Source organism: Ursus arctos, unplaced genomic scaffold (assembly GCF_023065955.2).
Source record: "Ursus arctos isolate Adak ecotype North America unplaced genomic scaffold, UrsArc2.0 scaffold_28, whole genome shotgun sequence".
In the NCBI taxonomy this organism is placed as follows: Eukaryota; Metazoa; Chordata; class Mammalia; order Carnivora; family Ursidae; genus Ursus; species Ursus arctos.
In genome coordinates, this window is record NW_026622963.1 from 36,967,701 (window position 1) to 37,227,149 (window position 259,449).

General features: G+C 55.7%; 4 protein-coding genes and 3 long non-coding RNA genes across 9 annotated transcripts in view; 3 read left to right on the forward strand and 4 right to left on the reverse strand.

The window, feature by feature from the left end:
• LOC123001682 (uncharacterized) overlaps nucleotides 1-7,997 on the reverse strand; it is a 23,298-nt gene extending 15,301 nt beyond the window's left edge. The window contains exon 1 of the long non-coding RNA XR_006410832.3: nucleotides 7,535-7,997. This is a non-coding gene — a long non-coding RNA (uncharacterized LOC123001682). The remainder of the gene's footprint in view (nucleotides 1-7,534) is intronic.
• An 8,620-nt stretch (nucleotides 7,998-16,617) lies between these two features.
• Nucleotides 16,618-21,405, reverse strand: TLNRD1 (talin rod domain containing 1). The gene has a single exon (XM_026510584.4). The coding sequence runs from the start codon at nucleotides 20,086-20,088 to the stop codon at nucleotides 19,000-19,002; it is 1,089 nt and encodes a 362-aa protein (XP_026366369.1). The 5' UTR covers nucleotides 20,089-21,405; the 3' UTR covers nucleotides 16,618-18,999.
• Nucleotides 21,406-31,022: 9,617 nt separating this feature from the next.
• On the forward strand, nucleotides 31,023-39,761 carry MESD (mesoderm development LRP chaperone). The gene is made up of 3 exons (XM_026510585.4): nucleotides 31,023-31,271; nucleotides 36,549-36,781; nucleotides 38,421-39,761. Exons 1-3 carry the CDS (start codon nucleotides 31,068-31,070, stop codon nucleotides 38,686-38,688), a joined length of 705 nt encoding a protein of 234 aa, XP_026366370.2. The 5' UTR covers nucleotides 31,023-31,067; the 3' UTR covers nucleotides 38,689-39,761.
• Nucleotides 39,762-48,166: 8,405 nt separating this feature from the next.
• LOC130541940 (uncharacterized) lies at nucleotides 48,167-70,699 on the forward strand. The gene is made up of 4 exons (XR_008956074.1): nucleotides 48,167-50,850; nucleotides 51,937-51,984; nucleotides 61,696-61,939; nucleotides 69,652-70,699. It is a non-coding gene; the product is annotated as an uncharacterized LOC130541940 (long non-coding RNA).
• Nucleotides 57,315-191,584, reverse strand: CEMIP (cell migration inducing hyaluronidase 1). 2 transcript variants are annotated; one of them, XM_057303644.1, is made up of 29 exons: nucleotides 191,350-191,584; nucleotides 116,173-116,282; nucleotides 112,112-112,258; nucleotides 111,467-111,605; nucleotides 110,521-110,757; nucleotides 108,304-108,483; nucleotides 105,609-105,679; nucleotides 104,641-104,736; nucleotides 103,955-104,076; nucleotides 100,236-100,368; nucleotides 99,258-99,449; nucleotides 90,641-90,816; nucleotides 88,721-88,930; nucleotides 80,252-80,457; nucleotides 79,507-79,576; nucleotides 78,634-78,762; nucleotides 76,448-76,533; nucleotides 75,400-75,531; nucleotides 74,442-74,477; nucleotides 74,205-74,360; nucleotides 71,466-71,646; nucleotides 70,100-70,315; nucleotides 67,105-67,316; nucleotides 66,258-66,443; nucleotides 63,969-64,173; nucleotides 63,718-63,801; nucleotides 62,937-63,094; nucleotides 59,986-60,086; nucleotides 57,315-58,519 (listed from the first exon to the last, which is right to left on the reverse strand). In XM_057303644.1, the coding sequence occupies exons 2-29, from the start codon at nucleotides 116,264-116,266 to the stop codon at nucleotides 58,392-58,394; spliced, it is 4,083 nt and encodes a 1,360-aa protein (XP_057159627.1). In that variant the 5' UTR covers nucleotides 116,267-116,282; nucleotides 191,350-191,584; the 3' UTR covers nucleotides 57,315-58,391. The 2 variants fall into 2 exon arrangements, with proteins under 2 accessions (XP_057159627.1, XP_026366371.3); XM_026510586.4 differs by having other exon boundaries at nucleotides 63,718-63,804.
• Nucleotides 191,585-207,516: 15,932 nt separating this feature from the next.
• ABHD17C (abhydrolase domain containing 17C, depalmitoylase) lies at nucleotides 207,517-253,816 on the reverse strand. Its single transcript, XM_044388330.3, has 3 exons — nucleotides 253,169-253,816; nucleotides 212,447-212,626; nucleotides 207,517-208,990 (listed from the first exon to the last, which is right to left on the reverse strand). Exons 1-3 carry the CDS (start codon nucleotides 253,756-253,758, stop codon nucleotides 208,771-208,773), a joined length of 990 nt encoding a protein of 329 aa, XP_044244265.2. The 5' UTR covers nucleotides 253,759-253,816; the 3' UTR covers nucleotides 207,517-208,770.
• A 307-nt stretch (nucleotides 253,817-254,123) lies between these two features.
• Nucleotides 254,124-258,598, forward strand: LOC130541953 (uncharacterized). Of its 2 annotated transcripts, XR_008956099.1 has the most exons (4): nucleotides 254,124-254,395; nucleotides 254,506-254,589; nucleotides 257,701-257,843; nucleotides 257,972-258,598. It is a non-coding gene; the product is annotated as an uncharacterized LOC130541953 (long non-coding RNA). The 2 variants fall into 2 exon arrangements; XR_008956098.1 differs by having other exon boundaries at nucleotides 254,124-254,589.
• Nucleotides 258,599-259,449: the final 851 nt, after the last annotated feature.

The window sequence follows — 259,449 nt, forward strand, 5'->3', positions numbered from 1 at the left end:
GGACCATGGAATTGGTAGAGGTTTGAGCTAATTTCACATGGCTCTTGGGGGCAAGGAGGCCTCCAGCAAACATCTGGGCTACATAAGTATTTACTTGTACAGAACACAACTCCTTCCTTTTTTCTAAGATGCAAGGGAGTTTGAAAGTTCCTTTTTTGGTCTGCAAGCCAATAGCTTCCCTGGAGAAAAAAGACGTCTCCTGCTGGCCCCTGCTCCTTCCAGAGCTCGATCTGCACCACCCAGCTCTTCGTCCCCCTACACCTGGCAAGCAGAGGGCACCTCCATCGGCTGGCCACCAGCCCCCCACCTCCTGTGTCCCTTCCCCACCACATGCTTTCCAAAATGTTAAGATTACAGCAATCACGCACATTGCTTTGAGAGACAGAGCTGTGAGAAATGGATTAGTACAATGGAACACATGTCATAAAACCAGGGATAAGTCCAAGTTTTCGGGAAAAACAAAAATGTAAAAAAAAAAAATTTTTTTTTGACACATATTCCAAAAAGAGGGGGAGGAGGGGCAAAGAAAACTGGCCTAGGGGTCCTCCTAGCTGAGAGTCTGGGAAAGCTAAAATGAGTGCTGGCAGTTCTTGGCTGGGACAGGGTGCGGTCCCTCACGACAGCTCCAACGCGCCCCAGGACGAAGCAAGCAAGTCAGCCGCTGCTACCACTTTCTTTCATGAGACTAAACTCGAGCTCTTTGTCTAATCTATCGAGAGCTGCCGCTTGAACCCCGGCCCCCAGCTTATTTCACGAAATCCAACCCACCAAGCCCCAAGTGCTGGTTGGCCGCATCTGCATAAGCCACACGTGGGCACGTCCACGAGCTTGCGGGTCCTCTCCTGGTACACACCCAGGACAGGTGTGCGCACAAGGGCCTTGAAGATGCGACCAAGGCTGCCCCCACAAGCCCTCATCCCGATCGCTCTGAACTGGGAATGACTCAAATGTCTACGGGTAATAGATGCTCTGTATTTATAGAGCAGAACGTGCGAGAAGGAGTGAGCCGTAACTGCATATGCAATCATACGGACAGAGTTCGTGACATACCGAAGAAAAGATAGAAGCAATCTGAGGCTCTGGAAGTCAGAACGGGGACATCCTTGGCAGAAGGGGAGAGGGAGGAAAGGGGACACAGAGGGAAGGGCGCCTGGGGTGCTGGCTGGCTGGGCTCAGTTTCCTGATCTGGGTGCTGGTTATACCTGTGTTCCTGGTGTGAGGAGTGATCAAGGGGTCTCCTTACCATCTGTGTACTTTTCATGTCTGTATGTTACTCTTGAGTTGGAATGTTTACTTAAAAAAAAAAAAGCCTAACACTTCTGATTTCCCTCTAAATCAAAACCTCTTTTCTCTCAATCACCTCAAAGCAGTCCCTGGAAGGTGCCTGAATTCTCCTTCCCACACCAGCCTCCCCCACAGTCTGGCTTTGTGGGGTCCCCTAGGTGATGGCCGATTGCCTCCTCCCTTCCCGCAGCTTGCCGTTCCCCAGGCCGGGGCCTCAGCCCTGGAGCCCGATTGTGAGGTCGCCGGCTCGCCTGGCTCCCTGCTTCCCCCACCCAGGACCTTCCAACAAGACAGTTCCTCATCTCTGCTTTCATCACCACCACGCTCCTCAACCCTGCACTGCCCGCACCCCCCCCCCTTGGCACGTGGAGGGTAAACCCAGCCCCGCGGCACTCAGGTCCTCCCCTTCTCAAAAGTCAGGTGGCCTGTCCCTTCCAACTTGACTGTCACTGTGCTTCCTGCTGAACTGATTCTCCCGCCCAGCAGCGGCCAGTGTCCTCCTTGTCACGGCCCCTGCTGGGTTTTTGCCTGTATCCTGCGCGGGAGAGATAGCCCAAGTCCCCTCCTTCTGGTCTATTCTTCCCAAAAGGGCCAACTCAGATTTTCCTTAGACTTCCTGGAGCAGAACTTGACCTTAGCCTCGTCCCCTAGCCCTGGTCGTCCACATGTACTTGTCCAAACCACTCAGGGCGTGCCCCTTGCAAAGAGCTAGAGAGAAAACTTCCTGAACTTTTTTTCACCCAGATACCCAATCCGGCCCTGAAACTTGACAATACACAGAAAGTAAGGTCAGCAGGGAGAAAACTGCGCACTGACTAGCAGAGATGACACAGCGTGAGCATTTCCTCCGGCTACACAATGGAGAAGCTGAGTAATCCATGGAACCACGAAATGACAGGGACAGAGATCACAGGGTTTTAAGGTCAGCTGAAACTTGACTGCCATATTTGTCCTTCCTCTTGGGTGAAACCTCTTTGAGAAAACCCTGCTTTTCCAGAAAATCAAAACCGGAGTCATGGCCCAGGCAGTTCCTGGCCTGCCGGCCTGGGCCGGGTACTTCTCGGCTCTCCCCCGGGGTCAGGCAGCAGGAGGACCGGGGACGGAATGAGGCAATGCTGGCAAGGCAGCTGCCCAGGGGGCCCGTGAACCTCTGCCCGGCCACAGCGCGGGGCTTGAGAGGAAGCGAGTCAGAGAGGCAAGCAGGGATCTGCATGCGAACGAGAGCAGGCCGAACGGAGTCTCTGCCCCTGCACCGGGGACCGTCCTCGGAATGAAAGGAGGCGGCAGGCGCGAGCCAGGGAAGAGCCCACGAAGCTGCTCAGAATGCACGTGCTGGGGGTCAGGACAGCTCGGGCTGTGCGGCGCTTTCTCGGTGCGACCTCGGGCAAGGTGCCAAAGCCTCGGAGACCCTGCGTCCTCACCTGGAAGACGGTGATACCAACGTACGTGTTTCAGAGCGGCGGCGCGTAAAACGAGAATGTCTGCGAGGTGGCTGGCGCATAGCCGAGCTCAGGCAAGAGCTCGCGGGTTCGACATGCTTGTGGGACCCCGGCCATCTTGAGCTTATTAACCCTCGACGTGCAAAACCTCCCTGGGGGCTTTACTGCCCTGGCACCCTTACGGACAGCGTGGCAGGTGCAAGTGAAGACGTCACCCAAGGCGGGAGCAGCTTCACAGCGTTGGCCCAAGCCTCAGACTCCTGGAGGGGATTAGTCGCCTAAATCTCTCCCCCTCCGCACCGTCTCTTTATCAGGAATTCTACCAACACACTGGGGGTCCAGCGTCCTCTTGCAGTAGAAGCCCTTCCATGAAGCGGAAGTGGCTACTTGAGTCATTCACAGACTATCGATGAATTAGCGGTCTGCAGCTATAAGGGGCTCGGGTCTTGATGGATGCAGTTAATTCAGGAGCACAGAGCGCTCAGGGGGCTTTGGCCTGGGCCACCTGGGGCCTTCCCTCACAGGCCATGTGTAGTGGCCTCCTTCAGAGCATGGCTTCTGGGACCACACTGCCCAGGCTCAAATCCAGTTCTCATCCCTTACCAGCTGTGACCTTGGGAAAGCTCTTTCACCTCTTTGGGTCTCAGTTTTCCCATCTGTAAAACGGGGCTGATGATCATTAGGTCACGTCATGAAGATGCAATGCTCGGAACTGGGCCCGGAATGTGGTGAGCGTCCTGTCCGTGTTGGCTGTTACTAAGAAATTAGGGAACCTGGGACCAGGGTACAGATGACCAGGAAGATAACGCCGAAGACAAGTTTCTTCCGTTTCCAAACTCGAGGCCCGGCCGGAGTCACTATTCTTCCCGACAATGGGGCCGTGTCTGGAGTCCGCTGCTGCCAACACAGGGAAGGGCGCCTCCTGCACAGCCCAGACGCATGTAGGGGAGGGGTGCGGGGTCGCCTGAGATCCCAAGTGGCGGTGTTAGCACGTTTTCCTTGGCAACATACACCTGAGGCTCCAAACCACCAGGTTTTATCAGCGGTGTTGCGGGTCCAGGCTTTGGCTCATTTTGAAGCATCTGTGAGAACCAGGGACCTGCACTGGGGAAGAAGCAAGTCTGGGACAGCAGCAAAACGCACTGGAGTCAGGACGGGTGAGGGGACTCTCCTACCTTTACGTGTGGCACCTAAGATTAAAAGTTCTTATTATCACAATTATCCGTCTAAAGAAACTTCACAAAATGCCCTTATTTGACCTTGACCTCAGCCTTCAGACTCCAAAGACAAGAATTAGCTTATTTTGCTTTTCTTTGCATTTGGGCTATGACCTCACTTTCCCTGGGACAACACCCTAAAGCAGTCAGTGTCCCCTCTTTGAACTTCCAGTTCCTCATCTGTGAAGTGGGGATAAAAACCCTTTCCTCCCAGAGCTTTAAAACGTTTACATGAAATCATGTAGGTAATGAGCTTGGAGATACCTTCTACACTAGCTGGTTAGTAACATTGTTACCATTAATATTCCTTTCCAAGCCAAACGAATTTCTGCTCATTAAAAAGCTTCTCCTTTTAGAAGCTCTTCATTTCTCAGCTCCTCTTTGCTATAAGCCTGGACCCTGCTCCTCCATCAGTGATTGGTTTGCACGCAGGTGTCATCTTGGAGTCCTAGGGCAGAGATGGACGGGGCTGCCTCACCGCCTGCCAGCAAGTCCCATGGAGACTGTCCCAGATTGCTGGACGTAATTAGACACTTAAAAAAGGAAAGTATACACTCATGCTTACCCACACCCTCCAACTATTTCAGGGGCATAGAATGGCACCACTAGGAACGACCTAATCCAATGACCTCATTTAAAGATGAGAAAACCAAGGCCTCTCGAGGACAACTTGCCCAAGGTCACAGACGAGGGTGAAGGCAAGCTCAGATCAAAGATCACCCCCGAATCCCAGGGAGCACTCAGCTCTCCTCCCAGGAGTCCACAGCCAGGAAGGTCTGTAGGAAACCACTCATGGAGATAACCATAGTTGTCTTTCTCTTTGAGGATAGAGCTGTTTGTGTTTCTGTCTTATTCCCCAACTAGACTCCGGGCTACGTGAAGGCAGGAACCAAGCTCAGTAATTTCTTCACCAATGCCCTGTACTCACTACATATGTGTTGCTGAGCATAGAGACACTTTCTGTACAATAACAGAGAGCTTAAAAGAGAGTTGTTCACCTATTTCTACAAATCCATCCAGGTAGGTGATCAGAGATGTGCAGGGGAAAAGTCATTCATAAAGATGTCCATGCAAATACTACTTATGAAAGAAAACTATTGAAAAAAACAACCAGGGGCGCCTGGGTGGCGCAGTGGTTGGGCGTCTGCCTTCGGCTCAGGGCGTGATCCCGGCGTTATGGGATCGAGCCCCACATCAGGCTCCTCTGCTGGGAACCTGCTTCTTCCTCTCCCACTCCCCCTGCTTGTGTTCCCTTTCTCGCTGGCTGTCTCTGTCAGATAAATGGATGAAATCTTTAAAAAAAAAAAAAAAAGAAAAAGAAAAGAAAAAAACAACCAAAACATCTAACTAGAAGGGAATAACCAATTACACTGTAATATACCTGGGCTATGGTATTGAACTGTATTTTGGTAACATTTTCATTAATTTTAACAAAATGGGGGCATGTTAAGTTAAAAAAGCAGGTTGCAAAATAATTTTTTTTAAACAATGAACTGTGTTAAAGAATATGCATAGAAAAAAAATACTTGGAAGGATACAGGCCAGAAATTCAAGAGTGATTACCCCTTGGGAGCTGGTTGTAGGGGGATTTCTTTTCCTTCGAACCTTTGGTGTTTTCTAAATTATCTACAATGGGTAAGCATTTTATGATAGAAAAAGAAGTCACTCTAAAAGTAACAATTGAGAAGCTGCTTTTTAAAAGGGTATGTGCTTAGATCCATAGAAGATCTCAGGGTACCAGGGAATCATCGATGTGACAGAGAAATTTACTGCTTCCCAAAAGCTAGGTGTTTGTCAATAGTGCCAGGTCCCCTCCAATTAGGGCCTGTGATTGCTTCTGACCAGTCCCCTGTGTCACAGAGCACTTCGTGTCATCTCTAGGCTGAATCCATGAAAAACCAGCAGGCCCACTCTTTCCTTGCTACAGGCACGGAGACCATGCATTCCAGATGGTGTAGACGGCACCAGCCTCAGTACCTGAGTGACTGCGTGGACCACAGCACTCCATTCTTCCCCTCATGACTTAGCACGAGCACTAAGCTTCTGTGATTAGACCACTAAGATCGTCCAGTGGTTCTCAAACTTTGCCGATGACTTGAGGCCCAGTTTAAGAATCCCAGTGCCTGAGGTATGTCAGGCGGTTCAATCAGCATCTCTGGGTGTAAGACCCAAGCATCAGTAAATCCAATGTGCAGCCAAGGCTGAGACTCAGGGGCCTGTCCCAGGGATTCTCAAAGAGTGGACCCAACCAGCAGAAGCAACGTCACCTGGGAACTTGCTAGAAGCACACATTTTCAGGCCCCACCCCAGACCTACTGATTCAGAAGGTCTGGGGGTGGGTCCCAAGTTGTGTCTAATAAGTCAGCACTCCAGGTGATTCCAAGGCATGCTCAAGTTTGAGAACTATTGTCCTGGTTCTCTTGGCCTTGAGTAATACTGTCATATTAACTGAAGTCGATTAATTGGAGATAGGCTTCTTAATAAATTTGGGAAAAGGCTTGTTACAACGAGGCATGTCACAGCTCTCCAGAAATGCCTCTTTGCTTGGATTCACCTTCAAAGTATTTTTACATCTGCTTTTCCAAAAATGATTGCACTAATGCAAACACGTTGCAAAAGAGACACCGTAGGACTCAAAATATGTCTTGGGCAGGCAAGGCCAGTGGCTCTCAGACTTTGATATTTCTGAGTACACAATCATTTTTTTTAATGTTGGAAGGACCAAAATAAGGTGAAGGACTCATTTTGCAACGCGACGATACTTTTAAAAATTACGGCTACCAGCTACTACCGTTATTTTTATAAGATGACATTTTAACAAGAAAGATAGAAGAAGGATATAATCTCAGAATAAAGAAACCCGCAAGGGTCTCTGCCAGGGACCTTACATTTCACCATCCCCTTTTTCCCTTTCGCTCTGACTGGTGAAATGTTTGCCACAGCCAGGCTCTGGTCCCCAGCCAGGCTCCCGGAGCCACTGATCTAGGTGACAATTAAGGCCGACTCTCTATTCCCCAGGACATTATGTAATAGCCAAAGCCTTCCAACACGCACCATAAGCTGAAACTTCTGAACACTGCCGTAACCTTCAGCACCGAATTGTTAGAACTCACAAACTGTCCCGCCTCTCCTGGGACCTCTGTGCCATGTAGGCTGGGAGGCTTAGCTCCTCCTGTCCTCAGCATAACGCACATATTTCCCCAGTCTTCAATCCCGAACACAATGACAGGCCACAGCGTGTCGTTAAGAACGGCCATAAGTACGTCCCATTTAAAAAGACAGAAGTCACGGCCAGCCTGACCCACCCTTCCCCCAGGATGACCCCACCACCACTCAAAGGGACAAAGTGCCTCTCTCCTAAGGGACAAGGGACCAAGGGCAATCTCCATAATTTTTTGTCACACTCCGTTATGAGTTGGCAGACTGCCTGGGAACCAACTACAACACCCTCCCTTTGGGGGCGGGCGAGGCCTGAAATCAATGCTCCGGGACGAGGTTATTAGTACAAAGGGCAGAGTTGATGCCAGTTGAGCAATTCAACTGGCACCGAGTCCAGATTTCTGTTCCAATAGGCTTTGCCCCAGAAAACCCTACCTCAGATTTCTTCTCTGAGCCCGGCGGGACCGGGCTACCGAAATGCAAGCTCTGTCCTACGAGCATCATTCTTTGAGCAGCAGGAGTGGGTCCTCCTTTCGTATAATCCATGCCCGGCTGCAGAACAGTTTTCCGGGAGCTGTGGATAGGCTCCTGGCACATGTAGGAGGACACACTTGATAGGAAGTCTGTTGCAGGGTAGGAAGTCAGGCCGTGAGTGGAGAAAGCGCTCCCCTAGGGGACATTAAAGGCGGTGTTGTTCTGAGAGGTCCGGAGCCGCCTCCAGCTGCTATGAGCTAATCTCTTCAGGGTTAGGATGCAGGCATCCTCGGACAGGAAGTATTTCGGGGAGTATTCGGGGACAGGGCAGGGAGGTGCAAAGATGAGGGGCCAGACTTCACCTCTCACACCTGCATTTTTACCCCAGGAGTGGTGATTCGTGCTCGTGCCAGGGGAACAGGACCCTAGACTGTGTTTCTGAGCCCCAACGCAAGTTTTGGGGTGTGCTGAGAGGTGCCGCTGAAATCATTATTCTTTTTATCGAGGATTTCTTTCAAAGTTGCAAATCACGGTGTAAGAGAAGCCCAGTGGACCCAGCAAGGCATCCAGCCACGCCCCAGTGGCCCCAGCCCTGACCAACGCTCTTTGGGTCCCTCGTCACATCACCAGAAGGGGACATGAGCAACTCATTTCGGTTTTTGTGGAACCTGTTATGGCAATTCACCGTGGCCATGGCAACTCTATCTGCTTGTTACTCCATTGAAACCGGAATGTCGGTGCTGGAAGGAAAGTTAAATAATTAAGTAGATATAATGCCTTTGTTTAAAACAATTCCTTTAATTTGATAAGATAACCATAATCTTATATTTTTAGGTAGTGTCAACAATCAAAGGCAAGAAGAAAAAAAAAGGCAAGAAAAACAAATTTAATGAAACTATTCCAACTGTAGGGCTGAAATGGAAATTGAGCCCAAAGGCCCAAGTGCCTGTTTGCTGGAAGCTGGGGCTTTGAAGGCTTTTCGTTCTCCCCACTCCCGGGGATCTTGGCAGAGCGCCCCTTCCTCTTCCCTGAGGCTCCGGCTTCTTTCCTCCACTCACAGGAGCCTGGGCCCGCGCAGCCCAGAGCTCGGCTCCAGGACGCTAGTACAACCCAAACCTGATTATGGAAAGTCATGAGTAATTTTTGCATTATAACAATTATGGGATTGAAAGCCAGGACTCACTCCCTCAGTCAATTCTCACGCCGGCTTCAAGGGCTCCCCGGGGAGTACGGTTCTAAGTCAGCTTGTGGGAAAAAGCCTCCCTTCCCGGGGTGTGCACGGTTTCCACATCCCCACTGGGCCCCGCACCAGCCCAAGGAGGCTGATGAGAATCGCCACCAAATTGCCCTTCAGTCCCGCAGCTGAGGCCCCAAGGAACCCAGACCAGCTGAGAGAAGAAAGTTTGGTCTGTCCAGGGCCCCTCCAGGATCCCCTTGGAATCCACCCAAATTTCTGGAAGGTCTTCAAAGAACCAGAAGGGTCAGAACCACCCCATCCTGCAGCACTGAGAGCCCCAGGCTTAGGCCCCTAGAAGCTGCCTGGGCTCAAGGGGTAAACAGCTGTTCAGGTGAATGAGAAAGACATTCACAAAGAAGCCAGTAAAGCCACATGCAGAGCAAGGACGTCCACCGTGCTGGCACGTGCTTGGGGCTGGGGGCAGCAGGGGGTGAAGGCCGCAGCCAGGCCGAGGCCTGGTGCTGGCCACTGCGTGCCCAGGCCAGAGGCATGCTGTTGGAACTCAATGAATGTATTCAAATACTACTTGAAGTTGCGATTTGGGGCCTAGATTTGCTGCACCAAAGGCACAGGTAGGGAGAGGACGACAGCCGGCCTGATGTGGGCGTGTGACCCAGGCTGCAGCCAGGGGTCTCACTGTGGAGCCCCGGCCGAGTGAAGGCCAGTGAGGCCCCGGGCTAGGGTCTGCGCAGGGCAGCCAGGGGTGAGGAGCAGACGCCGAAAGCCCTAGAAAGGAGAACTTGAGAGAACGTGGTAACGTGAACACTGCATTTGTTCATGCAGAAATGTTTACTGGGGCCCACGGTGTGTTAGGTCACTGCATTAGTCACTGGAGATAAAAAGAGACCTCTTCTACCTCCCGATGATGACACACAGACAGGGGCCGCGGAGAAGTACACAGAGAGTTCTAGCACGATAAGTACTACCAGAAGGGAAGTGCTCCGTACTCTAGGGACCCGCAGGAGAAGCTGTCACCCAGGCTGAGGAGTCGGGGGGGGGGGGCAGAAGGGGAGAAGCAGGGTGCAGGAGGAGGGGTCCAAGGGACGCCCTGTGCAAAAGCTTGGAGGTCAAGTGAGAGCATGACAAGAGAAGGAAATCTGCAGGTGTTACCTGGGCTGGAATGTAGTTTGCAGGGAGCTGTGACACCCCAGACGAGCGGGAAATGCCTCCACCTGGAGTCTGGCTTTTATTCTAAAGTCAGTGGGGCAGCCATGGACACTGGGCAAATAACAAAGACGTTTGCGTTTTAGAGAGCCGAGTACAGGTTGCTAAACAGAGCAGAGCTCGATCTTCCTCAAGCACCCTCCAGGACACCAGGATCACGCAGCAGGTAGAAAACCACTTGTCCGTGTGATCAACACTGCCTGAGACTTCACGAGGGGACTGTGTGCATGCAGGGCCCCTGTGCAAATGGTCCAGGAGGGGCTCCAGCTAATGGCTCATGTGAGGCTCAAGAGGAAACCCACAAAAATTGTCATATGAGTCAAGTTAAAGATAACAGGTTTGGAGAGCACTTCAACCTCAAAGGGCAGAGGGATTCCATCCTCGAAATTCCTTCTCGTTGTAGTCAAGTGGCTACGGATGCTAGGCTCCATCAGAAAGTCCCTGATTCTCATCTTCATCCCACTGCTTGCTGGCTTTGTGACCCAGGGTGGCTGGACTCAGTTTAGCATCCTCATCTATAAAATGGGAACACTCTTCGTACCTTGAAGGGTTGCTTTGAGGACTAGGACACAATGTAAAGCTCCTAACATACATAGGAGGGGCTCAAAAAATGCCAGCTATTGGTTTTCTTTCATTAAACAAACATTTATCAAGCATGCCGGCCACTTGCTAGGGATGACAGTGATGAAAAGAAACAAAAACAAAACCCCCAGCTCTTGCCTTGGAAGGCTCCCAGTCTATCGGCCAGCCCGCACTCCCACTGCGTGCATCTTCAGATGTCCCAGTTCCACTCCTGGTGATCCACACCATCAGGCAGCCCGGCCCAGGAGCCCTCTGCAGCCCTCACTGGCCCCGTGCAGGGCTCTTGATCCAAGGCCAGGGCAGCAACCTGAATGGGGGGGGGGGGGCGCACGGGGCAGGGAAGAAAGCTGCTTCCTGGAGGGCAGACCCGGGCCAGTCATAGCCCTACACCCTGCGTAATACCACTCAAAATTAATGAGCGAAAAGAAAATGATCCCTGGGCTTTGGAATAAAGCCCTCTTTAAGGCATGTGCAGTTTCGAACTGAACACTACCCTCCAGCTACCCAGAGAAGAAATTCAGGGGAACTCCTAGTTAAATTGCACACAGTCACCTGGCACTAAGGGTAGGAAAAGGCCAGTTCTGAGGCCGACATCCTCCCTGGTCACCGAAAGAACAGATCCGATTTGATCAAGTCTACAAGGTCCCAAACAGCCAAAGACCCAGACCAGAGCATCCTTAGGAGCACGAAACGATGGCGCTTACCCTCGTCTCTCGTCATTTGTCCTACCGTCCGTGCTATACTCGGAGCGCATCGCCACAGTCCCAGCCCCGAGTACAGAATCAGCCTTACGGAAAATGTTGGAAACTGCTGGAGAACCCAGGGCAAGGCTCCCGAAATCTCAGCGTCCCCAGGAGGCGCCCCGTAATGCCCTGTACTCTGTGTGGCACTTGGGACCCATTCTCTTCTCAGCCAGAGAACAATGAGCCCGCACAATGCAGGAGGAGCGATTTGGGCCAGGCAGTCAGGAAGTCCTTCAGAAAGTCTAAACGAACCCCCAACAGACATGGCAGCATTCACTTCTCAAACTACGAAGAAGGTAGAAACCTCCGGTCTCTCGGCCCTCAGATCTGACCCTCCGTGCAAGTTGAAACCAGAGGGAACTTCACGGGCACGTCTCCATGGGAAAAGATCAAACAGACTCTCATTTGTAATATATATTAAAGACCTTTTCCTGTGGCATTTCGAGTGAATAATCCTCGTCCGCCCAAGAAGGAATCAGAACCCATGATACTAAAACCATTTATCAGAACTAAGGGGAAGGAGCTCTGACAAGTCATGGTGGTGCCCACGTACTGCTCCTGCCATTCGGGGAGCTCTCTGAAAGCCACACTTTACCAGACCTGCGTTTTCTGCGAAGGTATGCAGCTGTAACACAAAAGGATGGGGTACCCGGAAAACAGCTCTATTGGAAGACAGCGTCGCAAATCGATTTAGAAGACAACAAAGGATGGGGCTTCTTAGGATTGTTGCTAATACTATCCATGTGGCTTTGAGTTATTCCTCCGAAATAAGCAGACAGAAAGAACATGCCTAATACTGTCTCAGATGCCTAGTAAACGTTTGCTAAATCAGAAATGTTTTGCCATCAGACTTGCCAGACCTGACACCGTCCTAGACCCAACTAACAATAGTGTCATGGCCAGCATGCGTGACCCTAAGTGACAGTGTCACATGCCCTCGTCTGTTATTAGTAGGGCTCCATCAGGTGTTCCCCAGCTGCCCGGGATAAAGAAGTCCTAGCGAAGTCGAGAATAGCCAGTGTTTCCAGAAACTCTGGTGGTCAAGAAGCTTCGGGTTGGGCTCCAGAGAAAGACGTTGGGACTAGAACACCTGAACCACCTAGAAGCATGCCTCTTTAAAACTTCAGTTCTCTGTGTGGGGTCAGTGGAGAAACTCCTATGTTTGTCCTAAACGATCAGAGACGTGGTAGTTGAGTCAGACTGGATTTAAAGCCATCTCTCTGGGACTCCCCCCGGTCACCAGCCACATCTGACTCATGCCCACAGCACAGACTCACTTAGACAGATGTTATTGTGGAAGATGCTGGGCGGTGGTAGCGAGTCCATTACCGAGACCTGGGCAGTGGTGTGAGTCCATTATCAAGACAGGTGAACTATGAGATGATCTTGGTGGGTTCAAGGACAACTTCCATATCATTGCTAACACGAAATGCCCACGCATCTTAAAGATTACATTCCAAGTGATAAAACCAGAGTTAGACTTATACTTTTATTCCTATCTTGATCATGGGACTTAGAGGAGAAAGAATGTGCAAGTAAAACCTGGCCTCCAAGGTAGCTTTGAGGAAAATCTTTATACCAAAATCCTATCCAAAGGGAGGTGCTCAGATGACTTGCCAGCTAATTTTAGAACAGGAAGCAGATGGTCATCAAACAAAAAACTAAGTTGAAATGGAAAGAACATCAGGAAGCACTGAATGGACCAGGTTCCCTACAACGTATCTTGAATTTCTGGAGGTTTGACATCAATCGGGGTCTCCAAAAAATGTACTGATAGGGGCGCGTGGCTGGCTCTATCAGCAGAGCCCGAGACTCCTGATCTCAGGGTCATGAGTTCAAGCCCTACCTTGGGGTAGAGTTTACTTAAAATAAAAAGCTCTTTAAAAAAAAAAGTGACATAATCTAACCAAGGCAATTAATTAGTGATTTTTCACTCAATGGGTATCTTGAGTACCATCTGAAATCCAGGCAAATGAGAACAAAGTCAGAAACCATTAACACTTAGCTGGTGCGCTGAAATTTCAGACGTGTCCGGGCAGCACGCTCAGTAACCCTGAGTGCAGAGCATACCCATTTCCCTTCTGAAACACAGGACTTTAAAAGTTCCCTCTCTGTGCCCCTCTTTGCATCATCCAAACACATGTGGTTATAAATACTTAAAAGCTGAACATCAGCAAGTGGGTTCATTTTTAAATTACGCGAGCAAATCTAAATTAGCATTTGAATTCCTCCCGGAGTCTGAAACGTTTGACGGACACTGTGGTTTTAAGAACTTACGACAGGCAGTGTTTCAGGGAGCCTGGGCAGGTGGACACATGACGGAGGACGAGGCGGGGCTAGGCTCTTTATGGGGGACAGCCTTGAGCACACCCCCATGTATCTGCTGTGTCAGATTAACGGAAGGGTAAAGGCAAGATGATTAGCAGAAACGGGCTTTACCACGAAGGGTTTTAGATCGCACCCCCGACGACCTGGGGTGGTAGCAGAATCTACCATCACCGGCCTTACACATCATGGGAATTCTTCATCAATATTTAACTTTCACAGCGGGAGAACAGAAGTACAAATGTTTAGATGACATCCACAGTAATACCTGCCTACCTTCCAAGCCTGCTCTAAGGACCCAATTACATAACATACGTGAACCTGCCTTAAAAGCCGAAAAGATCTAATTTATAAACCTAACTGCCTAAGCTCCCACAGTGAAGAATGAGGCCGTAGTTCACCCACGGCCTCTACGCTTGTCTCCTAGATACAGTGCTTCTCAAAGTTAATGTGCCCAGAAATCACCTGGAGATCTTGCCAAAGAGCAGATTCTAATCCGGTAGGTCTGGGGTGGGGCCAAGACCGTGCTATCCACCCAGTTCCTGGGTGATGTCAATGCCAGCTTCCAGGACCACCCTCGTGAGGAGGGCAGCCCTGAAAGATCATCCCGATTCTGAGTGCATGATTGCTCTTAAAGGACATGCTTCCTGAGTATATTGCAAACATGGTCATCCCTCCAGGGAGCTTTGGAGGAAGTGCGCAGGCTTCATTTGGTTCTGAATTGAGTACTTTCAGCTCAGTAGCAAAGTGCTCTGTCTTGGGCAGTCCAAGAAGTAAAGGGTTGATTTTTTTCATTAGGGTGTGTGCCCGTTCCAGTTTTCAAGGATAAGAGCCAATAACCTGCAAAAGCACAGAAAGCTGATTTGCCAGTTTACTATTCTATGACTTCAGTTCATCTCAACAGGGCGGGGGGGGGGGGGGGTCGGAGGAGGGGGCGAGCTCTGTCCTTGTAAACACACCCAGATACACACAGCAGAAGAAAAACCTGCCAGTTCCAAATTGGCAGGAGACACTATATTATCTTCTCAATCTGAAGAAAAGGGCTCAAAATATCCAGGAGGAAAAACAAAAACAAAAACAAACACCTGAGCAAACAAGAAACTTGCAGAAATGCTGCTGCCTCCTGATACGGAAGCACTCGGGTCTCACGGAGTCAGCCAGGAAGAAAAGGGAAACCAGCAGGCTCTGCAGACCCGCGGCTCTCCAGGGTGGGCATTCATCAGCATCATCTGGCTTGACAAAATTCAGACCGCTCCGCCCCCAGAGCTTCTGACTGACCAGGCCTGGGGTAGGGCCCAGCGTCTATGCAGGGGGAGGCGCCGTGTCTCACATACAGCTGTATGTACCCCCCAGGGCTCGGCACCGTACCCGGCACGCACAGCTGGTCCCTAGCAAGTATTTCTGAACGACTGCCCATGCTCACTTTCACTTCCAGAAATAATTTGACTACTTGCGTATGTATCCTTGCTGCAGGCATCTCGTACAACGCTCATTTCAAGAACCAATCACACATGTCCCAGGCATGCCAGCCCCTGACCCAAAGGGCTGTCCCGTTAAATGAAATCAATCCCCCTCAAGGACACTAGTAGCATACTTTTTCCCGATTCTATCTGGACAGTAAGTCTTTGGGCCTTCTACCACCAAAGTGGAAACAGACAACTCACCTGTCCAAAGGACCCTAAAAAGAAAGACCCGACATAGGTAAAAACAGGCCAATCCATTTCATACATACTCATGCAAAAAAAATTTTTTAAATCAAGACAAGAATTTGCCAGGAGGGCACACGAGTGTCTGTGTCCACCTTGGAAACCCAGAGATGGTGCTGGACACGAGGACCAAGGTGCGGCCCCGTGACAGAAAGCACAGGAAAGGTTGCAGGTTTCTTCCCTGACTCCGAGCTCTGTACCAAGCAAAACCCAGAAGGGGCTGCGGCAGACGCTCTTCAAAATCTCTGCCTGATCTGCACGTTACCATAGTCACATTCATTCCGAAAAACAGGTGTTTCTGTTAAAATTAGCTGTTTCAAACTGTCAAATTCTTTAGATCACTATGCCAGCTTTCAAAAAAAAAATGTTCACAAAATAACCAATCAGATGTAACTGATGCTTCCACAGTCATAAAGCCTTTAGGGTTTTTTTGAGAAACACGACCCTAAATTAGAAATAAGAACTCAGGTGATGAGGATGGGGTAGGGAAGAACACACGCATACAACACACAGGAACATACACACACACGCAGACACACACGCAGACACACACACACACACACACACAACCTTCTACATTTCCCAACATCAACCCGTAATAAGAAAAAAAGGCCAAGCTTAAAACAGCTAAGGAAAGACAGAGCTCTTTTCTAGTTAAGTCTTGTGTTTGAAAGCCTTTTGTCCCATTTACTTGGGTTGATTGCCCTAAATAATGGCTTTTGTTCCAAGAACTTAGCCATAATGATTTCCTTCTCTCCTGACCATTCAAAGGAAGGTTTTCGACATCCCCAGTCAGGACCATGCCCATTAAGCCTGTGTAAGAAAACTTGCCCTAGGAAGTAAAAAGAGTCCAAGAATGGAGGTCTTAAATTAACTCTAATGTGGTCTAACTCAAAAAAAAAAAGAGGAAGAAGAAGAATCAGGCCACTCTGATTTTATTCCTAGAACTAATATCTCCGCTGACCTTATTAAGCCCAATGAAATAGATCTGAGATGCTCCTTTTTTAAAAATCAGGGCTATTTTAAAAAAAAGGTTAGCCAGCTGGTGTACTAGAAGCTAAAATGTCAAAGGCCTGGGTCCAGACCCCCTGCCTAGCAAAGCAATATGCAGATACACAGAAATGCTGTGTGCTCCTTGCTCTGGTTTCCTGAGACCTGCTGGAAAAAAATAGAAGAATCCATCTCAAGCCACCTGCTGGAAGAAAAATCCTACACTTAAGAGACAGAGGTGGGGGGGAAGGACATTAAAACACCACTGAAACTTTTAACAACTTCAGAGGACAGAGATTTTGAATATTACAAGTCAACATCTTTAATATATAGAAATGTAAAGAGCCACAGTCGGTTGGCTGAGACAAAAAGAAGTTTCAAAATTAATTTGGTGGCAAGCTAGTTAACTTCATCCAAGTAGACGGGGGAAAATGATTTTTTTTTTCTTGGCGTGCAGTCCTGAAAATTGCTTCTGCAAAAGGAATGAGTCCAAGGAACAATTGGCAATCATTTTCGTCTTAATCAAACACCAAATTTACAGATTTCTGGCCCTAATTTTGTTTTACTTGGTTCCTTCCAGTTTACTCTTTGTGATGTGCATAGGCTACGTGGACCACATAATTAGAAACTCTAGAACTACTCACGTATACCCAATAAATAAAAGTAAGTAACAAGTCCTATACTGCAAGCAGCATTGTCATTGGCACGTGGGTTAGGTTTCCTCCGCCCAAAGAGTTCCCGAACCTGACCCACCCAGACAAAAGGGCAGGGGGTAGAGGAAGATTCTCAAGGTCATTTTCATTTTTTGAAGACTTTAAAAGTTTAAATCTACCAGGTCCTAAGAAACAACAGCTCCCTTGACTGTTTCTACGAAATGTATGCACACTACCACTTTAAGACTTTTCCAAACGTCAGATTCAGAGCAGCTACCCGAGCCTAGTCCTACCCAACACAGGTTTAAAGACGCTTTACACGTTGAATATCATGCTCTTGTAACGAACACAGCTATTCAAGTAAAACAATCGACAGGACGTTCTAACATAGTACAGTGAAAAATGCTTTCTTCTCAGATCCATGGGAACTACAAAGATTTAGGCACAAATCTGAAGAAAAATGTAAACTGAGCGAATTTAAAGCATGTATGAGTTTTCATCCATGTGGCTCTCCCAGGGCAAGCACTGTGAATACATGTTATACTTTCAGTGGGAAAATGTCCAAAATTTAACGAGGTTCAGCAAAACTATACACCCCTCCCTCCCCATTTTTTTTCCTTAAAATGTCTGCAGAAAGGACAAACTCCCTTAAAATAACTCCAAACTTCAGTTAACGAAGCCTTTTTTCCAACATAAAATCAACCAGGGCAGATCTGAGATCAAGGTCACAAAAACCAGCCCCTTGCCTGCAACTACGCTGTGGCTCTAGAGAGTTCTTAGCACTTCCCAGAATACCTCTCCCTCTATTAAATAGTCTAGAACCCTGCAAGCTTTTTCCCAGAATCACAAGTGACTGGATCTTGTGTGAATTGACCTGCCTGCATGAAAGAGGCCACAAAGTCCTTTAGTCCTTGCTGTAACACACTTTTCAGCTCCATCAAACAGATCCTCTGACCTGGGAAGGGTGGGGTACCACACAGGATTAGAAGAGCCTGAATCTGAAAGGGACAGGAGAACACAAATCAGACCTCGGTCAACCTGAAGCACTGTCCTTCAGGACAAAGAGAGGCGCAGACACAGAGGGAGCTGACGTACTTTCCAGGAAAAACCAGAGGCAAGACAAAACCCCCACTTGCCAGCCCAGCCCTGGCACTATGCATACTGTAACCATCCCTGGGCCACCTGGCTCTGCAAGGACAGTGTTCTCGAATTCTAGGCTGCTCAAAGAGGTCACCCTCAAGGAAAAAGGGAGGCAGGGTTAAGGCGGGGAGACACTGCTACCCTTTCCAGGGTGCCCTTCCAGAGACGACATGCAGCATGCAACGTTATTACAATTATTGAAAATCAACAATAATTGCAAAAGGCCATCTGAGAAACATAACATTTTAATAGATGAAATAAATACTCCAGTACATGCAAGGTAAAAACTTGACATTGGGGAGGGGGGAGGGCAGGGGGGAATCACTCTATAGTGTAAATTAAAAAATAAAACACACACTCACAGTAGCTTTCCCCCCATTTGCAAATCACATGGCAAAGTCATACTCTTTCCACACCAAGTATACGCCTAATCCAACACGATTGCTTAAAAAAAAATAACAACATACAAAAAAGGTAGCTACATCCATGTCTAAGGAGTGAAACTGAGGTAACCTTTCTTTTAATTAGGAAAAAACAAAAAAAACAAAAGACCAAAAAAGAAATGAACCCATGACCTCCTTCCTGCCCAATTGATAAGAAAATTTAGTGGAGGAACTCCAGAAGAGGTGCTGGGGCAGAGTGGGGGCGCGCCACCTCCCGGTCCCTGCTGGGTGTGCGTAGGTGGGCGGGCATCGGGCCCCCCGCGCGCAAGAGTGTGGTCGGAGCACATGGCCCCGCTCTCTGGAAGGTTCCTCTGGAGCGTCTGACATGGGGGGGGGGGAGGGGGAGCTTCCCCTGGGGTTTCTTTGGTATAAATGGAGAGGGGCAGAGAGTAAGTATCTTCCTCTAGTCTGGGGTGGAAGAAAGAAGGGGCGCGGGGCGGGTGCTAATTCACAGAATTGGAATTCACTGGCGGTAAAGTCCTGGGCGAAGACCTCTCCCGTAAAGCCTGAGATAGCAGGGTGCAGCCTTCAGACACGGCGCAGGCCGAGTTCCTCAGCCTCTCCCTGTGGTCCGACATCTTGGCGCCCCCGTCGGGGTGCTGCGCCAGATCCCTGAGGCACTGGGTCAGGAGCACGCAGGCCGACACCACGCTCATGGCACCGCCCAGGATGGCGGTCTGCACCGCCTTGCCCTCGGCGCTCACGGCCGCCGCGCGACCCAGGAACTGCGGCTCGGTGGCGAAGCCCACCAGGGCGCTCACGGCCTGCACCAGCGGCCCGCTGAAGAGCGCGCAGCGGCTGCGGGCCAGCTCGCTGGGCGCCGCCTTCACCTCGCGCACGCAGGCCAGCAGCGCCGACGCGCTCGTGCTCATGCACTTGACGCCCAGCTTGAACTGCTCGCGGGAGAAGCGGTCCCGGGACTTGTCGCTGGCCAGGGCGCACGCGTCCGTCAGGAACTTGAGGTTGCGCGACAGGCCCTGCGACACCTCCAGCAGCAGCTGCGGGGTCATGTCGGCCAGCGGGGTGGCGCGCAGCACGGCGCAGCCCTGCTCCACCTCGTGGCGGCAGCGCGTCACACGGTAGCGGTCCACCAGGCCCGGCTGCGCGGGCTGCGCGCCCGGCGTGGCCACGGCCGCCAGGTAGGCCGCGTGGGCGGAGCACTCGGTCAGCGACACCACCAGGTCACCCAGCTCCACCAGGCTGTCCCCCGCCTCCCCGAAGCGGCCCATGTTGAGCTGGCTCTGCACGTCGTGGGTGAGGATGGAGAGCCCCTTGGTGCGCGCGATGATCGTGTCCCGGCACTGCTCGAAGGACTCAGCGCCGGCACAGGAGGAGGCGGGGCCCTCGAAGAGCACGGGCCGCGCCTCGCTCGACAGCAGCAGCAGGTCGGCCACCAGCTGCATCTTGCCTTTGCAGTGGTCGCAGACGGACACCAGCCTCTTCCGCGGCTGCGAGCAGGCCCCCCCGACGGCGCTCGCAGGAGCCGGAGAAGCCGCCTCGCCAGTGGGCTTCCCAGCGCTGCCGCTAGCCATCGCGCCCGGGGGGCACTGGCATGCCGCTGGGGAGCCCGCTACCGCCGCCGCTGCCACTGCCGCCGCCCCCGCGGCCGTCGCGACTCAGCTGGCCAGGGCCGCGGTGCCTTCCCCGCACCATCATGCCATCCACCGCGCCGGGCAGAGGGCACTGGGCTGCGGCGGCCGGAGCCCGGGCGGCGCGGGGCGGGCCCGGGGGCCAGAGGACGCAGGAGGCTCTTCGGGGCGCGGGGAGGGGCTGCAGCGTTCGGCCTCCTAGAGGGCTTGCAGGAACCATGAACCGGGCAGAGAAAACTCACGGAGCGCGCTCCTCGCCGCAGGGCTGCCAGGAAAGTCCCTTCTGCTGGGCCGCCGCCGCCGCCTTCCTGGGCATGGCCTGGCCCGGCCGCCGGAGCGGGAGGGCGGGAGGGGGAAGCTGGGAGTTGTCCTTCCTTCCTTCCTTTCTTTGAAATCAAAATCCCTTCCTCGGGGAGGAGCGCAGGCGGCGGCTCGGGCGGGCTCTGCTGTCAGCCACCTCGGGCTCGGCGGCGCACGTGGGCTTCAGGCGCCCTGACCCCGCCGGGCGGCACTTGCCCGCGACGGCGGCCGGGGCTGGCGCTGTGGGGCGCGCGGCCGCCCGGCGCGCATCTCCTGCCTCCCGCTCTCGGGAAGCGGCGCCGGCGGCGGCAGAGCCGAGGGTGTGGCCGGTGCTGGCGCGGCCGCGCCGAGTCAGAGTCGGGCGGGAGCCTGCACTGATTGCGCACAGCGGCCGCCCCGCTCGCGCGCTCGCCCGCCCGCCACGCCCGGGCGCGCCGGCCGCCGCGGCCGCCCCTTCCCGCCTCGCCGGCTCACAGCGCGCGGCCCGGCGCCGAGGCGGCACGCCCTCCCCGACCGCGCGCCCCGCGGCCGGCGGCTGGCTGTGGGCGCGAGTCCATCCCGGTCGCCTGGTCGCCTGGGGCCCGCAGCGGCTGAGCTCTTCCGAGACCCCGGGCCCTGCGCATCGGACGCCCGGCGCGCGTCTCCCCGGCGGCCACGCCAACTCAGAAGGTCCCCGCGGCGCTGCGGCCACCCGCCCGGGCCCCGGCTCCTGCCATTTTCGTCAACCTCCAACTTCCGAGCGAGCCGGGAGAAACTGAAAGGAAGGGCGGGGGCCGAGAGGCAGAGGGGAAGACGCCCGCTTCCTCTCCCCGCGTGGCTTCTCCTCGGCGCGGGCCGTGGGTGCGCCGCCGCCCGCCGGGGCCGCCCGAGCCTTCTCCTCCCCGCGTCCGCGCCTCGCCCCCGGGCTCGCCGCCGCCGCCCGGCCGTCACCTCCCTGGAGCCTATAGAAATCTTTTGTGTGGCGTCACCGCCTTTCGTTTAAATCCCGCTTCCTCCTCTCGCCCTTCCTCCCGCCCCCTCCGCCGCTCCCGGATGCTTGCGCGATGCGCTGCTCCTCCCCCGGGAAGCTGGGTGGCTGCGGGAGGACGCCGCCGCCCAGCGCGGATGCCGCGGGCGCCGGGCCGGGGGTCCCGCCGGGGGCGAGCCGGGGGCCTCTCGGCGCACGGCCCCGGGCGGGGGACGCGGGGCGCAGCCTCCGGCGGCCTCGCGGAAACCCTGAGCCGGCCCCGGGGCTCCACGCTTCCTCCCCGCCCAGCGAGCGAGTCTCGAAGGGGACTGTTTCTGCACCGAAGGGAGGAGGACGCTGCCCACCATCCCCTGGCGGCCTGCCTGGGGCCAGGCTGCGCGTTTTGCGGGACCCGGGCGGGTTTGCCGGCCCTCGCCCTGCCCTTTGTTGTGCGTGGCCCTCCTCCACGGGGGGGCGGGGGGGCGGTGGATTCTGCAGGGCTGTGCGGGGCGCTGAGAGCACTTGCTGTGGAGTCGGAAGAGCCGGCTCGGGGCCCCTTGTGTAGTTGGAGCGCGGGCTTTGAACCAGACTTCCTGGGGTCAGCCTTTCTCCAGCCTTCCAGGAGTTGTGTGACCTTGTGCAAGTCCTCCCCCCAAGTGTCCGTCTTCTCTCGAAATCAAATCGTGTGCACTGACTGCTTGAGTACTTGGCTCACAAGTAGTAGCTGGTAGAATTAGGAGCCTCCATCCGTCGGCTTTGCTCTCTTGTAACTTCTGCGTCTTCCGTTTGGCGATGGAGTAATAGTGACCACTGTTAACGGAGAGGAACAGCCTTTGGAGGTAAACATTGCTGTCCCGTTTTACATCGAAGGAACTGAGCCGCTGATCTCTCCAGCGCCTTCCTAAGGGCAGGAGGACAGCCGATGGCCGGGCAACGAGCCTAGTCCCAACCTTTTCATTGTATCCAGACCTTGCTCTTCAGGAAGTGGTTGAGGCACCTGGGCTTCCTCCGGGGCGGGGGCGGGGGGAGCACCTCTTAGTCCTGAAACAGGCCCTCCAGGTGCCCAGCCCAGCACCAGCTGGGTGTGTCCGCCAACGGAAATGTTTGTTCCTCTGTCCCTTCCTAGGACCCACAGTCACCTTTTTTTTCAGCCAGTCAATCTTACTTATAACTGAGATGACCTTGCAACTCATCATCCAAAATGAAACTGTTTTGAGAGTGAATTCTGAAATATGCTGTTAAAAAGTTAACCAGGGGGGCGCCTGGGTAGCGCAGTCCTTAAGCGTCTGCCTTCGGCTCAGGGCGTGATCTCGGTGTTCCGGGATGGAGTCCCACATCGGGCTCCTCCGCTGGGAGCCTGCTTCTTCCTCTCCCACTCCCCTGCTGTGTTCCCTCTCTCGCTGGCTGTCTCTCTCTGTCAAATAAGTAAATAAAATCTTTATAAAAAAAAAAAAGTTAACCAGGAACAACAGATACAAACCTGAATGGATAGTCACCCGACCTACAACAGAAAGTGTCTTTAGATAGTTCTAGAATCTAGACGAACCCACTTGTTTTGCAATGGAGGCCAGTAAAACCGACGGTTTTCTCAACAAGCAGCAATTCTGGACGGTTAATCCCTTTTATTTTAATATGAGGGAAAACCAGTTGGACTAATCAAGCTCTTTCCATGGTAACCCAGGAAAGCACCCTACTCTTACTTAGCTCCAAAACACGTGTTAGGAGAAGTCAAACCCTTCCCGCCATTGCTAGTGTATTCATGAAACTGCTCTAGGATCGGGATGTTTCCCCAAAGCTACTTGGTGCCCTGGGGGTGCTGTTTTCCTTCCACATATCCATCTTCTTCTCTGCTGGACGCCTTGTACCCCCTCGAGGAGCCATGTCACACATAGAGTGTTCTGCTACGTTTCAATTAGCTTTAAAAGCTGATCAGATTATTTTCTTGACCCTCCTGCTTCATTTTGCAGATAGGGTGGCTCCTTCTACACTGACCCTTCCCGATACTACCTTCACTTTCCTTTTAGGTCACCTGACTTTCTGCCATCGTTCATTCACTCCACAAACACTGGACACCTACCATGTGCCAGGCCTTCTGCTAGGTACCGTTACATCAAAGTAGTAAGGACTCTACCTTTCTGAGGAGTAGAGTCCAGAGAGGCAACACAGTCACACATGCAAGTTATCACGTCACCATGGGCGTGGTGACCGCATGGAGGAAGGGAACTGCCGCAGAGATAGTGTGGCTCGTGGAATAGTGCAGGTGCAGGGAGGCGGGATCATGTGATCAGTTCTGGTCAATGAAACGGGAGTGGAAGTGATGTGCCTTACTTTCAACCAAGGCAATGCAAAGCCGACCTGCGCTTCTCCGTTCTCTCTTCCCCTGCTCTAACCTCTCGGGAGATGGTTCTAGGGGGTGCAGCTCAAAGATGGTGGAGCCTCCCTGCGCCCAGCAGCTGGACCACACCGGCCACTGACCTGTGCGGGACACGCAACATGCGCCCAGCATCACACGGCAGACATCTGACAGCTGTTTGTTGCTGTAGCATATTGTAATCTAACTAAGCTAACAGGAGACGGCTGTATGTGCCTCTAGAGTCACTGGAATATGGGCTTTCTCTTTAGAAAACTCACTTATTACCCTTGCTGACCCTCTCTTAAAATATAACATGAACCAAGGTACCGTGCCAAGTGTTTTTCGTTACAATGGAAATCGGGTGCAAGAAGCTGCAAGCGTACGGGCTGAGGGGCTGGCAGGGAGAAGGTGGATGGAGCAGACAAGTGGAAGCCGGGGCCAGGTTCAGAAATAGGGTGGCCACTGGAGAATGTATTCGCAGTGCCTGGCTGAAGGCTGACACTTGGTGGGCATTTAATAAATAAATGAGCATGATACCAAAAGAGAGCTGATTGGGGGTTTGGGGAGGCAAGGAGCAACAGACAGAGGCTGGGCCAGGCCGGAGTGGGGAAGCATGCTTTCCCTCCTTCCTCGCTTATTCTAGAAGGTGTATCCACCCCCTGGACAGGTATAAAACGGCACTATGAACACTCTGTTTGGGTTTGGCTTTTTTTTTTTAATCATGGCTAAATATTCCTTACATGAAACTTTCCATCGTAGCCATTTCTGGGAACATAGCTGTAACTCAGTGTTGGTATGTATGTTCTGTACACGCATCACCCCCCCCCCCAAATACCTTTCATCTTCCTAAACTGAAATTCTCTGCCTACTGAACAGTAACACCTCACTCCCCTGACCCCCCCCCCCCGGCAACCACCATCCTACCTTCTGCCTCTATACACTCGTCTGCTGTAGGTTCCTTATATAAGTAGAATCATATAGACAGTATATGTCCTATGGTGTCTGGCTTATTTCGCTTAGAATCATGTCTTCAGGGCTGTTGGTGTTGTAGCATATGTCAGAATTCCCTTCCCTTTGAAGACTGAATAATATTCGGTTGCATGTGCATAGGCTGGGTTTGATACCCAGCTTTCTCCCTGCACTCCAGACCTTGCAGGCCAGCAACCCAGCTGCCTCTGGCATGCTGTGCCGCCTGGTGGTCAGTGAGGGGCACTCTCTGCGCCCACGCATCTTTCCTTTGGAGACGCAGCCCTGTGCACGCTGATGCACCAGTTCCATCTCAGGGCATCTTTCTTACACAGGGCCGAACAGCACCCTTTGTTATTTTCTTTTCAACTCTCCTCTAAAGAAGAGGAATTTATATCTGGATGTTTTCCCCGTCCCCCACCTTTTCCTCAGTTCACTCATCCTCACTGGTGATGAAGGAGAGTCTGACACTCACTGGGCTGCGGCCCTCACACAGCTTGTCGTCTTGCTGCCTGGTGTGTCTTGTTCCCAGCCCGTGAGAACACCCGGGGAGGATCTCACCCACTCCTCCCACAGGCTCCCCATCCCCCCTCCTCCCCCCACTCCCTCCCTCTGGGCTGTCTCTCTGTGCATCTGGAGTGAGTGTGAGAGGGAGGCGGGTGCGCAGGCCGGTTCACCGCAGAGCCCTACGTAGAGGGGAAGGTTGCTTTCGCAGGTACGTTCTCTACCTCGTTTCCCTACCGGTGAATGATCTTGAGAGATATGTTCCAGAATTCTGTAGGGCAGAAAAGATGAACGCCAAGATCCAGGCTCCAGCTCCCTGAACACAGTCCCTAACTCTAGTCGTGCTTAACCATTTTTCAATCTCACATGGTGCCTAGCACATAATCAGCAAGTACAGGTTGCCTAGCTGTATCCCTCTTTCACGTGGAGCCTTCCTGACCCCAGACAGACTCTCAGGCATTTCTGCACCTACGGTGCTGTGCGCATAGTGTGGCCGTTAGCACAGCGTACTTGCGAGCTGTTGGTGTAACTCTCTCCGACAACCCTGGCACCTCTTTAAGGACAAGGACTTGATCTGTTCTCTTCCCCCACAGCTAATGCATTGTGTGGTCATCAATAAATGTTTGCGGAAGCAATAAATACATGACTTCACCTGTTTGCCATTCTCTGCAAGAAAGGCACGCTTTCACTGAACCCAAATCCTGCTGGCCACGCTGTCGCTCGGTCGTGGACATAAAGTCCTGGATGTTCACGAACCCACGGCAAGGGCACGGCCCGTGCGTGCAATCATGATCAACAGCTCGCGGACCTGGGGCTGAAGCCCAGGCTGGAGGCCTGTTTGCTTAGCAAGTGTGTTCACCCCATTCCTCTTACAGCTGGCTGTGGGGCGTCCAGGGAGGTGAGTCCCTGGGAACAGAGACTGTGAGTTCACTAACCATAACTGCAAACAGTTGGGCTAACAGAGTGTAGGTAATGTCTCAGACGATACAGATATAAGACCTACATTTTCCTCCTAGCAGATTCAGATCTGAGCCCCAAGTTTTCAAGGCAATTGCAGTATTATGGGGAATTTGAATTAAGTGTATTATTCTGAGAATTTCAATAGAAATTAGACTTATCTGCTGGTACAGAGAACGGTATCAATCAATATTTTAGGGGCATCCGTGTGCTTATGTGTCTCACTCCTTTTAAAAGACAACTGATTTGAAACCCCACTGCTGAGAGATAACCATGATAGACATAGTGGGCTATTTCCCTACGCATCCATGTGCATAGCTATATAATTTTAATACCATTTTATCACATTTTATTTAACAATTCAAATGAACATTTTTAATATCAACAGATACACATCTATGAATCATATGGAACGGTTGTGATGTCTTCCATTGCATACGTGGACTATAGTTTGCAATCTTTAAGTGTCGGTTTACATTTTACAGTCTGAAGTTGCTGGAGATGTCAGGTCCTCCTGCTTTATGGAACCTGCGACCTAGGATTATTACAATGGGTAGGTGAAGCCATCCATCTCAAGGACTCCAAGGACTTTCTGCCACATGTGGTAAGTGCTCCATTTTATTACCGGTACTACTCTTTTCATCGTCTGTTCTCTTGGAGTTCGTTCTTGGAAGTGGAATTGTTAACTCCAGGGGTGATCATTCAGATCCTACAGATCATGTACTTTTCTTTTTTTTTTTTTAGGGTTTTGATACCTTTCACCTCGTTTTCACACAGAAAGACTGCAGCCCTGGAAGCGAATGAGACTGCTCGTTTCCTGAGCGCTGTCAACAGTGCACAGCACTTTTATTTACATCCTGGCCCAGATGACAGGTAAAAATATCTTGTTCGAATTTGCATTTCTTTGATATCTAGTGAGGTTCTGCACGTTTTCTTCCTGTATAAGTTGGCCATTTATTTATTTTGCATAAGTGAAAACATTGTTCACGTCCTTTCCCGTTCTTCAGTTGGGGTGCTCCTCTTTTACTTACTGAGTTGGAAGATGTTTTTGTCTAGGCCGTGTTGGAGCTTAATGTACTTTTTGCCTTTTAACTTATTTTCATGGTGTCCAGCAAACACAAGTTTTAATTGCTCTATTTCATTATATGAGTCCTACTCTTTGGTTCACAAATAATGATCAGGAGTGGATTCTCACCCTAGCCTGGGGTAATCACATCTCTTCTGGAAATCGGGAATTGCTACCTATGAATAAGTTGAGGGGCAGGTAAAGCTCAGGAGATTATGTTTTGCCTCTTGTTGCATTGGGTTCAGTAATAGTAAAGTGAAGAAGGGTAAATAGCCACTCTCTCCCCGTGTCCACCTTAACTCCACCCCCAGGACCCTCCTCCCATACCTCTCCATGATTCAGTCTTTAAATGGTTAATGTTTGGCACACCAGGGCCTCCAAAACCACGCTGTATCCTTCAGGTCCTAGGCCTCCGCTCTGATTGATTAGTGACTATGCCATTCCCGTTTTTCAACATTCTGAACGTCACCCCCGCCTGATTCTTAAAACTGCAGGCAAGTCTTGTGGTACCCTCCAGTTGAAGCATCCGTCCTCTGTGCTTGAGTGACACAAGCCAGGATTAACCCAGATTAGGACACCGGTTAGACGTGAGGTTCAATTTTACCATCTGCAGGCACTGAGCCACTTAGAGGGGTGGTTACTATTAAACCCCAGGGCAGTGAGAAGTGCGTGGTTTCCTCTAGCCCATGACCACACCATCCCTTTCACTTCTGCTCCCTCCTCTCCTGCCGTCCAGCACTGCCTGGCCAGACTCCTAGCTCATCCCTTCCGAGCGTTCCTGACTCCAGACTCCTGTTCGGTGGGTCTTCCACAGGGCTCCCAGTGTCACTATGTGAGTGTCTCAGTGATTAACCCAGTAAGTGCTACATGGAAGGAAGACACATCTCATCATCCAAGACACCTGTGACCTCTGACAAATGATGTCATTCCAAAACCAGGGTTTCCTCTTATTTAAAACAGGGATGTTACTACCATCATATCATCCCTTCGGGTCCTGACCTCCTGTAATCTGCATTATACTGATTGAGTATTGTTTATCTCCTCTGCCACAGTGTGAGCTCTTTTGTGCAGGGACCTTGTGACATGAACCTTTCCATCAATGCCTCATCCGGTTTTTGGGTTGACTGTAGGCCCTCAGTAAATAAATTCTCATAGAGTTGAACTGAATCAAGTTCCAAACACCAAAATGGTGACAATGCAAAATCAATCCAGGTGTCTTCACGTCAGTGGATTATAAACTGAATTGATTTGTTCCTTCGATGAAAGTCAGTAGCCCTGGAATTTTTTTACACAATCCAATAATTTCTGTGAAACTCTAAATGACTTTTTTCCCCCCATATAACTAGATAATGTGGACCAGAACTCTCAGCCCTTCTGCACCTTAACTTGGCAGCTGGCAAAATAAATGACCAGCGTGACCCCTCCCAGCAGAGCACATGATCGACTGCAGCTGCTCATGTGTTTTAGCCATGACTGAACCAGGACAGGGCTGCGAGCCACTGGGTGGAGCAGTGTGCCCTGGGGAGAAAGCTTATGACACTTCCCCTATGATTTCAGAAAAGAAAAGAAAAGAAAAGAAAAGAAAAGAAAAGAAAAGAAAAGAAACCCCTCGTTTTCTTGTGAGTTTCTGCTCCATGTCAACAGAGAATGTCATTGTCTGTACACATACAAATGCGTGTGTGAGGATGGGCACAATCGGCCAGCTCTGTGTGGGACAGAATCCACGCACGATGGTCCCCGGGGTGAAGGCACACACGTCCACAGCTACCTCCTCGCTCCCCTTGATAACAAAATCCCACTCTTCTTTGAGGTGACAATGTATGCAGCTAGAAGACAGTCTCCAGTCTCCTCTGGAGGGCTAGCTTCCAGCCAATGAGACGTGAGCAGAACCGTGTGGCTGTCCAAGCGGGCTGCTTAGAGGAAGCTAACTCCATAGAAAAGTGTGCTCCTTTTGACCGTCCCTCCTTCCTCCTTCCCCTGCATAGAAGTCATTTTGATGCAGGTGCTCCCGTAGCCCTCTCAGAGCTTGCAGTGAACTTGAAGGATAGAAACCACCGGCCAGGAGAATGGATAGGATAAGAACGAGGCTGGGTGCCAGATGACTGAGGAGCTAGATACCAGCCCTAGATGCTTATGTTTCCAACTGCTTCCGGGAAACAAAAATGAAACACTAACAACAAAGCCCTCTCTCTTGTTTAAGCCACTTTAAAAGGAGCTGGGTTTTCTGTTACACACAGCCTACTGATCTAATCCTATGAAGTGGAGATGTATTCATTTGCCATAACAGAGTAGGACAGATCAGGTGGCTTGAACAACAGGACAACATGTTCTCATGTTCTGGAGGCTGGAAGTCCCAGACTGAGGTGTTGAGAGGGTTGGTTTCTTTGGAGACCTCTCTCCTTCACTTGTAGACCGCTATCTTCTCCATGTGTCTTCACATCATCTCTCCCCTATACGACTATGACCAAAATTCCTCTCCTTATAAAAGACAGCATATTGCATTGGGACCAGTCTTTACCACCTCATTTTATCTTAGTTACCTCTTTAAAGACCTTATGTCCAAATACAGGCACATTCTGAGGGACTGTGGTTAGGACTTCAACATAGGAAATCTGGGACAATACAATTCAGCCCATAATGCAAAGCATGAATAAAGAGGTTTTTTGTGGCTTTTTTTTTTTTTTTGTAATAGAGGAAAAATTGTGATTTAAGTATCCGTCAATAGGGGGGTAATAGGGAAATTAACTATTGGTGTATTAATACCAAAACATGCTATACCGAAGTATGAAGAATGAAAGTTCATCATGTCATATTGCTAAGTGGAAAACACTTAAGGAGCCAAAATGCTTACCAATAAGTACAACTATGCTGCTGTAGACATACATATAAATGCAACAAAATTTGTATGAAACACATTTCTAGAGACATTTTGATGTTTATAAATGTATAGAAAAATGTATATGTGACAAAACTGATTGGAGTTTGCCGGGTGGAGTAGAACATTTGGAACTTTGTATAATGTTTGGATATCTTACAACTACAGTAAGTGATTCGTGTCTTTCTTATATAATTAAAAATTTAAAAGATCAGATCAGCCGTTTAAAAATTTCTTTTAAAATAAAAAACAAAAAAATGATTCAACCTTGAAATGCATTAGTTAAAGCCCACAGTATTGGGTTAAAATCAGACGAAATACTGAAGCTGTCTTAAAAATGAAAAGTAATGCTTAAAAAAAAAAAAAAAGCCTCATTCGCGTTCCAGAGATGACGGTGATCCCGCAGGATGAACGGAACCTCTGCGCCCAACAGCACAGCAGCGGGCCCCATCCACCCGTGACCTTCTGGAAAAGGAGAGCTACCTGCCACTCGCTTCCAGGTAAGCCGCTGTTCTCAAAGGAAACTGCAGGACACGGAGAGGAAGCGTCCGTGGACACCCTGGGCCGGGCTTCCCCGGAGCCCAGGCAGCTCCCAGGACTGGCACCTCCCGTTCCTCTCGCAGGCCACAAACGGAGGCCCCGCGAGGCGCTGTCCCGGGGCTCCCGGAGGTCCTGAAGGGGCTGGTGGACCTGGCTCGCGCGTCAGGGACAAAGGGACAGGCCTCCGCCAGCAAACGGGCCGCCGGCGATCCGCAATGACCCAGCTCCGGCAGAGAGCCCCATCCGGACCGCGGGAGGGATCCGGGGGCGGGGCGGGGCCAAGATGGCGCGGGGGCGGGGCCTTGTGGAGGCGGGTATGAGGCGGGGCCTGGTAGGCCGGCGCGGGCCTGGGGGCGGGGCCGGGGCGGGGTCAGGCGGCGCGCGCACCTCTGGCCTCTGCGGCGGCGCGGCGAAAATGGCGGCCTCCGGCTGGGCGCGCGCGGCCCTGGTCCTCCTCTGCGCCTCCGACCTGCTGCTGCCGCCGCTGCCGCCCAGAGCCTCCGCTGCCGAGGGCGCAGCCGGGACGCCCGGCGAGGTCAGCCAGCCTCCGCGGAAGAAGAAGAAGGACATTCGCGACTACAACGATGCGGACATGGCTCGCCTTCTGGAACAGTGGGAGGTCCGCGCGCGCGCACATCCTCGTGCTTCTCTGCGTCCCGGGCCGGGTCTCTGACTCTCGGCGCCCTCCGCACCCCCTCCCGGGTGTCTCCCGGCGCCCTGACGGCCTCTGCCCAGGCCAGGCGTCCTTGCTGGCTGCCGCGCTCGAACCGCCGCCGACCCCCGCCCCATCCTCCGCCCAGGGCGCTCTTGCACCGCTTTCTGGGCCACGCCGGTCCCGGGCGGCCGCTCACGCCTCTGCCCTTCTGTATCTTCGGTGCCTGGGCCGCCCGTGCGGGGCCCCCAGTGGTCAGTGGGCCCGGCACGTGGGGAAGGAGACCTTTCTACTCTGCTCAGGAATGGGGGTGGGAGGGTGAGGGTCATCTTTTTAAGAAGGTCATCTCAGCTTTAATCCGATCTTCTAGATCAGTAGGATTTCAGGCTTCTCGTTTTGCTGTATTCTTTGCCGAGAGTTTTGTAATTTGGGGGGTGGCTTCATTTTGGGGGTGAGGGTGGAAGCAGAGGCAGGTGGCTCTCAGGAAATTCACATTTCTTTTAAAGGAGCAGAAACTTGTTTTCGTGAGAGTGAGTTTTTTGGTTCGTTACTTGAATGCACTGGAGTGTGTAATCTTTTTAGAGAAGCAGTCCTATTGTCCTGGCTGATTTGCATAGCTGGTGGAGTGGAGTCAGAAACGTGGGTTCTACTCACTGTGTAATCTTGGGCAAGTCCTGCTTCCTCTCTAGGCCTCAGGTTCCTTATCTGCAGAATGAGGTTTTACTCCTTCCCATGCTGATGTCTTTATTTTGTGGGTATCTAGTGTGCATGGTCGTGTCTGATAGAGGCTTTCAGAGTTTAAAATACCATCTGATGAATGGACTAGAAGAAAGCAGACTCCTACTTCCACATTTTTCTGCAGCTGATGGCGAGATTGGGGTGGATTTGAGTGTGTGTCCTGCTGATGAAGAGGGAACTCTGTGCGGCAGTTCCTTCCCCCCTTTACTGTCTCCCTTTCTGTCTCCCATCTCTTTATGGACTGGAGTAAATGAAGGTTTTGATCCCCCAAAGTAAGAACACTACCTCTTGAGGAAATCCTACCCTGGAAATACTACGTATTAGTATTAGTGAGCTAGACAGAGGTGGTGCTGTGGAGATGAGCAGTCCCACCATCAGGAATAGTAGGAGACAGGACGAGTAACCCTAATACAAAGTAGGAATTGCTGAGTTCTGTAAAAAGGAAGAAAGTGTCATGGGACTTTCAAAAGGTGGAAATGGTATTTTAGATACCTTAAGGGGTATGTGGGAGCGGGGCTGCAGGAGCTGAGGGTGGGGCACATGGGAATGGGGCAGAATGGTGCAAATGGTAATTGCCCAGGCTTTGGAATCAGACTGCCTGGTCTCAGACCACTTGTGAATTTGGGCTGCTGAAAATCCTGTCTGTACTTTAGTTTCCTTATCTGCAAAATAGAGGTGTTAGTAGTACCCACCCCAGAGTACTTGGAGGATCAGCTTTAAGAAAGCCTGAAAAGAACTTAGGATAGCAAAACTCCAGTTGAAAGCTGTGCGAATATGAATCAGGTAGGTTAGCTGGAGAAGGCTAGGTCTGAAGTTAAGGGTGGGAACATTCATGGGGACCAGGTCAGGCTGGACCTTGAATGCTCTGGGGTCTGATGAGTTCGCAAAGCTGCATGACCCACATGCTACGACACTGGAATGCTTACATGTGACCATCCCTCCCTTTGGATGGCAATGTGCATTCACTCTCGTGTTCCCTCTGTATGCGGACATAGTTCTATAGCTGAGAGCGTAACATCAATGTAATTTTCTGCTGTTCGTTTTTTCACTTGATACAGTGAGCATTTTCCTGGGGTTACTGCACAGTGGTCATAATACTCTTGAAAGGCTCCAGAGTATGCCCTGGAGTGTATGTATCAGCTGTTGGAGGTTTTTGAATAGGGGATATCATGATGAGAAAAATGGATTGGTTGGCGAAGGTTAGGATGGATGGTCAGGGAGAGAATCTGAAGGCAGAAACGACTTCCTCGTTAATATTTACTGAGTTTTCATTAGCTAACAGGGCAACTCTGAGCACGTTCAGTCATCTAATGCTTTTACCCTGTTTTTAGATGATAACATGGAAGCCCAGAGAGGTAAAGTAACGTGCCCAAGGTCAAACAGCAAGTGAGCTGAATTTCAGACTGTCATTGGACTTGCAGGCCTGTTCTTTTAACCATTTTACTACAGTGCCATACACACTGGTGAACAGAAGTGCAAAAGAAAGGTAATGAGGAGGGCCTGGATTAAGCCAGAAGCTGCAGGATCCGAGTGGACGGGAGAAACGTGAGAGATTGTATGCTCAGCTTGGTGGCTGGTGGATTGTGTGACCAGACAGGAGACAGCATGATGTGCTGAAAGGACGGGTTTGCTTGGTAACTGTGACCCTCATTTTCCTTAACCGTAAAGCCAGAAACATCCCCCTTCACAGGGCGCCATGCAGACCAGGTGAGCTAATGTTTGCAGACACTCCACAAACGTGAGCCCCCCCGCCCACCCCGTGGCTTTGATTTTTCTTCCCCCAGTGGTGATCTCTAAATCCATCCCCCAACTCCTTCCTACTAGTGTGAGAATTGGTGTCCCATGAAGGGGCCTGCCCCACGTGTGTGGGGTGGGGATGGGGAAAGGAAACTCTTTCTGCTGTGTTAGACTTAATGCTGAGTCCCAACTGGTGTAGGAAAACCAAAGGCCGTTCTTTGATGACACCTTAACAGCGGGGGCAGGTGTGGGGCAGATTCTGGAGCCAGAAATGTGGGTGTGCTCTTCAGCGTCACCCCTGCTGGCGTGTGACTTTGAGTGAGCTGTTTGTCTTCTCTGAGCCTCACTCACCCCATGTTCGGTGGAGGCCTTGTAAGGCCGTCCTGAAGGCTGGGCACTGACTGCTCTGTACATGCTAGCTAGTGTTATCGTCAGGGACCACGGGAGCGAGAAAAGGATCTGAAGAAAGGGGAGTTCAGCTTTGTGACTGCTGGATCTGACTCAGCCGTGGAGAAGTGGGGAAGCCTCTTGAAAATGCCTAGAGGCAGGGCTGGGCTAGGTCTGGGGAGTGCCTGGGGCTAGGGGCTTGATTGTGGTAGGGAAGCCGTGGTACTAGGTACTGCTGGACTGGTGGCTGCATTGGGGTACTATTATACCCCCGCTTTTTGTAACTGAAACACACATAAACCTATAAGATGGAAATTAAAGTTGCTTGAAACAGTCCTTACCCTTGCTGTATGCACTAGACTTCTGATTATTTAGTTTTCATTAAATGCCACCTGTGACCTCCTGAGTTAATTTCATGACCTCTTGAGGTGTTTTAAGGAGACCATAACCGATGTTACGGAGAAGTAGAGTAGAATGAAGACAGAAACAGCCCATAAATTTGGCAGCCAGGCGGTCCTGTGTGATTTTGACGGTGTGGTTTCTGTAGTTGGTTGGAGGTGTGATTACTGGGGCCAGCACAGGCTGCTTGGTGCTTACTGTCTTTATGTCATCAAATCCCCAAACCCTCGGAGGGAGATGCCCTCCCCCTCTCCCCATTATAGGTGAAGAAAGGGATTTTCCAAGCTGCCCAGGATCCTGTGATGGGACAGCAGGTGCCTCTGACTGCAGATGGCCATCAGCTCACAAAGCAGAAGAGAGAGAAAGGGGTCAGTTGGGAGGGTCGCAGAGTTGAGGAGAAGCTTGGTATGTCATTTGTAGTCACACTGCTGGGGCTCTGGGGGTCACCTAGCTCTGCCTTTGTTTTATAGTTGAGGAGGCAGGCCCAGGGGAGTAAGGAGTCCTCTCGCAGGTGACCCGGGTGGTAGGTGGAGCTAACACTAGGTCTCAAGTCTGGAATAAACGGGGATCGCCTCCAAGCACTACTGTAGACGTCTCTTGGGCTCATCTTTTATTAAAAATATTTTAAAAGTACATTATTGTTGATGTCCTTGGTGATTTGTCAAGAGGACCGCGAAGAGTGATATAGGAGCTTTGTTTCATTTTAGGTTGGTCAGTTTTCTGGTTTTTTCGATAACAGCTTTATCGAGAGAGAATTCACTTGCCATACAATTCACCATTTAAAGTGCACATTTCAATGGTGTGTTTAGAAGGTCGTGCAGCCATCACCACTCTCAATTTTAGAACGTTGCTATCACCCCAAAAATAAAATCTCGTTTCACTCCCCCTCCCCCACTTCTCCCAACCCTCCAGCCAGCCCCAGGCAGCCACTAATCTCTGTTCTGTTCTGGGCATCTCACCAGTGGCTTCATACACCGTGCTCTTCTGTGTGTGGCTTCTGTCACTTAGCATAGTGTTTTTAGGGGCCACCTACCAGTACTTCATTTCTTTTTGTGACTGGAGTTATTAGTCTTTTCTCCAAGGAACTCTGGTTTTTAAATATCTTTATTTATCGATCTATTTACTTGCCTGCCTACCTATGGGAAGTCGTGATGCCTCCCAGTTCCAGCCTAACACCACAGGGTGTATTCTTCCCCTTCCACGGTTAGAACTCCCTTCCCCAAAGTGAAGAACAGGGCTGTCATTATCCTTAATATATTTACTCATTCTCGGAAGCCTGGAATTCATGGATCTGGTTTGAGAATTGCTAGTTCACACCACTGCGAAAACCAAGCCTACTAACTAGAACTGAGTATTTGCTTACAGTTCTTATTTAGTTAACGTTGATATACGTGAAATGCAGATTTTAAGTGTAGAGTGCTATGAATTTTGACAAATGGCTATGTCTGTATCGTCCACGCCACCATCAAGATAGAGAATATTCCCATGACCTCAGAAAGTTCCCTTGTGTCCCTTCTCAGTCAGCCCCACCTCATTCCGCCTCCCAGGGGCCGCCACTGTTCCTGATTTCTGTCATCCTAGGTTAATTGTGTTTGATCCTGAACTTTAAATCACAGGCTTATAGTATGTATGAGTTTTGTGCCCGGCTTCCGTCACTCAGTCTTGTCTTTTTGAGGTTTGGGACACGTCTTCATTGCTGTGTCGCAGCTCATGGTAGGACCGAACCAGAGTGTGGCCATTTTTACAGTCTACCGTGCTGGGTAGATTGTTCCAGAGGGAAGGAGCTGTTAAGCCATCACACGGGCTCTGGCGACCTGGAGTGATGGGTGCTAAGTCCTGCTGGAGACTTGGGCTTTGCCTAGAGGTAGAGGAGGGAAGCTCCTGGGTCTCCTTTTTCCTGGGAGAACTTCGGTCGTCGGCCTGCACCTGCCGGCTGGCAAGCACCTTCTGGTGACACACGTGCTCTGTGCTCTCTTCTCGTAGAAGGACGACGACATAGAGGAAGGCGATCTCCCGGAGCACAAAAGACCCTCGGCGCCTATCGACTTCTCGCAGATAGACCCTGGCAGGCCCGAGAGCATCCTGAAGATGACCAAGAAGGGGAAGACGCTCATGATGTTTGTCACGGTGTCCGGAAACCCCACGGAAAAGCAGACAGAGGAGATCACCAGCCTCTGGCAGGGCAGTCTTTTCAATGCCAACTACGATGTTCAGAGGTAAAGCCCCAGCAGGCCGGCTGAGGACATCACAGGCTGTGCTGGGCCTTCTCCTGTGGCCACAGCCGCGTGTCCTTTCTGGCAGTCCTTGCCTCGGGCCCTCGGCCTTTCCTGTCTCAGGTTTCTTTTTTTTTTTTTTTTTAAGATTTTATTTATTTATTTGACAGAGAGAGAGACAGCCAGCGAGAGAGGGAACACAAGCAGGGGGAGTGGGAGAGGAAGAAGCAGGCTCATAGCAGAGGAGCCTGATGTGGGGCTCGATCCCATAACTCCGGGATCACGCCCTGAGCCGAAGGCAGACGCTTAACCTCTGTGCCACCCAGGTGCCCCTCAGCTTTCTTCTTAATGTCTATTTCTCCCTCTTCTTAATCTCTATTTCTTCTTTCTTTTAGGAAGAGCATTTATTATTGGTCATAGCCAGCAAGCTTTTTTTTTAATATCTCATTTGATGCTCAAGTTTTATTTATCTTTGTATCTTCAGCTTTTTGCTGTCGGAGTATAGCGGACACGATGTTACATGAGTTTCAGGTGCGCAGCATGGCGGTTCATCAGCTGCGTGCTCTGCTCCCCGAGGGTGTGGCTCCCGGCTGTCACCATACCTCGGTGTGACAGTGCCACTGACCACAGGCCCTGTGCTGTGCCTTTCGTCCCCGTGATGGTGGCTTTAATTGTTCCTTTATCTGAGTGAGATGGGACAGGTTAGCCTGTGCAAGCAAATGAGCCCCAGCTTGACTGTGTGTCCCCCTGGGGGGTCCCTCTCTGTGGGGCAGCATTCACACTCAGGGTTGGAGCCAACTGCTGAGTTAAGGTGAAAGGGTGGGGTTCTCGTAGCTCAGCACGGCCCTCAGATGCAATGCTAAGGAATTTTCTTTTTTCTCCTCCATAACGGTCTTGAAATTCAAGGTCTTCAAATGTCCTAGTTGAGGAAATACAGAGTAACGAAAAAATATGAAGGAACACTTAGGGAGTGTCTGCGATGGTGTGATGCTTTCATTAGCTTGACCAGACGCGTAGGGCAACAGGGGAATAATCAGAGCCCCGCTGCCCTCCGAGGGGTGGGGTGTGGCCCTCAGGGACAAGGCCTTTGTGCCCCTGGCCGCACCGGTGGGCTTCCTAGGCCTCACTCTGCTCCTCTTCGCCCCTTGGAACCTGCTCAGTGCTGGCGTACATGTTAACCTCTGCACTTGGGACCTCCGCCCAGTGGCCGAGTGTTTCTTTGACCCTTCACGGGCCCCTTACAGTGACCCGGCCTAAGCCCGTGGTTTTCAGCCTTTGTCAGCAGAAGGCTCTTGGCAGAAGAAACCTCCACCAGGCACCTCAGAATGCAGAACAGATTCAAGTGGAAGCCGCCTCCCGCCGCATGGCGGCGGTGCCCCAGGCCCCTGGCCAACGCTGTCTCTTGGCGCAGGCTTCCACACCGACACAGCCCAGCTCTGTGTCTCTGGGATTTGAGCTGAGGCGTGAAATTGTTTTTGAACATTAATGTCAGTAGCTACTAGACCTTGAAAACTACGTTTTTTTGTTCTGTGTCATGTTGAATTTGGGAGGCATTTTTCCTGGTCACAAGCCACAGAGAGGCTCTGACCTATTAGTGCTTTGCTAGTGTGTTCTGACCATATGATCGCGTGTCTCTGTCAAGGTTCATCGTGGGATCGGACCGTGCAATCTTCATGCTTCGTGATGGGAGCTACGCCTGGGAGATCAAGGACTTTTTGGTCAGCCAAGACAGGTGTGCCGATGTAACCCTGGAGGGGCAGGTGTACCCCGGCAGAGGGGGGGGAAGCAAAGAGAAAAATAAAACAAAGCAAGAGAAGGGCAAGAAGCAGCAGGAGGGGGACCCGAAGTCTCGGGCTGCCAAGGCTACAAAGGAAGACAATCGAGCTGGGAGTAAGAGGGAGGAGCTGTGAGTGGCCACCACGGCCCCTTCGGAGGAGCCCCCGGGCGGGGCAGGCGCGGGCACCACTCGCCGAGGACACCCTGCTTTCTTCTGGAGAGGCTCTGCTGTAGGATCAGTTTGGGGCCCACGTGGAGGTACTGTCTCAGAGGCTTCAAGTAAGAGGACAGAGGTCTTGTGATTCACATTGGACAGTGACCCATTCGCGTTTACTATAAAATCACTGTAAGTGGAAACCCGACTATTGCTTTTGCCTTCTGTCTGGGGGCGTCACTGACTCCGTGGCCCCACTCCCCTCGCCGCGCCGGCCCTGACCCAGGGGCTCGTGTCCGTGCTTCCTTCCTTTCTGTTAACTGAAGGACCACTGCGTTCTGGTCAGACAGAAATGGACTTGGCGGGACCGGGCTCTTCGGGCTGCACTCGTGGTTTTTGGGACTGTGATATTAAGCGCTCTGTGGGAGCCCTGCGTGGCGCTCTGGGGTCTGAATGTGCGATCAGGACGCCGGGATGTCTGACCCCTCACATCGGTGCAGAGAAAATCTTGTAGCTTGGAGCTCCTGAGCCTTCACTTTGAATCCTCATAGGGGTTCTCGGTACTGTCTGGGTTTATGCGGTCTGTACGGGTCAGGAGTTGTCTGTCCTGTCCTCATGCGGGCGGCCATGCCGGAGTCGAGCGTGCCACGTCATGTGACAATGCTGAAGGGTGGGGATCAGGAGTCAGCACGTGGGACAGAAGACTCAGTGACCTCATTCATTCCTGAACATTTTTCTTTGACGAAGTGCCTAAATTTGGGGTGTTCTGTATGGTACTAACATGACACTGTCTGTCGGGTAGTGTTCATTCGTCAGGCCTACTCTGCTAAGACTGACAGAATTTATATGCAGGTGTCATTTTTAAGAACTAAAATTATTTGTACAAAACTTCCATTGTGATTTTAACATTAAAAATAGCACATGTACGTGGTTCCAAATGTTACAGCCGAAGAAAGGTACAAAGTGACAAGTCTGTGCCTACCCCTGCCACTGCCTCCTCCCAGGGGAAGCTCCTGTTCATTTGTTTCCAAGAAAAAAAAAGTTCACTTAGCATCTTCTGGTGACGTGTTTCTTCCAGCCTCTGTGTCCCCTTATTTGGCAACTCTTCCGAGTTGTCTTGGATGAAGCCTGCCGTCTCCGTCCTCGGGTCTGTGCTGCGGGCAGTTGTTCACCCTGCTGTCCGCCGCCTCCAGCTGCCCTCACTGCCGGCCCAAAGGCCTCAGGCCCCGTTGGAGCTAATCCCGGGGTCTGTGTGCTTGAGCCACCTCAGGCGGAGGGGTGTCTTGTGTCTCCTACACCTCAAGCGGGGGCACGTGAGGCCGGAGCTGTGCCACCCAGCCCGTCCTGATGAGCTCCTGAATCCAGCGCCGGGTGCCCTTTACCTCGGGCATGTGCTGGCTTTGTCTGGCTGATACAGAGCCACTGTTCTGGTTGGATCAGTGCTTTACCGAACTCGGGGAGTGTACCCTTCCCCCTGCCCTGTACCTTGTGTTCCCACGTCATCTTTTCACGTCAGGATGTCCTAACCTCACTGCTTCCCGTGCAGCGTGCGGCCATGTCAGCCAGGGTTTAGAGAGTCTGTTAGCGTGCTGGGCACTGTTGGGTGCCAGGGACAGTCTAGGGAGAGCCCCTGCTGTCCTGAAACTTAATGACGCAGTGAGGGAAGACAAATACTCATCACGCACAAAACAGCAACTGTTAGGTGAAAGAGGTGCACGGTGCCAGGAGGTAGGGGTGGTGGCCGGGAGCCTCAGGATGGTCAGAGAGGCCCTTCCTGAGGCAGGAGGCAGAGGAACTGTCTGTGCAAAGGCCCTGTGGTTAGAAGGGGCAGAGGAGGGATGGCGGGAAGCCAACAAGGGGTCGGGGGGCATAGTGCAACACGCTCCTGAGGAGGGAAGAGGTACACCGGGTCTGGCAGGAATTTGGGATGCCCTGAAGGAGTTTGAGCTGCGATGGGGTGAGCATGAGAGCATCCCGTTTGTACTAGGCTGCACTGAAGAACTAATTGCGAGGGGCTCCCGGTGGGTGGGAGGGGCAAGTTGGGAGAGTATCTCAGCCCAGGCCACAGCTGCAGGTGGCTCCGATGAGCAGCGCGGTGGTGGGGGGGACCCACAGTTGACCTGCACACTGCCTGCTGGCAGACCCTTGGCTTCTCAGGATTTTTCCTTAGTACATGAAGCTGCCAGAGTATTTTGGTAAACTCCTGTTTATATCTGAAGGGCAAATTCCTAGCAGTGGAATTGCTAGAACAAACGAAATGTAACATTTTGGGCTACGTTGCCAAACTGCCCTCCCCAGCGGTTTTGTTCACTTGCACCTTGGCCAGCCGCGGATCTCCGATCCTTGCCGGTGTCAGAGATGGGGACCCTGCAGGTGCATCGGCCGCCCCGCAGCCACCGTGCTGGCGCAGCCCCCGGGAGCTAGAGATGCCCGGCAGCCACGCTGTGCCAGCCCCCCAGCGCTGACAGGTGAGCTGGGGAACCTCTGCACGCTTCCGGCCCTAGCCTCTGGCCGTCCCTGGCTCCCTGGACGCCCCGCCACTGGATCTGCAGACTGGCCAACGAGAGAGATATGTTGAAGAGAGTTGGGGGGGTAGATACGTGTAGTATCCCTGCAGACATGAGTTTAGTTTTGCTTGCTCACGTTGGTGCTAATGTCTCGATCTAATACGCTTGCGTGGTAGATTTTGACGATCGCTGATGAGACACGAGAACTTCATTAGATAGACCGTCTTCCTCCCTCTGTCCTCACGCGCTCTGGTTTTTGATGGTTATTCTCTGGTTTTTAGTACTTCTGCTGCTTTCCTTTACGTACAATGTTAAACCTCTTGCTTTTTTAATTACCAGCTTCAGTAGCATGTATGATCCCCTAATTAAGGCAGGGAGCTGGCGGACTTTCTCCTACTCCCCAACTCTTGTTGACTGTGTTACGTGTACTGGTCTGAGACCGGCCACTCTCTCTCCTTAGTCATGACTGCTTTTTGTCTCAGCTTCCTGGGGAGCCTTCCTCAATGCGAACATTCAGTAATTTTGCTAGGAAGTCTTCGTGTTGATTTTCCTTTTTTTTTTTTTTTTTTTTAAACTGTCGTAAAAGATGGTATATTATTTTCCATTGCAGATTCAGGGATTTTTTTTTTTCTTTTCCTTATCATTTTGGAAACATTTTCCTTTTACTTTTGTGTTGGGGTTTTGGGCACCCATTTTTTTCTTAGTTCTGATGTGAGGTTTTTTTTTTTTTTTTTTTAATTTCATTCTGTTTTTAATCTCAGCTGTTTTTATTAAAATTCAAGTTTTTATTAAATTTTATGAACTCAGAAAGTCCAAATGGAGAATCTCTTCCTTGGGTTATATTTTTTTCCCCCAGAATGGAATATTTCTCAGTATTTATCAGTGTATTTATTCTTTTGTTGTTGTTTTGTAATTGCCAAATGTCTGGGTGGCTGCCAGATCATTGTTTTTCCCTCTTGTTCTTGCTCAGTGGACACAACGTTGCCCAGACCTTGGCCTGCAGCAGCTGTTTTAGGTGAATTCTGACTCCCCTTGTTCCTTATCTGAGTGTTGTTTTGTTTCGCTGGAGTTATGATCCCTCAGCTTTTCTTTAGCTACGCGGGATGCCCCCCCCCGCCCCCCGGCAGGGCCATGTGCGGTCTGGCGTGACAGGTAGGCTGTGGGCTCCTGCGGTTTCTCCCCAGCGTCCTGGACGCCCCTCCCCACGGTGGCAGGAGGGGGTGAGCGCCATGCCTGGAAGGCCTTTTGTCGCGTCTTTGGAGAGTTTCTCACACTAGCCATGGACTTTGGCCCATCGGCTCCCCTCCGAGAAGGTCTGGCTGGAGTGTTCTTGGCTTCACTCCTCTGAAAACCAGATCCTCTCCTGCGCCCTGCAGAATGTGGGGTGCTGCCATGGGCCAGGGCAGGAGGAGGGTGCGGGGAGGGAGGCGCTCGCTGTGGGCACGTGGTGGAAGGGTGTCACAAAGCCCAGCCACCAGCATCAGTCATATTTTAATGCTCTCTATAAAAAATACAGTTAATGTTTTAAAAAACCTGATGACAGTTAACCGCGTTAGAGGCGGAATCGGACAGAGTGGGGACAAGGGTGGACGGTGAGGCCACGCTGGACAAGCTGGGGTCGAGCCGTCGCTCTTAAACCAGCAGACTCTTGTTAGCACGTCCTCTGTTTTCAAAGTTCATGTTCCCTGACTTCCTGGGTTCTTGCTTGCAGAGGAAGAACTGAAATCCTTATTTTTACTAAGATAATATGACAGCGATGTTAAGAGATCTCTATAAAAGGAAGAAATTCATCCACCAACACACCGCCAGAGCTCTTGAAGCTCCTGTCATTTGACCACGTGTCCTTCAGAGCGTGATCTTGGCACTTTCTGTACTGGCAGACAGACCATTCCTTCTTCAGCTCTTCCCACTTAGCTTTCTATTGTAGTACAGTGCCCACATCGCCCTGCAGACTTCACGGCTGACGTTGAGAGGCTCTGTGCAGCTCCCCGGCTTTCGCTGTGCCTTAATTTTACTCAGCAGACCAACGTCAGGGAGAAAGTCGGGCCAGACCTCAGTGCGAGGCAGGGCTGTGTTACAGTTTTCCACTCACTGTCCACACATCCCCTCTGGCAGCGTCGGCCTCAACCCAAGCCCACTCTGCTCACACGAGTGACCCTACCCCATCCCGCACCCCCTTGGTCATGGGCATTCGCTCTGGACGCGGGCCCCTCACACCAGCTCGCAGGGCACGTCCTCTCTCTGCCAGAGGCTGAATGACCTGGTGGCTGAGTCCCTGAGAGCAGAGCAGCCTGAGTGAAGGTTTCAGAACCTCTCTTGAAGTTTCTAGATTTGCCCTGAGTTTCTGACTTCCTGGGTCTTGATTGTTTAGGTTGACCCAGGATTCTGAGAGCTCTGGATCTTTGTAATCAACTTTCCACCAGAGCTGCTCAGCCGCAGGTCTGACCAGCCCCAGCCCACCCGACTTGTCTGACTCTCGGACGACACCCGTCAAGAGAAGACGCATCCGAGCACCTGTGTACCGCCCGCAGTACTGGGCTGTGTCCGGCTCCTGTATCTCTTTCAAGCGGTTGAATGAGCTCTTTCTAGCTCCTCACAATCATAAACTGAAATTCGTTTTTTGTCTCCCTGAAGATGAGCCATTTAGTTTTGGCTTCAAGATTCCTGGAGCAAAGGACATGTTCATAGGACGTGTTGTCACTTTCTTTCCCAAAGGATGACATCCATTTGCACCGTCACCAGCAGCATATGAGCAGATCCACCCTTCTGCCAAACACTGACTAGAAAGGGGTGTTATTTTTAATTCATTAGTGTATTTATTTGTTCAGAAAAATATTTACTGTTCACCTACATGCCAGCCATAGTTCAGCACATATGAAATAATTTAATTTGCATGCCTTTGATTATTAGGGAGGTTTTGTGTTCTCTGTGCTTACTAAAAGTCTTCCTCCTGTGAAAAGGATTTGTTCTTTTGTCTCTTGATCTGTTGGTAGATTCTGTTAAACAAAAATTGTGTGTTGGACACTTGTTAAAAATGACCAGGAAGACTTTATTCAGGACTGTCACAACAGGAGCAAGGGTGTGCCCCGGACGGTGAACACAGCAAAGACAGTGGGGGGATTTTCAGCCCCAGGGCTGGGTGAGGGAAGCTTGATGGGAGGCCGGGCGTTCTTGCTAAACTGGCCGCCCGGGATTCTGACTGCAGGCAGGCCCAGGCTTGGGTGTCAAGGGTCTGGGGCAGGTGCTGGACTGACTTAGCAGGATCCCCTGCCAAAACCTGGCTCTGCAGGCCAAACCGGGGGCCTGGTTGAGATGAATCCTCGGGGGAGCCTGACTCAAGTTTGGTCAAGGACAGGAGTCTGCCACCTCCGAGTTTTGTGAAGTGTGTGCTCTTTGTTGAACACAGTGTGAAGCCTGGTGAAGAAGTGTTTTCCTGTGGTGAGGCCATGAGGTGCCCCTTAACCAGGTTGGGTGAGGCCAGGGCTCGGCGCCAAGGGCATGCTGTGGTGGCACAGATTGGGCTCTTCACCGGGGGTCCTGGGGATGCAGGTCTGAAAGGAGAAGCCTGAAGAGGAGAGTAGCTGAGTCGGACTCTCAGATTCAGTTGGGGCTGGGAGCCGAGGAGGAGGATGACGGCAGCGACAAGAATCTCGACTGGGACTTTAGAACCTCCACACCTTCCCGTTACCCGCCTCCTGGGAGCCTCGCACCTGCCCCACCACGAAGCCGACCAAGGGGGTCAAGGGCTGGCCGGCCATGGCAGGGCCAGCGAGTGTGCCGCCTCCTTCATGGGACCCCGTCAGTGAAATAGAACTGTACCTTCTCTCCATCGTCCTGTCGCGAGAGCCAGGCCACCACTGGGGCAGCCGTGTGGCCAGACCCTCTAAAGCAATCAGGGTCTCCCATTTAGAGGCCATCTAACAGTTAGGGGTGTGTCCACTAGGGGGCAGCAGAGACCGGCCTCCGCCCGCGCGCTGATCGCTGCCCCTCCTGGGGTGGGAGTTGGTCAGCAGCTGTGCTAATGAGTTCTAAAGCAGTCACTCCGTCTGCATCTGCCGGACATCTGCGCGCGTGTGAACACAACGCTTCCTCTGACTTCCTCTTTGGAACGTAGAAGACTCTCGGATCCTTGTGTGCCGTCCATGTGTACCAATGCGGTTCATCCTCCCGGCGACCCTGGGCAGGGAAGTCGGGGTCATCCCCCTGTTTCACACACAAGGAAACCGAGGCACAAAGAAGTGGAGTGTTCTTCCCAAGGTCACACTGCTAGGATTTGACCAAGGCAGGATCTGAACCCGGGCTCCGCCTGGGAAGAGGGCTGCTCCCACATACGGGCCATGTGGCCCATGTGCGTGCCCCTTGGCACCCGCACTCGCCCGATACTCACTGAACCCCAGTAGGCTCCTGCGGGCGACGGGGTAAGGTGAGCAAGGCAGGCGGCAGAGAGCAGTGAAAGATGCTCCGTGTCGTTCACCGTCTTCTGAGAGCCCACTGCGCACGGGCTGTTTGCACACTGGACTCGCTCACTCGCCGGAGCCGTGGGCTTGCGCGGGGCCGGTTAGAGCACGGGTCTGCCGTTGGACCCCCCGCCCCGCGTTGCCAGAGCTGCATCATGGTGGGCACGTTGAGTAAGCACCCGGCCCGGGCCCTCGGGGCTGAGAGTTCCCGCCTCCTGGGAGCACAGCGAGGATTAAGTGAGCAAATCCACATGAAGCTGGCAACACAGCGTTCTGTCGTGCTGACTGTCCCCACGTGTGGGGGTTCTGTCGTGCTGACTGTCCCCACGTGTGGGGGTTCTGCCGTGCTGACTGTCCCCACGTGTGGGGGTTCTGCCGTGCTGACTGTCCCCACGTGTGGGGGTTCTGCCGTGCTGACTGTCCCCACGTGTGGGGGATCTGCCGTGCTGACTGTCCCCACGTGTGGGGGTTCTGCCGTGCTGACTGTCCCCACGTGTGGGGGTTCTGCCGTGCTGACTGTCCCCACGTGTGGGGGTTCTGTCGTGCTGACTGTCCCCACGTGAGGGGGTTCTGTCGTGCTGACTGTCCCCACGTGAGGGGGTTCTGTCGTGCTGACTGTCCCCAAGTGTGGGGGTTCTGTCGTGCTGACTGTCCCCACGTGAGGGGGTTCTGTCGTGCTGACTGTCCCCAAGTGTGGGGGTTCTGTCGTGCTGACTGTCCCCACGTGTGGGGGTTCTGTAGTGCTGTTCCCACGTGTGGGGGTTCCATGCGTGCTAGCTGTTCCCACGTGTGGGGGTTCCGTACGTGCTAACTCTTCCCATGTTTGGGGGTTCTGTGCGTGCTAGCCGTTCCCACGTGTCGGGGTTCTGTACGTGCTAACTGTTCCCGTGTTCGGGGGTTCTGTGCGTGCTAACTGTTCCCATGTTCGGGGGTTCTGTGTGTACTAACTGTTCCCACGTTTGGGGGTTCTTCAGATGAGTGAACAGAGGCTCATGGGAGTTGACCCAGTTGTCCCAGTCACAGCTGGGAGGAGGCAGAATGTCCCACCCAGGCCTGCCCTGGGGGGCTGTGCTCCCCTCATTGCAGCACGGCTCCCTGAGGGGTGTCAGAGAGGATGGCAGAGACTGTCCCGGAAGCAGGACAGCCGTCTGCCCCGCGCACTGCACGCGGGAGCACGGTGGCCTGCGTCCTTCCAGGGAGGAGCGCCTCCTCGCCCCCCCCCCCCCGTTGGTGTTGCACTCCCAGATCTTTGTGTGGCCCAGGGCCTGCGCTCGGGGTGTGGGCCTTCACCCCACAAAGGGCAGAGACCAGGGCCAGATGGTCAAATCCCAAATCCCAGGTAGACTGCAGGCCAACAGCGCCATTTGCAGGACAGGGGATTCTAGTGGGCCAGTGTTAGGAGGTCCCACCAAGTGTCACAGGCCAGAAACTCTGGGGCCTTCCCCACCTGGTCCAGCATCTAGGGACACCTGAGCTACAGCCGAGGCCACTTGGTAAACTCCCCACAGGGCTTGTGGACATGACCCACACCTCCGCACGCACCTGCCGCTCAGATTCCGCCCAGCCCTGAGTGGACCAGAGCAGCCCGGCTGCCAGAGTATTCCAGGCTTAGGGCGCAGTACCTGGCAGTCCCGGGGCAGTTATCTGTCCTCCAGAGAAGGCTGCCGAAGTTTCCAAGGTGAAGCGTCCGAGCCCACAGATCTGGAGCCTGGAGCACTGCGGGCAGGGAGGGCTGCCATCGGGAATGTCAGGAATTCCTGGGGACATCTGGTCTCTCTGCGTCTGCTGCTCCGGGCCAGCGGGCATTCTTCCTCTGGCGAGTGAGGCTTCTCGCCGTGGGCTTGGATACACGGGGCCTCTTTGATCCTCGCCTCCTGCCTCAGCCCCAACTTGGATGACCTTGAGTGCTGTATTTGATGTCCCTCGCCCTCACCTCGTCTGTAAACAGGAGTGATGGGTTCTGCCAGGCCTGGAATTTACAGACCAGGATCTGGAAGAATCAGGACAAGATGGACTCCTTTCCAACGCACAGAAAGGTCCCTGAACACCGAGGATAGAAGGAACCTTGCTTGCAGACACCCTGAGGTCGTTGCTCCTCCCTTAGAACCCCTTGAGGGTAAGTGTGGTGTTTTCTGCCTTTGGTCACCTAGTTCTAATTTTAAATCAGTGCATGTCAGGAGCCAGAATGTATCTGTCACTTCTCTGTGCCACAGTTGGACCAGACCATCGTTCCCCAAAGAGATTTAAATAAGGGACCGGCCCACTGAGGAGGAGTTCTTTGGGCTTTTGAGATGCAGAACCAGGAGGGAGGAAAGAGGTAAGGGAGGAAGAGGTGCAAAGGCCCAGGGGCATGAGTGGGCAGGGCCAGGATAGACACGGAGGGAGGGAGAGAGGGAGGCGGCCAGTGACTGTGGGAGTATGGCCCTGGGTGGGGGTGGCAGAGCCAGAGGGCGTGTGTGTGTGTGTGTGTGTGTGTGTGTGTGAACACGTCAAATGTGGGGAATGCTGGCCAGCCGAGCTCTAAGATCGTTTAACCTGTAATGATCTGCGACTTCCAGAACCCACAGGGATTCTGCCCGCTGACTCCGCCAGTGAGTGAGCAGGGGGTCATCGCAAACTCTTTGGAAACAGAATCTCAATGAGGGCTCATAATTCATCAGAGCAGACCGTGAGTTACTTAGTCATTCCCGGGCAGCTGAACATTGGGCTTCTTCGACCCTGTCAAGTGAGTACAAAGAATCCTGGAATGAACAGCTTCACGCCTGGGCTCTGTTTGCTGAGGCTAAATGTCCTGTAAGTACTTAGTAGGTCGCGGAGAAGGACTGTTTTTAAGGCTCTTGACTCGTCATGCTAAATACTCCCTAACCCGGCCACTTCTAACTTTCAGAGGCCTGTTGTCCCAGAACTGTTGTGAACATGAGGGAACGCAAACAGCGTGAGAGGTAGCCGGCGTCCCGGCCCCTGTCACCAGCTTTGATAATTGTCCATATTTCCATGGTCATTTTTAATCTGTATTTTGGCAAAGGGAACATGCCTCGGTTTAACCACTCTCTGATTTTTGGCTGTTAGGGTTGTGTCAGAGTGTCCGTTACCGTGTAAAATGCCTCAGTGAAGGCTCCAGTCACCGATCCTCACGCACCCCCATAGCCCTCCACTTAGGGTGCATTCTTCGACGCAGTGCTGGAGCCAAACTTTGCACACATTTTCAAATCACTTTTATGTAATAGTAAATCTGTTTCTAGAAAAAGTGCACCAAGCAGCTGATCACCGTCTACGAGTTTCCATTCCTGTCCCTGGGCGTTCAGTTTGCTGGGCGGTCAACAGCATCTCACTGTTGTTGCAATTGGCATCATATAATTGAGGTTGAAGTTGTAAATGTATTTGTTTCCCATTTGTATGCTTTCTTCTGTGAATGGCCCCTTCCGGTTTTCCTTCTGGTTTTGTTCCCCTCCCCCAATTGCTCACGTGAACTTTCTAAGAGCACCTCGTGTATAAAGTATCAGTAGAGTCCAGCAGGAGGCCCCAGGAAGGATCGTTTCATGGAGGGGCCACTTGCAAGCCATGAATAAAGTTTGGGCCGCAGCAAGGAGGAGGGCAGTGACCCTGGGCTGCAACCACAGGAAGCAGCCACCAGCCGAGGCCTGGGGGTGCCCGGAGGGAGGGCGGTTACTGGGCCCCAGGCAGACGGTGGGAGAGGGCTCTGACCCAAGTCCTGGCTTCCTCAGTGGGATGGCGCCAGCCCACAGAGGCCCAGCAAGGAGGGAAGCGGTGACCTTGGCTCCCTGAGCCAGCGCCTCCCGCCTCCCGCCTCCCGAAGGTGCCGCCCGCTGGCTGGACCCGCTGGGAGTCAGAGGCCAGGGGCTGCTGGTGGCCTCCTGCCTGCTCCTGGGGCGCTAAGGGGAGCGGGTGGGGCACACAGAGGTGCCCAGCTTGTCCGCAATACTGACTTCTTATCTGGGAGACCCATTGTAAGCTCGTTTCCTCCGTTGATTTGTCTTAAGTATTATTTAGGGTTTTAAATTTTAATAATTCCATGGAGTCCTGTCAACCAATCTTGATGACTTCCCCTTAGGTGTGTCGCCCAAGAGAGCGCTCCCCATCCCCTGCCAGATGCAGTGGGTTCCATCTGGCCTGGGAAGGACAAGAAATCACTCTAGAAGACACCAAGGAGCAAGTCCCCGTGTTAGCAGCCTCTTTCTGCTACGGGAGGTGACGCAGTCCTGTCCTGGGGGTCCAGTCCTTACCCTCTTCTTTCCACTCTGGGGGGTCTGCTGGACTTGCTGGTGCTGTGGGGCAGAGACCTGCACAGAGACGGGTGCCTCCCAAGCACTCTGCTGCCTCAGCCTCCCGCCGGCGATGCACTGGGGCCGGCTAGTGCCAGCTCACGAGGGCCGGGGCTCCCGGGGACGGGACTCAGCTTGCCATCTGCCCCGTCGGGAAAGTCACGCCCTGGGCTTCAGCATACGCTACAAACCAGGGCTTTCTCCTCCTGCCCACCCCCAGCCAGCTCACCTGCCCACCACTGCTACCCCCCCCCCCCGCCTCAGCCTTCTCTTCCAGCCCCTGCAGGAGGGAATGGCAGGGGGGGTCTCCCTCTTCTCCTCCTGCTCCGTGTCCGAGCTGGCTCCTACAGGGTGGGGCACAGAGCTGGGGGGCTGGAGCAGGAGGGGCAGCAAGCCTTCCCCAATCTGTGCGATTGCAGATGTCCTCAGGTGCGCTCTGTTAGGGCACGTGTCCGAGTGTTGGCTTTTTGGCTCGGGACGTGTTCTGGGTTATTACCAGATACTGTCCTACCTGCTTTGATCTGAGCAATACAGTGCCCAGTTGAGTACTGGTACAGCCACTTTCTCCTTCAGCTCCTGCCTCTGGAGGCGCCCCTCAGCCCCTTCCTGTAAGGATGCCCCCATCAGAGCAGGCAGCCGTCTGGGGCAGGGGCCCTTCGGGCTCGCCCACGCTGGGGGTAAGCTCCGCGATGTGTGTGGCTCGTGCGAAGCCCCGTGCGTCCTTGCCCAGCCCAGAGGTGGAAGTGTGTCTATCCAGACGCTGCGCTCTGTTCTCCTTCAGTCACCCCCAGATGAACAGAGAGACATCTTCAGCCTCTGCCCTCCCGAGTGACAGGGAGACGGGACAGCTCTCCAGAGGACGCTCTTCCCCACGGGGGCAGCAGCTGGGTGGCCTGTGAGTTTGGGGTTCAGCAAGTGTCCAGCTGAGAAGTGAAGTGTCAACCTTGTCTTCCTGCAAATACCCCGATCTCCCCAAGAGGGGTTCTCTTAGCACCCCTCTGCTGGCTTGGGGGATGCACCCGAGAGAGGACAAACATTCTATTCTTGGAATTTCCATCAGGCAAGGCCCCTGGGCAGGGTCTCTCACCTTCCATTCCCTACTCTGGAGGTGGGTGATGGGGCCCAGAACAGCCTCTCCACGCGTCCTTCAGGGACGACTCAGGGACCACCTGCTCAGAACGTGGGTAACTGTCACCTGTTGCCCCACCAAGCCCCACTCCACAGCCTGGTCCTGGCAAGAGGCACCTGTACTCTCAGCTCCGTCACGTTAGCGAGACCAGTCATGGGCTCTGTGGGCTCTTGGTGCTGCGCAAGGTGGTGGCCCGGAGAAAACCGTCTTTGCTCCACAGAGCTCCCGGATGAGTGTTTGGATAAGAAAAGAAACGCTTAGGGGCGCCTGGGTGGCACAGCGGTTAAGCGTCTGCCTTCGGCTCAGGGCGTGATCCCGGCGTTATGGGATCGAGCCCCACATCAGGCTCTTCCGCTATGAGCCTGCTTCTTCCTCTCCCACTCCCCCTGCTTGTGTTCCCTCTCTCGCTGGCTGTCTCTATCTCTGTCAAATAAATAAATAAAATCTTTAAAAAAAAAAAAAGAAAAGAAAAGAAACGCTTAGCCCAATGTTTTTTAAAGATTTTATTTATTTATTTGTCAGAAAGAGAGAACACACAAGCAGCTGGAGGGACAGAGGGAGACAGAGAAGCAGGCTCTCCGCTGAGCAGGGAGCCCAACATGGGGCTCGATCCCAGGACCCTGGGATGACCCGAAGGCAGGCGTCCAACCAACTGAGCCACCCAGGCGTCCTACCCAATTTTCTTTTTTAATTGTAACTAGTGGAGGGAAACAACAATGCTTTGAATAAGGTGAGGAGCATTCTGTTGTCCCAGACGTAGCAGCCGGACGCAGGAATTTACTGAAGGTGTATGCCTCGGGGGAGGGGAGGCGGACGAACTTTCCAGTAATGAAGACTAATTTTCTGTTTTAGGTTTTTGCTCCGCCATGTTCCCAAGCTTTCCGCAAAAGCCTGCTACGTGTGAGTAACTTCCGTGTGTTCTTGTAATTTGGGGGGATCAAGAAGGGAAGGGGCCGTGTTTCCACCGAGGTCATTGTGTAGTGGAGCAAGGGGACAGCTCTGTTGGGTGAGATAAGGGAGGTCCGGAGTGGGGGCCAGTGGTGCATGGGAGCAGCGGAGGCTCACGGGTGTGAGTGCACCTGTGCGTGTGCGCACGTGTGCACTGCGTGTATGCACCTGTGTGCGTGCGTGCGTGGGCAGGACTCGGCAGTAAGGGCGGCGCTGACCTTCTCCCAGTCACGGAGCTTGAGCAGGTTCCCTGACTAAGAGAAGAGGTGGCCCCCAAGCACTGGAGACCCCCAAGCGGCCAGCGTTTGTTCTGTAAACCTACAGTCAGCGAATGACGGAGTTTCGGTTTCTTGGTGGGATGTGAAGGTCTTCGACTGTCAGCAAGGGGAGTAGGGTGAGTGTGCGTTATCGCGGGCTCAGTGGTCTCCCTGCGCTTCGAGGGTACTGCAGAGTTTTGGAAACTGGAGGCTCGTGGCAGCCCTGGGTTGAGCGGGTCTGTTGGCGCCGTCTTTCCAGTGTGGCTCGCTTCGCGTGTCCGCGTCCCAGTTGGGTGGTTCCCGCCGTACATCAGATTTCCTCGTCGTCGTCATATTTGTCCTGGCGATCTGTGACCAGGGGTGACGACCCCCTGAAAGCTCAGATGATGGCTAGCGTTTTTTAGGGAGACAGTATTTTATTTTTTTTAATCTTTTTAAATTTTAATTTCTCTACTGACAGCACCTTTTTTTTCCTCAAGTTTTTATTTATTTGACAGAGAATGCACATAAGTGGGGGGGGGCAGCAGAGGCAGAGAGAGAAGCAGGTTTCCCCCTGAGCAGGGAGCCCGATGCAGGGCTCGATCCCAGGACCCTGAGATCATGACCTGAGCCGAAGGCAGGTGCTTAACTGACTGAGCCCCCCAGGCGCCCCGTGATACAGTAATTTAAAATTAAGGTGTGTACGTTGGCTTCTCTAGACATAATGCTCGCAGATCTATCGTGTGGTACAACGATAACGTGCATACGCGCTGCGAATCCAGAGTTCACTCAGGCTGCTTTACGGTGACTGTACTCTCCGTGTCGTGTGGTCTGGAGCCAAGCCTCACGCCTCTGCGGTCCTCCCCCTCTCAATTCCCACTGCTTCCCCTGCCCTGGGGGAGGGGAGCTCAGCATGGGGTCGGAAGGCAGCTGGGTCCTGGCCTCGGTGAAGAGGGCGGAGACGGGTCTGCCGGTGCCTTCATTCAGCATTCAGTGCTGCATTTACAGGGCACAGCTCTGCCCTGTGGGAAGTCAGCTGCCCTGAGCGAGGCTGGTGGGAGGCGTGAGTGACAGCCCGAGGCAGGGAGTGTGCTGTGGGGCTGCAGGCCCTGGGTCCTGGGGGAGGAAGGAGGAAGGTGCACAGGGCCACGGGTGGGTCGGAGAAGCCTGTGCGGAACTCGGCCTTGGAGAGAGCAGGCATCAGCCAGCGGAGGAGAAAGAGGGACGCGTGTGCCCGCTGCAGGGGTCAGGTCACATGTCGCATGGCGGGGACCCTAGGTGCCTTGGGTGGGTGAGAAGTGATGAGATTTCTGCGTGCCTGGGGCCAGGCTGAGGACAGGTGGGTGACGCGGTGGTGGGTGATGAGGCCGAGACGCAGGCACACACTAGGTCGGGGCCTATCCAGTCTGTCTCCTGGACGTGGGGACAAAACTCCCCAATCCTGCTTCCGACTCTGTGCCATTGCATTTCAGGCGGACAGTCTGAACTCTGACCTCTCTAGTGGACACCCATCTCTCCTTCCCTCCAGCGTGTAGGGAGGAGCCCCCCACGGCCTCCTGCGCTGTCTCCCCGGCCTTTGCCTCCAGGCCCTGAGCCCTGTTCCCTCGTCAGGAGCGTCCTTCCTGCTCGTCTGCAGAACCTCCTGTGCCCCCCACCCCCCGTCCCCAGGCCCCCACCAGGCTGGCCTGTGTCCGTGCACACGGGGACTCCCCTGTAGGCGTGGGTGAAGGAGCAAAGGCTGAATGGCCCCCAGAGCCCCTGCGTCTCTGCACGCTGGCTTGTCTGCTGCTCCCTCTGCTTTTGGGTTGGCTGGCTGCTGCGGTCTCCTGGGGCCCTGCTGGTCCCCCACCCTGCCCCAGGGGCCGTCCCCGTGTCAACGAGCCAGTGCACGTGCTTGTTTGAGCAGGGACACTGCTGGCGGCCGAGTCACTAGGGACCGCCCCCACCATCAAATCCAGGGGTCTCTGAAACCCGCCCATAGGCCTCCCCCTCACGCGGCTCCCCGACCCGTGGCCCGCCACCTCTGCTAGCTTTCCGTCCCCCCGGGCTGTGTCCCCGTCCCTCGTCGGTCCCTGACCTGCGGCCCACTCACTGCCCCCTGCCTGCCCCAGGCGAGGACGGTTCGCCGCCCCAGCCTGGCCTGCTGCTCGCTGGCTGTGGGGCCACATGCTCTCCATCGGGCTACTACACGCTCCCCTCGATGCAGCGCCGGGCTCGGAGCAGGCGCTCCAAACGCTGTTGACTGAATGTGCGCACGTGACCTCCGCCTCCACGGGCAGTTCCTGGAGGGCAGGGCTCGCGTAGCTGCCGCGGCCGCCAACGCGGGGCGTCCAGGCTGGGCCGCCAGACTTGTCTTTCACGACTCGCTACCACCGATGTGGTGTCGGCCCCATTCAGTGAACCGAGTACACACGCACGCGCACACAGACTCACACATTCACATACACACATTCACGAACACACCTTCACAGGCCCACACACATTAACACGCACACACATTCCGCACACACCCACACAGTCACACGCGCACACATTCACACACTCATACACAATCACACAGTCACACGCACACCCGCAATCAACACACACACGCACACATGTTGGGGGTGGAGATGGAGAAAGTCCAGTGTAGGAGCCCCGCGAGCTCTCTGGAAACCACCGGGACAAGACCTTTCTGGGACGATGGAAGTGCCGTGGGGCAGGATGGCAGCCACCAGCCACAGGGGCTGCCGAGCACTCCACGCGTGGCTAGTGCCACCTAGGACCTGAACCTTAACTGTACTTCATTGTAATTAATTGAAGCGCAGGCAGCCGTGTGTGGCTGAGGGCTGCCTACGGGGCTGTGCAGCGTAGGACACTCCCTGGTCACCCTGTTCCAGGCTCTGCTTCTCACCTTCTCCTGCCCAGATCCTGCGAGCCCTCCCAGGGCAGCCGAGGGACCATGCTAGGCTGGTTCTGCCCCAGCGTGTCTGGCAGCTTGGTTTGGACCTATTTCTCCACCTCCACACTGTCCTCGGACACTGTGTGTGGCGTCTGGAAGAAAGACACAGTCCTTCTAGCCAAGACCCTGTTGGCCCCTCCTGGCTTCCCCTGGGGACAGAGCTGCTGACAGCTTCCTGACGGCTTGGGAGCATGGAGGACAGGGCACGCCCTGGGCCTGGCCGGGCACACAAATGAATGACATCTCGCGGGGGACCAGCTGCACCAGCTCCTACGAGCGCCCCCTTGGGGCAGGGCAAGGTAGGACCTTGGCATCTAATTCTTGGAGAGAGAGGCGCTCAGGCTGATTTCCTCAATCTTATTCTCCATAGAGATCTGGCTTAAATTGAGGGCCGCATTCATGGAAAACAAAACAAGCAGGCAGGAGAAGGAGATCCTTGTATGTTTACTATGGTACAGCAAGATTTTCCACACCAGAGCCAAGGTCCTCTGCTGCCGGCAGACGGCTCTGGGTACACTCCCCACACACAACATTGAAGACAGTTCATTTCTCCGACAACGACTTCTCCAAGTGCATATATAATAAATAAATAGAAAATATATCTTTGTTCATGGTGGCGCCTCTAAGAAACGTTTACACACAAAACACACTATACATCGAATTCCCGAAAAAGGACCCGCTATTTCGGCAACAGGAAGGAGACAAGCATTTCAGGGGAGTGTCGTTTACCCTAAAGGCCCAACTCATGTGAACACTGACGGACAGAAAGAACCATAGGAACAATTTTCCAAGCCACAAGACAATCCATGCCACCAAGCACGCGCCCGGCCACCAGCTGTGGTGGGTGGCGGAGAGAAAGTGCGCGATCCTGCACTGTTAGACATATGTACAACTCTGAGGATTTTCAAATAGATCATTTTGGAAAGTGAACCAAAAACAGTCCACGTTTCTGGCCATCCAAAGTGATCACATCCTAAGTGGTTCACAGTGTGTCACCCTTTGCATTGCCAGAGTCTGAAAACCCCGCAGAACCGTAGCCGAGAATGTGAGGTCATCTCGGCTCCCCACTGCAGGGCCATGCAGCTGCCCGCAAGAGGTCCGCCCGGGAGTAGGGCCTGGGCAGCTGCCACGTCCCGCCGCCACCTCCTAGCCACTGGGAGAACTGTGAGGTGTTGGCCCAGCCTGGGGAGGGGCCCTTCTGCCCGAGTGTCATGGATGCAGCCAGGCACAGGGAGCCATGAAGGCCCTCTTTGAAGAAAGGGTTTGTGGTTGGTGCAGGAAAGGGGAAAACGCAGCTCCTTGTGTCCCGTTCCCCCCCCCCCCCCCGGTGACCCGGGGACCTCAGCAGAGACAGGGAGCTTTCCTCCTTCCCTGAGTTTTGCGGGGTGGTGGGCAGTAGCTGGAGGGCCCGCGCTGGGCCCTGCAGCTCGGCAGATCCCCTAGAGCAGCCACGCCGGCTCACCAGAAGCATGGTGGTGTGCCCCAGTGCTGTCCCCTGGGCCACACCTGCAGGCCTACAGACCAGGGGGCACCAGTGGAAGGGTCGTGGCTGTTGTGAGCCCTCTCGAGGGATGGCAGGTACTTTGAACACCGTGGAGGCTGCAGGGCCGCCCCCAGCCCGAGGGAGGGCAGCCCCATGTGCACAGAAGGCCAGGAGGGAGCCGTCATTAGTCGGTTCTCTCTATTCTGACAGTTTTCCCTTCCAGGGGGCTTGGCCCCATTTGGGGAGCTCCCTCGGGAGTGCAAGGCACTCTGGGTCCCATCGTTGAGGCAACGTGGCGTGGCAGCAGGGGCTGGGCATGGGACTGCCGGCCCGCCCCCCAGCCTGGCTATGTGGTTCCTCCCCATGTCAGGGTCCACGTGCCCCATCCGTAAAATGGGGGTTTGGGACTAGATCAGCATCAAGGTCCTTTCCAGCCCTGAAACCCTGGGCTGAGGGGTGAGCCCATTCAAGAACACATGAGGCCCCAAATAGGAGCTTGCTTCTCTCGACCTAGCTCCATGCCTGTCCAGGTCAGAGGGCGCCTGGCTGGGGACCGAAGTGCTCCCCGCGGCAGGCGTTATGAACCCACCCAGCCGCCCCCGCCCTCCCCCCGCCCTCTCATGCTTGGCCGTGATGAGTGGGCCAGCAAGCATCACGCGGAGGGTGACCTTGCAGTCACCAGCTTCAGGCAGATGGGGGCAGGAAGGGCAGTCCCTCCAAACTACTCTGCCCACCCAGATGCCCTGCCCTTCCTTCCTGCAGGCCCCATTCCTCCTCCTGGGGGAAGCTTCCTGACCCACCCAAGCTTGTGGGATCCTTCCCTCCAGAGGAACCTGCGTGGCTCTTCGTCTCCCCCCGTCACATTCTCTACCTGGCATCGGAGGGTGTGTATACCTGACCACCTGTCCCCCGGGCCTGCGAGCCCCTGACTCCAGGCCTGGCTTCTCACCGCCCCCACCCTGGTTGCCCCAGGGCACCCCGCGTCACAGGCACTGGCCAGAAAGACTCCCCTCGTCTTCGGCTGGGTTCTGCATGCGGTACGAAAAGCCACAGACTTCTGCAATCTCACAACGGAAAGGGCCTCTAGAAGTCATCTAGTCCTATCCCCCTCCCGGGACCTGAAGTCTCCAGAAAGGTTGAACCCCTCCAGAGGCAGGGCTCGCCCCTTCCCCAAGGGGAGCCGGTCCCGCCTTGGCGAGCGCTGTCTATACTCCGGCTCCTAACCCCATGAAGGCTGGTGCTTGCCTACAGGAACAAAGATTTCCTGAAGACCGGTCTCTTTTTTCCTGTCTCCACCCCCCTGCCGTGCGTGCTGAAGAGCACGGGGATCTGCAAATGGCTGGACCGGGGCTCCTGCCGAAGCAGACCCTGTTGCCAGCACGGCTCAGGGCTCCTTGTACGACCCCCCTACCCCCACCCCTGCAGAGGCACAGACTGGAGAGAAGCACCCAGGAGGCTGCAGGGAAGAGAAGGTCTCCAGCGTGGGCAGCTCCGCCCCCGGGGCTGCAGGTAGACACTTGAGTGGGGGCGGGGAGGGGGCAGCACCAGGCATCTCTGATAGCCTTCCCTCGGCCCATCAGGGCTGACACTGCTGGTGCCAGGGGCTGGGGAGCCAGCCGCCCCGCCCGGTCCCCGCCCAGGTCCGCTGCCAGGGTCTGCCTCACCGCGCACCGTGGGGCGGCGCCAGGGACAGGCCGGCTCACAGCTTCTTCTTCTGCACCACGGGGATCGGCACCACTTGGAAGATTTTGGCCTTGTAGTCGTCCGTGTCCAGAGTCACCCAGGTGGGCCGGAAGCTCCCTTTGAAGCCAACGAATGCCATCTTCTCTGCAAAGCAGGGATGGGTCCCATGAACAGAAGCCCCGAGAGAATGGCTACGCCCCACCACTCGCAGGGCTCCCCATTGCCATCCCCCTGCCCCTACCAAGTAGCCCTCTCCTCAGTGCGCCAGATGGTGTCCCCCCCCCCCCCCCGCCGGGAAAGCTCTGTGCCTGGCTGCTGATGGTACCTGGTGTCATTTGCGGGGGGCACGTGGGGTGTCACCTGAGCCTTGGGGCCAGCCGCCCAGGGTGGTGGCTGTGCTTTACACAGGACATCTGAGAGTGCCCGCCACCTTCGAGCTGAGCCCCCTGCCCCTGTCTGGAGCCCAGCGTCCCCATCTGTCCCACGAGGGATGGCACATCTACAAGATCTCTCCCCCGCTCCCACGTGCTGTGGCCTTAGAAGGACGTCGTCCAGGGCACAGAGTGGATGGAGCAGCCCGACCAGACGTCGAGGCCTCGGCCCCGCACAGTGGTCTCCCTCCTGCATTCAGAGCTTAACTGTCTGAGGGGCGTGGGGCTCCATGTCCACACTGAGGGGCGGCCCCCATTTCTCAGCACTGGGAAAGCACCGTGCGACTGAGGTCACCTTAGGCATGTCAGCTTTTGGCAACATGGTCTTACTTAAAAAGAGAGAGGCCCCAAAATGATTCCAGGACTGAGCTGGAAAAGAGACCTCTCTTCCCCTGGGGTTCTCTTTCGGCTCCTTTGAAGGGTCTTCATTCATGGTTCCTGATTTTTCTCCAGGAGCTGCCTGGAGTTAACGCCCTGATGGGCGACCAGCGTTAGAGGGTTCTCATGGTCGGGATGGCACGGCAGCCAACCGCCCTGACTGGCTCTGGACGAGACACATTCGCTCCAAACTGAAATCCTGGGCAAGTTACTGAAGTGTCTAATTCCTTCTGAAACGGAAATAAGGGCCCCGAATGCCCTGGCTCTTCATGAACTACAAGGCGCTCCGCAGGGGCAGGGCTGCACACCACACACGGACCCCAGTGGACAACAGGGTCCACAGACTCGCTCTGCCTCCCTCCCAGCCTCCCCAGGGACGCCCCCCAACACAGCCTGCGGGGACTGTGACGCATGTCAGGCCGGCATTTCTGGGCCGGCCGGCTTCTTCCCTGTGGGGTCTGCGCTGGGCTTTGTGGCAAAAGTGCTGGGTGACCTTGGACAAGCCACCTAGATTCCTTGGGCTTTCATTTCCCCCCAGGTAGGGCGGGACAAACAACAGCTTTGCGGACTGCGCCGTGCCGTGAATGCTGGACATCCGCCGGAGTGTGGAGGGGGAGGTTTGCCCTGCCAGGCTGAGCAGCAGGACCTGCGAGGACAGCCATATCGAGCCACTTTTCTGCGGACACTTTGTTAAAGGTGGGGGAGCAGACGGAAGAGCTCCAGCAAGTTCCCTCTGGTATCTGCCTGCGCGTTAGGAGGGAGTCGTACAGTCAGTGCACAGTCCCCCTCTAGACCGCTCACCTTTCAGCTTGATGCTCTTATCTGCCCCGAGGTCTTCCAGCACTCTGGTCCAGGTGCCCCTGGAGGTGTATCTTCCCTTGGACACCATGAGCACGATGGAGCTGCGCAAGAGAAGAGGACATTAGAGGCCAGGCTGCCGGGAGGGCTCCTCCTGGGCGGTGGGGGGTGGAGGGCAGTCAGCAGCGCCCAGAGGCCCGACCGGGGATTTGGGACAGGGCAGCCTGTCCCGCGTGCCGAGCTGACCGGCTCTTTCCATGTGCTGACCGACATCCTGAGCACCCCTCCCACTCATCTGGCCGCGGTCGGTGCCTGTGGCCTCTCCGAGCCTGCGCTCCGCTGGCCCGCTGCCTGTGCATGTCTGTCCCAGACAGGACAGAGTAGGTGTGCAGAGCACACCTCTGCCAGGGCCGGGCACGGGGAGCAGGGACTTCGGATTGCATTTATTGGTTAGGACCAGAGAGAAGCGTGGCGGGAGAGAAAGCCCCAGCCTGGGGTTACCACGTGCTCGGGAGGGTTAATCTCTGCGTTCACATCACTTTCCTCTGCTCGGGCAAGACAGCGCTATGGCTCCAAATGGGGAGATTGGGGAGAGTTTAGTAAGTGTCTGAGAGGACCTGTCCAAGGGGAGCCGTGCTCGGGGGTGGGGGCAGAGGCCCAGAGCTAGGGGTGCACCCAGCCTGGTGGTCCCCACTTGCAAAAGCCCAGCTCCGGAGCGAGGCTCCCCTGCCTTGGTTGTGTTCAGGCCAAAGTGTTGGGAACATAGGCTCCTGGTGGCAGACTCAGCCTGCCGGGCCAGACAGGAGGAAATGAGCACCTCCCCCAGGAATAGAAGCCCAATGGGGCTTCCCGTTCACATCTCAAAGGAATCCCATAACCACAGACCACAGTCCAGACATGGGGAGACTTACAGGATTCTGGAACCCTCTGTCACCCCCATTTGTGTCCCCCTGGGAGAAGGAGCACTCCTCAGATACAAAGGGCTTTTAGCCCTCACGACGCATGGGAAGAGAGTTGGGGCTGCGTGTGGCCCTCGGGGAGGCTGGGGAGGAGGCCCACGGCGTTGGGGGTAAGTCCGCTAGGGAGAGGGAGCATGGCAAACAAAGCCTCAGCGCTGGATTCAGGCTGCGTTCCCGGAGGCTGTTCGCCACTGTTCCAGTCCGGAGCAAAGGCTGGAGACCCTTCGGCTGGGGTGACCCCAATCAAAGGTCATGCCCTCCAGACAGGGCCCAAGGTTAGCTCACGGGAACCGGACACAGAAGCCCGCACGCTGGAGGTGTCCCTGTCTGCCTGGTGTGGGGCTGTCCCAGCCTGTGAGCCCCTGCACCTGCCCGTGGGGAGATTCCCAGGGGTGGCAGGGCAGAGCCCACTCCTGCAAGCCAGCTTTGATGTTCTCGGGGTGAGCAGCGGCCTGCTTCTTTCCCTGGTGGGCGGGGATAGGATAGAAGGGGCAGGGCCGGCCTGGGCGACAGTGGGGTAGGCCCTGCCCTGCCCCATTCCTTGCTCCTTCATAGGAGGTCAGAGAGGCGTCCGCCGGTACCCGTTTGCCGTCAGGGCATCTGGTGCCGCCCCGGGGCTCGCTGTCAGTAGGTTCTCAGTGAGGGCTCCCCCCCGAGGCTCATGGGGCTGCTGCCCGGGCCCAGGCGGTGGGGGTCCCATGCCTCTGCCCCCCCCCTAAACGAAGCGGCTCTGCCTTTTCCCTTCTTGTTGCAGACTTCTGCATCCTGTGTCGTTTCAAGAAGGAATCCTCTGGCCAAAAAAGGCATGAAAACTACGGATCTCAAGATGAAAAATGTGTGTTCCCCAAATCAGTAAATCTGAGCTTTCTGCATGAATGTGCAATGCTAAAGAAGCTTCTAGTGAGGGACGACGCAGAGGCTTAGTGTGAGCAGAGCCCCCACTCTCTGGACGCGCCCATCACACACTCGGCGTCAGGGAAGCTCATGTGTTCTCACCGGTAGGTATGTCCTGAGCACCTACTATGTGGCAGGGGCCACACTGAGCACTTTACTCAGACTTCCTGCCGTGCCAGCTCCTGGCTCTTCAGTGGGTTCTACCCCCGGCTTACCAGAGACGCGCATCTGAGTGAGACGCGGCCCCCACGTCCAGAAGCGCGTGCCCTGGACCCGGGAGTAGCCGTGGCCCGGGTCCTACCAAGACTAGCGCTGTCGTAGAGGCTGCATGGAAGGGAGCTCACCGAAGACATGCACGGGTGTTGGATTGGGGAGTGCTGGGGAGTTCCCAGGGACGTCTGGGAGACGGGGCGGGAGGTACAGGTGAGAATTCAGGCCAGCAGTCCGCAGGGAGGGGGGGGTCTGAGGGGGGAGGTGGACGGGCTGGCCTGGTAGGAGCTGAGCCAGGGGTGCTGGTGCCGGAGGGGCCCGTGGGGCAGCCACAGGGAGGACCGGCAGGAGGACGCGCAGGCAGGCTGGCTGACGGGGACAGGGGCACAGAGGAGAACTGAAGGGGGAACCGGGCAGGACGCCAGAGTCCGGTGCAGCTGTCTGCAGGGACAGTGCTGAGGAACCAAAGCAGAGCGAGCAGGAGGAAGGGCTGCTCTGGGAGGTTACAAGACGACAGACGGCGAGAGTCCATCCTAGAGGAGACATCCGGATGGCGTTGCCCAAGGAGCAGTCGGACGGGAACGTCCGGGGCCGAGCCAAGGTCTGGGCTGGAGGTACTCAAAAGCCACCAGCATTTGGATCGCATTGGAAGTGTGGGAGGGGTGAGATCATGCTGGGAAAGTGTGTCGTGGTCGGGGAAGAGGGCCAGGGCAGGCCTCCCACTGGTAAGCGGGCAGCCCGGCCGCCTCGGCCTGACCTACATTCCGCACAGCCGCGGCTCCAACACGAGTCACTGGGCGGGCAGCTCCTTGTGGAGACGCCCCCAGCTCCCGCAGAGCAGACCCGACAGGGAGGGGGCCTGGCCTGGGGGTCTGCCCTGCACACACTCACTTGTCGGGGATGGCCGCCATGTGCTCCAACAGCTGCCACGGGATACCCTGCAGAATGGCGTGCCGGAAGCTCGTGTCGCTGAGCACGTGCCCCTGGCTGCCGTCGATCACCACCACCTGGATGCCGTCCTCCGCGCTGGGGTACTTTGTCCCGTCCACCTGCAGGCCCAAAGCAACACGCCTGTGACGTGGGGTCCCGAAGGCAGCAAAGCCCCGAGGTTCTCCTGCTCCGTGGCTCCCCCGTGGACCCCGAGGGCAGCCAGCTTGCAAAGTTGTTCCAAGCATAAAACCCTCTTCCATCAGATCTCTGTAGCCCCCTGGAGGGCCCTGAGTGATGGCCCCATCACTGGGAGCCTGTGAAAGTCACCCTCTGTGGACATAAGGTCATGACGTTAAGGGTCTGGAGGTGAGGTCTTTGTGGATTTAGGACGAGCCCTAAATCCAGCGATAGGTGTCCTTGTGGGAGGAAGGAAGAGGGTGCGTGACTCCCACACTCAGGGAGAAGGCCATGTGGACAGAGGCAGGCGTTGGAGAGGCATGTCCTCGAGCCGGGGACGGCAGGGATGGCCGGCAGCCACCAGGGGCCAGCAGAGGCCTCGGGCAGCCGCTCCTCGGAGCCCGAAGAAGGACCAGACCCTGCCAACCCCCCGATGTTGGACTTCGTCCTCCAGAATGACGGGGGAATACGTTCCTCGGAGGAGGAAGGCTGGTGACGGCAGCCCTAGGAGACTGACCCCACCCTGCGGTCAGCCCCCCAACCCCTGTGGGGCCAGAGCGCTCACTTCAATGTATGCAAAGTCGCTCATGAGGTGGAAGAAGCGCTGCCTGGAACTTTCCATCTTCACCTCCAAGAAGCGGTCCTTCGTCTTCTGGAAAACAAGCAGAGCGGGGCGTGGCTGTTGGGTCTGGGGAGCCAAGAGCGTGGCTGGGAGGGTGGCCGTCCCCCGCGTGTCCCGGGACCCCAGACCCAGCATCGGCCGGGGGGCCAGGCGGATGCCCGGGAAGGAGCCTCCCGGCCGCCCCGGCCACTCACCAGCTGGGCGCCAAGGAGCTTCCTGGGCATGGGCACGTCCACCACAGGCCTCTCGGCGAACCTGGGGTAGGCGGTGGCCGTGCAGTCGCTGACGCCCGCGTTCTTCGGGATCAGAGCCTTGATCTTGATTCTCTCGCAGCCTTTCACGGAGCAGAAGGCGAACCTCTCTCTCTCGTTGTGGGCCTTCAGCCTCAGGAACAGCAGCCTGCAGGTGGGAGCGCGGCCCTTGGCTGCGGCGCTCGAGCCCTCCTCCTCCCCCTCTTCCTCCTCCTCCTCCCTCTCCAAGGACCTTCCCAAGCCGCCCCCATTAGACCCGCGCGCCTCACAGCATGGCCAGCAGGCCGTGTCTGTCTCAGGTCGTGTGCGGTCGCAGGGGCAAATGCTGCGGGATAAAGCTCATAGCACCAACGCGGACCCTTCTCTGAGCCCCCGCTCTACGCCGTGCGACGCGCAGCCGCGAAGTCACACAGCATCTCATTTACCCCTCAGACGATCCTGACCAGTAGGCACTGCCGGCATCCCGATTCCTCAGACGGGGAAACCATGGCTCAGAGAAACCCAGTGACTTGCCCAGGACCGCACAGCAGGACAGTGGCAGACCTGGGTGGTCTGTCCCCTCACTGTGCTGAGTCAGGAAAGTGCAGCGGGCTTCCTCCGGCCCAGAATCGATTCTTGCTTACAGGAAAGGACCAGACACGGTCCGGGGGGTGCAGGGGCTCAGATGGCGAGCACGCCAAGGCACGAACTTGGGGCTTTTCACTGTTGGTTCCGTTCCGGGGAGAGCTTTCGGGCTGATGCCCACACGTGCAACGTTAGACCCGCCGACGCGGGCTGTCCCTGGGCGCTGACCGTCGGCCTTGCCCACACCATCCCATGAGCCTGATGCCCCCGCCACCACACAAGGCTGGTGGCGCCAGGGACACACGCTGGCCGCGCAGAGGGGCCTCGAGAATTGGGGAAGCCCAATGGGTTGGGCTTCTACACGGGAAACAAGCCTCCTGTAACCCAGCTCACAGTCCCCGAGCGCGGAACTGACCTAAATAAAGCCGGGCCTCATCGTCAGCACGCCCTGGCTGCAGGGCCGGAAGGTGGGCGCCCCGTCTGCCCCCCGGTCTGCACCTCTGTGCCCCGTGTCCTGGGGGCGGGGCTGTCTGCAGGGCGTCGCGGTCGCTCACTGCTGCCCAGGGACGTTATCAGGAGCTCTGTGCCCCAGCGGCTGCTTCATCACCAGGCTCCACCCCCCTCACCTGCGGCCTGTCTGCCCCACAGTGGCTTAGAATTTATGTGAGAAAACAGGTGCCGTGGCCCCCATCCCAGCATATTACTTATGCCTCTGACTTTCAAATTCTAATTTCTCTCTAATCAAATTGATAAAACCGTATCTCCAGAGAGTACTTGTTAGCTATTTCCTTATCATTGATTTCAATATAAGAATGAGAAAATGGGGGCGCCTGGGTGGCTCAGTCGGTTGAGCGTCTGACTCTTGGTTTTGGCTCAGGTCACGATCTCCGGATTGTGAGATCGAGCCCCACACTGGGCTGTGCACTGAGCGTGGAGCCTGCTTGAGATTCTCCCTCTCCCTCTGCCCCTCCCGTCTATGCTTTCTCTCTCTCTCTCTCTCTCTCTCTTTCAATAAATCTTGGGGGGAAAAAAAGGAACGGAAAAATGGCCATAAAGTGATCCTTTCCCCTGACTCCCCCAGGGGCCTGGCTATCGACAGCCTTATGGCTTCGCACGTGTGTGGGCATTCCTGAGATGTCAGACTTACTCTCTTTTCAGGGGAGGGGACCAAAGGGCTCCCTGATCTCCACAGACAAACGCCATCCCTGTTGTATCTACTGAGCACAAGGCTGAGGCTTTGGCAACAGGTAGGCCTGGGTTCGAGACCAGCCGTGCGCAGACTGTGCGGTGGCCTCCGGGAGGCCCCTGCTGACCCCTCCCTGTCCCCTCCTTGTTCCCCTCCCTCTGGACGAGGGGTAACATCACGGGCTCCAGCTGGCCTGTGAGGATTGGAGGTAATGCACCACGTTTTCTCCGTTCTAGGATTCCCTGCTTTCCCTGCGCTCCTGGAACAGGCGCGTTTCCTGCAGTCCCCGTGTGTGTCGTGGAACGTTTGTTTTACCGCAAACTCGGCAGCTGGGGAAGTGTCACTGGTGGACGGTGCCGTCGGCCTTTGAACGGGGGCCCCTAGCAAAGGATTTTGTGCCACCGGCCGGGGAGCCGGTGGAGGCTCTCACGCCTACCGGAAGGGCCGGGGGGGCGACATGGGGCCGAGCGGGGGCTCCTCACCCTGAGTCCTCGTCCCAGTAGTAATGGCTCCTGCCCGGAAGGCTCTGCTCCAACTTGTCCATCTGTAGGGTCCGCAAGAAGGTGCCCGTCTTGGACGTCTGCTTCAGCAGACGATTGTGCACGTCCGAGAGGATGGAGAAGGTGGTGCCTCGGGGGTAGCAGAGCCCCACTCGGATCCAGTCGCCCCTAAAGTCAGGAGGGTCAGGTCACGAGCAGGGACATCCGGGGCAGTCCCCGGAGAGAAACCGAGCCACCCTCCCCCAGACGGCACTCCGTTTCTGCAGCGGGGCGTCCTGAAGGAACACCTGCTGCTGTGTCACAGGGTCTGTGCGGAGTGTGTGGGGGTGGGGACGGCAGCTCGTGGCCTCCCGGGCCTGCAGTGGAGCGCTCCACTGAGAGCAGAAAGACGCTCTCTCGTCTGCGTTGTTGCGGACGAGCCCACGATCTGGAGGACGTGGCTCAGCCCTCCTGGCCCAGCCCAATCTCGGGGCCCATTCATGTCTGTGGGTGTCGTTTTCCACATGTGACAAATGTCTCCCAGGGAGACGGTGACCGTGTTCACAGAAAGCATGCGAGCCTCCCTTGGTGGCACTGCGAGGTGACACCAGCCCCAGCTCCTCGATGGGGCAGAGCATAGCCGCCGCTGGAGCCTGACCTGTGCCCGAGCTCAGCCATGCCCAGAGCGGGGGCTCAGCCCGGGTCTCTGACCCTCGCTACCGGCTGCTCTCAGCCCCTCTAGAGGCGTCCTTCCGCTGACGTGGGCTGGCCTGGGGTCCTGGGACTTCGCGGGGAGACGTCCTCGCCGCGGCCTTGAGCTCACGCTGCTTCCGGCCGGGCACCCACTCACTTGTTGAAGTTGATGAGCCAGATGGTGAGCTCGGCGGGGGCCATCTGGTCCCAGTGGACGGTGTAGCCTTTCCGCAGCGTGACGACGGGCTGGTACTGCTGGTAGTGGGCGCTGCGGGTCAGGGCCCCCTCCAAGAAGAGAGGACGGCCGGGGAACTCGTTCTTGATGATCTTCATCCGGAGGTTACTGGTCTTGTAGGCCTGAATGTACATCTTTTCCAACCCAAAAGGGAAGCACACATCCGGACGGTTACAAGGGATGATTCCAAGAGCATCTGGTTAACATCTCACTACAGGCTCCACTTTCAAAGGAACTTTCTCCTGGAGCCCTTTTAAGGACACGTGAACAAACGGCCAAGTAAGGGGGCATATCTTTCTGCTGGCGGGTGTGCGATCCGGCTAAGGCTTCCTGTCCAGGATATCCTAGTGGTCACGGGGGAGGGGCTGGCTTCATAGTCACACGGCAAACCCAAAGTCACCGGGAAAGGAGGGGATGACGAAGGAGGGAGGGAGGGGTGGGGGACAGAGAACTTGTACAATCCCACCGTGAATGCCGCTCCCTTTCCGCAGCTGCCATCCTGCCTGCATCGGAAAGACAGCCCGGCGTGTGCTGCTTCTCCCTCCCTTCCCCGGGGTCTGGCCCGTGTGGCCCGTCCCTGTGTCACTATGCCCTGCACCCATCAGTGGCATCTCATTTCACAGAACGCACTGAAAATCCCAGGGACCCAAAAGCCCTGTTGCTATGGGCCAGCCTCGGCATCAGACACGGCATCCCGTATTAAGGTGGCATCCCCGTGGCCGTGGCCAGCACAGCCCTGAGCCACTGTGCACATGGAGGGGAGGGGTTATCCCTTCATGAAACGGAAAGGGAAACTTCAGCACTGCCAGTAGCTCGAGCACTCAAGACAACCTCAAGTTCAAGGGAAGACGAAGCTGCAAAGGGAGGGGATCGTGAGTCCCGATGAAGCAGGGGCTGTTCCGATAAGCGGGCAAGTGCTAACAATCAGAGTTTCTGCAAGAAGACAAGCAACGTGTGGGAAGGGAGGGGTGGCAGGCTCTGCACGAGGGCCTCGTGCTCCAGGCGGGGGCCATGAGGAGCGCCTGCGGCGGGGGCACCAGGGTCCAGGGCTCTGTCTCCCTCTAATCCTCAGGACCCGATCCCGTCTATCCGCAAACTCTGACCTTGCCTCCCAGCGTGCCTTCCCGACATGGTCAGGTCGCCCACGGCTTCCCCCAGCATCGCACTCCTCGTGCTGAGCAGGTGGCAGGAGCCTCTCCGGATCCTTCCACAGGCCCACCTCCCCCCGGGGCTCTCCAGCAGGGCTGCGAAGACCCCGCAGCCCGGGAGGTGGGCGCCCTTCCCCTGCCCGGGCTCCGGTCTGCACTCGGCCTTCCCGGCTCGCAGTCCTCCCCCACGCCTCTGGTTGGCATCCCCCACCCTCCCGGGCCCTCTTCCCACCCTTAGGTGCTCTGCAGGGACCGCCCTCCTCAGCCCACTGTCCAGCCTCACCTTCTATCCCGCAAACGCCTTGACCTGCTGCCCTGAGCCCACCCGGCCCTGTCTTCCCACCTGCCCTCCTGCTCCACCGGCACCTGTCTCTCCAGCACCCTCCCTTCCGTGTGCCCACCTGATCCCGGGGCCCCTTCGCCTCCCTGGCACCAGCTCCCTGTCCCGTCTCTGCCGGACCCCAGACCTCCCGCAAGCGCCTTTCTCACCAACCCCCCATTCCCAGTGCGCACAGTGCCTGCCCACGTGGTGGTCCTGAGGACAACCTCCTTCCTTCGCACACGTGTCCTCCCCCTCCGGGGCCACCCCCCGCCGACTCTAGCACCTTCCTTCTCTTGGGCATGTCCCCTCATTTATTCACCACTCAGCCACATAGTCGCTAACGGTAACACTGTACTAGCCAACGATGATTTTCGGTTCTCCCATGCTCCCCGTGCCGTTCTGTACAATAGCCAGTGACCACACGCGGCCACTGAGCCCTGGAAACGTGACCAGCATGGCTGAGGACCTCAACTTTACATTTTATCGTCATTAATTTAAACTTCAAACCAAAGGCAGTGTAAAATGGTTTCCCACTAAACACGACGCTGTCCCTTCCGTAGACCCGCCTTCACTTTGTTGGGAATTTACACCCAGGTGGGCTGGGCTCTAAGTACAAAATGGCCATGGAGTTTGAAGACTTAGAACGGGAAGACGCATACACAGATGTAAAGGGCCTTGCTAACGATTTGTATATATTGATTACATGTGGAGACAGCAGTATTCTGACTATGCTGTGAAAATACATGATGAAGTATTATTAAAATTGGGGCGCCTGGTGGCTCAGTTGGTTAAGTGACTGCCTTTGCCTCAGGTCATGATCTCAGGGTCCTGGGATCGAGCCCCAAGTTGGGCTCCCTGCTCAGCGGGGAGCCTGCTTCTCCCTCTGCCTCCCTCTATGCTTACTCTCACTCCCCCTCAAATAAGTAAATAAAATATTTTTTAAAATATTATTAAAATCAATTTCCCCTGTTTTTTTTTCCTGTTTGACGTGGCTTCTAGAAGATTTAAGACCACATGCGTGGTTTGCATTATACTTCCCGCGGTCGGGCCGGCGGAGCGCTGTACATCCGCGTGTGAACCCACAGCCTCCTTGAGGCTCAGCTATCACCCCCATTTCACAGATGAGGACACCGAGGCTCCGTCACCTGAGGAGCTGGTTTCACAGCTGCCCACGTCGTCACACCGACTCGAAGCGCTGGAGCCTGACTTAATCCAAGCCCTTGACCTCAAGAGTGCCCCCTTCCTGGGCGTTCTGCTTTCTGCCTATGAAGCGTTTTCACTTTGACTTTTTGAAAATTCTACTCGGTGAGGAGGAAAGAGAAAAAGCAAAACTGGAGAGGAAAGACACCCAAATCTCCTGCTCGGCACAGAGCCAGGCCTGCAGCAGGCACGCGCTCCTGCCTGCCACGGGCCGGGGGGACGGGTGGCCCCACCCTGGCCTCCCCACCTGTGCATAGCGGCCGCTGCAGATGGCCCCTCTCCAGTCGGGGACGTTGATGCAGTCCGGGTGCCGGACCAGCCAGTTGTCGTCCTTGGTGAGGTAGGACCCCGGGTACTCGGACACAGAGCCGTCGACGTCATGGAACAGCGACGTCTTATCCCCGTCCATGTCCAGCTGGTTGAACCAGGGCCCAGGCTCTCCGAAGAACACTCTGGAAGTAATCTAAACAGAGCCCAAGAAAGTAAGGCCGGGCCAGAGGTGAAGGGAAACCTCAGCCGTCATGAGGCCAGGGAGAAGTTTCGATTTCCACTGACATGACACCCTGGCCAACCCCAAGACGCTCTCGGGCGCAGCAGGAGGCCTCACGGCTGACCTCACAGAGGGAGCCAGACAAACAGCCAGATGCTCACCGGCCTCAGCTCGAGACCCACCATGTCTGTTTGGCCTCTGCTCACAGGAGGGCTGGCGGGAGACCCTGGAGAGCGCTCCGATGTGTGGAGGGGAGGGGACGCCGGAGCGCGTGTGCGTGCGTGTGTGTAGGAGAGGGCGTGTGTACGTGCTGTTTTAGGAACAGTCTCCAGCACCAGCCGCGGGGGTTTCTGTGACTGACCTCTCGCAGGCCACTGAGTTTTAGAAACAGTCTCCAGCACCAGCCGCGGGGGTTTCTGTGACTGACCTCTCCCAGGCCTCAGTGGCCTGCGTAAGGAGATGAAGTGACAAGTCTCACTCCTTCCCCTCAGTCCGCAGGTGCTGGGCAGACAGGCAAAGGGCAGGCCTGAGGAGGACCAGGAGGAGAAGGAGGAAAGTTCTGGGAGGTCTGTAACCCAGAGAAAATGCCCCAGGCCGTCTGGCCTCACCCAGCCTCAAAGGGCAGCCCTCCGTGCTGCCGTTCTCACCCCCAGCTTGTCGCGGGCACCTGTGTGTGTCCAGGGGGACCCCAGTCACTGTGCGCTCTCGGGGAGAGAGGAGTGGAGCGACCTTAGCAGAGAGTGCCCTGGGAACCCTGGGACTGCGGATTTGTCGTACCCACTCAGGTGACCCTGTCACGAGACTCAGTAGGTCAAAACCAAGGCCCTTGGAGGAACAGCCTCAGGCTCTTGAGTCTGGAAGGAGCCCCTGCAGAGGCTCCGGGGGGGTTGGGGAGGGTGAGGGCAAGCGGGCATTTATGCAGCCAGGCTTGACCTGTGGGGCAACCTACGCTTGTACTTTTCCAGTCTGGATGCCGACAGGCTGGGACGTGGCCCAGGCTGCTTGGTGGAAGTTGTTCACTCCCTGTGGTGGTGGCAGCGGCTCAAACTCCAGCCCCGGGGGACTTGTGAATCACCGCCCAGAGTCTGAGTTTGCCGGGAGCCTGCCCCAGCACCGCACTCACCGGGACGTCCTCAAAGGCAATGTTGGTCACGTTGTTGTGGGGGCAGCTCTGCCAGGCGTTGTTCAGCCGGAAGGCCAGGGCGCTGGTGTGCCGGCCCTCCAGGGCCGCGAACTTGCGGAAAGTGCAGTTCTGGACGTTGATGGGGCCGTCATAGAACTGAATTCCTCGGATTGGAAAATTCCTATGGAGTTAGGGAAGACAGGTGTCAGGCTGACTGCCATGTTGGGCCACAGAGTTGTCTGCACCCTCCGGGAGGCTGGAAACAGAGCCTTTGTGGGTACAGCGTTCCTGCTCCCCACTCCAGCAACTCCTCACATTATCGATTCATTAGTTCACTGAGAAAGCACTTACAGACACAGCAAATGTCAATAAATGATTGCTAGATGACTTATTGGATAGAAGGGTGGTTGGATGGATGGATGGAAGGATGGTTGGATGGAAGGAAGGAGGGAGGGAGGGAGGAAGGAAGGAAGCATATCTGTTTAGTTGCTGGCTTGGGGTTTGGGGAATTACCTCTATTCAAATATTTCCCCCAATTTTTCCATCCTGCGAAGACATTGGGTGAATACTGTAAATACCGCTACAGAATGCTAGTATTATGTCCCTTGGGAGACGAGAGCCAGTAGTCATTATCGCCTTCTCTCACTTGCTGTAACCATTTAATCAGATTAAAACCCAGATGAGTTTCGTCTGAGTGAGCCTTCTGATTGCAAGTCTCTGGGGTCTAGGGCAGAATGGAAGGTGATGATGATGTGGCAAGATAACTGCGTAACTTCCCAGCATCCCTCGTGGAGAGGCAGGCGCGCCCTGGGAGGGCAGGAGTGTGGGCTGACAGAGGACCCCGGGAAGGCCCTCATCTCCAGGCCTCAGGGAAAGGGTGGGGAGGAGGCTGCACGCTCGGAGGCAGAGAGAGAAGGGACCGGAGAACGGGCCGCTTGGCCCAGTGGAGGGCGGGGCTCAGAGATGCCCCTGTCTCTGACTCCAGAGCAGGGTCTGGAGGCGCTGCTGGGCTTGCCAGTGGCCCCAGATCTAGGCCCATTCATTCTTCGAGCCCAGTTGGAATGCTTTTACCGGTGTCTCTGCTCTGGGCCCGGCCCGCTCTTTCCACAGCTGGCATAAAGGGGGCCGGGCAGCAGCAGAGAAACAAACACAGAAGAGGGTCTGTCCCTGGGCACAGGCCGCCCTCTGCCGTCTCTGTCCACCTTGGGCTCCCCTGCCCGGATACGGTTCCCGAGGAAAGCCCCAGTCAGCCCAGCCTGGGCCTGCGCCTTCAGTGGACCACGGACTTCTGCATTTCTGCATCTGCAGCACCAGCGCCTCGACCCCTGGTTCTCTGGGGTGCCTCTGCGTGTTGTTCCGTTTCAAGCACTCGGGGCACCGCCCATCCTGACTAGCTGTGTCCATAGACTGTGTACTTCTTTCCTTCCGAGCCCAGCCAGGCCCGTTCAGGACGGATCACCGTGACGAGGGGGCACAGTCCCCGCTCACAAACGCCACGCGAGGAACCTGCTGGGTTTGGCAGGACTATCAGGCTTCCGTAAACAAACCCGCCCCTGGACGTCAGCAGAACATTCCGGCCCTGGGAAGCTGGTCACCCTCAGCAAAGCAACCCCAAATATGCACATGCCGCATTGCTCGTAGGGACGGAGCAGCACTTCGACGAGACAGAAACAAGGGCTTCCTGACGGCCTGTGCCAGCGGACGCCGGGACTCTGCCAGCACCGTCCTTGCAAAGGTCACGATCACTGCGGTGGGAGCTTCTGGCCGTGTCCGGCCCATAGAGGCAGGGATTCTATCTCCCCGGAGAAAGGGAAGACGCTCAGGGAGCAGGAGGGGCCCTTAGCACTCAGAGAGTGGGGCCCCCCCGCGCTGCAGGCCGGCTCAGAGCCTTGCTGTCTCGTTCGGATTCATGTTTAAGCAGAATCACCATCAGACGCAGGAGAGTCGTCCTCGCACCGACCCCCACCCCCCGAGGCTCTCTGAGGAACTGACCGCGTCCCTTTGGTCCCTTTGCTCCATGAGTGGTCAACTCTCCAGGTCACCCCCTCCTCCAGCCACCTGGCTGCCCCCCCACCGCGTGAACTCCACCTGCAAGAGAGCCCACGACCCTCCTCACAGCCCTGAGGTTCTGCGGATGCACAAGCCTGACCAGCAGAAAATTCTTCCTGCACCAAACGCATTCGAGCCCCGGGGCCCATGGGGCATGAGTTTCATCTTGAACGCACCTGGCAGCCCCAAGGACGTGTGAAAACACCTGCCGTGCTTTCCCCCGAGTCTGATCTCGTCTCCTGACGGAAGCTCCCCGTCTGCGTGCGACATGGCGTCGGGTTCTGTCCCCGCCCTGGTTATTCCCCGTTGGCCTGAGTCTATCTGTCCCCCGTCCTCAGAAGGGGGGGGCAATGCACTGTCAGAGGAGGAAGGAGCCCGTGGTCGCTGAGCCTGGACACTGGTCTGCCACTGACACGGCCCCGGAACCACACTGTGCATTCCGGTCGTCACGTGGCCCTGTGCACTGATCTCCAACACTGTTGGTTGGTTTTGTTTTTTTTCCCTCTCACCCATTCTCGATTTCACCCCACTGCCGGCTAATGTCTAGAGTGTCATCGATTTCTCTAACTGGTAATGGACAGAGGCATTCACAGCCGGCAGGAAGAAATCACACACAAGCAGCACTCCTTCCACCGCTACCGCATAGCGTAAGTGGGCCACGCGAGGAAGCTGCCATATTTGCAAACCTACTGGCCTATGGGGAGGGTCCTCCCACTGTGGTCCAGGCCGCCGGGGCCCCAGATCCTGTTGTCCATCGTCTCCGTCCCCACGTTGCCACTTTCGCCAACAAACAGGCTGTTCTTTATCTCCTGTTTGGAGCCCTCGTCGTACGGGAAGGTCCCACCGCTGTAGGGAGAAGATGTCTCGGATGAGATGTCCAGAGCCGGCTTCCCACAGAGGGCCCAGCACAATGACGGCTGCCCTTACCTGGCCAGGGTCAGGCCGATGCCATTGTCAGCAAACCTGGGGACAAGAGTGGACGGTCAGAGCCTGCTCACCCCACGCTCAGGGAAGCCGCAGAGGGAAGGCCCCTTCCCTGTCCCTGACATCACTCTGTGGCTGCTGCATGGGGAAGGAGGCTTTCCCCAGCACGGGGTTTGCTGAGGGAGCCGTGGGCTCTCCCGCTCAGTGTTTGCTTGCACAGTGGCGCTCAGTGGTTGGGGCCACGCCGTCCCGGCAGCACGCACGCCAGGCTCCGTGAGCCTCCCTCGGCGGCCCGGCCCGACCGTGACTCTAGGGCTAAGTGTGACGTTAGATCTGGGAGGACCTTGCCACTCTCGGGGCCCGCGCCGGGTAAAGGTGGGCTATGTGGGTGCGGGTCCACGTCCCCCCGCCATCCCCACTCCCGTTTCAGCCACAGCGAGGAGGACAAACAGACTCCAAGTTTCCCAGAGGTCAGGCAGGTGCTGGGAAGGGCAGGACCCACGTGGCCACACTTTGGAGTCCAGTGAGTTGCAATTTCAAGCCCCCGTCCAACCACTTACTCATTATGTGACCTTCTGGGAAGGTCACTAACCTCGGCCTCAGTTTATCATCTCCAAAATGGAGGTGATAATTTGTATTTTCGAGAAGCACAGTAACAAGGCAACCAAGGATTCAGCACACGTAGGACATGCTAGCCTCCTCCTCCCCTCCTTGCGCTGACTGGCTCTGCGGCCGAGAGCGCCTCACCCAGGGACCCTCTGGTGACCTGGAGCACCTGCGCATGCTGTCTGGGGGGGGGGGGCGTGGGGGTCGCTCCCAGCTGCCATCCTCTGCCCCTGCCTGGCGGGGGACCAGAAGGCCAAAGCCCACGTGTCTGTTTCCTCCCTGCCCTGCTCTCCCGTCCCCCGCGTGGGGAGGCATCACCCCTCCCCGTGCCGAGACCCCATGGCTCTCTCCTCACCGACAGCTGTCCAGCCACACGTCCCCGCCGCGCAGCCAGGCCCCGTGGTCCTGGTTCTTGTAGGCGGTGAAATGTCTGATGATGGCGGGCTCCCGGGGCTTCAGCGGGTCGGCGTCCTGGTGAGGGCTGTACCTGGAACACACCGTGGGGAGGGCACAGGGGGCCGTGTTGGGGGGCTCCTGAGCAGACCCCTTCTGGCCTGGAGCTCCTCCCCCCGCACGATGCCAGGAAGACACCGAGGAAGCAGTGGTCGGCTCACATTGCCTGGGCTGAGCTTGTCACAAAAGCAAGGGTCTCTCCTCTAGGACCCACCCCCCAAGGGCCAAGGAACCCCTACCGCCCCCTGCCCGCCCCCCCCCAGGCCGAGGCAGGTCACGGCACAGAGGGAAGTCCAGCCAGCCAGGCCCAATCCTGGCGTGCAGTGCAGCCGCTGGGGCTGGGAAGGAGGGTGTGAGATGCCCAGCTCCCTACCGACTTGGGGGACCCTCGGCCTCACGCCTGCTCTGGGCTCCAGCACGGAGCGGGGCTGCTCAGTGGTGTCCAGACCAGCAGGCACCCTCCATCCGCGTTATCACAGCCCCAGTGCTGCTCATCGCTGATGCGGCCCGAGCACCTCAGCCTCTTTCAAATAACCTCCAGGTTTTGACAGCACCTTTGAAAAGTGGCCCCTGGCCTCTGGCTGAGCTCTGTCCCTTCCCACGAACCCGATGGTGTGGTTCTCCCCAACTCTTCTCTTCCCCTTTAGATCTCGGCGCAACCTGCGGTGGCCTGGCCACGCTGCCCACATACCAGGCACTGGCTTTTGCTGAGGGATCCAGGAACCTCTAGAGATTTCTATTTCCCTGCAGCTGTGGCAGTCTAACCCTAATTTTCAGACTTGGCCCTGCTTAGATTTTCGCCACGTTACCCCAGCAGCTAGCTCCGTGTCCAGGACGTGGAAGGTGCTCTCTAGATACTTGAATGAATGAATGAATGAATGAATGAACAAAGAGAATGGAGGTGGGTCGGGAGGTGAGCAGGAATGCGTGCGTTCCCAAGGCGTGACTACCTGGCAGAGATGATAGAGAGGAAGGGCCTCTTGTCCTTGGCGGAAGCCTCAGTAGTCTTGACCCCGTTGTCTATGATCATGCCAGCCTGCGGGGAGGGGACAGTCAGGGACACGGTCAGTTCCACTCCCCAGCTGCAGGCACCTCCTCACGCCCAGCCTCACTACATACTCTTATACGCTCCAGTAAAACCAGCCGTGCAGTCAGGATGCATTAACAGGGGTAAGGGGTCTGCAGTGAGGGAGGTGAGCAGCCTGTATTGCTCTGCATTGCTCAGAGTGAATCTGGAATCAGGAGTCCTCTTGGAGGTGTGCATGAGGAAGCTGAGGTCCGGAGGGTTACGTGTCTTGTCCGGGGCCACGCAGCTAAGTCTGTGCCCAGAACTCCCCTTGCTTTGGGCAGTCATAAGCCCAGGCCGCATGTCAAGGGCGACAGGCACTCTCTCCTGGGAAATGTGTCTGCAGTGACTTAAGTCTCATCTCCACCCCGGGCAGGGGTCTGGGCTCCTCCTGCATCCTGCCTGGGCCCATGCCTGACTCACGTTCCTGTTTGGCTCTGAAGGTGTTTATGTGGTCAGCCCTGGGTGCACAGGAGTCAGGGCCACCCAGCGAGGGGGACTCTCGGCCTCCTGGGAAGGCCCAAGCCCAGGCTCCCTTCTCCAGTAACTGGAGGCCATCTGGCTGGTGCATTCTTAAGCTGGGATGACGTGAATAGGAAGGTGAGGGGCTAGAGCCCCAGCTGACTGCTCACGAGCCATGACCTTCACCCCCCCAAGCCCCAGCTGTGGCCCCTGCTAAGATGGGCTAAGAACACTGATTCAGAGGACAGTGGGAGGCTCAGTGCTGGCCCCCAACGATCGCCCCAGACCAGGACCGCCGCCCACCGGGCGCAGGGGCGGGGCTCATGGGGTCCAGGGCAGGGGCACCAAGCCCAGGACTCCGTCCAATCAATGCAGCTCACAGTTCCGGCTCGCTCCCTCCTCGCCCTGCCAGTCCCTCCACCTGTGCCCGTGAGTCCCTGCCCATGTCCTGTGCTGCACACAGCCGTCTTCTTCCGATGTCTCCAATCCAGGCACTACCTGGCCCAGCGCCCAGCTCAGGGGAAGGCTCCCTGAGGAAGGGGTCCCAACAAGCAGCTAACACAGCCTGTCCACTGCTCGGGTGCGCCCCACCCCGCCCTGAGCCTCTGTGCCGCTCCAGTATGGCCCACGACAGCCTCAGAAACCCCTCTCTGTCAAGGGGACACCACTCCTCTTCACCTCTACCCTCTGCCCCGAGGACATGGTGCTCGGCCTCCGGGACACGGTGCTGCCTGGCGTCCTCCCTTTGCTGCCCTGCGCTGCCCCCCCTCCCCCGCAGGTGTAAGCACGGGCCAGGTCAGAGAGGATTTCTCTTCTTCACGGTCTTCCCCCGGTGAGCTTTTTCCCCCTAATCCTGATGTATCTGTTCCCCTCCAGGGGCCTCAGTTTCCTCATCTGTCCCATTAGGGCCTGGACTGGAAGACCAGCCCGGACACTCTGGACTCCATGCACTGAGCCAGCGCCCCCAGGGCCACCTCTGCCCCCAGGGCGGCACTCTGCATCTCAGCCTGGCTGTACAGCTCTGCGTCCCATGGCTCTGGCCTTGCTGCTGTCCTGGCCGGGCGTGCCCAACACACCTGGAGTCCCAGCTCCCCCTCCCCCAGCACCTCACGTGGCAGCTTCTGTTTTCCCCCTGCCCCCTTGGCTCTGCTTGGATGGGGCCACCCGCTGCCCGGGATGTGGGGGGAGGATGCTCACGCTGCCTCCACCCTCCTTCGGAACCACCTCCGGATTTTCTCGAGCTTACAGGCCAGGCTCAGCCTTCATGGCAACACTGCGCCACCCGTACCCAGGGGACTGTCAAGTCCAACTCCCGCGCCCAGCTCAGGGGCCACCGGGAGGGGCCGCCCTGCCATCAGCCGGAGCAAAGGTGCACCTTGCTCTCCTTCTGGCTCTGACCAGACGCTAAGCCAGTCCCGAGGCAGGAACACTCTGGCTAAGAACGGCCAGGAGCCCCGGAGGAAGGCTGCTGTGTTTTCCCGCAGATGGGCGCTAGGAACGCGGGTGCTGCCGGCTGTAGCCCGGAGGCCATCCCGGCCCTCACGATCTGCAGGCCGGGGGAGGAGGACCCGCAGGCTGGCCGGGGAGCCAGAGTCTGGAAAGACTTACCCGGTAGTTGGAATGTGCTCGGTTATTATGGAATTTCCCCAGTGGAATGTGCTCTGAATAGCCTGGGGAGTACATTCCCGCTGAGGGGCCCGTCGGCACGTGGTGGAAGATGAACCAGAACCCGGTTTCCTGTGGGGGGGGGCACAAGGGGAGAGGCACAGAGATCAGCCCCGCAGCCTCCTCGCTGCGGCCACGGACTGGCCCGACTCGGGCTGGCCCAGTTCTATCCCCGAACGGGCCCCCGCCGCCCATCCCCAGACACGCCTCCGGGGACAGGAAAAAGCCCGGGCAAACGTGTTGTGTGGGGGCCACCTGACCGTGACAGCCCTTCGTCGGGTCCTACTCTACTGGCCACGGGCTCCGAAGGGCTGGCTTTGAGTCCATCGTGACTTCTCCCTTTTCCAGCTATGGAAGCTGTGGCCCCAAGACAGCACCTGACCTGCTCTGGGCCCCCCGACGTTAAACGGCAGGGAGCAGGGGTAAGAGCAAGGCTGTGTAGACAGAATGCCGTGTTTGAATCCCATGCGTGCCCCTGGGCACGTTCGCCCTCCCTGCCTCGGCTTCCCCGCCCAGCAGATGGAAGGTCTGGGTACCTGCCTCGTAGGGTTGATGCAAGAATTAAACGATTTTAGCTGAGAGCGCCGGTGTGCCGGGCCCGGCTCCAAGCCTCACCCGTTTCTATCTGATGATCAGTCATTTCAGTGAAGTGCTTTGATCACTCATACGAGGAAGGGACAGGGCCATTACTTAAAGCCAAGTCCACGTGACACCTTCACTCAGCTGAGCCCGACCTGGGGCTTGGACCCCATGTGTCCCAGGCCCACCCCGGCTCCCACCTTTACTTCCTGCTGAAGAAGGGATCGTTCTGCTCACCTCGGACCCCGCGGCCGCACAGTTAACGAGGTTGTTGTTGGGGTTGGCCATCCAGAAGGTGGACACTGCACTGCGGGGGGAGGGGGCAGAGATGGCATGTGTCACCCACCGGGCCGCTGGCTCCCCTGCCTCTTACCAGAGGCTTGAGGAATCCTTAGCTTGTTAGGAAACCCAGTTTGCTCGTGCGAGGGTGGTGCTTTTAAGCACCTGAAGTGCTCGGAGCTTAAAAGGGGCGTAAGGCTCCGTGAGGCCGAGGCAGTTAGTTGGCGGGTGAAGTCTGAGCCTGGCTCTAGAATAAAGAGAAGTCGCCAGCGCCCGGGAAAGGGGCCATTACTCAGGGAGAGGCCCCGCATGGGAACGCTGATCACACAGCAGTCCTGTCTCTGTCTCTGTCTCCAAATGGGAGAGTACGACTCGTGCCCACGGGTACCCACTGTGACACCCACGTCCTCTCAGAGGAGTGCCGTGTGACATCGGGAGAAGCCCGAGGATAAGAACAGTGGTTCTCTGTGGGCAGGAACGATGGCCATCCAGGGGCAAGCGGAGAAGGAGGGAGTAGAAAGCATGCCCTCCGTGGCTCCCGTGGCCCCCAGCTGAGAGGCTGAGGGCAGTGGGTGGCTAAGGGCTGGGAGGCACAAGTTGCTCGGAGCCCCAGGGTGCGGAGGTCAGAGGCCGGCTGAGCGGCTGAGTGAGCACCTGCTCGCAGGCCCGCGGCGGCGCACGGCACGGGGATGGGGGCGCTTACTTGCAGTCCTGCCTGGGCTTGGGGATGTACCCCGGGTAGGAGTCTTCTGTGATGGTCTTGCACATCTTGCTATCGCGGTCGGAGGGGAGGAGGGTTCCAGACTTGACGAGGAGGCCGAGGCAGTGGTCAAAGGTGTTCCGTTCCTCTGGCCCGTCTTCCGTGAAGAAGCAGTGGCCCAGAGAGTTATAGCCCACCACGTCCTTGACCTGCAGGGACCAAGACCACGGGACCTCTCACCAGCGTCCAGGTGCTCCTGTGCCCATACCTTCATTCAGCAAATGTGACACAGTGACGCGGCATTGGCGGCACTCTGGGCCCCGTGAGGAACCCCGCAGGCTTGGGGGGGGGCGTGGCACAGGTGCGGGGCCAGGGGCCTGGGACAGGTGACTTCAAAGCCCCTTCCAACTGGAGGTGTGGCCGAGGCTCCATGGGGTGGGACGGGGACAAGGTATGATCGGTGTGGACCAGGTCCCGTGAGCCCATGCAGGCGAGAGCGCCCGGGTCACAGCTTACAAGGTGTATTACAGAGAACACAGCCTGCTGGAAAGGGCGCGGGGACAGCTTCGCCTGGGGGGCGGCATCTGAGCCAGGCCAGGCTGTGTCCGCCCCCACGGCCCACAACATACATCAAGTGACATTCGCAACCCTCGGGCCAAGAGCCACGGAGTCCGTGGGGGAAGTGGAAAGGCCATTTGCAGACTCTGAGCACTTGGGGCACGGTCTTAGCCATGCGTCCAAGCAGCACGGGGGTCTCTCCCCCTCCCCCGGCTCCCTCGCTCCATCAAGATGCAGGACTCCCGCTCCACGATCTCTGAGGCCCCATCTGGGTCTGAAGCCGAGCACATCAGTCTCAGAACTAAAAGGTCCTTAGAGATTCTCTGGCCGGAGCCCTGCCTCCCTGCCCGAGGCCAGACTGCCCACAAGCATTTCTGACAGACGGGCACAGTGCTTCCACTTGAATGCCCCAGAGACGGGATGCTCACCACCTCAAAGGTAGCCTGTCTGCAGCAGAACACGGACGATGGTGAGAAACATCCACTGATCTGAACTGCGATTTTCCACCCTCGCCCCTACTCTGGGTGCCATCACCCACTAAGACAGGCTCCTGCTCCCCGACCTCAGTGCGACCCACACCGATTAAGGACCTAGCAGCCTGCCAGGCCCCCGAGCATCCAGACCCCACCCCAAAACAACTCCCCTTTAGTACCATCAACACTTCAAGGGGCTGTCCCATACCGTCCCTTGCAGGACGTTTAGCGGCGTCCCTGGCTTCCGTCCTCACCACCTGTCAGCAGCACCTCTTCAGCGTGGCACCAAAACTGTCTCAGACCCTTGCTGCCAAACATTCGCCCGGGTTGGGGGTGACCCAACTCCCTCTGGTTGGGACACACAAACCTAGGGTAAACACCCCAGTTCCCTCCGGAGTCTTTTCTAGGATAGAGCCTGCCCTACTCCAACGTCCAGGCAGCCCCGCTCTGGAAGCATCCGGAACCGGGACCCTTCATGTCCTTTTCATCTCACTGAAGTCTTACACAATTCTAGAATAATTGTTTTTGTTTTTTTTGCTTTGTTTTGTTTTTAGAGCTAAGGAAAATGAGACTCAGGGAAGTTAAGTGATTTGCCGGAGGTCGCCCAACCCATGTGTTCAAAGCCAGGCAGGCTGGGACCCCCGCTTTCTCATCGAGTCCATTCACCCCACAGGGAGAATCCAGACACACAGGCCGCCCTGTTCCAGGCCAGCTCTGTTCCCTCCCTAATCTTTGGTCATTGGCAAGGGCGTGGTCTTGAGTCCTATTCAGTCCCTCACTGAGCAGTCCAGTAAACACCAAGGTCATCCGATGGGACAGCTTCCTTTCGTCCCAGCGAGCTAGGAAAGCTGGTTATAAATAGCCTGGAAAGACAAGCAGGGAGGAAACGGGGCTGCTGGGGCTGGCAGAGACAGCGTGGAGCGAGTTCTATGCCCCTCTTACAGGGAGGACACTGATGCCCAGAGAAGGGGCGTGGGGTGTCCCAGCGAGCTCACAGACCTGGAGGTGGAGCCACGTTCAGACCCAAGCCCCTTGCTTTCCGCCCAAGGCTCTTTCAAAATCCACTTAAGCACCCACTTACCCCACTGTCCGATCACACCCTGTGAGCCCCTTCTTTGAAGGCAAGTAAATAACAGATGAATCAGGGACATTCTTATTCTAATCAACACCCCAGGAAGAAAGAGCCTCCGAGCCCCTGGAGGTGTGCTCTGGAGAGAAAAATCCCGGTGGAAAGGAACAACGAGAACCAGTATATGTTGGGTGTCTAATGTGTTGCAGACATTATTTCATTTAATTCTTATCATAGTATCATTCCCTTTCACCTTCCATTCAGGGACAGAACCGAGACCTGATTCTCCCTCCGCCCGATCCCAGAACTTGCGTGCTAATCAGCTGTCAGCAACCCCAGACAGAAAACCAGCCCTCTCGTCTTGGGCCGCATTTCTTCCTTCTCATCAGGGCTGGGTGGGGATGGCGTGTGGGGACACGCAGAGGGGACAGCACGGCGAGGTAGAGGAAAGCACTGGGTGGGGAGCAGAAGACAGAGGTTCAAGTCTCGGCTCAGCCACAGACTTGCTGCGCCTCTCCCAGGGGGTCCCCTGGGAAACAGACGCCTTCTAAAATCTGGCTCTTAGGTCTGTGATCGTTCTGCCATAGAACATTTCCCAGATTTAAATATTCATACCGTGACGCGGCTTGGGACAGATAGATCCGGTGTAGCGGCACGCACAGACACATGGTACAGGTTTGCAGGTGGCTGCCACGTCCCTAGGCGCGCGCGCCCGGAGCCCCCGCCCCGTCCTCGTGCACAGATCACGTCTTTCCCTTCGTCCGCACGTCATGCCTGCTGATGGCCGGCAGCGCTCCAAGTGGTTCCGAAAAGCTGTTTCAAGTCTTCGACTACCGTTAGTGGGGTCCAGGCGTGAGCTTACGAAGGAGGAAATTTCTCAGCCCTCACAGACTGCTTCATCTAAAACGACCATTTAATTTATTGTCCGAACCAGGACATTTTTTAGAGCAAAGGTGGGGGGGTTGCTGTGAGGAACGAAGCTGGGGAAACAGGTGTAACGTGGAACGTTCTGCATGAGCAGGAAGAAGAAACTGCTGCTTCGGACAAGCGAACGCGAGCGGGAATCAGCCCTGCCCGCTCTGCCTTCCAGGGCCGGTGTGATGCCGTTCACACGGGCCGGAGACAACCCCAAATACAATCAGATTGAAAGGAGCACTGTAATTTCCAGGCTTCTACCGCTTACTTTCTGTTTTTTGAGCCGCTGAAGAAAAGAGCCCTATTTTTGCAGAGTGTTAAGGAGTGTTTGACCGCGCAGACAGCAGCCAGGAAAGGCGGCAGAGAAGCAGGTTGCACTTGGCGGCGTCTGGAAGGACCGAGCCCCAGAAACCGCCCCGGAGAGGGGTGGGCAGGCAGGGAGCCAGAGAAAGAGGGGCCTGGGGCCCTTTTCCAGTTGTTTCCTGAGCTGATGGGTGAAGCGCCCGCCCTGTTCCCCAGCGCATCTCTTCTCCGATCCGCCAGCAGAAGCCCCGGCCCGGGACACTTTCGGGGAAAGCAAGCACCGCCATCTGGGTTCCTCACGTGGGCTCAGGCCGGAAGGAGACATGGGAGCAGTGACAGGAATCAAGAAGCCAGTGAGACTCTGAATTCCAGAAAAACGGGAAAAGGGGCAAACAGATGCCTGGCCTGTGGTTCCCAGAGCTGGGGGCGACGAGAGAGGGCACTGGGCGCCTGCCCTCTGCACCCAGGGGCCGCAGCCATCTGCAGGAGGAAGCCGCTGGACGAGCGTCTCCCTGAGACTGGACAGTGGGGGGCTGCAGCCAGGTGTGGGCCCCCAGAGCCACACAGAGAGCTGGACACATTTGCACCAATGACCACACCTTTTGAGCTGTGTACCAGGTGGGGAAGAAAGAAAGGACATGTTTTCTTCTCCTACCCACTCTCCTTGCCCTGGAAATGGAAGGGAGAGGGGGCCACAAACGGAATCCGTTTTGGTGTCTTTCTACCTTCCTGGGAAACACTGGGACGGATTGTTTCCAGGAGAGAACAGGCAGGGGGTCCCCTGCACCCTGCCTCCTGCCCCAGAGCTCAGAAACACCTTGAGAGGTACTGGGAGCTGCAGTAGGCCCCGAGCTGCCCCGCCTGCAGGGGATGGGCTGGAGAGCCTCCCTCCGAGGGCCGGCTTCACCCCACCCCCGCCGGCATCCTGCAGCTGCCGTGCGGACCACCCGGTTTCAAGGAAAACACCACCACTGGTGTCCGTATCACCAGAGGCATCTCCCCAGCTCTGTTCCGTAGATGCGACAGTTGTGTGACGGGGGCTCTCTGGTTAAATGGGCCTTGGCGTCCCTAGAATAATCAGCATTCAGTGCGGTTTTACCGCAAGCCTTGCACGGTGAATTTGCAGGGCAGGATGGGAGGACATGTACGCAGCACGTGCTGAACTCCTGAGTCTATGCCGCGTGTGTGTGTGTGTGGGGGGCTATTACTCTCTCCTGGAAGCTGGGGGGCTCACACAGCGCACCTTACGCGGAGAGGCCCAGTGATCGTACTGTTACCTGCCAATGCTAAGTTTGCCACTGTGTTCTCTGGCTTCATCCTCCCCCAAAGCCTTTGCAATGGGCTGTGGCCTCTTCCTCACTTTGCACAGCAGGGAAACCGAGGCTCAGAAAGTCTGGATCAGCCCCCAAGTCCACACTGGGTCGTTAGCATGACCCAGGCTGTCCTCTCAGCCTGGTGGTCCTGTGGACGCCTGCAGTCACTGTCTCTGAGCGAGCACGGAGTCTGGGGAGGAGGGGCGGTGGGTTTGTCGAGTGGGAGCTCACGGTGTGAGCGGTGGTTCCTGAGCGTCCTCGGGGCTCAGGAGGAGCAGATGTTGAGAGACCCGCGTGTTCATCAGTTAGGAGGGGAGTGAGAAGCAGGTGTTGGCGGGAACGTCAAGTTCAGACTGCCCTTTCCAGAAGCAGGTGTTGAAGAATGGGAAGGAGCTCCGGTGGGTGGCCTGGGGCGCGGGTGGGGGTGAGGGAAGCTGTTTTCCAAGGACGAGGGCACCGGAGTGTGTCTGCAGGTGGTGGGTGGGGAAGCCACGCCTGGGGGGCTGCCCAGGACGCTGTGGGGTCAGCTTGAAGGCACCTCTCCCTCCGCACGCCGAGGAGCCCCTCTTCCCAAAGAGCCAGTGCCTGCCCATCCAGGGTCCCGGGCGTGTCCAGACCTGGGACGGCGTGAGGGACGGCATCACGATGCTGCCGAGTGGCCTCTGCGCTAAATTACAATCAGCTCTCTGCCTGTGTTTGGCCTCCTTTCATCTCGTCACCTAAAGCCGTTTTTCAAACACGGTTCCAGCCCTGGCCACAGGTAGACCCTTCAAGGCAGACGAAGGGAGCGCATGTAACGCACCGATGGAGCGACCAGCTCCCGAGGCTCCTCCTGGCTCCGTGGCGGAGCACTTACGGGGCGGCGTCAGTCCGAAACCCCAGCTCCCGCCCCGGGCTGCGGCGCTCGGGGAAGGACGCAGAACGCATTCCGCTATCCTGTCGCTTCTCTGGGTCCGGGGCTCCGAGGAGCGCACTTCATCCGATGCTAGGCCGTGCCCGTGTGCTGTCACCTCGGAAAGGCCACACGGGTCTGGGGGCTCCAGAGCCTACCCCACCAGCCCGGCCGTCCAGCAGGGACGTGAGCTGAGTGCGGCTGGAGCCCTGTGGCCGCCGGGGTGAGGCTGCCACGGGCCCCTCGGCCAGGCCTGTGCAAGGCTGCCTGGGCTGCCTGGCGTCTGGCTGGCACCCAGGGAGCTGAGGGGTGCTCCCTCCCAGTCTGGTGGCTGGCACCCCTTGGGGCCGGACAGAATGGCCTTGGGAGATACAGGACTGCAGGGGTCTTCTGGTTCCAAGAGGCTGTCCAAGCCGCCGGCTCCACTCTGCCTAGTGTGGGTACAACTGGCCCGTCCAGCGGCTCCAGACGAGCCGGGTCCGAGGGCCGCCCCTGGCCCGCTAGCTCAGCCCCTGCCTGCCTGCAGCCCGCTGAGCCGCTCGCCCCCCGCGGCCACCGGCGCCCCGCGCCGCTTCTCGCCCTGCGTCCCCTCCGGGAGCCCGTTCCTCCGGCCGAGCCCTGGCTCGTGGCGCTCGGGGAGGCACGCTGCGCCCAAGGCGCCCAAACCCTGCTCGTTCTTACATTCTGACCGGAGAGCCACGAGAGCTGCTTGGCGGGCCCTGCACTGTGCACGTGACGAGACCGACTGCAAGAACGGCCGTGCGTCCGCGCTACGTGTGCATGTGTGTGCGCATGTGTGTGCGTGTGTGTGCACCTGCCCTGAGACGCAGAGCGGCCTCCGCTCACACCGAGCCAGCCGCTGCGAATCTGAACACCCTTCTCTTCCGCGACGGGAAGCAGAGGGGAACTGCTGCTGAATTAAGGCCCACACTTGAGACCGAGCGCTTAAGGCAAGTAAAGCTCCTCACACTCGGGCCTGTTATTCTCTTAGCCGAGTCCACACTGTTCTGTTTACCACATGCTCGAGCTCAGCCGCCACCCTGCGAGAGAATGCCCGAGTCCCTGCATTGCATTCGTTCTGCAAACCGCGTGGACAAGCAGAGCAGACCACACCTGCTCCCAGGGCCACACGCATGTGCCACACTTTCCACGTCCTGTGCTCACTCCTTGTAACAACCGCGTGGGATAGATACCGCCGTCCTCCCCATTTTACAGAAGAGGAAACAGAGGCATGAGAGGGAAAGTGACTGGCCCACGTCCCACGACTGGTCCGTGGTAGAGGGCAGATGGAAACCCAGACTCCAGAGCCCGAGCTCACGCTGTGGCTGGTACCGCATTCCTGACATTTCCCATTTATCGTAAATCTTACTGTCTTTCTGCTTCCGCGAGAACACGTTCTGCTTTTCCTTCCTTGAACCAGAAAACAGTCCCACGAGTTCAGCGCCATTCCAGCCACAGCCCTCCTGCCACCCGCCGCAGACAATCAGCCCTGACCCCTGGACGGCGCGGCCACGCGAGCTGGTGGGCAGGGCACCGGGCCCTGGGCTCCCCGCGGCACCTGCACCTCACAGCCCCCGTGTTTGCTGTGATGTGGCCGAGGAGGACGATGGAGGTTTGCGGATGTCGAACAATTCGCCTGAGGCGCCACGGCTCACAACCTGTGGGCCAAGCTCTTGAACCCACGTGCTTCCAGACGAGGCTCCAGAGCCCGTGCTCTCCCCTCTCCCCTCAGTGGGTCCGCAAAGCAGCAGAGGACACCGCCCCCCCCAGGCCCCTGTGCCACGCAGCAGTGAGGGTCTGACCCGCCACCTCGGACCACTTTCCCAGAGAAGCCAAGGATCCCGATTTCTATGTGAAATCACTTAATTTTTAAATGATGGAACCTAGTTCAGATGTTTCTTTAAACATCATTTAAGCCAAACAAAACACATCCCATCACTGGGTTCTGCACGCAGGGGGCCCATCTGTGACATCCGGCTTTAAAGTTCATATAGGATGTAAGTTCAGTCCGTTTAAAGAAAGATTGGTTTAGTGTAAAATTATCAGTTTAGTGTAGAGATGATCAAATGTTTCTATAAACACTTCATAAGCCAAACAAAACACCATCTGGATTCTTCAGCTTATAATACCCGGTTTTTAAAGTTTCTAGAGGATATTAGTTCATTTATTTATTTTTTTTAAAGTGAGGAAGAGCACAAATGAGAGTGCGCAAGGCAGGGAGGTGAGCGAAGAGGGGGAGAGGGATAGAGACTCTCCGGCAGACTCCCCGCTGAGCACGGCACCCGATGCGGGGCCGGATCCCTGGACCCTGAGATCACGCCCTGGGCCGAAATAAAGAGCTGATGCTCAAATCACTGAGCCACCCGGGCGCCCCGTAAGTTAGTTCATTTACATAAGAATCAGTTTCGTGTGAAAACCAGCTGTGTGAACCCAGACAAGGCTCTGGCCCATTCACCTCCTTGCTAGTGAAGCCACTCCTCCCAGCAGCGTCTGCTCTGAAGGACGCTTGCTGCAATGGGAGACAAGGCCCCGGGCGGCCCCTGCAAGTCCGTGGGACAGAGCCCACAGTGCAGTCTCAGCACGAGCCCCTTGTCTGCACTAACGGATCTGTCTGGCCACACAGCCACGGAAAGATCCTCGGACCGCCCATCACTCCAAAGAGGCACAGAGGGAACTAGAGTCCCAGTGGCCACTGCCAGCTCCCTACCTCCACGGCTCGGGGCCCTTTGGCAAGGTCACACCCCTGCCCTGTTCCTCTTTCCTCTATCAGTTGGAGACCTGCTCTCAACTGACACCACTCTAAACTCCAGGTCAAGGATGGTTCAACCCCCGAGGGCCCCAGACTAAAAGTCCGATGCAAACCTCCACCCAGCACTAATGTTTGGAGGAAGGGAACTCGAGGATGGGGGAGTGAAGGGCCCTCCACTTCCCCAGGAAGGAGGTGCTTACCAACAAGCCATTGGAGCCGTGCACGGTGACACAGCGAGAGAAGGTGTGGTGGATGGAGAGCTCGCGGACGTATGTGGGCGGGTCGTAGCCTCCCTTCTCGTCCACGTCGCCTGCCAGGTGGAAGTGAATGGGGTACTGCCCCACCAGCTGCTGCCCCATGTGCTTCAGCTCCACGCCCTCCAGGTGCGCTGCCTTAAAGCCCAGGGCAAACTGCAAGAGGGGAGGGGAGGGTCAGAAGCGTCAGCAAGGTGCGCCTGAGCCCCTCACCCGGGCTGCGTCCCAAACATGCAAAGTGCCTCACTAATCCCTGCCTCGGCCATGCAGTGAATCCAACCTATGCTCTGCAGATGGGTGAAGGCCCCTGGCCCTCCTACTGCCAGCGTGCCAAGGTGCTTCAGATAACACAGGGATGTTACAAGGCAGGGAACCACTCGGAATCGAGCTCTGTAGACCGACCGTGCAACAGTCGGGGCTGACCTCCGCTCCCTGCCCTCCCTCCTAAGTTGCAGAGGGTCACAAGGAAGGGGGAACCCCGAGATAAGCTGGGGCGAGGCTGGCACAAGGCCGGCCCCAAGAGGATGGGAATCCAGGGGGCAGAAGGAGGCTGTGCTCTGGCTCATGGTCTGCAGCCCCTCCTGGTGGGATGACAGGAATGCTGAGCCAGGAATCTCCATCAGTCTGTGACCCCACTGGCGTGGGCAAGCCATGGGGTGGTCCGCGTGCTCACTCCATTCTGCACCACCGTGACCGTCTACACTCCAGGAACCCACTGCGAAAGCACACTCTGGAAACGATTCCTATCGGAAGTGGGGCTCAGCCTGCTGCTCCTAGAGGAGGGCAATCTTAAGGACATGCTAACAGTCCCCCAGAGCAGCTGTCAATGCCACTCGGGTAGGGGCAGCCTGAGGCCCCGTTTGGGCAAAGCAGGAAGGGGGCACTGACGGCTCAGGGATTGCTCTCGAAATTGGAAACGGGCTCTGGTCTCTCTGACAAGTCTCTGCACAGGCCCTGGACCCCCTCAGCCCCAGAGCCTGACCAGGAACACAGGCGAGTACTTCTGGAGGCTACGGTGACAGGTGGCCTGTTGAGCTAGCAGGGGCCGCGGATGCTGGAAGCCCACGTGTGATGCGGGGCTGCACAGCCCCAGTAGGGCTTCCGCGGTGCGCTCTGCAGGTCCCACTCTTTCATTCAGCTAGGCACCGAAAGGTCTTATCCTGATAGCCCACGATTGCGGCTTCAAGAGCTCTGTCCTCACAAAACTCCAAGACACCAATAGTCTATCGGCTTTGGTCCTAAGTCACTGAAAGCAACGGCCACCCAAAGAGCTTTGGGGCGTCGTGATGTTCAGTATGGCAGGTTGCGGCTCTTAAGCTAGACGTGCGGACAGGATTCCCTCGTGAGCCGAATGCCAGGAAGCCGTGGACCGCTCACCGCGCACCGCTAACCGCCGCCACGCTTCCCCGTCTCCGCCTTTGCCTCCACCTCTACCAGCAAGCTCACGGGTACGCTCAGCGCTCTGGCGTCCAGCTGGTCTACCCTGCCTGCTCTCAGCTCTGGGTTTTCATGGCTCTATTGTAAGCATGACTCTGTGTGAGTGAAATGTCAGTTCTTCTGGGAAACGACTGGGGTGAAGCGTTGAAGAAGAGGAGCGGGAGCGGGGACGGGGGCTGGAAGCCGTGGAGGCAGGGAGCTCAGGGTGCTGTGTGACCGTCCCCAAGGTGGTCCCCTCCTATCTTCCGGTCAGGGGTTGACAGCCAGACAGCACACCACTGGACAACATGCCAGACTCGGCCTTCCAGAAAAGTCCCTGCCCTTGGTCCTGCCTCCTGCTCCCGTCCCCTCCCCAGCCAGGGTCCCCTCCAGGCTGGCAGCGAGGAATGCTCCCGGTCGGCGGACAGCCCCAGCCAGGCTGACCCATACCTTGATGTGGCCCCCGAAAGTGTCGAAGTCAAAGAAGTTGCAGATGTGGTTGCTGTAGGGGTAACAGCTGTCCTCCATCTCCCCCATCACCACGATATTCCGGGTCAGGAGTCCGACCTCAGCTCGCATGTCCACACCGTCGATCTCCTCCCCGATGTGCAGGTACAGTGGTTTTCCTAGGGCAGAAAGGGGGGTGGGAACCCTGCTGCTGCTTACGTAACACTGTGCCCTGTGTGCACCGTGGTCCCGGGGCTGCCCCAGTCCCATTTTACGGAAGAAGGAAGCCCAGGGAGATGGAATTCCTGGCCTGAGAGGAGAGCCAGGATTCACAGCCATGAGGACTTATATCTGAAGCCCACGCAGAAATGGCTTTGTCCCCTGGGATTGGTCCCTCCTTTTGCTTGCTGGTATCGGGGCTCCTGTGTTTGAGCTAGACATATGCTCCCCAGGAGAACCGCACTTCCCAGACTCCCTGCTGGTGCGGTCATAGGATGAGTGGAAGCCGTGGGCAGCCCCTGCTCTCGCTCCTTCCCCAGGCCTGGAATGTGGGCCAGCCCCGGAGGACAGGGTGCTCTCTCCCTTGTACTCCTGACCCCAGCCCCATCCCTTCCTGGAGTCTTAGAGTTCGGGAATCTCGTAATTCGTCTTCTTTCCTCGTGTGGGCTCCTTACGTTCTACGTCCAAACTCATCCAGACCTCTTAACCTTAAAAAGTTATTAAAAGACCGTTCTGCCCAACTCAACTGCCATTGTAGCTTACGTCAGTCCCCTTCGTGCTGCTCAAGTCCCTGAACCAGTGACTGTACCTGCCCCGCTCCCTCCATCTGCTCAAATCCACTCGATTCCCCTCCAGCCTCATCCTCCTCCCCGGACAGCAGGTGCACCCCAGGGAAGGTGCAGGGGGACAGGAGCTTGGAGCTTTGAGACTGTCTCATGGTCCCCAATCCGCCCCCACGCCAACCCCAGATTCCTTCGTGGAATGAAGAGACTTGGCCTGCCTCCACATGTGGCTCCTCACTGGGAGAGCTGACCTGGCTAGCAGGTGTTTTTCCTCTGTTTGAGGTCACCGTTCCAGAGCATGACCTCTCGTGAGGATTCGCACTCCTGCACCGCACGGCAGGGGCTGCCCGGCTTTCACTGCGGCCCTGGCTGGAGCGGCGGGGCCCGGGTATCAGCCACGGCACAGCTGGACCTGCACACAAAGGCCGGGGTGGTGATGGGCCCGAGCCGCGCCCCGATGGAGACCTCCCCTGCCCGCTCCTCCACCCGGCACAGCGCACAGCCGCTGGGGGCTGCGGGACCTCGGCGGCTGCTGTTTGGGATTCTGCAGGCTTGTCAGCTCAGGACGTCAGTTCAGGATGTGAAACTGGTGTGGGGCAAAGCTGACAAGATACCCCTTTGGCGTCACCGCCAGCTCCCAGGGCTGCTGCCACAAACTGCCACACGCCGACTGGCTTAAATCAATGGACATTTCTTGCCTCGCACCTTGGAGGCCAGAAGTGCACCGTCAGGGGCTGGGTCAGCGGTCGGGAGGCACCGGGCAGAACCATCCGGCAGTTGGCGGATTCCAGCGGCCACCTGTGCTCCTCGGCAGATGGCCCCTTCCTCCTCCTTCAACCGACCTCACTCCAACACCAGCTGTGTCATCCTGTCACCTGCTCCCCGCACTCTGACCATCCTGTGTCCCCTCTAAGGGCCTGTGATGACAGCTCGGGGACCCAGGATAACCCCCCACCTCATGAGCCATAACTCTGTCACACCCGCAAAGTCCCCTCTGCCGTGCGAGCTGACACTATCGCGTGAGAGGATCGGCCCGTGGGCACGTGTACCACAGAGTCCTGCCTTAGAAAGTCTCAAGTATTATGACGATTCACTTTACGAAGAGTCCATTCACTATACTTTACTCTCACACCCAGAGGTCTCTGATGCGAGAGGTCGGCCCTGACAGAGGGGTTGGGCACGGACGCCGAGGGGCGCTGGGAAGACTCCGGCTCCATCCACGTTCTGACAGTGACAGGAGGGGCGTTTGAAACAAGTTCCCTCTGCAGACTGCTGGTTCCCTTAACCCCCTGCGGCGGTGGCTCAGGTCACAGAGCCTCGTGGCTCCACGGTTTTAAGGTCCAGAAGCAGGGTCCCCTCTGGCTGCCCGTGTGGAAGCCTCTCCCTCCATCCCAGGCTCCTGCCATCGGCTCTGTGACGGTCACTATCGTGCCAGATGCATGAGCCCCAGGGGGGTGTGGGGAGTAGAGTCTCTTGTACAAAGAGCTTTGTGAGGGGTTCTGAGCGACCCGGCGGGGGTGGGGGCGGACAGAACATGGTGCCCGGAGCAGCGTCTGATGGCTGGTGAGGAAGGGGACTCCCTTGCTCATCAGCTTTAAACGCCCTACGTCCAGCAACGTATACATGGACATTGGTCACAGAGCCCCTGGTCCGCCCGGCCTCGTGCCTCTGAGTGTGCTGGATGCAGACCTTCTTTTCCTTACGAACGACACCCTGACAGACAGCGGGCAGCACCCAGAAAATCTTCAAAGGCTTCCTCAACTAAGCAAGGCCACCTCCCACTGTTCCTGGGGTATAGAAGGAAGACCGGCGACTAGTGCCCCTGGGGCAGCGCAGCGGGGCCCAGGAACCAGTCAATGCAAAGGACGGGCGCCAGAAGAGCCGGGTCCCGGGAGGCACAGCACAGAACGCGCTTCCCCAAGGGATCGCCCCCGAGGTTGAGCACATAAGGGAAGAGTTTATGCAGAGCGCGTGGGCTTGGTGCTGCCGGCCAAAGACAGGAGAGGAGCTCCCATGCAGCTCTGAGGGGCTCAGCTCCCGTCTCCCAGCCTGCAGGACGGCCCGGGCAAAACCCCAGGCTCTGTGGGCTTACACGTCATCGCTCCCACACCCACTTCCGCTGCAGCCACAGAGCGGAGCACCCAGCCCTCCCTGCAAGAGCCTTTGCTACTTTACATCTCGGCGCTTCTCCCTGGCTGCCCCTCGGGCCGGCCGGCCGTCTCCAGCTCGGCCAGGCAGCAGACGGCTCGTCCTTGCAGATTCTGCTCCAGCGGGCTCCTTCCCAGTGCGGTCTTCCCCACCGCCCTCCCCCTTCCCCTTCGCTTCTGGGGTCCCCACCGCGCCGGCAGGGCCAGGACACCAGGCCTCCCCATCCAGGCACACATCCGCCGACGTCCAGCCGTCCCCCGTAGCGTGCTCATTTTGGGGCTCGGTGCCCCCTTAAACTATGGGGGATAGACAGAATGCTGACCAGAGGGCCTTCCCCCGGGACCCACGGCCCCTCGAACACGAATACAATGGGAGAGGTAGGCGAGAGGCTGCAGGGGACCGTGGCCCTGGATCCCGACCCAGATGATGGCTGTGAGTCCCCGAACACGTCCCTTAGGCTCCCTGAATCTCAGGCTCTCCCTCCGTAAAATTGAGATGCTGCTAGCATGTGTCTCAAAGGAAGCTTTGCTTGTTGACTGGGTCAATCCACGGAACGAGCTTCGGACAGCCCCTGGCACGTGGGGGATGGAGGAACAGTGTCTACCAGGCTCCTGTGAGCGGAGTGCGCAGGGCCGACTGAGAGTTGCGTTCCCGCCGCCTCCTCCCTGCGCTGTGGAGCCCGTAGCAAGACCTTTACAAAACCCTACAGCCAGCGGATCAGTCCTGTGGCCGCGTTCACAGGCCACCGTCCCCCAGACGGCTGCCCCGGGGGAGCTGTGTGCCCTGCTTTCCCGGCACCCCATCCTGCCTGCAGACTCTCCCTCCCTCCCTTGCTTCTCGCAGCCCTGGTGCATAAGGGCGAACCGGGGATGAGCAGACATGGCGCAGCCAGACTGTCCCAAATAATCCAGGAGGGCCACTGGCACAGGAAGGGGTGGGGGAGGCCTGGGAGCAGGGGGGATCCGCAGGTGCCCCACACGGGGCCCCAAACACCGACCCTCCCTCCCAGTGCTTACCCTGCAGCGGCCCTGGCTCCACACCCCATGCCCTCACTACAGGGCAGGCCCGGAACGGGGCCCGCAGGGGTTGATAGGAAATGACATCAAGGGCCTGCCAGCGGGAGAGACAGACACACGCACTTGAGGCCGGGCCTGGAGGAGGCGCTGAGGCTGGAGGATCCCAGAGAGGCCGTCTCAGCCACACAGCTCCCAGGTTCCTGGTACGGCAGTCCCTGGGGACAGCATGGACTAGAACAGGTAGCCTGGGAGCCAGAGAGCTCAGAGTTCGAATCCTGGCTCCGGTCGACCACACAGACTCACTTGGTCCACACCAGCGTGCCCTCCTGGGACCCCTGAGGTGCTGGGGATGCTCCACGGTGTGGTGTCCAGTACGCCGGACCCCAGCCACTACGGCTACTGGGCACTCGGAAGCGGGCTAGGAGGACTGAGGAGTGGGCTTCCGAACTTTAATTTGGGCAGCCTCGTGTGCCTGGTGCGCATGGGAGGGCAGGCTCTGGACATCTGCTTTCCCTGCTCCCGAGTGTCCTCCTCCGTGGCCCACAGAAGTGGCAGCTGCCCCTTGTTGGGACCGCGAGGAGCGAGCAAGGTGGTTTTGTGAAGCGCTTGGCGGTCACAGGAGACAAAGAACAGGGTACGAAGGAGCCGATGACCCGTGGTGCTATTCAGGGATGTGTGCGGGGGCAGGGAAAGCGGGAGTGCGGGAGTGCAGACGCAGAAGGGCTGCGGGGTTTCTGGCGGCGGGTCAGAGAGTGTGGGGGTTCACCCTGCGCATAGCTACGCTCTGGAATATTCTCCGAGATGATTCACACACGTTCATGACTTGGTTATCCCCATCTGTTTTCTGTCAGAAAACCCTTAATAGGCACGAAGGCCTGTTTCCTGGAATTTGGGGCAGTGAGGAGGGACGATCCGGGAAGGCCGTGTCCCGCTCTGCCACCAGCCTGGGGGGGACCCTAAGATGTCACCGCAGGGGGCACAGCTGCAGAAAAGATGGGGCAGGTGGGAGCCCTTGCTTCATGTCAGTGGGGTGTGGGGAGCCAGGCTTGGGGATGAAAAGGAGACCCGTGAGCCTCTCCAGGACAGACAGACAGACACACAGCCCCCCTCCCTGGGGCTTCTCTGATGCTGTCCACCAGGGGGCGCTGTTTTCAGGTAAGCCTCAATGCCTCTATGCAAAGTGGACGGTCCACTCTGAGCCTAACTGTGGGGGGTGGGGGCTGGCAGGGGTGCGGGGCTGCTGGAGACACATGCAGGCTGTGCTGCACCGAGGGAGTATGGAGGGGCCGGAGGGGGCCCCGCGGCTTCCCCACTTCTTTCCTACCTCTCCCCACCCCTGCCGGCACCAGGGCCGGGAGCAGCCCCATCCCACCGTCTGTCCAGCCTTCAGAAGGCTCAGGGTGCAGCTGGGCCTGTGGGTCCGACACCGCCAAGCGGGACCCTCTCCAGCGTCTGCGCACCACCCACACCCCCAGGTGAGGCCGGCAGCCCTAACAGCGCCTGGCCCCTCGCTTTCGGGGCCACTTGGCTCTCAGGAGCTGCTTGAAGGGAAACCTGACCCCTCGCAGGCCTGGGGGTGCCCGGCACAGGGGTGCAGACGTGCGCCAGGCTGAGCAGACCTGGGGGCCTCTCCAGGTGCTCCCGCGTCCATCTCCTCACGGGCAAGCTTTTCACCCTCCCAGAAGCCATGCACGCCGCCCCAGATCCCCAGCACCGAGCAGCCGGCATCAGCTCACACTGTCTCATTGCCAGGCCTGCCAAGAGTCCAGGAGGACACTGATGTCCCAGGAGGGCTGTGCGTGTGTACCGGCCCCAGGGGGACACAGGAGTCGAACACTCACAGAGCACGAGCTTCCCTTGGTGCTCTCCGGTAAACGGGGGCACGGGGAGCCTTTCCCCACCTGGGCAAATGCGACAGGCCCATGCGCTCAGAGGAAGCCGTTCCCGTGGCACCCCCTGCCGCCCAGCCCCACGCGGTCGCTCTACCCCTCACCCGGGCTGCTCTGGTCCTCTTCCGGGGCATGCTGTCCCCAGCACGGCGTCCCGCACTATGCTGCCCCCTCTTCAGTCCAGGACACCTGACCCGTGGTCGGCCCCCAAGGGTAGAGGACATATTTGTCTGGCGCATCGCCCACCGCGTGTGTGCCCTCTGTGTGTGGAATAACGACGACTCGCTCCTTCCCCCCTCTCTGTGTGCTCATGAAGGGACGGGGGTGCCCAGCCTGGCAGACGAGGGATGTGCGCTGGGCACCTGCGTTCACAGAGCCTCTCGCCTCCACGCCCGGGGGCATCGGGGCACTCAGAACAGAACCTGCAACAGACCTCAGCTGCAGGCTGCTGAGAACGGTACACACCGTTGGCTTTTCTCCCTCTACAAGCATCTTTACCTACAGAACTGACGCACTAGGCACCGCTCCCGTCGTCCTCAAGCTTAGCGCTACATGATTGCACAAATCCTGCCAATACAGCAGCTAACGTTTACAGCGCCCTTACTGCATACCAGGCGCTGTTCAAAGGCCCTCACACCGAAAGATTCATCCGCCAATCCTCACGACCCCGGGAAGTAGTTAGGATCTAAGATCATTGTGTCCATTTTACAGAGGAGGAAGCTGAGGCACAGGGAAGTTAAGTATTTGTCTAGGGTCACATGGCTGGTAACTGGCATTCCTGCAATTCCAATCCTGTGCTCTACCAAAGAGAGAAAGAACTGGAAGGAAGGGAGGGAGAAGGAGAGATGGAGGGAAAGGAAAGAAGGAAAGAAGGAGAGAAAGAAGGAAGGAGCCTTCCCCAAAATGTCTTTGGGAAATGAGCCCAACAGCATGGCCCGATCTCGTACGAGGAGTCCAACCACACAGCTACGTACTGAGTATCTTCATATGAAATGCTCACAGACCCTGTGTCAAATCCCTCCGCAGCTCAGGGCCTCAGGGAAGCTGTCCCTCTGGGCCTCTGGTCTCCTCCTTTTGATTGAACAATAGTGAGTAATCGTGAAGTTTCTTTCTCTGCTCTCTCTGCCGAGAAGCTCAGAGACAAATGTGTGGTCTGTTCCAGTAGCTTTTGCTCACTTCAATTCCCCCCTTTTGTTGAATTTATTCTCCTTGCACCGGAATTTATTACTTTGACATGTATCTTTCCCCTTTTATCTCTCCTGGATGAAGATTTAATTGGACTTATATTTGTTTTAAAATACCACCAAACCTTTTTCAACGAATGTAGGGGTTCAAACAAATGGTAATTTTAAAAGGCAGACTTTGCTAACTTGTCGACCACACACGTGTGTCCAGCCACACTCAGCAAATCCCCGTCTGCCCCGGGACACCCATGGCCTTCCCTTCCCAGGCTCTGCCCTCCTGGGATCACGGCTGCAAAGTTCGGGGGGTGGCCTCAAGGGCCCGCGGTCCCCGAGAGTGGGACAAGGGGATTGGGCTCTACCGCCATTGCTCAGGTGTTTAAACCTTTGTCCCCCCTGATTCCTTCCCAAGAACATCCCCACCAGCCAAAAACATTGTTTGACTTTCTATAGTCTTATTTCCAAAACAATAATTAATTTGAATACATGTCCACTCGTCTTCCTCCTCCTTCCCTCAATCCTAGACCTTCTCCAGGTGCCGTGGTCCCGTAGCACCTGGTAGTTACAATGCCAGGATCGACTCTCCTTTCTTCTGGCTGTGATCTTCCCCAGTTTGCCTTGGGGGAGGGACTGTTTCCCCATTCAATAGGCCCTGAGGGATGCTGGTGACGGTGTACTGTCAGAGGGGGACCACGTGAGCCCCCAGCCCAATCGGATGCTGTCTCCCTGGAAGGTGGCATGAGCACCATGTCCCAGGGACCTCGCACGGCACTCTGGGACGGCGATGCCTGAGGATGCTGCCCACTTGCTCCCACTACCCGGACCCCCCAAAGGAGCCCTGCCCCCTGTCCTCATGCAGCTGGGTGGGTACATCACTTCCCGAAGCTCAGCGGCCTCCCAACAAATTCCTCTTTTGCTTACGATAGTCAAGTTGGATTCCACTGCTTATAACTAAAGAACCCTCGTGGGTATAGAACTTTCTCCACTAATAAACACAGACCTGCACTACACTTTCAATCCTAACAATCTGAGATTCCAGGAACCTCGCATAATATAAATTGCAGTACCACTAAGTCAACATTTAGGAGGGAAAAAAAGGAAGACTCCAAAGCTATAGGAAGACGAGATTTAAAATTTCCTGGTAGATCACATTATTGCCTAACAAATACTCACTCCCTTCCCTCAACCTTGATGGGGCAACGAGGTGGACCCACCCCATGCGTGCTGAGCTTAACCACATTATTTGCTTTGTCCAGTGGAATGTGGGTGTGAGAGCATGCTAGTCCTGAGCCCAGGCCCTGAGTCCTCTGTGTTTCTTGTCTCTGGGAGCTTTCCGCCTCCCCCATGGGAAGAATATGTCCTGGGGAGAACGAGAGTCCCATGAGCTGCCCTGAACCCAGCTGTCATCCTGGAGCCAAGCTCCGTCTAGAGAAGCTGGACCTGAGACCAGCTGCAGGTGCACGAGTGAGAAGTAAGTGCTGGCCAAGAGAGTTTGAGGTCTGTTTTGTTACATAGCATTATTGTGGCAATAGCTGACTGATACAGACTTGTGATTTCAGACAACAGATTCGTGCAGCCTCAGGCGGGCTTCGTGGAAGTCTTACCTGCCACTCTGACCTGGTTGGAGGCACAGGCTTTGCAGGGAAGCACCTGGAACTCTTCTGCCTGGTACATGGAGTAATCGGTACTGGCCACGACCAGGGTGTCTCCGGGCTTCCATGACTGAACATCGTCCTCCAGGGTCAGGATGGTGCTGTTCACATTGGTGTCGATGGTGACGGTGAGTTTGGGCCTCACTGTAACCCCAAACGGGAGGGACTGAGATATAACCCTGAGTTCTTGGCAAGTTCCTGGCGGTCCGCCTCTTCCCTTTCCCTCCCTAAATAAATGCCAGGTTTGCCTATCCAAACCCAAATCACCAGGCTCAGCCCATCCCAGTCTTGGTGCAGGTTTTTGAAGTCAACAAAACCCTACCAGAAAAGAGCCATTCATTAGCTCTGGGCAGGGGAATTTTCCACCAACCCCTTAGCTAGAGTTAAATGTGGCCGCCCCACCACACCCACTTTGCTCAAGATGTCAAACAAATATAGTTCCTCTCAACTATTATTTACAGTAGCTGTAAGCCCTTCCCCCAAAGAGCTCTCATCCCTAATGAGTGCCTTCTGGAGATGGCCAAGTGCCTCCGCGAACAACCCGACCATTTCCCACCCCTTCTAACGAGCACCTCGGGAACCGGGTTTAAAATAATAGCACCCAGAGGCCACGAGCTCCTGTCTCTGCAGGGGAGGGCTGCAGGAAGGTCAGCGCTGGCCACGGCACCCTCGTTTTCTTGGGCCAGGCCCTTCCCCTTCCTGAAAGGCATCTGGGCAGGGTGGGGCTCAGCCGGCTCCTGCCAACTCCGAGGACCGTCCCACGGCTCCCGTGTCACAGAAGGGCTCTCCACTGCACGCTTGGCAGAAAGCACCGTGTCACTGAGATGCCCAGGGCAGCTGACCCAGCCGCGTCCGAACTCGCGGTGCGTGTCTGCCGGCCCCGGGAACGAGCCGCGGCTGCATTTGTGTCCCCGACAAGCAGCTGCTTACCAGGCTTCCCACAGAGGAACCGCACACGGTAGGTCTGGCAGGCTCGGCCCCGGTCGTAGCACACAAACCTATAATCCTGGCCTTTTTTGTAGACAACCTCGGTGGTGAGGTTAACTCCATCCACTGTCGTGGCCTGGAAATGGCACAGAAATTACAGAGTAAAATCATTTTTGTGTGTGTAACGAAGGAGGGTGATGATTAACGGTATAAACATCTATTCACAAGTCTAAAACTGTCCCTGCTGCAGAAACGACTTCCTAGGGCCCCAGATGATCATTAAACGACCGAGCATCACTTCTGTCATAAGAACACAGTCTGTTCTAAGGAAAACAACGTGAAGTCACAGCACAGAGAAATGCCTTGCCGGGGTCCTACGGAAGTCCATACCCACACCACTGACGGACGCCCTGCCGTCGAGTGAGCGCGTCACGGGGCACCTGCAGGAAGAAGGTCCTCTTTCAGGAGCTCCTGCTTTCTTGCGACTCCTGCTGTCACCCCTGCCACTGGAACGGAGGCTAGTATTTATAGAAGCCCCGCTGTGTTCAATAGACAGGTGTCCCAGTGGGGGCCCTGCACCACGTGGGGAGCCCTTAAAAATACTCATGCCCAGGTCCCATCCTCCGAGGCTCAGGTTTGGCGTGTCTGTATGTGGCTTGGGCATCAGAACTTTTCCAAGCGGCCCAAGCGGTCCTAGAGGGGGCAGTCCAGTTTGAGAGCCGTCCTTGTCCCTACAGTTGCACGGCTAAGTGCTAGTGATAGGATCTCATTCCATCTTCATGGCAACGATGAGGTTGCCGGCTTTACAGATAAGGAAACTGACCCTCAGGGGTGAGTTCCTTGCCCGGGGTCAACCAAGCCAGTAAGCGGGCAGAGCCAAAATTCGAATCCAGACTTAGCCAACCACAGAGCTGACGCTTCTCAGCACCTCCCACTGCGGCCCCCAGGCATGCAGCCTAATGGCCTCTGTTCAATGTCTGTCTCCTCCCACGGGATCCTGGGCCCCGGGGAGGGAAAGGACCCGGTTTTCCGCCTGTCTCCCTGATCCCGGCTTCCAGCCCAGGGCTTGGCACGGAGTGATGGGGGCTGATGGGTGAGCAGCCTCAAGGCCAGGTAGAGAATGCAAGGAGCGGGCTCCGAGGAGGTTGCGATCCCTGCCAGCTGGGGCTCATCCCAGACCCCGGGTGTGTCTGCAGCAAGCCCGTGGCTGTCATCAGAGACAAGCAATTTAGATCCAGGCTGCAGCTGTTGTCCTCTTTGGCACAGAGACCAAAGGGACCAGGGCCGGGAAACAGGGAGGCAAAGTATAGTCAACCTATTACAGAACAGGGCGGCGGGGGCGGCAGGGGGCGGCGGGAGGGGGGGCTTTTCAGGAAACATTATTTTGAACACAGCAGGTATCTGTTGTCTTTGGCTTCAAAGAAGAGCTATAGGGCAGGGAGCTCAGTCATCATGAAAATCCAGCCCTTTCCTGCAAGAGTCATGCTCACGCCCATTATCTCGGGTGGCCTCCAATGCCCCGGGAGAAGCAGGAATTGCAGGCCTGCCCTTGGGAAAAAACTAAGGCTCAGAGGGTTTTAGAAGCAAGCTGGAGGTCAAGGTCGCTGGAATGTCAAGCTCAGCTCCTCTGAGCTCCCATTGTTTTCTGCGGAGGCCCGTGCGTTCTTCAGCAGGAGACCCCATAACATCGAGAACTGCGCCTGAAAACGTCAGTGAATAGAACTGGACATCTTCCAAGGCACAGTGTCCCACAATACTTTGGGGGGGGCATCTATTCAACTCTGCTTTTTCCTCCCCCACCCCTTTTTCTAAACCTGAAGAATGCCCTCCCTCTGGGATAAGAAGAGCAAAAAGGGCTCCATCACTGTTCAGGGAGCCTGGTCTCCAACTTAAGTAGACATGATTCTATTGCTATTTTTGACCATTAATAATTACAAAATAACAGCATGATGACAATAATTATAAAATAATAAAAAATTTATGGGCCCATCATATATTGTTGCATGATGTCCACAAAATAATCCCACAGGGAAACAGTGATAAACCTCCTTGTTGCCTAAGAGGAAATTGGGACCCTGAGTAACCTGACTGAGGTCTGCAGCCAGGACTGGAGTGAGGGCTGCAAGATTTAAGGTGACGCTCACCTCAGGGGCGTGGGGAGCCCAAGGCCAGCAGCTGCGAGAAAGGGCCACCTTAACTTTTGTGCCTAAACCTTGCCGGCTTCCATGGGCCTTGTTTTGCCAAGAAAAAGCCAAGACCTCATTCGGGAATTGAGAGGTTTGAATCCATAAGGGGCTACCACGCTCAGCAAAATATTGTCAAGGAACGCATTTTTGTGAGAAGGCTGGCCCCAGCCTTGGGGTGGCAGGGGGCGAGGGGCGGAGGATGGGGCTGTGGTTGGATCTTTTATTCTTCGCCAGACCTCCAATAGTTGAGATCTGGAACTCAGGGATCCATTGTCAAGGATACTTCTTTTGTTGGAAGCAAGCTGGGCCTTGGAATGCGGTGGCCGCCTGGGGGTTAGAGAGCATGGGGCTCTGGTCCCTTGAAGGGTCTTGGATTACGGAGCTGGGGAGCAATGGTGCCCTATGCTGTTTTATGTTTTATATACATGCGTGCTTGTCACTCCTTTGTGGCCTCTAAGCCTCCAATAAAGTTTTATTTAACACTTTAGCCTGGATTGGCTGTGCTTCGACACAGACAGGAGCCCGTGTCCGTGTGGGGAGCAGAGGTACAGGGAGGATGGACAACACCTGCGGGAAGCTGCCGTGCAGACGGGGTCTCCTACGCACAGTAGTCTGGAGCCCGGCGGCTGGCAGAGCTGACACCGGGAGGGATCCCTAGACCATGTGAGCATTCCTAGAGGATTTCCAGAAATACTTCGGGAGGGGAGGCTGGCAAAGGGCCGGGCTTGGCGCAGCCAAGTGAACTGGAGGAATAAGATGATGGCTGTTTCAGAATTAAGGCTGGATTCTTCAGGGTTGCAAGAGAAAATCAGAATAAAATCTGGGGAGGAAGCACTTTGGGGGTGTCGGCACTTTCTGCGTCTGTTGGACCCTAGGAGAGCCGACAACCTGCGACTCGCTCTCGGTAGGTCCTTCTCTAGAAGGTCGCAGCCGTGTGAGGATGGGGCCTCGGCCAAAGGAGAACGGTCTGCCCGCAAAGCTGGTGAGTTGTGAGGGCTGCGTATTTACTCGACACTGTCCTGGCCGAGCCAACTGAGCAAGCGGGGGGTCCCCTCTGGGAGGAGTAACTACAGCGATGGTCCTGAGCAAACATGGTCCATTCCAGCAATGCTGGCGTTTTCTTCGCTCAGCAGAGAACCAGGCTGTGGGTACGTGGGCTGAGCTCAGCCGGCACCCCAGATCCCATTTCGATCCTGGGCACTCAAGGTCCCAAAGGAAATCGACCGAGAAGGGAGGCTGAAGGAGACAAGCCGCCTCCACGCCAGGCCACCATCAGCCGTGGTCGTGGAAGCAGCGTCAGGAGGAAGCGACGGAAGTGGGGAGTAGGACCCAGGAGAGAATGTTGGGGCCTCGCTGGGGAACTCTCTAGCCAGGGGGCCGGGGGCAGGTGAGAGCCTCTAAATTGGGAATGGGACGTCCTGGCTTCCCTGTGTCTGGGGAGAGCCATGAGAATCACCCCACTCCAATGGCAAGAAAGTTTGTCTACACTCCACTTCAAAGTGAAGTCCTTGGAACTCTTCGTTCTGAGTTCGGTACCTGTATATGGATGGGGCGGTTGCAGATTTTCCCTGGGTGGGCTGCCCGGACGTCTGAAATTTTCTCCCCACCTTTAGCGTGCGACACTTTGTCCTGGTCGAACCACTCTGTCCACTCCACATCTGGACAGAAAGCAAAGAGCAGGGTGAGGCGGGAAGGGTCGGAGAGGGCGGGTCCCCGCAGCGCGGCCCCCAACGCCCCCGGTGCGGCAGGAGTCGGATGGCACAGGTCGGGCTGTGCGCCTAAGCGGTCTGCCAAGCCTCCCACCTGTTCTTTACCAGCGCCTCAGACTGACTTTCCCACTTTCCAAAAACAATAGACTGTATGGTCTTCGTAACTGCAGAAAGGATGGCGATGAAAACTGTGGCCAGCCTGATTCTCGAGGGCTGCAAGAGGGCGCTGCTCTCTGCACCCCAGCCCCCCGTGTGGCCGCCTGAAGGCCGGTCCCGCTCCCAGCTGCCCCCCATTCAGCACCATTGCCTGGCACGAAGGGTTCCGAGAGGAACACCCTCTGGGCTATGGGCCGCTCGGGACCGATTAACGAGAGACAGCTTCCCCGCACATTTAGTTTACCGTGTGACCACCCGTGGCCTGACTGGCACAAGAGAAAAACCCTTGCTTTGCAAAGACAGAAAGTCCTGTCCTCTCCGCTGTTCGGGTTTTCCTGGTTGTCCCGAGCTCCATACCTTGAACCCACTCGCTGGAGGAAGAGACGTTGAAATGCTCGCCGTGCTCCGTCTGGAACACTTTGGACACGCGGGCAGCCGCGGAGCCACGGTGTCCTGTCGGAGAGCAGGGGCGTCAGAGAACGCACCCCCCACCCCCCACGTTCCCAAGAACGTAATTCCAAGATGGAGCGAACCCCCTGCACACATGAATCTTGGACTCTTTCTTAAAAAAGAAAACAAAACATTTCAGGCCAATCTCTCTACTCGGGAAGCAGATTATCTATTGCCCCTTCTTTTGCCTCAGTTTTAAAAATTGAATTTCAGTGTGCTGACAAAGCTATGGTCTAGAGCCCCAACTTCTCCCGTGAATTCCTACCTAGGGATAGAACCGGCAGGGCCTTCCTCTAGGTGGTAACAGCCCATCCAAAGGATCTTTGTAGCTCAAAATATTTCCCTGCTGGGTCTGTTCCCGTTCTCGCCTGTCCTAGGTCCCTTGTTTTGAATTAAGTCAGTGGCGATCTCCGCAAATGTAAATATTATCTCAGCCATGGGCTTTTGCCACTTTCGCGTAACGTGGCCAACGAACATGGGCGTTGGGCGGTGGTTCCACCATGTTCTGAGGGAAGTGGAGGTTCAGAAAGACCCGGGCTTCTTGGTCAGAGAGACACGGGAGGGGACGCAGCCTCTCGCCAACTATTTATCACCATGTTCTGAGGGAAGTGGAGGTTCAGAAAGACCCGGGCTTCTTGGTCAGAGAGACACGGGAGGGGACGCAGCCTCTCGCCAACTATTTATCACCATGTTCTGAGGGAAGTGGAGGTTCAGAAAGACCCGGGCTTCTTGGTCAGAGAGACACGGGAGGGGACGCAGCCTCTCGCCAACTATTTATCACCATGTTCTGAGGGAAGTGGAGGTTCAGAAAGACCCGGGCTTCTTGGTCAGAGAGACACGGGAGGGGACGCAGCCTCTCGCCAACTATTTATTACCATGATATTCAATATGCTCTTCAACCGAAGACGACGGATTTCCTTTCACAGTTAGGAAACTCCAAGGGTGTCTGGTAAAAGCAACAACAAAAAGGAAAGTTCTTCACACGTCTGAACGCGTCCCGGAGGCAGAGCTGACACAGGGCCCAGGAGCGAGCAGCCCGCCCCAGTGTCCCGGGGAGATCAGCTCGCGGGCTGGGCTTCCCTTCCCCGGAGAACAAGAGCCTTTCTTCGCAAGCGCTGGGCTTCCGACCCACCTGGCTCGCCCGTTGTTTACTCACCCGAGCTCTTCAAGCCCGCTCCGGCAGGAGACGGGCCATGAATCACAAACCATGAGCCCGCAGCCCTACAAACCACCCGCCAGGCTCAACGAGGACCCGAAGCAAGTGTTCTGACGCCTTTGGGAAAACAAGGACGCAGGTTCCAGGAGAGAAAGGCTCTTTCCCTGATGCCCTGGCCTTGGAAAGTTAGGAGAGGCCTCTCGCTCACAGTGGGAACAGAGGAGGAAAAGCAGGTGGAAGATGCCCTCCGCTGACATGCACTATAAGGCAGGAAGGTTCTCCCCCCCCCCCGTTTCTGTCTTCCAGCTCCCCCTCTCCCCATGAGATACCAATCCATACGGCACTCAAGAGCTTTTGTTATTTTTGTTTTGATCTTTCGTTTTGGAAAGTCTTTACTGAAGTTGGGGATTTGATCAGGTCACTCTCTTGCTGAAGAGCCTGCAATGGCTCCCCAGTGCCCTTTGGATGAGAGCCCAGCTCCCGCTCGCAGAGCAGAAGGTCTTCCTGTGCCCACCTCCTCAGCCTCGTCTCTGCCCCCTCCCGCCCCAGCGCCCTCTCCTGCTGCCTGCACCCCCCCACAGGCTGAGCCCGGGCCTCTGCACCTGCAATCTCTCGTGGGAACCTGCGCGCCCTCGCCCTCACCCACAGCCCTGCGCCCTGAGCCTTTTGCCCACCCTCTTGCTCACGCCTCCTCGTCACTTCTCTCTCTTTTTTTTTTTTTTAAAGATTTTATTTATTTATTTGACAGAGAGAGACAGCCAGCGAGAGAGGGAACACAGCAGGGGGAGTGGGAGAGGAAGAAGCAGGCTCATAGCAGAGGAGCCTGATGTGGGACTCGATCCCGGCACGCCAGGATCACGCCCTGAGCCGAAGGCAGACGCTTTAACGACTGCGCTACCCAGGCGCCCCCTCGTCACTTCTCTTTTTGCTCCTGCCTGCCCATGAGAGCTCAGCACACCTCGTCCAGCCCAGAGGCTTGTGCCAACGCCTGCTCAGTAACCGCTTCCAGAGTGAACGAACCACAGACCGCCACGGCCCTTGGTTCTTCTACTGAGGTTAGATGCTTTGAGTTTGTCCCTCGATGTGTGTCTATACGAGCGAGGGCTCAGAATGTAATTCCTGCTGCCCATGTCCTGTCCTCAGGGGAACGGCCGTGACACCGTGACAACGCAGGGCAAGCATCCATCCTGCCAGTGGCCGTTGCTTCTCCGGAGAGAACTGTTGCTAACATTTATTGAATCCTGATTCTCTGCCAGATACGATGCCAGTATTTTGCTACTTATAATCATGTCTAATCCCCTCCTGCCGCTCCTGACGTATTCTGCTTTACAGACGCAGGATCCGTGCAGAGAGAATGCGTCACCTCCCTGCAGGCACATGTACCAGGAGCTGCAGACTCGGGCTGCGCTGCAGGCCCCTCGCCACTACCTTCTTCTGCTGAGGCCCTAAGGAGCCAGTCCCCTGGTGGTTCTCGCTGTCCTTGTAAATCCATAAACTGGCCTTTCGGTTTATAAAACAAGGACATGGAAGCCCCCTCGGCTTTTGCTAACAAAGGAGCCTTGAGATATCAAGGTCTCCTTGTCGTCTTCGATTCCTTGAGCTCCCTGTCCAGACCCTTCCAGAAGGAGCAGCCCCTGGGCTGTCCCCACTCCCAGAGAACGCACTCTGGAACCCGGCGCATCCCCGGGCCGCCCCCACTCCCTTGCCCAAGGGATCTCTGCGAGGCCAGTAAAACAGCTTTGCTTGGAGCCCAGGGAAGCTCTTCTTGCCCCCAGCCCTGCCTGGGGTTCTGTGGAGCTGAAAGGCGGGGCCCCGCTATCTTCAAACAGCCACAGGCCGAAGGACCACAACCTTCCACCGAGCTGAGATCTGAGTCAACATGATCAGAAGGTGTGGTTCCCGTGGGGCAAACAGGTTCCTGCTATGCTAACGGTGTGCCCGCCAAAGTCAGGCACGAAGCTCTAATCCGAGACAAACCGAACACGGCAGGCACATCAAAGGCCCTGCTCCCTGGGTGTGGGGCTGGGCAGTCACCTTGTCGGCTCTCTAAACAATGTCTGCCGGTCCCCAAGGCACACGGTGACCCCTTTGCCAAAGCACGGGAAACGAAGCTAGCTGTTCATCTGAGGCTTGGCTTACACGCAGCAGAGGTCCCACTGACATTTTGTAAGCGGCTCAACGAATGAATGAGTTCATGCAAACAGAGATCTTTTGTGTTTTCAGAGTGGAATACACTTTGTAAGAAAACCCGCGGTCCCAGATACGCCCCGTGCAGAATGGCGTTTGCCCGCCCCTCCCCAGGCCGGCACTGAATGGGGCGTGCCGCAGGCCAGGAACAGACACTGAGGTAACCTGCGGGGCCAGGGGGGCTTTGGGGTCCTGGAGACTGGTGGGGGCGGGAGCGATGGGGGTACCTGAATCCAAGGTGTAGGAAATGCTTGCTGCCCAGTTTGGTCATGGCCTTTCTGGCCGCGTCGTCCAGGTTCCGAGACCCCTCATCGTTCACTGCCACCGAAAGGATCCTGCCCGTGGGCACCGCGTTCAAGTAATGGACCAGACGTTCGCTCTCTTTCTTGGATCTGTAGGTGTCAAACCTAAAAAGGGGAGAGAGGGTGGGTTTGAATAGTCCTGAGAGCGGCCCCGAAAAGGGAGGTCTAAGCACACGTGTGTGCATTGCAACAACGAACACACCCCCAAAGCCCCCAAGGGCTGTGATTTTTAAAGACAGGAGCTCTCATGACATCAAAAACCGATCTTCCCAAACGTGACAAAGGTAACCCACTCTCAGAAAATACGGTGCATGACTTCAACAAAAATCGACACCACGCGGGACGAGCATTTACAAAGGAAAGACACAATTTTGTAATGACCCCCAACTATCCCCCACGTGACTCTAAAGCTTTGGTACAATTATAATGGAAATTCTTTTTTTTTTTTTAAAGATTTTATTTATTTATTTGACAGAGATAGAGACAGCCAGCGAGAGAGGGAACACAAGCAGGGGGAGTGGGAGAGGAAGAAGCAGGCTACTAGCAGAGGAGCCTGATGTGGGGCTCGATCCCATAACGCCGGGATCACGCCCTGAGCTGAAGGCAGACGCTTAACCGCTGTGCCACCCAGGCGCCCCATAATGGAAATTCTGAAAGAATTTGTCTTGCGGCTTAACAAGCAAAATCGTTCTAAAACAGATCTAGAAGAATAAACCAGTGTGAAGGGCCAAGATTTGGGGAAAGAGAAACAGGGGCGGTACGGGGGGTGGGCGTGGGAGTGGCAGGATAGGTGCTCCCCAATCCTCAGGTTGGTTTGCAGGTGTTTGTGCAAGATGGCGTGTCCCGGCCAGGGCCCCTCCTCCTCCCCGCCCTCCTCCCCCCAGGAGCCACCTGCTACAGGCCCAGCTCGCCTCGTCTGTCTCCATGCGACGACCACACCATATACCACACACCTTAACACATCCTTCTTCGCCTTTCTCTGCCTGGTCACATGCTTACTCCTTTCTAAGGGCTGACCCACATTCTCACTCCTCCCGGGAACCACCTGCACGCATGTGTGGGTAGTGTCTATTACCATCTCTATGCACACACATTCCCCTATCAGGTTCTCGAGGCCCCAGACACATGCTTTCACTGCAGGAGATTTGGACGGAGCAGCTGTCCCGTCTTTGGGACCTATATACCAGCTGTCGGGATGGCTTCTCCCCCCGTGGCTCAGTAAGGCTGGCTTGCCGCGACGGACCGCACTGTACTGATTCCAGAGGCAGCGCCAAGGGGCCGGCACGCCGCGTGTAAAGGGAGGGCTTTCGGACGTCCTTGGTGTCTATCGGGCTCATCCTGGCTTCTGCATTACCTGTGCACTAAGGATCGCTCAGCTCCAGGCCAAGGCAGGTGCCCGGAAGGAATACGGGTGAAGGGTCTGTCTGGGCAGATCTGGGTGTGAATCCCAGCTCCGACACTTTCTGGCCTTGTGACTCAAAGCAAATGGATCCCCTGAACCTCAGTGCTTTCCTCTGTATGACGTGGATAATCCCAGAACCTACTCACAGGCGGTCATGAAGGTAAATCACAGATGTCTGGTAAAGTGGTTAACACGATGTTTCCGCACACAGTCTAACGATCGTGCACCCGCCCCTGCTGGAAACCCGGACATCACTGGGCCATGTTGCCGTTACTCTGCACCCGCACCCCTCTGCTGGCCCTTCTGTGCTTCCAGACCATCACACCCCTCTCACCGCTGGACCTTTGCACTTGCTGCTTGCTGTCTGGAACGCTCTCTCCCTGACTCATCTTCGCCCTGTGGGTCTCAGCTCGAATGCTGCTTCTTTACACTGGCCTTCCCTGACCCTTTGATGCAAAACGGGCTTCCCAAGTTACCCTCCACCATTTCGTCGTTTCCCCCAATTAGCACGATCTGAAACGATGTTGTGCGCGCATGTGTGCCTGCCTCCTTGTACTGTTAATTCAGCTTCGGCAGGCAAATGCCCGGGGAATGAGAGACATCACTGCTCCCAGCGGGGTTTTCTGTCTATCTGACGGACTGCTGCACCCCAGGACCCAGAGCTGCATCTGGCCAAGGCATGGGCTCAGTCCGTGTCTGTGGAACGAAGGGCTATGTGTTTAAGGGAAGGCAGGCCTTACCGGTCCGAATGGATGACTGTCGCTGATTTGGGGTCGATGACGTGAACAATGACTCCACGGTGACCCCAGCTCCTTTCAAAAAAATAGCCTCCTTCCTCCATGCCGCCTGGGTGAAGGGTCTTGTTCAAAAACGTCCAAGAGAGCTTTTTCTGTCCGTGTAACTCAAGTGTGCCTCCTGGGCCGACCCCGATGTACTTCAGGCCAAAGTAAGGGTCTGGCTGAAGACCTTCATCAGCCCTACGAGAGAAAACAGCTCCCCAGAGTCAGCTGACCCATCTCTCTACCGGATGCTGAGCCCAGAGGGGACCACGCTGCTCCCACCGCGACCACCATAACAACAGGCACGCATGGTGGCAGCCTGAGGCCAGCAGAGATAGCGTCACCCACCAGACCGCCCTAAGCCAGACCAAAACGAGGCCAAAAGGCCAAGCAAAACACTTATCCCCAGTTCACATGCTGGCGCTCATTCCCAGTGCTCAGAGTGTTATATTAGGGCCCATGAGAGGTGGAACCACCTGGCCATGTGCTACAGACCCTCGAATATTCTTGGCTACTGCTCCTGAGAACAGCTGTTTGAAGAGAGAGCACAGCCAGGGTCCAACCCTGCGTGGGGGTTTTCTTTATCTTGTTTATCATAACCGATTAAATCAACACTCCCAGGGGCTCCCAGAGCCCCGACCGGATCGCAAGGCAGCGGAAAGTGTGGCGGGGACTCCTGGAACTCACACGTGGCCCCGGGCCACAAGAAACAACACCCTAGCAAACTTCTCTGGCTCGCCCAGATCATGGACGTCTGTCCTGCTCACGGGTGCCTCTGGCTGTCTGTAAGGGTAATTCCCGCCTTGCACGAAAGCCTTAGTCATCCTGCCTCCCTCTGCCCTTTGGGAAGCCTCCTTCCCGTCACATCCGGGAGTAGCGTTTGACGCCCCGGAAGCCGTCCGCCCACCTTCCATACAGAACGATGCTGAAGTTGCCCTGGTAGGGGCAGCGGGCGCTCCCGGCGTGCAGCTCTCCGCCGGCGTCTATCAGGATGTGCCGGGCACGCAGAACAATGGTCTCCTCGTGGTCTTTAATGACCAGCTTTCCTGAGGGCATGGGAATGGGGCGGGGTTCGAGAACACACGTGGTCGTGGTGAGGTCACAGCAGAGGCAAGGGCAGACCCGCTAAGCCCCCGCCTCATCTAGGCGGGCACGAAGGCCCGTCTCTCCAGCTCTCCCGAGGTTGCCGTGCTCCCAGGTGGCTCCCCCCTCCTCCCGGCCCAGCCACGTGTGAGCCCTGCCTGCTGGTTTGCAGTTACAGCTGTGTGCACGGCCTTCGACGAGCAAAGCATCTGGAGGCCTGGTGCGCAGGGATGCTCCCCGCACAAGAACGTCCCTTTATAAATGTTTCTTTCACCAAGATTGGACCTGGGACAAGCCGCTCCCAGGTGCCCAGAGCTGTGGCATCACAACCGACCGGACGCTCTGACCTGAACCCAGACCCCGTGACCTTCGTCCTGCCCGTCTGGTGCTATGGCAGCTGGCCCCCACCGGCTGGGCTCTGAGGTGGTGGAGGGAGGGGAGAGAGGTGGGGCGGGGGGAGCCGGCTTACCTCCCTCTGAGACGTGGATGGAGTTCACCGTGGCAGACGAGGTGAGCAGCAGGGTCCTGCCCCGGCCGATGTACACATAATGGTCTGGGTCGTGGCCAGGGTTCCAGGGCTGCAGCTCAGGGCTCTGGTCAGGGCACTCGGCTGTCGCTGCCAAGAATAGACAGGCGTCACTGCCTCCACCCCCACCTCAGCATGCAGGGCCTGGCACAGGGCACAAGGTGGGCCCTCCTGCACCTTGCCCTGCCCCCTCTCTACTAGCATGAGGCCTTGGAGAACAAGGAGACCCCTGACGCAGGCGCCAGGAGACCTGGGCTCCAGTCCCACGACTGTCTCAGTTCCACACGTCCGTGAACAAGCCATGTCCTTTCTCTGGGGTCAGTTTCTCCGTTTATAAAAGGGAGGGTAGACCAGATGACTCCTGAAGACGTTCTAGGACGCAGAGTTAGGGAAGGACTTGCCCAGAGTGCCTCTCATCCAAGACATTCTTTCCTCTGAAAAGCGGCGCTCTGAGAGTTAACCCGGCCCCCTCCCCTCCTGTGTGAGAATCTGACTCTTGGTTAATTTTCTAGCTCTGTTCCCGCAGAACCCCGAGAAGGAGGGTGTTACATACAACACACTGTGTTATGGAGAACGTTGCTTCGAATGAGAGGGACCCCTTATTAGCGACTGGCATCTAAACGGGGAGGAGCTGTACATCAGTTGGGTCTCTCCCTGGGGGAGGGGTCGTGCCGCAGGCTCCCCGGAGCGCAGTGACCCTCCTAACCAGGCGTGTGTCCTGTCTGTGGAGTTGCCCGAAGACACTGCCATCGTCTCTTTTAAAGGAAAGTAATTTGCAAACGAAGTTGCTGATATCTAACAATAGGCTGTGTACACACTACTAAACTTGGCGAACAAATGTTACTGTCGGATTGAAGGGGGAGGGGCCGGGGCTCCCCCGCCAGGGCACCTCCCACACCTGTCCAACCAGCGCCTGGATTCCTCTCCCCTGAGCTGTCACCTGGCGAGCCACACAGGGTGGCTTCTGGAAAGTTCTGTGGAATGTGGCCAGGACCGCCCCCATGCAAGAGAAACACAGGCCCCGTGCGGCTCTGGCCACGGCTGGTGCTTCGGTCCTACCGCCTCCAGAGGGACCCTGATGCCTCGTGGCCTGTGGTAGCCTCATGACTCAGAACATTCAGCTGAACTTAAAGGCCCCCGTGCTGGGGGGAGGGGAGGCGCTTGTTCCCGGCTCCAGCCTCCTCTCCATCTGGCTGGCTGGGCTCTACTCCAGCAGCGTCCTGTGGATGCAGGAGGGAAGAGAACCGCCTCGGACACGGGAAGGCTCTCCCTGCAACGAGGAACGATCCAGAGGGAAAGCGGTGGGAAGAGGCGGTGCGCGAAACAAAAGGACAAGGGCTTGTCTCGGAGAACAAGTTCGGATGCCTTCCTCCCCGCTGTCCCTCCAAAGCTGTAAAGCCCGGGACCTGCTAGATTTAAAGGCCCCGGGGCCGGCGGGGGGTGGGGGGAGTGGAGAGGCGCAGACCCGCCGTGGGGGCAGGACTGCAGGTGAAGGTGAAGACCCCGGCGTAGGCTGGAAGGACGGACGGATATCCAGCTCAGGTTCCAAGGAAGGGCGCCAGCCGGCCTGTGTCTCCTGAACAACGTGGGTGCAGAGAACAACGTCCACAATGGGGGGACGGTGACCCCAGGAGGGACTCGGTGTGATTATAGGCAAGTCAGTTCAAAATGTCGCTTTACTCTTGTTATGTTAACTCTGGGATGAGAGTGTCTGCCCCGTATTTACGCATCTCAAGAGAACTGGAAGGGAGGCGCCCTTTATCTTCACTCAACCACCCCAGATTCGGACCCCAAACCCACATTGCCTCCTCTTCTTGTCCCTCTGAAGGCCCTTCTCTCCTCTGCCAAGCACGGGGTGGGCCCTGGGTGCAGGCTGGCCGAGGCGCAGCCCCACCCGGCCCTCCCCAGCCCCCCAGCACCCCGCTGATGCCCGCCAGCTGCTTCCCTGTCGGCATGGACTCAGGCTCTGCATCTGTGTCACGGAGGAGAGAATTTCACATTGTCTGGAAAGCAGCTCTTCCAGCTGTTGGAAGCCCCAAGGGGCTCGAGTCATGGCAACACACTGAGAAATATGGCCTTGGCTCATCCTTGGCCTTCCCGGAGCCCGAGGCCTGGGCTGAGGGTGGGCCCTCTGCTTCAGCTCTCTGCGGCCCTGGGTCACGGGGGCTGAGGCTTCTGAGGGTCAAGCCCGTCCCTGGGTTTGCCTTCAGGTGGGTCAGTGTTCGACCGGCTTCCAGCCAAGGAGGCTGCCCTCCGCCCAGTTCTGGAGCCGAGGGTCTGTCTCCCAGGAGGTGACATGCGGCTGTGCAGGGACACGCGAGGCCCGCTGGCGAGCTGAGCGGTCCAGGCATGGAGCCACAAGCATCCCAATTTCATGGGGTAAAGCCCTAGGGTCTTGCCACCCACATCTCCCAGGACAAGCTCGACCGCCCCTTATTCTCCAGGCACACGCACTGAGCCCGACGTCACATCTGGATTTGGGAGGCTCCCCTGTCATCAGGAGACCGTGTCCCAGAGCACCAGCAGCCCTGGCCCCATGGCAGAAGCTGAGCGGTCAAAGCCTGGCTCTTTCACTAGAGCTGGATATTTGCACTCTGCAAAGCTCCGTTTCAGCGGGTTTTCATTTGTGGGAACCAGCCAGGGGCTGGAAATGGCCAGAGCCTTGGCTGGAATATCTCCAGGCAGCCGGCCTTCCCAGGAGGGGCTGCAGGAGCAGGAAGTGGGGTGAGACTGAATGCAAGCCCGGAGCACTGGGGGCACGGATGGAAAGACGGCAGCGAAGAGCAGGGACCGGGAGAACTAGAGGCACGGCCTCCTTTCCAGCAGTCTCCACCCAGACAGAAGGACTCCCAGGATGTGGCAGAAAAGGACCTGGTGAGACCTCCCCAATGCCTGAGCCGGGTCATCCAGACACCAGAGCCCCGCTCCTGGCCTAGAGCCAATGCCCCTTGGTGTTCACCAGGTGAATACACGGCGGGAGAATCCATGAATGAATTCAGGCCAAGCTGCCCATGCTCTCACTGAGAGTTAAAACCCTGCCTGCCTGCCCCATCCCCTCCTGCTAGATTCCGCGAGGAATCACCCTGCAGGAATTCCACTCGTGATGATTACAGGTTACTTCCTGCCCTCCGCAGGTGCAGAAAAGCAACACAGAATGAAGTTCCTCTATTCTTACTGCAGAAAAGCAGCCGGCTCGGTTAATAACAGGAGCACGAGCTGCAATGGAGAGGGTATCATTGCTAACCCCGTTCGAAATGGACACATCGTCCTCCATCCCTCACCTGCTACCCCAAGTCTGGTCTCGCCATTGGCTGCTTCCTGTCGTCCCCGCAAACCTGCCCTGAGCTCTGCTCGTTCATTCAAAATCATTCCAGGAAAGAGCTGACACTGAGATCAGAAGAACAGACCTTGCGGAGAGCATCGCAGCCGACAAGGTGCTTGACTGTTCCCAGATTTTATGACAGCAGAGACAGGAGGGAACGCCGGGCTCAGGTGGCCTGCAGGTGGCAGGCTGGTTCCCACATGTGTGTTTTTTCTCTGCACCAGCCACCCCCCCAAAGCAGTCTGTAACATTTGAATTGGTTGTCAACACTTAACAAGAAGGGAATTTTACATAAAAATCTAGATTTCTGGTTTCTCTTAAAAATTCACGAGATCCCGCAACGGGGACCCACCTTCGCACATGACAGCAATTGGCCAGAACTGGGAAGTGAGCGTCCCCCTCGATGAGCCTGAACTCCCCAGGTGACCACGGTCCCCGCCACTGGTCTGGGTCTCGTGCCCGGCTCGTGTGGATGCTGAGTGTGGAACCCCTGGGTCTAGTCCAGCCCTGTCATTTTGTGGCTTACAGCAGAGGCCCAGGACAAGACTTGCCTGGGTGGGAGGATAGCAGGGACCGGCCAGAGCCCAGCCACCCTGCCCCTGCCCGGTGACTCCTTCTCCTGCCCCCAGCAGCCTCACGTTCCCACTGAGGCACGAAGTCCCCGGCGCTGCGAGTGGCTCACCTGTGGACGTGGCCCCAGGGAGGCAGGCCAGCGCGAGCCAGCCAAGTGTCAGCATCGCCTTGAAGGAGACGTCCTGCCCACTGGCAGCTCCCATCCTGGCAGAGCGCTCCCTGAAATGGAAGCACACCACGTGAGACCAGGGACCTCAGCGGGCTGGAGTCCACGGACAGGCAGACACAGACAGACAGGGCCACTGGTGCACACAGGGGCACTGCCAATGGGCACGCGTCAGCCAGCCGGGACGGAGTCCTCAGCCGCCATGACTCAGGGCCGGGCAGACCGGGGCATGCAAGCCCCATCCCCGTCCCGCCCGGGGCCTGCAGCTCAGAGACCCAGCAATGGATGGAATTTCATCCTTGGTGCCCGCGCTCCCGCCCCTCCAGAATGAAGCTTTTTTTCTTAGGAAACAGAGAAAACCAAAAATACTCCCACACAACATGTGCTGGAAATTAGATGCCACGAACTTGCTGTGTGAGCTCAGCTTTTTTGATTGACCTCTCTGGGCCTCAGTTTCTTAATTTGGAAAATGAGGCGGTGGACTGGCTGAATTCTCCATTTTTATCAGTCTATGCTTCTGAAAGAAGTCCTGACAACTGGATGTCTGTGTGTTATAAGCCCTCTGTATATCACCTATCCAAAGGAAGATGAGATGGAGATAGATAATTGTCCCCCAATTGTTCCCTCCTTCCTTGGGAAATGAACTCCTGACTTTCATCTGGGCGCATGGCCACCTAGTGTATAAAGGCTACCTTTCCAGATTCTCTTACATAAGCTGTGGCCTTGAAATTAAGTTCTGGCCAACACAGCCCCACTTTGCTGTGTGAATTCCAGGAAATGTCCTTAGGGGAAAGCAGGAAGACCTTCCTCTCTCCTTCCTCCTTCCTGCTGGCAGGAATGTGGATATGATGGCTGGAGCTTCAGCAGCTATCTTTGGCTACATAGTGGGAGCCATGCTGAAGATAGCAAAGCAAATCTAGAGAAACATCCAGGCCTTGACCCTGTGAAGAACTGAACAGCCCTAGACTATGGATTTATTTTTATGTGTGAGAGAACTAAATTTCTATTTCATTAAACTTCTATTTTATTAAAGTTGCTTCTCTTTTTCCTTTTACTCATACCGACGGTGAATGTGGGACTCTGTCTAGATAAACCTCAAGACAGGAACTTTAAAATGAAGATGCTAGGTTCCCCTTTCAGAATAGAATGTACCCAGAAAACATGTTTGTCCCTCTGTGACCACACACAGGGCTCAGATTGGGCATGGCGGGGGGGTGACCAGCTCTGGCTTCCCTGCCTGTCCCGGTCCTGTCCCAGGAGTGATGGTGGTGTTGCCCAGAGACAAACATGGTTTCCCTCATGGAGAGAGGGGCCCACATCCCTCTCACCCGACACAGGCTCCTCCCCTTGAACTAGCTCGGGGACATCTGACCGTCCCTGGCCCATGGGCTCCCGGTAAAGTGTTTGGGGTGCAGTAGGGGAGTCAGGGCAGGCAGGAAGGTCTGAGCGGAGCCCCCTGCCCTGGGCCTGCATCCTTCTGTGCAGGTGTGCTGGGAGGTGGGGAGGGAGAAACTGATACTCTCAGATTCAGTGCCTGCGGTGTCCTCCCTGCCTGGCCCAGGCTTGGCCGGCGAGAACAACAGGCCTATTCTAGTTGCCTTGGCCGGCCGCTGAAGGCACGCATCGCGGCATCTGGGAACGGCGCCTTTCCCATGGCCCCCAGACCAGGAGTGTCTGCTTTCCTGGTCTCTGTAATGGGAAGGAGGGGCTCCAGGACAGGAGAGCTGCACGGCCCTCAGGGGAGAGCCAGAGCCAGAGCCCGGCTCCGAAGTCCCGATCAGGTTAGGAAAAGCAGGGGTAGCTTGTTGTCTGCTGTGGAGAACCCCCTCATCACCACGGGGCTCCTCTGAAGGGCCCCCAGACTTCCGGACCGTAAGCTGGCAGCTCCGCTCACTAACGGAATGTGACAGACACCCAGGGTGGAGGGGACAGGATCGGGAAGCAGTCTGTGTGCGGGCACCCCTTCTGGGGGTCCCCCGTGAAAGGACTTCTTCTGTGGGCCTCGGACTCCCAGGCAGAGCGGACGTCGGGCATGCAGGGACCCTGCAGCTCTGACACCTTCTGATGATATCACACGTCATTTCATAGCGTGCATGCGCGCGCGCGCACACACACACACACACACACACACACACACACAATCACTTTCTGGGTGGATATACACACAATTCCACTTGGAGGGATAATGCTCCCAACCTCTTTGTCCCAACATTTAAGAGACCTCTGCTGTCCCTCTGTCCGAGCCACGGGAGGCACAGTGGCCTCCTGCCCGGAAAGGTGAACCCCACATTGCTGGGGGCTCTTCTGTGCTTTGTCTCCCAGGAGTGGCTTCCAGCGCCCGAGTGCAGAAACCCCGAGGAACATTCTGTTGAAGCAAATCCCCAAAGTGTCTCAAATTTCACTTGGGAACTCTTCAAGGGAGGACGGCTTTTTCCACCGGCCACTCAGAGCTTTCTGGCGACGGGAGGTGAGACTCTGCAGGCAAGATACGGTCCTGACCCAGTTCGCAGCTGCCGATCACCTGGGCAGAGCGCGTGCTGGCCCACAGTGCTAGAAATTTCCGCAGGAAGCTGCAGGCCAGAGGCTGGCCGACCACTGCCTGATGGCCCTGAGCTGGCCTGTTCTTGGGAGGGTGTGGTGACCCCCTTCTGCAGAGCCCGCAAGCAGGAAGAAGGGGGACACGCTGTCTGGAGCTCCTCAGGGGTTCTCCGTAACCAGCTCAGGGTTCCAGAAGAACAGCACTGCTGCAGTCCCGCGGCGGCCCCCACAGGGACCAGAGGAGGCGGCAGCAAAACCGGGATGAGAGACTTCACCTCTGTCCACCTCTCCTGCCTTCACATGCCAGGGGCCTGCGTTTTGGTTCTTCCTGCAGGTGGTCCTGGGGTCCGGGGCTGGGCACCTGCAGGGAGAGGGGAGCAGAGTGTTGTTCGAGCCTCCAGAGAGCCCCTGGATCCTTGCTTAGACCGCCCCAGAATGGGGGCACTCTGGCCCCGGCGCACGAGAGACCCTGCTGCCTGTGGGGCCGTGGAGGGCGGACCCCTTCAAGACACTCCTGCACATGGGCCTGGGGTGGGGGGGGGGAGAGGGTCCGTTGCAGCTCTGAGGCGGGGGGGGGGGGGGGAGGTGGGACCTGCAGGGGATTAGCAACCCATCTCGGGGGGGTGAGAACACAGGGACAGTTGTCCGCACTGTCAAACCTGCACTAAGGCTAGTGTCACGCAAATCCTGACAGGGCTCGGCCCAGCCACTGGCAGGACGGTGTGGCCCAGAGTCCTCAATCCTGGCCACACAGCTGATGTCAGGAAAACCATCTGACCATCTGGGGCTCCCTTTTTTCCTCTGTAAAATCTGAGCTAATACATCCTAAATTCCAAGGTCACTGTAGAATCCAGCGAGATGCCTGGCCCGCGGCCAGCCCCCCAGTTGTGCTCTCTGGAAGGCCAGCCTGTGCCACCGTTCGTGGAGGGCCCTATGGGGCTGGGGCAGGCCACACCACCTGCATAGGCTCAACTTAGAACCTTTTCTGGACAAGAACCCACAGGCCCATCCCAGTGACCACCAGAAACCATGCAAACAGGAAAGCAGAGCCCAGAGCTCTCGTTCCCTCCAGACAGAAAGGTCCTCTGGGAAAGTGTGGGGCCGACCCTGCCTCCTCTCCTGAATCCGGCAGCGGGCAGCCAACTCCTGGTCTGCCACTTGTCTCAGCCAGTCCCACGGGCAGAAGAAGGAACCCCTTTGGCCACCCGGTCCTGACGCAGAGCCCCCAGGGAGAAGGAAGGAGCCAGAGACAGGGCAGCCCATGCACTTTCTGGATCACAGATACACACGAGAAGAGCCCCAGCTCCGGGGGATCCCGGCAGCTCTGGGCCCTTCCTCAGGATGTGTGCGGCTGCTATATTTGGGACGGCGGGGACAGGGAGCCCCAGCTGGCCTCCTCAGACAGAAGACCCCTTGCTTCTGCACACCCGAGCGTGTCCCAGGGAGCTCCATGCAGGCCCTCCAGCATAGCTGCCCCCACCTCTGCATACACACCCGCCCAGACCTTTCTGGAAAGACTGAGAACACTCCACAAAGAGCAGTCAGCGACATTACAAAGCCTGGCCCCGTCTCCAGAAGCCGTGTTCCCACTGCCTGAGACTCGGCCACTGGCCACGTCATGTCAGGCTCGCAGTGTACAGGAGCCGACGGGTCCGAGGCCTATTCCGGCTGGCCCGAGCCTGGGCGGTACATGGATCTCCAGGGGACTGGTTAAAACGCAGCTTCTGACACAGCAGGTCGGGCTGGGGTGTGATTCTGCTTTTTTTAATTTTCTTTTTTTTTATTTGACGGAGAGAGACAGCCAGCGAGAGAGGGAACACAAGCAGGGGGAGTGGGAGAGGAAGAAGCAGGCTCCCAGCAGGGGAGCCTGATGTGGGGCTCGATCCCAGGACCCCAGGATCATGACCTGAGCTGAAGGCAGACGCTTAATGACTGCGCCACCCAGGCGCCCCTGGTTCTGCATTTCTAACCCGCTCCCAGGTGAGGCTCCTGCTGCCAGGCCATGGGCCGTGCTCTGAGCAGCAAGAAGCCCCTCATTTTACAGCTGGGCAAACTGAGGCGCACGGAGCAGAAGACCGTCGCCTGTGTTGGTCAGGAGCAGTAAATGGAAATCCGAACCAGCACGGGAGAGGAGAACTTCTGTCCGGCTTGAACTTAGGGGACACGTGTCACCTTCCCGCCTCCCAGCTTGGGGAGGAGGGAGGCGGGTGTGTGGAGACGGAGCCCATCTGTTCCTGCCCCCGTTTCAACCGAGGCATGACTTCAAGTCAGCGTTTGGATAGTAAACACATGCCTCAGACCCACAGATACACCCACCGAGTCTAAAAATTCCTTCTGCGAACGGAACGCCTCCTTCGCTACGGGGAGTTCCCTCTGGGGAGCCAGCTGCGAGACGAGACACCGCGGTTCGACAGGAGAAGACGAATGCGCACCAAGGCTCCCCCGCCCTGACGGAGGAGAGCGAGTCCTTCGGGTCCTGCTGCGCCCCCACACCCGGCCCCTCAGCACACCACCGACCCGGCTCCCGGGGCCGGCAGCGCCCCCGTCCTCGCCGCTTGTCTCGACACCCCCGGACACCGTGCGGCTGCCGGGGGGCCAGGAAGGGAGGACCTCCGCCCTCAAAATCACCCCCAGTCCCATCACCCTGTGCCACGGGCCCCGGGATCGCAATGACAAGTGCGGCCCTCCCCGCACGCCAGAGTTCCTAATGAAGAGCCGACTCCTGGCGCTGCGCTGGGGCTTGGACACCGGGCAGGCATCCGGCCACCACGACAGCTCTGACTTCACTCTTTCTGTAGAGCAGAGCCGCCAGTGCAGCCACTGCCAGTCGCGCGCGGCTCCGTCTACATTTAAACTAGTAACACCGGACGCGCTGCTGCACCGTCCTCCGCGGCCACTAAGCGCTCAGGAGCCCTCTGCAGCGGTGGCCGGCGACTGTCCTGGGCAGCGCAGAGCTGGAGCGCAAGACCCGCGACAGACAGCTCAGGTGCACGGGCCGGTGCTCCGGGGTGGCCCACAACACCCACGCCCCAGCGGCCACGCAGTCCCGAGCAGCGAGCTCCGTGAGCGGCATCCCCGACCACGAGCGTCAGCCCCTGCCCCCCCGTGGGGATCACTGCAGCCTCAGCCCTCCACGGAGCGCCTGGCTCCCCGAATCAGAAGCCCCGGGGGAGGGCCCAGCCATCTGTGTGCGAACGAGCCCTCCCGGCGACGCTCCCGTGCGCGCACATCTGAGAACAGTGTTAACTCGCTCAGAAGAGACACTTGTCAACCGTGAGCTCAGTGTCGAGCTCGTGAGTGTTTGACAGCGTGTTGGCCAGGCGCTAACCATTCAGGCTGTGTCACCAGACAGATCCAAGTTGAAGTGCCAGGCCTGCCGTGGAAGAGCCGTGTGCGATCGCGGCCCCTGTCTGAGTGCTCGGAGCGCGGTCCCCTCGGCCGCGGAGGGGGGTGCGCTGCAGCTGCCCCGGGGGGCCGCTGGACGGCGTGCAGCGAGGCACACAGGTGTGTGGCGTGGTGACCGAGCCACGGTGCTCCGTGACTGATGCCCGTCACCGTCATCCGTGTCTGGCCCCCACTCACTGCCTGAGGCCGCTGACCGTCAGCCTGACGTCGTAAGTGGGATTTTTCGGGAGCCCCTTCCATGGATAGATGGCTAGTGCTGGGCCATCAGTTACGAGGCGCCGCTAAACCAGAGAGGCTTTCTCAGAAGCTTGGCACGGAGGATGACCTAGGAACCTCACCCCCAAGGGGCCGTGTTTATGGGGGGGGGGCACAGCTATGACTTACGGGGAGCCGCACCCTGGGCCGGGGCAGAGGTTGTGCCTGGATATGGCCTTCCCACTGGGAAGGCTACGCAGGGGGTGGGGGCACCCCTTTGACCCCGGGGGCGGGGCAGGTGGAGGAAGTCCTCTGACAACAGCTCGGGTCATTGCTTTATTCCAGGAGGGCCTGGTGGGCCGCTGACATCGGCTGGCAGAGCTCCCGAAAGAGGAGGGGAGGGAGAACAGGTAAGAGATGACTGACTTACACCACCCGGTATTCAGTTATCGCTCCTCTGGGGGCGTCCATGCTGAGACACAAGCCACGCTGGGCCTGGTGAGGGGGTGAGGGGGCGTCAGGGGGCGGTGGAGGGAGAGGAAGTACCAAGCGCACGGAGCAGGTCCCATCTCTGTCCCCAGTGGGCTTGCCTCGAACGTCCCCCGGCCCCCCGGTGGGTTTGCACATGGTCTGCGCCTCCTTGACTTACGTGCTCTCTCTCCCCCGTCCACCTGCCGCCTTCAGAAACTTGCCTTTGCCTTGACTCCGTCTCTCCCTCCCCCAAGTCTCCCTGGACCTCAGGTCTTTATCAGCTGCTTCTTCCCCTGAGTTCACAGCTTACTGATCACACCTTTCCTCAAGTTTCTCTCTCTCCGTGCTTGGGATTTACTGAATGATTCCCCTGGAAACTCGGGCGGCAAGCTCCTTGAGGATGAGCCCGCTTTGCCTCTCCCTCAGCGCACAGCTCGGCGGCCTGGCCGCCAGCAGCCGCCCAGCGACACTGGAGAGTGAGCGCACCTGTTTGCCAGGTGGCTGCTGAAGGGGCAGATGAGTTGGCTATTTGGCCGCACTGCTTCCTCGGACTCTTTGTCCAGTGCTCTCTAAAACACCAGGCGGGAGTATGAGCGCAGAAACTGCAGACATTTAAACAAGCTGATAAGTTTTATAATTGTAACTCTTTTGAAAAGTCTTTTAAGTCATTCCCTCAATGGATGAAAACAGATGATCTTCCCTCTTGAAGTTGTTTCTCTTCCCGGATCCCTTGCCGCCGCCCCAGGATCATAAAGGAAGATGGGATATCCTATTACTGATGCAGGAGCTTCTCCCCAGACTCACAGAGTCCAAGGTCGGCGTGAGCGGACTGCAGGCTGCAGCGAGGAAGGGTCCTGGCCTCTCCTCCCCTGCTAAGCCCAGTACTCTCAGGGCTGGAGGGGGCACTGCATACTCTAAAAGGTGACCCAGGTGTCCCTGTGTCCCTACCCCTCGTCCCCAGGCATCAGATGCCCGGCACCTCCAAGCTCACCTATTCACACAGGAAGTCTGGTCCCTTGTAGGGTTCCTCCTTCCCTCCAGGTCTGTCTGAGACTCCTTGTGGCCACCCACACACATCCACGCGTCAGCCCTGTCACTGTCCAGGCAGCCCCTGCCCCTGGTCACCCCTGCTGAGCTCCATCTCTGCCCTCGTCAGCTGAACCCTTCCCCCCTGGAGGAGAGCCTGGCCCTCGGTGCCTGGCCCACAGGAGCTCCCCACCACGGAGTGCCTCCCGCCACACTGTGAAAGCTGCCCATCTCATCACACGGAGACGGAGGGGCCAGGCTCTGTCACGTGCCCCCCCAGCCACAGCACGCGAGGGCTTCTCCCAGGATGGGATTCCTCTCCCAGGAGCCTCCTTGCCCTTCCCCGCCTTTGGGCGTGGGTCTGGTCTGCCCCCATTCATCACAGGGTTCTGTAAGTAAGTGAGCCTCCTGTGAAAGGAGGGCTTAGGTCCCACCTCCCCCCCACCCCCCGGACTTCTCAGCCTCCTTCCACATCAGTGGGGGCAAGCAGGTGTGTGGGACAGGAGCTGCCACCTGACTTCGAGGGCCAGCTGACGTGGGTCCCACCTGGGGCTTTGCTGGGCGTCATCTGGAAAAGGCACAGTGGCTCTGCTGGCTGGCTCTCCTCCCCCCGGGGCAGGGCGAGCCTGAGCTGGGGCGGGGGAGGCTGCCTGGCCATGGGGCTCTTATCCCTAGCGCTCCGCCCTGGCTGTCAGAGCCCCGAGCCCCTCCGGCCGGCAGCTGAAAGGTCAGGCAATGCCCAGAGCAGCCCGACCCCAAAGTCAGCGACCTCAAAGGGGAGCTTCTCCCAGGACTGAGTCAGAACTTGGAGACTCCTCCGTCCGACCACCAGGCTACACACCTTCCCAGCTTGCTGTGTGTCCTCCACTGGCCGGCTGCGTGGTTATGGCAATAAACACTTCATCAATTGTGTTTTTAGCTGAAAATACTAGCATCAGCAGTTGGCCGGGCATCGCTCCTGGCCTAAGGTTACACCATGTGTACCGACTTGTTTCCGAAGCTCCAGAAAGATTCCTGCAAACTGTCCCCTGCCTTGTCGTCACGTCCTGCTTCACCCCTCCCAGGGTGCTGTGATGGCCCTGCCGACCCATCCTCCACACCGAGGGGCTCCTGCCTGATGGGGGTGGGACGTCTCGCTCCCACAAGGAGCTTCATTTCAAAGAGCCCCAAAATCAATGCTAAATACAAGCAAGTGTGCGGGAGTGCAAGGAGCAGCAGAGGTGAGGGAGAGCGGGCCAGGTCCTGAGGCACCTTCGGGGCAGTTTGGACTCTACCCTGGAGGCTTGCCACTGGCAGACGGGAGGGGCAAGAGCAGAGCCAGCCCACGTGTTCTTCATAAAGAGGCTGCTGGCAGCGCCGGGCCGGGGGCGGGAGGGGGGGGGTGCAGCTGGAGGTCTCCACCGCCAGAGTCGCATTAATTCAGCACACATTTACCAAGTGCCTACTGCATGACAGCTCAGGAGAAGACCCCGCCCTGGGTCGGGGGTGAGCTCACAGTCCAGGGGGTGCAGGTGCCGGGGGTAGGGGAAGAACATGGAACACACACCCACATTCTGTATGTGCCTGACGGTGTTCGGAGCGGTGGGGAAAGTCAGGCAGACCAGGGGAAGGAGCTGCACGTGAACAGGGGTCAGGGAGGTGCTCACCGAAAAGGGGACATTTGAGCAGGGACTTGAAGGTGGGGACAGGACAGGGGTGCAGTGGGGAGAGTCGTGCAGAGGGAGCACAGCCAGTGTATGTGGGGGGGGGGGGATGCCAGGCACGGGGAGCTCGGTGTACCCACGGAGCGAAAGGAGCCAGGTGCTAGGGCGGAGACGAGGTCGGAGGACAGAGGGGACGGCACAGCAGGGGTGAGGAGAAGGTGGGGGTGAGGGGAAGTGCTGGCAGGGAGAACCCGGGGGCTGTGACCGGGCAGGCTCACACGGGAAGGAGAAACGCACACGGGGCACACGTTTGAGGCAGGACACGTTACAGAAACGATGCCCTTCATCACGGCGAGGGCCCCCGCTCAGCGCTCCAGCAGTTACGCGGGCGGGGGGCTGACCTGAAGGCGGTGGGCCCTGGTTTCCACGAACCGTGCAGCAAGCCTCGCGCCGTTCGCGTCCACCCGACGCCTTCACCGCTGCCCGCTGAGCCTTCTGGGGCCACCTCCGGGCACTGTACCCGGACTGCGTGGGCCCGCGTACAGCTGTCCCAGATTCTTGTGGCTAGAAGGCAGGGGAGGTGACAGGGCCTGCCAAGGCCACGCGGTACACCTGGGAAGGAAAGGTGCTCCCAAAAGTACAGAGCCCCGGAAAACGCGAACCGCCCTGGGAGCCACACTAACCGCGGTTCTCGTCTGTGTGTTCGAACTGTTTTGCACCGTGGAGCTGCTGCCCTAACGTACCTACTTCCAGACGCAAAGGAAGGAAGGGGAGCGGCAGGGAGACTTGCCCCCAAGGCCCTGAGAGCAGGAGGTGCTGACGGCCGAGCTGGACGGGGTGTGCGGGTGTGTGAGTGTGTGTGAGTGTGAGTGTGGGTGTGAGTGCGTGTGCGTATGAGTGGGTGCAGACACCACCTGAGGGTTCTGACGCCGCGGCGCTGGGGCAGGCCCCGGGGATCCACATTTGCGCACACACCCTGATGCCCTGGATGATTCTGCTGCAGGCAGGGCCCTTCCAGAGGCGCTAGTCAGGACCCGGGTCTGGACTCAGGATAGGCCCCCCACTGCATTCAGGCACATGCACGATGAAGCAGGGCCTTCCACCAAACTGGAAACAAGGACCTGTGGGGGCAGAACAATGCTCCTGTCCCCAGGGCCAGATCTCCTTAGGGGAGGCAAGGTCCAGACACGAATTTAGAACACAAGGTGATAGAGCTGCGTTTTGCCTGATGGAGAATTGGTCTCAACGACTTTGCGGGAGAATGTGGTGCACTCAAATGCAATGAGACAGACGGAGAACTGGATGGGGGCCGGACAAAGAGGATTCCAGAAAGGGCAAAACCAGACCACGGATTCTGGAGCCCACCGTGGACCTTCAGCACCTCACTGTTCCTTGGGCAACTCTCTGTCCCTCACTCGCAGCCCCTGTGGTTCAGGTGGGGCTGACCTGCCACCTTGGCTGCCGAGGTAGACGTGCACCCAGCCTGGCCAAGGAATATATTCTATTCCTTGGCTGCTGAGATGGTTCAGTGATGGTCTCAAGACCCAAGACAAAGAAAGGGGACACGGAGTTACTGGGAAGCTGGTCGGCACTCACAGATGTTGGTAAGCCTGGACTTGCCCGGGGCCATCTTTGTCTCTGTACTGAGAGCACTGCCCAAGAATGAGGCTTGCACAGGGAAGCCAGAGCCTACAGATGGAGCGTAGCCAAACTTGAGCACCCAGATCCAGCTATGCCTGAAGCTAGCGCTCTTCCTCACCTTTCCAGTTACATGAGCCAATAACGATTCTTTTTCATTTAAGGCAGTTTGAGTTGTGCTTTGGACAGTTACTGTGGAAACCATCCTGACTGAAAAAGATCCAAAAGGGGAAGGCAAGAGGAAGGTCAGTTTCTTACAAGAGTTTTTGCATTCATGTAATATCCGTTTTAATCAATGAGACCTCCTATTACTGTTTTGGGAAAAGACTTCCTCTCTCCAGCTGCCGCATGTCCCTAGAAAAAGTAGCCCACATTAGAAAGAACGCAAGTCATTGCCACCGCCACGGTCCAAGCCTCGTTCCTCTAGGAACCAGTAAGAACCATCGTTCTCCGTCCCCACCATGGCCCCTCTGCAACAGACCGGCCCGCAAGGGTCATGGCACGTTTTGTTTGAGACCCTCCAAAGGCTTCCCTCCCACCTGGTATGAAGGTGGGACTCCTCACCCAGCCCTGCACGGCCTGGCCTCTGCAGCTTCATCCTGCACGGGTCTCCACCCCTGCCACGCTGGCCCCGTGGTCCTGTCCTCTGAAGATGCCCAGCTTGTTTCTGCCCTGCGGGCCTTCTCATGGGCCAGCCCTATGCCTGGGACGCTCGCCCCTGCTCCACCCATTGGGTATCAGCCTGAAGCCCAGTTCTCGGAGGGGCTTCTCCAAACCCCTGAGATGGGAAGAGCGCCCTCTCTCGGTGCCCGGGGGAGCTTTCCCCACTGCCATAGTTTGTCGTCATATATTTACTTGTGAGTTTGCTTGTCGGCCCTGAGCTTCCGGCGGGGAGGCATGGCTGTTGGCAGGGCTGCTCAGAGGGGGGTCTGGGGACCGGCAGCAGGAACAGCCCCTGGGAGCTTGTTGCCAATGAGGAGCCTTGGCCAGGGCTGCTGCCTGGTGAACACAGCAATTCTGGGGCACGCTGATCTTCCAGTGCCCTGAGATGCCTTCTGAGCTCCTCGTTCCCCAGTGGTAACCTATAGGCCGCCCTGCTCCCCACAAAGGAGTAGGCCGTGACAAGTTCCGCCCAGACCTGGGGCCCAGAGCGCTGACCTGAGAGCCTGGCTCGGCTCGGGGGAGCGGCCCCCGGGAGCCCCTGGGGGTGGACACAACACGAGGCCAGTTTGCAGGCACCTGCTGTGTCTGGGAGTGGGGCTGGAATGTGGTGTGCAGGGCCTGGCAGCCGTTCAGACAGCGTGGCCTTCCCCCCGGCTCCCGTCCTCAGGCTCGCACAAACCCCGGAAGGGCAGAGACGGGGAGTGTTTGCACAGCAGTCAGACTTTCCCCACTGCTCCCACTGCCCGGCCAGACTGGGGTCGGAAGAGCAAGCTTGAGTTTGGTTCCAGTCTGAGCCAGAGTCCTCCTTTGATCTGAGGGGCTTGGCTTCTCCTGGGTTATTTATTTGCAGACAGCACGCTGGTTTCCTACGACTTCAAACCGACCTACAGGAAGCAGTGCCAGGTGGGGTCCCAACCGAGGCTGCTTTACGGCCCCTTGGGCCCCCGGCTGGCAGTGCCTTCAAGCGGTTACCTGTGCTCCCGCGGGCAGGTGTGACTCAAACCCTCGGCAATGAACAAACGCCCGTGATCTCTGGGAGAAAATGGGCTCTGATAAACCTACCAGGGAAGGGCCTCTAGAACTCCAGGCTCCTGGGAGACCTTGGGCGAGGCTCCTCCGGCCTCTGCTTTCTCCCTGCGAAGGGAGACCCAGGGGAACGCGTACGTTAGTGCTGACTCACAACCAGGTCCCACACGGGGGGTTGGAACAGAGGTGCGGAAGCATGGTGGCACCTGCTTGGAGAAGCTCGCCAACCGGCCCTGAGCTCTGGGAACCCCTGCATCACCACTAGGGGACCCCAGGGCTCCACACCATTGCTGCTCCCCGCCCTCTCCCCGCAACACCTCCAACATTTTACCAAGCAATTTGCCAAACATACAGCCACGTTGAAAGTTTAGTGACCACCAACATCCCCACAACCGAGAGGCTACCGGTAACATTTCGCCATATTCACTATATCACATAACTACGTATCCATCCATCCATCCCTCTGTCCATCCACCCAGAAAGCAACCTTAGCTTTTGGATGCATTTCAAAGTAAAGCGCGAGCACCAGCACACTTCCCCCTAAATACTTCGGTATGCCTGTTATTAACGAGAGTTCCATATTCATTGAAATTTTTTAAACTTTTTTTTTAAGATTCATTTATTTATCTTAGAGAAAGAGTACGAGTGGGAGGGGCAGAGGGAGAGGGACAGAGAATCTCAAGCAGACTCTGCACTGAGTGGGGAGCCCGACGCGGGGCTCGATCCCACGACCCTGAGATCATGACCTGCTTAACTGACTGAGCCACCCAGACACCACCATAATATTGGTTTCCTTGAGACAATTTTATTTAATTAATTAATTTATTTATTTGAGAGAAAGAGAGAGAGACAACACAAGCTGGGGGACAGGGAGAGGGAGAAGCAGACCCCCGCTAAGCAGGGAGCCCCATGCGGGACTCCATCCCAGGACCCCAGGATCATGACCTGAGCTGAAGGCAGACACTTAACCAACTGAGCCACCCAGGTGCCCCACTTTGAGAAAATTTTAAAAGACAATGTATACAAAGTGCTTCGGAAATTGAGAGTATGCAGTCGGCACTCCATAAAAGCAACCTTCCATCACCAGCTGTATGCTCTCTGAAAGGGCAGTTGCTGGAAACGGCGCATGCTCCCCAGAGAGGCGCTGCCCCGAGGAGCCAGGACCTTGGGCCTCCCGCCCGCCAGATGGTACTGAGAGTGGACTTCTAGAGGACAGACTGCAGGGGGACGGCAGGGTCCCCGGGGCCCTCCACCTGGCCCCCGGGGGCTGCAGCCCATGCGTGCGTCACAGGCAGGCAGCGGCCAGCAGCACACGGAGCCCCCGCCTCAGGCTCTGGCCTCCTTCGCCGAGCTGAGCGGCGGCCCAGGAGGCTGGCCCACATCCAGCCCAAGTTGGCTGTGTTGCCTAAGATCTTCCAGAGGCTTCAGCTGGAAAAAGTTAGTCCTTGCTTTTCACCATAAAATGGGAGAGAGCGGTCCCGGCTAAGGGAGGAGGCGGCCCTGTCAGCTCGGGGCAGGCCCCAAGGGCATCCCGAGAGCCTGCAGAGGCCGAGATGATGCCTGGCTGGGACCTGACTCCAGCTTCTCCTGGCCTCGGACTCTCTGTGGGTCCCTAGTATTGTATTTCCGGCACCTTGGGGCAGGGATGGGCCTTTAAAACCATTGAGTCCATGGCTTGCCCAGGGTCTCACACTGAAGATGCAAAGCTGGGTCCCGGTTCAACTCAATGTACACATATCACGTATTGAGTTGGAACTAGGAAATTATCAGTATTCGACCATTTTTATCTACAAAAAATAGCAGTTTCCTACAATTCAATCTATCCAGGTCCTCTTAAGTGGACACTGCTGTCCTTGAGTCTGGGCGGTGCTGGCAGAGGGGGCGGGGGGCACACAGCCAAGGAAATGGTGGTTGTCCTCACGGCTGATACTAGCCTCACGCTCCCTGCTCCGTGTGGCCATCTCTTTCCTCTTATTACGAGGTCCACACCATTTGAATTGGGTCAATAGCCTTCTCAGGGTTTCAAAGGCCCCCACATTCTGAGGCTTCCCAAATCTCTGCTGTGAGCCAAGGTCTTGACTCTGTGCTCCAGACCCTGTGTGACCTGCCCTTGCTCAGGACGGCTCTCCTGCAGCCCTGCTGGTTCACTGGGACTCCAGACTCCCAGGCCAACGGATTGGACCAGTGGGTATAACTGACCAAAGCTAGGCTGATGCTTTTTCTCCCGTTCCAGTCCCTCCATATGGCCTGCCTTTCTACCTGCCGGTGAGTCTAGGAGACGCCCCCGGGGCCTTATAGTAAATCCAACCCGATGCCCTTTTCATCATCATCCTGCTAAATTGAGCTCAACTTGGATTCTGTTACTTGACACCAAAAAAGTCATAGTTCTTCAACCCATAAAGGAGTGACCTCACCTTTCTCTTGGAAGGTCTTAAATGGGCATTGGAACATGACACATTCTTCTGTGTTGGTTTCTAGCGTATTCTCAGGGGCTCTCTCATGGGGTTACAGTCCCATCTATCATGGCCAGGACTCTGTGAGGACAGAGGCTGTGACGCCCCCGACTCACTCCGTATCGCAGGGCTGGACAGGAGTGAGTGCAGCGGACTCCTGAAAAACTCATCAAGGTGGCACCATGAGTGTGTGCCTTGGGGACATTTTGCCCCTCAAGTCTTTGGGCACCCACGAGCAGCTGCTCTCGTGTATTCACAATTCATGTTGGAACAAAGACGAGCTGGAAATCAAATAAACAGCGTCCAGACACTCAGCACTGCACACACTTGGTCTTCCCCTCCGGTATTGAAAATGAGATAAGCCCCACCTTGTTTGGCGGTCCTCCAGGGTCCTGGCATAAAAGGGTGAAAGGGAGGGGGCGAGAATACCCCTCGGAGTGTGTTGTGACACGAAGGCAGAGGGGTAAAACCCTTCTGTAAATGGGGACAAAAGTTTTATTTTTTTAAAAACATGTTTCTGTATAAAGGAAGACGATGCCAGAGAAAACGTTTGCAACCTGGGTCAGAACGTTTCCCACGCCATAAAAACAAACTGCCGTCCTCAACCCCAAACTAACACCATGGCTGCTCATAGCTATTATTTAGACCTCGCCAATTTCCCAAAAACACACTGAAAGTAACCACTGATTCCCAGTAGATTCTGAATTGAAATGACACACATTGAGCGCTTCCTACGTGCCAGGCGCTGGGCGATTCACTTACGATCTGGGTTGTTCCTCGCCATAGCCCAGAGATTAGGAGATCTGTCTGAATTTACATAATCAGTAAGTAACACGTCTCTTCCAGGGTCCAAATTGTCAGACTTTCAAGCCATTGCATGTTTTTTCTAGGTGCTTTGCTATTCTCAGAAACTAATAGTCCCTTGGCTGGATCTCAGTAACTCTCAGATTAGTGCCCCTTTCTGCCCAGCAAACGCGGCCCCCTCCCTCTCTTGCTCGTGCCCCCGTCCGTCCACACAGGTGCTCCACCAGTGAGGTCTACCTTCTCATCTTCTCTCCAGTCGTGGACTCCAGCACAGCCTCTACGTTGCCTTGCTGGACGTTCATGTTGGCCTCCTGACCAGTCTTCTGTCTCCAGGCTCTCCCTCCTTCTGACCCGTCCCCTACACCACTGCCCATAACCTTGCTCTCAGATCTTGTACTCCACGCCTTCCCCAAGCCCTTGATGTCTTATGAGGTCCTATGGGAAGTAGCCCCTAGCTGCTGACCTGACCTCACCTCTTGCCGCTCTCTGACCTGACCCCGCCTCAGGCCACCTCGGCCACCAGAAGACTGCCCCCCAGACCCCATGCACTCCTGTTGTCTGTCCCTTTCCTCATGCCGCTCTTTCTGCCTAGAAAGCTCTTTCCAGCATCACTGGCTCAAGAAATCCTGCCACCCTTCCAGGACGACGTACAAGTCTCCTCTTCCCGGAGCCTGTACCGGCTTCCCAAGAGGAATTAATCCCTTTCTTCCTCATTTCCCTTCTCTGTTGAACGCTTGTCTTTGTGCATTATTCTTACTGTCAAAGACGTCGTCGCGTGTCTATCCCACTAGAATGTGAGCTTTAACAGGGCCGCGAACCTTACTGTTTTCACCTCGGTGTCCCTGGTCCAGGGTCTGGCACAGAGGAGGGTTCAGGGAATGCTTGTTGGATGAGTGACAGAATCGACGCACCAAGAGATCAATGGACAAATGACTTATCTTAGCTCCAAAAGGAGCCTCAGCTGAGGAGAGAGTAACCAGCCCACCGGCCCCGGGCCCGCCTCCCTGTCTCCTGCTCTGCCCTGTTCCTGCCTGGTCCTGCCGTGGAGGACTGTGGACCCCACACCGCCCACCTCCTCTCTTCTAGGATCCGGCCCTCCCGCTCCCATGCGATCACGATGGGGCCTCCCATGTGGGTTAGCGCCCCTTCGGGCAGGCCAAGCCGACCGGTCCACAGAACACCTGCTCCAGCCGCGCCGGTGAGCCACCCCCCTGGGGTTTCGGAGTGGGGGCCAGAAATAAAGTTTGAGGACAGTCTTACTGCTACAGTGGGTGTGGTTCCTATAAGGCGACAGCCCCGTCTGCCTCCCTGTTCCCTGTAGCTCTACCCTGGGAGATCCGAAAGCCAATGGGGAGAGAGGAGCAGAGGGAAACAGAGTCAGGGAGGGAAAGTCTTGACCACTGCCGAGCCCCACGTCCAGCTGCCCTGAGGTCAGACCCCCCCACTACTCCCTTTAAAATCTGTCTTTCCATCCTACCCAAGGTTCCCTGAGCCCTCACCCTCTCCTTTTGACTGAAGTGGCTTGGGGTTGGGTTTCTGTCGCTGGCAACCCCGGAGCCCTGACAAGCCGGCAGACCAGGAAGCACATGGGGCTGGGCCTGGCTGAGGCCCCGTGCCGTGGCTCCCACCCCGCCCTCCCTGCACAGGCCACGGTCCACAAAGTCCCTGATAATGTGACTCCTCCTCACCCCACCCTTAGGGCCTGTCCGGGAGGAGTGGAAAGGGCACACCAGTAAGGAAGCTGTCACTCACCCAGTTTCCGTGAACCACCCACTTGGCCAACTCCCGCCGAAGCTTCCCCAGCGCCTCCAGCCCCACCCGTCCCAACGACCCTGACCCCTGACGAGGTTACAGTCTCCCACTCCCTGCCTGCACAACCCCCACTGCTCCCTCTCTCTCCAGCCCGCCCTGCCAAGGGCATCTTCCCTGAACACATCCCCGCTGCAGTCGGTCTGCTCGAAAGGCCCCGGGCCGCCCTGTCCCCACCACCACAGCCTCCCCACTTCGGACAGCTCAGAACGGTGTGCTCCTTGCCCAACTCATCGCGCTCTGTGCCCACTCATTGGCAACGTCGTGGGCCACGCACAGTCCCAGGGAGCCCTCGACCACTCCTGCCTCGTCTCTGCTCACTCAGCGCCCCGCCTGGGAGCCTCTCACACCTACTCATGGACTGCGCTTACTTCTCCATGTTTCCATCCTGCCTCACTTCTGAGAGCTTCCCAATTACCCTCGACACTTTGCTTCTTGATACATTTTCTCGCTCTCTCTCTCCCTGTTGCCCACTCCACTTACCCAAACATGACTTACAAATTAAGAGAACCTTACGTGGCCTCCGTGATCTTCCCCTCCACCCCACTCATGCAGCGTGTGCAGACACTGAGGCAGGACTGGCCCACGGTCTCCCGGGCCCCTGGCAGAGCCGGTTGTGTGAAGGGGTGAGCAGGAAGGAGGGGGTCAGATGACTCAGGGCTTTGCGGCCGGGGTGGAGGGGGCCCCGGGCCAAGGGAATGGGGAGATTTCCCAGCTGGCTGCGTGCCCTGCTGAGTCTGAGATGCTGTTGGCAGCCACACGTGGCTGTGCAGTGGGCAGTTGTGAGGGTGGTTTCGAAGATCAGGAGAGAGATGTAGGGTGTAGACACAGTTTACAGAGGGCCCTGAAGCCATGGGGGCGGGGGTCCGAGCCCCTCAGGAGACACGCGAGCTGTGAAGAGGTCGAGGCCAGAGCCTGGGAGCACGGGACAGATACGGCCGGGGTGACCCTGCCGAGTCCACTTGGGCGCCTCTGAGGAGGCTGCTCCCGTGCTGTAGGGCTGGCCCTGCCCTCAGGGGCCGGGAGACTGCTTCAGGGGACAGCGTCCTGCACCCCTTTCCTCCTCCGCGGCTCCCCTTCCCTGCTGTGTGCAGACTGCACCCTCTGGGCCGGCAAAGCCGTGGGAGCATTTGAAGTCCCCGCCCGATGCGTGTGGGGCTGACAGTCCAGCTGCCAGCATCTGGCCGCCCGCCAGGCCCACCACCTGCTCAGGCAGGTGCCCCACCTTCCCCTGCCGCCAGCGGCTGCCGGCGCGGCCTCTGCTCCCACAGGCTCCGGGCCGCTCGGGCTCTGCGAGGACTCTCCCTCCCTAGGAACACAGAGGGGCGGTTTCCTTCCCTTCCTGCTGATACTTGCTGGAAGATAACCCCAGAGAGGCTCCCCACGAACAGGGCGATGTGAACCGAAGTTCGTCTCTCTCCCGAGAGACGCCAGGCACGGCGCGAGCGCGGGCCGGAGCGGAGGCCCCGGGCGGAGGGCTTGGCACAGAGGCTTTGCCTCCCCACCAGCTGTTCCGGAGCCAGCAGGCCCGTAAATAGGTTACAAGGTGTAGAGCGGGTTGTGTGAGGCCAAGCTGAGGTGTCAGAGCAGGAGGCAGGAGCCGCCGAGGGGCGGCGATCCAGGACCCAAATCTCTCCTCGGCCCTTTCCCAGAAGTGGGGGGTGCGAGAGGCTCCCGCCTGAGGAAGGGGCCGCTGGGGGCCCGGGGCACGGCCAGCGCAGGGACATCCCCACCTCGGCCCTCCCAGACCACGCGGCCTCCTACAGGGCTCTCTCTCTCAGGTTGTTCTTTTGTCCTTCAGACTTTTACGGTTTTCTCTGGGCCATCTCTCTCTTAACGGTCTGAAGGTCACCCTCGTGCGGCCTGCCATGTTGGGAGCACAGCCCTGCAGCCCCCTCGTGGGGATAGAGTCCCCCTTGCCCCGTCAGAGGTGTTCGTGGAGAGGGCACACGGGCTCAAGAGCTGCGAACCGTGGCATCACCACCTCACTGAAAACCACGGAGGGGGTCCCAGCACGAGCGCGTGTCTCCGCAGCTCGCTGTCCATGCCCGCGGCCCCCGCGCCCTCCGGGCCAGGTGAGCAGGCTGACCGGACTCTGGCACGGGCCGGCGGCCACCTGCCTCAGCATCCCATAGCTCTGTAACAGCCTGAGCTAGCCTGTGGCTTTGCCAAGCTGGGAGGGGGGCTCAGAATGGGGCTCCGAGCACACAGGTGAGGACCTGCCTCCTTGAGAGCATTGCCGGCCACTGCCTTCGGTGACCGGCCCCAGCTCTGCCAATCAACGACCCTGGCTGGAGAGGAGGGCAAGAGCTATCTGATGCTGAGTGTCCTGCTCCCGGGGCACAGGGCGTGAGGGGCCTAATCAGCACCCCACAGTGACTCCTTGGCACCCTCCCTGCACGAAGGGGTCCCGAGCTGCTGCCGAGCCCCCAGCAAGCCTTCTGTTGGCTCTCATGGCTTTATGGATGGTTCTCACTCCCATGGAGCCTGAAGTTCACAAGCCCCATTTCCCCAAGCTACCTGAGAACCACCCAGGGCACTGAAACCTGTACAGATTCTTGAGCCCTTTCCTGGAGATCTTGATTCTGTACGTCTGGGCTGGGACCCAGGAATGGATCTTTCTAGAAATGCCCTCGGGGTCCTGATCCCCAGCCAGCAAAGGGAAACCACCTGCAGCTCCCAAGTCTGTGACCAGAACCACCCGGCTCGCTAGGCTTTAACATTTGTGGCCAAGTTCCTGAACCAAGAAATAGGGCTTTGCACTAATGCTCGGGCACTTTCCTTTTCCTTCCAGCCACTGGGTTCTTTCAGATTTCCAGCGTGCCACCCAAACCCTTCCTCAGCCAGGCATCAGAGCCTCCGGCCGGCAAGGCTTTCTCACTTCTGTCCGAATCTCTGGAGAAAGAAATGAGCTGGTCTCCAAGCTGTTGTTTGTCACCAAGCAGCGACTCAGCCCAGCGGTCTGCTCACGGGCAGCCAGGACCGCGTCAGGAAGCCGGGAGCATAGTACATGCCCAGTAAATGTTACTCCGTGTAGTGGTGGTCGTCATTGCATTTGCCAAACTGCTGGTCTCGGAGCCCACGAGCATCCCCACTCCAAGGAGATGAGATCGGACACATCCTGTTTGCACATCGACTCCATCGGCCCAGACGGCCAAGCGCACGGACAGCTGCCCCAGAGGCCCGGGACCTACAACAGTGTCCCGTGTAGGGTGAGGCCCTACACAGCGGTTTTGGAAAACAGTCTGGTGGCTCCTCGGCTGGTTGATCACAGAGTTACCATATGACCCGGCCATTCCACCCCGCGGTACGTGTATGCCCAAGGGAAACGAGAACACGTCCACACACAAACAACAGCTCACACGCGTGTTCACAGAAGCACTATCCGTGACCGCCAAAAAGTGAAACGATGCAGACCCATTGACTGAAGAACGTCTAAATGAAATGTGGCGGCTCCATACCATGGAGTATTACTCAGCCATCAAAAGGAGGGCAGGGCTAGTCAGGGAAGAAGCCAGCCGCAAAGGCCGCTGCTGGGACCCTGTGACACAGCGTGGGACGTGCAGACGGGGCAGGTCCGTGGAGACAGACTCATGGTTGTCGGGGCCAGGGGGCAGGAGAACAAAGGGACTGCTAAGGGGTGGGGTGTCTGGTGTCTAGGGTGACAACAGGGTCTGAACTAGGGAGCGGTGGTGACAGTATTTGCACAGCTCTGTCAATATGCTAGCGTATGTTGTAAACGGATAGGTTTTATGGTATGCAAATTAGATCTCAAGCTGTGAGGAAAAAAAGCCCTGGGCACTGTCCCTTGTCATTGGACAAGTCACTTAGTCGATGTAAAATATAAAACGCCCCGGATGGGAGAGGGCTTGAAGTCACGGGACACCTGTGAGCATGGAATAAACCATCATTAACATAATCAGCTATTATTACCCTAAGAGTAATAAGTCAAAGCCAGGATCACAGCCCTGCCAACAGCACAGCCTGGGGAAGGCTCGCGCTTCTGTTCACGGGCACAGAGGGAGGGGATGATCAGAAAGACACGCGTGGTCCCACACCTAGGAACTAGCTGGATCAAGATGCAAATCTTGATTTGTCTCCCTCCAGAGTCTATCATTCATTCATTCACTCACTGGTCCAGCACGGAGCCAGGCACCGGGGAATCGATAGTCAACAAATCCGCGGTGCCCCCGGCCTCTTGAAATTCACAATCTGCCCGTCCGCCAACACATATCAAACAGTCATAAACCAGATGCATGTTTACAAGCGATACCACGAGTTACGTGACGTGAGAATGCGGGATCTAGGAGAGTATAACAGGGGACGTGGATGCAGGCTGGCCAGGGTGGACCGGGAAAGGTTTGGGGTATTCAGATGGCTGCGAGATGCGTGTGACATGCCCAGGGGAAGAGGGAGCACTCCTGGCCGGCGGGGAGACTGGGTGAGCACACATGCAGGTCACACTCTCACCGTGTGCCTGAGTTTATGGGCGTGGGGGAAGGTGTCCAGCCAGAAACTCCAGAAACTCGCCGGGACCGATGCAGCGACTGGGTTGGACAAGCTGTTCCATGACTGTCCTTTCTGAGTGTCTGTCCTTCCCTCTTGCAGCTGCTCGGGCCCGAAGCTCATGGTGTGCGTGGGCACTTAGACTGGTGTGGGTGGGAAAGGAAGCACCCGTCCCTCATCCTCCAGGAGAAGTTTCGGGGTGGAGTGGGTGTAGCGGAGGGCACGCCCGCTGAGATGGAGTCACACTGAGGTGTAGCCGCGGTGCGTTAAGGAGCTCACCGAGCTCTGCATGGGGGAGGCGGGAAGGGCGGGCCCTGGAATGTCTGCTGGGGGCCACAGTCGTCACGTGCCTCCACGTGAGATTCCAGGGTCCCAGCCCTCTTTCGCCCATTTTCCCGGGTCTAATCCAGCCACCTGCTGACTTGGTCTGCTGAGGACAGTACGATCTATAGCCCGGTGACGGCTCGCCTGCCCCAGCCCAAGCCCCAGCCAGAGTCACCGTGGAACTGTTAAAGCTTGGAATGAGCGCTGTCCCGGACCCACTGACCACAGTCTGCTCATGGGAATGTCCCGCTCAAACACCTGTCCTTCCTGGACGGTGACCAGGGGACGAGGCGAGAGGAGGACACCAGAAAACCAGGACAAAGAGGCGGTGAAGACTGGAATTCCCACTTTACTCCTCACGTATCACTCACTGACGGGTTTTCTTTAATGCCACGTAGCACGAGAGCTACTTAATATATTTCTTAAGAGCGTTCCTTTTCAAATACACGCTTCACCCTTCAACACATAATTGTCAAATCACTGATCACTACCAAAAAATGTTAAGTTTATCCATTTATCACTTTAAAACCGTTTCACGGATCATTCATATTTAGGGACGCTGCAGGCCAGCTGACTTAAAGAGGAAGCAAGTGTTGGGCATGGTGTGGGCCTTGGGCCTGCCCTCCAGGACAGCTGGGTCTGGGGCCCCCCTGCTCCCCGCCCCCCGCCACCCCCCCCCCCGAGGCCAGCCCCGCCCGGCTTGGCTCCCGCTCCTCCCCCAGCCTCTCTGTGTTTCTGGATCATCTCAGTCATTCTGTGCTGCCCACTGTCCCTGGCACGTTCCTGGGAGGAGGTGGGCCCTGAAGGGGAGGTGGGGCACAGGAAGTGAGGGGCAGCCCCATGTGGCCCGGGCGCCAGCCCGCCGTGGAGCAGCTGCTCAGGTCCGACCGGCTTAGGGAGCCCTAAGTGAAAGGAGCAGACATTCCTCTCTGGGCTGCCTCAGCCCTGAGTCATGCGGGGGTGGCCACCCCGAAATCCCAGAGCAGTCACCTGGCTGACTGTGCACGAGGGTCCACAGCTGTTTCCACCCCTGCGGCCCCCTCGTCCTGGCATTCGGCTTAGCTTAACAGCCCCTGCTTCTGGCCGGAGCTTCGCTGCCTCTTCTCTCCAGGACACGCCGAGCCACCAGGCAGGGGCACAGGCAGCTGCAGGAAGGGGACAGGCAGAGGTGGGGGGCACAAGCAGGAAGTCCACGCCTACTGACCAGCTGCTCTGGGGGCTGGCTGAGTGCTTGCGGGGCGGAGAGCCTGGGGGTCCTGGCTTTCCTGCAAGGTGAGTGTGCCAGGCCAGCTTCCCCAAGCACAGTCCCCTGGGACCGAGGGGCAGTTAGACAAAGAGCGGGCTGTGCTCTCAGCTGTTCTACCCCTAATTCACTGGGAGGCCTCGGGCCATGATGCCTCCCTGCCTCAGTTTCCCCATCTGGAAAATAAGGAGAGGTCTCCTACTTTCCCGGGTGCCACACCGCCACGATCCCAGCTTTCTCCTTAGTGAGTGGCAGGCCTCGCTCCTGACCCCAGGCCCGGCTACCAGCTGAGCGAGCACCCAAACTTGTCAACACCCAGCCTTCCCACCATGCTCTGGCTGCACCCGCCCGCACCACCAGCCCAGAACGGTCATCCCCCTCAGCCACCTGTCCATATGCAGGCGATCAGAGCCCACCCGAGGCAGACGCCCCTGACTGTAAATCCACAGCAGCTAAATGGTGCTCAATAAACGGTATTCGGACAAGCGCCTGACACGGTGGGAAGGGGGCTCTTGAGTCAGACTCGCTCTAAGCGCTAGCTGCAGACCTTGGACCAGTCGGTCACCTAACACGTCTGACCCCCAACACAGTCACCCGAACGCCAGGCCATCACGGAGCCTACCCCATAGGGCCGTCGTGAAGACTGAGTGGAGACATGCCGCGTGCGCCTGGCGCATAGTTGGTTCACTATCATCACATACAGATGGCGCTACCTAATGTCCAGCCGCCATTGCAAAGGTCACTTTGCACCGTCTCGCCGCACTAGCAAAGCTTCTCCGCGCTCGGTCCCAGCTGGGGGCATCCACCAATCACCTACACGGGCCCGCGGGCTCCTCCCAGCTCTTCCCATAGCCGGGAATCTGGCCTCGCTGGCAGCCCGTATCCCACCTCCGTCCCACCCTGGCTCTACGGTTCTCAGGAATCCACCTGTTCTCCATTCCTGTCTCCACCCCCCGACCCCCCTCTCAGGCCTCACCCAGGGTCACCCGCCCCGGCCCCCCCAGTACCGCGGGCTTCCCTGCGCCCCCACCCTTGCAGCAATCTGCTGCCTCCCTGGCTATCGGCGCCCCGAGAGCGCGGAACAAGTCTTGGAGCTCGGTCAGTGTTTGCTGACTGATGAATCGGCGAACCCAGGAGACCAGAGGAAAGGTCCTGGTGGGAGGGCGGAGGCCGGGTAGACAGGCAGGCGTGAGAGGCCACTCTGTGCGTAATCCATTCCCCTTGGAACCACCATGGTTTGTTTAAACGAGAAATGGAAATAACATCTTTCAAACAGGTACGGATGGAATCCAGCTTCCTGCTGTTCCAAGGGTGTGTTTGGCAGTTGGGTGTTGAGAACCCGGTGCTGCCGCTTCTGCTCCCAACGCAACCGCAGAGGAAACGGCGATGCACTGCTACCGACCAGCCCCCACTGCTCACCAGGTACCGTGCTAGGCCCTCACTCGGCGTCCTCGGATGCCATCTCCCCAGGAAGGAATTACTATCCCCGCTTCACAGATGAGACGGGACAGTCGTGGGAAGACGGGCAACTGTCTCAAGGTCACGTGGCTAGTTTGCGGGGCAGCTGTGAGTTGAACCCAGATCCGTCTGCTCCTAAAGCATGTGCTTTGCTGCCGATGCTGTGCTGGCGTTAATTCCCACCAATATGGCCAACCTCCCTGACTGGGCGGCCACCAGCCTCCCAGCCCTGCCACTGGCCAGAACCGCCCAGAGAGAGGGCACTGCTGGCCCCCAGGACCTGTGAGGGAGGAAGCCGAGGACAGAGAAGGGAAGGGGTGGGAAGAAGAGCCTCATCGTGGCCAGACCTCATGACCTAAACCAGCAGAATGAGGTCAGGCCAGGTGTGACTGGAACTGCCTGAGAGAGAAATGGGGTCCGGGTGCTGGAAGTCAGACCCCGCTCCTCCTGCCTGTATATTTGCACCAAGGTGGCAGACGAGCACCAAAAACATTGAAGAGTTTCTGCCCGTTTTGGAGACTGGGAGGAGGATTATGCCCTTCTTGCCTGGAACCTTCTCTCCAGCCCACCTGCACCCCTGCTGGCACGGGGGACCGTTGCCCAGGGGGCCGAGGATTCTGAAGGCCGAGAGCAGAGGTTATAAATTTGCAGCCTGGAAACCCGTCTGGCCTGCAAAGCATTTTTAAGTGTGTCAAAAATTGAGAAATTTCACACAAATATCTGGATTTCCAATGTTGTTGGAAAACCTAAAGGTCGGCACCCAGGTCCCAATCCCCACATGGCAACCACCAGCCGGAGCCGAGCTGCAGCGGCCCCTTCACGCTGGACACGGTCTCCCCGCGACACGAGGAGGAGGAAAGGGGCTCCCCAGTGACCCCCGGCCATGGCCCCCTGCTCTAGGAGAGCAAAAGCCGTCTTCCTCCACTTGGGGCTGGTGAGGACAGAGAGCCGCTTTGTCGGCCGGTGAAGCTGGGGCAGGGTGACCACACAGCGGGGAACCGGGCGGACTCCAGCCTGCCCGTCCCTTGACCACCGGACTCAGCCCCCTCCAGGAAGCCTGCTGGTATTTCTACGTAACATGAAACATCTCTGGCTTCCTGGCCCGGCCCCCTAGGGCTCCCTCTCCGGTGGCCCCCACCCCCAGGCTGGCCCGGCCGGGGCACCCGGGCAAAGACTGAGGCGCTGCAGGGCCCAGGGCCGCCCCTGTGCCTCTGGCTGGCGCCCCCAACAATCCCGGCAGTGTGGCCCGTGCAGCTCCCTGCGGCTCCGGCCTGTTTACCTCCTGGGCTGCGCTGCGGAAGCCAGGCCATGTCCCAACCACCAGGCACGTACTTCATTCCAACTTCAAGGAGCTTCCAGAAAACTCAAACAAATATGTGGACAGATAGTCTTGCCACGGTCCTGGAGGCAGCCTGGTGGGGGGGGGGCGGTGACACAGATGGCAGGCCCGGCAGGGTCGGGCCCGGCTGCTCAGAGGGACCCCAGGGTGCCCCCAGCCCTGGAGCCCCTCCATTCACCGTCCTGACCCCCTACTCACTCAGGGGAACGGAAGCGGGTGGGTCATCTCTGCTCCTGCTCTGTGGCCCTGGCCTCCCCGGGGTCACACTCCCAGATCCCACCTGCCCTTCTGGGCCCCTTGGGAAAGGCCAGGCTCTGGGGCTGGGGGAGCTCTGCCCCCTCTGAACTTTGAATGCCCCTTTCCACCTTCCCCCTTCTATCCGAATTGGGTGTTCTGATTTCCTCTTCCCTGGTGGCCCGGGGGGCCCCAGGCTCCACCGGTGCAGACCCCACCCTTACCAGCTGTGTGAACTCAGACCCACCACTTCCCGTCTTTCTGTGGTTCTGTTTCCTGAGCTGTGGGATGGGGCTCACGGCTTTGTCCCTGCAGGGCTGACGCAAGGACTAATGCCTCGGACCCACTGCAGCCGCATACGTGTCGGCTGAGTCAAAGGCCTGCCGGTGGGGAGGGCAGGGGTGAGGCGCCACACCCAGGCAGCTCTGCCCCACGGCTATACGGTGTGCAGGGAGGCGGGAGACCCGAGGCCAGGACCCTTCCCCTGTCCCCCGCCTGCAAGGGGCCCCCGGACGAGTTTCCGGTACAGCCTGTGTGGGGCCTTGAAAACCCCGGGGACCAGCCTACCACGCAGACTAGGGGGCGGCGGGGGCCATGAAGATCCACACAGCGTGGCTCCCCCGGCCGTGTCCCCCCGCAGCACAGCCTAACCCTTTGCTCGAGGTCACCCTTCTGCGGCCCGGAGGCTGGGGTCTGGCCCGCCCCACTCGAGGGTGTTGACCCCTGCAGGCCCGGTGGGGGGCAGGGGTGCAGAGGGGCAGGGAGCCGGCGGGCAGCCTGGCACGTGACTGTCCCAGACGCTCACGGCCTCTGCTCCACACCTGGCTCCCCACTTGGGACAAACGTCCCTCGTCTGTGTCCTTCATTCGTGCTCAGGTCTAGAGTGCAGTGGAGACACACACACGCACATACACAGGAGCACACCCACTCACACGCATGCACATACATGCACACACGCCGACACACGCATGCACACGCGCGGGGCCCTGGCTCCTGACCTGGCGCTGGGAATGCGGTCCCTGCTGACTGCAGAGAAGCAGTATCCGGCCTCCGGGCTGGGGCACCGCTTACCTCCGAGAGTGTGGCTGACCCCTGCTCCCTCAGGCCCCCAGCTGCTTTCCCTCCTCTCCTACGAGCCTCCAAAGCCCCAACCCCCCTCCATCACTTCCATTCTGTCCCCTTTCAGAGGGCCCAGCTACAAGCCAAGAAGCTTCAGGGCAGCCCCAGCTCCCGAGTGCCGGGTACTGTTGACCCCGGTGCAGAGTACCCTCGACCGGAGCTCCCCGACACCGAGGCACCAAACACGCACAGAGCACTTGGGATGCGCAGGGAGAGCAGGGTAGGAGTGGGGAGCACGTGTGCCGGAGCCAGGCAGGCCCGGGATCGACACTCACCCTGTCCCCTCCTAGCCGAGTCCCTGAGCGCCATTGCCCAGCACATTCGAGCCTCGGTGTCCTCCTCTGTAAAATGGGAATTCGCACCTCACCTCCAAAGAGATAACACACAAGCACTCTGAATTCGAAGAGCTACATAAATATTGGTTGCCACCGAAGAGAGGCCTTTGGGGCATGTCCTAGGAACAAGGACAGGGCATGTGGGGGTTCTGCCCTACGGGGCCTACCGACCCATGAGGTGGGCGAGAATCACAGAAAAATGCCCAAGAGAAAGCACCACTTAGAGGAACCAGGTGATGTGCCCGGGGAAGCCATTCCTGCCAAGACACCTGGGCCTGCGGGGAGGTAGTGCTGCAGCTGGCCTCGAGCGGAGGCAGGGCTGGGGTGAGCAGAGGGGCAGGGCTGGGGCGAGCAGAGGGGCAGGGGCCCGGAGCCGCAGAGCAGAGATGGTGGCCAGCCACAGCACAGAGGACACGAGCTGGGCCAGTGGGAGGAGACAGAGCGTAGAGCCTGGCGGGAGAAGGGGGGTCTCGGTGAAGAAGGCTGCAGAGATGGCATGCCCGGACAGAGAGCACAGAGAAGGGCGCTGAGGGACCTCCATGAGCACGGGGCAGTCTTCAGGGTGCAAGGTGAGCCCTCGCAGTGGAGTGGGGCCCCGTGAACAGCTCTGTGTCTACCGGGAGCTTAGCCGGGGCAGCTCGGCTCCTGCCAGCTGGTGTCTTGAATGAAATGAAATGAGCACTAATAACGTCCCAAAATAAATGCAAGAATGCTTGGTTTAGATGCTCCAAAATACCCAGGCGCTTCCTCCTGGGGGAGGGCAGGTGGGGAAGGAGGAAAACATCGTCGGACAGTATCTGGCACAAGAGTTCCAGAAAACCAGTGGCAAGTCCTTGGAGGCAAGATGCACACCAGCTCAGCTGCGATGTGAGCTCTGGCCCTGGGTCTGAGCTTTGGCTGGATGGCCCCGGGCAGCCCCGACCTTCCTTGGCTCCAGGGGCCTCTCGGGGGCCGGTGTGAGGACGGCGTGGGTAAAGCACTCCGTCCCAGGCTGCCCGAGAGAAACGCTGCTCTTCTGGGTCTCGACGCTTGAAATGGACCTTCCATAGGCGCCCAGGGAACCCTCTGCTCGCCTGGTTCTTCACCATGTGACTCACTATCCACACCCTTCCCATCTCTCTCCAAGCATTTCATTGGCACCCTGTCTGTCTGTCTGTCTGTCTGCCACACTTGACTCTGGTGCAGCCACACTCCACCCTGGTCCACAGCTTCTCAGAGTCCTGGTCAAAGCCCTGCTGCTTCTGGAAGGCAGTCCTGCTGGGTGGCACAGGTGCCTGAAGGATCCCCAAGGATCCAAGCCCCACTTTGGGATGTTAGCAACCTCACTGAGTCTTGGGCTCTGAGACCCAGCAAGGGCCAAACACATCCCTGAGACCACACACAGCTGAGGACTGCAGACCGAAGGGGACCGCTGGGTCTGTCCCCAGGTCAGGGAGGCTGATTCCTGGGCCAGCCCTGGAGGCTGGGAGCTGCGGGCTGGACAGAGACTAGAAATGACCTTTCTTGACTAGGGCTCGATGCAGCCAGGGATCAGAAAGTTTTCTGGGGCTGTTCTGCTTGGTCCTTACAATACCACGCCGTTATTCTGACTTGTTGTAAAATTAGTATTTAGAATTCTCTACAGCCGTGGTCCTGGTAACTGCCCTTTGTTGAAAACCGTGTTGGCTGGAAAATGAAAATCTGTGTGTGGAAGCTGACCCCAGACCAAATTGCTCTGGGTGACGCAGCTGGGAGGTCTTTGGGTTTGCTGGGGACGACACAGGATGCCCAGGCCGGGAAAGGAAAGAGAAAGGACCTGGGAGGGCTGGACACTGAGGACACAGGAATGATGGCACACGGACATGCTGGAGAATGGTTTTCAAGCTGTTTTGTACGAAGTGGGCCATCAAATCTTCTTCTTCATAAAACTTTTGGAAAATTTCTGCCATGCTCGCTAATGCTTTGGGGAAATGTGGATAAAAAAGGACAACCTGCAGGGATAGCTGGTGGTTGGTGAAAGCAATTTTTTTTTTTAAATCACTGCCTTAATTTCCCGTAGAGAAAGGCCTTTTCCTGCTCCCCAAATACCAACACCAGCCCCGAAAAGCGGCTTTTTCTCTCTTAGAGAAGCAAAACTCAAGGCTGAACTAAGCTCCGTGTATTTAACTCTTGGGTTTGGGAGACAGAAGGCTGTTCCAGCATTGTGGGGCCAGGAAAATACACCAGCAGTGGAGAGAACGGAGAAGTTTTCCAACTCTTTTTGGTTTAAAAAGAAAAATAGAGAAACAATATGAAAAATCACTTCTCTCTCTTCTCTAAATATATCAAGTATGAGCCTCCCTTTTTGAGCAAACCAAGTTACAGATGACCTGTTTTGACGTTTCCCAACCAACGAAGGGACTTCACATTTTAAAAGGACACTTAAAAATAAGCATGTCGATATTTCCGTTTTCACCTAAAGTTTATTATGTTTTTTGAAAAAAACTCCGTATTTCCAGATGGGGCAAGGCTCTGCTCTGTCTAGACTAGTGCTGGCCAACAGTGAGGCGGAGAGGAAGAGAGGAGGACAAGGAAGGTCATGGTGGGGTGCAGCACATGCCCCAGGGTCCCTAAGGAAGGGGGATCCTACAGAAATCCAGGGTGTCCACCAATCCTGGAAACGCAGGGGAACGTATGCAATGTCTGCACAGACATCTTCAACGTAGAAAATTACAGTAATGTCATCTGTTTCCAGGCTTGCGGACGCCCTGTAGATTGCACCACCCGGAGACAGGCTGGGGGTTCCACACACCCGAGATAAACTGGACGCTTCTATGGGCCAGAAAAGCACGGGCTGGGAGGGTGAGGGTGGCCATGCAGGGCGCTGACCTATGCCCCCGGACCAGGACCTGACGAATGTCACGGCTGAGCAAATATTGATGGCGCCCCCATGCTGTCTGTGCGTGGGCTAGGCGTCAGTGGGATGAGGGACTCGCCCTTCTCTGCCGAGAAGGTCCTACTTGTTCTTCAGGACTTTGCACCAGTCCATGTTCTCCATGAAGCCTCCCTGATTCCACCCCCCCACCCGGTCCAGTGGTTCATGCCGCTCTCTGAGCCCATCTGTATCGCCAGCTGTGCCACAGGTCCTAGCGTTGTCTCTGCGTGCTGGTGAGCTCTTTGCGGGCAGCATGGGGCCTTGAGTCTTACTCTCTAGTCCAGGAGCCCAGCACAGGCACTGGCCTCTCAAAGGACCCCAGAACATGATGGGCGAACAAAGGAGTGAGTGAGGGGATGTTCAGCACAGGTCCCGTCCCGGGCCCTACTGAAGGAGGCAGCCTGGAACACTACCGGCCCCTCTACAGGGTGAGAAACATAACGACGGATGGTGTGATGAGAAGGCCAAGGGACAGAGAGGAAAAAGCAATGCATCCCCCCAAAAAGATGGAGGTGCTCAAGGAACGCTTGCTCTGGGCCTTGAAATACAAGTAGAACTTTACCAGGGAGTCCCCTGTGACACGGGACATTCCAGGCAGGGGGCACCGTAGGTACGAAGGCCTGGTGAATCGGGGTAACTTAGGGTAGCTTTGCAAGACTGAAGGGAAGTGACGTAGACAGGGTAAGGTTGGGGAGAAGAGGGGGGCGCTGTGGCTAACCCCACTGAATGCCCCGCGAGGAAATCTGTTTGCTGTCTTTCTCTCTCTAGTAAGGATTCAAAATATTTCTTGGTCCAAGAAACATAATCTTTGAAAATGCAAATAGATCCCTAATTTTGAAAAATAAAAACACTTCAGGATGATAAGAAGCCACACACACACACACACACACACACACACACACACACACACACACACACGGTTTACTTTAAACCAACGCTGCAGAAACCCGTTGCGTCTGACACGGTAACTCACGGGCAGCGTAGATCAAAGGGAGAATTAGTCATGACCGTGACTGTAATAATATAAGTTCACGCCCGTGCAAATGTTGCTAAATGTGGAAAGGGCAAGGTTTCTGAGCCTGATCTTGCAACACAGAAGCAGGCCGGCGTGGCCACGCGTTTCCTGCACGCCACGTGCCAGGCATCCGCCGTCGCGCCTGCGAACACATTCCTGCCCCTTGGGCCGGACCCGGTGGCGCTGCACACGGGAGCCGTGTGAGCGACAGGAGATGGGAAGTGTTCGCGACAGGTTCCTGCTATCTCTGTCCGGCCCTCGCTGTCACCCCACGTCCAAATCCGCCGTTCTGAGGGGCGGCAGAGGGCGGGGGAAGGAATTTGGCACTGCCGCGCTTCAAAGAGCCCTGTGGCCAGCAGCTGCACCTGGAGACCCTCTGAGAGCAGGGACAGCGGGCTGTGACAGGGGCCGGCCCGGGGACACCCGACCCTCACCGTCATGCTCTCCTACCGTGAAACCCTCTGGCGTCCTGAACTGGGTCCCTGTAAAGAGACAGACAGCAGGGAGCTGGGAAAGCCAGACACTCTGGCCGAACTGGGAGTCGTCAGTGTATGGAGTGCCCGCCGGCCCCTCTGTCCATCGGCTCCTGCTGGGACCCCAGCTCAGAGAAGTCGGGGTCCCCCACCCTCTGCCTGCCACGTGATCCTGGAAGTGCCACGCTCAGTCCAGGCCTCCACTTCCTTGTCCCCGAGATCCTGCGTCGCTGCCCCACAGTCCCGTGCCCCGCAGGAGACTCGCGGGATGGATGGCTTGGGAAACGCTGTGGCCACTGAACCCACGGTGCTTCCTGCGTTGCATTGCCACCTGCAGACATTTCCAGAAAGGCCTGTTCACCAGCTTCCTGCCCCGCCCTGCCCCCAGCTGCGCCCTGCTCCTTCTGAAACTCTCCCCATGGGGCCTCCGGGAGCTCCAGTTTGTCATTCGCCACCTTGCCTACACCTCAGCGCGTCACAGAAGGCTCCTTCCACCCCCTCCCTGGGGCAAACACAGAGAGTGCTCTGACGGCCACCCGCTCCCCACCTCCCTTCCTCTGGGTGGGAAGTGGGGTCACTGTCCCCGAGACCAGGGGTTCTCAAAGCGAAGCATGCACGGTCTGCCCGTGCTCTGTGTCTGGATTGATGTCCCCCTAGACGCGAACACCGGAAGGGACCGGTGCTGGGCCCAGCTCCTGGTTAGTGCATAGAACACTCCCAAATGCTGCACGACAACGATTACAAGGCGGATGTTGTCGCCCTCATTCTACAGAAGAGGAGACAGAGTGTCCAAGGACACTACAGACATGCCCAGCAGGCAGCAGACCACGGCGGGAGCCAGGTCACCCTCTTCTGCCACAGCCCATTACCGAGCGGCATTACTCAGCCCAAAGCGTCCTGAGGACGTAACAGAGCTAAAATGTAAAGACAATTTTGTTTTCAGTCAACACAGCTCCCAAAGGGCTCACAAGATGGAAGAAATCAAACACAGGGAATTTCCTGAGAGAAGCGAAGGACATCATCCCTGGGGTACCAGGTTGGCTTGGTTGGTGGAATATGCAGCTCTCAGCCTCAGGGTCGCGAGTTCAAGCCCCATGTGGGATGTAGAGACGACTAAAAATAAAATAAAATAAAATAAAGACAGCCATTCCAAAGGCCACTCCGCAAGGCCCCGTCCTTGCCCACGCTGCCCTGGGTGTGAGGGAGGGCACCGTGCTTGGCCCTAGGAGTTCCAAGGCCCCCAAGATGGGCCTTGGCCTCAGAAAGAACAGGGAGTCCGAGAAACCCCAGTTCTAGAACCAGAGGGACCCCTTGGGGACGTCCTAGTCCTGGCTCTCACTCCCTCCCGAGCTCGGCCCAACGCTACAAGAGATGAAAAGCCGTGGGTACAGGCAGCACCGTGAGCTCCGGGCGGGCGCTCTACACTGATTGTGAAATCTGTGTTGTGCTTTGGTGCCGACGGACGGATGAGAAAGAAATGGATCACCAGATGCTGAGTAAGTGACAAATGGGCCTGTCGAACAAAGCAAGTGCAGGGGCGGACCCGAGCGTGAGCAGCCTGCAGCCCAGCCCAGGACACCCGCCCACGAGAGACCGCGAGGCAGAAGTGGCCAAACCCTCTGGCGCCCGGGCTCCCGTCAGAAGGACACACGGGATCGCACGCGCACACACACCACCCTTCATCACAGGCTGAGGACTACAGGCAACAGCCTGCAGGTCAGCGAGGGGTCCGTGCCCCGCAGGACTGGGGGAAAGGCCATCGAGGAAGCGCTGGTCAGACCGCCGTCCACACTCCCTACAAAACCCCAGTGCTCCCTGGATAGCCGTGCACTCTCCCGGAGCGGGCCTCCCGTGGCGGGGGCGGGGAGGGGGGTCTCCGTGGGGCCAAGAGGGAGGAGCATTTCATGGGGACACAAATCCAGTCTCCCACCTTGATCTGTGAGCACAGGTAGGAACAGAGGCGCTACAGCGAAAGTGGAGCGTGGACGGTTTGCTCCCTCCTCTTCTCAAACCCCCCAAGAAACCTGTGGGAATCCTAGGGTTCCACGGAACACGGTGGAGAACAGCTGATCTACAGTGTTCCAAACATGGCAGGGTGTTCTGGAAGGATGGACAGCGTCGGTGATGTTTGAGAAAAGAACCTCAGTGGGGCAGCAAGGGTGGCAATGGGGCAGCAGGAGCCGAAGGGGGTTGGGAGGTGGGGAATGAGTGAGGGCGGCAGGTGCAGGCCGCTCCGTCCCCGGCACATCCGTGGACAAACAGCAGTGTCCGCAGGCGGGTCAGAAACCACAGGAGGCTGTGCCCGTGTCAGGAATCCCAGAGGTGGGAGAGCTGGTGGGTAGCGCCCCGGTGGGAGCACATGCCCTTCGACCTCTGGGAGCTGCGGGAAAGGCAGGGGTGTGGGCAATGGTGGGGATTTCAGGGTGTCCCCAGGGCAGGGCAGGGCACCGGCCGAGCAGACAAGGCCAGGAGCCCCCGCGGCTGTGCTTCAGCTCCGCTGCTGGCACAGAGCGTGGGCTCCTGGCCACGGAGCCCTTGGGTTTCAGAACGCAAACCACCCTCTGTGGAGGGAGGGAGGGGCGGGTCATTGCCCCCATCAGGATGTGCAATCCAGAACAGACTACAGTCCCAGTCTCCAGATTTCCGCCCCGTTCCTGGCTCACAGAGACTCAAATGGCACCAACACGTGGGGGCCGTTGGTACGTCCCTAAAGACCAGGCCAGGGGAGACCTACTCCGAACTCAGCTGTAACCCCAGGACCCACAGCACAGGATGGGGAAGGGCGTCTCCAAGCTACGGGTGTTCTTCCCTGCGGATCTAAGTCGGCCAGGCCTTGCTTGTAGAAAACCCCATGTGGGAAATCCACAAAGGGGCTCAGGACCACCTAGTGACAATCCCAGAAAAACCTCCATCTACACGAAAGGGTAGTCCGGTGACAGGTGGGTTCTCTTACTAGCAAGCTCTGCTTCTGCTGTTCAATCCGCGTCTTTCAAATCAAGCTCAGTGGTCAAATTATCCAAATTGTTTATAGCCTTACTTATTTTGGATGGTTTGATATTTGGACCAGAACTTTCATTTCCAGATTCTGGTACTTGGTGTTCTCAGGAAGTCTCGGGGCAAACCAACATGCTTCTTTGTATGAATTTCTTTTTTAAAAAACTGGTCGGGAAATGCCTTTCTCCGGTAGGCCTCACATTCGAACATCTCCGCGGGGCCTCTCTGTCTAGCTGGGATTCTGACGCAGGTGTAGATCCCTGCTTCAACCTTCTAGAGACCGCAAAGGAGGGAGGGAGCGATTCCGATTTACTGTGGAAATGCCCGACGGTGACCTGATAGAAATGAACTTGCCAGCTGAGAGATCCAGCGGCTCTGGGGGGGACGGAGGGAGAGCTCACACTAGTCTCCCCCCGCTGTTGCCCAAATTCCTCCAAGTCTCAGTTACGTGGAGGCCGCCTCCCTGAGTCTCAACGGCAGAGCACCAGCTCCCCTTCTCATACGTGGGCCTATTGCAGGGGGATTTCTCGGGGGACAGGTTTTTCAAGGTCTTCTGGGATCACTGTCTTTGGGCTGAAGGCCGTCTTGCTGTACCGTGGTTTGTATTCACAGGCCAGTGCTCTCACTTCCATGCCAATGGCCTCTGGGGCAGGGCCACATTCTCTGTCTCTGTCTCTCTCTCTCTCTCTCTCTCTCAGCCCGGCTGCAGGGAATTGAGTTAATCACCTGCCTCAGGTCAGGGCTCAGAGTCACCGCCGGGGCAGACCTCACGATCACCGCCTAGTGTTGAGTGACATTCGTGGGGCTCACCAGGCCATACTAAGTGACCCTCTACCCTGGTGCCCAGGGCCACCAACGGTTCCTATGCACCCAGGAGGCTGCAGGGGGGACGGGAGCAAAGACTGATATGCAGAGACAGCCCCAAAGACACAGCCCACGTGCCCCACTGGTAACTCGACAGCAAATGCACTTTGGGAATAAAGGCAAACGTGCAGCATCTGGAGGAAACGTACTATTAGGTAAAACGTCAAGTCTCGAAGGCAGGACCCTACATCTTTCCGGTTCCCTTGCTGTGCACAGGGCAGCCTGAGCTCCCAGAAGGTAGCTGGTCGAGCACAGAGGAATGAAGGTGATCAGAAGGTCTTCCTGGGGAAGGAAGGATGGACAGACAGTGAAGTTTGCGACCACGGGCAGGAGTCTAGAAGGTGAGTGTCCGCATGCCATACGCGGGAGGACGGCCGGGTGCAGGGTTCTTCCCTTTCATATAAATGTTCCAGCTGCTGGACCACAAAGGACCCAAGCGTACCCCCAGGCAGCCTGCGCTGGTCGGGGTGCTGGGAGCCTGGCTTCACGAGGCAGGGGGCTGTCTGCAGGCCCTTAACTGGGTAAAGGGAAGCATTCTCAAGGCCCACAGGGTCGCCCATATGTCCTGCCACTCTGCCCCTGACCCAGGGGACACCACGAGGCTGGTGGCTTAGCTCCAGGTGAGACGGCTGGTGGGGACTTTGATTCTCTTCTTTCTGTCCTCGTCCCAGACGCTAATGAGAAGGCACAACAGCCCTGCTTACTTGTTTGAACCCTGGCCATTTGTGCTGTGGCTTGGCTGGCTCTCTGCATTTGGAGTGGTTTAAATAGCAGGTCAGACAGAGGCCTTCCCAGCCCAGCCCTGTCCTGGAAATTCTTATTAACATTTCCAAGAATAAGAGAAGAAAATAATGCCTGCCGTGCAGAGGCTGGGGGAAGGCTGGTGCCTTGGAGCTGGGAATTGTATGTTTTAATCCTGGTTCAGGTACCTCCCAGCATGTGCCCTTAGACACATCGGCCACCCTCCCTGAGCCTTGGTTTCCTCATCTGTAGACTGAAGGCACTGCCACCGTAGGTTTGTTGAGGGATATTCAGTGAGGCTGCACACACATGTGCACACACACACACACACACAGCCTAGTGACACTGTGCCCACGTGCTACACGTGGGGCTCAATGCAGCCACTTTACTCAGGCTCTCTGGTAACAGCTAGTTGGAGAATGTTCCAGAACATCATTCATCCCAACTCAAACTGATAAGACCTGAACCTACAGTAGGACCAAGCTGCTCCTTCCCTAAGTCCAGGGAGCTCACTTTTTAGGCCAGAGCAGCAGGCCGACTGAATCAGCCCCCAAAAGGCCAGCTTCCCACACAGGAACGGGGCACGTGAGCACCCACCTTCCCCCAGAAGAACCTAAGGTGAAAGACGGCGAGTCCTTCGCACGTAGAAATGGTCTTCAAGCTCTCCGCGAACTACACACCAGCGGGGTGAGCCACGCTAAAACGGCACGCCGCTATGTTGAGGAGAGCTGGGCCAGGCTGCAGAATAGGGTGGTCAGGGTGGGGCGGGGGAGGCTGGTGCAGACCCCTCTCCCACCCCCAATGGCCACAGAGCCCAGAAATTCCCGATGCACCAGGTCATGGCGCGATGCCTGGGGACACAGACAGCCCTGGCGCCCATGGGGAGGGAGGCCGTGGTCTGTGTGCAGCAGAGTCCACTGGGCAATGTCCACTCGGGCCTCGGGAGGAGAGGACAGGAGCAACATGCAGGATCCCCGAGGGCTCCAGGGATGACAGCTGAGACTCCAACCACGGCGACTCGCCTGGCGGCCGTTTCAACCAAAAGCCTGAAAGGTGAGACTCTGAGGCCCAGATGAGAGAAGGCCACGGGCCTCCAGAGGCCGACAGGAGGTTGAACGCGAGCAAAGAAGACCAGCAGGAGGGGTGGGGTGAGCCGGAGCCGTGAGCAGGGCAGAGTCAGCCAAAGGCAAAGCAAACATCCCTCGCTTCCCCTTCTCAAGCGCCTGGCAGATATCACTAAGCAAACACCGCGTCCTTTCCCAGGGACCCCACACGGGCCTTCACGGCCCTGCTCCCCTGAGTCGCTAAGCAAGACGAAACCCCACCACTACCTCCAGCCCAGACAGAAGGCCTCCAACAGGAGGGAGCTCGTCACCTCCACCAGGCCTCTCGCTGGCGTGGTCCGCACTCCCAGGGCCAAATCGCAGCCCTGCTCCTCCCCTGCCATGCAGTTCCCTGGTGGCGAGATTGGGGTACGCGGGGGGGGGGGGGGGCGGGGGGCTGCGGGGGAGCTCCCACATCAGTCCTGCGGGGGGTGCACGTGGCCAACCATGAAGAAGGCTGGGCTGCACCACCCTTTTGCCCTGGGGAGGCTCCCTCAGCTGCCCCTGAGCCCAGATAGACAGCTCCCTGAGCTCCCCACCTCACTCTGTCTCAGAAACAGGCCGCTGCTCAGATTCACCCAGACGGTAAGAGCTAAGATGGGAAACAAGCGCCTCCTCACGTCTAGTCTCAGAACAGGGGACCCCAGCCGACGGCGGGGAGTGTGAGGGTCACAGGAGGGGACACGGCACCGAGTCTCCAGGGTCCAGGGGAGGAAGAGGCCTCGTGGAGGGTCGGCCCCGGGACCAAGAAGTCCCGAAGGGGCCGCAGCAGGAGGCCTCTGTGGCTGCCGGCAGGATCCTGAGTAACTCTGGCCCTGGGATGAGGACGGACTCCCCCGGCTGGCGGAGTCATCACCATTGCCCCCACTCAGGTAGATAGAAGTTTGCCAACCCTCTGGGGAACCCAAGCGTGTCTGCAGCTGGCTGTCACCAGCGCAAAGACTTGTACTCAACTGCACGGGGATTAACACATGCGAACGTCTGGAACACCCCCGGGCCACGCTCCCCAGGGCGTAAAGACAGGCACACTCTCACTTCCACCAGGCGCTCACACACACTGCTCTCCCCCCTTCCCTCTGGGAACCTGGTCTCCTCCACTCGGATTGGTGCAAGAAAGGCTCCCGGGGTGTTGCTGTGGTGCTGATGTGCCGGACTGCAGGGCCCAGGGAGCAAGCCGTTGTCTTGGGGTCCCACCATCAGCCGGTAGCTCGGCCAGCCCTGGAGTCTGCCCCCGACTCCCGGCGCCACGCTCTCCCTGCCTTCGATGATTCCCCCAGCTTGGCTCTCAGGCCCGACCATCTGTTTGCAAACCTGGAGGGTAAGGTGCCCTGTATGACAGCAGATGGAAGTCGATCAAGGCGCAGAAACCAAATGGCGCCCCGTCAGGGGGAGGGAGACGCTCAAACTGGAAATGTCCTCATTTTCTGCCACAAACAACAAGAGTGGAGGAAATAAACCCAGACCGTGAGCCAAGCAGCTGCGCTCGCGTCGACAAACACTGAGCCCCTGTCGTGTCCGTCACCACTGGGCAAGCGGCTGCTTTAAACCCGGTGCTGACACGGCTCACGTCAGATCGGAGCTCTCTGCTCTGGGCTTGGCCACAATCTCTCATGTCCTTCCTGTGGAAAATCCAGGGCGGGAGGCAGGGGCTTGCGCAAACAGAGTCCCCGCGAGAGCCAGTCGGCGGGCGTTTACAGGGAGCCTGGCGATACCATACCAAGGGGACCTCGGCCCCCATTTCAGAGACCTGATGCCTGGCATCGGCTGGGTTTGGCTTGGAAAGGGCTGGAGCTGTGACTGCACACTGAAGAAGACCGTCAAAACACCGTGCCGTCATTGCAAACATCAATCACCCTCCCTTCCTCCAAGTTTTCGGAGGCGGGGGCCCCGAGAGGCAGGCAGCAGGGGGACGCAGGCACCCGGCCAGGAGCCCCGCGTTGAGGGCCTGCAGGGAGCAAGGCCCTGGGCTCAGCCCTGGACTGATGGGCAACCCAACACCAGTGAGGGCAGCTGTGTACAAGGAGGGCCAGGGAGCTTCTGCCAGAGCCAACTGGATGCTTCCTTAGGCTCGGTCAGATCCACTAAATATCAGAGACAGGTAAGGATCTGGACACGCTGGCACACTTTCATTTGCTCTTGACTTGAGGATGAAACACAGTCCAGTCCTTGGACCAGCGTCTCAAGCTGCTATGACCAGGACAAGGAAACTGGCTACATCGCTCTTCTTGTGCCCAACGGCCAATGGTTGTCTTCCAATATGGGGGCTCTAGGAAACTCGAGAGCTTCCCAGAACTCCTGACTTGCCTCATCCCTTCCAACCCCGAGGTGAGACGGAAAGGCCCACATGGAGACTTCCCTCAGAACCCCCCTTTTTAGGATTTGCCACCCAGAGCTAAACCTTGAGTTCATTCCCCATCGCTCAGCCCCAGCTCTGCTCCATGATGCTGGCCATGGGAAAGGCAGCCCATGGGACAAAATGCCCTGGCGAGAAAGGAGACCCAAGGGGATGTAAGTGGTCCTCTTCCCTCCCAAGGATCTCATCCTCACTCCCACTCACCTTCCCGTCTCACACCTCGATTAAGCAGCAGCCCGTCAGCCCGTCCTCTTGGATAAAACCTGTCTACTTTATCTCTTGTAGACCTCTAGGATCTGTCCCCCTAGTTTGGGTCCCTGTTCTTCTCACCTGGTTGCTGGAGAAAGCCTCCGAGCTGGTCTTCCTGCCCTTATCTGCCTCCTTCCACCCAACCTATGTGGCTGCCAGAGCCATCTTCCAAAAATACACACGCACTCGTGCCTGCTCCCTTCTCATACTCTCTGTGGCTCTCCGTCACCTCTGGGTCATAGCTTCTCAGCATGACCCTTGATAGCCCGGCCTCTGCTCACCTCTCCCATCACTCACAGCACTGCTAGATGAAACCACTGGGAACAAAACAGAAATCGAACCTTCCGAGCACAACCAGGTGGGGAGAGTGTGTGCTCCCACGCCCCTCGTGACTGCAAGTCTCCCCCGTGCCGCCCTCCCCCCGTGGGACGGCGCCATCCAAGGGGCCGGGGGATGGGCGAAGTTCACTTCTGCATTCTGAGCAACGGCACAGAGCCTGGGGCGCAGGAGGCGTTCAGGAAAGGTTGGCTGAGTGGAACTCCAGTAATGGAACCGTCCCTTTCTAACTGCTGCCTTCCGGAAGGCTTGACGTCCTTGCGATGAAGACCAAAGTGAACTATTTCGAGGTACTCGCTGCCTTCCAAACTCCATCCTCAGACGCTCTCGCACCACCAGTGTATCGGAAGCTCGCTGCAATCTTGTCAGCTGGATAACAACACACTAGTAACAGTCAGCTTTTATTGAGCGTTTATTACGTGCCTACGGTTGTCCTGAGTGCGGCCATGTCTTCATTCGTGTACCGTGCGCGGCAGCCCCGCGGGTTAGTACTATTATAATCTCCACTCCACAGGTGAGAAGACGGAGTTTGTGAGGGTGAGGGGCTTGCCCGAAGTCACCTGGTCCTCACGCCTCCGGAGGCACGTCCAGACCCACCAGCTTCTATAGCCTATGCCTTTACCAACTATCATCACCCCATTCTCTAGACAAGGAAACTGAGGCTCGGGAAGTTTAGGGAGATGATCAAACTCATGCAGCGAGGAAGGGGCCGAGCCGGCCCTCCTACCTCCACACCCCTTGCTGAGACCCACCGCCCTCCCCCCAGCGGGTGATCGACCCGTGGTTCGGGGAGGCTGCGAAGAAAGAGACTTGTGGACAACCGAGGTCCTAAGACGAGACCCCAGGAGAGCATGAGAAGCCGTGAGTACAAAGGATGCAGTGTTCCACCCGTCCTTGGGAAATCGATGCGGGCCAACGGAAGAAAGACTCGGGTCCTGCATGAATATTCTTGGCAGTTCGGAAGACATGTGACTCACGGTATTTATAAGGCACAGACTGCCCACTTTCCTCCAACCAGTCTGGGTAACAGCACCACCACGGGATACCACTGCCCAAGAGAATTCCAGATTAAACAAAGGAAAATCAATCAGGGAAAAGAGACACAGACACACACAGAGAAAAAAGGTGGCATGTTTTTGCCCAGCTCCGCAGCATTCTGGAAAGGTCTGGAGCAGGAGCTGTGAGTTTAGACAAGGATAAAGGAGGAGCACTGAGCAAGAGGAAAGCAGGCCGAAGGTCCACCCTCCCCCCTCGGCGTGCTGGGCCGTGCGGGATGCCCTCGGTCCAGCCTTCAGGACACCGTGAAAGCCCAGAGGTTTCCGACGTGCCTTCGAGTCCTGACCCTGCCTTAACGGGGCCGAGGGACCGAGTCATTCCACTAGACCGAGCCTCGGTCTCTCAGCCACAAAATAAGGTCGTGGAAATGCAGATCTGAAGGCGCGTTGTGAGGACTCACGGAATCTTGCCCACGCGGTGCCTTGCTCGGGCCTAATGCACAGCAGTGCCTAGCAAACGTTCCTTCACTCCCGCCCCTCCCTCGGTGTGAGACCTAAAAATAATAAAGCAGGCTAAAAAATTCCTGCACGCCATTCAAACTGGTCATTCCAGAGAGGGAGGAAGGGTGTCTAGGCCGTGCCCGGGGCCCGTGCCAGGGCGCTCACTCCGGGGCTCATCCTGGCATGACCAAGACGGGGACGCACATGGCAGAGAAGCCAGAGGGAAAGCAGTTTAGGAACCAAAGCCACCGGCCGCCTGAAGAAAGGGAACGTAGGCAAGCCGGGCCTGGCAAGGCATCGGGACCATCGTTCAGAGTGAACGTCGTCCTGAATGAGGCCCAACCGGCTGCAGGTGGACTCAGCTTCCCAGCTCACGAGGCCACCGATCTCAAGTCCTGTGTTTCTACAGGGCTTTCTGAGGTCCTAACCACACAGTGACAGCCGTGGCATCGATGCAAGAAGGGAAATGGGTGAGGCCAGTTTAAGAATTATATAATCCTCCGGTTTTAAAAGTAGGAGTGGGTATTTTGGGAAAGAACTGGCAGGGCGAGCTCTTTAATAGCCTTTCTGGATAGCCTGTGGAAACTCAGAAAATGGCTTGCTCCCTGGGTGTCTAGAAAGATGTGTTCCCTGGTAGGGCCACAGGAGGATGAAGAAGCCACGTTGGGCTGGGCCACTGAAGAAAGGCACTTTGCTCTAGGAGCTGTGCAGACAGAAGGAGGCTTTAGAAGTACAGGCCGGCTCTGGAATGCACACTGGAAGGAGGGGAGCAGGGAGCCGTCCCGCGGTGGTGTCTCCAGACCCCCCCATCGTCTACTGTGGAGCCCTCTGCGGGACACAGCCGCTCAAGGATGATGAAGGTCTGGCAAGGCTCCCGCTCCCCACCTTCTGCTCTCACGTCAGACATTACTAATCAATCACGGTGCTCCTCCTCTAGGACCCCCAGACCCAAGCTTTCCCATTGCTCTTCCCCAAACCACCAACGACCACAGGGAACTAGCCCAAGGTGACACTTCTCGCAATAACAGTAAGCCGCACCCTGGCTTCGGTTTGGGTCCCTGCTATATCACGGGCCGGACCTGTTGGAAGAGACGAGATACTCGGGCATCCGGCAGGTTCTCCCCACCGCTTAGGGTTCAAGGTTTCTGTTATGACGCAAACACAGCCACCTGATGAGGGGAAACATCCACATTCACTTGAGGGCAAATAATAAGCGCCTTCCCGTACAGGGCATTTTGCCAAAACTAAAGCCATCCACGAACGCTCAGACTCGCCCCTCCTGTGGGCCCCCGGTAAGTCTGCACGTCCCTGCTCCCCTCTGAAGCTGGGCACAGCCGTGTGACTTGACTTGGCCAGTGTCTATGAGCAGAGGGGACGGAGGTCACACCTGTGAAGCTGTAAGAGCCCGTGGGTGGCTCTCCACACTCCCTTCCCTGCACCCCTGGTGATCTCAGAAGCAGGTGCTGAGACAGCGTTTCCAGCAGCCGGGACCCCGAGCGGCCACGACCACAGGCAGCGCCTTCCTGCTGAAATGTATGTTCCCTGATCAGAACATTTCACAAGCAGCGGGGCATGTCAGCAAGTCAGGGGTCTCACTGAAAAGTTAACTACTACTTGAAAATTGACCCAGACACATCCACATTATTTCCAAGATGACCCACACAACCATGGAAAAAGAAAGCCGGAATTTATCATCAAGACCTCCTCAGCGAAGGGCCTCGCTCATCTCACAACGGTCACCCGAAGCCTCATAGCCAGCCACACCCCACGATGTCCCCACGACGTTCTCTGCCTCCGCTCACCAGGATGTATGGAGATCCTCTTCTCCCGGAAGCAATAGCCGAATACTATTAGTTTTTAAACACTCCCTCCCCACTTCTCCCCAACAACAGATACGACCCGTTTCGGGGCAGGCTGCCCTGGCCTTCCACATCCCCGGTCCCCAGCTATATATAATCGTAATAATTCTATCAGCTAAGGTGCCATAATTTCAGTCCCTTCCTTCCACACGGCTCTCAGTTAGGATTTCTACATGAATAGCCTTATCATAATCCCTTTACGGTCAGCGGGAGGCGTTCTTTTCTGGAAATAGAGTATATGTATTACAAACATAAAAATATAATAATAGATTTCTCCTTACTCTCTGTGGGCATAAAAATAGTATGTATCTGGTGCAGTCACGAGGTCATGGGGCAAGGGGGTCACCCCTTCCTCCCCTGGGGTCAGGGCGTGTGGCACAGCATTCGTCTGTCACTTCGTCTGTCACCTCGACTGTGCCCAGTACTGTGCCTGGGGCTGCGTGCATTCAGGACACGACATTCTCCCGCCCCCCTTTGACACCTGTCTCCTCTCCCGGGGTCCTGAGCCCCGGCCCGCTCCTTTCTCACACAGACAAAATCAGCAGAGTTCAAATCCAGCCTATGGGCCGAGGTTGGCGTCCTGGAGGAGGCCACGGACTCCGTCTGGGGAGACTGGGAAGGGTCGAGCACAGGAGATCTGAGAGCGGGGTGATGGGGGAAGGCTTCCTGGAGGAGCGGCAGCTTGAGCTGGGCGGGGGCTGGCTCACCTGCGGGGCGGTGGAAGGGCCGGCCTGAGTGAAGCCCAGGGAAGGGGGAGGCGGGCGGTAAGACCACCATGGCGGGAAGGCCTGGATGTCAGCCTGAAGGCAGCCTGGAGTAGGAGGCAGGAGGAGGCCAGAGGCAACACCCGAACAGAGCTTCTGCCTCCCCGAAGGCCCCGATTCTGTGGTCTGGAGCCTCCCCTCCCTGCAGGGCTACCGGGGAAGCCCATCCAGCCTGCCTCTCCTGCACCGATGGGCAAGGAGAAGGGCAGCCTGGGGGCTGAGGGGCCCTGCGGCGGTGAGGAAGCCGCCAGGACCCGTATCCTCGCTCCTGTGACCGTATCACGTGGACTCGAGGGCAGCCGCACACACGCTTTGTCCTGAAACCCAGTGCACCTTCTGAAAACAGAAGAGCACCGACTTTCACTGCAAAACAGCACGGCAGAGGCTTGCTTTAGAAAGGCACAGTCTCTGCTCACTCCCTTGGACGTTTAAGCATAAATTTCAATCTGGAAGAATATTGGAAAGAGGGCACCGGTAATGGACTCATCCCAGGAAAAGTATTTATTCTTGCCTTTCCTCGGCCAAGGAAAGTTCCTATGCTGGAAAATGCACCTCACCGTCCACCGAGCTGTATGGCAAAGATGAAAAATAGAAATAAAGAAGTAATTCTGACATGTTTATCATTTTCCCTTTAACTCCTAGAGCTCTGCGTCTTTCCCCTCCTACTTGGAAAAACATCGTTATTTCTTAAGGCTTCCAAGTAACATCCCACTAATAAAACATGGTCTTTTATTTTCTTTTTAAAAAGGCACAGACTCTGTTTTCTTAAGTAGAGGGTATTTATTCTAACTCTTCATTTTTATAACTCAGAAGCAAAGGAGGAGGCAGGAAGGAGGAAAGAAGACCCACCGGGTCCCCACCGGGTTGTGGGCACGGTGCTGTGCGGTTTCCGTCTGCTCGCTCACGTAACCCCACAGCCGAGCTTACTGGAAAGGACTCTTGGCCTTATTTCATGATCAAAGAGCCCGAGTACAGTTGTGAAATGACTCCTCACGAGACTCAACTAGCAAGAACTAGAGGTAACCTCCGTCACACGCAGTCTGAATTTTAAAGTCTGGCATGGTCCTGACTTCCTCAAGGCCAAGTTCGGTCAACAGCATTCCTGGTTGGCTTCAAGATTTTGCCTTCACCCCAACTCCCAGTGCAGGGCCGCAGAGCCAGCCGAGGAGTCCGGGACAGGCAGCCCGCCGTGCAGTGACCCGCTCCGTCCCATCCCTTAGCTCGGCCGGTCTTCGCCAGTGCCCTGGGAGCTGGGCCAGAGAGCCAGACAATACCCAGCATATGGGGGAGAAAACGGGGTTGCAGAGTGGACAAGGGGGTGCCCACAGTCACAGAGTGAGTGAGTGGGAGCGGCCGCATGGGACCCAGTTCTTCCCCTATTGGTCCAGTGTACTTTCCACTGGGTCACGCGCAGACTATAGATGGTGGGCTCTCCCTTATGTGGGGTGGGAGAGGGGCTGGTTTCCCCAGACAAGTGAATTGCTGCTATAATCTCATCAGAAGCACCTCTCAGGACCCAGGGAGGGGAGCGGCGGCCTGTCCACTTGCCCCCCCTGCCCCCGCCAGGCCCCAGGGGAGGTAAGGCAGGAAGCACATGCAGCCAGATCTCACCGCTGGGCAAGGCCTGCGGCCCTTGGGTCAGACCCACGAGGGTGCAGATGCGGGGAAGGAAGAAGAAAAATCGATGCCACGGACGTCGCCCCTCCCCCCACCCCCATTCCAGCATTCTGCCACTGGAGGTGCCTTTTTTTTTCCCCATGCAAATGATTCTGTCACCCTCTTAAACCCGTTGCATCACCCTTTGCGTGATGTCTGAGCAGAATCATGCTGTAAGCAAAGACCTCGATCTCCTCGCCTGGAGGGTTCTCAGGGAAATGACCACGGGCTATGCGAACAGGCGCCAAACCCGAGGGGAGGACGCCAGGGCGTGCTGGATGTCAAAGCGCTTCTGCTCCACATGGTCCAGGCTGGGCCACGGTGAGTGTAGAGCTGGAGCAGAAGCCAGAAATGCCCGCTCCTGAGAACAATACCCCGGGGAGCCGGAGGAAGCAATTCTAGAGAACCCCGCCCACCAGCCCTAAGGGATGAAGGTAAGGGGGCAGGAGGCTACCAAGGGACAGATCCATGGACTCCGTTCGCCCCTGAGAACGTGCAGGCCTGGGGCTCCGGGTGCGGACACCACACAGCAAATGGGAAACGGGACAGGGGTTACAGCACCAGAGGGGAAGGGGACGGCGATCAGAGATGGTACCCGTTAAGAAGGCCCGGCCAAACCACAAGCAGGGCAGAGAGTGGGAGGGCTCTGCAGGGAGAGGGCTCCACGTGTCCGGTCCCTGCAGCCTGTGGAGTTACAAGCACGCCCACACTCAGCAAGAGGCATGGGGCTATAGGTCACGGCTTCGCGCAGGCCGGGGAAACGTCCTGTGGTTTAAGAAGAACTGGAAAGTAGAAAGGACTGGCATGGGGATCATTTCGTAATGTATAAAAATACCAAATCACCATCCTGTACACCTGAAATGAACAGGCTATGGTCTGTCAATTACACCTCAATTTAAATATTAACTAATAAGAAGGGAGGGAAAGAAAGGAGGGAGGGAGGGAGATGTTAGGAAGAAAGGGAGGGAAGGAGGGAGGGAGGGAGGGAGGAAGGAAGGAAGGAAGGAAGGAAGGAAGGAAGGAAGGAAGGAAGGAAAGGGGAGGGAGGGAGGGAGGGAAGAAAAACAAAAGAAAAATGAGGCAAAAAGGAGCCAATGAACATCGGGCCGCTGTAGAAGACGACTGTGCCACTAGAGGCAGAAACAAATTGTCTGAGGAAGCACCTGACAGTCTCAGCAAATGGCAAGGGCGTGTGGGCTGGATGGCTCTGAGCCCAAAGACGCAGAGTAGGGCAACAGCACACGGGCAGCTGCGGGAAAACGGGGACGGGGACACTGGAAGTTCATAAGGGAAGCAGAAAGGCCACCATGGGACTGAACGCCGCAGCGGGAGGACAGAATAATGACTAACACTGGAGAGGAGAACCGTTTGGAGGAAGCCCCGGGCGGCTCTCTCAGCAGCCTGCGGTCTCCAGGCCTGCGCCTTTGCTGTGTTCCCTCTGCCCTGGGCCCAGAGCAGACCCGTCCTTCCAGGCCCACGACAGAACCCCGGGGCGCTGCCGTCTCCCAGGGCCCCTGCACGTTCTGCCTCGAGGCATGGGGTGTGGGGAAGGGTTGGTCAAGGACTCCACTGGGTGGTGACCTTGGGCCAGGTCTGGAAGGACGGCCGGAGGGATGAGCGGAAGACCAGCGCACTTCCCTGGGCTGGAGCACAGACAGACAACCGCAGGACGCCAGGCAGGGCTGGCCACAAGCCAGAGCGTGACCTTTCTGCTGCTATCAACTTTGATCAATAAACCTTTGCTGCTGTCAGAGAGGAAGCCAGGCGCCAGAGGCACCCCAGCAAACGAAATATCCCCTCCCACCGCTAGAAGGCCGCAGGCTGGTGGCCATACAGTGTGGGAGACAAAGGATCAAATCTGCCTTTCAGAAAGATATCTGTAAGTGATATAAAGTTAATTCATACTTTGACAACATCAAAAGTATTCCGAGTCGTTAATTGAGAGTGCTGGCTCTGAAATCATCTGCCTGCATTCAAATCTGAAGCACGCTACCTGCTGTATGACCCTTAGCAGTTACTTCACCTTTCTGGTGCTTCAGGTTCCTGCTCTTAAAACAGCACTACTGCTCCTATCACAAATGATGGTGACAATGGTGGTGACGGTGATGATGGTGATGACGATGATGGTGATGAGGACCGTGATGGTGATAGTGGTGTTGGTAGTGATGCTGGTGATGGTAGTGATGATGATGGTGATGATGGTGGTGATTGTGGTGATGATGATGGTGATGATAGTGATGGTGGTAGTGATGACAGTGATGGTGGTGATGGTGGTGATGGTGGTGGTGATGACAGTGATGGTGGTGATGGTGGTGGTGATGGTGGTGGTGATGGTGGTGATGATGGTGATGGTGATGGTGATGTGGTGGTGATGACAGTGATGGTGGTGATGGTGGTGGTGATGGTGGTGATGATGGTGATGGTGATGGTGATGTGGTGGTGATGACAGTGATGGTGGTGATGATGGTGGTGATGGTGGTGGTGATGATGGTGGTGATGATGGTGATGATGGTGGTGATGATGGTGATGGTGATGGTGGTGGTGGTGGTGATGATGGTGGTGATGGCTAATGTGTATTGAACACCTACTAAGCACCAGCTACTCTTGTGAGCACACCTGTAGTAACGCACTGAACCCTCACCATGACCTTCTGAAGGAGGTGCTAAATTGGTCCCATTTTACTAACCCCCTCTGGAACAGTGACCTGCTTCTGGTCACGAAAGGGTTAAGTAACTTGCTCAAGGTCAAGTGGGGATAGTTACAATTATTCTTAGTCTTCATATTTTGCCTTTATTTCCAAGAGACAAATGTCTTAGTGAATTTAACCACAATTAATTATGCATCATAAAGGGGAAAACGCGGCAGGGACGTGAAGCACCAGGCCTTCTCTGATGCCCATCCTCCTGGGTCCGAGCATGAGTCTGGCACAGGCTTCCCCGAGCTTCACTCCACCTTGAACCAAGCCGTTGTTGGCACCTGCCCCCTCCCTTTCCGCAACAGGCCATGTGAACCTCTCAAGATAAAGTGCGTGTGATTATTCCCAGGCCTAAGCTAAGTGTTTGGTAACAGCACGATTCGTTCCATATGTTTTCTTAGCCTAATAAATTAGACCTCGCAATGTGCTCTCCTGCTGCATTAAACAAGACTTGACTAGACGCTCTTTATGACCATGTTTAACCGTAAATCTGGTTGGTCTGATCGGCGAGCCAAGCTTGCCCGTAGAAACACATGAGACTTCTCCCAACACAACCTGAAACAACATCCCTAGAGCTAGCCCTAACAACGGTGAGGACAAAAGCAATTCCCACTTCTGAGTGTTTTATGAAGCTCTGTCCTTTGCACTTCACACGCCTTGCCTCAGGTAATCCACGGAACAGTCCCACGAGCAGGCTTGATGGGGTCCATTACACGGGGAGAAAAGTAAGGCTCAGCAAGGACAGGTACCTCCCACAAGGCCAGGCGCCTGAAGAATGGCAGGGCTGGGACTTGAATCTAAGTCTCTGTCTCCAAAACCCATGCTCTTCCACACCAGCCTGGAACACTAGCAGCCGGGCAACAGGAGTCTGCACGGATGACCCGGAGCTCTGACCAGCTAGCCTCAGACACACACACGGAGAAAAGCGTTCGAGTGGCCCTCAGATACGGGCCACCCAGGAAATCTTCACCCTGCTCGACAGCACCCGCACCGCGGTTCACCGAAGCCGGCCACAAACAGCACGTGTGAGAACAGGACACGGAGTGGAAGTGAAAGTCTCCCTCCCTGTGAGCTTCCAGGCACCGGGACATCGACTCTCTGGCACTCAGGGCCTCCGCTCAGATGCTGCCGAGCAACCAAGGTGTTTGGGGACACGGTGTCTAAACCGGGTTCACAGAAAGTGTGACAGAAGATGAGACACTCATCACTGTCCATTCCACACGGTGGCTCTGGCATGTCTACACCTGCCTGCGTCTGGGAGGGAGGGAAACCAGCCCCGCAGAACAGTGCTCTGGGTGCCTGCAGTTCCTCGGGCACACGCACAGACCATCAGCACCTGCCTTCTCCGTGACGCAGGGACGCGTGCAGCAGGCTCTCCCCGGAACGACGCGGCCATTCATCCTGCCTTTCCGGATTTCCCCAGACGTGGTTAGTTCCTGTCCCCTCTGGGTTTTGAAGCCACCTGACACTCTCTTCTATCAGATGGTTTCTTGTGTTGAATTGTAATGACCTGTTCACTTTCCTGCCCCTTCCCCACAGGAGTACGAGCAGGTTGGGGAAGAGGCCGTGCCCTAGAATCCTGGTGCCCACCGTAGGGTCTGGCGTGCACTCCGTGTTCAGACAGGTTAATTGAACCTTAAGAAGGACAATGTCAAGGTGATGGGCAGATTGATGGATAGAAGGGTGAGTCGGGGGTGGAAGATGAGCAGGGAGTACTTACCAGACACATTCCTTCCCAGGCTGGCTCCACACACGTTCATTTCCTGAACTCCCTATTGCCGAGCATTCGGGAACTTTCCCATTTTTCACCATGATAGGCATCGGTTATAAAAATTCTTATAAACGTGTTCTTGTGCTCTCCCCTCATCAGTTCTTGAAGATGAGGTCCTAGAAGTGAAACTCTTGGCTTTAATGTGGTGCCTGTTTTCAAAGCCTCTGCTACAGCGGTTCTCCCGCCAACCCCGCAGGAGGCCTCTCGAGCCCCTCGCCGGCCGTGGCCAGCCCCTCCAGAGACATCGGTGACTCACCCCTGCATCTGCCTTCTCTGGCACTCGCCTCCACCGTCCGGCCCCCCGGCACGGGGCACATCGTCCTTCTAGGACAGCCGCACGTGCTGTCGCTCAAGCCAAACCGTGACCGTTCCCAGCAAGATCGATTCCACTCGGACTTGTCCTCCTCCGACTTTAAATTATCCCAGTGTCTTGCTGGTTTCCTGACACGTGTCTTCCAGCTTCATTACAACCCGATAGCTCTTACTTCACAGAATCGGTCATCTCTGGCCGTAGAGAGCTCCGAGCAGGCGCGACCGTCACTTCAGTCTCCAGGATCCGTGTTCTGCGTCCTTCCACCTCCCCAGCGCGGCGCTGTTTCCCTCTCGCCTGCCTCGTAACAACTCCACGGGCCTGGATTTGTTGGGTTTTGTGGCCCATCCTGGATAACGCCACTCCATCTGGCTCGCCAATCCCCAGGGACACACGGGCCCTCACAGAGGCGAGGCCATGGACCTCCACGACGTCAGCACAACAGCAGGACACGGACGGGAACTTGAGAGAAAGTATTAAATGAAGACCACCGGTGTGGGGGGGCAGGAGCTTCACGGCCACGGGACGGGCTGTAGGCTCGCTGTGATGTCTCGGCGTCCACAAACACTCCCCCTCATGACGACACAAGGCGTGCTCTTGTCCTGGCGTCTGAGGCCCCCACATTTGGATGCAAGCTGCATTTCCAGATGCATACTCCCTCTCCCTCCTTATACTCCCCTCACCCCCATACTTCCGCACATGCTTCTCTTCCACCCCTGAAGGCCGGCGTCCCGGGCCCTGGTCTATGTGTCACTCATCCCTCACCACAGCCTCTGCGCCCCTGCACCTGTTCCCAGCAAGGCCAGCCTGCCACCCAACCCTGTCCCCGAAAGCCCCAGCACTTGGTGTTTCTGATCGACACTTGGCGTTGGTCACCAACCCACTCCCACGGGCTGGCTTCCTGGGCCGAACTGAGGCTCTTCTGTTTCAAACGAACATGCCGGGACTTGGGTCTCCACGTGGGTATTGCCTTACCCTGAAGGGACTGGGGACTCTCTCTCCGGTCATTCCTCAGGGAGTGTCCTCAAAGCCCGAGGCACATTCTCGAGACTATTCTTAAAGGCGGCACATTTTTATCCCTCTTAGGATTTGATTCCTGGAAATGCCTGAGGTCCTGTGAAAATGCGATCCAACGGCATAACAGGGAACACGAGGAGTGAAGGGACCCCGGCACTCAGACACTAATTCTCTCCTGGGGCTTGGCGGGCAGCTCTAAAGAGCCTGCAAACTGTCTCGGGCAGCTCACGTCACCACTGCTGCTTCCCCAGCCCCCAGGTTCGCTGTATGAAGAGGACGGAGTCCCGTTAAGTATGCAAGGAGTAAACAGTCAACTACGTGCAGCCACTGCCATTCGCCCTTTCTTGGCTCCCGGAAGATGCTGTTCTCTTGGCCATCCCTCGTCGTGGGGAGACCTCTTTCCCCCCCTTTGGCTTCCCCCCAGAAGAACAGTCTTCAAAATCGGGATTCAGACACCCCGTGGACGTAGTCTCGGGGGCTCTACGGCAGAAGCATGTCCCCGATCACCGGGATGAGTACCGTCTAACGAAGTGCTACCCACAAGTTCAGGGCCCGCGTTCGCATGAGTGAGTACCTGGGACTGAGTCAAGATCAATAACGTCTCGGTGCCCTCCAAACAGTGTTCACAGAAAACAGAATAAGCGGGAGAAGCACCAAATCATCACGCGATACATATGGCATGGACACGCCGATCTCCCCCAAAAGTGTTTTGCAGGATAATTCTGGTTGCTGGAATTATCTTTACAGACCTCATCTAGCCCACGCCAGCATTCGATTGTTAACTAGCAGTTAAGTACATACACAGCGAAGAATATTCTATTAACCAGCATTTGACATTTTTTTTTGTCCAGAAATTAGATATGGGGCGACCTCCTTTTAGAGCAACAAGCTTGATAAAAGAAAGGGTTAGTGGCTCAAAATCACTTCAGTGAGAAAAAGTGGGGACAAGGGATCCCTGATACCTCAGCAAAGGTCCTTTATACACAAAATCAACTCCGTAGCGAATGAACGCTGAGACACAGCGATCAAGGTTCTCCGCATCGGAGCCCAGCACCAGGGGTTTAGAGGTGGCACGCGGAGCTAACGCCGATCGTCGGAATCCCATGCGTCTGGACTTCGGTTTGCGTATCACCTGTACATTTGTTTTAGATTGATAGTGACATCAGAACTCTAAGCTAAAGACATTTATACCTGGTGTGATGTCTGTCCACGTTTAAAAAACATAATAGTAACGGTGATTTAAGTCAACTCCGGACATCCCTGAGAATGCTTTCCCGAAAAGGGGCCTGTGCCTTACTGAAGCAAGAGCAACCCTGCTCCGGACTCCCTCACCACACTGGAACCACTGGAGGAAAGGCGGGCACAGCTCGCAGGCAAACGGGCTCTTTAAACGCCTAAGCCGGGGCTGGGCAGCGACTCCAGCATGGGGGGAGCCTGTGTATGAAAAGGTCTGCTTGTTTGCATGTCTGCTTTGTAAATATTGTCCCGGGCTGGGCAGGAAGGGGCAGGTTTAAAAACACCCATAATCATCATCTTCTGTGTGTTGCTTTTGCTCGGACCCGACTCACAGAATGCGGCCAGCCTTTAGCGGCCTGGCTGGGGAAGGAAGCAGGCCGGGTCCTCCCCAGCGGACGGGGTTTCCAAGCCACGACTGGTTCCGTCAGGGGACAGAACGTGTTCTAGGGGCTGGTGCGGGATCAGTCTGCCTCTCCTGCTTCCCTGGGCGCCAACACAGAGATTGGGGTCCTGGCGCTGGCTTACGTGGCCAAACGGGAAAGTGCCGGTCCAGGGTACCACGACGCTCAGCCCCCCTGTGACCTGCCCCTCGCCCTGCTTCTGCAAATTCAGGCCTGGGCCACCTCCCACGCAGACATGAATTAAAACCTTTCCGGAAACAACAAAAGCCACATTGAAAACCTATCCCCTCCCCCACGGCCCGTATGCTTCACTTGCTTTAGGTATGATGACAAGACTCTGGTCTCAGCTTATCAACCAGACGGAAGACATTGGTTTTATCACAAAGGGAAGATTCATTTGCTTGGATGTCAGAGTCTTTCCCAGAACTTTGAACATTTTCACGTAATGTGAAGGAAGCCCCGTCAACCCTTAGGGAAGGCACGTAGGCTTCCAGCAAGTCTAGTCCTGCGTAGGCACCTGCCCTCAGAGGTCGGAAGCAATGGGCCAGCGTCCTCACCTGGGTGTCAGCCCTGGAAGGGCCCAGAGACGATCCAGGCCAGCCTTCTTGTTTCATGGGTAGGGAGACTGAGGCTCCAAAGTGTCACGTGTCTCGGGTCACACGGCTACTTAGTGCTCCCGCCCCTGTCCCAGAAGACTTTCCACCACGTGACAATCCTGTCCACACACGCTCTCAGGCTGGGCAGAAACCCTTCACAAACAGGGCACCCAAAAGGCACCATCTTCTTTGGCAGCTTGTTCATCTTTGGCTCTTTGAGGCCACAGATGCCACCTGCCCACCACCGAGAACCAGCTGGAGGTGGTGCAGAGACCCGGGTGCCGGCATCACCACCGCCCCGACCCCGCAGGTTAGCTGCGTGTCTTTGGGCCACGGGCTTGACTTCTCTGGGGCTCCTTTGTCCCGTCTGGGTAACCCGGCTGGCCCAGAAGCAGCCTCAGAGCTGCCGAGCGAGCTCGGTGACACGGTGAACGAGACCCTGACTGCGGTGCTGGGGGCAAGGGGCAGATCGCTATCACCACACCCCCATCACCTTCACCGCTCCTCCCCGGCGCCAAGAGACTTCCTGTTACAATGGCTTGCTTCTGTAAGAGTCTTCTTTAGGGGGGGAGGTGCTGGTTCTCATAAACCCTAAAACCAACACTTCGTTGTTTGGCATTTCTGAGTCCAATGCCTGAAAGTCTGGGTCAAAATGGAACCGAATACCCCACACAGCTCTCAGGAGGACGGAGCCCCGGCCTTGTCATTCGACAGCTGCGTGTGGGAACTCACGCCTTGGAAGGATGCACCCTGGCTCCGGAAAGGAATTCTGCTGAACTGCTCACACGCGGGTGGACCCCCAGGGGCGTGAAGCCCGGTGCACACCCGCCGTCTTGCACACCCATCTCTGTGCCCCGCGGTGACGGCGGGAACCCTCCGCGAGGAAGTGCAGGTGCACACAGGACAGGCGGGGGCAGTTTGAGACTGGGCGCCAGCGTCCCCTTGTCACCGAGGGTCCCGGGAGACATCAGGGAGAGCCGCGGTGTTTAGAGGCCACTTGGCATGAGAAGATGTGCACCCTTGTCCAGCTGCCACGTGGCTTTGTCCTCCTGCCATGACCACGAGGGACTCAGAGCAGGCCGGAATGCTGGCCTTCTATGGAAGGATGGAGAAACCCAACAAGGGGCCATAGCTGAGAAGCAACAACTCCTGCCCACAGGCGCTCTTCAAGCTAAAATCACGGTGGGAGGAGAGGAAACACGAAACTGGTCTCTGCTGTCCTGCTCTGGGACCCACGCATGACCCTGTCTTCCCATCGACATGTTTAGGATGTAAAGGTCCGTTAAAATAGTGACAGACTCGAAGTCAAACTCATTCCAAGGGGACAACCTTTACCTGATGGCAGACAGCCCAGGTCCACGGGCAGAAAACACGCAGAGACAGAGCAGGCGGGCCGTGAGCGCCCCGGAAGGGCACCTCCCCGGGCTGATGCGTCCCCAACAACACAGACTGGCAAGCCGGGAGTGTGCCCCTGTGCCAGGAGCAAGGGGCCCCTGCCTCCAAGCACACGCAGTCCCTGCCGGGCACTGCGCAGAGCCCCGAGTGGAAGGGAAGGTCGCTCATTTCCCCCTTGTTCCGCCAGTTCCATTCCCAGACTGTCGCGGCGGCTCTCCCAGAAGGTCCCGCTCAGCCTCGGCGCCGAGGGAGCCTCGCCACTCCTTCACAAAGGCAAGAGGTGCTCCGCTGTCACACAGGTAAGAAAGCTTGGGCCAAGAGAAGTTCAGTGGGCGGCCCACGTTCACACAGCAAGCCAGTGGCCGAATCTCGAGCCCAGGACCTCTGACTTCAAACCCATTGGCTCTCCTGACCGCATCATGGCCTGGGTGTCGAACATGCTAGAAACAGTCCAGGACACGTACCCAACCAGTAGATTGATTCCAGCCATTCAAAGATGCAGGGAAAAGCACCAGGAACTGACCCCGAATTGCAGGAAAGTGATGTCACCGCTCCTGCCAGCCCACGCCCAGTGGTCATTATTTTAAAAGCAATGAGACTATCCATTAAAGCTGGCGCTGGAGCCGTGCCCCGGTCAACATCCGGGAGTGTGGGCAGGCCCCAGGCAGATCCTCTGGGGGCTGCATTGCTGGCATTGTGGGTGAGGGCTGGGGCTTTGGCTGCTGGGACCTGCCCGCCCACGCCCAGCTGAGGGCAAGAGCATCAGGAAGCATGAATGGGGCAACAGGGCTTCCTTCGGGCTCTGGAACCTGCCCTACAGCAGCTGAGGCCTTGAGCCGTCTTGGGGACATGGAGGGGACATGTGCGGCATGCCCCCTCCCCACCAGAGGCCCCTCCCTCCTGGGTACTCCCACTCCTGGGTGCCGGCCTGCCCTGTCTCTGCACTCAGGGGATGGATGGCCAAGCAGCCCAAGGAAGTTCACTGATGACTGGGATGCCACTGAGATTAATGCAAGTACCAGGACATGTCTGCAGAATTAGGATTCCGATAAACAAGCAATGTGTCACCGTGCAAGTACATTCAAGTGCTGGCGAAGCCATTCTGTCCAAGGTGGGCGTGGTGGATGGGTCACTAATATGGCCTCATTCCCCTTGCCCTTCCTCTTCCTCCCACGTCCATGTTCTTTGCCATGTGGCTTTGCAGCTTCTTCTCTCAAAAGGTAGACTAGAAACCCCCTCCCCTTGCATATGGATTGGCCTTGCTTTGGCCAAAAGAATGAGGCAGAAGGGAGGGTGTGCCATTGAGTTTTGAGATCTGTGCATAGGTTCCCTCTCTCCCACTGAACTGTATCAGTCACCTGGAGAACACACCTAGGTTAGTCGGCTCAATGCTGAGAGTCACGTGGCCCAGTCACTCATCCTCTCAGTAGAAAGTCAGCCAGTGGGGACCCCCTACGCCAGCCAGCCTCCAGCCATTCCGCAACCGAATATAGACTCGAGAGCACGCCAACATTGGCCAAGCCTCTGCGGACCTGCGGAGCCAGCCGGCCCATCCATCCAATGATAGTACAGGTTTCCTGTTGGAAACCACTGGCTTGGGGGTACTCTGTTACACAGCACTAGCTTGCTGAGACACTGGAGAAAGAGGGTTAGGGAACTCTTCACACAGAAAGCGGGGGTGGGGGAGTGATGCCTGTGCAGGGTCAGGACGGTCGTTTGCTGGATATTTGGGTAGCGAAGAGAGGATCTGCAACAGGAAGATGGTGAACAGCACATCGTGTAAGCAGGACGCCGACAAGGTCTAAAATGAAGGGGAAAAGCAGGTGGACAAGAAGCCGGAGAGACAGGTGTGGCCCAGCCCTGGCCGGCCCCGTGCGCCAGGCTGAGCGGCTGCCCCAGCGGGTCCCAAACCTCTCGGTCGACAGCTTTAGCTCGTAACAGGTTTTTGGAAAGTTAAAAGAAGGGGTTAAACTCAAGGTTTCTGGTTCTACACCAAAGGCTGAGCTATTTCAGCTACGATCAGAAACGGTAGAAACGTCGATTCCCTTGCAAATCTTTTCGGAATGTAAATGTCCTCTGTGGCTCTGATACACGGTAAGGTTTTTGAAAACGTGGTTTGTAAAGACTGCACAGGAGTGTGACTCTGACGCGTATTTGATGGACACGAAAGCCTGGAATTAGGGAGAAGCCCTAAAGTAAGCGGATGTTCAAGTCAAGGTTCTCCAGGACTTTAGTAAACAGAGACAGGAGCAGTTCAAACGGAGCTGCCACCAAGGGGCGCCCGGCTGGCTGAGGCGGGGGAATGTGCGACTCCTGGCCTCGGGCTCGTGAGTTCAAGCCCCATGTTGGGTGCGGGGGGAAAAAAAAGAAAAAAGCTATTTATGTATTTTTAAAAATTTTTTTAAAATTACAAAATAAAAGGAGTTGCTACAAGCAGCGTGAAGCTCTCTCCTAGGGGAAGACATAGACAAGCCAGCCACGTGCAGCCACGGTCCATTCACCCGCTCATTCCACACAGGCAGCAGACACGGACCCCGCCAGACCCTGCAACGTCCTCAGGAACGATCACCAAATAAAACGGGAGCCCTGCTCTACCAGCAGCCCCACCGGCAGCCCAGGCAGAGGGGAAGGGCCATGCAGCCTCCCCGCGCCCGCACAACTCACGGGGTCTGCAGTGATAGAGGCCTCTGGGAACGCGCAGCCTGGGGCGTGATCTCAGCTGCCCTTTTACTTGGGCTCGGAGCAATTTCCGTGCTCTCGGTGAACAGCATTTTGCATAAACACCCATTTGGTGGGAGAGCTGGCACCTGACACTCAGAATGGTGACACCCCCCTGCACCGGGCCTCCCTAGTCTGCACCACGCGTGGGAGCCCCCGAGGGTGGTCTCCCTCAGGCCTGGACTCACATGCATCTTGGTGGGGGGAGAACAAGGTAGCCCCCCTCCCCACCCAGTGCTGCACGGCGGCTTCCACAGCTCGCATGGCGGCTGGCGGCCCAGCGTGCCACCGGGCTGATCCTATTTGGCCGAGGTCTTAGGCTCTGCAGGGCCTTGGAGACACAGCCAGGCCTGGCCCACGGAGAGGGGTCTCTGAAGTCCGCCCAGATGGCCAGATAAGTGTGTGGCCGAATTCCTGCCATGCTAGCCTATCGCATCTCGTCATCTCCCGCACTGGGAACTGGATTGACAGAACTCTGCCGGCAGCACAAACGGGCGGATAAAGGAAACTTGTTTGATACAGGGTGTCTGGACATCAGGGTCGTAGGCGGGGGGACAACCAATGGACAGCCTCTCTGAGCACCATGCACCGAAATGAGGGCCAGGCAGGTCGTGGGGCTTCCCAGTCCATCCACAGGACCGGCAGCAAACCCTACAGCTGCATTTGGAAAGAAGGAACACGGGGCAAATGCGCTACACGGGTTGGACTGTATGGCAATATTTCATGCATTTGGCAAAATAACAAAAAAGGAAGACAGGGAGCGAGACCTGCACAGATTTGTAAAGAGCTCAGGGACGTTGATAAAAAGGAGAAATACCCTGTTGCATAAGCGTGGTATGAACAGACATTTCCCAAAAGAGACAAACGTAGGGGACAGACGTAGGGGACGGGCTTGGACTTCACCAGCAAGCAGAGAAACACGAACATTTCACCTATTAAAATGATCGTCAAGTCCTCATACGGATCTACCGCTGGTCAAAGCGCAGGTGGTCCTGTTAATGGGGACTGAGCTCTAGAGGCCACATGGATAAAGGACCGTGGAAGTGTCCATATACCTTGACCCACTGAAGTCCGGCTTCTGGAATGTTTCCTCCGGCAAAACGAATTCAGGGGCGCCTGGGTGGCTCAGGTCATGATCCCAGGGTCCTGGGATCAAGCCCCACATCAGGCTTTCTGCTCAGTGGGAGCCTGTTTCTCCTTCTCCCTGCCACTCCCCCTGCTTATACTCTCTCTCTCTGTGTCAAATAAATAAAGTCAAATAAAGTCTTAAAAAAAAAAACGAGTAAAAATTTAGAAACGAATTGGATATCCTCTTACAGGAATTAAAATGATGGCGGTGAGAAGGAGGTGAAAACTTTTTACTTGCTTCTGTGTGTGATAAAATTCTATCATCAGTACGTAAACACACACAGTGATAAAAAAAAATTAAAAACTAGAAAAATATTCACCAAAATTCTTACAGTGACTGACTTAAGGGATGGAACTGTGGTATTTTTTTCCTTTTCTCTACTTTCCAAGGGATAAAGGAATATAGTTACATGGCCGTATTACTTACAGAACATACACCCCACACGCCCAGGACGTTGCGGGTGTCCCCGTGGCACTAGGCAGCATTGATAGTGACAGTGGCCCGTCTGCATCATGCAGAGAACGTATAGTGATCTCAGGCTGCGTTCAAATGGACATCGTACCCTGTGCATAATCATCTGGGTTTGGGAGCACCTGCACTTCTCAGCTCCTGACAACCACAGGCAGCTGTCCTCTACTCCCTTAGGCAGCCCCGGCCAACCTCACTACCCTGGGGCCACGAAGAGCCACTGGGCTCTTGTCAGGCCTTGTCTTTACTAGACTTGCCTGGGCACCTCTCATTCTAAACCTCTCTCTCTCTCGCCGCACTTGGCTCGTCCGTCCACTCTGGCCGTCCCGAGCTGCTGGGAGCTCCTGCAATGACCCAGATTGTCTGATCTCCCTTTGTCCAAAGGGCCCTTCTCTGTTAACAGACGAATCCTCAGTACGACTCGTAGGGTTCAAATCAAGCATGAAGTCCCCTGGGGAATAATGGAGTTCTCACTCCTCTCCCCCCTCCTTGTGCAGACACTGAATACCCTAGTATTCCCATTTGTTCACATGGCTGCCCCCGTGACCTCAAATTGTTACATAGGAGAACGAACGATTGGGTTGTGCATGCTTTGTGTCTGGTGTGGGCTGGTTGCTCGGGCAGTGTTGGCTGAATGAACTGGTTCAGCAAACGCGATGGCTCCTGGCTTCAAGCCCCGTATCCTTTTCAGTGAACCGCTCAGACTGATGAATGCATTGGCGGCTTATCACACATGTAAGTGGGACACAGAGCGTGCACCAAGTCTCCTGAAAAGACCATGTAGCCCAGGATACCTCCAGTCAGCTCGTTCATTTCCTGGCAGGCTCCTTTCCTGGACATCTGGGGTTTCAGGTCCTCCATCAGGGCACCATCCGGGGTGAAAACGGGACCCAGCGAGAGTGCATTAGCGGCCCCGAATTCGGCTGCCGTCCTCTCCACTTACAAAGCACTCTGCAGGGTCGAGCGCCATGGGCAAAGAGAGGCGAACGCAAATCTCCACGGAAAATCCTTGCTAATCTCTTTATGGAAATGCTCTCTGGTACAAACAGTGTGGAATTGCGACAGCAAATTGCAAAACGGGACAGAAGCAATTTTGTACCTTATCCTGAGGGAGAGATAATCACTTAACACTCCAAGCATAAAAGTAATTGCTTTTTAAAAAGCAAGGGGTGTAGAAATGACAAGTTTGTAAACGCGTCCTTATTTCGTGCAAGGTGGGAAGAGGGATCAGCTTCCGGCTGCCTGTGCGGGACAAGGAGCCGCCGTGCTCGCTCCAGGCCCTCGGGGAAACCGCAGGAGAGCAAAGGTGAAATGCCTAACGGTCTCTGCTCCAGATGACAGCACCACTCCAATCCCCCGACCCAGGACACACGTGGTGACATGGCAACCCCAACGCAAACGCACGAAGGTAATGAAGATTTGACACGAGCTTTCTGCCCCGACTCAGAGTGACGCTGGTGTTCGCAGAACCGCGATGAGATGAGAACCACGTTAGGCTCTGGAAGGCAGTGCCCGGCTGCACTGAGGGTCTTTTTCACCCCAGCTTACGGCTCTGGACTTGGCCCGAGGCCCCCGACGGCGCCCACAGCACCTGCCCCTGCTGCTCCAGGAAAGCGGGGGGCGCGGAGACAAAGGCGCTTGGCAGAGCTGCTGACTCTGCGCCCCTCTTGTGCGCTGTCTTGTAAATGCACTGAGAAGGGCTTCGGGGATAAAAACACGTCAACTTTGCTGAACCCACCTTGTCCCAAAAGTATTTGACCTTAGAATGTCTATGACCAGCCCAAGGAAGCGGTGCTCCAGAGAAACGGTTTTAGGAAAGGCTCCTCTAAGCTTAGTTTTCAAAACCATAATCAGTGATAAATTGTTCTAATCTCATGGGGAGTCCTGCCTGTGGGAGCACGCACAGCTGCCCTTTCGGGGGGGGAGTCAGAGAAAACCCCCACAGCTAAAGCCGCATCAGGGGCTGCTGGCAATGGCGGGAGCATCCTGGTGACAGGTGGATAAGGCGCTTTTAGGATATCTGCCCTTATACACCCACAACGATGACATGCCTCCCGATGGCCCGGAAGTTTGGAGAACAGGAGTGGAACCCCGTCCTCCACGAAGGCACACTGGTCTGTGGGCTGCACAGCCAGGATGGGCCAGCAGCCATGCCCTGCAGACGTCCTGGTCACAGGGCCCTGCCCCAACCCACACGGTCCTCCGAACCGCGGCTCCCACGCTTGCTTCCAGAGGGACGCCCCGAGCCAGGGCATGGAGACTCTGGAAAGTCTGCTTTTGACACCTTTAAAGTTTGCATTTGCATTGGCAGTGAGAGCAGATTCCTAATCCACTTCCCTATTCTGCTTCCTACCAGCAGCCCTGCCGTGCGGCATGGTGGTTCAGGCTGCTGAGCGACACAGCTCCTTCTGGAAGCCTGGTGGGGCCCGTGCTGGCCGTGTGACCCTGACAAGCCATGCAATCCCTCCGAGTCCTTGTCTGTACAGGGGAGACGGAATAAAGGCCGTACTTGCTGTGGGCCTGATGCGGGGCGCAAGGGAGCGAGTGTATGGAGAGCACGTCTGCGGGCAAGCGGTATATAGCGGGGGGGGGGGGGCAGGGGGTACTCAAGAGGGCCTCTCCGTTCAAACAGCAGTCACTCACAAACGTGCGTTAGGCACCAGCTCCGCTCTGGAGATGCAGGTGGGCCCCGTTCCTGCTCCCACGGTGCGCAGAGGTGGGCATCCTCCACGGCTCGCTGCCCCCTCCGCAGGCAGCTTCTGGAGCGCCTCCGGGCCATGACGGGGGTGGGGGGTGGCGACTGAGAAAGTCTGACAAAGTTTGCAAACTCGCCCGGAAGTCACAGTTGGCCTCCTGCACTTGAAATGTCTGCTGATTCAATGGAGCGTGTGGGCAAATGCAGGAGACATGCCATTTGTATACCTAGCACAGACCCAGCCACGGCTCTAAGGAGTTTGCTGTACGTTAGTTCACTATTGGTGTCTCCTCTCAGAAAAATACACAGTCGTCCCATTTTAGGGGCTGAATAAGCAACTAAGGCACAGAGAGGTGGAGTAACTTGTCGGAAGTCACACAGCAAATCATCGGGGGTGGCAGGTCTGTGGGGTTCCAAAAGCCCATGCCCCTTTCTGGTTCATTCCACCAGCTCTCCTAGTCTATAAACTCAAGAAAATATAAACTAAATAAGCCTTTAAAAATGATGAAGGACGATGGGAAACCTTTTATTTTGGAGTCAGCAAAATCTACGGGAATTTTCCCTGAAATACCTTCTCTGCATTCCTCTCTGTCTGTCTGGGTAGAACCATCCTGGCGATCGTGGGGGAGCTGGACTGAGACTCACGCTGCTGTTGAATGGCAGAGCCCAGGCCTCGGTGGCCCCTCTCTCCTCTGGCCACGCGGGGGGCACGCCTATGTTTACTCTAGGACAACGTCCAGCTCCGGGCACCCGGGTGACCCTCAGGGGATATTTGTGGGTGGATTTCTTTCCCGAAATCCCCTGAATGTCTCATCACAAACACAGTGAGGAGAAGGGAGGGGGGCGAGGCAAGGTCACACACCAGACAGCATTCGGTTTGCATCAACCAGTGAAGCTTCTCCAAACTTGACCTGGACCAGCATCCTCCACGAAAGTGAACCTCTCACGAAAATTCTATCCCTGTGCCCCTCATCCCTTGCCCCACCTGTGCCGCGGGTCAGACTGACAAGGCAGTGAGGGATTTGCCCGAGAATCTGTGAAGAATTAGGTAGGTGCTTCCAGAAATCAGCACAAAAGATGTAGGACAAAGGCACGTACCCTGTTGACCCCACACTGAGACCAAACAGTCTGGAAGGATATCTGTAGACAAGGCGCTGGGTTATAAGTCTCTGAAAAACACCCTCAAATCCTTCGAGTGCTACCTGCAGAGGGACCAGGCCCTGTACCGTCAGTGACTCAGGCTGCAAATTCCTGAAATATTTCCAGTTTAATGTCCTCCCTCGTGGCCTCCAAGCCCTGTTGGCCGGGCACCAAGAACTCACCTTGGGCCGTCTACTTTTCCTTCTTGTTGGGCCCTGCCAGCCACACTCCGCCAGGGAGAGCGGGCATCCTGGAATCTTGCTGCCAAGAACACCACCCTCAGGACCGAGGAGCACAAACCCAACCCAAGCCACCTGCCACCAAGAACAAGAGCCCAATGTCCCCCTAGTGACTCCACTCCTCCCCTCATCACGGTAGTCTCGGGGAAAGGCCGGGATCACAGCCCCAGCTGTTACGGACCATCCCCACTCCCCCCACCGTTATCATCTCCTTTCCAGGAACCCCTAGACCTCCCTCCAGGATCCTGCTTCCTGGATTCTCTGAACTTAGTTCAGACTATTCCTTCCTTCCTAACCCTTCTCTCTCTGGCCAGCAAACTGTGCTCTTCGAGAACTGAACACCACATCCTCCATCCAGGAGTCTTGCCTGCTGGTCTCCTTCCCCAGTTCACCCCTTGCTTCCAGCACACACTGCAGGTCACAGAGTGTCTGTCTGTCTGTCTCTCTCCCCAGATCGACCATGAGCTTCTCCATCACAGCGAGGTGCCATGGAGCCATCTCTGAATCCCAACTTTCCGATCAAGAATCGGCAAATCAACAGTGAGCACTTTGGGGTTGAAATTACTCTCCAGCTGCTTTACTGTGAATTATAATATTCCCATAAACATGCTTTCTCCAACTTGAAAACTCAAGCAACATTGGTCATTATTCAGAGCACGGGCGTTTGGAGGCACACAGACCCAGGTCCCAGTTCCAACTCCATCACCTGCTAATGTCCCTGAGGCTGGCACCATGGTTCAAGGCTCCTGAGTGAGCCCAGTAGACCTCACGGAGTCTTCTCCATCCGACGCCTCGCTCAGAGCTGTCAGGAGGACTGGATGATTGCGCGGGGCCTGAGCTTAGGAAGTGCTCAGTAAGCACGGGGCTTAATAATGACAAGAATAACCAGAGGGCGGCGGAGTGCAGACCTTGACAAGGTGACTGGTAGGGCTCTGGGTTCATTCAGTGCCCGGAGCAGAATACACAAGGATCCACATCGAATCTATTCCTTCGGGAAATGTATGCACTTGGGGGCCGGGGCTCAGACGCAGGACTCCTGCGTTGCTATATTTAGTAAATGTTTAGTGCCTGCGATGTGCGGGCTTTGGGAATGCACAGAACAAGAAAGTCTCTGCATCTGAGCCCAAGGGGGCCCTGTCCTAAAGGAAGAAATGGCTCTTTCTTGCACTGAGATGAGGCCCTTTGTACATCGTGGGAGGGAGATTCCAGCCTCCTGCACCACGGCGCCCCAGAATGGCCTGCAGAGGGCCGTGCGCAAACCTGACACTCACCGCTCAGACTCTGCTCTGCTCCCCTGACCTGCGAGAGCTGGTGTCCCCGAATGACCCAGCCGAGCACAGACTCACGTGTGTGCTTATTAAGCAAGATTCAATCAGAGCATCATTTTTTAAAGATATGTTAAAAATAGCTTCTCATTTGAAGTAACTGTGTGTGGGGATGTTCAAAGTAAAAATGAAATCCACGACATGGTCATTCTCAGAAAATCCCGGGAAATGTTTATATGTTAGCATTTGTAACAACATTACCCAATGATCTGAAAATTTAAAACAGATCCAAGCTCTCGCCCAGCTACCTGGCTCGTGTATACACACAGCCCACAGTGCTGCGGTCGGAGGAACCGCTGAGCCTCTTCAAAGCTAGGAACCACACACACCACTGAGATCGCTGTGTCTTCTTCTTTTTCAAAAATCATTTAAATGAGAAGAAATTCCTGCACAGAGAAGCTCCAAAGCCAAAATCCTACAGCTGCTTTCCCTTTTGCTACCAGGAATTGAATTGAGAAATCTGATGAACTCGGTCGCTTCTGAAGAAGTCAGAGGCACAGTGACACATCAGCCCAGACTGCAAAACATTCCAGCGTGGGCCACCACAACTCCTTCCCTCTCTGAAAGCGAAAGGAAGCAAGCGAGAAGGAGAGACGGGCTTCGGGTCCCCCAGAAGTCTGGGACCCAGCTCATCCCCACCAGGGCGAGTCTGCACGGTGTTCACCGGGGTGAGGCTGGGGCCGGGGTGCAACATTTAAAAGAGCCCCAAACATGGAGTCATTACTATAAAGACTATGGCAATGCCCCATTTCAAAAATCGAAATTCCTGCAGAAAATCCATAGTGAACCTAACATCCCCACTTTAAATAAAGACAGGATCAGCGTGACTGACTTTTTCCTTTTGCTTCCAGGGCCTAGATTTACTTGTGTCCCCTAAAAGGCTGTAGAGTTGCCCAGCCAGGAGCACCAGCTGGGGGAGTGTGGGGCGGCTGCAGGAAAGAAAAGAAAGGAGCAAAGCACACTCACGGCTCAGCAATGTCGGTGAAAAACAACCTTTTGCTGAGTAACGCGGAAATGAATCTGAAACATATGGATTAAGTTTGTCCGAAAATAAACACAATTTTTAAAGGAAAGGAAAAGTACTTAGCCACTATGTTTGAGGTTTTCCTGAACCCGAACCTTTGGAAAATTAGCATACGAGTGAATTTCTCAGTGCCTGTAACACAGTCAGCTTTGAAATAGGCTGCTCCCAAAACCACCGGTTTGCTTCAAAACATTTTTTTTTCACGGTTTGCCCAAATCTGTTCCCCTACTCATTTGTCTTGAGGCTCAGTCCTGTGACTCTTTACAGGAAGGAGAAAGCTTTGCACACCCGCCGTCAGCCTGGGAGGCCGCAGAGCCCCTGGGATGGGGAGACTCTAGGGCACCAAGCTGGAAATAACTGCCCCCGCCCCCCAGCAAGGACCAGAGCCTGGGAAGAAGGCAGGTGAGCACTGGATTAGGAGCTGGACAGATGCCAAGGCGCCATCCTGTGCCAGCTCTTACCCTCGGGCACCTGGGCCCTCATGGCCCACCAGCAGACACCACTGCCCCCCCAGGGAGTGGAAAGAGCCAGGCACGGCCTGTGCATCCAGCAGACAGCTCAGGATCACCGCCGGCCACCCCCGGACAGTTCCGTGGGATCCAGAGACCCAGGGTCTTTGGTCACCTGTGCCAAGAACTCAGGGCGACACAGGGCTTGCTACGTCCAGCCCTAGCAAGCCGGGACAGGCTGAATCCCCATAGCTTGGGAGGCAAGTCCAAAGTTGAGGGTGTTCCAGGGTCTGGGGTGATATGGTTGGAAGCAAAGATCTCTCTGGATGTGAGGCCAGATGCCCCCAGACGGTGAGGCTGCTGGTTGCCCACCAGCACGGCAGCCCTCCCTGACACTGCCAGGATCAGCAGGGCATTGGCCTGGCACGCAAGACGGGCCTCGGGCAACTGCGGCCGCCCACCCGGAGGGAAATGCCACCTGCCGCCTTTCCCCGCTGGAGCTCCTCACACAGGTGGAGGGGTCCTCTAAGTTCTCCAGACTGACCTTGTGTAACCTTAAATCAGTCATATGATTTTGCTCTTAGAGCTGGGTCTGTGCCCAGAAGGGGTTCTTCAGATTCCTTTCTAAGGACGAGGACCGCCCGTTGGTGAGGACGGGGTTCTCTTTGGGTGTCGTCCCACTCAGAGCATTGGTTTCCTCCTTCAGAGGAGCTCTGTGAGAAGCGAGCAGGAGCCCGAGCTTGAACTGGAACCTTCCACCCCACCCGGAGCCAGTGGGGCTTTTCCATTTTTATACTTTTGACTTCCTGTCCCCGTTCAAACCCCACTTTCAAAAAACCTCCCACATTCTCACTGATGTAAAGTTGATACGTTTGAAAGGAGGTAAGATCCTGGATACAACTGGTCAAGTCTTATACCCTGGAAATAAGCTATGTTTCCTTCTTGCCAGCTTTTATAGAATCTGAAGAATCTTGGGAGAATACATTGATGGACAAGATTGGAAATAAAAAGCCCATTTCTTTGCAAGAAGTTCACGCCTCCCTCTGCCTGTGGGGCTGGTCAGCTTACGGCTTGAATCTTCTGAGCCAGCACCTGTCACAGATCCTTGCCGCTGGTAACCCACATGCCCCACACTTGTTACGTAGTCACACACGGGATCGTTCTGGCTTCGTTTCACTGAAAATTGTTGACACAAAAACCAGCAAGACACCCAGAAGATGAAGGAGACATCGCAAGACAAGCCACAGTACCATGAAGCTGACACTATGGGAATGACTGCCAAAGGCAAAATGAAAATAATCTGAGCACGGAGCTTTTCAAACCGTGCTCCCTGGAACCCACAGAGCTCTGCGGAACCCCTCAGGGGCCTCATGATAAAAACCTACTTTCAGCCACAGGCACTTTTTATCTGGTTTGCAAATGAGAGTTAGGAAGATTTTTGTTGGAAAAAAAAATTTATGATTCAAGTGATTTAAAATCCCGAGTCTCTACGACTAGAGGCACCAGCTGCTCAGAAGGACTCTCTCTCCTGCCAGGTGCCGCCAGAGGCCTGGGCAGGCGTGGAGCTTATGCACCTGGTGCATAAGGAGGAGGTGAGGAGCCTCGTGCACGTGAGAGGTTGCAGGAGGTAAGAGGTTTGAGCCTGCCTGGGCTTCTGGATCTTTCCCTGGGGCCTCTTCTCTGTGTGCAACACCTTCTGAACTCCACTCCCCGAATCCCACCTTGGTCTCATGGAAAAATCCCTATAAACTCCTACTAATCCTTCCAGAAGCACCATATGCCCCCTTCTCAGGGAAGCTTCCTGGGACGCCTTCCGGCTCCACCTGCCCCCCCCCCCACTAGACCGTTGGCGCTGGAGGGCAGGGACCATCTCTTTAATCCCGCCCCCGCCCCCGCGGCTAACCCAGAGCCCGTGTGCAAGATGATCAGAACATCGTCCTCATTTCTTTTCTGACTCCAGATGTGGTGACGGAGGACAACGCAGTCGCACACCTCCATCTCGGGCCGACCCTCCCGCATCTGGGAAGCTCGTCCCCACAGGAATGCCCCAGCGAGGGGGGCCGAGGAAGATCATGGAGGTTTGAATTTAATTTTTAGGTTCCAAAACAAAGCTGTGATCCTCAGAGTCAAGGAAAGTTGTCTAAATGTAAACATGCATTCTCTGTGTCTGTAACCAGAGTGCGAGGAGACTCCCCAAGTGATCTCTTAATGCCAGCGAAATTACATTCAGATGCCTCTGCCAGGCAAAGATAAATTGCCATTTGCACAACGGTCTTGCACTTAAAAGTAAGTCGGTTCCGAGAGCTGGAAAATTTATTATGACAGGGGAAAGGGGAACTCAAAGGGTTCACGATATTTAGTCTACTGATAAGACCGTTGAGGAGCAACAATAATTACGTCCAAGAATTTGAAGGGTCATTGTAAGGTCATTAGGAGGACACAGGCCAGCTGGACCGCATGCACTCAGGCACCAGAAACTGACTTAAAATACACCAAGAGCTGAGCGAGGTTATACCCCCGGCCCCTCCCAAGGCGCTCAGGGGACCAGCAGCACCACGGGGAGCGGGTGGGAAACGCAGACCCTCAGGCCCCACCCCGCCCCAGCCTGGACCGGCCAATCAGAGCTTGCGTCTTTACACGCTCCCCTGTGACGCGTTTGCATGTTTGAGTCCATGGAACCCTGGGCACTGTGCGTTCCTCCCTCCTGGGCCCTTGCCTCATAGCCAACGGCAGGAACTCCTGACCCCAGACAGGACCAAACAGGGCAGCAGGCTCCGGGGGAAGGCCGCAGCCCTCCTGCCCCCCTGCGATGTCCAGGATCAGGAGAGGCAGCAGGCTGGCACGGATCCCTTACACGGCAGAGGGAACAGCTTCCAGACGCGCCTTCCCCTAACACAAAATGCCTCCCGGCTAAGCTCCTGTACAGGGACAGCTCAGAGAAACAGGGTTTTCGAAAGCAGTTGTCTGGTCAAAGCACTTTAAACCCAAGTTGTATCTAAATCTGTCACGTGGCTGCCCTTGCAGGAGATTCAAACATAACACCTCAGCGCTTTCCCAATGCAGGAGCCAGACTGTCGGAGCTGGAGAGCGGGAAACCCCTCCCAGGGAGTACCGGGGGTGGGGGTGGCCGGCGGGCTCCCCAGGGCTCACCCACCTGCAGGGGCTGGGAAGGGGAGGGCGGACCCGTGTGCCCGGACCTCACTGAGCCTGGAGAGGGGCCCTCGAGAACATCAGGGCAAGGGGAGAGGGGCAACGCCTCGCTCTCTAGGCGGGGACGTGTTTCCTGGCACGGAGGGAACGAAGCAGAAAGCAAATGTATATTTGATGACATTTCTCTGCATGCGGCCTCTCTTCTGCAGAGCCAGGTTTGAACAGAGCCTGGCATGAGAGCAGACAGAGGCCAAGGAAAGGAGGGGGGATCCGACCAGAGAGGCTAGGACCGCCCCTGGAGGGAGTGGGTTGGGGCAGAGGTGCAGATACTGATCCGAGTCACGGCCAAAGCCACCAGAAGCCCGCCCAACTCAACAAAGTCCCCATGTGCCAGGCTCCCGGGAAAGGAGGCTCGGGGCCCAAGGGAAACTGGTCGAAAAGGGACTCAGCACTGAGAAGTGTCCCTCTGTACCTATTACCACCCCTAACTCCTACTAACCTAACCAGATATAAGAGAGCAGGATATGCGACCCTTTCCTATTCACTGTTCAAAGGAAACCCAGTTGCTTCCACACAACAGCACAAGGAGACAACTCACGAGATCGACTATCTGGGTATCTGCTATCGTGTGGAAAGAGAGATGTTGCCGGCTGACCGTTCACGGTTATGGGGTCTGGGGATGCAGCCCATACACATAACTCCGTTCCTCTTAAGAACCCGACCCACACACTTGCATTTCTCTCTGGAGCTGTAACTACAAATGTGTTCTGTCTACAATGCTTGCCGCTCTGCTCAGACCATAGAGGGGGGTACTCGAGCAGCGGGGTTCAGAGAAGACTGAGCATAATGGAACACACCCCTCTCATCCTGCTGGTCCTCCCCTGATCGCCACTCTTGCCCTCTGACCGGCTTGTCCCAGAGACTCAGACGCTGCCGCAGGACACAGAGTGCCACGGGGACCCTGGAGAGCCCCCTGCTACCTCCGAAGCCAGGCCCTCCCCCCACTGACCCCCACTCCAAGGGTGTCCTGGAGCTCAGTTGTCTTCCTACCAGAAAGCGGTGTGTGCTGGAAACCGGAACCTGAGTGAAATCCAGGGGAGAGAGCCAGGGCTTCGAGCTCTACCAGGGTCCAACCTCCTGCTCCATTCACACCACTGGGTGGATGAAGCCCGCAGGAAGACTCCCAGCACCTGTGCCCTGCATCCTTGAGCTCCACGCCTTTCAGATGGAGGGAGCGAAGATGACTTCTAATCTGCTAATGGAAAAAAAAAATAGATGAAAAAATCTAAGAGCGCTAGAATGTGAAACTGGCAGAAACACGCACATGCGTGTTTGGGGGAAAAAAATTTGGGGGGGAAAAAAATTCTAAGTGTGAGATCGGGTCCGTTATAATTCCATTATCCAAACATCACGGTATTTGCGATTTTCACCAGACAGAACCCCAAATGCGGAGCTGGAGGGAATCTTCAAATCCAGCTGGGACCAAGTAAGTGTGCAGGCAGAGCCACGTCCTAGTCAGGATGGCACAGCCAAGCAGGGCTCCACCGTGAGCGGATGTGCTGCTTCCTACATGCTGAGGACCACACGCGGGCTTCTGAGACAAGGCGCCGCCCCGCGCAGCGAACCCTCACTCCATCCTGCAGCAATGCAGGAACGGGGACCATGGAGGCCACTCCCTCCAGACCCAAGAAAAATGCCCCCTCCCTTTCCCTCCCCAGCAAAACAAGGAGGGCTTTTGGAAGATCCTGCATTCTTTTGAGAGAAGGCTCAGGAAGAATTAATCCTCAGATCGGAAGGGCAATGATAATATTTTGAAAATGACTTACTTTCTCTCTCTTCCAAGTGGCTCAGGTGAGAAACACAGGTGCTGATCTGTGTCACAAAAATGCTCTCGTTTATCTCTGAACAGCATCTCTGTTGGCACCGTGATCGACTTCAGCACTCTCGTGACTTTCATCCCCAAGTTCTGCAACACGGACACAGAGTGGGAGACAGAGTCCCTGTCAAACAGTTGCTGGTTAGTGGGGAGAGCTGGGGCTTCAAAAGAAATGCACAGTTATCTTTGACAAATATCCATACACGCTACCCTTTTAAGAGTGTTCTCTGTGCTCAGCGCGGGGCTAAGTGCTTTATATTGGGCCACTTAGTTCTCATTAGCAACCCTGCCAGGGAGAGTGTGTGCTCCCATGGTATAGGGAACAGGCACGGAGCTCGAGTGACTTTCACAAAATCACACACCCTGCCTCAAAAAAAACATGCTTGATTTTTTTTACTCTCCAGGTACCTCCAATTGTCACACAGAATCAGAGCTTGGACATTCCTCGCAATTTTAAAATAGAGGAAGATACACACTTCGGTATGGATGCAGAGGGCAAAAAGAAGAGCCCCAGTCCATGCCATTCCTTATCAGAGAAAGGAGAGGTGGAATTTGCACCAATGAACCTCTACAGGTTCTCCCCTCCCTGTTTCCAAGCAATCAACTTGAAAAAGCCTCAGCTGGGCTCAAGTGGAACCTTCGGAAGCTTCTTTAAGAGGGTTCTCCATGGTGGAGAAAACAATTAGGATCAGAAAACAGCATAGTTGCTTTTGCAAATGCATCCAAACACATTCTCTATAACCGGTGCTATGGGATTCTTCTCCACCCTGTCTCTGTGACTCTGAAAGTAATATCTCTTCCCACTACCAACTTTACTAAACCATGTACTGGAACCTAACATGGCCCCACGCTGTGTACAGAAAGCAGTCTGAGCAGTCCCTAACAAGGTCTGGCACGGTCTCACTGCCTCAGTCCGATGCTCAGGTGGCACACACATTTGTAACACCTCCGAAGGGCCTCACCCCGCTACAGAAAAGCCAGGGACCCCCTCCCGCCGCACACCATGCCAGAGATCCTGTAGGGAGCCCAGCTGCAAGTCGACCTAGGACCCAGTCACCAACCACAGGCTCCCTTTATTCGCCTGAGTGGCGCACGTAGCCTTGGGACAGGTTACAATGGGCTCTCAAAAACGAACTGTCCCTCTCCTCCTACCCTGCGCCCCAACACCGGGAGTCTGGGAACGCACGCGACTTCCCGAGACCCAGGGCCGGGACCGGAGTGGAGGAAGTGGCTGGGAGCTGTCCATGGTGGAGCCGCGCCTGGGCACGCAAAGCCGCCGGCTTCCAGCCCCCCGGCCTGCCCGGGATCCCTCTCCAGACCGCTGGAATGGAGAGACTCGCTCCCAGGCTCACCATCTCCGGGGTTGGGGCTGCAGCCAGGCACTGGCTCATACATCAAAAGATTACTTTCAAAAGAGAGTTCTCACCTGTGGGCAACGTTGGCTGCGCGGAGCAAGACTCAGGACCTCAAATCCGGCTGCTGGAGGCGCGCCTGGGACGGCTTTGTGGTGTTCGACCCTTGGGGAATGGCGGCGGTCGCTGAGAGCTGAGAGTCTGCAGCTGAGGACCTCGGGCGCACTTTCTCAAGAGCACATGCGTGCCGCCGGGTCCATTCCAGGAGGTCTCTGGCCCTCGTTCCCAGAGCGGCGAGCTGCAGACCTGGCCACAGCCCTGGCTCGCACTCCCCCAGGTCTTTAACCTAATTTAACCCTTCTTGGAGCCGACGTCCCTTGCCAGGCACCACCGAACCCTCTCCCAGCAATGCCGGGTTTGGAGTCTCAGTCTAAACATCAACAGGGGCCGTCATGTCTTTTAATATTTCATTGCACCTCCCCCCCACACACACACACACCGCGCGCCCTGCGCCCGCACGACCCTGGGAGCCCAGCGCTACCCGGAGTGCCTGAGCCGCGGGCAACGGGAGGCGGAGGAAAACCAGAAGGAAGACCGTGCCGAGGCCCGAGCAGCAGGGCGCAGACCTGTTGCCCGGCGCATACCCACGAGCGCGCAGTGTGAGCCGGCTCCCCGTCTGCTGGACTCCGCGACCTGACCCTCAGGGCTGTCCCTCATCGGCCAGCCACTGTCCCGGGCGCAAGACTCCCCTTCCCTCAGCCACTGAGAAGGGGGGGTACTCTTCGGAAAGCAAGCCCCCCCCCACACACACACTGCTGGCGCGCTCCGGGGCACCGGCGCCCCCGGCACCTGCTGCTTGCAAAAGATCACACGACCTCGGAGAAATCTTCCAGAGGGCAGTGACGGGGGCGTGTGCCCCTCAACAGACGCCCGGACGGACCGACAGACAGACAGAGGCGGACCGCAGAGCATAGAGTAGACGGACTGACAGAAGCCGAAGCCGGGTAACGTTTTCCCGTCACCAGCGGAGGCGCCGGCCCCGCGTTCTTACCTCCCCTCGCAGGCTCGGGCAGTCAGCGCAGCCTGGCGCGCCGGCCCGGCACTCTTACCTCGCGGTCGGTAGCCGAGGCGGCGGCACGTCCCGCCGGCCAGGAGCGCGGCAGCCGGGGCGGTCCGGTGGCACAGAGACGGGCTCCGCGAGCTCCGGGAACGTGGACCGGCAGTGTTTCAGGGGTGTCTGAATAAGTGGGGTTCCGCGCGCGGCCGCGCTTTGCCCCGGATGCCCCCGTGCCTCTCGCGCCCGCCAGTCCGGCCCCACTGGCCCGCGCCGCGCTCTGCTCGCGCTCCGCTCGCGCTCGCCGGCGCCCGCCCGAGCGGCGGCTTTTATAGTGCGCGGCGGCTCTCGGCGCAGTGCCGGCGGGCTGGCTCCTCCCCGGAGCCCCAGACGCCCGCCCCCGGCCGACCGCCCCTCGCCGAGGTGGGGCGGGGGCCCGCGCCCCGTCCGGCCCCGGGCGGGCTCTGGCGGCCGCTCTGGGAGGCGCAGACCCGAGCCCGCGGAGCCGGGGCGCGCGGAGAGCCGACCGCCGCGGCCGGGTGAGGGCGCTGGAGCCCAGGGCGCGGCGAGCCGCCGGCGCCAGTTCTGGGCTGCGAGGGGCTCGGCGGGCCGCCGAGGGCTTAGGACCACGCTCCGGGACACAGGCGGTGGAGGGGAGAGTCCTGAGTCTGCCAGAGGGACCGCGACATGGGGTTCAGGGCTATTAAGTCTCAGGATTTTTTTTTTAAATCAAATACGACTGGCCTTGGAGAGAGTTCCTGGTACAGGGGACCCAGTGTTTCTCCAAGAGCGACATGTTTGCAAGAGAACTTCATCTGAAACCAGAGTCAGACTCCCCAGGTTATGTGGCTGCAGACGAAGGTCTTAACCCCTCTGGGTGTCAGTGTCCCCATCAGGGAAATGGGTTCTATGATGCTTCCTTGAAGGACTAGTAGGAGGATTGAAACAAGATGTCAATAGTACAGATACCTAGCACATAGTAGGTGCTCAATAAGTTAGGGTCCTTCCAGCATCCTTCTCTAAATTTAACTGCGCAGACTGAAGTTCTCGAGGGTCAAAGCAAACAGGTATGACTGCTCTAGATAGTTCCCTTCCTGAGGAAACAGTTGCCAAGTAGAAAGAGCCCGTGACAGGTCCCTGGGGCACCTGGCGTCTTCTCTCCATTCTACCACTAGCTTGCTGGGTGACCCAGCATCATCTACTCCCCCTCTCAGAGTCTCTGTTTGCCTGTTGTTTGTAAAATGAGGGCTTTGATACCAGTTCTTCATCTGGTCCACTTTTTTGGAGTTTACGACTCAGCCTTTTCACCTGGCTGGTGGGAGCCTTCTAGAATGCACATTTCTTCCTTCCTTCCAGCCAGCATCCTGGAGAATCAAGTCTTCGGGCAATGGCCTCATTCTAGGCAGCACACACCAGCCCCATGAACCCACCACCAAGTGACAAGCAGGCAGAAGCTGCTGGAGCCCGTTCCTGTCTTCGGGGGCTGGGACAGAGCCCTGATTACTTGGCTAAATTAGGGAAGTCCTGCATTCCTCCCCAGGCCGTTCCCAGCAAGGTGGTCTTGACCTTCACTGGGGTCAGAATCCCCAGCCCTTCCTCAACTTCTTGAAAGGTAGCCAGCTGGGTTTTATGGCAAGCAGCCCTCCCCCACCTCTCCTTTCCAGCAAACTTAGGTGGGACCCACCTAAGCACCCTCCTCACCATACCATAATTTCTGGTTCCTTCCTTTCTTACGGAGGAACCCCAGACACCAGGACCCACAGACACCTGGAGGATGCTGAGTATCTGGCCACACAGAGAAAGGTCCGCTTTGAACCAGCCTTGCTTGGAGCAGAAAGAGCTCCAAGGGAGATCTCCCCCACTCCCCTCAGCAGAGAGTAGATCCGAGGCTTGCAGGGCACGTGCTCTCTGCTGAGAGGCCTGCCCCACAGGCACCGAGACACAGAACAGCCAAGACAGACTCTTGTCTGGTGATGGGCTCAGAGAATGACTTAGTCATGTTTTCTCGAAGCACAGAAATAACCAGCACATTCCTCTGGTATCCGGCTTTCTTGATCACAGACCGATGCCCAGGGGAGAAAGTGAGGCTGATGGATTGCAAACAGGCCCCACATGTCTGAAATCAGGCTCGACCGAGCTCCACCGGCGCTTCCACTCGGCACGTGATGCACGTCGTGCGCCAGGCGGCCCTTTGTGGCCGGCGTGAGCGGCGCTGCTCTGGTGGCGTGCCTACCCAGACTCGCCTCCACGTGTGGCTCTTGCAAGTGCCGACGGAGCAGCTGCTTAAGAAGGGCTGTGTTGGTTCTCTGGTTCTCGTCAGAAGCCCCGGGGAGAGTCTCCAGACAGGAGAAACGGTGTTGCTCCCCCCAGAAAGCCTGCCCTTTGGCCTCCGCCTGCCCCAGGTGGAGGTGAGATGCAGCCCTCAGCCATGTTCTGCGGATCCCACGGCCTGTGTGCGCACGGCTACCGCGAGCTGCCGGAGTCTGGCATTCTCGGTCCACTGGTGGGGGAGGGGGGGCAAGCCTGTCTCCCTGCTGACCCGCAAAGCCCGTCCCTGGTCTCCCAGCAGCCTCCCTCCGAGCTGTTTGAAAGATCGGCCACACCTGTGGCTGCATCCCCCAAGTCTCCAGACGAGGTTTTCCCAGGAAAACGGCAGGGAGACCCGAAGACAGGGGAGCATGGGGGAGATGGGAAGCAGAATGCAGCTGGGGGGAAGGAGCGAGTGGGCTGTTCACTGGAAGGCTTCCAGCAGACCCCACAAAAAATCAGACCCCAGGCATCCCCATCCTGGCAGAAGAGGCTCGGGAGCCACGGGCGTACTTAAATTCCACCAACAGGGGTCGCCCTTGGACACCAAGCCTGAAGCTGGCTTGGGGAAAAAGGGAAACTCCCAGCCTGCGCCCCGCGGCGGATTTCCAGGACTAAGAGCTGCTCAGTTCCTGTTTTGCTGCCTGCAGATGAGGTTGCCCAGCCAAGAAGAGACAAGTCCTTAATTTTTCTGGTGAGTGGAGGTCTGTGTTGGAGTTTGGGACGGGAAGTCTTAGAACAGGGGCCAACCGCTTGCAAGCTCTGAACATGGATTTCTACATCTCCCTCTCCAAAACTAATCATGGCCATGGAGAAGGAACATTCTTTCCTGTGTTTTTAAATATCTGACATACTTGTGTGTCAGATGTGATGTTTTCACATCACGTATTTCTTTTTCCTGGATGCAAAGATTATGTGTGTTCCTTGCAGGAAAAAAAAAGTGGAAAATTCAGAAAATGGACAATGGAGAGATCACCTCATTGCAAACCTAATGTGTGTATACTACCAAAAACTTGAAAAATACAGGGGCGCCTGGGTGGCTCAGTCATTAGGTGTCTGCCTTCGGCTCAGCCCCAGCATGGGCTCCCTGCTCAGTGGGGAGCCTGCTTCTCCCTCTCCCTCTGCCCCTGCTTGTGTTCCCTCTCTCACTGTGTCTCTCTCTGTCAAATAAATAAAATCTTAAAAAAAAAAAAGCTTGAAAAATACAGAAAAGCACAAAGGAAAAATATCACTGCTACTCAAGGATCATCTGTTAGCTTGCAGTAGACAGCCAAGTATCCTTCCACATATAAGTTACACAGATGCATGAATGCACACGTGTAAGTTTTCTGCAAGCAGTTCACTTGTTTAGCTCAAAATCCTTCTCCACCAGCTTGCACGTCCTGGAGAGCCGGAGCCGAGTCCCCCGGGTTCGCTCCTTTACCCACAATGGCCCCTACGGTGTCCAGCAGGGAGTCCGCATGCAGGAGGCATTTACATCGAGAACGAACGGATGCACAGAGAAGCATTTTTAATTAAAATAATATACATGCAGTTCATGAGAAAAGAAACCCAGATGGTTCATAAACATTTGAAAAGAGGCTCAACTTTGCACATAAACAAAGAAATGCAAATTAATGCTACACTGAAGTACTACTGGATTGGCAAAACTCCAGAAGTTTGATGTTACTGCCTTTGTTGGGGGACCTGGGGAGGCTGGAGAACAGACCCTGGCCTCAGCCATTGCTGAGGAAAGCTGAAACTGGTACAATCTCTGACGGCAGTTTGCCAAGATTTATGAAAATGTGTATTACATTTGACCCAGCGATTCCACTCCGGGCATTAATCCTGTATTTGCACAATGTGGGAAATGACACGCAGAGTCACACCCCGCAGCTCTCCTCGGGACGGTACGAAACTGGAACGGCGAAATGCCTAGTAACAGAGCTAATTAAACTATGTTATGTCTATCCAGCGGAATACCATGCGACTGTTTTTTTAAAAGACTAAGGATACACTTTATATACTAAAATAAAAAAATTAGGGGCGCCTGGGTAGTGCAGTTGTTAAGCTTCTGCCTTCGGCTCAGGGTGTGATCCCGGCGTTCTGGGATCGAGCCCCATGTCAGGCTCCTCTGCTGGGAGCCTGCTTCTTCCTCTCCCACTTCCCCTGCTTGTGTTCCCTCTCTTGCTGGTGGTCTCTCTTTCTGTCAAATGAATAAATAATAAAATCTTAAAAAATAAAATAAATAAATAAATAAATAAATAAATAAAATAAAATTAGGGGCACCTGGCTGGAAGAGCATGTGATTCTTGATCTTGCGGTCATGAGTTTGAGCCCCACGTTGGGTGTAGAGATTGCTTAAATAAATAAATAAACTTAAAAAAAATAAAATAGGGGCGCCTGGGTGGCTTAGCTGGTGAAGCACCTGCCTTCCGTTCAGGTTGTGATCTCCGTGATCTCGCGCTCCTGGGATGCAGCCCTGGGTCAGGCTTTCTGCTCAGCAGGGAGTCTGCTTCTCCCTCGGCCTCTGCCCCTCCCCCCTCGTGCAACCGCTCTCTCTCAAATAAATAAAATCTTAAAAATAAGTAAAACAATTAAAAATTCCAGTGTAAAGCCACGTATATAGCAAGCTACCGTTTGCACAAAGGAGAAGGGAGAAAGGACATACGTTTGCATTTAGTTCCAGATGTTTGAGACAGCATCTAGAATGATCCACAGCAAACAGCACACTTCCTGCCTGTCTGGTGCTGGTTTTGGTGGGTGTAGGACGATGGAAGACAGGAAGAGGAAACAGACTTTTCCTCGTATGACTTTTTGTGCCACTTCATTTTTGAACCAAGTGTGAATTTATTACCTAAGAAAAAGAAGCAAGTAATTTTTTAAATGGCAAAAAAAATCACGTTATATATAGTAATAAGCCTTTTTTCCCCACATAATAATATACCATAAACACTTCCCCAAGACTTCTAATTTTTTTTAAGTAAACTCTACAAACAACATGGGGCTTAAACTCTCGACCCTGAGATCGAGAGTCACACTCTACTGGCTGAGCCAGCCAGGCGCCCCCACGTCCCCAAATCTTAAGTCTCCTTCAACATTAGTTTTAAGTGGTATACCATTTCTTAATATGGACATAATTTATATAATCAACCCTCTATTCTGGATTCCAGTATTCTAAATAAGGCTATGATTTTCAACATATTTGCACTTCTCCCATTATTTCTTGGGGAGAAATTTAGATTTGCACCATCTTAACAGCCAAGTTACCCTCTAGGAAAGTTAGACCAGTCTCCATGCCCCCGATACACACAGGAGATGGCCCGTTCCCGAGTCCTAATGCCCAGGATTGTTGTTTTTTAACCCACTGTCAATATGGTAAAAAAAAAAAAAAAATATATATATATATATATATCTCCTATTTCATTGGAGTTTTAGTTTTCATTGCTTCTATTTGCAGCCCAGCTGAACACGGATGTGAGCAGTCATAGCGCTTCCTTTGGAAACTGCCCGCTGACGGAACAGAACGTGTCACAGGCTGCTGACGCCAAGGCTTTGTGAGCTTAGTAGATGCAACCGGTGAGTTAATGCCGGGAGGGCTCTAAGTCCCCGCGATATTAGACGGTGTCCTGGCTCGCCGACGAGCCTCTGCAGGCTTCTCCAAAGAAGACACCCCGATGGCCGACAAGCCCATGAACAGACACTCCATGTCACTCAACAGGAGGGAAATGCGAGTCAAAACCACAATGAGAGAGCACGTCACACCCCTTAGGATAGCTGCTATTAAACAAAACAAAAACACGGAAAATACCAGCGCTGACGAGGATGTGGACAGACTGTGCGCTGCTGGCGAGAATACGAAATGATGCAGGTGCTGTGGAGAATAATACAGCATTCTTAAAAAAGTTAAAAACAGGGGGCGCCTGGGTGGCTCCATCGGTGTAGCGGCTGCCTTCCACTCAGGTCATGATCCCGGAGTCCTGGGATCGAGCCCCGCGTTATCATCCTCGGGCTCCCTGCTCAGCGGGGAGTCTGCTTCTCCCCCCGCCCCCCGCCCCCCGCTCCCACGCTCTCTCTCTTGCTCACGCTCTCCAGCTCCCTCTCAAATAAATAAACAAAATTTTCTAAAAACAAAATTTTGTGCTATCTGTATTTTACCACAATTTCAAAAAGAAAAGAAGCATTACAAAGAAATTATGGCTAGAGTTTTCCTTCCAAAACAGACGATCCTTGTCTACTCAAGACCCTCCGATTTACTTCCCACTTGGAGCAAAATCTGGAGAGCGGACGCTGCTGGGACCATGCCGCTCCCTCAGCTCTCCTGCTTCTCCGTTTGCTCAGCAAAAACCAAATACACTCCAGCCTGAGGCCCTTTGTCCTGGCTGTTCCTTCTGCCTGACACGCCCTTCCCACACCCTGCCCCTCTCCAGAATTCTGCGAGACCCCGTCCCTGACTTCGTTCGGGTGTTTGCTCAAAAATCACATGTGAGAAAGTTCTTGTCCATCCTCCTACATACTTAGTCTCCGTCACCATCACTCCCAGCCCTTACCCTGATCTACGTCCTTGTCTTTTTCCTCAGTTGCCCCGTACCACTGGAGGATGAGAGTCAGCGGCTCAGAAATGCAGTCGTTTTACCCACCGCCGTGCCCCCGTGCCTGCAACAGTGTCTCCACGGAAGCAGCCACTCCGTACCCATCTGTGGACTGAACGACCCTCGATTACGTCATTACAGCATCAGTCCTACGATAACCTCTTCACGGTGGGCGGATCTAGAAGGCGCGATTTGTCTTCGATCCTTAGATGTTTGGGATCTTTCTCCAAAGATCAGCTACGTCACTGTCAACTCCATAAGGCCACTGGAGTTGGCTGCGCCGTGACTACATTTCAGGAAAATTAGGGCACTGCTCAAAACAGCCTCGTCTCCTTTCTGCATGGAAAACACAAAGCCACCCTTCCAGACTCAGGATGAACGTTGCCGCCGTGGGGATATCTTTTCTGATCTCTCCCACCCTGAGTTCTCATGAAAGCTTGTGAGAATTCTGTCCTAGGAGCACAGCCGTGCGCGTGCCCCTCTCTTCTCTACGCCCCACCTCCCGCTGTAAGCTTCGTGGCGCAGACGTGGCTCACCCGTCTCTCTGTCCCCAGACTAGCGCAGGGACAGACTGAGGGGATGCTCAGTAGACGTCTAGGTCAATAAATAACATTTCTCCCCTGAGGTTTATAGAATGCGCCCAAAGAGAAAGTCCCAGCGTGAAAAATAAATACAAGCCACACTGTTTAAGTACTCCGTGCGATTCCCAGACAACCTAGTAGTGCGTGTGTTAACACCCTTAGCTACAACAGCGTCCCTCGTGGTTTCCGTGGCAACGTACCAAGCACACCGATCCCTTTCCATGATGCCACGAAAACTTCGCCTTCTCTCCCGGAGTGCAGGAAGGGGCTGTGTTCGACCGGTCACTAAGTCAGTCTCCGCTCTTGAGCAGTCCCCTTCCTCGGATCGCCTCTTGCACACAAAGGAGTTGGATTCATCTGGATGTTGTAGATCGAATGCCTGAGCCCCCAGGACTGCAGATGTGCTTCCTGCGGCCCACGGGGTGTGTGGATGTGTCCTAAAAATGTGCCGGCCTCTCCAGGACGCACGTCCCGGCTCCGCCGCCCCCGCCCACGCATTACCAGTGTCTGTAGGGGCCAACGGTGCTGGCACCTCTGGACTCAATCCGGCTGCTTGGACGGGCCGTTGAAGGAAGACGTCACCACTGTGTATATCAAGCAAAAAGCGGGATCCATCACTTGCTACGCAAAGCACACAGCAAAATGCTGATCCGTATAGAGTAGGAAGTGTGGGGTCAGGGATTTGTGGGTTCTTATCAGTGGGAATTTTTAGGGATTAAGGGACCTTTTGCAGAGGAAGCTTGGTCCCTTGGAGCAGGGCTGCTGCCGACTGGCTGGCCTTCGGAGCTATGTTCTAATGGAGGGAAGTTGTCAGTGATGGACTGGGACAGCTTTAAAGCCTGTTCTCCTGGTTACTGTGGCCAAAAACAGTGTTTCCTCCCCCGGGGAGTAAAGGAACTACTCTCAGTAGGACCCCCTTTTCATTTAAACGTCAAATAACGTAGCTCAGAGGTTTTCAAAATTTAACACGAATCAAATCAGATCGCCCGTGGAGCTTGTTAAAACAGACTACTGAATACCCCCCACCCCCACCCCCACCCCTGCCTCCCCCGCCACGGTTTCCAGCTCAGCACGTCTTGGGTGGGTACCCAAATCTGCACTTGTGACGAGTTCCCAGGTGAGGCTGACGCTACTGGTCCAGAGGCCACGCGTTGAGAAACTCTGGTCCAGCCCGAAGGACTTGTGTTTGGTTACGTGCTGGTTTAAAAAAATACTTAACAGTAAAATACCAATGCGGCTAAGAATTGGGTAAATGGATTTGTAAAAATGGTTATTAATCACGGCCATATGTGGAAAATAATGGTTAATATACAAGAGAAACAGAAGAAAGAAACACTGACCGATAACGGTCAGAACAAATGTCAGGACAGAGCACCGCAAATGGCGCCGTTGCCCCCACACGCTCCCAAGAGGCTTTTTACTAATATTCTAGTTCTCTCGACGATAACAGCTAGTGTTTTGGGGGAGCTCAGTATGTTCCAGGCTTCTATAATCCTCACGTTAACGTTACAAGGAAAGTACTAAATCATCCGTATTTTGCGGGCGAGGACACGGAGACACAGAGAAGTGCGGTGGGGTCCCTGAGACACACAGCCAGGAGGTGGCGGCAAGAACACTGAAGCTCGGCCGACAGGCTCGACAGGTGGACGCCAAACCACTCCCCCCTCACCCGCTCCGAACCCTAAATGCTTGATTCCCTTACTCACATCCGCGGCATGTTTCTTGTCTCCTCCATGACACGTCCCGTGATCGGATGGTTTCTATTTGTTCTCCTGTTTTGGGTCTGTGTCCCGGCCTCGAAGATAAGCTTCAAGAGGGTAGGGGCTTGGAGTCTTCGACGCTGCATCCCCAGAACCAAGCTGAGCAGAGCGTTTGGGGTCATAAACGTGTGGAAGGGAGAAAGTGGATGGACGAGTGAATTCTGTCCCCACCCAGCTCGAGAGAGCAGAGCTGACTGAAAGAACGTCTGTGGTATTTTACTTTTCCTAGTGGCCAGTAATCATGCCCCGAGTGGTCTTGTCTTCCAGAGAAGCCCCCCTGAGTCTTGCACTGGGAGGGACAGAGGTCGTCTTTAAGGGGCCAGCAGATGGGGCAGAAGGCGAGTGCCCAGCTCGGTCAGTCTGTCCTTTATGTCTGTCTTTCCTTAAATTAGTCCGGGAAGCTGTGGCAGGGGCATGGCTGTGTGAGGGACTCCGAGGTTCCTTCCCAGATGGAGGCCCGTGTGTCGCGCGGTCCCCTCTGAGGAGAGAGGAGGCAAGGGACTCTCGTTTTTTTACTTGTATTCTCCTGGTTGGCTGGACTCTTTCCCCCATGAGCACACATTGTTTTTGGAATGAAACACAACCACTGAACCATATTAAGAGGAGGAGAATTTGTGAGACAGGGTTGGGAACGATAGTCCATGTGCCGAATCTGGCCCACGGCCAGTTTTTGTCAATCAGGCTCGATGGGAACACGGCACATCCCCTCACGTACAGTCTTCGGTGTTTTCAGGGCAACCGGGCAGCTGGAGAGACCGAGTACGGGACCACGTGGCCCACAGAGCTGAAAATATTTCCTATCTGACCACAAAGAAAGCGTCTCCTGACCTCTGAACTGAAATCATTTGTTATCAATTCCTTGCGGGTTTCCCCCACAGGAACAAGGCCCCGGTGTCAGTGAACAGAACTCGGTTCTCTCTGCCTGCGGGGAAGGGGAAGGCAGCCACTGCGGTAGCTCGTTCCCTGATCCCACAGCTTACAGGCCTCGTTCTGCGCATACGCAAAAAATGCAAGATAACTGCTCCGTGAAACACCGGAATGAACCTTTCTATCATTTCCAGGAATACGAAGTCTGCTCTCGCGTCTGACGAGGCTTACGGCAGTTGGAGGTGGGCTTTGTTTCGGGCTGGACGGCAGGCTGACCTCCCCGCTGGATTTCTCTTCCCAGCGCCTGGTACCACTTGGCGAGTTCTGCGTTTCTTTATTATCGCCTGCCGTCCCCCCTCTGCCAGAGCGTACGTCTTACGAGGTGAGGGCCTCGTCGGTGTGATTTATGGGTACAGAGCACGACACACAGGCCATCCAGATGCTGGTGCTGTTGGATTGATGTATTTATCGATTTCTTCTTGTGGTTTTGAGAAAGAACGTTTTTATGTACTTTGAGTCAGTCCACTTAAGGTAGTAATAACGAAAAAAGTGCCCATTAAGGTTTACTCAAGTAAAAGTAAGACCATGGGTCCCATGAGGATGTCACGAAGAGAATAAAAGGGCAAGGAACATCCCGAGGGGCTGTATTTGCAACATATGAGACAAATAAAGGATTAGCGTCCAGATATATGAATAATCCTGTGGAGAAGGAAAAGATAAAAATCTGTCAGAAAAACGGGCAAGAGTCACGGATAGACATTTCACAACAGAGAACTTACAAAGGTCCATATGTTTCTGAGAAGTTTCTTCTGCTCATGAGTAATCAGGGATTAACATCTCACATCCACTGTTTAGGCAAAAATTCTCAAAGTCCCCGGATGTTGAGTGTGGAGCACTGGGACTTCTGTCCAGGGCTGGCGGGAGGGAGATCGGGGCTCCGACTCTGGAAGCGACGTGGCATTTCGTGGGAAGTTGAGCCATCTTCTGACCCAGCAGGACTCCAGCTGGGGCCACGGGTCAGCGTCACCTAGAACATCTTAGAAACACACAACCCGGGGCCCCGCCATGGACCTACTGAGTCAAAATCTGCATCTGGTTGCCCACTGGAAGCTCCCGGGGGGGCTTAAAAAGCAGGGTGCCTAGGCTGCCCCCCAGAGCAGTTTGATGGGCACCCGGGCATCAGCATTGTAAAGTCAGCCTCTCACTGGGGCTCCTGGCTTGGTCTCGGGGTCATGAATTCAAGCCCCACGTCGGGCGTAGAGATCACTTTAAGGAGCCCCTCAGGTGATGCCAACGTGGGACCAAGGTTAAGCAGCAGCAGCCAGAAATCTGTCATATCACAAGAAGTACACAAATATGCGGGGTTTTCTGTTCCGGTTTTAAGATTTTATATATTTATCTGTCAGAGAGCGCACAAGCAGGGGGAGGGGCAGAGGGAGAAGCAGCCTCCCCGCTGAGCAGGGAGCCTGATATGGGGCTCGACCCCAGGACCCTGGGGTCACGACCTGAGCCGAGGGCAGATGCTTCACTGAGCCACCCAGGCGTCCCCAAAAATATGTTTAATAGCAAAAATATGGAAGACAACCTAAATACCTCCAGTCGTAGATCACGCGTGCGCACGTGCACACACACGCACATACACGCGCACACGCACACGCGCACACACATGCACACACACGCACGCACACGCACATACACACGCACACGCACGCGCACTACAAAGGAAAGCACGGGAATGACTAACAGGAAGCTCAGGACAGTGGCTTCTCCGCAGGGGCAGCAGGAAGGCCGTGTGATCGGAGGAGAGAGTGGGTCTCTAAGGCCCTGGTGACAGTCTATCTCCTAGGTTCAACAGCGGGAATACAGATGTTCATTTCCTCCCCCCTTAAACTACGAAAATATGTTTTATCCACCGTTTGGGATAAAATTTTTAAGAGGTTTTAAGAGGGGTCCTTCCCGTAAGTTCATCGGACATCCCCCTGCAAAGCCGCTCGCCCCACCCCAGACACCCTGGGCTGCTGTGTGCCCCGAGCAGATCCTGTCCCCTGTGCTGAGCGGGCAGCGTGGAGAAGACCCGCCTCTCTGCCCCCCACTCCTCGGTCTCTTTCATGCCAGGCCCCACCTCGGAAAGTTCTGGATGGACTTGACAGCACTGAGGGGCATCTGGAAGCCCAGAGAAGGGAAGCATGGGGGGACTTCGGAGAGGAGACAGTGTGTGAGCCCAGGGGCCGGTTTCCACTCACATGCAGACGGGGCCACACAGCGCGGGGAGGGGACACGCTGGGGCCGGCCGGACGGTACACCACTCAGCAGCAGAGTACTGATTAAGTCACAGCGTGGTGAGGACACGGGCAGGGTGGGTGGACGGTCTTAACCTGGAGCTTACCCAGTGCTCTCTGTTGTGTCCTCAGCCCAGACCTCGGCCACGCCTCCATGCACGGGTCCGAGGGCCCACTACCTCCTGCCCGGCCGGCGTGTCTGCCTCCAGAACTTCACCCGGTCCTCCCGCGGCCGCGCGGGGGTGTCGCTGCAGATTGGAGACGGGTTCAGCGCAGGTGAGGAGCTGTCCCAGGTCACGCGGTTACCATGGCACCAAAACTCAGCGCCGGGCCTGCTGCCGCCTCTGTGCTCTTCCCACGGGCTCACCCTGCTGTCCTGGGCCTGCCAGGCTTCCTCGCTCCCGCCCGCACCTGCCGGGACCCCCGCCCTCTGCAGACGGAGAGCGTCGCCCCACCCATACCCCACCCGGGCCGCCTTCGGGACAAATCCAAGCTCCTTCCTCTGTCCCAAATCCGCACTCAGTTCTCCGAAGTTGAAAATACTGGTTTTTTAAAAGAACCCGTGGCCACCCTGTAGCTCGGTGTTTTTAATCGTCCAGAATCACTGATACCTTGGAGAGGCTGCTGAAACCATGGACCTTCTTCCCCCCAGAAAAATGCCCGTAAGTAAAGACTTCCAAAGTATGCCATGCAATTTCAAAGGGGTCACAGACCCGGAGATTCCTGCTAACAGAACTGCAGATCAAGTATGGTGTTTCCTCCAAACATTAAACCCAGAATTACCAGGGGATCCAGCCATGCCCCTTCTGGGTACCTGCCGGAGAGAACTGGAAGCAGGCTCTCAAACACATACTTGCACCCCACGTGCACAGCAGCACTGCTCACGAGAGCCGAAGGGTACAAACCGCCCCGGGTCCGTCAGCAGACGAGTGAATGAACGAACACAGTGTCGCATATAGTCACGCAGCCCTGGAAAGGGAAGAGATGCTACCGCATGGATCAACCTTGACAACCTGACGCTCAGTGAGTCAAGCTGGGCACGAAAGGACACATACCCAGGTCCTTGTGTCTGATTTGATCGCACCTCTGTGCAGTATTTACGGTAGGCAGGTGCATGCAGACAGGAAGAGGAACGGTGACTGCCAGGGTCCGGGGGAGAGGGGACGGGGACTTAGTGTCTAGGGACAGGGTTGCAGTGTGGGATGATGACAACGTTCTGGAGACAGATGGCGGTGACAGCTGCGCAACGTGAATATACTTCATGCCACTGGCTGTACACTTAGAATTGGTTAGAAGGGGGAACTGCATGTTAGCTACTCCTCCCCTGACTGGTAAGGATTAGGGACAGGGCTAGGCCAGGCCTCCTTGTTGCAGGGCTGCGGCCGGGCCCTCTGCCACGGAACACACCCGGCCGGGCCAGCTCTGCGCACGCTCCCGTCGGCACGGCTGTCTTCTCTGCGGAGACCCTGCTGGGCGAGGCCTCGGGGAAGACGTGGCATGGGAGCCGGACGGCATGGGATGCGCTGTTCATAGGAACTTCCGCTACGGGCTTCACGAGCCCTCCACGCGAGGGGATGAGAGCTACCCTGGATGACTGTCCTCGCCAGTCAAAGCAGCACTGTCTCTGGATGAGGTAATGCCACCCAACGGGGTTCCGGGACCTGTGACAGCAGTGAAAGGTCTTGCGGACCCCATCGCACAGCCACTGCACATGCATCCTAGGCTGGGCTCAGACTCTCCTCTGCAGAGACCCACCAACACATGCCTAAACCCCGGCAGAGAGGGGCACCTGCAAGCGTTTGGGTGCGTGTCCAGCTCTCTGTGCACACGCAGACGTACGGAGGGGTGGGGCGAAGAGAGGAACCAGACCACCGGGAGGACTTGGGAACCAGTTTCTAGGCTAGAACTGGTCACCACTATCAGAGTGAGAGCAGCAGCCTTGATGATGGCTGCAGAGTGACGCACGGCGCACACATAACACTCACCAAATCGCTGTCGCTGGAGACGGAGATGGCTGGCGGGTTTTCGCTCTCACAGAGTCTCCGAGGTCATCCCTCCAAACCCCTCTCATCCTCTGGATTATTTCCTGAGGATAAACTCCCAGGAGCTCAATTACTGGATTAGACTCTGGTTCCGAGTGTACTTTACAATGTTTGCGCTAAGTCCGTGGGTCAAGTAAACGGTGTATTTTTAAAGTGCGGTTTATCCACACCTTGACCACCCGTGGGTACCGTCCTTGACGTGGCTACGCCGACTTGCAACTTCAAACGGTATTTGACGACTGCAGTCTCCTTAGCTGAGCGATTACGGGCAATAATCTCTTCGAATACTCTCCTCAAATAAATACTGATACCAACTTTGTAATTTAACGTGGCATTTCGTTACACAGTGAGACATTTTACGTGTACTTACTGGATACAGTCATTTGATGGTTTGACTTCTGAATCTAGATGCAATTATTACAGACAATATCCCCGAGGATGTCTCTTCACGTCCTGCGCTCTCTGACAGACCTACTCGTCCTCGGACCATCACACACGTATTTACGTTATGTCACATGGTCGATAACGTCCCCCCTCCCCCGCCGTGTGTCACGAGGTTAGGCTGTTTTTTAACTAGGAGAGTTTTAGATTTTTAAATAAATCAAATCTGTAAACTCATTCCTCTGTGGTTCCGAGCAGTAATGAGATCAACTATGTTGGCAAATACAGAACATTGAAGCAGTGCTTACTGGGGGGCATTGAGCCCAAGTGGAGGCCGGGGAAGGCTTTCTAGACTCCAGAATTCCGAGGGACTGCAACGGTCTCTAGCCGGTAAAACATATTTCTCCATCATTTTCATTTTCAAGTGCCCTGGCTATTCTTGGCCCTTCGTTCTCGCATATAAACTTGAGGCTCACCGTATCCCATTAACCCTACAGCTCTATTTTAAAAGGATGAAAAATGAGCCTTCTTATCCATAAACAGGGTAGAGCTCCCATTAAATCAGGTCTTTAATGTCTTCTAAGAGTTTTGTGATTTTCTCCAGGATGTGTCCTGTACACGTCTGTTAGATTTTCCCCGGTACTTCATCTGTTTTAATGCTATGGTAAATGATATCTTCCCCCTTTTTTTGTGGAATTTTAAACATTTTTTTACTGATTTATAGAAGTAAGATTGATTTTTGTGTATTGATTTTATGTCCAGCCGCCGAGCTAACTTCTCAGGATGTCGGATAATCTGAGGATATTCCAGGTGTCCCACACAATCATCATCTGGAAACAGTAGTTTTATTTATTTGCTGTTTCTTTTTAGATTTTTTATTAAGGTATGATCTGCATATCATAAACTCTACTCCTTCTAAGTGCACGTTTGAACGGTTTTCAGAAGTTCAGTGAGTTCTGGAGCCACAACAGTTTGGCTCTAGAACATACTCCTCTCTTTCCCCCCATGTCTTATACCTTTTTCTTTTTTCAAGATTTTATTTATTTGAGACAGAAAGCAAGAGAGAGCACAGAGGGAGAGGGAGAAAGAGAAGCAGACTCCCTGCTGAGTGGGGAGCCCGACGTGGGGCTCAATCCCAGGACCCTGAGGTCACGACCTGAGCCAAAGGCAGACACTTCACCGACTGAGCCAGCCAGGCGTCCCTCTTACACCTTTTCCTCTTCTTCTTTCTGTCCTTCCCTCCTCCCTCCCTTCCTCCCTGGCTTCTTCCAAAGGTAATCTCGGGTCTCTTACAGAACAAAGGCATACACCGTGAGAGAGGTAGAAAGGTCTGTAAGCCCCGAGGGTTTCTTCTTAAGCCGACGCAAGGTGTGCTCTCATTCGCTGCTCTCTCCGGCGGAGAGACGGAGGAAAAGACCACAGGAGGCCGCGCGCTCTGATCCATGCACCCTTTATTCCATGACCAACCGCCGGCCGCATCCAAGCCGCAGTACACGAACTGGCAACCAACCGCCATCGGGCTCTACGACAATCCGAGGCTTACAGCACATTTAAGGCTTTTAAATTTGAAAAGAAAAACTAAAAGAAAACCAAAGAACCCCCCGACCCCAGACCCCCGCCCAAGATGAGTAGTGTAGCGATGGGTAAGCACCGGACATTTCCGGGGCTTCCTCGGTGCAACTCCAGTGTCGAAACCCAAAAAACTCTTAAACTAAAAAGATTAGTTTAGTGAAATTTTCATTACATAAATTCTTCAAAGCATAAACTTGTAATTTTTTTTTGTCTTGGAAATGTTATAAAATTTTTTTAATAGCAAAACATAGGAATAAAAACATATTAACAAAATGTATTCAATCATTTACATTACAAACAAGGGACCCGCAGTTCGTTGTTGTAGCCTGACAAAAGAAAAGTCTCCATTAAGAATCTATGCACAATGTGATTGCAAATATGTACAGTACTTTTAAAAAAGCCTACAAGGAGGACTTTACAGAAGAAAAGTCGGCTAGGCTCTTTGTTAGACCAACCAGACAATCAAAATATTAAAACTCTGTTGACTAGTAATAAATTTACACTTAAAAAAACCCCAGTTTCCTTTTAAGAATATTCCAGTTGTATTTGTACGGTTCCAGGTGATGAAGCTGTTCATAATAGTTCCAGTAAATTACCCTTCCGTGGATTTGTTTGGGGGAGATCGGCGTGGTAACGAAACTTAACAAAGGGATTTTCACCACCCTAGCGTTCCGGTTACACGATCACGGCTTCACAAATGGATCAAACCCATGAATCCAGAGGCTGAGAAAGAGCTTCATGTCAAGTACTGAGAACATGGGTGGAGACAGGGCTGAGTCCTGCGGGAAGGAACCGTCACCCACGGGTACGGCCGAGCAGCACATGCGAGCATCGTCCACACAGCATGGGACACACCGACCGTGCCCGCATCCAGCTCTCATCCCCGTTCCTGCTAGGCAATGATGCTGGGTGTCACCACCGTTCGGTGTCGCGTGCTGTGAGGAGTAGAAGGACCTCGAGAGAGAGAAGACGGGGACGTGCTCGGGTCTCTGATCGGAACACCGAGAGGCGGGTACCTCCCCCGGTGATCAGGCCATACCGCTTTCCAGTTCGCGCATGTGCAAAACAGAGGACCCGTGTGTTCACAGTAAGTGAGGTAAAGTCACGGTGTCTCCTTCAGGAATTTGGCAGTTCGTGGGATATGAACTGTTTCAGTCTTTCCAGGTATTGTGCGTAAAGCTCTATGTCGTTGTGCCCAGCCCCTTCAACCCACAGCGGCTCCACGGCGCGGGGACAGCGCTCGTACATGGCCAGGCCGTGGGAGAAATCGATGACCTCGTCCTCTGTACCGTGAATGACCAGCACAGGCGAGGTGACCTTAGAGATCTTGTCAATGCTGCAAAACAGAACAGGGGCAGGGAGAGAGGCTCCGTTAGTGACGCCCACGGACAGCGTACGTCGCATCTGACTGCCCGACGGTAACTCCGGGGTTTCCCCTCATTTTTCTAGCGATTCATTTTTTTTTCCTAAATAAACTTTTCATTTGGGGCATAATTTTGGCTTTACAGGAAAGGTGCAAAGTTAACGGAGTCCCCGTACACCCCCGGCCTGTCTCCCGTAAGGCTAACACCACGCGTTGCCAGGACACGTCTGTCAAAACCGAGAAACCAATGTCAGGGCGCCACCATGAACGAAACCCCGTACCTTGCCTGGATTTTGTTAGTTTTCCCACGGATGCCTTTTTTCTGCTCCAGGATCCAGTCAAGGACACCACGCGGCCTCTGGCCATCGTGTGCTCGTTGAAGTACGGTATTAAAACAGAACTCCTAAAGCCACCAGACTAACCATCCAGTGGCTAATGTTTCTGATGCAGTCATATTTGTGAGAGAGGATTCTTAAAAGAAAAATAAACAGGCCAGAACTTGACTCGTCCGACAGAGCGTCTCTTCAGAAAGGGAACACCTAATCCTCGCCGTCCGCGTTTGCAGCCTTCTGGGCGAGATCACGTCAGCACCGGCTCGCAAGGTCCTGCAAACCCCAGCTCAGAAATGCTCATGCCTCCTTGTCTGTAAAACCGGGCCACTTGGCCTGAAAACATAATGCAGTGCCTGGCTTGGAGTCTCAATGATCTCAGACTGTTTACACGAACGGAATCTACCCTCAAAGGATGCATATTTCAGGATCTTTAAGAGAATGCGCTGCGGGCTCTGCAAACATTTCCCAGAGAGGAATCTGAGACGTCGGCCTTGTTAGCGGGCCGCGCAGGCGACCTCTCCCACGGAGGGTACCGCCGTTTAACCTACGGACGCAGCAAGAGGGGCGGACCCGCCCGGCTGTCCTGGCACCAAAGCCCCCCGACCCGTGACTTCTGCATCAGATCCCAGCCAAAGCTCCGAAAGGACACCCGATGGTAACGATGCGTGGGGACAGGGCTGCTCGCGGGAACGACCAACACGGAAGACACATTTTCGACAGCCAGGCGCTCTGCGCTTCACATGCAAAAACCTCACTGAGTCTCCAACGGGCCCCAGGAGACCGGACAGCCTGGCTCTGCATGACCGAGGACGGCACCCAGGCCAGGGAGGGATTAATAGCGCCGGCCTGAGCCTGTGCCGTGAACAGCACCTCGCACCGAGGGCACGGCCCAGAAACCCACAGACAAGTGTCCCAGAACCTTTATCAGCAACTTGTGATGCCACCCACCACTCCGGGACATGCCAGCGAGACGGAAAACCACCGGCCGTGGGATCTGCCACGGTCAGAGCCACGGGCAGAGGCACAGGCAGGTCCCAGATCAGGATGCATGCTCAGAAACCCATTTTTCTCCTATCTAATTTTAACGAGACTTCGCCTTCTGAGAATGTGGGAGGTCCAATTATATTCAATTAAAAAGAGGTTTCCTGGCAGAGCGGGCCTGGGGCTGCGCTCCGTGGTGCACAAGGTCGCGGGAGAATCTCCACGGCCCGAGCGCGCGTCTCAAGCTGAATGCTTGCGTCTGGTTCTCGATGGAAAGGACGTAAAGGAAGAGAAGCTACAAACCAAATAACGACCAGGGCTCCTCTTTCGCTGTTTGTCGTATTAAGAGGAAACAGGGAGTCCCTTCCTTCAGAGAGGGCACAAGCAGAGCTAGTTGTGCCCTTCAGCGGCCGCAGGCCCCGTGAGGACGCCTACCGAGTTCGGTCAGTCCTGGAGCGCGGTGTGCCTGCTCGTGCTGCGGGAGCTACCGTGTTCACGCTCCGGGGCACAGCACAGGAGGGATGGCCTTCTGGGCGGGGTCCACACCCCCACCTCAATGCAGCGAACTGCTCACCTCCGTCAGCCTCAGCGTCCTAATCTGTAAAGTGAGTACTTGGTGACTTGACCCGCTTCTCCCGGACGCTGGGAAGACGACGTGCGGTGAGCAGCAGGGGGGACCTGGTTAGCGCTACTGGCCTATCAGACAAACCCAGGAAAGATCCGTGGCTGCTTTGTTGTTAATTAATACGCTGCGATTAGTCGCCATGGCTGTATTTTAAGGTATATGTCAATTTAAGAGTCAGGAAACCACCTATTCATTTTGTTGCCATGGTAACTCCTAGCATCGCCTCCCACAAACACGCTAAACATCCCCCTCTCCACAAACTGGCCTCTCATTACCCACTCGGCACAAATAAGGCCACAGCTGAGCCGCACATCTGCCCTACTTAGCACGCCCGGCCACGCCAGCGGGAATCGCGGCGAGGTCAGCGCGCTCACGAGGCTGGATTTCCCCGCGTGTGGGTACCAACCGCGCAGAACTGAAGTTCACCCAAGGCGCTAACAGAGGCTTCTTTTTGTCGGAGGAGGACAGGCTGTGCGGCGGAGGTCTGCGTAAGCAAGCAACGCTCGGGCCCCTCCAGAAAGAGGAGAACGACAGCCAGGAGTGGGTCGATCGAAAGCCTGAAACTGGGCTTTATTTCTGCACAGGCATTTCCCACAAAACGGCCATACGAGCCGGCCAGTCCTGCCCGAGCCACCTCAGACTTGCCTTAGCCACGCGCGATGGGGACAGCTGAGGGGTCAAATAGTTTTATGGAAAACACTTTCCTCAACTCGGATTTAAAAAAAAAAAAAAAAAGTAAAATTTTCAAACGGAGGTATTCAAGATGCCACCGGCTCCCTGATTTGCATTGAAGAATACGGAGATGACCCACTTCTCCTCCTTCCGTCAGTGGGATGAGCAAGCGGCAGGGACGGGACGGGCGGACCCAGCCGTGGGCTCCCGTCCACGTGCTCCCACAGGAGAGCTGGGGCGCAGGTGGGAGTGAATAGCTCCCCGGGGTCTGTCCCCTACCAGGATGGTGGCCTGTCACCAAAGCACAGAGGTTACTGGCCTGCAGCGCCCCCCCCTTTCCCCTCCCCTGCACGGTCTCACTGAAAGAGGAAGCGGTTCTCAAATTGAGGGTACCCGCGGTCTCTGTGTGCGTGTGGAGACCGCGAAGGGCCTCACGATACATCCTGCATTTAGCTCTCCACAACTGCACCACACACGCCCACCTGCGTGAACGAGCGAGTACGGACGGTGCTTTGTTCCAGGACACGTGGGCCCTTTCGTTTTCATCTTGCACGTACAGCTGAGTCCATTAACCCTGGACGTCAGTATGAGCAAGGTCCTTACACGTCATCTGGGAGAGCTCCACAGAGGAGTCGGGCCCAGAGGACAAAGTCTCTGGCCGGTGGCTGTGTCACCGTCACGGCCCTCCCCGAGGTGCCCAGCACAGGCTCTGACGCGTGGCTGCGTTCAGGAAAGACTGACCACTGGCCCGCAGCTCGTGGTGGCATCTGAGCCCGGGTCACTGGGCGCCCGGCCCCTGCTGCAGACGTGTGAGCTTACCTGGGGAAAGCGTCAAAGCAGTACGTTTTCCTGGTATCCGGGAATGCCACACGCAGGCCCGACATGAGAGGCGAGTGGAGAATGACGGCGGCACACTCGTACCTCGAGGCCAGGTCTACCGTGGGGACGGTCCCGATGCTCTGGCCATACAGAATGATGTTCTCGGGACTCACGCCGTACCTGGAGGGAAGTCAGAGGGTGCACGCCGTGAGCGACGGGCCGAAGACAGAGCAGACAAAACGGCTGAAACTCACAAAACTCCCACCGCTACCGGTTTACAAAGACGTGACCTAACGTGTTCACTTCAGCTCAGAGTCAACGTGAACTTCACACACACGCATGTGAGGGGCCTGTCTCAGGAAGAAGGGATGGGATTCTGTCTTCCACGACATTTTGTGAAAATAATGAACACGACATGTTTGGGGCTGGGAAGTAATGAAATCAATGCATCATAAATCCCATTTCCTAGTTCCAGAGTCCTTCATTTCCTATTCTCCCCTCTTCAGAGTTTCTCTGATAATCACCAATTTCAGTATTTCTGAAATAAAAGCAAAAGACCGTCTGGCAAGTTGTACTATTTTTATTTCGAGCCCTTCAAGTGAGGTTTTAATAAAATATGAAAGTTATGAACATTTATCAGAAAAAGGTACTGAGAGACGATTAATCTAAAGACAAATCTAGTTTCTTCAGCCTCTCCTTGGGGCTAGACCCTCGCAAGCCTTCCCATCCGCCGCGGTCTCCCGATCCACTCTGCCGGGCGTTCAGTTGGCGCCGGCCACGCTCCCCGGCCCCCGCGGCCTGCGGTGAACACAGGCCTGAGCTCCGGCCCGAGGAATGGGAGCAGAACGCAAGAGCAGCCTGGGGGTCGCACCTTGGAGCAGGGTGTGCTCCCCTCCTTGTTGGCGGGAAGCAGACGGACGCGGAAGAATGTAGCAAAGGCGAAGACGTCAACAAGGTCGGGGGTGAGCAAGGACCTGGGAGGGCAGCTCTGTCACTGCTGTGGGCGTACAAACCGGTATGAGCAGCTGGGATAATCGTCTCATCTCATCTGGTCAAGCTGAAGCCTGTGAGCGACAATTTCACTTTTCGGCATAAATACCTACCGTCGCTCCCGGGGCGACAGGAAGTTTGCTCTGATAACAGCCTTCAGTGACAGGAACTGTCGGCCGGTCACGGAGGGCACGGCGGGATTTCAGCCCGGCTCTCTCTCCCTCCAGCTCCCCGAAATGCCACAGGAAAATGGGGGTTCTTAAGAAGGAAATCAGTGAGGGAATGGCCATTTCTGGCGGGGACACACCGTCTTTATGGAGAGCTGGCGTCTGAGCTGGACCACGAGGGCAGACAGCCCTTGAACCATGGGGGATAAAAAGGGCTTTCTCCTTGAGCAGCGTCAGGTGCGCGCGGAGCAGTGCGGGAAAGCGAGGAACAGGTGCGGACTCCAGCGTATGGCTGGGGCCGGGGCGGGGGGAGGGCCACAGAGCCGAGACAGAGCCAGGCAGGCCAGCAGGGGCTCATCGGGCAGCAACCTGAATGTGCGAAGGGTTAGAGCTTGTCCTGGAGACGAGGAGGGGCACGGGAGGCATCCAAGGCCGAGGTGACAGGAACAAAAGCTAGTGCTCTGAGAAGAGTCACCTTTCAGTGGCATGAGGGATGGATGACAGAAGCGTGCTATAAGGAGGCAGGGAGACAGACGAGGGATAATTAAGAATCACACGGGGCGCCCGGGTGCCTCAGTCGGTTAAGCGTCTGTCTTCAGCTCAGGTCATGATCCCAGGGTCCTGGGATCGAGCCCCTCACATCATCGGGCTCCCTGCTCGGTAGGGAGCCTGCTTCTCCCTCTGCCCCTCCTCTCTCTCAAATAAACAAATAAAATCTTAAAAAAAAAAAAATCATACTAGAGAGAGGGAACAAAAGAATATGAGAAAATTTAAAAAACCAACAGAAGAAAGAGATGCTCTCTCCTCCTGCAGACACAGGTGCTCAGAACGCAGGTCTGCCCTCTCTTTCTAGGGGGACGTGTCTGTGCGGCCCCAGCCCCTGGAACCTGGCACCAGCCAAAGCAACTGTGTCCCAGGATGAAGGTCTCAGGGGTCCTTGCCTGGGGCAGGAGCAGTTGGAAGGGCAGGTTATTATAAAATGATCAGCAAAAGGATTTTGAGGGAGAGGTATGAGCAAGGAACGGCTGGCCATAGCACCCTGGACCCCAAATCCCAAAGTCCGAGAGCCCCTCAATGAGGCTGGAACGATGAGGGGCCCCAGGGAGGAGCACTTGTCATGCGTGGCAGACCGCCGCACAGGAAAATGCGCTCACTGAGGGCAGGCCATCCAGGCGCCCGCCGTCGCGGGAGCTCCTTCCATCGTGGACGGGGAGGCCCATTTCAGCAGGAGTTTTCAATCCAGGGCTCAGGGACCCTTGAGGGGAGCAGAGGTAAGACTGGGGTCCCCTCCTCCCTCTACAATTTTCATCAGATTCCTCAAGTTGTCTTTGACCCCCCCGCCCACTAAAGCACAATGGCCACTGGCTACTTCCTGGGATGGGGAAGTTGTGGGGGGTCAGAGAACACCCAGAGAGAGAAGAAACCCCACATCTGGAGTGTGGGTCCTCCCTTTGCTTTCAGTTACAAACAAACAAGTCATCAATCAAAGAAAAAGAGAAGAGGAGGAGAAAACTGGGAACTGAAGGCTGAGGATGAAGAGACCATTAATACCAAGGGTGGCAAACGCAGTGCGGGCCTTCCCTGTCAGCACGGCGTCACCTAGCCTCACCCTCCTTGGCCCAACCCGCAGGCTGGCGAGGAGCGCACGGGACAGCCAGCACGGTGATGAGCAAGTATTAGCTCCGCTCCATCATCACGGCCGGACCTATGCTGCCAGGACCCTGTCTTCCACACAAGCCTCCCCGGACTTGGGTCCCTCCCTCCCCCGTCTGGAACAAAGAAGGGAGCAATGAGCCCACACCCAAGGGGCCTGGCCTGCCGGCTGCGTCAGCCTTCTCTTCCGAGGGTCCCGAATCCATCCATCCTCGCACACTGTGATCTTACAGAGAGGCTGGAGCCGCTTCACGGGAAGACTTGGCTCCTGGCTTCCCGCTGGCCCGCACCTGACGCCCAGTACCAGCCTCTACAAATCGCAGCTCTCACGTACAGACTCACGCCCCTGGTCACAACAGCGCTCTGGACTCAAAGCTTCCACTCAAAAACTTCACCAGGTAAAACCCAAAAACACCAGCCATAAAGGGAAAACACAATTATCACATTAAAGTCAAGAACTTCTGCTCATCCAAAGACCCCGTGAGAAAGTGAAAAGGCAGGTCTCCGAATGGGAAAGACACCTGCCACACCACACGACCAACCAAGGGCTCAGTTCTAGAATCTATAGAGAATTACTACAAAGTGAGAAAAGACAACGAAACAAAGAAAAAAGGCCATTTTACAGAATGAGCATTTTATAAAAGAAGAAATCTAAAATGGCAGGGAGGGAGGGTGGAGGGGACAGTCTGCTTCATTAGGAAAAAGGGAACTGCAAATTAACGCCATCATGTGATGCCGGCAAAGACTGACAGGTGGATGGTACCAAGTGTTGACAAAGACGTGAACCACGGACACCGTCCTTCACTCCTGACGGGCGGTAAGGGGACACAACCACTCTGGAAACACCTGGCAACCGTCCGTGGAAGAGAAGATGTGGGAACACGCACCTGGTGACCTGGTGATTCTACTCCCGGCCATATATGCCACAGCAAGAGGCACTCACGTTCGCCGGGAAGCACATGCAGCACTGTGTGTGGGCATGTGTCTACACGGCCGGAGACAGCCCTGCCGAGCATCAGCAGCCGGGTGGATTCAGAAGCCGTGGGGCAGCCGTGCAAGAGCATGCCGCACCCATGGCCCCAAAGTGTGTGGGCAGAGGGGGCAGACGGTGCGGAACACACCCTACAGCGTCACCTGCAGAAACGCAACCCCACCCCGACCAAGCTGGATTGTTTGGGGACAGTTCACCGGGTTGTCAGCCCAGGAGGCAAAGCAGGGAAGGGAAGCCTTACAAGTGAGGACCGCGGTGAGGGACGGTTAAGGACGGGGACCAGAAAGAAGCGTGGGGACTGGGAGGAAGCACGTCATTTTACAGACCTTCCTATCTGGCTGATCTATTTTGCAACAAAAAAACATGGTTTGTAAGTTCACCAGAGAGGGGTGCCTGGTGGTTCAGTCGGGGAAGCGTCTGCGTTCGGCTCAGGCTGTGATCCCAGGTCCTGGGATCGAGTCCTGCGTCAGGCTCTCTGTTCAGCGGGGAGCCTGATTCTCCCTCTTCCCACCCCCCAACCCATGCTTGTGCTCTCTCTCTTTCTCTCAAATAAATAAATAAAATCTTAAAAAAAAAAAAAGCTCACCAGGTAGTTCAGATACGGAGACAGCCCTCACAAGCCCTGTTACAACTCACGGAAGATTTCGTGCTAAAAATAAAGCTCATAAGGAAACATGAGGCCGTTAAAATTATGTCTCATAAAGACAGTGTAGGAAGAACTCATGTTACCGCGTTCAGTAAAAAGCACTCTATGAAAACAGGGTCACAATAATGTTCCTTAGAACAACATCTATAAATGGAAAAGGGACCTGAGACCTGAAATCAATATACTAAAATTGAAATGATGCTTACCTTCATTCAGGTAGTGAGAATTTTCATTTCCCCCTTTTGTTTTTCGAAGTAATCTCTATGCCCAACATGGGGCTTGAACTCACAGCCCCAAGATCCAGACTGACGCGCTCCACCGACTGAGTCAGCCAGGTAGCCCTCATTTCTAACCTCTGATTTCCTCTAATTACTAGGTACTGACTTGTTTAAAACAATCAATGATGGGAGCAGTATTGTCAGGTCTTTCTGCAAAGGGTCGATACGCACTTTGCTCAGTGCCAGGGTTCTGGTGCTGGAAGGGTTTTGCAAACTGTAGAGTGCTGGTCCAGTGTTCACGATTGTGAGTATTACGTTCGAGATTTGCCCACTACTATTTCCTGTCTTTACTAGGGCTGTGTGACGACAAATGAGGAGCTGGAGAAGGGGCCAGGTGAGAAAGCAAGTACTTCTTGGAAGGCATCAAAGATTTTCGGTGACACTTGTCAGGGGCCTCTGTTCCCACACTCCCCTTTGTGGAGGAGGACCCTCAAGTGTGTCCTTTCCACTGTACCACCACGGGTTTTGTTTCGGGCAGAAAAAAGGTACAAGATCGATAACCTCTATACCAATGGTTCCAAACTGAGAAGTATCTGAATTTCTTGGGAATTAAAAAAAATCGTAAATTCCCTTACGGAGAAATTTGCCATACGTAGACGTTCCAGTGGGTTTGTGGATTCCTCAGACTACACGTTGATGGATACAGAGTAGAAAGGGTAGGACCAGATCCTAAAGCCCCTTTAGCTCTCAAATTAAACAGACAGAGGGAAAACAGAGCCAGTAAACGGACTCTACTTACGGAGTTGTGTGAAACACAGGCCATTCTAAGTTCATAACTTTAAAAACACATGGCAGAGCAAGTGACACGTACTCTTTCAAAAACATCGAAGATCCCCACGTCCTACCCCGCCATTCTAAAATGAAGCGCTCGTGAAGTCCTACCGCCTGGAACAGACGGTGTTGCAGCGGGCAGAACACAGGCTCACAGGCGTTCAGCCTCGGCACCCGCGTCTCTTCTCGCTAAGAACGCAAGACACAGCCCGCGAGGAGAGGGAGCAACAGGGCAGCCGCAGGTAGATCGCGCCAGGCGAAAGCTGGCAGGGGGAGGGCGCCAGGTGAGCCACGCGGCGGGGCAAGCGGCAGGTCCGCGGGCGGGGAGACGAGGGTGGACTCGGCCTCAGGAGGGCTGCGTGTGTGGGCCGGGCAGGACAGGGAAACCAAACACGCACCCACAAGCCTGGGCACAGCCGGGCGGCAGCAGGGCCTCCGCCATCAGACCGGGAGGGAGCGCCGTGCAGAGGTGAGGGCTCACGGGGCATCTGCGGAGCAGGTGCACACAGGTAAGGAAATCGCCCGCGGAGGGAAAGACGCGAGTTCGGGAGAACTGGGGTGCCAGCCCACCTGTGCGCTCATAGGTCACCTGATGGCACGGAGCCGGGGGGCACAGGCTGGGTGGGGTCTGATAAAAAAATAAATAAAACAGGAAAAGTCAGCCTGCACACAGTCACAGAGACCCGCCACCGCGCTGTGACGTGGGCCGCCAGGGGGTCGGGACGGGCGGCGGGGTGCCAGTGGGGAAGGCGTTACTACCTCCCACGGTGTGAAGACCAAGGTGTGCGGGCGTCGGGGAAACATGCTCTTCTCCCACGTCCCCACCGTGCACCAGACTTACTCTCCCCTCCTTCCTCCTCCTCCTCGAACACCCCGTGGGGCCCCACCCTGTCCTGCAGTCTCCTCTCTCCACGTGCATGCCCCCGCGGGCCGCGTCCAGGCCACAGCCCAGCAGGGCACCTGACGCACAGGAACGGCAGCGCCCTGACTGTGTGCGGAGTACGTGGGCTTCCAACGCGAGCTCACGCACTGACACCTCGGCTCAGCTCCCAGCCCAGCGCAGCCCTTTCTACCAGCATTTCCCCCCCACCGATGGCCCCATCGCTTCACACTCAATGCCACCCACACCGGACACTTGCTAGTCCCTCCCGAATCTTCCCCTCTCCCCCCATCGCCACACCAGAACCTCCACTGCCCGGGCTTCAGGGTGAGGGTGATTTCTCAGGCCTCTCTCCCCGTGCCCCTCACATACTCTCAGTCGCTAAGTCCTGCCATTTCTGCCTCTGAGACGTTTGCCGGACGATCTCGTTCCTGACAGCACGTCAGCCCACTCTGTGGTTGCTTCCTGTGGTCGATCGAACAGGATCTGCCTGTCAGTTCGGCACATGAACGAGCATGAACACCACCACTGGCACCCAGGGTCTGTTGCTCACAGGTCTTTCTGGAATGCTGGCCATCACTGCCTCTACCTACCCCCGGGAGGCTCACACTGCCCGGAGGGCCGCTGACAACTCAAACCACCCACCTGTCCTGCCCCATCCTTCTGGTTGGTGTGTCTCGAGCCACGGCTGGCGAGGAGGCGTGTGTCCTAGTTCCCAGCTGCTGACCTGGTTTCCATCCTGCACACACCTGCTCCTCACTGAGCCTGTCACCCCCACTGCTGACCCCGCCTCGTCTCTCTCGGACCTGTCTTTGCCCCCATTCCACCGTCTGAGCTGCCGCACGATGACGTTCCCCACCCCATTCCATTCCTATCGGAGCAGACATCTCCATTTAAAAGAGAGACAGACAGGGCGTCTGGCTGGCTCAGTCTGTGCAGCAGGCGACTCTTCATCTCGGGGTTGTAAGTTTGAGCCCCATGTTGGGCGTATGAGATTACGGAAAAACAAAATCTTTAAAAAAAACAAGAGAGAGACAGAGAGAAAAGAAGAAACCCATGTCATGCTAGTTTGCTCATCACACCCCTTCTGCAAACCACTAGGCTCGGGGTAGAAGTCCACGTACTCAGCTAACCTCCCCAATCTGGCCCCACCTCACTATTACAACCTTTTGTTTTCTCTCCAAATGAACCCTCTCCTGCAGTTAGACTCCTCGCTGGGTCATGAACAGACCCTGCCTGGAAGTCTCCGGGGTCCCACCTCCTTCACACACGTCTCCTGAACACGGGTCTGCGTGCGCTCCTTTCCCTCCTGACCACCCACGCGAGTACGCAGTGGCGTGACGGTGTGTGTGATCGACCACCATGAAACTGTAAGCCCCACGCGGGGGAGACAAACCAAACCCACGCTCGGGGCTCCCCTGGATACCTCAGAGGCGTTCCTTCCTTGGAATGGAACGTGGTTCCAGCCAAAGGCTGTTTTCCGACCGATCACAACTGAATTCCACGTATTGTTATCATTCCATGGCTAGATAATGCCCTCGAAGCTCGGCATCTTCTTGAGGATCTGGGTAGAAGCTTCTGGAATCTCCTGTCTGCAAACCAGCGGGGATGAGTTGGTCCATCAAGGATCACAACAACAGCACCATGTCTTAGGCGTGATGTAAGATTTACTTAGGACACAACGCAGGAAACTCAAGTCTCCCGAATTTTGCCAGGGGAAAGCCGCACCCCGAATAACCACACCCTGGAAACCTACAATCCCCCCCACACACACACACAATCTCTCCAAGTGTCTACCACCTTCCTGCGTCACAAGCGATGTCAGGTTCCGGCTGGCCACCCCCAGCGTAGGTCTCTGCTCCTGTCCGCACCCAGGATGTGCCCCGGGAGCCCCGGCAGCCTGGGCGGCAAAGGCCAGAGCCCGGCAGGCGTGTCCTGTGGGAACGATCCCTTCGCTGAGAACGTAGAACCTGTTTGTTTTCCTTTTAACGTGAGGCTTTCTTTTCCGTCTACAAACACGAACGGGCGGTGCACCACCACCACCCCCCCCCGAAGACGCACTGCATCCTGTTTAAGTTAATGGACCTTGACTTTGCCCTGTGTCGAGAGCATGTCTACTTATCTTCACAAGAAGCGTGCTTGGCATCGTTCCACCGACTTTGAAGTCGATATTTTAAATATTTCGGAGCTAGAATTCCTGGTGGAAATATCTTGAGATGTAGGACAAAGATAAATGCACACGGTAACGTGAATGTTAACTGAAGGATGAGGCCGGGGATGCAGAGGAACCCCAATAAACTTTAGGGCCGGGCCTCAGAGGGAAAGGCTTGCCCGTGCAGGGAAGCAGGTGCGTGAATAGGGCCTGCCAACAGCCACAGGCACAGAAACAGTAAACCAATCTTTTACTTTCTGTAGCCAAAGCTTAACAAATGTGTGCCTTATATTGTAATTATGAGGAAGATAAAAAAAGCATCACCCAAAACATGTTTATTTCCCCTTTTAAAAAATACACCTGTGTAGGTTTAGACTTTTTTTTTTAATGTTATACACGATGTTTCACAAACAGATTTCTATTGGTCATTAATTCCAATGATGAAAAGCAAAGGAGACACATTTTAAAGTATCCATTGCATTAGTGCTATTTGAGAAAATTAAAAATTTTAAAGGTTGGTGATGTCAACTATGTATTCTTTTCTCCTGATCAAGGGACTTTGGTTAATAGAGACACTTACAAACAAGACGATTATAACCTCGGGAAGTTCTACTGACTGAGCGTGTTCAAGGTATTTTCTCAACGCTGGCTATAGAATAAAACATGCCAAATGCAACATTAAAAGTGGCCTCATTCACTTGAAGTAACAGTGAACTGGAGAGAAACAATGGGCTCCAGGGTTAGGAGTCTTTGGGGAAACAAAGAACAAAATGTGATTCAAACCAAGAAAGAACACGAAAACCAAGTCGAAGTTTAGGCACAACGAGTATCTTGGTCAGCAGGTCTCTCAGAGCACAGGGAGGGAGTGCTCGAAATGGGGACTGGGGGGGGGGGGGTCGGCGTCAGGACGTGCAGAGGCAAAGCCGGACGCCCTGGCAAAGAAGGGAGGGGACACAGCCTGGCCAGCAGAGGTGAAGGGTCACTTCCAGAAGCAGAGGGACGCCAAAGAAGGCGCAGCCCAGGATGGCAGGGTTGGGGGAACACGCACGAGATCCCAGGACGGGGCCCGGGGACAACGGGAAGGAAGAAGCCGGTGGGACTGAAGTGCTCGGAGCGGCTCACATCACATGTGTCCGCAGCAAGTCCCGCTGGGGGTGAGGCAGACCGAAAACAGTCCCGCAGCTAAGGGTAGGAGATGGTGGGCGTGTGGAATTCTGTTTGTTTTGTTAGAAAGTACGTCTGGGAGGACACAGCCTCAAGTAACTGCAGGGCGTCTCAGGAAGGCAGGTAAAAGTCAGACTCTCAGGGCACTGGAAGAAAAATCTTCCCGGGGTGCCTGGCTGGCTCAGCTGGGGGAATAGTGCCACTGGTGATCTCGGGGTCGTGAGTCTGAGCCCCACGCTGGGGGGACAGATGACTTAAAAATAAAATCTTTAAATAAAGAAAAATCTTCCTGAAATTGTTTTGGTTTCTATGCGACGCAGACCAGGCCCTGGGCGCTCGTCATCCTCCCTTGTGCCAGGACTCGGAGGCAGCCGAGCAGGCGGGAGACAGTGGCCGGGAAGAGCCGTCCAGGCCGGGAGCAACGGGTGGGACCAGACAGCCCTGGTCCCACGGAGATGGACGGACCCAAACTGAAACCTGCAGACACCAAGACAGCGTGTCCTCTTCTTGAATGGACCACTGTGACGACGACATAGGGCGGGGGACACCACGGGCATTCCAGGAAAACACACCCTGCAGGCACTCACAGACCTCCAAACACGTCAAGACTGCGTTGTCTGAGCTCGATAAAGCAGCACGCTCTTCGGGGACGACCTTTCTCCTACGCGGGATGTCTGAGATCACCTTCCGAACGGGGGTGCAGGGAAGGGCTCTCTGCATCAGGCCCAAACCCACCCTCAAGCCAACTTCGTTCTTTCTGACATTCTAGACTGTTCTCTGCTCCCGCAGCACTGTCTCTGTGTCACAGCAAAAATAAACAAGACCTGGCGTGACTTAATTTTAATTTAAAAAAAAAATCACTTTTCAGAGGAAAAGACAGAATCCTACAGATTATAAAACCAACTCCTTAGACGTGTTACAATTAAGAGGGAATAATTTGCTTGAGCTTGCTTGAGTGGAATTGTGCATGGAATTGTGGGAATAATTTGCGTGAGCTTGCTTGAGTGGAATTGTGCATGGAATTGTTTTAATAGTAACTGAGGCTCTCCTGGTGCTCTCTGATTACCTACCGTGTTGGGAAGGCCAGAAAATGCCGCCCTGCCCCCTCCAGCTGCACGAATACCTGGAAACGGTTAGAATACCAGCTACTCTACTTTTCCGAGAGGATTACACGAGCGGGCTTAGGTAAAACATCCGGCACAGGATTCCGACCAGAGCAGCCATTTAGTAAATAGCACGTCTGTCCCACTAAATACCAACAGAGACAGACACTTGGCCAAACAAAGCCTCACGGAATCTGCCTATTCCACATCCAAGAAACACAGCCGAAAGGAAGGTAGACATCTCATGAAATCTCTGCGACGGGGAGAAACAAAAAATCTAATTTCAGGGGCGCGTGGGTGGCTCAGTCGGTGAAGCGTCTGCCTTCGGCTCAGGTCATGATCTCGGGGTCCTGGGATGGAGCCCCGTGTCGGGCTCCCTGCTCAGCGGGGGTCTGCTTCTCCCTCTGCCTCTGCTCCTGCTCTCTCTGTCACTCTCTCTCAAATAAATAAAATCTTTTTAAAAAAATCTAATTTCATGATCTACCTGGTTGCCAAGGCTGAACATTCTTTCTTAAAACTGGACACTCAAGAATGCGATTCCTAATTATTTCACCCCACTGTGAGGTGAGTCCTCACAGCAGCTGTGGTCCACAAGACACGGGACCCATCCAAGTTGGCGAGTCTGCCCGGCTCGACATTGACTTGTGCATACCAGTGATCTGGGAACGCCGACCACAAAGGCTTCCATCCCATCACTAAGACTGCCGACATCCCCCAGGGGATCCTTGGACGGTCACATTCCAGGGACAGGACACTTCTGAGCTGCTGTGTCTTTTCAGAGCACCCCTCTGTCTCCGCGCCCTGGAGCAGGCGGTGTGAACACATACCCAGGGTGACCCCTGCAGGGATGGGCGAAGCTGGAACCGGGACGGTCAATCCACATTTTCCAGGATGCCTGTGCCCCTTCTGCTGAGCCCGGGGGAGGTCACATGCGTCCCTGCCCAGAAAGGCCCTCCCTACAGGAGGAAAGTGAAGCTGACGGAGGGGGCCAGCCAGTCGTTCAGTCTGTGTCCTCGAGGGTGGACGTGGCTGGGGCCGGGATTACCCCCCGCCCCCGGGAAGCTGGGCTAAAACGAGTCCTTTGTGAGCTCCTCAGTGCACCATCATGACCACTGAAGATGTGGGGCTGGGTATCTGTGCAGCAGGCTAGAAGAAAGAAATCAGACCACCCAAGATCTGACTGTAGCCCTGCCCCTGTCCTGCCCTGACCGCTCCGCAGCCCCCCTTCCTGGGCCGCACAGGGGGGTGTAAGTCCCCCTCCCAGGCCTGAGGCAAGAATTAAAGGCAGTAATGAGAGAAACCCCATGGACGACACCCCCCCCCCCCCCCGCCCAGGGCAGCGTTCTAATTTCCATGGCCAGGCGAGGCACGAGCAGGATCTCACTCCGCCCCTGGACACAAGACCGCACCCGCTCGGAAGCCGGAGTGCCGGCTCGCTCCCCAGCTCGGACTGTGCTCTGCCTGACACCTCCTGGGGATGCCCTTCGGGATGCTCAGTGGACCTCACTATGCGACCCTGCTAGGTAAGCACTCTCCTCCGGGGGACCCAGTGAAGAAGCCCTTGCCCCTCCTTGATGGCTTCTTCGCTTCCTCACTCTGGGGTCGAATCCCCTCTTTGGGCCTGTCTTGTGTCCTTTTTCCTCATGTCCCTACTCTTCCTTCTGCTTCCAGAACCTTCCACCTTCCCCCCATCCTTCCTAAGAGCATGGAAAGTTCACAGCATCAATTATGGAAATATCACAAAGCACAGGACAGGGATGGAAAGGCCCTCAGAGATCATACAGATGGGTCACTTTATTTTATAGACAAGGGAATTCGAGCTTCAAGAGCTTACTGACTTAACTCAGAATTGTAATTACTAAGACAGCTGCTACCTTACAGCCCCAGAATATGGACTCAGCTGGGGGAAGAAAGAGGGTTCCCACGAATTACAACCAAGCCAGCGAAAGCACCCTGTCGTGGGCGTGGCATTGCCTCGGAAAGGGCGGGCCTGTCCAAATCCCGCCCCGTGACTGCTGAGTCGGCCGCGGGTCGGGAATTTCCTTCTCTCGTGTGTAGCAGGGGCTCCTGCCCACAGAGGCTGGTACGTACCTGCTCGGTACTGTTAGTTCCCACCCCCTTGAATGCAGAGGTAAAGCAAGCTGGTCCGCTACCCCGACCTGAGCATTCCAGATGTAGTAAATGGTGCTTTCAAAGCAGAAGGTTCGGGGCGCCTGGGAGGCTCAGCTGGTGAAGCGTCTGCCTTCAGCTCAGGTCATGATCTCAGGGTCCTGGGACCGAGCCCTGCCTTGGGCTCCCTGCTCAGCGGGGAGTCTGCTTCTCCCTCTGCCTCTGCTGCTCCCCCTGCTTGAGCCCTCCCTCTCTGTCAAATAAAAATTCTTTAGAAAAAATTAAGATTCTGTTTAATGGGAACAGTGTCTGTGGAAGATCATGGAAAGTTCTGGAGGTGGGTAGTGGTGACAGTTGCACGACACTGTGAAGGTGCTGGGTGCCACTGAACTGTAGGCTTAAACAAGGCTAAAATGGTAAGTTTAATTCAGGTATATTTTATCACAGTGAAAGGAAGGAAAAAAGTGAACATTCTTCTTAAATCTCACTTGTACTAATTATTCTTTCTATCTATCTAGCTTTCTATCTATCTGTCTATCTATTTTAAGTAGGCTCCACACTCAGTGTGGAGCCCAACTCGGGACTTGAACTCATGGAGATCAAGACCTGAGCTGAGATCAAGAGTCAGACGCCTAACTGAATGAGCCACCCAGGCGCCCCGAATTATTCCCTTTGGGGAGAGTATAAAGGAACATTCCAGCTCTCCTGGAATTCTAAGTGAGATTTTTTACCATAGGAGTAGAAACAATACGTAGTAAATAAAACAGTAATAAAGAGTAAAATATGTTTTTTTCATTGCAAAATCTCCAAAACCCAAAGGCACTGAAATCTACCAGTAACACAAGGAAACAAGTTCACAGACACGCGTCACTCACGCCGCGTTCTTGGACAGACGGAGCCGACCCTGCCCACGCTCTTTCTCAGACGGGAGGTGCAAACCTCAGGGAGCTTCAGGGACGATTACGAAGCTGGAATCAACGTGACAACTCTATTTGAATTAAACATATTTTTGACCTCCCTGTCCCCCAAAATTTGTTATCCTTCCCACTAGCTCGCCATCTTGCCTGGACTTTTTTTTTTTAAGCAAAAACAAAGGAAAACCACTCCTCAGTATGGCCCAGCGATTCTGTTGTCCTCTCTCGTCTGGAGATGAAGACAGTCCCTCAGGGTGACCCCAGAAGGAAGCCAGAACACACGTGGAAAGGCGGGGACAGATTTCTTTTGCGGTACCTGTTACCTCAATAAAACTGTCACCGAATTCCAACTTCTGTATTTGAACACTCAAGGGCAGTTGCTAACGAGGTCATGCTACCTCACGGCCCTCTGGCCCCAGCCCATCAAGGCAAAGGGATCAGGGGTGGGGCAGGGGAGCCAGGCCCACAGCCCTGGCGGCCGGCAGCATTGCAGCCCCGTGACTCAGAGGCCTCACCCACGTGCGGCCCCCGCTTTCCACCCCAGCCAGGCTAAATTAAGGCCTGGAGGTAACTTCCACATGGTGTTTTAGTTAAAATACTATGTCGCGTATCAACACCACGAAGCTAAAGCTATGTCCTTATTTATCGCAAGCAGGAAGGCTTTACTTGGCCGCCTGAACACTGTGGGCCAGGATGTGAATAACTGAGAAGCGCCCTGCTAGCCACATGCCACCCGGTCCACTCGGCCGGACGTATCTCCACACCCTCCTGGCCCAGCGTCTGGCGTCCCCGCGGGCACAGAGACAGCAAAGCCCACCTCTCGTGCACACACCCGCCGGGCCGGCGGGAAGTAAGAGAGTGAGGATGCACGATACCGCACGTCTCCAATATTGGTAATTTCGGAAACTGAGGGGTTTCATACAAGGTGCGTGCCGATGACATTTCCAACGGGCACAGACGCAGACCGGGTTTTTGCTCTGAGATGAAATCGTTTTGTCAACACCCCCCCCCCCCACCCGCATGCACATATCTGCCTCCCTCTGCCCAACGGGAACCCGGGCAGGGCAGAGCAGGCCAGGCCCCCGGCAGGGGAGTCCCCGCATTCTGTGGGATGGGGACCTCAGGGCCCACCGGCAGAGGCTGGGAGTAAGAGGCTAAAAGAGAGGAAAGGTGACGAAGAAGAGTGGGGGTGCCACTCACTCAGGGATCTGGGATCTGCTGCTGGTTGATCTCCCATCTTTTTTCTGAGCATACGTGGATTCTGCCCCCCCTTTCCGAGGGAGACTCATCTAAACCTCCACGCATCTGTCCGCTCCGGGGTGCTCACCCGGACCCTCCCCACCCCAGCTGTTGCGACCACTGCAGCGGGCGCCAGGTTCCAGGTCAGCTGACCGGCCGGGACCCCTCCCCCTCTCCTAAGCCTGACGCACCTCAGACGGTCCCGGTCTCCCGAACTCGATCCAGGACACCAAGCAGCACTGGGACGAACCGCACTTTCAAATACCTTCCTTCAGCCCTAGGATGTTCCCACCCAATTATTCCTAATTCATCTGACTCCCTGTTGACAATTTACCATGGTTTGGGAGTGCCCACCAAAGCAAGACAATTCAGAAAAGGAGGAATTTTACTACAAGTTTTCAAAGTTGTCAAGATTTGTGTTTTTCATCAAAACTTGGAAGAAACTGGGGCACCTGGGTGGCCCCATCAGTGAAGCGTCTGTCTGCCTTTGACTCAGGTCATGATCCCAGAGTCCTGGGATCAAACCCTGCATCAGGGTCCCTGCTCAGCGGGGCGTCTGCTTCTCCCTCTCCATCTGCCTGCTACTCCCCCTGCTTGTGCTCGCTCTCTCAAATAAATAAAATCTTGTTAAAAAAACAAAGTATTAACAAATGTTTCAATACCATAGCCCTATTTGTATGTATTCTTAGCTTGAAAAGAAGCGTATTTTCACTTTTTTCCATAACAGATCAGAATTCTTCAGATTTAAAAGATAATGTGAAACAATACGGCCAAGATGTTTATGAAAACATTAACCCTTCTTTACCATTTACTTGCTACTTCTTCCGCATGAGGCAAAATTTAAGAGCAAGGTAATACGTTTCCGTAACCTGAATATCTGAATGAAGTATCACCTAGGAAACCCCTCAGCTGAGTTTTTTTTTTGGCCCTGCTGGTGTCACACATGCACGCTGACCGATTTCTCTCCGCCGGCTTCCCAGGAATCAGAGAGAGAGAGAGGAGTCATGTACTCCCCACTCCCCGGGTATAAGAGTGAACAAGGAGGATTTGGGTTTTGCCCTCATGGGGCTTATACACTCAGGGTCTGCTTGTACAGGCTGTTTTTATTCTAACATAAGAATGCCTGATTTTAAAGATGTGGCAGAGACAGATCTGGGCCTAACACACTCCCCTCACTCAACAGATCTGAAGTCCAAAGACAAGCAAATCACCTCTGGGCCAATGTCTGACGTGTCCAATGCATTTCTACGGGGCATCAGAGTCAGGATTGGTGACCTGTGGGCTCAGGGCCCGGGAACTCACTTTCCAAGGGAATTAGGCCCACACCTGCTTCCTCTGGCCCCCTCTCATCCCTGTCACTTGCTCCTACAGGCTCAGCCCTACCAGGTCATCAATCGCACCCATCAGGCGAGACAGAGGTGTTCACTCCAGGGAAGGCTGGGTCGCACCTACTTGTGAACAGCCCGGAACCACTGGGAGGCCAAGCTGCTGGACAGCGGGGCTGGTTGTAGTCGTCATCAGAGTACGGGGCACACAGCAGCAGGACACCCTTGCGACCTACCTCATCTCTGACCCTAACGACCCGCAAGGTGCCATCATCCATTTCTTTAAACTAAAGTTCCTGGCAGGTAGGTGAATTACCCAAGGCCGCCAGGCTGGTAGGTGGCAGAGCCTGGCTCTGAAGCCACGTCACATGTCTGCTTCCAACGCTGAGCCCCTCTGCTCTGAGCCCCACATCTCCACAGACGTGGAGCAGCCCGTCTGTTCCTTGGTGGCCAGGGGAAGTCAGCAACGCAGGAGGCCTGACGACCCCAGCCCTTCACAGATGCACTAGGGGAGGTAGCCCGGCCTCGCCCCTACCTCCAAATCATGTCTATAAAGTACGGAGCACCAAAAACAGGTGATCAGAGAAAAATCACAAGACGTATAAACAGATTCTACAAATCCTGAAAAAGCACCAGTCTTAGGAATCACAGTAAATGAGGGCTATGATGCATTCTTTGGCCCCAATGCAAATGACAACAATAAAAACAGAAGCAATTAACAAGAGAGGAGGGACAGTCTTAAATTTAAAAAAGAAAAACATATATATAAAAAAACAACTTTTCCCTACAACTCCTGAATCAAGAAGTCAGAACCCCAGTGATAGGCTAGGTAAAAAATGATGGTGAGACCAGGGGTGCTGAAAGGAAAAATAATAATAAAATCATCACCATCATCATCATGACCATCAAATACCCAAATCGACAGAACCGCCGAACTAGACGATGAAAACCAGAGCTGCACGAACACGCAGATGCCCACACCTGCCAACACACGGAGCAGGAACCCTCCACCTGCCACATCCTCCAGAGCCCTTCCTTATCAGAGAATGTCCAGGGGAGAAAAGACAGCAGACAATCTCCCTTCCAAGGGTCCATTAATTCTCAGAAACGGCAGAGCACGCTTCCTGTGCACACAGGGACCGTGTTGGGGCAGGTCTGGGTTGGTTAGAGTCCGTCCCTTCTCATGTCTTCTAACGGACAGAACCTGGTACCCAGGGGGCACCCACTGCTCCGAGCGAGCCCCCATAAACAGCAGGGGTTGTGGGGGGCACACCTGCTTTGTACCTTGGTGCCTCCACCTTGCCGTTCCGTGGCCGACTCTGGTCATTCTCGCAGAACCCAGAGGACATACACACAGGAGCAGGGGTTCCATAACAAAGCTAACAAGGAAACACGGCGCCCTGTGGGATGCAGAAGACCAATAATGGACTTGTCATAAAAACAGGGAAAGGAAAGGCAGGTTTCCCAATTCTCCCCCCTCAAAACCCACTCAAAACAAGAAGCAAATTTTAAAATAATAATGAGATGATGAAAATAAAAAAGAAAGCACTCCAGAGAGCTTAGTGCAGGGCGTCCATGACCCCCAGAGACCCCCAGAGCTTGAGGGCAACGCCCCAGCAGAGGGAGCACGGAGAAGCCAGCCAGTCTCTGTGGGAGGCATTTTTAAACCCCACTTCTGGCTCCATTTTATGTTTCTGGCCATGTTTTTATTTTTCCCTTTCTGTAGTATCTCCCTTTGTATTTTACAGATTATTCATGACAAGACACAACTCAATCAATCAGTCAAAAATCACTATGCAGTACAAAACCCAATTTCCGTACTGATGACCCTGGCTCATCAATGTATTTTCTGCTTAGGATGGAAAAGAAATACATAAAATCTTTAGGAATATTTCATCACGAATTGTTAGAAGTCTGGGTGCTTCCAATTACACCCACCAGGCTGCTCAGGAGTTCTGAAGACCGGGGCACCTGGGGGGCTCAGTTGGTGAAGCGTCTGCCTTCGGCTCAGGTCATGATCTCATGAGATCGAGTCCCACATCGGGCTCCCTGCTCAGCGGGGAGCCTGCTTCTCCCTCTCCCCTTGCTCCTCCCCCTGCCTGTGTGCTCTCTCTCTGTCAAATAAATAAAATCTTTAAAAAAAAAAAAAAAAGGAGTTCTGAAGCCCAGACCAGGGCTGGGGCTTCCTGCGGTCCCATTGCTGAGCAGTGCCCTGCACACGCCAACCCACGTCCTGCTGGGTGAATGGAGCCCCCAGAGTCCCAGATCCTCGAAACTTTGCCTCCACTTCAATGTTAGCATGTGGCTTGGGGGACAAACATCCCCCAGTGTCCATCTGGCTGGGAAAACCTGTGGTCACTTGCCAACAAGACCTCCTTTTCAGACACCTGCTGGAGGTGAGTGTCTACCAAGCTCCGCCTTGAACGCTGACGTGGGTCGACCTCCTCTGGGAGCCTGCCCTTCCTGCCGGCTGCTGGCCTCCTCCTCAGCTCAGGACGAGGCCCCTGCTCCCACAGTGCAGGCAGAAGGGCTGGAGGAGGGCCCTGGCTCACGGCGAGCACCCCACAAATACCACATCCCCACACCCCTGCACCCTTTGGTTTCCTAAAAGCCCCCAGGGTTAACCTATTTCAAGCCCTTGGCTTTCTGAGAAGCCATTCAGAACATAATACACAGAATACTCCAACACTTTATTTTAAAAATCACTGGAAATGAACCTTGCTTGAAGGAAGGCCTGGGCACCACCAAGGGGACAGGCGTCCCTGACAGGTTAGTCTCACCTGTGGGATGGGGAGGGACTAGTGCTATTCACCAAAGGACATGCAGCTCCAGGGACGACGCCGGATGCCCTAAGGAGCCCGCAAAGACGCTTCCTTCAACTTCAGCCTGCGCGGAACCTACTTGCTTTACCTAATTCTTCCTGAGAATCAGCAACGTGTCTCTTGTTCGTCCTTTAGTGTGGCCTTGCTCCATCCGGTCAACGCTGGGCCCCTGACAAGATGCAGTTTTGGGGGCGCCTGGGTGGCGCAGTCGTTAAGCATCTGCCTTCAGCTCAGGGCGTGATCCTGGCGTTCCGGGATCGAGCCCCACATCAGGCTTCTCCACTAGGAGCCTGCTTCTTCCTCTCCCACTCCCCCTGCTTGTGCTCCCACTCTCGCTGGCTGTCTCTCTCTGTCAAATAAATAAATAAATAAAATCTTTAAAAAAAAAAAAAAAGATGCAGTTTTGGAATCCCCAGCGTGACCCATGGGGAATTCTCGCTGGACTGCGGCGGTTCAAAGAGGTACAAAGAGCAGAGGCCCTGACAGCACGATCTAGCCCGTTCGTGCACCGTGGGGGACAGCAAGTCAGACGGGAGGGTTGCTGCATGACCACATCGCAGGCGAGCGTCACGCGTGCAGAGGCTCCCCCGCTGCATGGGGGCCGAGTTCAGGGCCGCTCTGGGGGGCCGTTCACACAGGCTGCAAGGTGAGCGGTGCCCAAGGGCCCTGTGATGGGGCGGCCCTGTGATGGGACGGCCCTGCTCAGCCGCTCACAGTGACAAATACTGCTTTATGAAGCCGTCATTTAAGATTCCTCTGGCTGCTAGTTCAAAATGAGGACCCAAGCCTCTATGTTTGCTCCCCAGCCACCCCAAACCCCACATCCAGAAAGGAATAAGCCCACCCCAGCAGAGAGAATAGGAGGATGGGACGAAAACGAGAGACGAAAGGTCTCAGCACGTGTCTAGGTAACAGACGGTGAATGGAAACGTGCTGATGGAGGAAGCTGTCAGGACACTCAAGAGGGCTGCGGGGAGAGCGGGAGCCACAGGGATCCCAGGAAGGCGCTGGCTCAAGAACCGCACACGATGAAAGATAGGAAAGCTGCAGAAAGTGTGAGTGGGGAGTCACACGGAACGACCCCTCCTCGACACAGACGTGAGGGGACCCTGAGTGAGCTGAGACTTCAAGAACACTCATCCTCATTCTGGCCACCCCAAAACAAAGGCTGCCGGGGAGCTCGCTCAGGCTGACCTCCCGCTCGGGGAGAGGCCCTGGAGGAACGGATCTGCTCACAGCACGTGGAGGACACCCACCCCGATGACCCAGTTCTCCCTTCTTCAGTATGAACAGTAACCACACGATGGCGTGGACAGCTGACACGTTCCGAGCACGGGCTCCGTCCTGCGCACGAGTCTCAGAACTGCAGGTACGGGCTCAACCCACCCTCAACGCCTTCGCAGGTAGCTGCCATTGTCCTTAGGAAAAGGGAGAGCCAGGACCCGACCTGAGTCTGAGCCAGAGAGCCAGCTCCTTGAATCACCGAGCTGCAGCACGGAAGACCCACGTGCACCTTCCAGGAACAGACGACTGACGGCCCAGCAGTTAGGACTAAAAAAAAAAGGTACTAAAAAAGAAAGTATCCTGACGGGTCTGAGAACATACACCCTTAAAACAAGAACAGGATGATCTGAAAAAGGGAAGTCAGGGGTAAAAATGAACCCCGGGATGAAGCAGCTCCTCACAGAAAACCTAACTCAGAGGCTAGAACACGAGGTCAAAGAGGCCTCCCGGGGTGTCCGATGAACTAGACAAAGAGATGGGGACCAGGAGAGGTGGAGGGGGGGACTGCAGGCCGCGGTACCAGAGGCCACACTAGGAGGGGGCCACGCAAGCGGACCCTGGTCCTCAGTGAAAGCTGGGCTGGCGGGGAGCAGGAAGGAGGGTGGCGACGGTGGGGGGCTCACTAGAGAGGATGGGGCAGGAGCAGAGCTGACGTCTACTTCCTGAGATCACAACACTGCCAAGGAAACCCTGAAAACAGCAGAAGGAAGTCAGCAGGGGCAGGTAACTGAGGAACCCCCCCCCCACCCCCGTATTTCTCAGTAGGAAGTCAGGAAGCGCTGTCCATGGTCCCTCCTGGGTGCTGGGGGGTCAGGGAGCAAAGTGGGGCGACTGCTGCTTTTGTCCCAATCTCTTCTGTGTGATGTACTGCTCTGTGCATATATTATTTGAGTCACAATGTTAAATTCTGCCATGAAAATGTTACTCACCTCTCACGTTGGTTTGTAAGTTTTCTCACCGGCGCACTGGCCTTGGGACCAACCGTGAATCTTACTGTATTTACTCCGCCATATTCTCCAGGAGCATCCTGGACACTCTCTGAATTTACGAAAACAGGGAGGGGGCTCCTACCCTGCATCGCACCGGGCACAACTGCCCGAGGAAACGAAACGCAGGCACGACTCGGATGGACGGATTCGCGAAGTTCCTCTCTCCCCGTACCCTCCCTTCACCAATCACCCCGCCTCCCGCCAGAGCAGAGTGACGCCACGGCACTGGGGCGGTGCCACGGGCCTCCCACCCGCCGGCTGCTAACTCACAGGAATTACACTGAAGAATCGGGTCTAAAAATCAAGGCCAAATACGAATAAGGTCAGTGGCAAGGAGATATTGACGGGCAAAGTGCGGGGTTTAAGATTACAAGAAGACATTTAAAATCTCCAAAGCTGGTTTCAAAGGCAAGTACACTGGAAGCCCGAGACCTGATGTGGCAAGAGTTCATGTGAGAAAAACAACAACAAAAAACTTGAGGAGAGGGTCTTAAAAGTAATCAAAAGCTTTAAGTGAGGCTCGGTGCTGAGGGGGCTGTCAGGACCGTGGCAATGACCAACTCTAGAACACCCTACGTTCCCAGCCCATGCCGCCTTCCTGACAGCCCACGTGTCACAGTGCACACACCACACAACAGTGATGCTAGCCGCTGAGGGTCCAGTCGGGCCACCGGCATCGTCACTCGGCAGGACTTGTGAAGTCACCTGAGTCTTTTTCCTGCAACCAGACAGGCAACCCGCTCGAGAGCACCCTGCGCTTCTGGGGAACCAAGAGAAGGGGAGAAGGTGGGGCCTCCTACACCAATTCAACCCTAAGTAGTGCTCTGAAGACAGAGGGGCCAGCTGACAAAGATTTTATTTTATGTTTTTATACATTCTTTTGAAAGATTTTACTTATTTATTTGAGAGAGACAGAGAGAGCATGAGCAGGGGGAGGGGCAGAGGGAGAGGGAGAAGCAGACTCCCTGCTGAGTGGGGAGCCCCACACAGGACTCGATCCCAGGACCCTGAGATCATGACCTGAGCTGAAGTCAGATGCTTAACCGACTGAGCCACCCAGGTGCCCCCAAAGATTTTAAACTCACTGTTTAAGTGCATATCTTGCTCTTCCTGTATCAAATGAGTGGAAGACAGAAAAAACAGAAGTACTCAAACAGATGAGAAGCACGAGCCTCATGGTTGAGGTAAAGATGACATTATTACACGTACCAGAGCCTTAGAGGGCTGTTTTTGTGTTTTTGTTTTTGTATTTTCCTCCCTCAAATGCTCACTGGCCTCTGGCAGAGAGACGGTATGTTCAGTTGTAAAGAAAAGAAGCGAGCACTTCAAGAACACGTATGAAAGGCTAGAAATAAATCTCATTTTAAAGACTATTTGCGCTTTCCTCCATCTTTCTGGGCTGCGATCACGTGGGCACGGATGTCCCGGCAGACACCCTCAAGGGCATCGACAATGCCGAGAAGAGAGGCCATGCTCCCAAGTCATCGTCTGGACTCCCACTGTGATGATGACGTATGGTTACACCCACTGAGATCACGGACAGAGCCGGGAACACTGTTGTGACCCTCGCGGGCAGGTTAAACACATGTGGAGAGATTGGCCCCAGATCTGATGTACAGCTTGAAGGTCCAGAAAGATGGCGGAATAATCCGCTCGCGGCCCACCAGTTTGGTTTCATCGTACTGACCACCTCAGCTGGTATCGCGGCCCATGAAGAAGCAAGATGAAAATGCACAGGGGGGAAAATCCTCGGATTCTTTTTTTTTTAAAAAGATTTATTTATTTATTTGGCAGAGATAGAGACAGCCAGCGAGAGAAGGAACACAGCAGGGGAGTGGGAGAGGAAGAAGCAGGCTCCCAGCGGAAGAGCCTGATGTGGGGCTCGATCCCAGAACGCCGGGATCACGCCCTGAGCCAAAGGCAGACGCTTAACCGCTGTGCCACCCAGGCGCCCCCGGATTATTTTTCTAGGGATGTGATACACACAAGCAAGCAGAATGCCTCAACGGACCAAAAAAGAAAAAGAAAAAGAAAGAAAATTGTGATATAATTAGGGAATTATTTTCTGTTAATGAACTCTCAGTGAATAAAATCTTGCTCATAACACGGAAGTCTACCACACCACTTGATCTCGTACTTTGAGAAAGGTGTGTAATGCTGCAGCAGGCTGTAGTCACTGGCGAGTGCAGACCACGGGAGAGATGGGTCCATCACACTGGCCTGTGGCCAAGCCACGTGTGAAGTGCCCGGGGTGCCCCCAGGCCCGTCCCAGAAATGTCGCTAAAGCAGACCCGTTCAGAGAAGAGGGCCAGACAGCGAAGGGTCCAAACGCTCATGCAAAACGTGGTCAAAGAAGTGGGGATAGTCTGTTTAAAAAAAGGTGATTCAGTAGGAGAAGAATTTAATTCAGCCAACATTTATTAGGCTCTCTACCTGGCGTCAGATCCTGCAGGGAATTCAGATCGGAACGAGATGCCACCTTTGCCCCGACGGAGTTTACCTGATTGTGGTTTCCAAGTATCGATGGGTGTTACCCGGAACAGCAACCAAGAACTAGCACCAACGAGAGAAAAGGAAAAGAGCTGAGCTTCACAACAGAGAATTGTTCTTCTTGGAAAGATTCAACTGCGGTTATCCAGATATGAATTTAGTTGTTCACTCAGACAACATTTGAGATGGAATGGCTATCAGTAATCAGGGAACTGTGGGCAAAGATTAATCCAGGACTGAGGTGGCTGGCGATCTGGGGCCTGGAGGGGGTTGGTGGGAGTGGGGGTGAGACAGGACCAGTCTCAGCGATGTCAGACCTATTAAAAATGTCTGGAAACTACCATTGTCCTTATTTTTCTTATTTTGCTGTGGATGAGAAAAGTGTCCGCCTGCACCATGGACCAGGCCCTGGGAACCAACTGACCCCTCCAGTTGTCATGCCCTTCCGCGGATCCCCTGACCACACACCTGACCGGCTTCCCCAGCCAGGGAAGGGCGACAGCCTTAAAATCCACTGATAAACACAATGGGCTTTATAGGGCACAGCACAGTCAATGACCGTACCCCCCACCCCCAATATCTCTGGCTAAAATTCAAGAAGACTCAACTTCCGTAGGGTGAGAGGACAGGGGAGGGATATAAGATGATTCCCCTTATGAACGGCGCCTTACACCAGGACCCATGCTGCCAAGAAGCCTGCAGATGCTCCAAACTTGACTCTTCTATGCCTGAGTCTGCTTACTGTGGGCTTACCAAGACCCCCTCACTTTCAAGCCTGGTAAGAACCCCACGATGAGGGGGATTTCCAAGGACTTCTCTTACTTGCCGGTCGTTGAGACAGAAACACGTCAAGAGCCGCGTCTGGGATTCGGTCGAAAAGCCCTTCCTGAGAACTGCCAAGCGCTCAGCTCTTGAGCCGCTGGTTACGGTAAACACCCCACCTCCCCGGAGCGGGCTTGCCGCCAGAAAGCCACCTGCAATGATCCTTCGCGTGCCTGGAGGACAAGAACGCCTTTCTTTGGTCCTCTGTCGGAGCTAAAGCACGTGACAGAGGGTCCACAAACACGTCGGATGGATTTGTAAGGTTTTTCACCCCCTCAGTAGGGAAAAGTGGTCCAAGTTAAAACGCTCACGAATAAAACCCTCTTCCGTGTTATTACAATAGGTCCTTGCGGCTCTTTAAAACCAATTTCAGGAATGACGATAAACAGAGGAATGAGAAATAAAACTCGACTGAACTAACAAAAAAGAGTCAAATACGGAAAGACCACGTCGCTGGACCATTTGAACACACTGCCTTATTTACAGACGGACAACGTCACTGGAGAGCAAACTATAAAAGTAACTACTAACGGCAACAAATTAAGACAGGCGGTCCTGGAAAAAATGTGATCATCCAAAGAAAGACACTGAAGCCTCCCACTCAGGCTGAACAGCCACACGGGCGAAGGCAAAACAATCCCTAGCGAAAATGACAGTGTCTGTCCTACCCTTCTCCCAAAACCACTCCTAGGGACAGAGAGGGTGTGTGGGAACATGCCCTGAGGCACAGCACCATGTACAAATCCGGTGGGGGGCTGCTTCTCAAATCATTAAAGCCTATCTACTATCAACGTTTGCATTTCTTTGTCTGTTTCTCTGCAGTTTTTTAAAAATTCATTTTGTTAGACTTACATACAAGCACTTTGCAGACATGTGCTCATTGATTATTCGTAACAAACACTATTATATATACGACTAGCATTTTCCCCTTTTACAGAAGAAGAAACTGAGGCTCAGAGGAACCCACAGGCAGGAGTCAACCCCGGGCACTCTGGCAACATTGTCCTTGCCCTTGACCTCTGCACCTCCCACCGCAGAAAGTTACAGGGGTTCTGCATGCCGGCCCCTCAGCGTCTCCATCCTATCAGAATCCACAACACGAAAGGCAAAGCGGTCAGAACCACCCATCTCACTAGAAAAGAATCATTTCTCTTCTTCCTTTCAACTGATCTCCAAAGGTTCAGGAGACATTTTTTTTTTTTTTTGTCTTCAGAATACTGTTAGACAAAAGTACAGAATTCCATGGTGGGGGGGGGGGGAGTCTCTCTAAGGGTATTCAAAGTCACCTTTTAAATGCAAATTGAAGGGGGTTTTTGTACTTTAAAAGATCTAGAAACAATGAAAGATTGTACCAAGCATCTGGCCCAGCACCTGAGATGTATCACGCACTCGAATTGTTGAAGGGTTGAAAATTCTAAAAATTTAAATTTCTCATCGTGTGAAAGATCCTGTGATTCTACAGAAAGAAGTCCAAAAAATATTAAGTATAACAATATGAATCTAGACCATAGGTGTCTTAACTTTCCACCATGTGATCTCCTTCCTAAAAATGAGAGCATGTATTTCTCATACGTGTACAGATAACAGATTTATATATATGAGTGTTTTAAAACATTATATAAAACCTTATGAACATTTAAAATAAAAGACAGACATTGAAAAGCAATAAATCATGAACAGAAATATAAGTTCTGGTGTGTTCTCTTAGCGCCCAGCATACAGTCGAGCACCTTCCAAGATGCTCGGCTCCCATCACCCTGGGGGCCACGCATGTAGAGAACATCATCTGATTTTAGAACCTGAGCCCCATGGGGCGCCTGGGGGGCACAGTCGTTGGGCGTCTGCCTTCGGCTCAGGGCGTGATCCCGGCGTTGTGGGATCGAGCCCCGCATCAGGCTCCTCTGCTGGGAGCCTGCTTCTTCCTCTCCCACTCCCCCTGCTTGTGGTCCCTCTCTCGCTGGCTGTCTCTATCTCTGTCGAATAAATAAATAAAATCTTTAAAAAAAAAAACCAAAAAAACAAAAAAAACCCTGAGCCCCAGGGTCAGGCTGCCTGGGTCCAAACCTCAGCTCACCTCTTAACTGTGTGTGGCCCTGGGCAAGTCACTCATCTCTGCTGGTCCTCAGTCTCCCAAACTCTAAAATGGAGGTGACAATGTCCCTGCCTCACAAATGTGATGATTAGAATTACGTCCCGTAGGAAATGTGCTTAGCACCAAGGAGACGTTCAGTGAGTGATGGCGAAACCAAAACTGACATCTAAAGCAAACCTCCTGTTCATGAACAGAGAAACTGGGGTGCACACACAGTATATGACTCCCCAGGTCACACGTGCATGCATGTTAATGCCCTGCAAGGAGCCACATCTCCCAGCTCCAGACGAGCGATCTTTTTAGTGCACCCCACTCATTCTAGATAAATGGGACACACCCACGGAGTTCCTATCCATCCAACCATCCATCCATCCATCCATCCATCTATCTATCCATCCATCCTTCCAACCATCATCCATCCATCCATCCATCCATCCACCTATCCATCTTTCCATCCATCCATCCATCCATCCATCCATCCATCCATCCATCTATCCACCTTTCCATCCATCCATCCATCCATCCATCCATCCATCCACCCATCCATCCATCCTTCCCTCCATCCATCCATCCATCCTACCTTCCTTCCTTCCGTCCGTCCGTCCATCCATCCACCCATCTATCTTTACAACAATGGTGTTGAAAGCAATGGCCAAGACTCCAGTGCCTTTCCTTTGAATACTCTTTGGTATGAAATCTAACATCTCCCTTAGCTCTATTCTCGTACTGCAAACCATACTCCAGAGACGGCAGGACACTCAGTGCGGCGCACGAAGGAAAGCCTGGGTCTGCAGCTGGCTCCTCACTGTGCCTGAGCACTCACGCCCAGAGCAAGAGAGTGCCGAGAAATCAGACAGCTGGGACAGGATTTGTGCACTTCCACGGTGCGAATTTTTCTTACAATAAAAGAGACTGAGAGGAGAGCAATGGTGGAGCAGGGAAGGGATGGATGCCATGAGGATAGCAGAATACTGGTAACTGTTGCAGGAAGATGATGAGGACACGGGGTTCATTCCAATATTTTATTTATCTTGTAAATAATAATAAAGTTAAAAAAATAAACATTACGGCAAAGGAAAAACAGAGCTGGTGTACCGATCTCAAGGTCCTGAGGAAGTGAAGGTCACCCACAGGCTGCCTGTGGGATTCCAGGTACCTTGTTTTTCCAATTCCGCATTCCCCTCCTTATCAGCTGCCACGAAATACACAAATTCCCCGAAGGACAGTGACCGAGTCTCCCGAAAACACATCCGAAAGCAGTGGCCCACAGTATGTGTGTGGGGACAGCGAGGCCACACTGAGAGCAGGGGGACGTGCCCATACTCCTGCCCCGTAAGCCACAAGGACAGACGGGCTCTGTGTCCTCTCCGTACACCTGTCACCCTGCCTGGACCAGGCCCACAGTCAGGGGTCGCTCAGGAAAACAGCTTCACCCCGCAGAAGGAAGGCCGGGCATGCGGGCTCAGGTTCCCGGGTCCTGACGGCCCCTTTCCCTCCCCCGGGCACGGTTACACATTCACGCCCAGTGCAGCAGAGAGACCACAGACAGAGGCTGGGACGCCCACAGCTACCTGAGGCCTCCATTCCCAGCATCACAGGAGATGAGCACCTGAATCTTGAAGCTGAAAAGAAGGCGTCCTCAGGGCCAACAGCCCCTCTTCGTGACCTACTCATCCTGCCAAGGGCTGTCGAGGGCCTCTGTGCCAGCGGTGCTGCACCAGGCTCCGCGGGAGTCCGGGGAGAATCGGAGCAGGGCCCTGTCCTCAGGGACGCTGCAGTCCTGCCCAGGAGCGAGATGCGGGCCCAACTAGCCGGGAGCTCTTACTGACAGTGATGATAGCGGTGGGAGCAGAGAAAGCAACCCGGCCTCACTAGCAAGGCTCTGCAGGGGCGACAGGCCAGCAGGCACGGGAAGGACGGTCAGCGGCGTCTGCGGGCGCTGGAGAAGGGTGGTCTGGGAAAAGCACAGGGAGCCGAGGCGTTTCATCCGGTAAACACACGGGCGGCAGCCCTTCCTTCTGACCCGCACTGTTCAGAAAGAGCTGAGGACGCACGAGACCACGCCTAAGAGACTCGGGTCCAACCGTGCCAACTGTTTGGGGAGTTAATGCATTACCCTTGCAGTTCCTCGTAAACGTGGACTCAAGGGGACAAGGCAAAGACCACGGGAGAAGGGGTCACGGAAGGTGCAGGTGCTAAGAGGCCCCTCCTGTCCCCGTTTCGGCTCCGAGGGGAAATCTGGGGAAAGCGGCAGGCGGGAGCGACCGCACAAGCTACGACCTTGGTGCTCACACTCCCACGTCCCGAAGCGCTTGTCCCCACCCTGTCGGGTTCTTCAGAAACTAGTCTTGGGGAAGCCAGGAGGCCTGCAGCACCGAAGGAACCCCAGGGATGGCAGCAGGACACAGGAGTGGGCAGCACCTCCAATGGGGAACTACCCAGACGCTTGCGGTGTGACGGCTGATTCCCTGGTTGCTTCAGATGACATCGCAGGGGGGACCAGCTCTCCCGGCACAGAAAGTGACCCAGGAGCCAGCACCCAATACCACCTAACACCACGGTGCCGTCCCCCAGGGAGACACCCGTCATTCACGGGAGCACAGGGCCCTCCCACACGGGGTGCTTGCAGAGGTCTGGTGAATCCGGGGCTGGACCGGGGGGTGGACGGGGGCAGGGTTCTCCCAGGCAAACCCTACTCCCTCAAGTTTGCTTTTGGTTTCATGGCTTTCCTCCTTTGAAGGGACAATTCCCGAACTGATCCAGACCTTGCTCCTCAAGTCCAGGCTCGTGCCCTGTCGCCTTCTCCGTGCGTCCCCCTGGATGGGCATCTCAAAGGTGACAGAGACAAAGCGAGACTCCTGGCCCAGCCTCCCCACTCGGGAGCCTCTCCAGCCTTCTGCCACCTCAGTGAGGAGTGACTCAGGCTTCCTGCTGCTCAAGCCGAAACCCCTGGACTCATCCTAGACCCTCTCCTTCCCTGCTCGACTCAGCAAATACTGGCGGCCCACCTCTAAAGAGCACGCCAGATCTGAGCGCCTCCCACCACCTGCACTGCCACACGTCTGACCCACGCCACCGTCATCTTGAACCTACGGTCCTGCAGGTGAATCCTAACTGGCCTTTTCCCTCCCTCTCCGGACCCCCGCCTTTCCGTAATCATCCACACAATCCCCAAGAGCCACTGGAACCGGTCTAATCCAGTCACTTCTGTCCCCAAGGCTCCCATTACAAGCTGCACAAGCCCAACGTAATGGTCCATGAGGCCGGATAGGAGCCCCACCCCAGCAGCGACTCCCTCTGGGTTCCCACTGGCCCCACCATGCACCTCACTGGCCCTGCTCCAGCCACACCAGCTTCCGGGACGTTCTGTGAACCTCAGGGCCTTTGTCCCCTGGCCCTTCCTGCACCGAGCCACAGGGCTAACCCCTCACCGCGTTCTCCGGACGCAGCCCTTTCTCTTGGCACTGCACACGCCCACTCTCTCTGGTATTCCCACCACCCGACTCTGTTCTACATTCTTCTCCTTTCTCCATAACATTTATCATATTCTAATCAAATACTGTTTACATAATTATTAGGATGACTGTTTTTTCCTGGGTATCTGCCCCCTGTGAGTGAAAGCTTCAAACAGCAGGGATTTCGTGTTTGTTTTGTTCTAGAAGAATGTCTGGCCCATGGCAGGCCCTTAATACATTTGTTAAATAAACAGATCCAACAGGATATGAGATTGAGTCAGAAAAGGATATTTCATAATTCAAAGGCCTGGCAGTGGAGCGTTGCTGGAGATGACAGGTACAAGGTGTGGCCACAGATGGGGGCCGTGGAGGTGCGCAGGGTGATGGAGGGGATCGACAGTGAGGGACTGGTCTGGCAGCCAGGAAGCAGGGGTGAGGAGCAGGCGCCCGTGTCCGTGACTGTTTCAGCTGCAGGGGAAGTCGGCACGGGCGGGTGATGGCAAAGGAAACTGGGGCCCAGGTGTGCAAACTCTGATCAGTCTGCAGCAAGGTGTGGCTGGCCAGACGTGTGGACCGACAGGAAGGCCCCATGGGGGAGCCTGCAGCTCAGACCCGGAAACTAGGAAGGCTGGTGGGTCAGAATGACGGCGGGGCGTGTTTCCAGCACACGGACTTGGAGCCGTCGCAGGGCTGGACGAGCTCCTGCTGAGCTTCGGGGACAGAGGTGGAGACCCGAAACCCTCCCCAGTGAGAGCACATCCCAACCATCCTCTTCCCTGTCTTACGACCATGTTCCTTCTGGGGTTTTCTTGAAGTTTTAGTAGGAAAAACCAATTTCTTCCAATTAAACATACGACAGCATGCTCGCTTAAAAAATTACTTCCTCCAGTCTGGTTACATAACATAAAACATGCAAAGAAGTGATTAGTACGTGAATGGTCCTTTCCTTTTATATATATGTGAACTAAAAAGATATGAACACAAGTTTACAAGGGTACAACCAAGCACAGGGAATTTGAAATATCCTTGAGTTACGACAACAGAGAGAAATAAAAATATCAAGAAATAGAAATACAAAACCTTCGTGCTGGCATTATAGGCCTTTGCAGGCAATATAATTACCACTGCACACGGCTGGGTTCTGCCCATGACAATCACTAAAAATAGTTTTGGGAAAGTTGGAATTCTCATTTGACTACTACCCATAATAACAGAGGGGTCAGCCAGCAGCTATAATTAACGTCTAGAAACTCGCTCCGTGGATATCTCCTGAATACACGCTCACTTTACATTTTTCCCCCCAACCTAACTGCCCAGATTTCATCTGAACCACTCAAAAATGTAAACTGAAGGGATAAGCGAGTAATCAGTAGCAGGATTCTTCTGTGCTCCTTTTTTATTTGAAAATTAAAACCGTGCTCTGTTAACAAGTAATCCTGAGGTGGGGCTGAGCTCCGTGATTCAGCAAATCATTGACAGGCAACCATGAACTAGCGGTCTGAATCCGAATGACCTAGACTTTCTGGAAACAGAGGTTTCCAGTTTCACCGTGGTGCCACGGTCCTCGAGCGCTCTGAAGTCAATCAATAGTGTGGAAGTTATCAATGAGCTCCATTACACAGAGCCTGGCAAACTCAACAGGAATCCGAGGTACAAGGCATCATGGGAGCATTCATGTGTTACGAGGACGTGTGTGATTCAGGTGTCCTGGCCAACTTTAAGATACAGGAAGGATAACTGTCTACTGAAGGTCGTCCCGTTAGTAAAGAGCAACCAGCATGTCCTAAGGGGTGGACAGGGACTGGGTTTTACCTTCTCGACCTCCCCATCCCTGACGCCATGCCCCGAGAAGCCTCTGGCTCCTCCGAGAACACACGGCCCACGCCCACGAGCGAGGCCCGCAAAGGGCATGGCGCACGGAGCCGGAGAGGGCCGGGCTGCAAAGTAATTGCAAGGTGTTGGATTACAGGTAGTCTCCTCTCCTTTTAAGTTCTCCTCTGGGCATATAAACACCTTGGCAGATGAAGTGCCATCCGATTTAAAACACTAATGCATGCTGCTCCCCAAAGCGAAATGTGATACACAGAGCCCAGAGGAATAAACTCAAAACAGGCTCTGGCCTCAGCGGCACAGAGTCACCCACCTTCTCCGCGGTTTCCAGCTCCTGGCGCTCAGCCGCAGTCCGGACGCAGGAGAAGAGCTCTAGCAGCCCGACGCCACGTCACCGAGCCCACGTCATCGCCTCACATCGTCTCATCACGGAGGCCCTGCACCATCTCACGTCCTCATAAGGAGGGCGAGTGCGGCACGGTAAGGCAGCTTGAGAGGGACAACACACGCACGTCACCTCCACACACGGGACATGGCTCGGACTGTCCTGTTCTATTACGCGTTCCCGCTGCTCGTCTCTCACCGCGCCCAGCCCACGCGTTCCACCTGATCACAGGTACGCGGGCCCAGGGAAAAGCCCAGCACACGCAGGTTTGGTACGCTCCGCCTGGAACAGATCTCCCACAGATAAGGGGGGACGACAGCAGGACTAAGTCATCTCTGCGGCTCTCTGCGCGACACCCTCCGAGCCAGGCCTGCCCCGCGTGCTGCTGACGTCCATGGAGAGTGGGGGAGGAAGCAGGTTCTCCGTCTTCCTGACCCATGCGCCTGGCCCTCAGCGTGACCTCACCACGCGGTTATGACGGCTCCGATAATGTTATTAATGATCGCGAACAGTAACAGCCCATTTCTGGTGCTCCCACCGCGTGGGGGGGGGGGGGGGCGCTGGCCTAGAGCACCTCACGCAGGGGGTCACTCCCATTTTATCATGATGGACCCGGGGAGTGACCAGTACAGTCACGACTGTACCTGAGGTCCACACAGGTGAGGGGAACTGCCCGAGGCCAGGCAGCTAATTAGCAGCACGGACAGGATCTAAACTCGGGTCTGCCTGACTCCAAAATCCCTGCCCTTCACCACAGAAGCATCAGAGAAAAGCTCAGAGCTGCAGGAACATTCCTCGCCAGGTCACCCTTGAGACGACCTTGCTGTGTTGCTCTGACAGAAGAGCCAGAAATCAGTACGCGTGTAAATCAGCTAAATGAAGAAATAAATCACCAAGTCATCTGGAGCCGAAGCCCTCCGACTGGAGCGGCGCAGACGCCCCCTGCACACTCGCGCCCACGTCACCAGCCACCCACTCGCCTCGGCCCCGGGGGCCGTTCACGGCCAAGTCCACACCACCGGCCCCTGGCCACCAACTGCCCGCCATCCCGGGGAGGGTGCCATCGGCTGCAGGACAGGGGAGGAGAGGAACGAGGGAGGGGAGGCCTACGTCCCTACGGCCAGTCGCCTACAGGCCAGCCACGGGAGCCCACACGTATGGTCACAGAACAGCAACGGCATCACTGCTCTACTGACCTGCTTGAGGGAATCAGTTGTGGGCTATTCTTCAAGACCCACACTCTTCTGTCAGAGTGAGCCTCGTAGAGGCCGGAGCTGCGTGGAGACCGGGCCTCGCAAGCCCTGCCAGGAGGACGGGCAGGAGCTGGCGGGCAGAGCCCCCCGCAAACGCCGGGGAGTGGACGCACCAGGCCCCAGCCCCTCTCCCGGGATGTGCCTGCTTCAAGGGGACATGAGGGATGGCAAGGAGTGCAGAAATCAGAAGGAATTTCCCTCGCTCCAAAGGTTCTGTGCCTACCTAACTTCTGTAAGTCCAAGCTCTTAGACAAATCAGCGAGCCTATTACTTAAAGCAATCCTGAAAAAAAACAGAAGTCATTTGAACAGCCAACTAATGATCTGTCTCCTCAGCGTCTCTGCGCTGAGATTTTGGGTCCCTGCTCGAAAGGCCTCTTCAGGTGGAGATTTATAGTCTCACCACGAGCTTCCGCAAAGTACCACGGGGAAGGCAGGTGTGCTGCGGTGTAAGGGCCATGGGGTCTCCTGGGGGACTCCCGGCACTGCACAGGGTAGAGAAGGAGAGGAGCCCAAGCGGCAGGGCAGGGTAGGGCGTGCCCTCAGTCCCCTTGGGGTGATACCCTCCAAGTGACTTCTCCAGAAAGAAAAAAGGGAGAAAAGTCCCCTTCCGCCAGTCGGGCACCCAGCCGAAGGCTCCACGCCCAAGCCTCCAAGGGCCCCTGAATAAATACAGATCCGTCTGGAGGGCGTGGTTGCCCCCCCCCACAGAAACACGCACGAGCCCGTCCAGGCTTGTGCAAGTGGGTCACTCGGGAAACAGAACCGTGGAGAAGGAATGATGAATCAGGGACACAAAGCTCGGAATCGGTGGGGGCTGGAGAGAAACGCTGCCAGCACGGAGGAGCCACCACGAAGGGTGGGCACGGCCCCCGCGCTCCAAGGGCCGGGAGGAGACGCCAAAGCCAAGGGCGCCGAGCCAACTCCCAAAACATGCTTCGCCCACCTCGGCTTCAACCAGTCTGTTCCGCAGAGTTGCACTCTCCCGAGTGGGATATTCCCACAGGGGCTGCCTTCCATCGCGAGCCAATGCTCTGTTCCCTTTCTAGAAACACCACCACGTCTGTGCCTCCTGTCGACGACTCTTCATGACACGTTGTTCCTCCTCCCCAGCCAGTCAAACGCACGTAGAAATCCTAAGCACCCTTCCCTCACAGGCACTGTAGTATTTCTGAGCACACGGAGAGCGAAGGAGTCAGGTCTTTAGCCTCACCTCCCTGGGAAAGGAGCTGCTTTGCCCTCCCGGGAGAACCCAGCCTGAGAGTCCGCACGATGAACACCGGCCACAAGCAACGGACGGAGCGCACCACCCGACAGCCCGCACAGCCTTCCCAGGACGTACGGCATCGTCTAGCTCTGGATCCTGTGAATCCCAGGCACAGAAGTTACAAAACAGCAACACGGGGTTACATGTTCAAAACGCCTCTCAACGTGCTCTCTCCTTTCCACCACCGTCGTGGCATGTGCCGTTGGCCGACCCTCGCCACGTCTTCTCCCAAGCCTTCCCGCACTGAGAGATCCCCGGGCAGGAAGCAAACGCAGGACGGTCCCATTCCCCAGTGGGCACGGATGGGCACTGGTACCGCTCCGAGGAGGCATCGCGAGGAACCACGCTGGGTCCACGAGGGATCACATGTGAGCCGGCACGTATATTTGCCCACTTACTAAAGCCACATGAAGGCCCCATGTTCCTATCCATCACTCTGTAAACATCCCTACTACGCGAACAACAGACACGTTTTACCGGAGAAACGGTTTTTCTCTGTTACTGGGCCCCCCGCCAGCAGGTTGGTTCAGTAACAAACATGTGAGACCTTTCAGCTGGATAAAAAAGGCCTCCAAAACCGAGTCCATCCTTCCACAGAAAAGGAGAAGAAGGAAGCAGCACGAGTTTGGGATTAGTGACACTGAGAGGGACCCTCCCCCAGCGTCTGGTACGAGCCTGTGCACGCTCGGTTAATAGTTAACGGCTTGCTGGTAAAGTAAATGAACGAGTGAATGAGATACTGTCTTCGGTAATTTGCCTTTGGCACCGAGGCACCGAAAGTCATTTCTCGTTCTCTGTGCATTTGCTTTCTCTGACGGGTCAGCGTTTCTGTCACGGAACGCCTGGCCCTTCCACAGTCCCTGCATCAAACCGAAGGTTCGAACAACTTCAGTGGACCGCGCTGGTAAACACTGATGATACACCAAACCATACGAGCCTTCTCGCTTGCTGTTCTAGATGAAAATGTCTCAGCCAAAATACTCTCCACCCATCTCCCGCCTCATTCTCTGGGTTATTTGCTTGTTTGGGGTTATACTCGCAAATCGGCTTGATTCACACCGTCTTGAATCCCGGGGCCCACTTCTGCACCGTCTGCAGCTGCTCGCGTCCGAGAGGACCCCCGAGAACGTGCGCTGAGGGGCTTAATCTGCCCACTCCCACCTTCACCAACAAGCAGCTCTTCCCACACTGGTAATCCCCTCCCCAGCTCAAGTCACACCATCACCTTCCAAGAAGGCTACGCTGATTTTCAGCGTCCTTCCTACAAATATTTCTAAGGGATTCCAATGCATTCCCTCAATGGCTTGTATTCACAACATGCTTATAAAGTACGTCACAAATGTAAAGCACGTCCTAACCTTCAAGCTTTCAATGGGGCTTAGGTTCTCAATCGTAGAGAACCTCTCCTCATTGTTCCCATGCCAACTGCTGGGGGACTAGATATTCACATCCCCTCCCCCAAAATTCAGATGCTGAAACCTAACCCCCAAAGTGATGGTATCAGGAGGTGGGGCCTCGGGCAGGTGGTTAGGTGGGTGGAGCCCTTCTGGTGGGGTTAGTGCCCTTATAAAAGCCCAGGAACGCTCCCTTGTTCCTTCTGCCCTGTGCAAATACAACGAGAAGTCAGTCTGCAACTGGGAAGAGGGTCCTCACTGGACCCCGACAACGCTGGTGTCCTGATCTCAGATGTCCAGCCTCCAGAACCGGGAGGAATCCATCTCTGTTGTCTACGGACCACCCACAGCAGCCCGAATGGACTAGGACACCAACTCGCTTCTTCCACACTGGGTCCACACTCTTCCTGGACCCTTCAAAGCTACTTCTTATTCCACAGCTTTTCTAACAGTTTTTCAAATGCTTAAAATAATCATCTCCTGGCCAAAGAGCAATGTACACCCTTCTTGCCTTCATGTTTCCTTCCTCCCCGAACCTTTGTTTTGGACTACTTGCCCGCTTCCCCACTCCTCACTCAGAGGACTTGCTAACGCCACCCATGCACCCATAGCGTCTATGTGGGAAGTCCTCCCTCAAGGACCGGGCAGCTGGTTTCAGCACGCACAGGGGTCGTGCAGACAGGGGACGGATACAGATGAAGAGGAATATAAAGGAAGGGTAATTATTACTCTTCTGTTCAATACAGACACTTCCCTGTCCTCAGAACAAACACATAATAGATACAGAGTAGATCAGACCTCAGGCCAATATATCGTAACCAGCCCCCCCCCCCTTTTGGTCTATGGTTGTGCGCATGGATATTAAAACTTCAGAGGTAAAATAAAACCCAACTCTTGTTTGTAAGAGTTCAACTTAGGAAAAACTACATTTATGTCGTTTATTGACTTACAGGGCATCCATAAGTGGAATTCATTAAACAAACATTAAACGTGTACCTATTATTATTTAAAGGCATTGTTGGGCATAGGGAAGACATAGACTCCCTTCCTCAAGGGACTTTCAATTTAGTGAGAAAGACCATTAAATAATAGGACACAGTAAAAAAGAATGATAAGTGCAGGTCAAGAGGCTGAGTACCAGGTACCCAGGAACACAAAGGGTCTCTAAATCCAATCAGGATCCGGTCAGGATCGAGTATTTCCGACACAGGAGATGGGCACACACGAGGCTAGAGGTAGGCACGAGGAGGGAGGCAAGCACGGGGCTAGGCGCTCTGGGGGTACAGCCTGAGCATAGAGATAGAGACCGCGCAGGACAAGGCAGCGTGTCCCATCACGCTGGATCGTGAGCAGTGCGGTGAACCAGGAGTTCAGAAGAGAGATCCCCAAAGAAGACATGGGGGAAGAAGGTGGAAAAGGGGGTCCGGCCCAGCCACGCAATGGGTACCTGCAGTGGGAGGCACTCCTGCCTTGGCAAGAACCTGAACAGAGCTGTAAACAGGCAAAGAACAGGGCACCTTCCAGGCAAGGTGAAGGCAGGAGAACCAGAGAGAATAAGACAGTCGGCTGAAGGAAGGCAGTGAGGGGACGGACTGGCTTCAGAATCGGGTAACTCCTATGTTATTAGAATAACTGACACACATAAATGCCCCTCTTGAGAAATCTGATAAATAGGACTACCTGGTGTAGCGGGAAGAGTGTGAAAGCAGCGGCCAGGAGACCTGCTGCTGGCCCACCGTGAGATGGCCTTCCCCGGGCCTCGCTCAGACGAGGCAGGTGCACAAGAGAGGCGTCCAGAAGTTAGGAAATAAATTCAGTGGCTAGCAACCGCATTCTTCTTCTTCTTTTTTCAAATATGAAATAGAATATATTATGCCATGCACATTGCCCATAGAAAAAATAGGGGTTTGTGAAACATTCGCTTCGAATAAAGACGTGTACAGAGAGATATGACGTAGATGTGTGTGCTTGATCGAGACGGGACCTGTATGTGTTACTGTGCAGTCACCTTCCACATACTTGAAAAGCACAGGGCAAGACGATCTGTAAGTTTCTTCAAATTCTAAGACTCTCATTCGTAGCCTTTAAATTCTGCCCCATTTTACAGATGTGTGAATCAGTCGAGATATGAATTCTGCTATAAAATTAATTAAATGGTAGGCAAAATTTAGATCTATCATCAGATGTTCCAAAATCGAAGTGTTTATCCAAAAACAATGCCTTTAATTAAACTAAGTATGACAAAAGTCTCCAGGAAACGACACCTAGCCTATTTCGTAACAGCCACCCCTGTATATTCAGGGCAAAGGGCTAGCCTCCGATCTGAAAGGCTTTCGTTCTAATGTAGTCACGCACACATTGGAACAATGGTCCACAGAAATTCTCACATCTTGATACTCAAAGTACGATTTCAATGGTTCATTTTTTAAAAGCTTTAGTGCCAACTCTTATTCTTAGTACCTTTATCAACAGTACACTGTAGCAATGTACTGATTGTACAGGACACCTAGTTTTGAAACCCTTTCCTGGAACAGGTGGCTTTCAACTACTCGTAGATTCTGACTCAGTGAGTCTGCGTACGATACGCTCTCACCTGCCCAAACCACTTTCGAAAAACCGTCATCTCCGTGAAGTCCTTCCGGACCCCAAGAGAAAGCAAGTACCAATGTATATCAAATCCTAAATACCTTCCTGTTGGAGAAGGCATTTTCCCAGAAACGCAAAGGGTAATTTATGAGCCTAGGCATGAACAGGAGACAGAATCATTCGTGTTGGCCATGTGCATAGCCAAGCAAACGCACTGTAGATAAAAACATGGAAGTGCCCATTGCCAGAACTGTGCCAATCGCACTTAACCTGTGGGAGAAATCAGATGGCATTCTAGGCATGATCTCAGGCACTTTCACCATCGCTCTGGGGCAGGTGGGGAAAAGTCACAAACACCAACACCAGAGCAGGTGATGTGACTTGTGCACTTGCCAGACGTGTGCCTAAGTTGAGACTAAAACTCTAGTTTTCTTTTTTCTTTTTTTTTAATGTTTTTTTATTATATTATGTTAGTCACCATACAGTACATCCCTGGTTTCTGATGTAAAGTTCGATGATTCATTAGTTGCGTATAACACCCAGTGCACCATGCAATACGTGCCCTCCTTACTACCCATCACCGGTCTATCCCATTCCCCCACCCCTCTCCGCTCCGAAGGCCTCAGTTTGTTTCTCAGAGTCCATAGTCTCTCATGCTTCATTCCCCCTTCTGATCACCCCCCCTTTCTTTATCCCTTCCTTCCCCTACCGATCTTCCTAGTTCTTATGTTCCATAGATGAGAGAAACCATATGATAATTGTCTTTCTCTGCTTGACTTATTTCACTTAGCATTATCTCCTCCAGTGTAAAACTCCAGTTTTCTGACCCAGGAACCAGGCTGGCCATTTGGGCTTTGTACATCAAAGGCCCGCCCTCCCTCCCTAAATACTTTCCAGTCCTTCTGTGAATGCTCATTCAAGGTCAAGCGTCCCCAAACCCTACCAGGTGAGATTCAAACTCATCCTGGGCTTCTTTCTGAGGCTCTGTGGAAGTGCCTGGGCAACAGCCACCAGCTCCTTCCTGCCCACACAGTGCCAGCTGCTCTGCCCCCCCCACCCCCGGACACAAACTTCACACCATGCGCCCCTCCAGCTGCCTCCAGGGCTGCCCACCCGGGGCCCCTCAGAGCCCTTTACAACCGGAGGAAAGTCTTTGGAAGTCATGCCATCTTGCCCCTGGATTATACAGTAGAGGAGCCCGAGGTCCAGAGGCTCCTGTGCCTTGCCCAAGGTCACTTCAGTCTGCGGACCTTCAGGCTCTGGCTGCCAGCTCACACAAACTCAGCGCCAACCAAGTTGTTTCTGCCCAGCACTTAAGCCACCCCCACGCCTCCACTCGCGGTGACCAAAGCCACAGAGGACCTAGCCGGTGGGCCGGTGGCACCTAGGCGTGTCTGAACAGGCAAGTCCCCCCAGTCTGAGCTCACTGGGAACCTGAGAGCTGGTGGGATTTGGGGAGGGGGTGGGAGAAGGCCAGGGATGGAGAAGAAAAGCGAATCCACAGCGGCCTGGGGGCGGGGGGAGGGGAGGGTCACACTCTGCTGGCGCACAGCCCGGAGGAAGGGCCCCTCTCCCCGCCGGCCGCCCCACAGGTCCCCAGGGGGCCGCTGCCCGCCTCCCTTCCCCCCTCACGCGGCCGCAGGCCGGGCCTGGCGACCCCCGCCGGACTCACCGGGTGCGCAGCGCCTGCCACGCGGCGTCGATGTCGGCGTACAGGTTCTTCTCGGAGGGCTTGCCCGAGCTGACGCCGTAGCCCGAGTAGTCGTAGGAGAAGATGTTGCAGTTGATGCGCGAGCCGAGGCCGATGTAGAAGCTGCACATCTGGCCCAGGTCCACGGCGTTGCCGTGCGAGAAGAGCAGCGTGTATCGGCTGGAGGGCGCGCAGCGCACGAACATGCAGCCCAGCCGGTTGTCCCGGGCCGTGCGCGAGAAGAAGACCTCGACGGCGTCCAGCTCGCGCTGCGAGTACTGCCAGTCGGCGCGCTCGCTCAGGTGCAGGCTGCACGCGCCGGGCCCCGCGCCCGCGCCCTCCTCGGGCTGCTGCGGCGCCGGCTGGGCCGCGGCGGCGGCGGTGGCGGCGGCGGCCGGGGCCGGGGCGGGCGCGCCGGGGCCGCGCTGCTCGGGCGCCAGCACCGTGTAGGTGGGCTCGGGCGGCAGGAAGGCCAGCTTGGCGGCGATGCGGCTCGGGCAGGGCGGGCAGCAGAAGAGCCAGCACAGCTCGCCCAGCGAGAAGCCGTTCATCCTGGGGCCTGGCTCGGGCATCGGGGCGGCTTGGAGCCCCGCCGCCGGCGGCCGGGCGCGGGCGAGGACGCGGGCGAGCGAGCGCGGAGGGCGGCTGCGGCCCGCCCGCCCGGCGGCAGGAGGCGGGAGGCGGGGCGGGGAGGGCGGGAGGCGGGGCCGGCCCGGCGGGCGCGGCGCTCCGAGCCGGGGCGGGTCAGCGGCGGCCCCGCGGCCAGGGCGAGGCGCGGGCGGCCGGGGCCCGCGCGCGGCACACAAAGCCGGCGGCGGCGGCCATGGCTCCAGCGCGCCGCCCCCGCCCCCGCGCGCCCGCCGCCGCCGCCACTTCCGGGTTACCGCGCGCCGGCGCCCCCGCGGGGACTCGGCGCGGAGCCCGGCACCTGGGCGGGGCTCCCCGCCGCCCCCTCCCTCCGCGGCCGCGAGCACCTGCCGGGCCCGGGGAGCGCGCGCCCGTCCTCGGGACGCCCGGGAGCCCAGAGGAACCGCAGGGTCCCGGGACGCCCCTGCTCCGGGGTCTGCTCGCGGGCAGCTGGGCCGACCCCATGGGGGAGCCTGGAGGGGGCGCGGGCACCTGCTCGGCCATGGGAGCGCGCGCCCGACCCGGGACGCACAGGGGCCCAAAGGAGCCGCACCTCCCCGGGACGCCCCTGCCTCCTTCGGGGTCTGTACTGGGCAGCTGGGCCGATCCCCGGAAGGGACAGTGCAAGTGGCGAGGGCATCCTCCCGCATCGAGCTGTTCCCCTCACGCCTCTCTCCCTTCTCTAAATCCAGGTTCGGTCGTGGATGGAGGGAATCTACTGAAAGGAACATCAATGGGTCAGAAGCATGGACGCGTACCTGAAATACCTGGCTTTGGTGTGTTTGTGAACTGCCTCTTCCTCACGTCTCAGCACCGTAAGGGGTCGGCTGTTGGGGATCAGAGCAGTCAGCGCTGTGTGTCCCCATTACAGTAGGTTGTTTCTGCATAGGGAACAACCGTGTTACCTTCCTAGGCGCATGACTGGGCCTTTGGGGTGTCCCTGTGTCTGTAGGAGTCAGCCAGGGTCGCTCCACACCTACCCGCGGACCGTGTGATGTTGTCAGTTCTGGTCCCGCGTGCGGCGGATTTTCTAGGTGGGCTAGTTTCTTTAGACTGGTCTTGGGTCCAAGATTTTTAAGTGGTCCTCATCATGAAAGCTGTCTTACCATGACTTAAATCCACTGTAATGTTGGCATTCACCTTTAAGTGAAATTTTTTCAGACATAACTCTCAATGCCTGAAACTGAGCGTGCCCTGCTACCAAGGCCACGGAGCCCTCGGTATTTCCGTTTTGCCTCCTGATTTGGCTGCTGAGCGTCCTTTCAGGAACTGACAGACGATCCCCTTCCCGGACTGCCAGCAGGACGGTTAGAGACCTGGAAGTTGGCAGCATGGCCAGGCTGGACCTGTTGTCCTAACAGATGTCCTGAGAATTGTCACTTTTGTTGTGGCTTTTAAAAGAGTGTTTTTGAGCACCCCTCAACCAGATGAATTTGCTATTCAGATTACAATACCCTCCAGGGCCTGGTTTTAAAAGACCATTTCTTGCCGAAGTATTTTTGGACGTTTTTGAATGATGCAAAAACTTAGAGAAAACCTGGTGGGTAAATCCTGCTAAGTATTTCTTAGTCTCTGTTAAAGTTACTCACACCTGGTGAAGTTTTACATTTTAACTTCACAGGATGGGGCTCCCTTCCTTAAAAAGGTTTATTCCTCAAGGACACTTCTGTGTACTTTGCTTGGACATCTAGTTTGTTTCTTGCGTTCAGTCCTGTGTATACGTAGGTCATGTTTTTTATGCTTACAGCACCCAAGACTTTGTGCAACAGTTAGAGATGAGTAAGACAGTCCCTTCTCACCAGTACCTTACAGTCTAATTAGGGCCTTCCGAGAAGATTCAGAACAGTTTTTCACATGCCTTTGAAGAAAAAAAAATCAACTCCCCATAAAAGCTAAGGAGAGCATCTTCAGTCTTGGCTCAGTGCTGGTGTTTGCGTGGGGGAGCTAAGGTGATAGCCCAGTATTTTATCCCCTAATCTAAGTCAGAATAGGAAGAGAACTTGGGGAACTGAGACAAAAGAGTGTCTAGTGGGCCCCTTCATCTTCCTCAAATACCACTGCTCTGACCTGTCTTGACAGTAGTTGAGTAGGGTGCGGTGCCCATCAGGGTGCTGTGATGAGAGTCCCAAGGAGGTGTCCTCTCCATGGCTGACGAAAAAGACAGGCTCAGTGCTCCAGGTGGCCTGGGGCAGTGTTAAACATTGTCAGGAAAATTAAAAAGCCAGATAATTACTGATACCCTGCCTCGTTCCACAAAGGATTCGTGGAGGGTCCTGCAGTAGAATACCAGTGCACAGGGGCGCCTGGGTGGTGCAGTCGTTAAGCGTCTGCCTTCGGCTCAGGGCCTGATCCCGGCATTCTGGGATCGAGCCCCACATCAGGCTCTTCTGCTATGAGCCTGTTTCTTCCTCTCCCACTCCCCCTGCTTGTGTTCCCTCTCTCGCTGGCTGTCTCTCTCTCTGTCAAATAAATAAATAAAATCTTTTAAAAAAAATACCAGTGCACAAATAAGTAAGTACCTAAAAGCTTGGCTTTTAGAAGGGACACGGAGGTGGGTGAAAGGGCCACCTTTCCTCAGAAAGCTGTGCTGGCTCAGGTTGTATGAATATTAAATTGAGACCCTAAAGTTGGGTTCCGCAGAGCAGAGCTACCAAACCCTTTTCACCTCGTGCGACACAGAGACATGGTAAAGGTTGTGCTGCCCCGGGGCTCGGCCTCCCCAGGCCTAAGGGGTTCCATACCTCAGCACACCTCTAACCATGCACAGCTGATGTAGCCGAGTGCCTTGGCGTATCGACTGGAAAACTTCCACATGCAACACAGAAAGAATACATTTTCCCTATAAAATGCAAAGGTCAGAGATTACTAGCTGTTTGTTTTGACCTTAAAAAATTTCTATGTGAGTCCTCACCTGCTAGTAGAGAAAGGTCTAACTTTGAGTTTGGGTCAGCAAAAGTATTTACTAGGTACTTATCAGGAGTCAGTCACTGAGCTGATCTGGGGAATGCAAAGGTGGCAAGACCCAGCCCCTCCAGCCCTTAAGAAGCTCCGAGAATGTTCTACAAGTCAGCACAACTACACCCTGCTAAACCAGCCAGGACTGGTCACCTGAGCGATATTCCCAGGAGCCGAATGTGCCGGTTTGTCATTATTGGCCCCTTCCACGCGGAACTTTTCCCGAACTTTTCTTCCATGTTAATCCGCCCGACATCGAGTCGCTCCAGATCTCAGTTTATAAAAGTGAAACCGTCAACAGTGTAGAGGAGAATATGATCATTTTTAACTGGTCATAAGCTTCGAGCATGAATCGTAGATGGACGATAAAAGAGAAATCTCAAACACAGGGCCTGTTTTAATTTAGGAGTAGATTCTCTGTGAAGGCAAGGAAGGAGTGTATTGTGGTCACCACTGCTCCCCGCCCCCCGCCCCATGTCAGGCAGGGAGAGAATGCTCAGTAAATATTAATTAAATTGAAAAATTAAAGAATGGATGGGTGATTTGGTGAGTGCACCAAGAGACAAGCCCGTTTCTGCTGGCTTGCCTGTCACTATCAGAGTGCAGGATGTGAGGAAGATAAGAGCAATCGTAGCCAGCACCAGCATCGCAGTGCGTTGCCAGCCTGTGCCTGTCCTCTGGCTAAGGAGCTGTGGCACCCCCCACCCCCATCGGGCATACTCACAGAGCTGGGGTTTTGTTCTGGGTGACAATGCTCCCAGTTCAGAGACACCGGCATTCCCCCTGCCCCGCTGTGAGAATGGCCGCCTGACTGGGTTCCGGCCAATAGTCTCTAAGTGCGGAACTCTGGGGGGGAAAGACTTAACACAGCCAGACTCATCTGGAATGTTGGCCTTCGCCCCCTCCCTTTCTTCCCGCTCCTGGGCTTGCAGGAATTACTGGAGCCACAGCAGCTGCCTTGCAACCATGAGAGTGAATTTCATAGCGAAGATGGTGGACGAGAGGTGGGAGTCCAGAGGCTTCATGGCAATGTTCAGTAGCTGCCCGGCCCGCCTGTGTCTGGGGTTCTCGTCAGGTGAGAAAGATAAACCGCTTCGTCGTTGTACTTGGATATTTTGTTACCTGTGCCTGATGTAGTAGGAATACACTTCAGAAATTAAAAGCCAAAGATCTTACGCTGTCCTCACCTGCTTTCTCAATAAGGACAAAGAGGATCGTGTCGTTCGACAGTGGAGTAGTTATGCCTGGATCCTGCTTATTCCCGGAGAAAAACTGAAGTACGACCGAAGGTGGGGTAGATTTTGCAGGAGATCTCTAGTAAACCAGCACATCTGAAATGTGAAAAAAATAAAAGCTTAAAATTTTGGAAAAAATAGCAGAAATGATCCTTTGAGGCTATCCCAGGGAACTTGTGCCAGTGTTCATTGGGGAGGGGGCCTGCCATTCAGAGAAGAGCTTTGGGAGGCAAAATATCTTTTCCCAGAACCCCTTTTCAGCCGGAGGGCTCTTATCAAAAGTGTTGTAAATGAGGTCACTGGAATCCAGCTGGGGAGACCTCATAGAGCCACGAAATGCTGAGAAAGCAGTGCCTGAGATAAGGATTGAAAGAAATAAAACACCAACCACCCACAGATAAGTGTTTTCACAGTTCCAGCCGTTGCCTGGATGACTGTCTTCAGACCTGCCTTTGGTGTTAGTCTGTTCCTGGATTCCTAACAGGAGGCCCAGCACCCCTGAAACTGATCACACAATTCGGACTTGGTAAACTACTCAAGATAGGGACTGAGTCCGTCTGGTTCCACCCAGTGTAATCAGCACCAAACATTAAGTCCTAGAGCTCAAAATGTCTCTGTCAACTGATTGGAATTCAATTGCTGGTAATTTCTAATCACTTTTTTAAACGATGCAAAGATGTAATAGATGATGTTAAGTAATTTTTTAATTTTTTATTTTATTTTATTATTTTTTAAAGATTTTCTTTATTTATTTGGCAGAGAGACAGCGAAAGAAGGAACAGAAGCAGGGGGGGTGGGAGAGGGAGAGGGAGAAGCAGGCTCCCCGCTGAGCAGGGAGGCCAATGCGGGGCTCGATCCCAGGACCCCAGGATCCTGACCTGAGCTGAAGGCAGACGCCCAACGACAGAGCCACCCAGGCGCCCCAAGTAATTTTTTTAAGTGGGAATGGCCTTTTATATGTGGAGCTTGCAAATCGAATTTGAAGGTGATAATAATATCATGGCATTAATTTTAAGGGTTTTTTTTCCCCCAGAATTTTGGATAGCTACACATTAAAACAGTGCACATGAATGATTAATCTGTAGTATTATTTATAATAATAATATAACAATCTGTAGGGAACTTATAATAACAAATACCAAATGCATACTTAAAAAAATTGTAACACCAGGGCGCCTGGGTAGCGCAGTTGTTAAGCGTCTGCCTTCGGCTCAGAGAGTGATCCTGGCATTCCGGGATCGAGTCCCACGTCGGGCTCCTCTGCTGGGAGCCTTCTTCTTCCTCTCCCACTCCCCTGCTGTGTTCCCTCTCTCGCTGGCTGTCTCTCTGTCACATAAATAAATAAAAATCTTAAAAAAAAAATTGTAACACCAAAAAAGAAAAGTAATACCAGCGTAAGACCAAGGAGAGAAACCAAAATGACCTCGCTGTTTATAAGTATTTACC

Excerpts from the sequence above, each read along its gene's own strand:
- ABHD17C (XM_044388330.3), bottom strand. The coding sequence starts at position 253,758 with ATGCCCGAGCCAGGCCCCAGGATGAACGGCTTCTCGCTGGGCGAGCTG. Across the intron at positions 212,627-253,168 it reads TGGCAGGCGCTGCGCACCCG|GTACGGCGTGAGTCCCGAGA; the intron begins GTGAGTCCGGCG and ends ACTTCCCTCCAG. Across the intron at positions 208,991-212,446 it reads TGCTTTGACGCTTTCCCCAG|CATTGACAAGATCTCTAAGG; the intron begins GTAAGCTCACAC and ends TCTGTTTTGCAG.
- TLNRD1 (XM_026510584.4), bottom strand. The coding sequence starts at position 20,088 with ATGGCTAGCGGCAGCGCTGGGAAGCCCACTGGCGAGGCGGCTTCTCCG.
- CEMIP (XM_026510586.4), bottom strand. The coding sequence starts at position 116,266 with ATGGGAGCTGCCAGTGGGCAGGACGTCTCCTTCAAGGCGATGCTGACA. Across the intron at positions 63,095-63,717 it reads GCGACTTTGCATACATTGAA|GTGGACGGGACAAAGTACCC; the intron begins GTGAGCGCTCTG and ends TTGGGCCTGCAG. Across the intron at positions 58,520-59,985 it reads TAAGAGCATCAAGCTGAAAG|AGAAGATGGCATTCGTTGGC; the intron begins GTGAGCGGTCTA and ends CCTGCTTTGCAG.
- MESD (XM_026510585.4), top strand. The coding sequence starts at position 31,068 with ATGGCGGCCTCCGGCTGGGCGCGCGCGGCCCTGGTCCTCCTCTGCGCC. Across the intron at positions 31,272-36,548 it reads GCCTTCTGGAACAGTGGGAG|AAGGACGACGACATAGAGGA; the intron begins GTCCGCGCGCGC and ends CTCTTCTCGTAG. Across the intron at positions 36,782-38,420 it reads GCCAACTACGATGTTCAGAG|GTTCATCGTGGGATCGGACC; the intron begins GTAAAGCCCCAG and ends GTCTCTGTCAAG.